This window comes from Eublepharis macularius, chromosome 2 (assembly GCF_028583425.1).
Source record: "Eublepharis macularius isolate TG4126 chromosome 2, MPM_Emac_v1.0, whole genome shotgun sequence".
NCBI lineage: Eukaryota > Metazoa > Chordata > Lepidosauria > Squamata > Eublepharidae > Eublepharis > Eublepharis macularius.
In genome coordinates, this window is record NC_072791.1 from 49,659,405 (window position 1) to 49,947,762 (window position 288,358).

Consider the following 288,358-nt stretch of genomic DNA (forward strand, 5'->3'; position numbering starts at 1 on the left):
CAACTAAAACTGACTACTGTCTACCAAATGCAACCTCACCACAGATAGAAGTCCTACGGTGCTGGCAGTTTTGTTCTTAGCCTTAATATTGCCAAACATGGGATTTGCCTTTTTTGTTTTGTTGCTGCTACACATTGAATCGACATTCCATTGACTGTGGGGATCTGGATCTGCCTTTGGGAGTTGGGTGAACCCCCCCCCCCCATGGCCCATCTCCAGTTAACAGGATCAGAGAGTGCCTGAGACACTGGAGAGCCAGTCCAAGTAGAAAATGCTGACCTTGGTGGACAAATGGTCTGAGTATAAGGCAGCTTCATGTGGGAGGCCTTTCATGACCCCTTTTCTGCAAAATCCCCATCAGTTCAGTTTCCATCAGTGTATAAGTGGCCCCAAAGTACATCACTTTACACTTATACACTGAAATTTATTGGCCATTATGTTGCCCATTCACCTGCTTTGGATATACATATTTGGCTACATTAATAGACCATATTGTTTTCCATCATAGAACTCAAGGCTGTATATGGGAAAAGGCCAAAGCCTGCTGATACAGCCAATGATTTGCATACAGGAGTTCCTGTCCCAGGCAGTTTCATGTGTTCATGTGTGTTGAAGAACTCTGTTTGAGACTCTGGGGAACTACCAGTCACGGCATGCTAGGCTATAGGACCAAAGGATCTGACGCAATATAGGGCAGGTTTGTAAGTTCAGATGGCTCCCCTTTCCACTAATGACCAGACCCATATTTGTTCTGAAAAGGCTGCTGGACCATATGACTTCCAACCATATGCTGGGACAATTCTTTTAGAAACGATCGCTTTGCACTCTGCTTAGATTTTTCACCATCTTGATTCACTTGAAGAGATGTACCATTTACAATCACATATCTCTATTATGTGCTATCTGTTCTTCAATAAGTTTTTGATCCAAAAACCATTCATTTATCCCATGTCTACTAAGTTTACTCTGGAGCCCTTTGTGAGGAATTTGTCAAAACCACGACCAAGAATATAATATCAGATCACTCCTGTCTACATGTTGGCTCACTCTCAAAGAATTCTGAAAGACTGGTGAGGCAGGACTTCCCTTTGCAACAGCAATGCCAGTTCTTCTTAAGCAACGCTTGTTCTATCTAGTTAACATTTCCTGCTTTAATAATGCTTTTTGCCAATGCTGCAGGCATGTTGCAGTACTGTGGCACAACACCCACTCTGTCCTCAGGATGCAGGGAAGTGCTAGGAGGGATGTTGATAGCACAGAACTCAGTAAAAGGCGGCTGCTCAGTATCCAGTCCCAGTGGTACATGAAACAGGGGCCAGGAAGACAGGGGCTATCATTTTTCGAATTAATTAAGCTCACTCCAGAGGAGCATTCTCATACACCTTTTAGAGGTCAGCCCAGGCAGATATCAACTGAGATTTGGCTTCCGATACCCCTCTGCAAGGCTGGGATGCAGCAAAGATCCTGAGGATGGAGATCAGAAGCTCATTGGCTGCTCATTACCAATCAAGAGAAATTTTGCAGTATATCAGCAGAAATGTGGCAAAGTTTCTCGAGCCAGGAAGATGAGAAGCTGAGACTCCATCCTTTTGTACATCTCTCTGAGATGATGGAAAGTTGACTGGCTTTTAGTCTCTAGTCCTCGGAAGCTTCACTGCATCTCAGTCTTGCTGAGACACAGAGAACCATCCTTGGGGGAGTGGGACAGAAGTTAGTAATAACAAGGCAGGTGGCAACCTGTTCACCAGATGCTAAAGCTGTGCAGAGGTGAAGCTAACAGATCTGGGACTTGGTTCACATCACCAGAGGTATAGTGGTTAGAGTGTCAGAATAAGATATGGGACACCCAGGTTCAAATCTTCACTCTGCCATGGACGCTTGCTGGGTGACCTTGGACCAATTACATATTCTCAGCCTAACCTTCCTCAAAGGGCTGTTGTGAGGATAAAATGGAGAAGAAAATATTGTGGGCCACTTTGGGCTCCCATTGGGGAGAAAAGTAGTGTATAAATGAAGAAATCTGACCAGGCAATCAAAAAGCCAGTGTAGCAAAGAGTGAGTGCTGCATAGTGGTTAGAGTATTAGACCAGGATCTGAGAAACCCAGGTTCAAATCCCTACTCAGCCATGGAAGCTTTTTGTGTGACCTTGGGTCAGTCAGACACGCTCAGCCCCACCTACGTCGATGGGTTGTTGTGAGTATAAAATGGATGAGAGGAGAACCGTCTCTATTGGGGAGAAAGGCAGTGTACAAATAAATAAAATAATAAAAATACTATGATCTGCTGCTGAACACAGTCATAGTAAAGTTCTCTGCTTCCCTAGAAAGGACTATAGCAGTGACCACCACACCAAATCTTATGGGTTCAGTCAAGTGCCTGGAGAAGGCCTGGAAGTGTTCAGTTAATGTCAGAAGCCCAAACACCCAGTGGAGGGACCCAAATACTCTCCAAGGAGATAGTGCCACAAGGAGAGTCCTGGCAAGGAAAAGAAAGAGATCACTGAGCTTAGAATTAGTTGAAACAGCAGGAGACAGCAGCCAAGGGGTTTATTTTTATTGGTGATATTTGTTAGATCATGCAGCAAAGTTGCACACTCCAAAAAGTGTGGAATCATATGTGGTGAAACGCTCTACAAGCCATTATATTGCAACAGTTAAAGCTTACTTTTATTGAAGCTGATGCACATTCACTTGCATTTTTGTAGTAGCAGAAGAAACAAACATAAACCTAAAGAACACTATTCCCTATTACAAGCAGTTAGCTAGTAGCTAATCCAGATGCACATGAGTGGGAGTATGAGAGCATGGCATGCTTGCACAGGAGAGCTCTGCAGAAGCATCTTGATTCTTGCAAGATGATAAGAGAGAGAACGAACAAAGGCACAGAAAGAGGAGTCAAAGAGAAGCCTCTAGCTCAGATGCACAGAGTATGGTTCTAGAGAAAAGGGGGAAATATGGCACATGCACACACACAGCAGTGTCCAGGCATGCTGAGTTGCCTCTATTCCAACAGTTCTTAGTTTTGCATAAAATGCATTTTCATGGAGTGTGAATGGGGTAGTATGTTCTCTCCATACATCTACCAATGGCCCATTCATTCCCAGTGACACTCCAGGCTCTGTTGAGGTGGCAGGAATTGACAACTGTTAGATTCTGGCAGCACTGTGTTAATGGTACACAGTTGTTTTGTAGTAGCTGAGGTGCCTGTTGTCCTCATTACTGTTATTGCATGTATCCATTAGTACTTCAACCACTGGCTGGTGATAAGGGTGAAGGTATACTTTGAAGGGGGAAGAATGAGTATTAGACCAGCTGAAAGTTGAGGAACTCTCATTCTCCATATTGCTAGGTTGTGATGCCCAGAATTCTTCATCAACCTCTAACCTAAGTTCTGACTGTGGACCATATTCACACCTGGATGGAGCATCAAATGACTACTCTGACCCAGATTTTGGAGTACTCCATCTGGCCCACAGTTTTTGAAGAGGTTAAAAACACTACTGCTGTTGCCTCCAAATGCTGCCAGTTAACCATCTCTCCTCCAAGGCTTATTGACCTCCCCAATGATTGTGACTGAAACACCAGATGAGTGGGGCACTCCTGAGTCCTGACTTTGTAGTCTTCCACCAATGTATTTCTCAAGGATACAAGATTCAGGTCCAGTAGCACCTTAATGACCAATTATATTTCCAGGGCATGAGCTTCCAAGGGACAGAGTTCCTTTCATCAGAAAACTCTGTCATCCAGGGAGCTCTGACTCTCAAAAGCTCGTACCCTGGAAATATAGTTGGTCTTTAAGGCACTATTGAACTTGAATCTTGCTCTCCTATCGCAGACAAACACGGACACCCACCTGAAACTATCCAGATGCAGATTCTTAATTGTGTAGACTATGTCACCTTGTCTCCCTGAAGCCATTTCTTTAAAGAATATGATTATAGCTGAGGCCTTAATATGCTGTTTTCATGAGTAGGGCTGCCAAAGATTTTGTTATGCACCAAGGGGCATCATTTACACCAACCCTTAAGAAACAATTGTGCTGGATACTGAGAGTTCATCAGGTTTACATCAATGAATCACCTCCAAACAGACCTACTGGAAGAATGGATTAATCGAACACTGAATAGAATGCCATGAAAGACCACTAAAGACAATCTGTCCAATAGGACCTCTATGCTGAATCTCTGTTGTTTGAAATCCAGAAGACTCTACAGTCAGCCAGATGGATGTATTTATTTATTTACTTAAAACATTTGTATGCTACCTTTCTATACAAAATAGGGTCCCCAAGGTGGCAAACAACAAATCTTAAAACATTTAAAATAACATGTAAAATGTACATATCAGGGGTGGCCATACTTGCTTAAGAGCCACATAGAATAAAAGTCGGATGTTTGAGAGCTGCAAGACATGATGCATTGAAGTGATTTCAGAGGAAGAAATGGGTTTGGGGGGGGGTGCCCTGAAAGTGACATCACAGGAAGGGGTGGGATTTTGGTGCAGTATGCCGGAAGTGACACCATTGGAAAGTGATGTCAAAACCTTGCTAGGCACCACCCCCAAAGTCTCCTGGCTCCACCCCAAAGTCCCCAGGTATTTTCTGAGTCAGACCTTGCAACCCCAACATTTTTATTGAAAATATGAAAGACATGGAAAGAAAGAAGGAAGGGGAAAAAGGAAAGGGAGGGAGGGAAAGACATGGAAAGAAAGAAGAGAGGGAGAGAAGAAGAAATCTGAAAAGGGGAGGCTATTTAAATGCATGTGCGTTGAGAGTACAAGAAAAGAGAATAGAAAAGGCTTGGAAGGGAAGTCAGGGAGGGAAGCATTGGGATCACTTGCCTTGCTACTCTTAAATGAAATACACAGTGAGGAATTAGGGGGGCAGAAAAGGAAGGGCTGAACACAAAAAGCAATCTGGAAATGGGAGGATATTAAAATGCATGCATGGTGGAGAACAGAATAAATAAGGCTTGGAAATGGGAGAGAAAAGAAGATCAAAAGACATAACAGGGATATAAAAGTTGGGGAGAGCAATACAAAACTACAGATGGGTTCCCCTCTCCCCCAGCTCCTGCAAAGGCAACCCGAACACCAACTCGATCCCCACCCAGCATTTCCCCAAGGGAAGGAAAATGAACTCCCACCAACACACACCACAGACATTTCTCTCTCTCCCCTCTGTTCACTCTGAAAACAGATCGGACTCTCCACCCACCCACCCCCCACTCACTCATTCACACATACACACAGGGCTTCCTCCTGTGTAAATCACTGTGCAAAGGATTCAAGCTGCAAACTTTGATTAAACAGCCAGGGAGGGAAGCATTGGGATCGATTGCCTTGCCCACCTGCCCGCCAGCAGCCTCCTGGCCCAGCGCCATGGCCACATCTCCAGTCCAGCTCGACCACACCAGCCTTGCACCATGCCCACCCACCACTGGCCCAACTGCCCAGCCAAGGGAGGGGGAAGCGGAGCGCATGTGTGCCTCAGCTTGCTGGCTGGCTCCTCGGCTCACCTCTTGCTGCTACCGCCACTGCAACGGGGCACATGAAAAATCTAGACATGAGATCCCTCACTGAGCTGACATTGTGTGTGCTCTCGTTTCCTGCTCTCTTCTCTCCCAGTGACTTCTGATGGAGGGGAACAGCTTACAAGCTTGCCTATTCCCCCTTCCTCCCTCACTAAAATAAACTGTAAGGCCATGGCGACGCTCAGAGACCTCTGGGAGCAGCAGAACGTATCTAGAAGAGCCACATGTGACTCCGGAGCCAGTTTGGCCACCCCTAGTATATATAACCTTTTTTTAAGGCAAATTTTTCTGGGATAAAAATCCCCAACTTTCACCACCACAGCCAAGAAGACCCTTTCTTAGGTTGCACGTCTAGCCTCAGATGGTGGGGATATCCAAAGCAAGGCCTTCTAAGGAGATTGGAGCGGACAGGTAGGACCATATAGAAAAAGGCAGTCACAAGCCATATAGGGCTTTAAAGGTCAATACTAGAACCTTGAATTGGGCTTAGAAACTCCATGAATTATCACTTGTATTGCACTTTGACTGGGACAAAAAAGGAAAGTTAGCAGTATGTTGTCTATTCCATTCAATTATTAAATTAGTACTTGTTACAGGAGAGGAGAAAGATTCTTTGGCTCCCTAGGAAGGCTCCCCTACTATTTTGACAATCTTTGATATGCAGCATAGAAACTTGAAATAAAACAGGAATCTAGTAGCACCTTAAAGATTTGCAAAATTTATTCCAACATAAACTTCCAAGAGTTAAGAGTTCACTTCATCAGATGCATGAAGTAGTCTTACTAGAAGTAGTCTCCACTGCATGTGGGGTTTTATTCCTTACTTTGTGTGTGTCTTACAGAACTATATTATGTGCATTTAGACATCTGCAGAGTACAGAAGCAGAAAGTAGTAGAAAGAGAGAATTCAGGGATAGAAAGAAGCAAAGAAGAAAAAAAAGTAACTGTAGACAGGGGACAATAAACTATAAAATGAGAACAAAGAATGTATTGGTGATCACCTGTAAAGAGGGGAAAGAGTTTATTGTAAATTTTATTGCAAATCATTTATTTAGTTACACTATTTATTTGGTATCTGAAAAAGTGAGCTGTGGCTCATGAAAGCTCATATCCTACCACAAATTTTGTTAGTCTTATAGGCAGGGCTTTTTTTCCGGGAAAAGAGGTGGTGGAACTCAGTGGGTTGCCCCACTGAGCAATCTAAACGCACCTCTGTCTGGAGAGAGGGCCACCAGCCGTGTGACCATTTTCAAGAGGTTCCGGAACTCCATTCCACCGCGTTCCCACTGAAAAAAAGCCCTGCTTATAGATGCAACTGGATTCTTGCTCTTTTCTAACACTATAGTCTGCCTTTCTCCCTGAGATTCAAGATGGATTATGCAGTGTAAGTCAATATAATCATATGGAGTTGCTCTCCTGTGTATGTCCGCTGCAAGCAAGATGAGATTGGAAGGCATGTGAGAGAGACTCTGACATCTTGGAATCTACATCATTTCTAGTCCACCTTTCGCACTGAGACTCAAGGCAGATTACACAGTATGAGGTTAATACAATCAGTATCAAGTACATTTCAATACAATACCATAAGGTAAACAGATACAGGTTTAAAAGACATAGCATTAGCAAGGATCCAAGACAGAGTAGAAAAAAATACTGGAGCAAAACATAACCAATTCTTGGACTAATATTAGACAACACTGAGCGCTGGTTGTACATAGGGGTACATATTTAAAGCAGCAAATATATAAGGCAAAAATAGTGATGAGTCTGTGATCCCCAACTTAGTGAAGCATCTGAGACCCCATCCCTACAATACAGCCCTCCCATTTGATTAAAAAGCCTTTTTGAATAGTTCGGTTTTGCATTGTTTACAGAAAGCCAGGAGAGTGGGGGCTCTTCTGACTTCCTCAGGCAGGTCATTCCACAGGATAGGGGCCACCACAGATGTCAGAATAGTGCCTGGAAAACGTTTTAGTAGGAACCGTTCTCCTTCAGGAGGAAATGCCAATGAAAAGTGCATTAACGACTTACTTCACAAGTTCTAATCACAGCCCTGAAGCTACAAATGGGTTCAAAAGTGAGTCTTGGCGCCCCATCCTGCAAGTATACCCAGACGCAACAGTACCACTAGCTCAAGAGAGGACGATGAGATTGCCTCACTCTGAAACAGCACGTTGCAGACTCTGAAATTTCTTCTAAATTCTTCATTTTTCGCAGTTTGCGGTAATTCTCCCATTATTCGAAAGAATCCCGTTCCCAAGAGACTGCGCTTATAAAGCAGTGCGCAAGCTTCTAAAATCCGAGTAGTAAAATCCCGCTTGCTGCTCAATGAATACCACCGATAAGGATTCGAGCTTAAATAAAACCAGGGAAGGAAAACAAAAAATCCTCTGCCTTTCAAAAAGGCCACGTATCTAGCGAGCACACACCAACGACCGTGCCGGCTCCTCTTTCCTCTTCAGGACTTCCAGCGCCGCGTCCAAAAAAGCCGCCCTCGGCCTCGCTCCCTCCCTTTGAGTCCCCGGACTATGACGTCAGAGCAAGGGCGGTTGCCCCGGCGACGATGGAGTTCGCACCTGACGGCTGTCGCGAAGCAGTGGGAAGCGAGTAGGGAAGAGGAGGAGTAAAGTAGGTGTAGCGGGGGGGAGAAGCCCAAAGGCAGTCCTGTCTCCCCACCCTCCTCCTTCTCTTCGCGGCCGCACCAACCGCTCCGGAGCCTCGAGGCGGCACCGCTTGCTATGTAGGGAGCTGTAGGTGGGGGCGCGGATCCAGAGGCCGCAGTGCGCCTCGTCCCGAGCTTTCGGGGACTGTCGCTGCAGGGAGGTCCCGGCCGGAGCCCCCCCGGGAACGGGATGTTCTCCAAGAAGCCGCACGGCGACGTGCGGAAATCTACGCAGAAGGTGCTGGACACCCGCAAGGACCCGCTCACTCGCCTCAAGCACCTGCGCGTCGTTATCGGTGAGGAGCGGAGGGCGGCCCCGAGGCCCGGCTGGGGCGGAGGGGAAAGGAGGCTGCTTGTTCAGAGCTGCTCGGGCTGCAGCTGAAGGGAGCTAGGGATGGTCTGTGTCTGCGACTTGCGGAGGGGGGGGGGGCTCTTCCGTAGGCATTTTCCTTCGCTGGGTGGGGGTCAGTGTGTAGTGAGATGAGTAAAAGAAGCTGCATCCCAGCTCTTCGTTGGCATGACAACCAGGACACTGAAGGCAATGTGGGGGTGATAGGTAAAGGGCCTCTGGTGAGCGTCGAAATGGCCCCCCACACCCTTAAAAATCCATATTCTCCACATCTTGTGCTGAAGAGCAAGATCCGGGTTCAGTAGCACCTTAAAAACCATCTAGGCCTGTTTGCATAGAAACCACATTGCTGTAATGTTTAATGAACTGTTGACACTTGGATAAAATGAAGCCAGGTTTTATAGGTATGATTGGGCAAATGACCCTGCTGTGTTTCTGTGTGTCCTAATTTTGAAGTTTTAATTTTGAGCATGTCCAAGAAATCCTGATTTTGTGACTTAGTTGTCTTCCAGTAGCTGCTACCCAGGGGTATTTGATTCAGTGCTGTTCTCGGGCAGGCTGTGCAACTGAGTTAGAGGAATGCACAGTCTGGCTTCCTGTGGGAAGTCTAAGGGATGTTTCAGGGGAAAAATCTGTCTCTAGAATACTTCCTGCATATTCCAACACCCACCCAAGAGTGTAGGAATTTCTCCCCCCCCCCCCCGCCCATTGGTCCTTATGTTGAGTTGTGTGCCTGCCTTTCCCCTCTTTATATTCTAGTTTGATGATGGAAGCATGTGCAGGGATTGATATTTTTCACTTGTGACACTTGTTTGAATAAGTGCTGCATATAGTGAAGTTACAGAGTTTGTAGGATGGGAAAGGTCTTCATGTTTAATATGAAGTTTAATAAGTTTAAGTGAATGAAAAGTGTTCTGTTTAGATATTGTGCCTAAGACATCCCCAACAGATGTAATGTTTTTCTGAAAATCTTTATAAAAGATGCAACTTTAACCTAGGTAGCTCTGTGTGCTTATGAATTGTGTATTTATAAATTCACTTCCCTAAAATATTGCTGCTTGCTGGGGTAAAGAGAGTCTTCTATTTAGATCAGCATGTTCTTTCCCATTCCTTAAACTAGATTAACAGATACCTGGATCCGCATTTCCTGTACTTTGTGATAAAATTGCTATAGATTCACATAAGTGTGTTTGCAAATAAACGCTCATGTTATTTAGTGGTTCTTGGATTTCCTAAAAATTATGCTGTGGTTAATACAAAATATACCAAGGAGTTTTTTTCAACAGCTAATTAATCTGAGCCTGTGTCATTGAAATTGGTAATTTTATGACTGTTTACTAATGAACCTGGATGATTGGTAGGGGGACTGTCTGGCCTGAGTTGTTTAGTTCTTAGATTTGATTATAAAAGCATGTCTGTTTTGACTGTAAGAGCCAAAGGACTAATAACATCTAACCACCTTTTTCTGCAGCTTGGTAATCACTCATACTTGATTGAAGTGCATTCTTCTGAATGTTTGCATGCTGAGTTTAAATGTACTGTATCTGTGGATGTCAGCTTCCATTAGATGAGTACTTTATGACAAATGTATGATAAAAGACAAATGTCCGATATATCTCAAATGCTCAGCTGTTCCTTACAGTGAAATTAGTAGCACAGGGGGAATCAAGTTCAGTGCATAAACTAGTTTACATTGACAAACTTGTACTTTGTTTCCTTTATACAATTCTAAAGGGTATTTTTTGAAATATTGTGTATATATTGGGGGAAAGACATGAAATTTCTGCATTTTTTCAGCACTATCTGAATCAACAAATACAAACTTTTTTTGTTATAAAGGTACCTTGAAAATTATAAGATGTATCATGATAAACTTAAATTCTTGTGCTTTTGTAAAGAAGCAGATTATTGATCACAGTCCAGCAGGCTGCTTGATAACCTTTGCTTTCAGTGGAAGATGTCCATGCGTGCCACACGGCGGGTGGGCTGCTTTTTAAACAGGAAATCTTAAAAATTGTTTTCCAATGAAGAAGTAAGAAGTTACACAATGGTGGGGGAGGGGAGAGGAAAGAATGAGAAGTAGATGCTTTAAAGAGTTTTTCTGAATTATGTAAATAGTGTTTGCTTTTTTGATAAATGAAGTATATTCTTAAGCCTTTATCTGGGAGTGAAATTTAACATTGACCACCAAAAACTAAGGAAGAGAAGAGTTAAAACCATTTTCAGAAGCAACAGAGGGTTCTACTTCAACAAGTCTCTGGAAGGGGAGAGTTCCTTTATTGTGGAGTGGTTATTGGAAACACTTTCCTGTATTCATATCTGTCTTATTTTCAGTAAATTGGAAGTTAAAATTCTGGAAAGGACCAGTTTGTTGAAATGTTTCTAATATATATGCTGTTTATTCCTTTTATGTCTCTGCTAATACTTGCTATGTGCTGTGTCTTTCCTGATGCAGAATTGTTTGCTGAAAACAAGCAGATCTTTCTGAGAATATGTTTGAACATGAACCTATGCTTCATTATTTGATAATACCAGTTTCAAGTGGTACCTTGTTTATGTGTGCTTGAGCCATCACAAATTTCTAATACCAGATAGAACACTGCTGTTAAATGTTCAAATAGTGCAAGATAAATCCCTTCTGTCAAATGAATGCATGGATCCATTGTACAAGTCAGTAGGCATTATTTCTACTTGGTTGAGGAACAAATGCTTTTGAGAGTCATTCAGTGATTCTCAAGCTGACATAGACTTGAATCCAGCTCTCCTGCACTCCATGCCCTTGACTTTTTGGTTATTTCCATCACATAAATAATAAGAAGGGGCTAGTTGTCCACCATGTCTCCACACAATCTATATGCTGAGCGTATTTGTTACTCTTTCCCTTCTTCTCCCAGGAATGCATTTTAATTACTTTCCATTAGAGGGGAATAAGGGAGCATCAAAGTCTGCTGTGTGTAGTTTCCATGACTGAATGTTGTCTTAGCAAATACAAAGGTGACTGCAGATATTTATATTCTCACTAGCCTTAATGTGAATTCCAGATGGTGGTGGTCATGGGGAAGTTGTGTTCATTTCCACAGAAAACAAGACACAGTGCTATGGTAGCTTCACTCTTGACTCTTGCTGCTGCAGAAGCAGTGTGACGCCCAGGTGCTAGTCCCTGCAGGCAAATTACTGTTCTGGATTATAAGGGAGAAGTTCTGTTGAATGATATTTTTTGCTTTGATTTAGATGCAAGCTGTAACCATGCAGCTGTGCTCTTCTAGCTATCCCTGTGTTCTTAAAAAAAAAGTACCCAGTTTGAATATTCTTCTGAAGATTCCTATGCCTTGTTTGCTCAGTTAGAAGGTATCATGTGTACACACACGCATGCTTATTTTAGAAAATGTATACAGCTAAGCTGAGAGCGTGCTTCCTATTCTTCAAAGTGGTATTTTTTAAGTATGGTCTAGGGAGGTATTCATAATGTTTCATAATATGAAATCTCTTAAGGCAGTTAACAGATGCCATAAATGCCTAGAACTGCTCCTCAGTCTAGATTAAAGTGTTACATCTTCCTGTTTTTCAAATTCTGGAACTATTTAATCAGAGTATAATCATGGGCACAGTGCCATATACTCCAGGGAAAAGAAGTCAACCACATGACCAACAGTCTCTGGGAAAAGCATTTTCCCAATCTCGTTTCATGGTTTCTTTACCTCATTATACAACAAGACTTTTTATAACTATCGTATAATTCAGTTCTTGCAGGCCAGAAATTACAGCTAATGGGGGCAGTCAGTTGGATGATCCTCATACAGGAGTGAAAATAGGAGTATACTGTTGTTTTTCATACCTTTTAAATCATTTCAAGAGAAGTGCAAATACACATCTAGAAAGACATTTCTGCTGTCTCACTTACTATTGGGTAACTGGGTACAGTCATATGCCCTGAACAACTTCATTGTTGTCGATAACAAGTTAGGTTTGTGAACATTAAAGGTGACTTTGTGGTTTGGCTGATTACTAAGCATAAGGGGAATTTTATTTTCAGATAGGAGATTTGGAACTGATTTGTGTGAAAGTTTGAGTTTCTTGGATGGCACGGTGCAGTAGACTGGTGCAGTAGACCGTTGTGCCAAAGGAGTGGCATTGCTTTCATGCCAGTGTGTACCAAACTATTTCAGGGCAGCACTTAAATGGAAAATTGAATACTGTTAGTAGTGGCCTGTGAGCACAAACAAGCTTTGACATTTACATATACTTTCAAGGAGAACAGCTAGTTTCTTCATTGTTTGCCCTAAATTGTTTAATACTCACTTAACAAAAAAAATAAATTGAGGAATGAACATGCAGACTTCATTCAGACTACTAGCCTATCTACTTTGACTAGCGCCAGCTTTCCAAAGAAGGAATCAAGCAGAAATCTTTCTCGGTCCTTACGATTTTTGTTGTTAGTTAGTTTTAATTGGCGTTTCCAGGGATTGAACCTGGAACAGTCTGCAAATACTCTGAGCTCTGTTCCATCATTTATGAATGAAGGAGCCCTTTATGAACAAAGCCATATATATTTAAAGAAACTTATATATGTAATACACAAAACACTTTCCCAGGTTAATGTAGCAGGTACAATTGCAACATTCTCTTTTGGAGAGCTAGTATGGTATAGCAACAAGAGTGCTGGGATAGGGATAGGGAAACCCAGTTTCAGATTCCCAGACAGAGAACTCATTGGGTAGTCTTAAGCCATACACTGTTTCTCTGCTAATCTACCTCCACAGTTGTGTGAAGCCACTGCATCTCAGCTAATCTGCCTCACCTAATGAACTGGAAGAAGGGAGAACAATGTATACCCTGAGTGGATAGAGGGATAAAAATGTTATAGATGATTTCTGATTTTATACACTGTTTTTAGTACTCAACAAGAGTGCTTTTGTTGTATAGATATTTAATGTGTGATCCCTCCTCCACCCAACGCACACTGGTTAAAGCTGCATTGCTTTGTCAAGCAGTCCTTAAACTGATGTGGAATAAAGAAATGTACTTTTGCTTTTATAATGTAAATGACCATGTATATAGATGCTACTATGTAAAAAAAATCTATTGCTGTGTGAATATTCATACAGAAATGTAATGGAGATGAGAACCAAGAGGAAGAGGGACTTAAAAACCATATTCACAATAAAGCCATATCACATTACAAAATACTATGAAATCAATCTTCAGCTGCTCTGCCATTTTAGTAAAATGAGTCTCTTGAAAAATTTGCATGCTGTATACAAAACTGCAACAAAGGAAAATGCCTGTGAACTAAGCATTACACTCTGTGGAAGAGGGGAGTATTTAGAAGGCTCATACTGATCTAATGTCTCAACACATTATTTTTAACTTCATTTATACCCTGCCTTTCTCCCCAAGGGCACCCAGAGTGACTTACATAATTCTCTTCTCCATTTTATCCTCACAACAACTCTGTGAGGTAGATTAGGCTGAGAGTGTGTGACTGGCCCAAGGTCATTCAACAGCCTTTCATGGCAGACCAGGGATTTGAACCTGATCTCCCAGATCCTAGTCAGACACTCTAACCACTGTACCATAATGATTCTCTTACACAAATGAAAGATTAATATACTTAGCCAAAGTTTTAGTTTATTTGAGGTACTTGTTTGTTTTTGTGGCCAGCAGTATTTGTTTTATAAAATGGGCACATGAACTTAGAGTCTGTATTGAGTAAGCCTGCCTTTTCATCCGTTGGCTGCATGGAAATACTTCTGAGTTTCAGAAACAGTTATAAATATCCATGCATTTCTCTGAATGCTATCATAAATGAAAGCTCTTGCCAAGTACATTGTGTATGATATTGTTAACAGTGCTCTAATGCAGTAGTTTCTCCAACACTGAAGACAAGATCTAGCCATTCTGTTTTTTATGCTGCTTGACATTCTTTTCTTTTTTTGTCATCATGTCTCCTCCTGCATCCCTGTTCTTGTACAGACTGTTTAAAATGTTCAACACACATGTTTGATTTAAGTCTTTTAGAAGTGAAAATTTGAAATGGTGCAGTGTTACAAACGAGTATTTCTGACACACAAATTAATACCAAACTCTAGCTGCAGTGGAGAAGCAAATATGGGGCTGAGTGGATGGGGCGGGGTGGGGGAGGAGGCAGAGTTACAGCTGTCAGTGACTGATGGGATAACAGTTGTGAGGATTTGTCTTACGATTTCTGTATACTTTGAACTCATGCTGGACTCATATTTTCAATTTTTTAATATCTTTTAAAGTAGGGCAGTTTGAAAGTTTTGTGAAAAGAAAGGTGAGGTTTAATTATGTAATAGTAATAAAAATATTTTTTGTTCAAGAGATCACCTGTTGATTCTGTATTCACCAGCCCTAATTGATTGCCAGTAACAGTAGTTGAAATATATCCTCCCTAGTTAACCACAGGAATCGTCCAAGAAAAGTTCAGATTCTCTGCTTTCTAAGAAATGTGTCAAGGCTGTGTTCATAACTGACTAGTGCCGTTTAGTTTCCAAACATCTCCTCCATAGATAGGTAATTTATGTGCAACAGAAAGGAGAAGTAGCTGCTATCAGAGTCTGGTAGGAGGCTGGGTTTTGTTTTTTCTGATCTTGAGGGTTGGCTCAGGATATAGGGCCTCTTTGGAAAACTGTTGAGTAATTGCTACTCTAGCCTCTAGGAATAAACGAAAAGAAATCAACAACATTAGAGTAATGTTGTTAGAACTTGTGTTAAGCCCAAGTAAATAAAGTTATAAATACCCTACTTAAAGTTGCTGAGTCATAGACTGAAGAATCTCTGTAGTCTGCCAGAGCTGTGGCTATTCCTGCCTTATTTTTTCCCCAGTTCCAACAAGATGGTGTATGTGTACTGTTTATGCCAGGCAAGCACTGCCGCTAAGAATGGGAGAAGCTGTTGTTGTATCCTGTTTCACAGCTGCAAGACCATTAGAGTACAGTATCTATTTTTTGAACTTTTTTATACAGTAAAAAAATAGAATAAAATATGATAGAAGGAAGGGATTACATACCTTTGGGGAATTTATTAGGTTTGTATTTTTGATATTGTTAACTGACTCTGCAGACATGTCTGTATAAGCACCCCTTATTAAAACATAGATATGGATCTTCTGTCCCCTAGTGCACTGACAGAGAATACATGCTTTTCCAAGAATGCAGTATTATACTCGGTCTCAAGTGGAGCTCACAAGATCAAATATCTATGTCCAGTTGTAACATTCCATATAGTTGTGACATTTACATCTGAATATTTTAGAGCCATTTCTACTAAGTTTATTGATGACTGGACAATTCCATAATGCATACACCAGTGAAACCATGCTATTTCCACTTCTATAATAGCCTGTGGTACCATTCATATTTTAAAAGGTCTGATTTGGTTTTAACTTTTGTTGTTGCTTTAATTTTAGATTTATAGAAGATTTTAAATGGATTCTACTACTGCCTTGCACTGATACTTCAGTATGGTTCTCTCTAGTTCTGGTGTAGTTTGGTGTAGTGGTTAAGAGTAGACATGGGCACGAACGGGGAAACAAATGAACACACTATTCGTTGTTTGTTGCCGTCAACAAACACGAACAAATGAACAGTAACAAACATGACCCATTAATGAACATGTTTGGTGTTCGTTGTTCGTGAGGGCCAGAATGGCCCCCTTAGGACTTAGAGAGCCCATATTCACAGGGAGTGTTCAGCAGGCTCTCCTTCAGCCATCACCCAAGTTTGGTCAAGATTGCAATACGGATCTTGGAGTTGTACATTTCCAAATCTGACGCCCCCAGGAAACTCCCATTCGATACAACTGGAGCCACCAGTTGACTTTGGCCCCATGTACAAGTGGTGGACTCAAAGGCGGGCAGCCTCCCCTATAGGGGGTGGAGGGGTTTGGCCGCTCACCAGTGGCACCCCCATGTGCCTGCCTGCCAGGCCTCCCAGAGGCTACTTTCCAGATGAATGGAAGTAAGGTGGGTCATGTTGGCAGCAGCCGGGCCTGGCGGGTTAGGGTAGGTGGTGGCAGGCCGCCTCCCCTCTAGGGGCCAGGATGTGTGGCTGCTTGCTGGCGGCACCCCCATGTGCCCACCCACCAGGCCTCCCAGAGGCTACTTTCCAGGTGGAAGTAAGGTGACTTATGCCGGCGGCTGCCAGGCCTAGCGGGCTTGGGGAGGCAGTGGTGGGCCACCTCCCTTCAAGGGGGTGGGTGTTTGGCTGCTTACTGGCAGCACTCCCCATGTGCCCACTCGCTAGACCTTCCAGAGGCTACTTTCCGGATGCAAGTAAGGTGAGTCATGTCGGTGGCCACCGGGCTTGGTGGGCTCGAGGAGGTGGTGGCGGGCCATCTCCCCTCTAGGGGGCAGGGTATGTGGCTGCTCACTGGCAGCACCCCCATGTGCCCGCCCGCCAGACCTTCCAGAGGCTACTTTCTGGATGGAAGTATGGTGGGTCACGTCGGTGACCACCGGGCTTGGCGGGCTCAGGGAGGTGGTGGTGTTGTGCTGCCTCCCCTCTAGGGGGCAAGGGGGTTGGCCGCTCACTGGCGACAGCCCCCCATGTGCCCGCCCTCCAAGTCCTAGCCCTAGCCCAGCACTCCCAGAAGCCTGACCAGATCAGGCACTGATAGTAATAAGTGTGAGCCCTCAGCCGAGGTGCCCACTGAGCTTGGCCCCAGTGCCAGGCAGCAGCCCTGGAACCAGAGGGGGGCGGATAGAGCCCTAGCCCAGCACTCCCAGAAACCTGACCAGATCAGGCACTGATAGTAATCAGTGTGAGCCCTCAGCCGAGGTGCCCACTGAGCTTGGCCCCAGGGCCTGGCAGCAGACCTGGAACCAGAGGAGATAGATCCCTAGCCCACCACACGCACAAAAAAATCAAGCTCCAGTGCACTCTCTCTGTCTCTCTCCCAAAATTCTAGCAACAGCTCTTTCCCACTCCTCTGCCTGCTGAAACTGAAAGCTAGAGCTTGGAACATGCTTCCTTTTATAACCAAGGTCCCATAGAGCAACACAGGAGGTCTGTGGTTGGCAGTCAGAACTGCCTAACAGGGTTTGCAGGGATGAGATTGGAGTTCCTATGGCCACATAACACCCCCTCCCCCCTCCATCCCACCTGGTCTCTGCTCCCCATGTAACCAATTTGGAGCTCCACACTTGGAAGGAAGACCTGCCTATCAAGCTAATTTGGGCTTTGATTGGGGTTTCCAGGGCAACAGAAGGAGTGCAGACGCAGTTCAGGCAGTCCCTGCCTCCGTTGCCAAGAGAATTGATTGAAGGCACCTGAATGTTTGGCTTCACAAACAGCGGACGAACGCGACGAACGAGGCTTGCGACGACCACTTGTTCATTTACAATGGTTCCTCATGAACGTTCGTATTGCTGTTCTTGCCCACCTCTAGTTAAGAGCAGCCAGACTCTAATCTGGAGAACTGGGTTTGATTCCTCACTCCTCTTGAAGTCGCCGCTCTCTCAGAGCTCTCTCAGCCCCACCCACCTCATAGGGTGATTGTTGTGAGGCTAATAATAACACACTTTATAATCCCCTCTGAGTGTGGCATTAAGTTGTCCTGAAAGACGGTATATAAATTGAATGTTGTTACTGTTACTTATTCCAGTACTCATGCAAATATTCCAAATCAACTTTGGCATATTCCATACATCTTTAATACAAGAAAATGTTAAACCTAAACATCTTAGGTAGTGAAATTATATCTTCCAGTATTTTGGGACATTATGTGGCCCCGTATGTTGCTGAGCCGAATTCAGATTTTAATATATCTGCAATTGCATGTACTGCTATTCCATCAGCTTAGAAAATGTATATGTACTCTGTAAGAAATTGTCATGTGGTCCGTAAATTTGTGTGTGTTATATGCTGTCAAGTCACTTCTAACTTATGATGATCCTGTTAATTAACAATCTCCAAAACATCCTATCATTATCAGCCTTGCTCAGATTTTTCAAACTGAAGGCCATGGCTTCCTTTATTGAATCAGTCCCTCTCAGGTTGGGTCTTCCTCTATTCCTACCGCCTTCAGCTTTTCCTAGCATTATCATATTTTCCAGGGAGCCTTGTCTTCTCATGATGTAACCAAAGTACGATAGTCTCAGTTTAGTGATTTTTGCTTCTAGGGAGAATTCAGGCCTGATTTGTTCTAGAATCTACTTACTTGTTTTTTTAACCATCCATGGTATCTGTAAAACTGTCTTCCAGCACCACATTTCAAATGAATCCATCCATTTTCTTCCTTTCTTCACTGTCCATCTTTCACATTCATAAGAGTAATAGGGAATACTATAATGTGGATTATTCATTTATCCAATGCAAATTTTCTCTGCCCTTCCCCCAATAAATGATATACTACTAGTTTTAAAATCTGGATTGAATCGCAATGTTTTTCATGTGGAAAGGATCAATTTTTAAATTACTGCCTCATTGTTCACCATATCTTTCTAGTTGAGATAGCTGGGCAAATCTTGTATGCTTCCTTACTAAGGCAAACCCAGTGCTGCTTAGCTTTTGGGGGTGGGAGGGGAGAAATGGGCTTCAGTTTCGGTCTATAGTATGTGCATGTTTTCTGTAACGTTCCGTTCCTGTGTGCAGGCTAAAGGAGGCATTCTGTGGTACTGTGTTCAATCTGGAAAATTTGAAGCAGCCTACTTTTACAGGCAATCATAACTTTTTTGGAATGCCACCTGAATGCTGCAGTTCTGAAGAGTATTATTTGAAGAGTGTTATTTTTCAGTTTTAACTTCAGTTTTGATCTTGCACCACTGCTTTGAGACCTTCTGTTATTCACCAGCTAATTATTGGATATGTTTTTTATATTCAGAAGAGATACTCTTTATTGCCAAAGATCCAGAGGAGTTAGCCATGTTAGTATGTAGTAACAAAATAGTAAAGAGTCCAGTAGCACCTTTAAGACTAACCAACTTGAAAAGCATAAGCTTTCGAGAGCCACAGCTCCCTTCGACAGATGCAGCTTTATTACAGTAAAGTTGATTGGTCTTAAAGGTGCTACTGGACTTTTTACTACTTTATTGCCAAGGCATTCTTCTGTTAGTGTAGGTAAATGTTAATAAAAATTGTAATGGTTTTGCAGGTTTAACATATTTCAAAGTCAACGTACTCTTAAATTCCATCAGAAATCAGTGTAGCATTCTTAATAAATATTTACTCAGCACTGCTTGCACTCCTTCGAATTAAAATTTTGCTGCTACCCAGAAGTCAAATAGTTCAGCACTTCTGTCCCCCCTCTCTCCATCTGTTACAGAAATAGATAATAACAATAGAGCTTTACATATGATAGTAAACCCTGGCCTTGCATGCAGTTCCAGAGACAAGCTTCCTCTATTTTTTTATAAGAAAGTAACTGTTAAAAAGTAAACTAAATATGTGTACTTTGTATAGTTCAGGTTATTAACTGTATCACAATTATTTTACCATTTTACCAGTATTATTTTAAATTAAACAATCTGCTGTTGATAGATCCTGTCTTTTTATAATAGTCTTTGCAAATTCTTTTACTTAGGTCAACATAATCTGGTAAATAAACATTTTTAGTAATTTATGAAGTGACTATTGTCATCTGATTTTAAAAGTATTCTTTTTTTGTTGGCTTCAGGCCAAGTATGGTTTCCTAGAAACCCCTTTTTAAGAGTATTTTTCTGTCTTTAATTTTCTAACATTATTTGTCCTCACTACTGCAAAAATCTCTTATGTAGCATCTGCCCTAGGCCCTTATATTGTATGAAAAAGCTGTCTTTTTTCCTGGTAATGTTCTTTGATTTACTCCTGTTAAGAGTGACATAAATCACAGTTCTGCTAGACAAATCCATTGCATTACACGGGTAAACACAGATATCAAATTTAAGAGATTTCTTTAGGAATTCAATGCTCTTTTATATGGGCATGCGTAAAATACTTGGATATTTTCTTACATATTTACTGCATCTTCAAAAACATACTGCTTCTGTGTCTTGTTATTCATGCTAATGAAGAGTTGTTTGTATGTCTTCTGTATAAGACAGAGTAGGTGGGATAAAACATAATTTAAAAGATTATGGGCAGATAACAATATGGGTTGATAATGCTAAGGGACTTATACTTGGTAAAAATACTTTTAAGATGTGGTAAGAAGTTATATATTAACTCATAAAGGGGTTGTTTTTTAAACATAAAAATAGAATATATTCCCTATTTAAGCTTTTTCTCTATAAAGTTGGCATTGCTACTGATGAGCTGTAAATCCCCGAATCTGTCTCTTTAAAATTATAAATATAAATAGAATCACACTTCTAAAATAGAAATCATGTCATATAGAATGCTTGTTTATTTTACTATACTGACCTTTGTGTTTTTCATTCAGTGTGTTAAACAATTTGCAATGCTATGTAATACTGAAATGATATTTTTATTTTGCAGAAAATGCGGAGTCTATAGATCTTAAGCAGTTTTTTGACCTACATTTTTCACACATATATTATGTCTTCTTTGAAAATTTTGTGACTATTGAAATAAGTCTCAAGCAGAAAGGTAAGAAACAAAACAAAATGCATTGTTTGCAGTTTAATTCTTGTGCATAAAGTTTATTAAAATTATTACCCAGTTCTTTGATTTTTTCTGCATTGTCCTAATTTTGAACAAATATTTTAAACATATATAATGTTTATTAAATAGCTAACAAAAGCTCTTATGCAAAAATGTTATTTTACCTATAGATAACTCTGCTGTTGTGATTAGTCCCATTAGTTCTGCCACTATTTATAGTGGTAAGGTGTAACCCTCTAGCTGTGGGACAAGGGACAAGATGGCAAAACATTTTTTAAAAATGCCTTCACATTTTGAGAATATGAAATGTAAAGCAGTGCTCTGTAATTCCGTGTGAAGCTCAGTTTTTGTTTTTTCAGTGGTTGCTTGTGTTGAACCGTACATTTTTTTAAAAGCTGGATTGATTTACAGTTTAGTATTTCAAAGCATATTTAATGTCTGACAGAGAATTAGTAATGGAGGGTTAAATGATGGGAGACAAACAATCTCTAATGGTGGGAACTTGTGGAAAGCATCTTTGCACCTCTCCACCGCACTGTCTGTGCCAAAAAACCACTCCTGAGGGTGCAGGAGCAACATGAGATGTTGCATGAGACCTGTAGTGGAAAAGAGGAATCAGCAGAAAGACTCTTGCATGAGCTCTTGATGCGTTGGTTCAAGAGCATGGAAGGGCAATTTCTGCCAAGTTCCCCGCCTTGCTGTATTCCAGAAGCCTTGGGAGCAGCTTTTCAGAGGCACATAGAGCTCCATTGTGAAGAGGATGGTGGCAAAGATTGATTTTGCTAACTTGCTTTGTTCGTGGCAGTAGGATAACTTTTGAATGTATGTTTGGCCTCTAATATTATTGTTGAAAGTATCCCCTTTTCAATTGTAGGACACAAGTCACAGAGAGAAGAACTAGATGCTATACTTTTTATTTTTGAGGTAAGAGTTTTCTAAATGTAGACCTTTATATTCAGATTTAGTGTGTATTCAAAGTACCTCATATACATTTTTGTTGGTCAGGAAACAGTTTTGAAAAGGAGATTGAAAAGACTAGGGTTAGAGGCCAGTGATTCAGTGATTTTATCATCATATTTCAGTTAAGTCATTCTATTTGGGATTTTTTTTAATTGCTAGGAGTCAAACTACAAAAGATGAAGGATTTTTCACAGTACACAGAGCTACTCTAGGTGTACTAGATACTACTCTAGGTTTTGACTGATGATCACATTGAAACTAATATTACTGAAATGCCTCTGAAATTTGATAATTCCAGATGGGTATGTGTGTTCATGTATAGCAGGGATCCCTATCCTTGTTGAACTACAGGCATCGTTAGCAGGGCTTTTTTTCTGGGAAAATAGGTGATTGAACTCCGTGGGTTGCCCTCGGAGAAAATGGTCACATGGCCGGTGGCCCCGCCCCCTAATCTCCAGTCAGAGGGGAGTTTAGATTGCCCTCCATGCCACTCAGCGGCGCGGAGGGCAATCTAAACTCCCCTCTGTCTGGAGATCAGAGGGCAGGGGCCACCGGCCATGTGACCATTTTCAAGAGGTTCCGGAACTCCGTTCCACCGCGTTCCAGCTGAAAAAAAGCCCTGATCTTTAGTAGTTTGAAAGAGGATGGTGGGCACCACTACAAAATGGCTTTCACCGGTGGTAGAGCCAAGCCTGTGCACCTACAGAAGGTTAGGGAGATGGGCAATAACACACACACACAAGACAACTAGGGAGAATAACACAGGGAAGTGGGAATAACACAACTAGAAGCCACCTGGGAGTAGGGAGATAAAATAATGTTTTACTTTTGGTCCCAGCATCTTTGTTTCTCTTTCCTTCTCCAGCAGCCACTCAGGTGAAGCACAATGAAGTCAGGCACTTATCCTCAAATCTGGGACAGGGAGTAGAGCAGAGAAGCGCTTGATTTGGTTGTGTTGCACCCAGGTGACTGCTGAGGGGAGAGATGCTGGGGAAGGGAGTAAAACACTGCACTTCACTCCTGGCCTTGGCATGTCTTTCTTTTCTTCAGCTGCCGGGTGCAGCACATGGAAGTCCAGCACTTCTCTGGTTTACCCCGTGACCCAGCTCTGAGAGAAAGCTTGGCTTCTTCCTCCTGTACCCAGGCTCCTGCCTCCCTCTCCCCTGCCCTGGCTTCCTCTCCCCTCTGCCTCAGAGCTTATCAAGATACTAATGCCCAACAACTGCCTTCTCCAGTGAACACTGGGCAGCATCCAGGTCTGAAGCTCCTTCATTTGTATGAAGGCAAGCAGTCACTGGTTGGCCACTGTTTGAGACAGGATGCTGAACTAGATGGACCACTGGTCTGATCCAGCAGGGCTTTTCTTGTGTTCTTATATTATGTAAGTCAGTTCAATCAATAGGATGAGGAGACAATTAATAAACAATGTAATAGGACTAGGATTGCAGAAATCTGAAACAAGGTGTAAGATTTAGACATGACATATGCAAGAAGTTGTATGGCAGTAAGTAGTGTGAACAAGATAGAAGTATAACAGCAACAGGTAATATATATTAGTAGTATAGCCTACAATCCCATTCCCTCTGTTAAAATGTCTTCCCAAATTATTCTGTTATAATGCAGCCATATTCTTACATAAAAGTGCTCTCCTGGACAGTCCTCTTTTACATAATTTGCAGAATGTCAAAAGTGTGAGGGCTGTCCTGACCACTGACAAGTCATTCCATAGTGTGGAGGCCACTTCAGACACATCTGGTGTAGTCAGCTCTGATTCAGGAACCTTCATGGAATAAATAATAACAATAACTGCGCTTGTATACCGCTCTTCTAGACAGATTAGTGCCTCACCCAGAGCAGTGAACAAGTTAGTGTTATTATTATCACCACAATGCAGCTGGGGAGTTGGGGCAGAGAGGAGGAGTGGGATTCGAACCAGCAGAGTGCTGATTCGCAGCCGAACCACTTAACCACTGTGCTAGTGCTTCTGGACTCCCATTTTATTTTACTCTTGTATTTGAGAAGTGAGGTATATAGAGATGGCTGTTAGAGAATTGGAGGAGTTGAACAATACTGGGCATGCAGAGTTAGTCATATATTTGTTGACATAATAATAATAATAACAACAACAACAACATTCGATTTATATATTGCCCTTCAGGACAACTTAATGCCCACTCAGAGTGGTTTATAAAGTATGTTATTATTATCCCTACAACAAAACATCCTGTAAGGTGGGTGGGACTGAAAGAGCTTCAGAGAGCTGTGACTAGCCCAAGGTCACCCAGCTGGCTTCAAGTGGAGGAGTGGGGAATCAAATCCAGCTCTCCAGATTAGAGTCCCGCACTCTTAACCACTACACCAAACTGACTTGTGTTCATGGTCTTAGTCTGAAGTTTTTGATCCCTAATTTTTTACATAAATAGTTTTGAAACTATCTCCTTCACTTGTATCTTGATCTGCGTAGCTAAAATTTTCAAATAATGTTCTCTTAACATCAGGCAAAAAATTTAATGGGCATCTTTAACTTCAGCAACTGAAGTATCAAAAGAAAGGTTGAATGGGTAATGCTCTGAAATGCATATTCACTTCCAGTTCTGAAGCAAACTCCAATATCCTGTTGCAAATGCTCACAACCACGGTAGGGCATTGTATTCACAGCTGTTGGTACATGTTTCTTAACTTGGTTTTTTTCTTAAATTTGCAAGCAATTCACCTAATACAGAATGCTGACTTAGAAAATTTCACCCAAGTAACCAAAAGTGACTGGCAGACTTGTGACAGCCTGAAAAGCAGGGTCTTATAATCAAAACAAGTTTACCTTGAATTATTTTTAAGATAAGCAGGAGTTCAAGAATGGATATTTTTGACTAATAACTGCATTGTGTGTTTGTTGACTTCTGATTTTGTAGAAAATTTTACAGCTTCTTCCAGAAAGAATTCATCAAAGATGGCAGTTTCACAGTATTGGTATGTGTTGAAATAGTATTTTTATGAATGTAGATGGCAGTTTTAACCAGCAGCAAAATTGTAAACTGGAAAGCAACTTTATAAAGTATTAACAAGTCTCATATCAGATGTTCTGGATGGGAGGCTCCAGATGTCATGGGTTAAAGCAGAGATTGTCAGCACATTGTGGATCCTAGTTTCAGAGTAATTGTATCTGACCTACAACATTTTAATCCAATTATGGTAAAACCAGTTGATCAAAGTTTCAGTTATAAAGGGCCCTCAGAAATGACACTAGGCCAAGGTGGAGGGATATGTCGTTGGAGCAGATGATTAGCAGATATTACTGCCCCCTCTTCTGAAGATGTAAGTATCATGTCTTCAGAACTGCATGATTTAATTCATGTTTATGTTTCTATGTAAAAAAAAAATCAGCATTAATCTGATTCAAAAGTATCAAGAAGGTGATCTTTTCTCACTTCTGGCTCTGAGTTTAATGCTAGAGGACATAAAGTTCACCAAGAGTAATCTAGAGATTGCCAAGGGCTTGCTAGGAGATTTTAGCAAGTCTGACCGAGAGCTCTCACACCTTATGTTGACCATAAATCAACAAATAGTGAATGTATGTTTTCTTTTCCAGGTTTGATTTTAAAGAAATTACTTCACACAGGGAATTCTTTAAAGGTATGGTTGATGGTCTTAAAGCATTCACTGTTTGAGGAACAAGTGTCACAGTATTTTTAATACTGGGTCAAATATTTACAAAGCTTGTTCAAGATGTCACATTTTATCAGGAGTTGTTTTACTACTGGACTCACAACAACAACAACAAATGGGGCAACCCCAGAAAACCAGAAGCCAAAAACACAAGAGAACCGGGGAGAGATACTACAATATCAAAACAATTTTTCTGTTATTTTTTATATAATCTATCAAAATGCAAAGTGCAGAGTCAAATATTGTGCATGATATTTGCACTCTGCACTTTGCGTTTTGTTAAATTATATAAAAATTAACAGAAAAAATTGTTTTACTACTGGGCTCATACAGATGTTGAAATATTCGTATTTGCAAATAAAAGTTAAATTAAAATTTGTTGCTCTTTTACAGATTCGTCGTGAAGGTGTACGTCTCTTCCTCTTATGGTTGCAAGCCCTTCAAAATAATTGTAGTAAAGAGCAGCTGTGCATGTTTTCTTGTTTAATTCCTGGATTTCCAGCACCACAGTCTGAATATGGACCTCGAACGTTAGATAATCTTATAAATCCTGTTCTAAATGTTCAAGAAAGTAAGTATGTAAGAGTTTTGTATATGCAGTATATTTCAGCTATTGACTTTATTATCAAATTATCTTGGGTAAAGTCAATGAAGAATATCTTGCCTATTTGAATGTGTTGGGCCACAATGCTTCTAAAGTATCCAGTAAGAACTCTTGCTCACAAATTTAGTTAATATCAGTCAGTGATTGGTTATATCCCTGGTGCATTTTAGAATTGATCATGGCAAACTATGCTGCTTTCCAAAGCATATTGAAAAATAGCTTGTTATTTCTTTGTGGTCTCTGTGCATTGCACAGTGTCAGGGTTGAAGTATATGTATGTAACAGAAGAGACTCCATAATAATTCTAATGTCAGAGCTGTGGCTAGATAATGTCCTTACTCCAGACTACCTTCTGCAATCAGACAAAAAGCCTGTTGTTTTCAAAAGTTTACTGAAGAAAGAGTTCATTATAGTCCACAGGCCTAGATACAATATCCAGGCTGGTACACGTGTATTGTTACGAATGACAGGCAAAGCATGAGTTACAAAGTATCAGAACTCAGCAGGCCCAACCTCCCCCCATAGTTCTCAAAACAATCCCTTTGAAGTGGAGAAAGCGAAAGTTTCCCAAGGCTGGGGAAGCGCTAGCCAAAACAATCCTCTTCCGTGAGATAGCTGCTGGGAACATTTTGGCACCTGTGAACCAAGCACTTAGAATACTGAAAGAATTAATATGGAGTCTCTTCTGTTACATACATATACTTCAACCCTGACATTCTGCCTCCCCTAAGATGCCCCTCCCCCCCGGTTTGAGCGGATATCGAGTGTGAAACATTCTGACAAGTCTGGGTGCATGTACATGTGAAGAGTGCACCCATTCATCAAACCCAGAGTCAAAGTCCTTCCACCTGATAAGGTAAAATAACTGGTTTCATTTAAGTTTAGAGTCCAAAATTTGTTGTACTTCATAATGGGTTTGATCATCAATTAAGGTTGGTATGGGAGGGGCTCGAGCATGCCAGTGGTCTGCTGCTGGTGCCCTTTTCAAAAGACTGACGTGGAAGGTATCATGAATGTGGCGCAAATTCTTTGGTAAATCTAAGGCAACAGTCACTTTGTTGATTACTTTTCTAACTGGAAAGGGTCCCAAGAATTTCAAAGCGAGCTTGCGGCTGGTTTGCGTTGCTTTCAAGTTTTTGGTGGACAGGTAAACCAGATCTCCTGGTTGCAAATCCCATTCGGCCGCACGATGGTGGTCTGCGTATTTTTTGTAATCCTGTTTGGCTTTGTCTAGATGCTGTTTAATTAAAGTCCATTGTTGAGCAGCTTCCCCCCCACCAATCCGAGACGTCTTTGGTTGCAGAAGTAGGAGGGGGGAGCGCTTCAAACGGGAATGGCTTGAAGTGAAAACCATACACGACCTTAAAGGGAGTCTCTCCCGTAGATGCATGTACACTGTTGTTATACAAAAATTCTGCGAGGGGGAGCAAATCGATCCAGTTGTCTTGTTGAAAGTTAATATAACAGCGGAGGAATTGTTCTAGTATTTGGTTAGTTTTTTCCGACTGCCCGTCGGTTTGTGGGTGATGGCTTGAACTTAAACCTTGCTCAATGCCCAGAATTTGTAAAAGCTCCCACCAGAAGTTGGCAACGAATTGTCCGCCGCGATCCGAAATCACCTTCGATGGAAAAGAATGTAGTTTTACAATGTGTTTTAGAAAGATATCTGCTAGTTTTCTAGCTGAAGGTATAGTGGTGCAAGGTATAAAATGAGCTTGCTTGGAGAATAAATCCACTACAACCAAAATACAGTTGTGACCTTTGGAGGGGGGCAAGTCAGTAATAAAGTCCATGGATATTATTTCCCACGGTCTGCTTGGCGTCTCTAGAGGTTGCAATAGTCCTGGTGGTTTGCCTTTGCGGGATTTGGCACTGAGGCAAATGGGGCAGGACGCTACATATTGAAAAATGTCTTTGCGCATGCCTGGCCACCAAAATTGACGTTGTACTAAATGAAGTGTTTTTAAGTACCCATAGTGTCCTGCCGTAGGGGCATCGTGACAGCGTTGCAAAACTTCCTTTCTTAAACTTTTGGGTACGTAGAAGCCGTCTCCCCAAAGCCATTCTCCTTGTTCAGACTGTTGCAGTTTGTCTTTGGGCACGTTTCCCCCCTCCTTTTCCACTTCAGCTTTCAGTTTTAGTCTCCACCCCTGATCGGGTTGAGGGGGTTAGGTTGTGCAACTGCGCGTGGTTACCACACCCCCTAATTGCGTAGGCGAAAAGACTGTGTCTACTGTCTCCTCCCTTTTGCTTTTGTGTTGGGGCATGCGTGATAGAGCATCGGCGAGAAAGTTAGTCTTGCCCGGTAAAAAGTTTAAAGTGAAATTGAATTTAGAAAAGTATTCCGCCCACCGCAGCTGTTTGGCATTTAGTCTCCGGGGGCTGCGTAAGGCTTCTAAATTCTTGTGGTCTGTCCATACCTCACAGGGATGACGGGCTCCCTCTAACCAGTGTCTCCAGGCAGTAAGTGCTGCTTTTACAGCGAAAGCCTCCTTCTCCCACACATTCCAATTTCTTTCGGGTTCAGAAAATTTCTGGGACAGGAAGGCACATGGCTTAAGTCTTCCATCCTCCCCCCTCTGCAAAAGTACGCCCCCAATCGCGGTGTCGCTGGCATCGACCTGTACCACGAAGGGGCGATTTTCATCGGGGTGTTGTAGGACGGGTTCAGAAACGAACTGCGTTTTTAGGTGGTTGAACGCCGTCTGGCACTCTGGCGTCCAACGTAACTTGGCACCAGGTTTTTTGGCTTGCTCTCCCTTGTCTTTAGTTTTCAATAGTTCGGTTAGGGGAAGCGAGATTTGGGCAAAGTTCGCTATGAATTCTCTGTAAAAGTTGGCAAAGCCCAAAAAGGATTGTAATTCCTTGCGGGTAGAGGGTGTTTGCCAGTTTTGGACTGCTTGTACTTTGCCCGGGTCCATTTTCAAACCATCTTTGGAGATGCAATAGCCTAGATAAGTGAGTTCTGTTTTATGAAACTCACATTTAGATAATTTGATGGGCAATTTGTTACACATTAGAGTGGTCAGAACCTTTTTCACCAGTTCTACATGTTCTTCTTCCGTTTCTGAATAAATTAACACATCATCCAAGTACACTACTACTCCTTGGTATAAGAATTCATGCAGTACTTCATTGATCATGGACATGAAAACCGAAGGAGCCCCAGCCAGGCCAAAAGGCATAACTAAATATTCAAACTGGCCGAGGGGCGGGTAAAAATGGTTTTCCATTCATCCCCTGCTTTGATACGAACGTGGAAGTAAGCATCTTTTAAATCCAATTTTGTAAAGATCTTACCTTGTGCCACGACGTTGAGTAAATCTCTGATGAGTGGGATGGGGTAAGCGTTGCTGGAGGATACTGCGTTAAGTCCTCGAAAATCCGTACAAAGTCTTAATCCCCCATCCTTCTTTTTAACGAAAAGTACTGGAGCCGCATGCGGACTGTTAGCAGGTCTAATAAATCCTCTTTGAAGATTGGTGTCAATGAATTTACGAAGTTCTTCCCTCTGGTTCGGGCTCATGGGATATAGTCTGCCTTTGGGCAAAGAGGCGCCTGGCAAAATCTCCACCGCACAGTCCGTCCTCCTATGGGGAGGTAAGGAATCGGCTTCTTCTTCAGTGAAAGCTTGACTGTAAGCTCGGTATGGTTTGGGTATTTGGTTGATTTCTTCTTGAGAGAGAAGAGCGTGTTCAGTGAGGGTAGGATTGATACCCCAGTTTTGATTCCAACGGTGAGTTTTACAAGCGTCATGGGTGAACGTAATACTCCCAGCTGCCCAGTCTATGTAGGGGTTACGAATCACCATTTTCCAATGCCTAGGCCGGATCAAACGGATGCCAAAGCTGTCCCAGTCAGGGACCCTTTGTTTGACCCGTATGCCTCCCCCGGCTCTCAAGGATTGGAACCCCAAGGACCCATCCCAAGAGGTAACGGCTCCTCGGTTACCACGATCTACACTCTCGCTCCCAGCAGTGCAGATTCCCAGCCTACAGCTGCAGCCGAACCACTGTTTTCCGTACCCACCCCGACGCAGTGGGGTGCGAGACCAAGGGAGGCGAGAGAGCGAAGGGCTAGTACGATGTTTACGCAACCACCGATGGACAGCCGACGGAGTTTAGAGGTGATTCCTGAGCACACCAGCAGCCAACCGTGGCTCTACTGGAACAGGACAACGAGCAAACGGAGTGGGAGACGTCCCGCCGCGGTGTCCTAAGTTGGGATTACTCCGAAGTTACCCCGTGGTCGGGGCAACAGGATGTAAGTGAGCACCATTGGATGCAACTTCAAAGCAGAACTGTTGTGATTGACGCTGGTATTTCAGCGGTCACTGGTTTAGCGAAAGGGATTTTAGCTGGAAGATCCCAAGAAGAACAAGGCATGGGAGAAATAAAGCCTTGGCCCCGGACAGCTGCGACAGAATCACATGCCGAATATGTGCCGACCTCGCAGGCTACTGAGTATGCTGAGCTCGGGGAAGGAAACCCAGATAGAGTTCAAGTTTTGGAGACCAGACTGGCAAGCATGGAAGAAAGCCTAGCCCACGCTGTCCACCTGCTGTCTGTACTTGTGGTGGGGGATGGTGGACGAGAACCGCCAGTTGGTCTGCCTGACATCAGTCAAAGTTTGTCTATGTTACAAAACTATATTCCACGGCCTGAGGGCCCGATCCAACCGTGGCCCCAGCAACCAGAGGAACCCGGGGATCCTGAGCCTGATACCGAGGAAAGACCCTGTCCAGAAGACCCCTGTCCAGAAGGGCCGGTCGAACCCTATCCCAGGGAACCAGATGACAAGGGAAACGATGGAGACGGAGAAGAACCGGAACGTCCTACGGGGCCCGCTTCCCCGGTTGTACCCCCAGTGACGACCCAAGGGAGCGAGATACCGTCTCTACCGAGGGGGGGTACTCCGCGTCTTACCCCATTGACGAGCGCTATCGGAAGAGGCACCACACCTCGACCACTCCAAACGCCGGGGCCGAGAGGGACTCCAGCACCGAGTCAACCAATTCCCGGAGGAACCCCTCTGCCTCTTCAGCCTACATCTCCACACCCAACCCCGTTACACCCGGCACCCCCCAGATCGACTCCAGCTCCGTTGCTACCAGCACCCAGGTTGCCGGCGCCTCGAGGGACACCGCCGGTTCAACCTGTGCTCTTACAACCTGCACCGCGTCTTACCCCGGTGACGAGCGCTATCGGAAGAGGCACCACACCTCGACCACTCCAAACGCCGGGGCTGAGAGGGACTCCAGCACCGAGTCAACCAATTCCTGGACTTGTCCCAGGGCTCTTGGCACAAAGAATCCTGCATGTTGTCCATTCTAAGGATTCAAGCTCTAGAAAATCTACATTACCCATGACCCTTGTAGTCTGGGGTGCTGCTGTTGCTATGTTCCAGTAAATACCAGGGAGGGGTTCTTCTGTTCCAATTACAATCTGAAGGGAATAAGAATTCTTGGGGCTATAATGTTTGCCTCCCATTGCAAGAAGCCTCCCATTGCAAGCAAGTAAAGCTTGTACACTGAGCCAAACAAGTATGAACATAGCAGTAAGTAATAATTCCAGTGGAGTTTATGCAGAAATGGCTCTTGATGTGTTGGTATCTTCATAAATAGAAAATTCCTATATTTTGCAAATGTGTCAGTCACTTTCTGAAACTCAGTAGGCTTCATTCCTAGGCAAGAAGGAAGCTGTAACAACCTGATTCAAAACTCCTTTATTCTGCAGTAGGATGTTCTGTTTTCAGTGGAACCCAGAAGGTTTCGGATCATAGTATTTATGTGGAAATATGTTTTGTTCCTGTTTACATAATTAATTTATAAAATTTTCAACTGTTTTTCTGTTCACAAATATAAATCCACAGAATAGTATACAGTAATTAAAACAATAAAGCAACAAGCATTTAAAAACCCAACTAAAAAGGCTTGCATGCTCCTTCATCCTCTCATGTGCCATGCTGAGGCTGAAGACTTCCTGATATAGAATACCTGAGATGTGCAGATCTAACATTCTGGATCTAAGTGTATGATCCTAAGCATGTTCATTTCATAGGAAGTTAAGTTGAAGTTGTTAGAAACATTTTCAAGTGTCCAGGCTTGAGAGTAATCACTGTGAACACAGTATAGTCTTTTGGAGGTGCTTCTGTCTCTCTGAAGGGGATCCAATGAGTCCTTGCTGAGCTGCTACCCTTTTGGGTACTCGCATATTACAGTATTCTTGATATTATCTAGAAGGAAAAAGCAGTTTGAGAGTTCTGCCTTTCCTTCCTAGGACCCTAGTTCTAACCTAAAGTCTTGAAGAAAGAGGGGAGGGCACATACATTTTTTTTTTTGCAGTAACAGCTGTCAAGGTGTAATCCATGCACATCCAAGAAGACAGCAGAAAGTGACGATGAAGGACTACTGAATAGTATGATGATCTGTCCTGTACAGTTGTAGTATTGGGCCCTGAATATTTTAATGTCAGACTGCTATGTGACTGAGTACAGCATCATAATGCATGTATTTAGTTGATAGTAATGTTTTCTTTAATTATCCTTTTGTGTAGTTTTGGGCTTACTGGTTTGAAAAAAAAATCCCTAAGTAATATCCCTAAGTATAGTACATTATCTTTCTTAATGAAGCTTACCAAAATTGACAGTCTCCACATTTCTTTTATCGAACAGCGCAAGTGACAGTAGAAGAAATTACTCCACTTGTCCCTCCACAATCAGGAGATAAAGGACAGGATGATCTAACAAGCTATTTTTTAGAAGCACTTCTGAAATATATGGTGATTCAGGTAAATTGAGTTATTTGTATTTTCTATCTAACACCATTGTGCTGCTTTTGTTGACTATAGTTTCTACCCCAGTATAGTTTTTTTCCTCTTATCCAAATATATTCATGCAATTTCAGCCACACTGAAATGGATATATTTATTATTTTGGTTCAAGTTTATTGCAATAAATCAGAACTTTGAAAACTTCCAAGTGCTAATTAAGAAACTTTATAGGAACAGACAGGTTCACTTAATTACAAACAACCCCCTTAAAAAACTATTTGATTTAGAAAGAAACTGATAGTGTTCCTTAACTAGGAGGAGTGACCTATATACATCTGCCTGTTTTCCCATAAATTAGCTATAAAGTTTCCTAGCTGATCTCACAGATAGAATGTGCGCAGTATCTTATATCTTTGTCATAAATTAGCATAGGTTTACAAATAAGTATAGAGTGGCTGTTACCTTCTGTGATGGGTATATTGGGCATAGAACTTGCTCTCATGTCTTATTTTATCCTTCCACTCTAGTATCCAAGGAAAAAAATAACAGTAAGGTGTAATTTTCTCTTCCTTCTTGGTTCATGTCACTTTCATGGAGGAAGCCTAAACAGGCCTACTCAAAAGTAATTCTCGTGTTATTCAGTGGGGCTTAATCCTAGGAAATCGCTCTGAGAATTGCAGCCATATTTTTCTGGCATTAGCAAGAGATGACTTTGAAGCACAGAACCTGCTAATTGTCACACACAGTTCTTCTCTTTTCTCTTCTGGGAAAATGGGGTGGCAGCACAGCCCAAATTTCTGTGACTTGTCTTACATACAAGACTCAGTACATGGCTCTTAGCTTTATGCTGAATATTGTATGTACATGTTGGACAGAAGTATGATTACAGTTTCTGCACTGGTTTTGCTACATTTAAAATAAGTATACATTAATGATGCAGAAAAAAATAAAAGGAAAACTTTAAATGAATGAAAATAGATGTATTAATAGTATTTCAAAGTCCTTATAATTAGTAATAATAAAGTGCTGTCAAGTTGCAACCAACTTATGGCAACTTCTCATGGGGTCTTCATGGCAAGAGATGAGCAGAGGCAGTTTGCCATTACCTTCCTTTGCATAGCAACCCCTATCTCACTTTGTGGTCTCCCATTCAAGTACTGACCAGCTCTGCTTAGTTTCCAAGCTCTGACAAGCTCAGGCTAGTTTGGGCTATTAAGTGAGAATATATTGCTGCAATATTTTTATCTCCAAATGAATGTGAGTAATCCATAATTCTTATTGCAGGTAAAGAGTCTGGAATGGAAGAACAAAGAAAACCAAGAAAAGGGATTTTCATTCTTATTTTCACATTTTAAGAAATATTATTTGCCTTATATTTTCCCAAACATGTGTAAGGAAAACAGCTTGTACAACCCTGTACTTGGTAAGCGTTATTTCAGTCTCCAAGAAGAATTTATCATTTTGTAATATAATTTATGGCTAGGGTAGGGATATAATATTTTGATCTCTTGACTGCTTCTATATTTTAGATCTTCTCCTGCGGTTCTAACACTGCTGGTAGTATTATATTACATTTACTCATGTGCAAATCTGTCCCTGTCCTTATGTTATATACAGGGCTAGAATTAATTATAGAGCAGTCAGAGCACATCCATAATTTTAAATGTAATTATGAGTACTTTATATTAAAATAGATTGAGTTTAATAATGCGTAAATTTAAGGGTGCAGTCTTACACCCTGAACTTCAGCATATTTACTTAAGAATAAATCCTGTTGAATTGAACTGACTTCTGAGTAAGTATGGATAGGATGACAATCTTAGTTTGATTTGCTACACTTTCCCTGTAGTCCATAAAGGCCTTTCAGTATATTAGTATGGGACAGCCTTAAATTAACATTAGTAGAATATCTTTTTTCCCTTCCTCACTTTTTAATGAAACATTAGTATCTGCAATTTCCTATTTTGAAATGTAAGCATAAAAAGAAATATTTATTTGCTCATATTAAACTAAATTTCTCTTTTGTAACTACTTTTGCATAGATAAACTTTTGAAACAACTTCAGTTGCACATTAACTCTCTATTGTTGCTAGTTAATAGTGTGGCTCTGTTTCATTCCAAAAGAGTGCATTTCATTAATATCCCATGTGTAGCATATTTTTCTGTTACATTTTACTCTTTGAATAAATAGTTATAATAGAGTTCAGTAGAGAATAAGTTTTATGTGATATAATTTTATTATCCTATACATTTCAGATAAGACTAATAAACAAGCTTTTCAATGCTAAAGAATTGTAAATTAACTGTTATTATTTCATCAACCTTTCCACCCATCACTGCCCTCAATGGCTGGCTAGTGGAGGGTTGCATGTAATAAATATGTGTTGTTAAGTGGTCAATAAAGCTAAATGCAGATATTAAGAGAGCTGAATAACTTACTGAAGTTACTGGGTGAACCTGTGGATGGCAGCCTAGGTTTCTGGGGGGTAATTTATACTTTCCCCTCCCCCCCTTTTTTGATTGTCACAGTCCCCTGATTTTAGCAATAGAACAATACATTTATTGTCTCTTCCATAGAAGAGTTAAACAGCTTATTTCGGTTGGCAGATAAAAGATTGTCAAACTGTAGTGGTTTTCACAGTTAAGATGGACCACAGCTATCTTCACACTCAGGATTACAGAACTGACAGGCTGTTTCTCCTGGTGAGAATGACGGAGGGATTTTACCTGGGAAAGGCTCCCTTAACACGGTGATCTCTGATCCTCTCACGACTGCCTTTCACCACTACCTTCATCCAGTAATGATACTTGAAGTGTGGATCTTACCTGTTTAGTCTCAGCACTTCCCCAGGCTGGTCACCCCTTGACTCAGACCGTGAAAGTAACATTAGCTGGTGTCTCAGAATTCTTCCTTGGTCCTGTCTTGTTTTCATAACCTTTGTTAGACTAACCTGCCTAAGATAGAAGGCCTAGTCCTATCTGAAGCCTACTTCTGTATATATCTGGTTAAGCCCTAAATGTCAATTTTACTCTGTTCTTCCTTTTCTAATCCACTCTTACAACCTCCCCCCTTTCTCCCACCGAGGCTCCACAGCCTCTTATTGGCTGGAAACACTAGGAATTTACATATACCCCAGGGGATCAGGGATTAGCTGTGACAACTGGAGGGCAGAACTGGAAGCAGGCCATCATAATTTTGTTTTGTTAGGTAATAGCATTTTACTATTACTGAGAAACTGTCTCCCCATACCAAATCAGAAAAAATGAAGAATATGAAATTTTAATAGCTTCAAGTATTCAGCTATCTCAAATATATGTTTGAATGTTGTTCTTTTTTAAAAACCCTGTCCAATTTTTTTCCCTACAGAGATGCCACAAATGAGACCAAAGCCACACTATATAATGATAAAGAAAGATGCTGAAACCAATGAAACAATATATTGCACAAAGGAATCTTTCCTTAAGGCTCGTGTAATTGTTATCCGGTGGTTGGTGTCTTTCTGGCTTGAGCCAAAACCACATGCAGGACCTCAGATTCCTGGAATGGAGGGTGAAATTGTGCCAAAGAATATTCAGGTAGAGCCAAGAAGGAGATAAGGGGTGGGAGTAAGTAAGGAAGAAGCAAACTTTGCTCTCGCTTTAAAGTTTTATACCTTTCCTGAAAAGAGCTCCAGGCAACATGCATGATTCTTCTCCTCTCCTTTATCCTAATGAGAACCCTGTGAGGTAGGTTAGATTGAGAGTTACGGCCCAAGGTTCCCCAGTGAACTTTTTGACTGAGTGAGGATTTGAACCCAGGTATTCCAGTACTTTGTTCGCTATACTTAACTATTTAACAGACTTCTGACCAGTATGACAGAAACCCACTGGTTTGCTTGTTGTGGCAAGTGTCCCTCACTTCTTTAGTGACTATGATGAGCCCTTACTTGAAGGAAGGAGGATGGAGTGTCCCTGACACTCAAGCTGCAACTTGGAAGTGCCTCTGAGGCACAGTGCAAATATAGGGAGAAACCTCTGCCATCTTTCTGAACATGGTGCTGGACAGGGAGGCATGGCAATTAACTGACCTTCTTTTGTCTGTCAGAAACACTCCCAGTATGTTTGAATTCAGTGTCATGTCTCACAAGAAATATCTCTGAGGCTGAGTAGGAAGCAGGTTATGGTGGATATACTTTGGCTGACTTCCAAGGTCAGCCAACATTTGTAGACCACTGCACTGCATAATAAAGCCATATATACAGAAATCTCTTAAGAGTGCCATTGCCAGAAGATTAAGCCACCTGATTCTGGAAACACAGAGCGCTTTAGCTTAAGTGGTATAATAACCTTACGTTGTTTGTAGTGCCTCATTTTCACTATCTCATCAATTCTTAAAACAGCCCTGAAAGGAAGTCCAAGTGTGTATTTTCCCCCTGTTGCAAATTAAGGTGTGAGATGTGGGGTAGGCAGGCTGAGGCCGAAGAAACAGTAGCTTGCCTCAGGCCAACAAATGAATTCACTTCTGGGGTGAAATTTGAACTGGGGAATTCCTGGCTCAGAGATCATACTTTTAGCCACTACAGTACAGTCGATGCTCGAGGGACTTAACACTTGTATTATGCTCCAACTCTGTGCTTTGTAGTCTTGCACCATCACAGTAAAAGCCAACCTGGATAATTATTTGTTGTGTCCTTTCTGGTTTCAGAGAGCAGCCGCTAGCCTAGTTTCTCGAGAAGACAGCAAAAATGACAGTACTGATAGACCTGACAGAAATGCAGAGCCTGAACAATCTCATTCTAACACAAGCACTCTAACAGAGAGAGAACCTAGTTCCTCTAGCCTTTGCAGTATTGATGAAGAGCATCTCACAGACATTGAAATAGTCCGCAAAGTTTTTTCTTCTAAGAGAAGTAACGTTAACTTTCTTACAGAAATCTTTCGTCAGGTAAATACATTATGTTTCTGAAAAGCGTTTGTTTTGGTCAGTTTAATGTTTTTCTCAATGTTTTTGTAATCTTAGCATTTGCTTCAGAATGTTAAAAGTGCCTCATTTGCACTATCTCCGTAATTCTTACAGCAGTATGGCATTATCTCATATTCGATTGCTATTTAAGTCGGAGGCAAAACAGCAGACTTTAATCATCTATGTAATACGTGAAGGGCCATGGGGGAAGGTGGGCTATAAATATATTAATAAATAAGTAAAATATTTTGTGGTCGTAGCCAATGATGGTTGCCTTTGGTGGTAGCAGTAAAGTCTCTAGCATCTGTTGGTCGAATTGATGGAAGTGCTGAAGTCAGTTGTCAGTCTGTTTATTTGGAACATTTGTTATGCTGCTTTTCCAGGAACGTTCCCAAGGTGGCCAAGAATCTAAATATCCTGAAGGGTCAGGAATCCTGTGACTAAAACCCAGGGGGCAGGGTACATGCCTCCTAAGATTTTGGTGGATCAGACAAGTATAAAATAAAATCTTCCTCATACCGCTAAGATCTCTGAGGCAAGAGCTACAAAGAACAAAGATGGCTTATTTGTGTTTCAGAGGTTTAAAAGCACAGTTCAACAAGCACAAGCTTCCAAACTCGGTGGAGGAATAACCTGTTTGAGGCAGTTGTTCAGTAGTTACAGCTTCAGGCTGGAATTTAACTTCACTCTAATGTATGCAATTGCAGACTTTAATCCTTAAACCACCATTGAATGACTGTGGTTCAGCCTTTTATCATTCAGGACCTTTTCCTTGAACCAGGTTGTTTCTGACAGGCTTCTACAGCTTAAGTACCAAGTTAGATCTGCCAGTCTGCCCTCTCCCCAAGATTCAGACTAAACCATTACAAGTCTCCTCATCAGCAAAGACGGGCCTGAAATGATCACTCTGTCCTCTTCCAGTGGTAGAGCTGACCTCCCTGTGCATTCTTTCTGAGGCAGAGCTACGCTCTCTGCATCTGCCCTCTTGCTGAGGCAGACCAGAAACTGCTGCACTTCCCTCAACATTCAGTCAGCTCTAAAAGGTGAATTGGATGTTAGAGCAGCATTCTATGCAGCTATAATGTACAGATTTTCACTTAGGGTCAGGGAGTCAAGAGCTAGGTGGGCAGAAAGGGGGTGGAAACTTTCACACTTTTTTAGCATTACTGTGGGTGGGAGGAGACAAACTGTGTGATGGGTTGTTATAGTCACAGCCTTTCAGAGAAACTTCTGAAATTGAAATGGAAACGGGTGAGAGCCAAGAGACTGGATTACTAAAGTAGGGGGGGGGGGCTGACTCAGAGCTTTTTTTCTTACTGGAGTTATTCCTATGGCATTTGATATTTGATAGGTGAAAGTTTTTACCCAAAGGTATTAGCCCACAAAAGTGTTTCTTTTTAAAATTCTGCGTGCCCGTGAATACCTGTGAAACTGATTTTGGGCATATTAACAGCTTGGGAAAAGAAAGATAACATAGGCTCATGCAATTGAGAAATATCTCCCCAGGACCAACTCTAGGTTTCTGGAAGTCTTACTGGGCATAAGGCTTCCAGTAAGCTTTTAGCTACATATCAGTTGTGCTAATTTTTTTTGTGAAGTCTCTTTGATCCACTCCCATTCATTTTCGGAGTAAAGTGCCCTGGTGTTAGTCAGACATAATTTACATTTGCTGAGAGTTGCAAGAATCAAATCATTTTCACTTCAGTTGATTAGTTCATGTAGCGGGCCACTGCTTTCAGAATATGACATCTGAAAAATCGATCCTCCTTCTCCATGGATGTGTGTGTGCGTTTAACCAACAACTGTACTGTGTACATCATGCTTCTGAAGAAGTAGGATCTGGCATTCAAATCCAAGTTTTAATATTTAAACTGCCACAAGTTTCTTTGTTGCTTTTTGGTACAATAAACTAATACAGTTACTCCCTTAGAAAGCAAGTTACTGTAATTCTTTCCTGACTTTATTTTGCTTTAGACATGCATGCACAAATGCTAGAAACTCCCAAGTTTGTTTAATACAAATCAGAAAGAAAAACACACATCCTTTTAACTAAGCCCTATAACCAAGGGAAAGAAACACTAGTATGATTTTGCAAATAAAGGAAATACTCCTCCTTTGTTCTCACATCCCCAGTGATTAATGCTGATGCCTGCATTTGTTTAATTTTAAAAAGCCAGGTCCCTTATGCCCAACTCCCACTCTGCTCCGTGTCTAACATTAAATGTACTAACTAGCAAAGTCAGAGGAATGTTGGAGTTTCAGCTCCCACCCTAGTACATGAATAAAAACCACTTGTGCATTAGCAGAATCGAGATGGTAGTCTGTCCTTGGCCAGTCTATAGGCCCTGAGAAATGACCCACTGTGCTGCCTATTGCTGCTGGACATGAACCAAATAGTTGAGAAACTATTTAAAAGTCTACCTATAACTTCAAAAATTCTTCTTCTCCCTAACATACCCATGTGTGTACATCATCTTTTGCATGACTTCAGATATCACAGGTGAGTATTTGTTAGTGATGTGGTGAAGATTTATGGGAAAGTATCAGGACATCAGCTTAGTTCTGTTAGTTTTCAGTTAAGCTCACCTGAATAACTTGACTGGCCTGGTTTCATTGCTCCCAGATTCCTAGGAGTCCTTATAAAAGGAAGCAGAAAGAAACTGCTTGGCAGACTGAGTAGAAACACAAGTTTAACTCTCTGTGTCCTGTATTCTTGAAGCCATCATTTTTGTATCTCTGTTGCTCTTGTCCCTCAGTGGTCCTTCAAAAATTGGATTACCCTGATTTTCTCCAACCAAAAATTACTGTTTCCTTTAAAATGAAAATGTAATCAGTTGAGTAGTTTTTTAAATTCATCCATTAAGATGAAGTGCACAAATTTATCATTATAGTAGAGGTCATCTATTCTGTACTAAAAGCTATATTTTTTCCTATTAGGCATTTTTACTGCCAATATGTGAAGCAGCAGCAATGAGGAAAGTGGTGAAAGTGTATCAGGAGTGGATCCAGCAAGAGGAGAAACCCTTATTCATGAAAGACCCAGAAGAAATAGTGTCCTCTGCAATCATAGATTGTGATGAAAACTTGGTGGAACATAATTCATTGGAGAAGGGAAAAGAAAGGGAGGAGGTAAAAACAGTAACATTCTTTGAACTTAATGAACTTGGTTGCTAGTCTTCCAAAGTAGTAAATGTATTTCTGTTATTTCAATATAGTAGCATTTACTTTTAATGTAGATGTTGGTGAGGGAGATCAGGAATACTAGGATTACAACTACCTGCTATAATCTGTACTTGATGCACTTCTGTCTATAGGCATACATCAAGTGGTAGTCCAGCAAAACACTTGAATACTTCTTATACAAGTCTTTCAAAGTAAATGCTGTTTTTAATGTTTGTCTGAATTATGTCCACCACCTTCTTTTGGATTACAATGACATCATACCAGTGCTGCCTGTTTAAGCACTATTCATGATCTTCATGAGGAAAGGCCAGTAGCTCTGCTGTCTCCCTGAAGGGAACAGGTTCTTCAAATGGCCCTGCCTAGTGCCTGAGAAGCAGCATTTCAAATGCCTGGAGCCATTTCAGTATAGGAGACAATTTCACAAGGCTTGTGGAGATTAGCTGTACATCCTCCTCTGCTTAACAGCATAGGGAAGGGTGGTTTCTCCCCCTGAACCGGAACTCTTCCAGCTGGTGAGAATTTAAGGTAATTGGTGAAGGTGATCAGTCCTTAAGGTCACAGGCAGCCATCCTGCTAACTGGCTGCTTGATTGCTTCTTAAACCAAACAAAAGACGTGTAGTCAGAACCACAGTTATCAGTGCTAAGAAGAAAAGGGATTCTACCAAGTTGTTGGACCAGAAAGCTAGTAGAGAGAAATTGTTTAAAGATCAATTGCACTTCTGAAAGCAAAGGAAATAAATGCATATTTCATCCAGATTCTTAGATTCCTGTTGGCAGTAGCCTTTCTTAGTCTACCGATTGTTCTTTGTTTTCTTAAGTGGAAATTAAATTGGGTCTTAATCAACTTGATATGAACAGCATCTGGGCTTTCTGAACAACAGTCAGGCCAGGAAAAAAGGATAATTCCTGTAGCCCTCCCTCCCCTTTACTGTCAGTACACAGGTCAAGGGGCCATTCTCTCTTCATCTCATCCAGTCCATCACAGTCTCCTGCCCTTGAAAAGGATTCTGTATCTGCCCCCTAAACCTCCCCCAGCTGCTTTACCATTGTCTCCTCTGACAGCAGTTTGGAGCTGGGAGCAGACTTCTGCTCTGTGGCTGTTAAAAAGACACAAACCTCTCTTCTCCCCTCCTTCTGCTGGCCGAGGGGTTCTGGTTGGTCTTTTGATGGTTGCTCGGAAGTAGGCTGCAGGGAAGAGTGTGTACACATGCTCTGTTCTGGGCTGGCTGCAAGAAATGGCATTCACAGGGACCCTCTTCTCTGTTAAGTCATTCCCAACAGGAACAGAGCTGGATGTTTCTGATGTACAGCCACCTCCCAAATCCCCAGAATCCTTGTTTGATACCCACTATAGACCTGTGCCTTCAGAGTGTTCGATAAAAACATACCAGCGGGATAGAGACTGCTCTGGGCTGACCAGACTATATCTCTCCACCCCCAGAACCTCTTCCCATCAATCATCACTTGTTCCTCCAGCAGCTGTGAGCCACTCCCCTTCTCCACTTTGGCACACTGAGGACAGAGATTTTTTTTTCCCACCAGGACTGTACTGACTGTGTTAGCTGCAGAGCTCACAAAATTCAATCTGTCTTTACATGTTCCTCCTTCCCACAGCCCAAACAAGTTTTGGGCTCACTCTTCTCTGCAGAGCTGACTGCTTTGGAGCTTGCCTCTGTGGAGTGGGTTGGGGATGGCTGAGGCCTTTGCATTCTCCTGCCTGCATCCAACCTCCTCTCCTGGTACTCCAGTTTCCCTCTCAATTCTGACTGGTCATCTTGCTCTGCGTCCACTGGGTTCTTCGCTTCCATATGCTCCTGCCAAGATCCTGGTAGAGTGTCCTACAGATAAGGAAATTCACAATTAAATCCAGATTCTGAGTGTTTTTGCCAACAAGTTGCCTCTTGAGTAGACATCTGGTGCATATTGCACAGTGGCCCCATGCTTCCTCCAGCTCTCTTCTCATCTGACGCACCATTTGCCTGCATAATTCAGGGAACTGCCCAAATCTCACTGAGGCTTTTGTTCAGAACTGGTCATGGTTGTCTAGCTAAGAAGTATCTTCTTCTACTAACAACTCCATTAATTTTCCAGATGCCTGGGATCTCAGAACTTTAAAAAGTCAGTTTTGGGAATCTTCTGCTCTGCATGTGACTGTTCAAAGCTCACAAGGAAACCTGTTGCCAAAACTGAGGCAGCCACTTGAAGTCCTCCTTAGCAGTGCTAGAAGGGGTCAGGTGTTCTGCACGGCTCCCCCACTTTCCTGCTTGTCTTGCAAAGCCATTTCTTGAACTCTCCTGCATCTGTAGTCTGAGTCCCTGCAGCTCCATTTCCTTCATTTTCTAGAGCACTGCTTCACCTCCTGCCTGTCCAGGGGCTGCTGGTACTATTCCAGATCCTTGGCTTATTGCTGCACCTCACCTCCCTGCTAGCCAGATGTTCTGAAGTCTGATCCTGACCATGTAATGGTGGAGAGTGCCGTTAAGTCAAAACTGACTTATGGCGACCCTTGATGGGGTTTTCATGGCACAGGTGGTTTGCCATTGACTCCCTCTGCCATCCTGGTCTTCCCATCCAATTATGAACCAAGGCCAACTCTCTTAGTTTCTGAGATCTGACAAGATCAGCTTGCCTGAGTATCCAGGTCAGAGTGGTACTGCTCTAGCCAAAAAATTCCCTAACAAACGAAAGACTTCCTTCACACTTGGACTTTTATATCCTTCCTAATAATCGTGCTCAGATTATTTCCCAAGATGTGCCAAGTCTTGTCACTGTCCACCATATTATGACCAAGGGGGCTTCTCACTCTCCCCCTAGTTGTAGTCCCATCATTTACATTGCCACTGCTAAACATTCCTAGGCTCAAAACCTTCAGGGCAGAGGGGCTTCTCATTCTCTCCTAGCTATGATTCCTCTTTGTTTCCTTGCCACCATCAAATATATAGGCTCAGCCCCTCTCCAGACGTTTGGATACTGGTTAACCTAGCAAATGACTGCACATAGCCAGGTTGATGAAGACCCTTCTGGATGCAGCTTGTGCTTAACCAAAGAAAGATCTTAATTGGATTACAATAGACTATGAGATACAAAAGAGCACACAAGATATAGGAAGATAGGCTATTAGCTAAGGAAAAGAAGAGGTCTAGTGTCTAACTGCAGCACTTGAGAGTTACAAAAGATACCTGGACATCCCTTCAGGATGCGTGCACATCTCATTAGACACTCTGGGTGTAAGGAAAGTTTCTTACCCCCCCCCTTTTCTTCATCGTAGATGAGCCATACAACACAAAAGATTGCAGAGCCTTTTGAACACTCTGCTCGGGGGGGGGGGGGAATCCCCTCCATTCTTTGTGGAGTTAAGACCAGTCCTCCTAGCCTCCATGGCTAGGCTAAGCCTTGGCATGTAGGGCAAGGTTTAATGATGGACCAAAAAACTATGTAAACATCCATGTTTTCATCACAGAATGACAGTATAATGCACATCATAGGGTGATAGATTGAGCAAATGGTTATGCACTTCCAGCTTCCTGAGAAGAGATCACCTTTCCCAGGGCTTGGCCAAAGAGATGAATTAAAGGCCAGCTTGATATCTGAAGGCCTACTTGACAAATGCCTTCTCAGCCTTTAATTCATCTTTACAGAGCATACCAAAGTGACCTGGAAATGCCGCTTCGGATTTCGGGGATTTCTGGATCTTTTTCCCGCTTCGGGTAAACCCAGAGTGGGAAACCCGAATCTTTTCAGGTTGGCACCCCTAGCAGAGACCTATAATTAATCTCTATTTGTGTATTTTTCTTGGGGACAAGAGTCCTTAGATCCTACCTCATGTTCTGCTCTCATATATCTCAGAAGGTGATGTTGCTTTCTTTATATCGAAATTCAGTTCATCAGAAAAGTGGCATTCCTTAAATGCTGGGCAAGGGGCTCCGTGTGATTCTGAAAGACATGTCTGGTGATCCTGTTGGAGGCTTTGTTTCCATTATTCAGTCATCCTTAGGCAAAAAGTTTTGAGAAAGTTTATACGGCTTATGAATGCATAGTAGCTTTTTGGAAATGCTTGCCACAATAAATAATGGATTGCTGTAAAAGCAGAGCAGGAACCTCAGTAATGTTTTGAGATGGTTCTCCCCATAAGAGACCTGTAGGGTAGCTGTACAGGCTGCATGCTCACTAAACCCCAATACAAAAGTTGAGGGTCTTTAAACTATTTTCATTTTGTTGCTTGGTCTGTGGCCATGTTTGTAAACTAGCTGGGGCTCAAAAGGAAAGGTGGGGTAGAAATACTTTAAAGAAATAAAAAATTGCAAAGATAGAATTCATCTCTTTTTTGTGTGTGTATGTTAGGAAACTATGAATAACTCTGGTCCTGTTCGAAATTCAAGCTGGACCAGAAATGACTGCTACCAGGAAGCTACCCATAAAATATCTGACTTGGATTCTGTTGAACAAGGTATACGAGCTGGAGTCCAAGCAGTACTGCAGGTTAGAGTCATAGTTCCCTTTTGTTTTTCTGTTTCGTAGCCAATATTTTCCAATTAAAATTATTGCTTCATGTACCCTGAGCTTTGCTTCATTCTTTTTGTGTTATTCTGAATTTAAATGGCTGTTGGGGATGGCATGCTGGTGTCATCCCAGAGCCACACTAATAGAGTATGAAGTGCAAGAAACCACATATAAAGCAAAACAGGCAACCTTGTTGGATCCTGACTATTATATCTTATTAAGAAAATTCTAGCAATATTAACTGCAAGAACAAGGAAAGCTATAGCCTAAAAAAGTTCCAAATAATATGAAACAAAATGTTTTAAAAAATTTAAACAGGATCACAATCCAGAGAATTAAGTGTTTGTCTGCACAGTATAGCATAGGGCTTTCATTATTGTCATTATCATTTAGTGTTAACATGGTAATGCACAGCATGTTGTTTAATGTTATAGGAAGTTTTCCTGGAAGTGGTAGCAGAGAACTTCTTTTCAGAGGTAAAATTTCAATAATCTCACTAGGCACCTTCTTAATAAGATACCAGTTATGGTCCAATATATTGTTCAGTTCATAATCACCTTCATATGAAGATAGGCAGATCTCATAGTTGGTGATGGTCCAACCCATTTATTAATAATTAGATCAGAGAAATTGGCATAATAATCCATCGTGTCAGATATAACAGCTGATAAGTTTAAGCACAGAGATCTAAGGGAAATGCAGCTTGTGCTTTCTTAGGCAGCATTACTGACTCTGAATATGGATGTACACCCCCATCTGCATCCCTCATGTTCAGAGGCTATGGCACTGTGCATATTTATTTATTCAAAAGGTTTATACTCTGTGCTCTTAATCAGTAATTTCCAAGGAGGCTTACAGATACCTATGTATGCAAATACAATATCTATAAAAATAAAAACAACTAAAATGTACTGTATAAAATATATGTAGCAATAATAAATAGAAGAGCAATCTATAATATCAAAAAGCAGTAAAAACATGGCTCAAATAATTAAGCAGTGCTATGGCAGATAAATTGCTCTTCAAAAAGTGCAAAGGGTGCGGGACAAAAATGGTGAAGACCGGCAGCCATTCCCTGTGCTTGGCTTGCTTGGGGGAAGTACATGTGGTGGAGCACTGCAAATGCTGCCAGCTATTTACCTCCAAGGCGTGAGGAGATTGTGCAGCAGGCTCAAGGCTGTGCTCTGGGAAAGAGCAATGCTAGCTCTACAAGCTCAACAGCTGAGAAATCTGCCCTGGCGGAGCAGTCTGCCAACCCGACTATTGCGCCTGTAGTGGAACTGATGCCGCCTTCAGATCCAGCATCTGCTGAGTTGCCATTGGATCCGTCAGTTCCGAGCACCCGAAACCAACCACACTCATGGTCCCAAGAGACCACAGCTTCGGTTCGCTCCAGAGCTAGCGTCCTACTGGTGGAAGGCGAGCCCCAAACCCCCTGAAGCAGAGGATCAAAGTCCCTGATTCAGGTCAGAGCGGAGGAAAGGGTTACCAAGCCTTGAAAGCATAAGGATAAGACTAAGCACAGTGCTCATCAGTGAAAGGTGTTGCCTGTGCCAATCCCTTTACTGGAACCGAAAAGGCAAGCACCTCTGTGCCCATCTTTGGTGAGGAGGTCAAGCTCTGCTTCACCTGCATCGGGTAGCAGAATCGATGTAGCAGAGTGTTGGAGGCAGCGGTCGAGCTCCGATAAGAGGGCTCAATATCACCACCCAAGGGCTCCTTGGTAGCCACTATATATCCCTCCAGGCTATTCACATGACTGGGATTACTACCCCTTTTCAGCTCCGGGGTCTTCCTAGTCAGTTCCGAACAGGTCACACGTTGGATTTAACATGGTACCCTCAAGACCATCCATCGGCATCAAGATGTGAGTTGGACTCGGAAAGGGAACTCCTTGGATTTGGATAGAGCCCTAGCTTCATGTTGGATCAATCACCAGAGGAGACGGTGGGAGAGGCGGAACAGAAGTCTCCGACTATTGGCGATAAACTGTTTCAGCTCCCCAGCCCAAGAAAAAGGATAACATCTTGAAGCACATTTATGCTGATACACCAGATGAGGTTGCTTTCCCGATGAAATAATGGATGATCTGCGCCAAAAGCCTGCTTCTATCCCAGCTACGATGAAGAAGGTTAAAGCACTCTACAAGATTAAGAAAGACAAATGTCCTTACCTCTTTACTCACCCACCAGCTTCATCCATGATAGCTGAGGAGCTGCAGGCATGACAGAGACAGGGCAGCTTCTCTATGCCAGCAGACAAAGAGGGAAGGAAGTTAGACACAGTAGGAAGAAAGTTTTACTCAGGCTCTGTTCTCACAATTAAGATGGCCAACTTCTGAGCCATCATGAGTGGCTATCAAATATTTTTATGGCAAAAGATGGCATCATATATAGAGGACTCACTTGAGGAGAAAAAGCCACTTGCAAAGTTGATTCAAGATGACGCCACCATCCTCTCAAAACAGCAAATCAGCACAAGCAGACACGTTTTGGATACGGCCACCAGAGGTTGGAATACAGCAGTTGCTCTACAAGGACACACTTGGCCGCGGACCCCTGCATTACCTGTTGAGACCAAAAATAGAATAGCGGATGTGCCCTTTGAAGGGAATATATTGTTTTCAGAGACAACAGACAAATACTTGTCGAAGAAGAAGAAGGATCGACAGACAGCTAAATCTTATGGCATTCTGCCCCAGTCCTCAGCTTCGATATCGTTCTATTGAAGTCTGGAGAGGAAAAATTATCAGCCCAGGAGAGATTACCATTCATATAGGTCCCAACCCTACAAGAACCAGTATCCCTACCTGGCTCCATACCATTCCCAGAACCAGTCTAGAAGATGGCCTATGGAAAAGGCAAAATCAAGTCACCAGGTGCAATCCCAAAAGGAACCGCTTCAAGGTTGTAGGAAACAATTATGACTAGACAGTCACCCAGCTGCAACCACAGGGTTGCTCTTCAGTCGTTCATCACAGTTTTTTGATGTTTGGCAAATTATCACTGAAGATGTTTGGGTTCCATCTATCATTAAAGAAGGTTATAGATTGGAGTTCAGTATATCACCTCCTACTTATTTATCGGGTCAGGGCCTAATGAATACACTCTCTGAGCTACAACAGGAGATTAATTTGTTATTGAGTAAAGGGGCCCTGCAGATAATACCTACTACAGATAACCCTTTTGGTTTTTATTCTTGCTTTTTTCTAGTAGATAAGAAAGATGGGGGCAAGAGGCCTATCCTGGATCTACAGGGCTTGAACGATTACCTACAAGTATCAAAGTTTAGAATGGTGACCCTACCTTGGGTAATTAAAATAATTTCATTGAATGCATGGTTTGCTGTGTTTGACTTGCAAGATGCATACTTCCATATTGCCATCTGTCACAAACATAGAAGGTTTCTTCGCTTTCTTTCAGGGTGAAAGTTTCCAATACACAGCATTACCCTTTGGATTAGCAAGAGCCCCAAGGATATTTACCAAGTGTGCTGCAGCGGTGGTAGCCCATCTCAGGAAGTTAGGATGTGCCCTTTATCCATACTTCGATGACTGGCTCATCACTGCACAATCATCAGAGGAACTGCAGTCCCAAATAGCCCTTATTCTTAACACATGTAAAGATTTGCGACTGGTAGTGAATGAAAAGAAATCAAACCTGACACCTAACAAGGTAGTGACATTTATAGGAGTGATGCTGGATGCCACAGTCAACAAGGCATTCCTCCCTGCAGACCATAAGAATAAGCTAATGATGACCTTAGCGCACTACTTTCTAAAAAATAGATTCCAGTCAGCCCACTCCATTCAAGTCCTTCCAGGTCTTATGGCCTTGACTATGGCTGTAGTCCCTCTGGCACATCTGAGAATGAGAACTTTGCAGTTGTGGTTCATCAGATGATTTGACCCCCCAGAGCCAATCACATGGCAGCGATCACTGCATTTCATGCCAGCATAGATGGTAAAACTGTTTTTTTCACTTCCCGTCTCCTGGCAATTACATCTACCAGGAGGGTCAGCGAGTTGCAAGCATTGAGGGTAGATCCTCCCTTTTTGCAAATCTCCCCAGGCAAGATAGTGACGCGCATTAGCCTCCAGTTTTTGCCTAAGGTAGTTTCCCAAGTTTCATGTCTCCCAGAGTTGTCGCTACCAGTGTTCTTTCCCAACCCCACTTCTCTGCAAGAGCAAACACTCTATACACTGGATGTTAAGAGGGCAGTTTTATTTTACATAGACAGAACAAAGACATTCCATAAGACTCAAACGTTCTTTGTGTGTCATGTGGGTCAGAATAAAGGCAAGGTAGCATCCCCACAGACCATTTATAGGTGGGTAGTGTCGGCAATCAGGCTTAACTACAAGATAGCAAAGGTCCTGTGTCCATTTACTCTGAAGGCTCACTCAACGAGAAGGCAAGCAGCATCTGCAGCATTCCTACATGGAGTTCCGTTCGGAGACATAGTAAAGCAGCAACATGGTCATCAGAGGAGACATTCGTGAAACATTACACAGTAGATGTCAACTCATGAAGGGAAACTGCAGTGGGACAGACCGTCAGGTGCTCAGGATCACTTGTCGTATTCAGTACCCCCCTGCAGCTGAAACTGATGCTGTTGGGGTGATTCTGTTATTTGAACCCAGGGTGGGAAACTGGGAACGGGAGGTGTTTGTTCCTGTTGTAATCTCTCCTGAGCCTGGGATCCTGCTTGACCTTGAGCAGTCCATGAATCACACAGCCTGTTTTCCTGTCTGCAGAGTTAGAGGACTGTTAGGAGAAAGGGGTGGGAAATTAGGAGTAGCCTTGAGGAACCTATATCAGCTTGATATAGACTGGTGGTCTGTAGCCACCAGTCCTAGCAAGAATGGCTTAAGTGTATGATACTGGCATCTTATCAATAAAGCACTTTTACTCATGAAGTGAAGCCTCTTGAGAGTTGCCTGGCATCCTTACACCGGCAGTTCTACAGTCATTCTTCGCCTGAGAGCAATCACTCCACCTCCTTGGTGAGTAGCTTGGCTATTCTCCCTATGTGGGACTGTACTGAAGACTGTAGATGAAAAGAGAGTTACGTGCACCTGTAACTGCTGTTCATCTAGATCTTCATGCAGGCACACATACCCTCCCTTCTTGCCCGCTGTAAGCTCTCCAGAAAATTACATTGGTGGAAACTTGTGGTGGCACAGGAGCACTGAGGGAAGATGGGGGCGACCTCTCACCTCATGACCATTTCGGTGGGGGAAAACAGCTCAGAGCAGCCTGCAGGGGAGGTCCCTCCCTGAATAACCTACGCTTGAAGAATCCTGTTCCGAATGGCTGGCCTGCACAAGTGTAGTCCCTACGTGTGCCTGCATGAAGACCTAGATGAACAGCAGTTACAGGTAAGTGCAACTCTAGGCAGTTGCATTTGGCAGCAATCTGGCTAAAGCAGGATAGGGCAGGCAGGAAGAAGAGAAACAGGCAAATTGCCATGGAGAGAGGGGCTATGGGTAAAGGGAGTGTGTTGATTCCATCCTGATTTATTTAACAAGAGGCCATTGTTGCATCTCCTTTTGTTTATAGTATGCCAGCTCTAAAACATACAAATTTTCCAGAACAGGATCTAGTTTGAGGAGTACTTGAGCATGTTCACTTACTTATACTTTATTAATTCTTGTTTCTTGTATTGTAGTCCAATTTGAGTTCCCAATTAAGTTTGTACAAGGGTCAAATTGAATGTCTTTTAAAAATTCCAACTGTAGCAAAAAAGCAGCTGTTCATACTACTGTTATTGTAATGCATAAAAGTGTGCCAGATAAGACAGTGGTCAACTAACCCTGGTAACACTGTTTATTCTGTACTACTAATATTAATGAATATGGCAAAGTGTAGGTAGATTCTAAGGCTAATTCTTTTTTTTTTAATTGCAGGTTTTTATAATAAATTCCTCAAATATATTTCTACTTGAACCAGCAAATGATATTAAAACTCTATTGGATGAACATACTGATATGTGTAAGCGCATTCTGAATATCTACCGATACATGGTGGTGCAAGTAACCATGGACAAGAAGACTTGGTAAAGTTTTATATTTTAATAATGCCTAAGATTTGTGTCCTACCCTACCCACCAAGAACTCAGGATGATGTGTAGGGGGCTATCTCTACTCAGCCATAAACTGTGTTATGTGGTCTTGAGCAAATGACTTGCCTCTCATCTCTGGCATTCTGAATTCCATGCAAGAAGAATGGAATGCCAACATCAATTAACAATTTAACTATTAAATTCCTGGTGTGTGCAGTGTTCATTATTTGAGTAAAGTTTTACCAAAGTGGAAAATAAGACAAGTTGGGAGTAGATCTATCCACTTCATAACTATCCAGTGACCTTAAAGATAACATGTTCCATGTTGTTAAGAGGTTTTCAGCTAAATTAACCCCCAGTGAAAAATATATTAAATAATTAGTAAATACTTCTACAAATATTCTGCATCAGTTGTTATATTCCATTTACTCTCATGATTAATATAAGTGCCAAGGACAGTAATATTGATCTTATTGTTGGCATGTATGCAATGAAGGATCTCTCTGTTGTATTGTGTGGCAAGGTTAGAATTTATATGTAACCTGGAAGTAAGCTTTGAAGTGATTTGGGGCCTTGTTTAAAGCTACGACGATATTTTCCCTTGCCATGTTCCAACCTTTGTCTTGTTTTACAGCCTTTGGGTGTAGAGAATAATATGTAACAAGTTTTTCCTGTTCTCTTTGACAGTGAACATCCTTATTGGGAAGGTTAGGGTAAAAAGGGTCTTCAAAATCCTCTTCAACTTTCCTTTTACTATTTTTATGTGTAAAATTATTCAGAGGAAAATAGCAGCAAGCCAAAAATTGCAGTCCTAAGCAGAGTTTACACCCTGCTAATTGAAGTCATTGACCATAGAAGAGTGTAGCTCTGCTTAGGATTGCACTGTAATATGCCTCAATTCAAAGCCCCCATTGCCTCTAAAACATTTTCTGCAGAAGCTGTTAAAGGTCCCTGAGTAATATTGTTTAATGTTGCTTTACAGGGAACAGATGCTACTCGTGTTGCTCAGGGTCACAGAATCAGTTTTGAAAATACCATCTCACATTTTTCTACAATATCAAGGAAGAAAGAATTCAACTTTAGCAGGAAGGCTTGCTGGTCCTCTTTTCCAGGCAAATAAATAAATATTAATGTGATAAGAGTTTTATGTTTGGTTGTGCTCCACTCAGCTTTGATGACTTTCATTCAGCACCAGATTTGAGGATGCATGTTAAGCCCAGTTGCATGTAAGAATAGCAGCAGTAAATGTCCAGCATTTGGCTTAGTTTTATATTGTTTTTAAAGTAATTGTTGATGGACCCTGATGTAGCTAAAGCCTAAACAAAATCATAAATAGAATCCTTTATGGGTTCTGCCAATTCGGGCTTCAAGTGTTGATGTGAGGCATGTTCTTGAAAGGGATATGTTTGTGTTTTTTCTAGCACATTTAACTATGTTAGCTAAATGGATCCTCCATATACAGAGATGTTGTGCCTCTTAGAGCCAAGGTACAAGAGACAAATTACACGAGAAGGAGCACGTGAAGGGAGTTTCAATGTTAGCCAGGAAGCTGAGTTTTAAAAAATTGGAAGGCTTTGTCAATTTCCCCTCTCTACAGATCCAGGGAGATAACTGCTCAAGTTTGTTTATTTCCTCTTCGCCTCTTAGAAGGAGAGGAGAAACTGACAGAGTGTTGGGAGGCAAAGAGGAAATTAACAAACCCTCTGAGCAGTGATCTCCCTGGCTCTGAGAGAGGGAAAACTGACAAACTTAGCTTCCTGGCTAACATTGAGACTCCATTCACATGCTGCTTCTTGTGTAATTCGTCTCTTGTAGCTTGGCTCTCTGTTCAAGATACAGGGAACAAACAGAGGGTGGTCATCAGTTTCTGCTAGTGAATGTTTAGCTAGCTGTTAGTCTAGATGATAAAACACCTATAATACCTTGGCCTGATCCATCAAGGTAGTTCTTGCATTCTTTAAATTAACAAATTAAAGGGATCCCTTCAACATCGCTCTCACCCTATTAAGTTGGTATTGTATTGAAGTTTTAAAGTAAAGGAGCATTTAGTGTTACAGTTCAGAAAGAGTCCACAATTTGATTCTGATGGGTATGCAGTTCAGCCATAAGATGGACATCTTATTTTACTGAAAAGCCAGCATAGCAGCATGTGTTCTCTATTACCATTTTGTTATAAAAGGAAGATTTCATATAGCATAGTTCTGTTCATTTGCCCCATTACTTTTACAAGCTGGATGAGAGCCAGTTTGGTGTAGTGATTAAGAGTGGCGGAACTCTAATTTTGAGAACTGAGTTTGATTCCCTACTCCTCCACTTGAAGCCAGCTGGGTGGCCTTGGGTCAGTTACAGCTCTTCCAGAGCTCTCTCAGCCCCACCCACCTCACAGAGTGATTGTTGTGAGGATAATAACAACACATTCTGTAAATTGCTCTGAGTAGACGTTAAGTTGTCCTGAGGGGTATATATCTATTATTATTATTAATTTTATTATTAGTATTGACACCTTTGCAGAATATGTATCTGACATATATGCTCAGAATACTATCAAAATGTTAATGCTGTGCCAGTTCGTGAATAGGATAGTGAAGATAAAATAGGATAGTGGAGCAAAACAATGATAGTGTACCTTTGATAATGGAACTTAAAATCTGCTCCTAGAAAGGTTAAAGAATGGAAAGTTCCATATCAAAGTATTTGTGTGTGTGTATGTGTATTGGAGCAGCATTTTATGCAAATACATTTAACTAGAGAGGGGCACAAACTGAAATACAAACCAAAGTTGGGTGCAAACCAGGTCTGTTCGTGATTCGCGAACCAGCAGTTTGTCAGAGCCCATTTCTGACGAACCGCCGTGAACTTTAGACTGGTTCGTTTGGTTTGTTTTTTGGTTTGTCACTGCAGACAGACTGTGCTGATCAATCAGTTTCCTAGGCAACAGAGGATGGACTTCCTGCAGAACTTCTGCTGATCCGGAAGTGACCTTCTGCTGACCCGGAAGTGACGATTTCATGAACCAAAACGAACCAGTTCACGAACCAGGGCAGGTTCGTGAAAGTTCATGGTTCATGGTTCGTGAAATGCAACGAACCACGAACCACATGGTTCTTTTTTTCCCCGGTTCGTGCCCATCTCTACATTTAACGTACCCTTAATGGCCAATTCTGTTCAGAATTAGCAGCTTTGGGAGGAGACAGCTTAAAGTAGTGGAGCATTACCTCTTCATTCAGTAGAATTCAAGATGTATTTTAGAATGTTGACACATATTTGAAACCCTTTAGGATCAGGAGTGGAGTGGGGTGGACATTTGCAGCAGAAAAGATTGGGTTAATAGAAAAAAGGTTAAATAGAAAATACATTGTTAAAATTACAATAGAAGATTTTTTCTGGCATTAACATAGCAACAAAGCCTTCTTGACTTAGTAAAGAAAAAATAGTGGCCCTGAGAATGAGCCTAGTTGTGCACCCCTGTTCTGTTACTATGTGGTAACTTTTTATTGTAACATAGAACATGTTTGTTTTTTAGACTCTTATAGTAGCTTGGATCAAAGCAAATCTAAATGTGTACATCTCCCGAGAACTTTGGGATGACCTGTTGTCAGTATTGTCATCGTTGACTTATTGGGAAGAGTTGGCCACTGAGTGGTCCCTAACTATGGAGACGCTAACGAAAGTATTAGCTAGAAACTTATACAGCTTGGATCTCAGTGATTTACCATTGGATAAATTAAGCGAGCAGAAACAAAAGAAGCATAAAGGCAAAGGTAAGGAATACATATTTAGCATCTCTATAAAGGGTGTTTTAACTCTTTCCTTAAAATGCTCTTCCAAAGCTGCGGTTTGCTTTTCATGGGGGAAAAGATAGATCAAGTGCTTGCGCCTGTACTCCCCCCAACCACACACACATACAGACTGAATTTAAAATGCCCCTCCAAAGCTACATATACAGACTGAATTGTAGCTTTGGAGAGGCGTTTTAAATTTTAGACAAGGCATGTTAAGGAAGGGATAAACACATTTTTATCTTATCTTTCTTGGCCATGAGTGGTCCTTAACAGTATTTAATATTTAAATGAAAAACTACATTAACAGGTATTCATGTTTTAATAGCCAGCCTTGTTTGATAGCAGTCCTTGTTTAACGATTTCAGTAAATCGTGCTTCTGAAGCCTTAAGTACATTTATACCATATTTTAGTGAAGTCACATATTAGCATGCTAATTCTGGGCTCAGTAGCTGGAGAACTCTTCCAGGGAACTTCCTTACAATGTCCTCATCAAAACGGGACAGATCACATGGGGTACATCTTATGTGCCCTGCTGTCTCTGCTCTTAACCTGTTGCTATTCATTTGTTGTTGCATCTACACCAGCAAACTGTGGTCTGTGCTTCCCCTCCAGGCCTAATTAAGTGCTGCATTTAATCATTTAAATGAATGGTTAACAGTAATGTTAGGGGGGGGATGAAAAGTTTATACAAGAAGATTCTGTCAGAGCACTGTGAGATTTGCTTAATAGACTTGAGTGACCCAAAGTAAATTTCAGAATTTTTTAATTGCAGCAGAGGTAGTGGTAGCCTGTAACGGGAAAAAATACTGTGCTCTCTCACCTGTTAGTATATGAGAATCTGTAGCTTCAGTGGTCACATTTAAACTGACAGGATCAGATAGATTACTCTAAAAATAGTTTTTGCTTGTGGAAATTAGAAATAAATACGAGCATATGTAAAAGTGAAGTGGTCCTTTTCCTGTCAATGATTTTGGTCTTGCTTATGTTATGGATCTCTCAATAAAGGACAATGCATGGGCCACAAATGCCATTTTTAATTAAACTGTGTTTTTGAAATAATTGTATCCTACCATTGCACTCAGTAAAGCTAAGCAGCTCTTCTTCAATGGAAGTGCATCTTCTAGCAGGGAGAAGAACCAGCGTTACTGAAGGAAGGCTCCTTCAGTTGGAGGAAAGCTTCAAAACTTGCTGAGTAGCGTGGTGGACTATAACCCCCACTATATTTGGCATTGGCTGACTTCATTAATTCAGAATGGCATAGGATATGTACATAATGGTCCTGCGGGATGGACTAATTCACAGTTGTTTGTTTTTTTCTCCTTCAGGTGTTGGACATGAGTTTCAAAAGACATCTGTTGATAAGTCGTTTTCAAGAGGTTGGAGCCGTGATCAACCGGGACAGGCCCCAATGAGGCAGCGCAGTGCAACTACAACTGGATCTCCAGGAACAGAAAAGGCTAGAAGCATAGTACGACAAAAAACAGTTGGTATGTACCGAGGATCATATATGATGTGCTAAAACAGAAGCCTGCCTGCACACAACATTTTCTACATATAGCTTGTAATGTGTATATATGTGCATATTCTAGGCAAATTTATATAGTGAGAAGTAATAAAAACATTGTCTTTTGGCTTTAAGATGCAGATCATTTTTACAGATAAACCCTAACAGCTGGCTTCCAAGATCTGATCCTGTGATCTGTTGCATAGACAGCATGCAAAGATTTGTCCTCAGGATCCAAAAACAATTGATTGCCTTTTATCAGGTATATTTGATAGGGCAGTATGATTTAATTATACCTCTGCTGCAAACATAGCATCCACAGTTACTGCGCTGTCACGGCAAACTCATGTACTGTAGCACATAAGGGAAACTGACAAAGCTCTGTTGGTCTTTCTATGAGTGGGACTTTGTATAATTTGTTGCTTTATCTGCTAAAAAGGACACAGATAATAGATATCTTTTTTGATAGTATGTAGTTTTATTTCATTCTGTTTTTTTTCCTTGTTGTCGTGTAGAGATGTTACATCCTTGAAAATTTAGAAGCCACTGGAAATTTTATTTTTGAAAAAACAGACATTTGGGCAGAAAATTGAAATACTTGCAATGTTTTTCAACCAAACATAAATCAATTTTGCTACTTCAGCAACATGAAATGTATAATTTGGAAATATATACAATTGTGTTGGTGGCATATTTATGTAATTTTAAACTACTGATCCCTTAGTTTTCTTCAAGCAAAATTGCAAATATATCCAATACTAAAGAAAGAGATAGCTGCTCCCTTTGCTGCCAGTGCACTTCACACAATCCAAAAGAGTATGAATATATGCATATATTTCATAGACGTTGTTTTCAGGGCACCCCAACATTTCCCATTTTATCCAAAGGAAAAATTGATTCATATACATTTTCTAAAGCATTTCTTTTATTCCAAAAGAGAGAAAAAGGTTTAATATGAGTTCTTTTCCGTGCGTCCCCAAATTTCCCAATTTTTCCATTGGAAATTTTGAAATAAAGTCCTCAGAGAAAAACAAAACTTTTGTATGTTTTTTCCAGGCCTTCACATTTCTATTCTCATGATTCAGAGTTGATCACAACACTTTGCTGCAGAATTTTTTTTTAATTAACTCATCTTTATTAAAAACTAGCCACTAAATGTCTGTCTTTATATAAGAAAATCTAGTACACATTGCACAAGCCTTTGAATGCCCATTATACTGGATAATCTGTTAAGAATGCCTGTATGCCCCTGTTGGCTGAATTTGAGGAAGAGAGGAAGGCCTTCTTGCTTGACTGTAGAAACTGCAGTGAGTCTGGGAAGATAGTGTTAAGTGTAAAATTTGTATCCCCCCCCCTCTGCCCGCGCTAGATCAGACCAGTGTCCATCTAGTTGATTGGTTAACCAGTTGCCTTGGAGGGCCAAACAGGCCCTCCAAACAAGGACACAGAGGCCAAGGCCATCCCCTGCTTCTATCTCCCAGCACTGGTATTCAGCACTGGTTTGCTGCCTCTGACTATGGAGGCTGCCTTTACTCTCCATTACTAGAAGCCATTGATGGACCTCTTCTCTTCTGAATCTGTCTAATCCCCTATTAAAGCCATCTATACTTATGGCCATTTCTATATTCGCTAGCAGTAAATTCCACAATTTTAATTAATCATTGAGTAAAAAAGTATTTCCGTGAGTTTGTCCTGAAACTTTCAAAATCATTGGGTGCCATTAAGTTCTATGGTTATGGAAGAGGAAGGAGAAGTTCTCCCTATCCACTTTCTACACTCAATACATAATTTTATAAACTTTTATCATGTTTCCCCCCGCCCCTTAGCCATTGTTTTCTAGACAAAAATGTTTAAAATTCTTCAGCTTTTCCTCATAAAAAAGGTTTAATCATCTTGGTTGCCATCTTCTGTACTTTTCCCAGTTCTGCAGTATCCTTTCTGACATATAATTTATTGGATTTATATCCCGCCCTCCCCATAAGCAGACTCAGGGTGGGTCACAGTATCATTTAAAGTATTTAAAGTTAGGATTGATCATACATCTAAACAAGATGCACTGATAATCATAGCTGACTGGAATGCAAATGTAGGAAAAGCAGAATCAAATATTGTTGGAGAATTTGGACTAGGATCATGAAATGAAGTGGGAGAGTAAGTCAAAGAATTTTGTGAAGGCAACAATTTGTTCATTGCTTCAGGTAACCAAATAGACAATAGTATATGCAGACATCACGAGATGACCAAATTAATTACACAAGTGGGGACCCGCAAGGACTTGTGGGGGAACACATCTCGTACCCCCCCCATCTCCTCCCTCTCTTACCTGCTTCTCCCCCTTTTCCTGTTTTCTTTTGTCCTTCCAACCTTTGTCTGCCCCCTGCCTTCACCTTTCCCCCTCCCCCTCAGGCAGCCTCTCTCCTATGGCAGCTTCTCCACACTATTTCCTGTTTCCCTCTTGGCAGCCTCCATTAACTCACCTTTCTCTGCACCCTTCTCTCCTTTAAACCCACTAAACAACTTACCTTTTATCTGTCCCCATCTTCATCTATATTTATTAATTTTCTTCATTTATATACTGCCTTTCTCCACAGTTGGGGACCTATCTTCACAAAGACTGAGTTTGTGTTGCTGGATCAATGTAATCCAGTGAGCTTCCACAGCAGAATGGCATTTCGAATCTGGGTCTTTCAGATCCTACTCTGAAACTTAATCATGACACTACACTGGCTTTTGTGGGGGAGTGGGTGGGCTGATGTTGAACAGTAATGAACAGCCAGGCCTGGGTGAGTCATGCACGTCATGTGCTATCAAGTCGTTGGGTGGTTGCTTCTGGGCCTGGCCCCAATCAGTCCACCCTTAAAGGCCAAAACAGCCCTGGAAAGGACCTTGCCCATTCCTTCTGCCTTTTACTGGGAGAAACCAAGCCTGGAATACTGGCTAATGGTTGCCTAGCAACAGCCACTGAGGGCACCTGGTTGAAACTACAGGCACTCCTTTTATCATTTTGGGTTTAAAAAAAAACTTTTTTTTTCTTAGATTTCAGATTTTTTTTACAAACCTGTGGCATTTTTCAGGTTTGTAGGAAGATCTCTCTTATCCATTCATGGTTCCAATCTCCAGATTTAAGTATCCTCAGATCATAACCATTTGGCTATTAGTATATAAGATCATTGGAAGCAGAAGATGGAGAAGCTGCTGTAGCACAGTAGTTAAGAGGTTGGTCTGTGAATCAGCACTCTGCTGATTTGATTCCCACTACTGTTATGAGCTCTGCAGGTGGCCTTGTGTAAGCCACTTCTCTCAGCCCAGCTCCCCAGCTCTATTGTTTGAATAATAATAACACTGACTTTGTTCACCATTCTGATCTTTACAGAAGAGCAGTATTTAACACACTTCTTGTTGTTGTTATTCTCTCTGCTAAAACAAGACCAGGGGCTGATCATGGAACAGAGCATAAATTGTATTGTCGAAGGCTTTCACGGCCGGAGAACGATGGTTGTTGGGGGTTTTCCGGGCTGTATTGCCGTGGTCTTGGCATTGTAGTTCCTGACGTTTCGCCAGCAGCTGTGGCTGGCATCTTCAGAGGTGTAGCACCAAAAGACAGAGATCTCTCAGTGTCACAGTGTGGAAAAGATGTAGGTCATTTGTATCTACTCAGGAGGGGTGGGGTTGAGCTGAGTCATTCTGTAAGAGTTTCCCAGGGTGTGGAATGCTAATGGCGGGAGGCTTCACTGTAACCTGAGGAGGTTCTTTTGCATATGGATTGGTGCTTGATGTGCTAATCTTCTCTGCAGGGCTATTGTCGGGTGTGGAGTGTTTTGTTGGCCTGGTGTTTTTCAGAACTGGAGCCCATGCTCTGTTCATTCTTAAGGTTTCTTCTTTCCTGTTGAAGTTTTGCTTATGCTTGTGAATTTCAATGGCTTCCCTGTGCAGTCTGACAAAGTAGTTGGAAGTGTTGTCCAGTATTTTGGTGTCCTGGAATAAGATACTGTGCCCTGTTTGAGTTAGGCTATGTTCAGCCACTGCTGATTTTTCAGGCTGTCCAAGTCTGCAGTGTCTTTCATGTTCTTTTATTCTTGTCTGGATGCTACGCTTTGTGGTCCCGATGTAAACTTGTCCACAGCTGCAGGGTATACGGTATACTCCTGCAGAGGTGAGGGGGTCTCTGCTGTCTTTTGCTGATCGTAGCATCTGTTGTATTTTTCGGGTGGGTCTGAATACTGCTTGAAGGTTATGCTTTTCCATAAGCTTTCCCATCTGATCAGTAATTCCTTTGATATATGGCAAAAACACTTTTCCTGTAGGTGACTGTTTTTCCTTGGTTGTTTGATTCATCCTGGGTTTGATTGCTCTTCGGATTTCATTTCTGGAGTAGCCATTTGCCTGAAGTGCGTGGTTTGGATGATTAATTTCCTCATTGAGAAAGCGCGGCTCACATATCCGTCTTGCACGATCCACTAATGTTTTCATTATGCCTCTTTTCTGTCGGGGGTGGTGATTGGAGTTTTTGTGTAAGTACCGATCAGTGTGAGTTGGTTTCCTGTAGACCTTGTGACCTAACTGAAAGTTTGCTTTGCGGATGACCAAGGTATCCAGGAATGAGAGTTTTCCCTCACTTTCTTTCTCCATTGTGAATTGTATGTTCAGGTGGATGTTGTTGAGATGATTCAAAAACTCCCTCAATTCTTCCTCCCCATGGCTCCAAATGATGAATGTATCATCCACAAACCGGAACCATACACTGGGTTTGTGGGGTGCTGATTCTAGAGCTGTTTTTTCAAAATGTTCCATGTAGAAGTTTGCTATAACTGGGCTGAGTGGGCTCCCCATGGCCACCCCATCCATCTGTTCATAGAATTCGTTGTCCCATTGGAAGTAACTGGTTGTCAGACAATGATGGAATAAGGCTGTTACATCCTCCGGGAAAATCTGATTAATCAGTGCAATAGTGTCTTTTACTGGAACCTTGGTAAACAGGGATACAACATCAAAACTGACAAGTATGTCTTGTGGATTGAGTTTCAGAGAACTGATTTTGTTGATGAAATCTGCTGAATCTTTGATGTAAGACGAGGTTTTCCCGATGTGGTCCTGCAGGAGATCTGCCAGATGTCTAGCTAATTCATATGTCGGTGAACCAATGGCACTCACAATGGGTCGGAGTGGGACTGAATCTTTATGTATTTTGGGGAGTCCATATAGTCTAGGTGGCTGTGCTTCAGTCTTGCATAGTTTTCTGTGCGTGTCGGGATGTAGTGAGGAATTCTTGATCAGCGCATTTGTTAGCCTGGTGATTTTGCAAGTGGGATCTCGTTTTAGTTTTTTGTAGGTGGAGGGGTCCAGGAGTTCCTTAATCTTCTTTTTGTATTCCTCCGTTTTCATGATCACTGTAGCATTGCCTTTATCAGCTGGTAGAATGATGATGTCTGGATCTGCATTGAGGGTATTGATGGCATTTCTCTCCTTGCGTGTTATATTGCTGGTGGGAAGCTTTGCCTTTCGTAGAATCCTGGCTGTCTCTCCTCTTATTTCCTCAGCTTCCTCTTCAGGTAGATGACGGATGGCAGCTTCTACATTTGCAATGATGTCTTCCACAGGAATTCTGGTGGGGGTGACTGCAAAGTTTCCTCCCTTTGCCAAGATGGAGGTTTCTTCTGGTGAGAGTTGACGGTCTGTCAGATTGATGACAATGCGTGCATTGTCGAGCATTGGGCTTGTCTGTCTTTTTTCCTGTAGTTTGTTAAACTTCTGCTTCTGTCTGGATGTGTGGTTGGTAAACACTTGTTCCATCTTCCTGTAGGTGAGATTATCGACCTTGTCCCAATCCTGACTTCTCATTTTATGGCTGGTGTTGATATGCAAGCAAAATAGCTCCTTGTCTGTGGCAGCAAGTTCTCTGCGGGTAGTGTGGATTCTCTCACGTAAGAGGGCCTGTTCTAGACGGTCATAAATGCGGTTCGCCTGTGTGGTTTTGAAGATTCTTTTAGTTGTGAGAAAAGATGGAATGGTTCTTGTGTCCCTGCAGCGTAGAAGAAAGGTCAAAGAACAGAGTAGATGTGCTTTCTTGTTCCGAAGTGTTTCCAATCTTCGGGTCTGTTGGAATGTTTCCTCCCCGTAGAGGTGTTCGATGTATTGTCGAAGGCTTTCACGGCCGGAGAACGATGGTTGTTGGTCACAGTCACCTACAGGAAAAGTGTTTTTGCCATATATCAAAGGAATTACTGATCAGATGGGAAAGCTTATGGAAAAGCATAACCTTCAAGCAGTATTCAGACCCACCCGAAAAATACAACAGATGCTACGATCAGCAAAAGACAGCAGAGACCCCCTCACCCCCTCACCTCTGCAGGAGTATACCGTATACCCTGCAGCTGTGGACAAGTTTACATCGGGACCACAAAGCGTAGCATCCAGACAAGAATAAAAGAACATGAAAGACACTGCAGACTTGGACAGCCTGAAAAATCAGCAGTGGCTGAACATAGCCTAACTCAAACAGGGCACAGTATCTTATTCCAGGACACCAAAATACTGGACAACACTTCCAACTACTTTGTCAGACTGCACAGGGAAGCCATTGAAATTCACAAGCATAAGCAAAACTTCAACAGGAAAGAAGAAACCTTAAGAATGAACAGAGCATGGGCTCCAGTTCTGAAAAACACCAGGCCAACAAAACACTCCACACCCGACAATAGCCCTGCAGAGAAGATTAGCACATCAAGCACCAATCCATATGCAAAAGAACCTCCTCAGGTTACAGTGAAGCCTCCCGCCATTAGCATTCCACACCCTGGGAAACTCTTACAGAATGACTCAGCTCAACCCCACCCCTCCTGAGTAGATACAAATGACCTACATCTTTTCCACACTGTGACACTGAGAGATCTCTGTCTTTTGGTGCTACACCTCTGAAGATGCCAGCCACAGCTGCTGGCGAAACGTCAGGAACTACAATGCCAAGACCACGGCAATACAGCCCGGAAAACCCCCAACAACCAGAGCATAAATTGTTAGTATGAAAAATTAGAATAAAGGTAAAGAGAAGGTTTAGCCCCCTAACCAAAAGACCAAGAAATATAATCTAAATAAAACTCCTGGAAAATTTAAAAACCATGTAAAGAACAAATTTCCAGTACTAAGTTCAATTGAACATGAATTACAAGAACTGTGGGATGAAACCAGAGATATTATCAAGGAAGTGTGAACAAACACTATTCCTTTAGCCCAAAAAAGGCAAAGCCTCAATGAATGACTGAGGAAACTCTTGAAATTGCTAAAGATAGATGAGAAGTAAAAGATAAAAGAAATAGAATCAGAATTCTGAATACAGGTTTTCAGCGATTTGCACACAGAGACAAAAAGAACTATTATAATAATCAGTGGAAAAGCAATAGAAGAGAAGAACAGAAAAGGAAGAACAAGAGACCTGTTCCACAAGGTTCAGGAAACCAAAGGAAAATTCAGACCTTGGATGGTGATGCTGAAAGATCAGAAAGGAAATACATTATCTGGTCAGGACAAAATAAAGAAAAGATGTACAATACACTGGAAAATTATACAGAGAGATGAAAGGATGACAGATTCCTTCAAAGAATAATCTTTTGATGAAGAATCTGCAATTTTAGAAAGTGAAGTGGAAGCTGCACTCAAAGCAGTTGGGAGAAACAGATCACCGGGAGTTTACGGGATACCAATAGAGTTATTTCAAGCTACAGAAACTCAGCCCATCAAAATCTTAACAAGAATATGCCAACAAATATGGAAAACAAAATAATGGCACATGGACTGGAAACATTCAGTTTACATTGCAATTCTGAAAAAAGGAGAAATTAAAGATTGCAACAACTATTATTCCATCTCATTAATTTCCCATGAAAGCAAAACAATGCTCGAAATTCTACAACCCAAAGATAAATAAATAAATAGTTACCATATATGATACAAGAAATGCTAAGTATTTAAACTGGATTCAGAAAAGGAAGCAGCACTAGTGATCATATTGCAAATGTATGACGTTTACTGGACCATGCTGGAGAATTTCAGAATAAAATCAGCTTGTGCTTTATAGATTATAGTAAAGCCTTTGATTGTGTGGATCATGAAAACCTATGGACCGTTTTAAATGAAATTGATATGCCAAAACATCTGATGATTTTGATATACAACTTGTACTCTGGACAAGAAGCCACTATTAGGACAGAATAAGGGGAAACAAAATGGTTTGCGATTGGCAAAGATCTTAGACAAGAATGTATTATCTCCCTATCTGTTCAGCGTATATGTAGAACATATATAAGGAAAGTTGGATTTGATTTAGATGGCTGAGTGAGAATTGGTGGGAGGAACATTTAACAATTTAAGATATGCAGATGCACCACATTACTGGCAGAATATCATGATGATTTGAACTGACTACTGATGAAAGTTAAAGGAGAAAGAGCCAAAGCAGGATTACAGCTGAACATCAAAAGACAATGAATACTGAGAAATCACACAATTACAATTAAGTTTGACAATGAAGAACTTGAAATTGAAGAAATTGATAGGTTGACAATGAAGAAATAGGAAAAATTTCTATTTCCTTGGTTCAATCATCAACTGAAAAGGAAATTGCAACCAAGAAATTAGGAGGTTAAGATTTAGAAGGGCATCCTTGAAGGAACTAGAAAAGATCCTTAAGGAAAAGGAAAGTGTTTCTTGGGACCAAGATAACAACAACAACAACAACAACAACAACAACAAAAATGATAATAGTAGAAAAGAGCAAGAGTCCAGTAGCACCTATAAGACTTAACAAACTTTGTGGTAGGGTATGAGCTTTCATGAGTCACCACTCACTTCTTCAGATAACAACAACATTGGATTTATATACCACCCAATAGGACGTCTTAATGCCACACTCAAAGGGGTTTACAAAGTATGTTATTATTATCCTCACGAGAATCACCCTGTAAGGTGGGTGGGGCTGAGAGAGCTGTAACTGACCCAAGGTCACCCAGCCCGCCCCTTTACCCGTCTTTTTGAAAGGGGATGTGATCAACGGATTGCGCAGGAGAAGCGCTATTCAAAGGGTGATGTGGACAAACAAGCGAAGAATGCGCAATAACAGATGGAGCAATCATTGCACAAGAAAAGCGGGAGCTAAGGTAGTGTGGAATCGGCCACTGTCCTAAAATATTTAACAGAGAGAACTTGGTACTTAATGCCTTTCTCAAAGCGTTCAAAAGATATTCAGCATATCTCATGTTTTGAACTAAGTTGCTGTTTTCTTGTTAGGCTTTTTAGGCTTTATTACCATGCACAATATTTAGCACAGCTGATCTTTGTTCAAAGTTATGGCTAGCATCTAATGAAAATATATTAAGATAGTAAACTTTCTTTTTCACAAGGCGTGACCAGATAGCTTTAGTTTATCAGTAGCTAGTATTCTGATTAATATTTGAAAGGATATACAGTTTGCATTAAATACTCAAATATGCTCACATGATTATTGAAGTTACTTGACTTGTTCTAATATCCTATACACTTATTGAGATTTGGCAGTTGTTGTTCACCTATGCTGTCCCTAGGGAACACTAAAAATGGCAAATTGACCTGCCTTGTGCATAGCATGTTCAGTGCATTAATAATGGCTACCTGCATTGTATATTTTTTCTAGCTTTTAAGGGCTACAGGCGCAATGTTGAGAGTGTTTCTGTATCTCTCCTTCTCTTTTCGTTTATTTTAGTCTCAAAAGATGAGTAGAGATGCAGAGCCATATCATAGTGCAAAGATAACATTAGGAGGGAGTGAAGAAAGAGGAGCAATTATTATTTGTAAGGTTGGCTTGGCATTGATCTTGTGTGTTTATGCTCAAGCTAGTAAGAAACAGACTGCTAGAAAATGTTAGACTGGGTTCTTGCCACATCCTGTGGGTGGTGTCCAGGAAGCAGCAATCTGAATGACCTTTCTGCTCAGACCATGATACAGTCCCAACCCAGAACTTTTAACGGCTATCCCACCTTATCAAGTGATCTGCTCTGGCCTATCAGTGTTAAAGAAGACTTCTGTAGAAGTGATCGATGGAGTTGTTCTCTCTTTTCACCAGTCTAATGTTGACACAGAGATAAAATCCTTTCTCAAATCTTCCAGGTCTCATATTTGTAGCTCATGTTTGTAGCTCATTTGTAGCTCATGTTCAGAATGAACATCCAAAATAATTAAATTATGTATCAATACAATAGCACTGTGAAGTTTTACATATAATGGAATTATTCTCTCCTGTCAATCAACATCTAAATTTTAAGACATCAGTGTTTCACATTTCTGATATGGATCTCATCACCTACAATTATATTTTTTATTTATGTCATTTATAGTCTGCCTTTCTCACTGAGACTCAAGGTGGATTACATGGTGTGATTCAGTACAATCTGTTCACAACATTTCAGTATACATGTAATGAATATATACATGAAATTTGCAATATTTAAAGAGAAAGAATGAAAAGAAAGGTTTAAAAATTTATCAAGTGTTGAAACAGACGGTAGACAAATTCCATAACTGATACATTAAACAACATAGGAACTACCTAGTAAGATCATACTTATAGCAATAGTAGTGAACTCTATAGTCCCTCATTGTTTACAGAAATAGTAGTGAAGTCTTTGTTCCCTCCTTATCCCTTTACTGATGGATCTCTTGAGACCGCTTCCTTACAGTACAGCCCTCCCATCTGAGCAAAACCCCCTCTTGAAGAATTCAATTTTGCATTATTTATGGAAGGCCAGGAGAGTGGGAGCTTTCTTAACCTCCTCAGGTAGGCCATTCCATAAAGCAGGGGCCACCACAGAGGATCCCCTTGTATGGGCAGCTATTGATTTTGCCTATGTGAAGGGTGGCGTATTCGCTGAGATAATTTTTCCTGTCAAAAAAATCTGTACTGCTGTTACTTACTTCCCACAATCTCTTAACATACTTAAGAGTAGTGCTATTGCAGTAATGTACTTATCAATAGTGCTATTACAAGTTTAATATTCATTCATGCCATTTCTAACCTACATTGGCCAAGGTCTGATTTCAGAGCAGCATGTGTTATCTTGTGCTAATTATACTGCACTGCTAGAGCTATGTTAAGAATCCTGATTCATTATTGTTTCGTTTTCTTCTCTGATTGTAGTCTTGACCATAGGAAGGGAGAGATCTGTGCCTTTATAGTTTCTGCAGACATTTCTTGTCTTCCTGTTGGCATATGCAATGGACATGCATTGTTTGCTTATGACATTAGTTATAAAAATAAGACCATGATGGTACTTGTACAGCATTTGTTATTGACACTAGAAGATTCAAATTTTGAATTGAAATGGAATCAGCTAATACTTGCATTGCACTCTGTGTGTGTGCATGTGTGTGTGTGTGTGTGTGTGTGTGAAAGAGAGAGAGAGAGAGAGAGAGATGTAATTAGATGCAAAGAGCCCGTAGCTGCTGTTCTAGACTATCAAGATAACTCAAAGGGCTGTAGAGGACAGGGGCTGAAAAAAAATCTTGAGGCCTGTACAGAATCCAGTGTGTGTGTGTGTGGCCTTCAGATCTGAATGTAGTATGAAACACAATGTAGATTTTCCTTTTTAAAATTTCTAAACTAGTTTTCTAACTAAAAATAAACAAGGTTGTTTGCAGCCATCAATTATATTCTGTTTTCTGGTTGCTTTTGAATATGAGTATAGAAATAAATGAGATTATTTTGATTATTTGGCTTAAAGACAGCTATCTCATTAACATTTGTGGAACCCTGATGAGCATCATCTCATAGCCAGTCACAGGTTACACACTAAAGTGTGTGTGTGTGTGTCTCAAAATTGCATTTCTCATCTTCTGTTGCATGCAGCTTATATAATCAATCTGATTTTATGTGAAGTTTTTAAATTACCTCCTAACCTGGTATGCCTCCTAACCTGGTACGCAATTCCCCTAGGTAAGCAAAAATAAAATTTTGACCCCTTATGTAAGTATATAGTTATTGTGGCATTGGTTGAATTAACAGAAAAGTTGAAAAATGATTTAAAAGATGCTAGTCCCAGAGGTATGTCATTACATGTTTGTCAATTTTGTATAGAATTGTTACAAGAAAAAATGAAAATTTTGTATTTGTATTTGTATTATCTTATTTCATGAGAATTTGGCTTACCTGGTCTAGAAAATAAGAGTAATAGACTATTAATTCCCATTATTTTCCTTCAGAGAAAAATAAAATGCAAGAGAGATTTTGTCCTTGTGTATCTATCACATACACTTTTTTTCCAAGTCAGTAGTACTTGTAAAGCTGCTTAATTACATTTATCATACAGTTAAAAGTTGAATGCTAATTTAGTTGTATAGCGTTACTGACGTACATGCAACTTCTCTGTTATATAATACCTATGAGTGAAGACAGTTTCTGATGCATTGTTACTTAATTGCTGTTGCTGTGATTTTTCATGCCCTCTGGTTTCATTATGTGAACCTCAGAACAAGCACCACACTTTCACTTCTGTAACTTTGAACAAGTTTCAGGTGGAGGAGGATTAATCATTGCCAAGTTAAAATTAGAATTATGTTTCTGTGATTGTTCTATCATCAGTATATTATAACTGTGTTGGTCCCACAGAATGAGATATAAATCATAGGTCATAATTGTATTTAATTGGATTGGATTGTTTAAATTTTGTAAGCTGTCAAACTCTTTGAACATGTCCTTCAGGCATAATTGTTACAGTAAATTCCAAGAAGAAGCTCTTACATGTTAAGACATTGTAGTTCAGTCACTTGAACACCAGACAGCAGAGGAGATTGCTTGGCATGTTAGATCGAACCTGCTACCAGTTTCAAGACCCAAAATCCTCTTAAATTTTGTGATGCTGTCACCAGTCTGATTTGAATCTTGCAGAACTCTTTTATCTGGAGAATAGATACATCAAAATTGTCTATACAGAAAGATGAAGATCTGAAATAACATACAGCATAGATTAAACTTGATACATTGTGTGTGTGATAGTTTATGGGGTGGTAGTGGAGAAGAACTTTTGAAAATTCTGTGCATGGTTCCTCCCAACTATTGGACAAATGATTGTATCCCCAGTATCCCCAGTACAAGCAAGGTTCAGTTTGGGGAATGCTACAACAACTAGTTACTTTGCAAGCACTTGTCAGTGTGTATAAAAGCTGATCTTGAGTTTGATAATAGATGCATGTGGCAAATAGGTGGCATGATCTGAATTTTGAAGAAGTTTTCCCAAGGCTGTCACATGCCCGTTGGCTGTATGAATTGGCCCTGCTATAAAAATCTTTAGACAGATTATTTGCTTGGTTTTCAAAGCATCCTGATGATCAAATATTCATCCTAGTGTAGGAAAGAATTTTTGCCATCCTAGTTTATCTGGGCTCTTGAACACCTAGTTTGACAGAATAACTACATACGTTTAGAAAACTTGAAGCATTTAACAGAGTTATATTTTTGTCCTATCTGTAACTTTCTCTGCAAATTTTTCAAAATTGGATGATTTATCTATTGTTAAATGCAGAATTAGCTATTATAGCTACTTATAATCATTCCATATTTTTAGAAAATGCATTTCCCTTCCTTACCCTTTCCCTTCCTTACTTACAGGATTACTTAAGGCCAAACTAGAAATAATAGTGCAGCCATAACTGCCCCTTTCACATACAAGCTTTGGGGGGTCCACACCCCTACCCACCTCACAGCATAGTTGTGAGGATAAAATGATAGAAGAGAATATATTGTTGAAGGCTTTCACAGCCAGAGAACGATGGTTGTTGTGGGTTTTCCAGGCTGTATTGCCGTGGTCTTGGCATTGTAGTTCCTGACGTTTCTTCAGCAGCTGTGACTGGCATCTTCAGAGGTGTGGCACCGAAAGATGCCAGTCACAGCTGCTGGCGAAACATCAGGAACTACAATGGCAAGACCACGGCAATACAGCCCGGAAAACCCACAACAACCATCGTTCTCTGGCCATGAAAGCCTTCAACAATATATTCTCTTCTATCATTTTATCCTCACAACAATGCTGTGAGGTGGGTAGGGGTGTGGACCCCCCAAAAAATCAATTGAATCTGGATCTGGGTATCAGGGATACCATAAAAATTCAGTATCCCTGAATTCCTGGTCAGGTTCTCTAATTTGGTTCGGTAGGATTAGAGAAGCTCAAATTTATCTCACCATTATTCCCTGTGGGGAAAACTATCTGGGGAGCTGCGGAGTGGCATTTTTCAAGCAAACTCCACCAAATTTGCGGGAAACCTATCCCTTCTTGTCCACTGAAGATTCCTCCCCCCAAATTTTAGGAAGATTGGTCCTAGGGGTCCAATTCTGTGGGGCCCAGCACATAGTGCCTACAGGCACACTCTATTGTTTCCTATGGGGCAAACATTTCCAAGACTTTCCAGCAAAAGAGAAACCTTAAGCAAAAACTGCCCCTGACCAAAAGCCAGTCCCAGTGTAAGTACCAGTCCCACTGCAAGCAGAATCAACAAAGCCCAACAGAATGAAACTACAGCAAGGGAACCACTGTCAAACCAGAGAATCCCAAACTAAAGCAAGGGAGGTGAGGCTCACTAGACAAGTTGTGGAGTTTAAAAGGCAGCTGGTGGCAGCTTGAAAGGCTCTTTAGAGCTTGGGTGGGGACGAAGCTGGGATGGGATGGAATCCATGGCCCTCACCTCATGGAGAAAAGCAAGCAGCAGCAGAGATGGAGCAGAAGCAAGCGAGAGGGCAGCATTGCAAAGTTGCCAAAGACCTTCCAAGGCAAGCTTCATGTCAGGAGAGCAGTATAAGGCCAGTGGGGGACATGAAGCAGCAGGCAGAGAGGCTGGGCGAGGAACCAGCAGGAGCATGGGGAGCTGTGAGGGCATAGGCCTAAGGAAGATGGTCTTGTCTTCTGCCCCCCCCAATGCCTAAAAATAAAAAAGCGCCACCCTGCAGCAGTGTTTGCCGAATTAAACCGAATACACTCGATTTAATCAGGTCCGTTAGTATCTGACTTCCCAGTTCTGATCTAGGATCCTCTATTTTGAACCAACATCATCAGATTTTGCTGGATTGGCATAAATCTGGCTAATTGACAAATATATAAATCCCTGATCATACACCAACAAGTCGCAAGTATATATGCAGACAATCCAGACCACACATTCTAATCTTAGCACAGTTGTGACATCAAGGACAGTTGAAGCACATCAAGTTCTGTAATGTCTGAACACTCACTAAAACTGTCAAGCTTCTGCATGAATTTATTTTTCTTGCTCAATATTTGCTTCAAGACTCTTAAGGTCTTTAAGAAAAAACTTAAGTGCAAAATTTACACATGTACTTCATTAGAGTAGAATTTCACACATCCTGAGTGTCCATGCAGTGGCTTTCAATTTGCTGACCTTTTCCAACCCCTGATGCAGGGGACACTAATGCGTATTAGTTTTTTAAAACTTTGAATACCAAACAGCTGTAATTGTGAAAGTATAGGCAATATTGCTGTCTTACATTTAAGAGTTTTTTTAAAAAATGTTTATTGATTATTTTTCCCTTACAGCTCTGCCAATATCTGCCGTGCTGAAATGTTTTAATTTAAATTTTCTTCCTTTTTATCTTTGTTTTCTCTGTTGCTGCTTTTTCTGTGACACAAGCCTTTCATTATAGTCACTCTTCTTTTTTTCCTTCCCCACTTCTTTCTTTTCCTTTTTTAAAGCCATGAGAAGCCGATCCATTGGTGAATGTGCTCTGCCATCGGCCTATATACGCAGTGCTAAAAGTGCTCCTGTTCTGATCCATACTTCCAAACCCTTCTTGCCTGATATTGTTCTCACTCCCCTTTCTGATGAGCTTTCAGGTAGTGCCACCTCTGCTAATTTCTGCACCCCCTTTCACTTTTTTAATCCTTCTGCTTTCAAAAAATCTGCATAATCAATATATTTTTCAAAGTAAAATATTTAGGGGTGGGGAGGAAATGTGGAAGAGCTTAAGAACGAATCTATTGAGTTATATAATATGCAGTATTTTCAGCTCATTCTGGAACTGTGAGAAGCTAGTGCTGTGCCAATTAATGTGAAAATGATGTTACCTTCTGCTTTTGTAACCGAATTTTAAAAAGTGTAACACAATTATCTGGGAAATATTTTTGAAGTAAGTTTTCTTTATGGGATGGCAAGACAGGAGAAGGAAGAAGAAAAGTTCTCTTATCATACTGATCTTCAACATAGAGCTGTTGAGGATATTTTTGCACACCCTGTATGGTCAACATCATAGCTGCTGTGTTGTTGTTGTTGTTTTTTAATTTACCAGCATTATGGGCTTTTGCTTTTGACTGCTGCTTCTGGTCAGTATTTCTGGCAAACATGTCAAAGTAGGGCTACATTACACCACACAACTAACACGTCAGAGTAGGGCTACATTACACCACACAACTATCAAACATATAATACATAAAAGAAGTCTTACGAATTATACTGATACAAATTTCTTGGTGGTCTCCCATTCATGTACTAACCAGGGCTGACCCTGCTTAGTTTCTGAAATCTGACAAGTTAGCCTGGGCTATCTATAGTTTCACTTCATCCTGCAAACCATTTTAATAGGCTGCAGAAAATCATTACTATAAGGATGAAATCTCTATTTTATATAAGACAGGTTGTTTACAACAAGATGCTATTGCTCTTCATTTCTGGGAAGGCCATTTTTCTTGGCATTTCTAGCTAGTTATCAGAACTGGTCTGTTTAGTATTAATAGCTGTCTTCAGTATGAAACATTAGCTTAAGACCAAAAGATTATTTTAAGCATCTATTTATGTAGTATGTTATTCATATAGGAAAAGACAGGATTTTTTGACAAAATAGAAATGAAATATTATGGAACACTCTTCACACATCACCATTTTATTGGCGAGGCCATGTTAAATTGTGGTGTTTTAAACAGGAGTGGTGAAATCCCATTCTTGCAAAATTTGTGGATGCTTTGAAAAGCTCAGAGTTTTGTTTCTTGTGTAGTATGTATATCATACAGGCATGGAAGTATGTAAACTGCAGTTATATAGGCATAGTTGCTTGCTGGGAGGCGGGGGGATTTTTTCTTTCTTTTGCCTTGCTCCAGAGGGTTGGTGGACATCTACAACATACTCCCCTCTCCCCTCTTGAACATAAATAAAGGATCCTTCTGTTTGTGTAAGGGATGAAAGCAATAGTTTGTGCAGGAAAGGAAAGGCCCAAGCAGTTTAGGAAAAGCCCAAGCAGTTTAACAAATTAATGTGGGTGAAAACTTGAGGTAAGGGGGAAATTATACTATAAGGTCATGTTGCTTCATTGGTTTAGCTTGTATTGTTGCCAACACTATGAAAGTAGCTTTTTGTATATGGTGCTGCCTCTATTACTGGTATAGCTTTCTCAGTTGGATAGCACTGATATGAATATATTTATCAACAAAGAATTACTTTCTGTGATAGATTGTGTCCCTGGCTACAAATCTTTTGTTTGTGCTCTTTCAGCTCAGTCATAGGCTCTACCAATCCCCCACCATCTCTTATGACAATTTTTGTTTATTTTGAGCTCTTGTTGTCATACCTTTTGGAATTTCCTATATTCAAAAATAACAATTCCTATGCTTCTTGGCTGATAAGTAAGTGGAACTTTGAGTCTAGTTTTGTTTGAGCCTTCACTGTTGTAGCAAACGTTTTGTTGTTCTTTTAAAATATTAGGTTGTTCTAAGCTTTAAGTTACCAAACCAAGGAAAAATGAAAGGGGTCTGCACATGTTATATCCAAACTATTATGTAATGGGCAAACAATCTGCTGTACAAGGTTCACAATCACAATGAGTCCTACATTCTTTTCACAGCCATTTGTTGTTCATAGGAGCCAAGGATGATTTTCAGGGCAAGGATTGAGTCCACAAATTGATTGTCAAAGTGGTAGTAATTCAAGCCTACATCTCCGTGAGCTGCTTCTATCTTATATACTATAATCAGTGGATCTTTAAAGGCCACAAGAACCAAGATCTTCTTCAGATTGAGTTGTCCATCTTCATCGTTCTCATTTTTATGTACACAAATATGGAAACATAGCCTTTGAAAAATCAGATTCAGTAACCTGTCATCTTCTTTAGAGCTATAATACTTTGCCTGTTGCCTGCCTGATCTTCTTTCCCAGCTAACCTTGGCTCAAGAGCTGTTCACCATATGGCCCATCAAACTGGCTGTTAGTTTCTGTCCCTCTAATTTTTTAGGTTAAAGAGCTCACTGAATTATTCAGGTAGGAGTCATTCTATCATGTCTCCTGCCCCGCCACCACCACCAGCACCATGAGTTTCTTATGAGAGGTACATCCTTCCCAAAATCAATGTCCAAGAATTCTGACTGCACTTCTGAAATGAAAAATCTCCATGGTACTACTACAATAATCTTTCTTTTCTTTCTTTTCTGTTTGTCCTTTTCAATTTAAGGTATATCGTGACACAGTGACCAGAATGTTTCAAAATGTTTGCTCTTTTCTATATGTCTAAAAAAGGATTTCATATTGAAGCAAATGTAGCTTGCTTTTCAGTAGACAGATAGTCTTACAGGAATCGTTCATGGTAGTCAAAGTTGAATTCTAAATATTACTTTTGCTATATGTTTCTTTTAATAAGCTCTTTTTGCTTCTTATAAGTAAAGGTTTTTAAAAAATTCAGTTGGTGTCTTTTCTTTCATGATTCAGATCCTGAAATGATCAGAGCAATCTGCCATCCTTTTGAATAGGAGGTTTAAAAATAACCTTATTTAAAGCTTTTATTAAACACAAAAGATGCAATTCCCTCTTCCCAAACCCCCATGGGCAAATTTAATCCTGATTAAGCACCCACATGTGACTGACCAGATAGACATAAAATGCAGTAGTACCCTCCCTATATGTCTGTGAACTGAAACATATAACACCATCAGTGGAAAGTCCATGTGCGTATCTTTTAGTGCTGTTTGCTCTCCCTTTCACCAGATGTTAACTGAGCTCTGAGCTCAAGCAACTTCCAAGGCAAGAGGGAGGGTTGGATGGGAGTGCAAGAGGCACACAAAGTTTCTGTAACAGTGCAGTGCCCCATGGTATTCACCCATGGAATGAGGATAAGAGGAAACACTCTTCCAAGCTCTGTGTAGATCCCTTTGTCTAGAGGCAGCCTTGGAGACTGACACTTCACTCTTGAGAGGTTAGATCAGGCTGTGACAAAACAGAGTCATAATAACAGTAACAAACATCACGACTTTTTTCCCCAAGCCAACTTAGACATCAGGGCACGATCAGAGTTCTAAAACATTTTCAAGCAAAAAGACTTCTTAATAATTCAAGCATTTTGAAAATTGCAACATATGATTTTCTGCGGATTTAAATGCCCATGACACTCCTCAGACCTCAAAAGAGAAATCTCCAGAACAAGACTCTTCATCTTTATCATATTTTAAGGTGTTTTGTCCCATATGTCTCTAGGTTAAAAGTCACAACCACTCCATGAAAATCTGGACCATTGCCTAGCCTGCTAAGAGTTGCTTATCTGATTTAAGGCAAGGTTATGCAGTCTGGCACAAGTTGTGTATATCTGAGAAATAGGGAGGAACCATACACAGAAACCAGCCAGCTGATTGACTGGATAATGCATTACCTATCAGTTGCTGGAATAATTTATATTGAGGCCAGTTGGTTCAGTATCTAGACAGTAAGCAGGGCCATCCTAAGCAGAGTTAACACCTTTCTATGCTCGTTGACATCAACAGATATAGAACAGTGTAACTCTGCTTAGAGTGGCACTAAGTCAAGAAAGGGGTCTCATTGTTTTTGATCACTTCAAGATAAGAAGATAAGGATTCTTCCACCCAAACTAAACTATACATATTCCACAGTTAATACAGCAACTCTGCTCCAAGCTTTATGCTGAAGCTGAAGAGTAAAAATCTTTATTCATAGGACTAGTTTTTTGAGGGTAGGTGCTACTTAATTATGGAAGGGTAAATAAGAGCATGGCAGCCTCCCATTCAAAATGTATTAAAACTTGCATCCTGAAAGCAAAATCAAAAAGAGTCCAGTAGCACCTTTAAGACTAACCAACTTTATTGTAGTTGGTTAGTCTTAAAGGTGCTACTAGACTCTTTTTGATTTTGCTACTACAGACTAACACGGCTAACTCCTCTGCATCCTGAAAGCTTAATTGCTGCAGTGATGGTTCTTTAGATGCATGTAAAATCTGTGTTTTAATGGTTTTCTCTGGACTAGAATCCAGGAGATGCCACAAGAGCTTCTATGAACTCCTTTGGGCATTATAGAGACATTTTAAAGTAAAGTATGAAATTATTTTTTTTTCAAGGGTGGAAGCTGTCACCATATATGTAAATTTAAATCTGGCTGGCGGCTATCTCCAGCCATAGAGGCCATGCTTCTTTGATCTAGCATTTAGAATAGCAGGGAGAAAGGAAAATTGGATTCTTACCTATGAGTAGTGATTCTCTTGTTTCAGGTGCTTGTCCGGCTCATTCTAATGAAACAGGATGTTGTGAAAAGATCTAGATATATTTTGCCCTTTTAAAAAGGAGAAATAAAACTGTTCTGTAATTATTATAAACAGCTGGTTCAGTATTTTTAGCACTGAAGCAGTTCTAGCTTTCCCCCCTTTCTTATTACAAGAAATGACTTTCTGTTTTTAATGATACTAGTGTCTTTAAAAGATCCCAACTGATGGTTGAATGGGAGGAGCAGCATTCCTTACCTAACCTTTTAGAATTTGGAAAGAAGGTTGCCTCAATTCAGTTAAATGATGGATTTACTCTGGCACCTGGAGAAACAGGAGAAAAGCATAGGTAAAAATCCAGCCCTTGGTTATAATATCTGTGTTTTAGAATTCCCCTACACCTGTGTCACTCAGGAAGAAAATTGATTCATTTGAAATGTGTTACTGGAGGAGAGTTTTGATTCATTTGAAATGTGCTGGAGGAGAGTTTTGCGGATACCATGGACCGCCAAAAAGACCAATAAGTGGGTACTAGATCAAATCAGACTTGAATTCTCCCTAGAGGCTAAAATGAAAAAACTGAGGCTATCGTACTTTGGTCACATCATGAGAAGATAAGATTCTCTGCAAAAGTCAGTAAAGCTAGGAAAAGTGGAAGGCAGTAGAAAAAGAGGAAGACATAGCTTGACTCAATAAAAGAAGTCACGTCCTCCAGTTTGTGGGATCTGAGCAAGTATGTTAATGATAGGACATTTTTGAGGTCTCTTATTCATAGGGTAACCATAGGTCGGAAGCGACTTGACAGCACATCACATCACACACACGCACACACCTATGTAAGAGTCTGCTGAATGATGAAAGATAATGTGAATGCACAGTGAATCAGTTTATAACTAGGATTTTGGAATCAGTTCTCGAGTTGCATATTTTGTAAAATTCTGTTTATCTAGGGAGTTCTTTTATAGGAAGCATAATATGTAAACTTTTCTTTGTGAATCTGTCAGTTGGTATTTTATAATTTATTGGCACAGCTCTAGTTTTAAACAGCATTTCCAAATCTCCCATAATCTTGCTGTCTCTTTCTATGCATGTGAATGTTTTAAAACTGTGTTCTGAAGTTCCAGCTCAGTTGTATCTCACTTTGTACTTGATAGTATGTATGTATATGCATTTTTAACACTTCTAGTTTTTGATAGAAAAATATTTCATTGTAAAGGAAGTACTTTGGTCTTCTTTTAAGACATATTACTATGTTGTAGCAACTAATAAATAAAATGATTTCTGAAATCATGCAGATAAATCCATACTTTTTCTACAGACATGGATGATGCTCAAATCCTCCCACGTCCACCTCGTGTCAGACATTTTTCACAGAGTGAGGAAACACCAAGTGAAGTTTTTGATGTGCTGAATGAGGAACAGCCACTACCACGAAGTAGCAGCACATCTGACATCCTGGAACCATTCACAGTTGAACGAGTCAAAGGTGCAGTTCCTGTCATTGACGGTTCATCCCATCATGCTCCAAGCTTACAGAGTTCCACTGAGGCCTCTTCAATATGTAGATCCACAGAAAGTCACGTTACTGATTCAAATAGCAGAGAGTCCTCTCTGGAAGTTGGGGATAGTATTTATGACCATCTCTGTCATTTGGTAGGCCCAGTAGAACTCGAATTTACCGCATTTGAACAAAACCAGTATATTGACCTTGAAGGTGAAGATGATCTTCTTTCCTCTCTGAGAGAATATCTTAAGGAAAAAGAAGAACTTTGCAGTAGCATTGAGATAGATAAGCAAGAGCCTTTTCCTCTTGAAGTTGAAGGAATAAGTAAGAGTGATAAATTACCATTGGATGGAGTAGAGTATACAGACCAAACTGTTATATGCTCAAGTAGTACCACGGTTGCACAAAGTATCAATAATGCAGAGCTGCAATTGGAGCAAAACCAAAGTGGCTTTATAAGTAATATTGCACCTACACAAGTAGACGATTCTACAAGAAACTACGCTGATAAAGCTAAACAGTTAAATGTTGATAAGTATGCCCAAAACCTGCCTGAACATGGGTTAAGTAGCCCTACTAACCAAGAAAGGAAGAAATATTTGAACAGACAAGTTGCCACTGATGCAGATGTGTCTGTGGAAACAGTGTTAGAGGAAAAGCATAAGAGTGCCCTTTCTAATGAAAAAATAATCAGCACAAGTACTATGCATGCAAAGAAAATGCCACCTAAAGCCTTAGTTAACCCTGAAACACTTCACATGACAGGCATGAGCAAAGTCTCACCAACCAAGAGAAGCATATCTGAAACCGTGACCCATAAAGCTAAAATCATGAAAATAGCGGCTAGAAAGCGAAACAGTGTTCATGTTACATTTAGACCATCTACTGAATCAGTTCAGTTTTATAATCCTCTAGAAAACAAAGAGGCCCCATGGAAAGCAAGGCTTCGTAAACTCAGTGGTTTCAGTAGTGGTAGCAGTAGCAGCAGCACAAGCACCAGCTCATCTGCTGTGGCCGTGCTGGTCAGACCTGGAATATATAGGCCTCTAGATGCAATCAATACAACTTCTGCTAATAGTAAACAGATTAAAGATTCGGGAGAAGTTCCAGCTTTCACATTGCAGAAGGAAAGTATTGGAGTAAATCAGATGTCTAATCGTAGCCCACCTAAACCGTCGAGTCAGGAGTCGGGACAACAGCAGGGCTCCCTGGGTGGTGTTTATAAAACTGTTGTACATGCTCTTTCGAAGCCGAAGGCAAATGTTTCCCCACAGAGGCAGAACAGAGTGCCAGCAGAGGCTCCACTGAGGGATCTGTACAGTCATGTAATGGGCTATTTTGGAAAGAAAGCTGCAGGTGAGCACTAACAGTGTGCAGAGTGCAAAAGGAGAAAGGCAGCACCAGTTTGGCTTAATGCACCTGAAGCAAGCTCTTACAAAGCAATCAAAAGGCTTTGGGATGATCAGTGCTTTTCCTGTTTGGTTTTGCATGCGCATATGGCCAGCTGAATTTTTTTCCCAAGCATAAGTTACATTTATAAACTTTAAATTACTAATAATCCTTTAAAGACATTTAGTGAACCACTTTGCTGCTGAACACTTGAGATAGGGAAGAGGAAGAGACAGTAAATGACCTACCAAGGGATCCTGTGTATACCCTTCCTTTCCTGGTTGGTCTTGAAATTCAATATTTTATATATAATTGGCATACATATGCTTTCCAGTAGAAAAAATAGCTTGGATATTTATAGTTCATATTCCTAGTTACTACAATTGAGCCAATTCTAGGTTCAATTAGATTTTTTTCTTCCTCCTCCTAAAAACGTTAAAACAAACAAACACTGAATCAGATGTTGAAATTACAAGTATGGATTATTTTATCATAACAATCCAGTGTGGATTTAGCCATTTTTGTTTTGAGACATTTCAAAACATGTGTTAGTGCTTTCTGTGTGCATTCACTGGAATGGATGCACCATTTTCCTAACAACATGTCATTGCTTTTGTTTTACTGGGATTGTGGAAGTGCATAAAGGCACTGCGATAGTTCTCCTTGAGCTAACTGTGAAGCCTCTATGTGCTTACCAAAATGGGCAAAGCTTGCTGTCATTCTAATATCACCATCATATTCACATATTAATTAACCTTAAAAGAACAATCAATTAACTTTCAGCAGTGAGGTAGGTTTTTTTTCTGTGTGTGTTTTTTTTATATTGTATGCTAGCATGATTAACAGAATGTTCTGTAATGCATCCTGCATTGAGATGTTAATGCCATCTGAGGGCAGTCTTTGTAAGCATATCACAACAGACTGGGCAGCAATTCCATAGATTCAGACTGAATTTATTATAATATGCTGTTTGGTAAGTTTCTTAGAAAATACATGCAGTCTGGATTCTAAGAGTGTTTAGATAACAATATTTGAAACTTAATATTTCAAGATTTAGCATATAAAAATTAATTACATCTCAAATTTAATAACAAGGTTGCTTTACATTCTCTTGAAGGAATAACTCTTTGTTGCAGGCAAATATAAACCAGGAAACAAAACTGAGACCTTCAAGATGGAAATACCAAAAATGTACAGAATTCACAGTATACCTAAAAGTTGTGTAATTCTGTACTGATACAGTAATTGATGATGACCATTTTAAAATTCTTACTTGTTTTCATACTGTGTCATTTTATTATTGTGTTACCATTTTATATAGATGTACTCTGTGTAAACAGTACTGCATTGAAGTGGTACTTTCTGCCTATATATTCCTCATTCACATACACTGGGAGAGGCCAGTGGTGTATTTTATGTTTGGTGATATGGAGGAATGAAGAATGTATGCTGAAGCAAGCATTAACAACTTTAAGTAGTGCTTATCTGTAAGCTTTCTTGCTCTTTTCAAGGTCACACCAGAAATTGACTAACACTTGCTCAGTGGTGATGGTGGGATGGGTGGGACTGGCATTGTCTACTAATTCTCAAAACTAAATCTGTTTTTAAGAAAAGAGAGGTTTTAAGTGCATGTTTGCAATTAATTTTTGTATTTGCTAGTTTTCCAGTACTTTTTAAAAGATTTGTTGTTGAAATTGTTCTTTACTATATACAGTCATTCATTTGCTTTTAGCCAATAGAGAGGATATGAGCCAAAAGCAGGATCCTCTGGGTAGTGATAATGGCAATAGTAATACAAATATTCCTGACCTCATGGATGAATTTATAGCTGAAAGACTGCGCAGTGGTAGTGCTTTGGTAAGCTTTTGATATTTTCTTTTTATCTTAAAATATCAAATATAATGATTATGTTAGTTACATATAACATACTAATGATTAGTGATGCAGTAAAGTAGCCTGAGGGTGTTACTGAAAACTACATTTCTTGAGGCTGATCTCTCCACCACAACCACCACTCACCAGCTAATTTCAAGTTGTCCTATTTTATGAGCCCTTTTCTCTGTCTTATAGAAGGGGAGAAGGCGCATTGCAATCATAGTCATCAGGTAACATCACTGCTGTCACAGGCTTCCTTCTTATCAGATCCTGGCAGAGAGAGCTGTCTTCAGTCTCCTAAAGATTTGTTTCACAAGTTGACATTCTGGTTCTCTGCTTCTATGTTGCACTGTCCCATAGGACTGTTTCAGACACACCACTGTATTATAGTAGCTGACTTGTAATTGAATGTGTAGACTTCCACCTTTGGAAAGCAAGTATGCTTGAGATGATTTGAGGTGTGTGCCTTGTTTCATACTCAGTTGATAAGCAAGTGTGAACAAGCCCTTACCTCACCTGGGAACTTCTACTTCAATTAGATATGCTCAGAAATTTCATTTACTTATTTAAATATAATAAAAGTAAAGAACAATAGATAAAACATTGTGTCTTTAGTGAACTACAGAGACAATATTTATTAAACAAACTCTGGTGATATTTCAACATTATATCTAGACAAACATGGACATTCAATATCAGTATATAGGTTTCTGTTTGTTGCAAACCTCAGGTTACTACGGGAGCAATCCTTACTGGGTCTACTCAAAAACAAGTCCCATTGGGGCTTAATCCAAGGAAAATGTCTTTAAGATTACAACCTATATCATTGAATAATTAGCCTAACTAGTAACTATTTTAAAATTTGGCACTCAAATGGTGAAAACCAAGACAGAAGCACTCTGACTCCTCTTTAAATATCGGCCCACTGTTTCAATGGAGTAGATTGGCCAGTGGCATCAAGAAAAATGGTGTGGGAAGGGAGGATAAAAGCAGCAGCCACAAGGAAAGAAAGGAAAAAGGGAATACAGGACCATTAGGAGAGAGGCTCCATAGCACTCGGGCCATCATACTGACAAGCTCTTTGCTAACAAGTGCAGAAGTATAACATTGTTATATATTTTAAATGTATTGCTTGCATTTTGCAACTGTCTAGGTTTTTCTTCCTGGTGCATATTGCATATCTTAGATTCCATGTAAATGTGTGTGTGTTTGTAAAAAAGTCTTTTGTTTTATTAGATGTGGTTAGACAGAGGCTCTAATATTAAACGAGTGGCCTAAAACATTATTTTAAAAACTTGTTGCAACAAAGAAAATAACCAGATTGAAATGACCACAGTTATTATACAGTTGCTAGTAATTCTTCCTGGTGGGTAGAAAGAGAAGAATGATAGGAAATCAAAAGAAAAATATTTGGGAAGAACTTGTTTGAAAAAACAGACTTTGACTTAAAACTGGTGGTTACTAGATACATGTTTGTTTGTTTGTTTCTTCTCAGTTTAGTACCCAAAACATGATACATGAAAATGTTTTCAAATTGTATACATATTTTTCTTAAGTTATTTTAAATATTCGTCTAGAATGTGACAAGAAGAGGGAGCAGTCCAGGAAGCCTAGAAGTTCCAAAAGACCTTCCTGACATACTAAACAAACAGAACCAAATGCGGCCAGTGGATGACCCTGGTGTGCCTTCTGAATGGACGTCTCCAGCCAGTGCAGGCAGCAGTGATCTTGTCAGTTCGGATAGCCATTCTGATTCCTTCAGTGCATTCCAGTACGATGGCCACAAATTTGAAAGCAAGTATCCCTGCACCCAGTCACTTCTGGATCTGTAACATCTACTGCATATTAGTTTTTTTGTAATAATCAGCTTTATTTGACAAATGTCATTGAGAAGATTGTTAATGAAGTGGGCTGGAATAAAATCCACAAGAAATGCTTTTTCCCTCACGTCAATGAAATGACAGTTGTGTTAGAAGCTTGTGTTGTGAAGAGTAGAGGCATCTGTAGAAACTATGTATTGTGGCTTCATGATCTCTATGTCTGTGAAATTGACACCTAAGCATATAGTTCCTTAACAGCATATAGAATTTGTGTTATGTTTCCTGTTTTGATTTATAACCAAAATTAGAAAATGATGCTTTAAGCCAAGACCATCTCTTGCACAGGGTAAGGGACACATAGGCTGTACAAACTGCTTACTAGTTTCAGCAGTACACTTAGCTATCCCATGTCTCTTTTTTATTACCTCAGAGAGCTGGGGTAAACTGCTGTTGGAGCAGCTTCAAATTGGCCACAGCTTTAGCAGTTCACTGGTTGAGTGTTTCCACTGCCAAGTTTAGGAACCGCTTGTTGTCCTGTTCTTTCCTGGCAGGTGACCAGGCAGTATTTATATTGCAAGGAACCACATTGTTTCCTTTTCTTTTGCAGTTAATCTGAGGGGAAAGAAACAAGAAAGAAGCTAATTCCGTATTGTGGTGGTATAGCATAAGTTGGGCTTGTCTAGGATTCTCAGTATCCTCCAGACTTCTTCATAAGAGGAGAATTATAGGAAACAGAATTTTTTCCCCTTCTGTCAGGACAGTTATGTTAAGAGATAAGAGCATCATGTAACTTCTCTCAGTAGAAAGAAAAGAGAGGTGGTATAAATAAACATGTTACCTCTCTGAATCTGAGGAAATTTTGGAAAATGTTTCAAAGGAACTGGGGAGCTTGCAGATTTCTTGTTTGAGGCCCTTGGGAGCTTAACAGTGCCTGGAATTGTTTGAGGGTTTCTGACACTACACCATTTTCATGCAGCTAGTAGGAGAACAGGCAGCAAAGGGACAACTCCAGTTGAAAGGTAGCAAGAGCAGATTTGATGTCCACTTCGACAACAAAGTCCTCCTAGTTTTTCTCTTGCTTTTTTATGGCAAGCCAGCCTTTGTCTTTTTGATTTTCTGTATGTCCCATACTCTTTAATCAAGTGAGGGAGGGAGAAGTGAGAGCAGATACAACTTACAACCTTCACAGACTTGAGATAAATTTCAGCAAGTCCCTCATCATGGAGGGAAAGAGTCTGAGAAGGTGGGGTTTTCTCCCCCAAGCCATCTGGCATTACTTGCTGCAACTGTTTACTCCTAGGCCTATGAAAAGGACAGTAGCAGACTCCTCACCATTCTCTCCCCTCCCACTTCAACACCTGTCAGAAAGGAATGTGTAGGATTTGTTTGTCTGCCTCCAGATCCTTCAGTTCATCTTACCAACATCTAGTTTCCTATAGACCCACACTTGATTTATCAGTCTTCAGGAGACAGACAGACTTCCTCTTTTTCAAATGATTTTGTAATGAAATTGCATTAGTGCGTTAGGGCCCCGTTAGTACAGGTACAGATTAGTGTGATAATCTTTCCTGTCCTAAGTTTCCTCAGTACTTTTCCCCCTCCTGTTTTCCAACCTACTGAAACCGAAAGGGAACCAAACGCTAAGTAACTTATATGCTTAAGGTTACCTTTGATATCTGCAAGCAGGACACAAGTAAACTGTGAAAAGCCTCACTTAAAGTTGGTGATAATTATAATTCCTTTTTAGGGATTGTGAGCAGAGAGAGAGCGTGGGAAGAATACATTCTGAATAGAGTAAGAGAACAAATCCAGGCGTGACCCTCCTTTAAACATTCAATATATTTCTGCTTTACATAATAAGGCAGAGTCAAGTAGCCCACTTCTGCCTCTTCAGCTGCTACAAAAGCCATGAATTATGATTCTGAAATGAATAAAAATCTATACATTTAATCTGGATTGAGCATTGGGCATTTAACCTTTTCTTCTTTGCTGTAGATTTCAGCTTTGCTCCTGAGGGTGGCACACCAGCTTCTGTGGAGTGTGATGCAGGTTCAGGACCTCAGCAAAGTGCTGAAGAACAGGAAGTGGCTAGTCTGACGACACTTCACATTGATTCTGAAACCAGCAGTCTCAATCAGCAACCACTGTCTGCTGAAGTTGCAACTATTACTGGTAAGGTTGAGCGGCAAAAGCAAACTTATTGTACATATTTATGCTGTCTTTCTTTCCCAGTATTAAAAAGCAAAAGTATGCAATTTCTGTGTACATTTGTATGTAGTTTAACTCATATACTAATTAACTAACAAACATTACAATTTCAGGTTTCTAAGATATGTATCATACATGAGACACTGTTTCCACATAAAATATTGTTTGTAGAGACTTCATTCATTAATTCTGCCAGTTTTCTTGTAAATTTAACTCCTTACACAAGTGAACTGTTCATTTAAGCAGTGTAACATTGGAGGTGGTCAGTAGGTGGCAGATGTGTCTAAACCAAAAATTGCTATACCGTCCAGATTCGAAGGTGCTTCAGTTGATTACACATGAACTTTTGCAATCCTGCTCTTAAAAGCATTGTAAAGTTGAAAAGAGTGGTATATAACAAAAGTAGATTGGTGCAAAACAGGCATTTAAGAAAGTTTATTTGCCACTGGCTTCATTGAATTAAGTTGTAATAAAGCCAGAAACATAGTGTGAAATACTTGTTGAATTCTATGTTTTTCACATACAAAGAAACTAAACTTAGTCATGATATTAGTTTTCACCCCCTTCCCCCATTTAGCAGCTTCCTTCTTCAAATCCCCAAAATACTTCTTATAGCTCTCTGAGGTTAAAACACAGTTCAGGAAACTATCAGCTTCGGTGGCAGTCAGACTGCAATACAATTATTTCTGACTCACAATGGGCACAAATTTTGTCCTCAAAAATGTGCTCCACTAATGCTATTAATATCAGAACAACCTTCAGAAAAATCATGCACAGGTGGTACCTAACCCCACTCAAGGTACACTACATAAATCCTTCATACGACCCACACCCACAATGTTGGCATGGCTGCAAACAAACAGGCTCTTTTTTCCACTGTTGGTGGAATTGCCCTTTGATTTCACGTTACTGGAGCCTGATCTTCAACATGATTGGGAAAATAACTGGGTATGTCATTCAACCACGTCCTGAACTTGTTTTTCTTAATTTGTGGGGAAATGAGGACATCCCCATAATCCGAAAAGATCTGATTTCAGTTATGATCAGTGCGGCCAAAGCCATAATCACAAAATCATGGAAATCCAAAGTCCCACTCACAATACAGCCTTGGATTAATAAATTATGGGAATTTCTCACAATGGAGAAAATCATAGACCGCATCTCAGCCACTGAGAACCAGAACTTCCAATCCAATTTCTATGAGAAATGGTGGCCTTTTCTGGACTATATGGAAAAGCAAAACAAATACTTGAAGTCAATACCTGACAATCTCAAAGTTATAGCAATTTATTAAATTTTATGTTCTTTCGTTGTCTTTACCACATATATTGTAAATACTGCCAAGGCAATTGATACGCTGTCTCGAGCACATGTTTATATTCATACTGTTTATATAGTTATATAGTTATATGTTTGTTTTTTTACTATTGCATATTGTTAAAAAAATTTTTAAAAAAACAGTTCAGGAATTTGATGGAAGAATTTTGATGCTTGTGAGATAAATATTTATATGCATAGGGAATTGTCTTGCTGTGTCAAGCAGCATGAGCCCTCTAGTCCAGCATTCTCATTTCCAAATGTGTCCAATCAAATGCTTACAACTACAGTATTTTATTCCAATACAAGACCAGGGATTTTTTGCCAACAAAAAAAAGAGAGGGTTGTCTTACATTCTGGTTCATCTTCCTTTCAAGTAAATAATATAAGTTATTATGAAGATTGAGTCCGTCCTGTATGTTTTCCCTCAACACCTGTTATTCAAAAGTATATGGATACTGAAGAAGGAAGTTCTATTCAGCTATCATTGCTTTAGCTTCTGAGAATGCTAGATTTCATTAGTTTTACCATATCTCTGTTAAAGCCTCTTTAGCCAGTAATTATCATCACATCTTGTGCCTACAAATTCTGTAAGTGCTTCCTTTTGTTTGTCCGAAGTGTATTGCCAGTCAGTTTGACTGGATGATCTTATATTCTAGAAAACATAGAGGAAAATCTCTGTACTCTATCTCTCTGCCATTCATAATTTTATAAAGCTTCTTACATTTTGATTAGCATTTTTAAATCAGTAAAGACTTACAATTTGGCCTCTTCTCATACAGAAGGTATGATGTCCCCCCCCCCACACACACACACACTTTTAACTTAAAGAACTTAAATGGCATTAGAGGCATTTTTAAATTAAAAAATAACAGAATATTTTATTTAACATAGATGGGAAAGGCCAGGTGATATCAGGGTTGAAAATTTCTGAAGTATCTCAGTATAAATAACTCTGAGGTAAAATCAGTACATGCACAGACTGAAGGTCTAATGTTTCAGATTAATAAGAGTTTCTTAAGATCTTCTCAGTTACTTAACTCATTATGTTGAGAAGCTTTTGTTCCAATGTTTTCCCAAATACTCTAGTATACTTTCTTTGAGTATTCTCTTACTCTTTTTGGTTTCCAGAAGGCTGGTATCCTCTTTCCAGTACCAAAACACCTTCTGAAACACCAGTACTCGTCTTGAGTTTTTAACTGACCCTTAATGTCTCCAAAGGCAGTTACTAACCACACCAGACCAGGAATCTTTTCTCTCTTCAGAGCTAATTTCCTGTTTGAAGATCTATCCCCCTTTTTTGGCAAGAATGGGAGTCTATGCCTACTTCCCCAATTTCCTAGCCAACTTTCCCCCAGTTCTCCTTTCTGTGTTAAATTGCTCTCAGTGAGGGCTGAATCTCGAAACTGTCAGTATTCGACTCTTATAATTATAACATTTGATTTATATACCTCCCTTCAGGATGACTTAACACCCACTTAGAGCAGTTTATAAAGTATGTTATCATTATCCCCACAACAACAAACACCCTGTGAGGTGTGTGGGGCTGAGAGAGCTCCTAAAGGCTGTGACTGACCCAAGGTCACCCAGCTGACTTCAAGTAGAGGAGTGGGGAATCACACACGGTTCTCCAGATTCTCAGCTAGGGCTTAACTCAGATTCCCTTCTTGCCAGCATCCAGTTCAGAAGTCTTTCTCTGTTCAGCTCATGCTACCCAATCAGATTCTTTGGAGTAGCCTCTCTCTTAAAGCTCTCTGTTTCTGTGAAGCATTAGCCTTTCACAGCCCTTCAGCTGTTTGTACAGCACTTGTAAGCTTTTAAAAAGTGCAATCTGTCACAGAAGGTATGTCCAAGATTTATGCCTGGTCCTCTCCAAGAAAGATGTTCAGCTGTTCCTACTGTTTGATCATTGTAGTTGCCTTTTTGAGTAGGCTTTTCATCCTGTCTGCAATACTGTTTTTGAGGTGGGGAACCTGGGGAACAGTTTTTTAAATGTGACTACACCAAAGATATATAAAATAGCATTCTAATGTTTGCCATTTTAATTTTAAATATCTTTCCTAGTAACTCACAACATTGGGTTTTTTTTCTTCATTGCGGCAATACAGTTAAGTTGACACTTTTAAAAATGAAATTTCCACTGCAGTCTATGGGCTCTTTCTAAGGTAGCTATACAGCCTGTTCTGCTACCATGTATGCAAGATTAGAATTTTTCCCTCCAATGTGAATTATTTTACAGTTACACTGGATCACATCTGCAGTTTTGTTGTCCATACACCCAACCTGAGAGGTCCTTTTGGGGTACTTCATTCTTCTTGGGATGTCACCATTCTAAATAATTTGATGCTACTATAATAACCTAGGCATCTCACTGTTCACTGGTAATTCCAGATAATTTATGAACCCCCAGATGTTATTTCTGTTTACTCCTCTTTACTCTGAAAAATATTTACCTTTGCTATTTGTTTACCCTATTATTGAGCCATAAGTGAACCTGTTTTATTTATTTTCTTTCACAATTTTGGAGGAGACTCTAAAAAGCTTTTTGGAAGTCCAGTTTTATAATGTTTCTGTTTTTAAACTTGGACTTAGATGAAATAATTACAGATTAATGTTATAGTTTAAATGAATGTCAAAGAAAATATACTAAAGAGAAGGTTTGGGGGAAATAATTTCTTTAATAAATAAAATTTTATTTTCTCAGTGTTGGTATCAAAGTTGGCTAGATCAGGGTACAAACTCCCATATCATGGTATCATATTCCTTGCCATAATTGGGTGTTCAGAATAAGCATTAATGTGGCTTGAAAATCAGAGTAAAGGTTGAATAAATACTGTTTATTCTGATAGTTAAAATATTATTTGCAGGTTCTGAAAGTGCTTCACCTGTCCAATCTGCACTTGGATCACGGTCCCAGACACCATCACCGGCCCCTCTGAGTGCAGATCACAATGAACAGAAAGATCTACAGCTGGATGAGAAGCTCCACCACTCAGTTTTACAGACTCCAGATGACCTAGGCAATATCTAAAATACAGAATTTAAGATTAGCCTTTCTTTTCTTTCCTGTGTGATGCTTTCAGTTTTGGATGTTCTCAAAGGGAAATATTTAGTATTCTTTGTGTCATGTTTTTTCCATATATGCTGTAACCCATGCCTTAAGTAAGAATCTTTTTTTATTAAACACGTGGTTGAGTTTGGCACTAGAGCTATTGGATAAACTCAACACAGCAAGGGGCACAGGTTCATACTATGCCCAGCGTAACTGTCTTAATGAGATCGTCCCATATTTGATGTAATAGTGTATGTGTGCATAGATTCTTCCATGCTTCTACCCCATGATGAATCATTTTTACCCCTTGTGGAAAGCGCTGCAATTAGTGTGCTAAGTAACCCTCTTCCACAAACTCAAGCCCAGAGTGGGAAGCAGACTTCGTTGCTCTCAATTCATTTTGCTGTATTTCTGTCCTACTGTTCTTCCAGATAGCTTAGAGCGGCAGTCATAGTTCTCCCCTCCTCCAATTTATCCTCACAACACCCCTGTGAGGTAGTTTAGGCTGAAAGAGACTGAGCTGGCCAAGGTCACCCAGATAGCTTCATGGCAAAGTAGGAATTTGAACCCGGGTGTTCCTGGCCCTGAAACTCTGATGACTATGGCAGGCTGGCTCTGAGTTACATTAATTGATATCCTTCAGATGCCCCATAATATATGACAGATTAAATGTAAATGTGCCTGATACCTTTCCCCCACAAAAATAAGTAGAATTTTACAAATTGAATATCCCCATATACCATCCATTCTCCACATTGCCAGTGTATAAATGGTGAAAAGTTTGTGCACCAAACAGCTGTATTGCCAGATGTAGATGATTAATGATTAAGCAAGTTCAGAAACTAGTCCAAAAACTGTAATATGAGAAGATTCAACACAGAATGAAAGGTGAAATTTGTTGAAAGGATGAACATTTTAACATTCTGAATTTCATCTTTTGTTTTCAGGCCATATCATGTTTAAAATTAGCATTTCTTTGCCGCATTAGTTGAATTTGTATTTAGGCATCATATTTGACCACTGGACTAATGATTGTATGATTTCAGGTGATGGGAAGTGCCTGTTAACTCTTGCTTTCAACTTCCAGAACATAAACTAGTCAACAGTTCAAAAGGATTGTAAAAGAACAGTTAGCAAACAGTTAGCAAATAACAGTGGTTTACCCTCTTTAGTTGTGCAACCCCAATCTACAAATAGTACGAGGTCTGTGAGTTACTTAAGCTAACTGCCATATGAACCCTGTTTTTTCCCTGAATTCATCCTTAGGTAGCTCTCCTTCCAAATCCAGACCATGATTCTTGAATTTAGGAGGGATTTTTGAAAAGTATTGGGCACTATTTGTAGAAAGCTTTAGAAATGAAGACTCTTAGGAAACATGGGGTGGAAATTTGTCTCAGTGAAGCATGATTTGTTGGTTCATTATTATGCAAATATTATGCATTATGTAAGATACAGGAATTTATATTTTAAGATAGCAGAAGTACTTCCATTTAAACTTTTCCTTTTAAAGAGATGTTGGCCTTGATGGTGTGTTTTTCTGTTGTTACAGAAACTAGTGATTTTCCATCTGAATGTTGTAGCGTGATGGCAGGAGGAACACTGACTGGATGGCATGCAGATGTAGCTACTGTAATGTGGAGGCGAATGCTAGGGATTTTAGGAGATGTCAATTCCATTATGGATCCTGAAATACATGCCCAAGTATTTGATTACCTATGTGAACTCTGGCAGAATCTTGCTAAGGTATTTGAAAAGTTTAAATGTTCTTGATCCCCAGCCTGGAAAAACTATAATTTTGATTTAAAATTGGAACTGTAGATTCTGCTTCTATATATGTTTCTATTGTTTCTAAATAATTCCAGATTAGAGATAATCTTGGCATTTCAGCTGATAACATGACATCTCCCTCTCCACCAGTTTTAATTCCTCCACTGAGAATTCTTACTCCATGGCTTTTCAAGGTAAATATAGCATAGACCAATGAGAAAGAAAACAAAAGAAGATTGGGCTAATGTTTAGAAATAATAATATTAATTGTTAATAATTATATTTGTTATTTGTTATTTATTATTCATAAATATTAATATTAATAATATCATTAATAATAATATTCTGGGTTTTTTTAATGTTAGGCAACCATGTTGAGTGACAAATACAAACAAGGCAAATTACATGCTTATAAGCTCATTTGCAATACAATGAAGCGAAGACAAGATGTTTCTCCAAACAGAGACTTTTTAACTCATTTCTACAATATAATGCATTGTGGATTACTTCATGTTGATCAGGTAAGAATTGCTTCCCTTCCCTCCATCCCTTTTTAAAATAATAATGAAGGAGTAGTCATTATACTGAAAAGATTACAAAAAACAAAGATGTTTAAAGATATGTTACATTATTCTCATCAGGAATAGTAAAAATAATCTTGAGATTAGGTATACATCCTACGTATGTTATGCTTTTAAACTTTCTTCCTTTAGGGAATTGTTTCCATATGGATTTGCCTTGTGAAGAATGTCTCTGTGTTGTAGAAAATCCTAGGGAATATTCAAAGTGCATATTTGGTTTTTGTGGAGTGCTGAGTAGGCATATGGTACATTGTTGCCTTGAGGAAACTGAGAATGCATTCTAGAACAAGTTCTTGTAGCTGCACATAGCAAAGGAAGATCAGTAATATCTTTCAGTGATGTTTTCTGATCTTCTCACTGAGGAACACCTAATGTGTGCAAAGGACCATTGGATCTTCAAAACACATTTTGAAAAAGACTAGAATAGATAATTGCAGGGTGGAGGCAGGAACCCAATTCACATGAGAAGAGCAGGTGGTAAATCAGTATCTGGATTCTACCATTTTAAACTGCAGACAAGGCTCACATAATTAATGTTCCTCCATACTAAAAAGAAATCCCCTTCTTGCTGAAACATTAATGTTTTTTGTGAAGGGAATTGTTTTGTTGAGAGGAGTTTTTAATCAGAGCCCTTCTGCAGTCTAAGGTATTGTAGCACATTCACAGGTTTGTGACTTTGTGTTCTGTCAATGAAAGCCAGATCAGAATCTTGGTTTGTAATTGTTCTGAGAGGCTTCTAGGCAGTCTGTCAATATACAAGTGAAGAATAATTTAGGGTAGTATGCTGTAACTTTTCATCTCGTATCTATAGTTTCTACTCATTGCTTAAACAGTCTAATTACCAATTTATAACAGTTCTGGTAAGGCAATGCCTTTTCAGCAGAATTGCCAAGAACCTGTCATACTGTTGAATAAGATACCTTCCCAGAAATCCAAAGCTCATTGGCAAATAAAAAGACAGTGGTTCCAGTAATCCAGTTCAGATTTCTTCTTGTCTTAGAGAGTTAGCATGTTTATGTTAGAAGAAAACACTTCTCTTTTTTCCTGTTTTGTGCTTCTGTTTGCTTTTTACCATTTTTATTTTTAGTTTGAAAGCATTTTTGACTAGACAGTTTATATACATAGGATAAGTTTTATTCCTATCATGCACATATGTTATCTTACAATGAGTAATCTATGCAGCTTAACAAAGATGATCCCATGAGCAGAAATTCTGCATTCTTGTAAGATCCTGCTAATGGGAACTTACATACTAATTGCAAAGTGGCCCTGATTTGAGGATACTTAGATCCAGATAGTGGAGCCCTGAATTAGCAAGAGAGAGCTTCCTACACACCTGAAAAATGCCCCAGGTTTGCAGGAAAAAATTACAACGGGGGAGGGGGTTAAAAAACCCAAAAATGATAAAAAGAAAACCTGTAGCTGTAACCAGATAATGTTTGTTGCTAGACAACCATAACAGAATAGCCAGTATTCCAGGCTTTGTTGCTATCAGTAAAAAGCAGGGGGAGGGGGCAGAGCCCTTTCTAGGGCTGTTTTAGCTTTTGAGGAAGGACTCGTTGGGACCAGACCCAGATGAGATGAAACCACATGACTTGCATAATTCACCCAGGCTTAGCTGCTTGCTACTAATCAACAGCACCCCACCCTCAGCCAGTATAGTGTAGGGGTTTGTGATGCTTGGCCTTGGTGGAGGTCATCTCTCACTCCTCCATCATACTAGGTCATCAGGAGGTTGCCTCAGACTAGAGGACTGCCGGGCAGTTGCCTCCCAAGAGCTCAGACTCCATAGCACCCTGACCTGGCACCCTTTCTTCCTCCCTGGCCTGATAGGGAGCCCTCCTTTTATGCTTCCCCATCCCTCCATCATCAGTCCCAGCCCCACCTCCCTGGTCCCACACTCAGGGTGTGGACCACTGTTAGAGCTAGTGATTGGAGCATGGCCAAGCCTATAATCTGGCTCCACCCCATCGGCCCTCCTTTGGGCCATTGCTGCCTTGCAATTGGGCTGCCTCAGGCATGGGGTTTTGCCTTGGGCCCGTCCCCTCCCCTGGTGCCCTTGGCTGCCTTCTGCTCCACCCTTCCTCACCCTGCGAGTTCTGGGCCTACTGTGGTAATACTGGGGCTTTACCACAGTTTTGGGGCTGCTGCTGGGCCTGGCACAGCTGCTGCTGCACAGTGCTCTTGGTGGCACATCCCTGTGGCATCATGGCTGAGCACAGGGAGACTGGCCACTTGAGTGTCAAGCCCACCATCCTGCTGGGGCCAGTACTGGCACTGGACACCTCACACCAGCTCAGCAAGCTGTCCCTCGTCCCAGGGTGACTTGCAGGTGAGAGGGGCCTTTCCTCAGGATGGGGTGGGGTTAGGTGGCCGCCGCATTGTCATCAGCTCCCGGGTGGCCACCAGGTGCAGCTTGAAGTCCAGATCAATCCCCAGACATGGTTGGAATTTCAAAATAGGATCTGGGAGACCCAAGTTCAAGTCAGTTCTCTGCTGTGGAAGCGCACTGTGACTTTGATCCAGTCACACACTCCTAGTCTAATCTACCTCTCGGTGTTGTAAGGAAAATATGGAGGCAACAAGAATGATGTAAGCTGCTTTAAGTCCCTATTTTAAATATAAATAATGGTGAAGATGGAAGGGGAGATAAAAGGTAAGTTGTTTAGTGGGTTTAAAGGAGGAAAATGAGTATATGGAGGCTGCCAAAAGGAGGTAAAGAGAAAATGGTGTGGGGAAGGGGATACAGGGAGAAGTGAAGTACCCTAGCAAGTCCTTACAAGTTACCCACCATGCAACTGGGCCCAGCTCAACCAGCACCAAGCAACTGGACCATGAAGGAGAGCTTCTGGGATGGGAGGGGGAAAGAGGAAGACAGAGGGGCACACAACAGTGGATGAGAAGGAGAGAAGGAGGCATGGAAAGGAGGAGACACTATGGGGGGCAGGGAAGGGAAAGAGGACATGGTGGAGGAGGGGGAAATGAGATGTCCCCTACAAGTCCCTGCAGATTCCAAGTTGTAACTTTTGAACATGCATGATTTGTTTTGGAAAATGTTTTCACATCTATACACAAGAATATTGCTAAAAGTAATCCTTAGAGCAAGACATTTCAGAGAACCTGAAGCTCTGTGCCAGAGTCTCCCCTCCTTTTCTTTGTAGTAAAATGTATCCATGTTTTGATGCCATCTTACTGTGAAACCATTGCTCAGCGTTCTTCACTGTTGGAAGCAAGAAAATGCAGAGCACAGTAGCCTTATATAAACAATGCGACACATCTTGGGACAACCCAACACACTAGAGACAGAATGGAAATGAGCCTTGTGCCCTGCCTGTGTTCTCCCACCAAATTTACACATATTTATACACACTTACATAATGTGCATATGTAGGTGCCATCCACATAAGTGGAAATGCCAGTATTTCTAATCACAGGAATGAAACCTACACGTATACAGTTTGTACACACATATTTGCCGTGTTCATGTGGTGGTAAAAATGTATGGGCAGGGTCTTAGCTACTTAGGGATGTGTTTTTGGTGGGAAAAGTAGTTTTTGGATTTGAGAAAGGACATCAGTACTTGTATTTGATTATATTTGGGTATCCTGTTAACCATTTGGTGTCTTCCAGAATTCTGAAATTATTTCCTATGGAGGACATTTTTTCAGGGGGGGGGAGGCCTAGAATGGCTGTTTTTCAACCAAATGACACCAGATTTACAGGGGACTTAGCCCTGCTTGCCTACAAAAGAAGACACCCTTCTCCAGTTTTCAAGGGAATTGGACCAAAGGGCCCAATTCTACAGGCCCCTAAACAAGGAAACCCACTATCTACCCTACTTGAAGGGTGTGGACTGGGAGGAAGAATGGCCCTGGAAAAGAGCCCCATCCCCACAAAGGACAGAGAAGAAGCCAGCTAGACCTGCAGCTGTGCTAGGCCCTATGCTTGGTTTACCTGGGCACTGCCATCCCCAAGCCAGGCGAGACTTGCACCAACTAGGAGCCACTTTTCCTGAGCCAAGAGAGATGATTTCTCCCCTCCTCTTGCCCAGAAAACCTGTTGAAACAGGGGAAACAGGCCTGGGATCTTTAAAATGCCAGCCCTGGATATTCCCAAATGTTTCTGGAAATATACAAGATCTTCTTCTTGGTATTCCCAAGAATCCTGAATAGACATGGGCACTAACAGGAAAAAAACCTGAACATGGTGTTTGTTGTTCGTTGCCATGCACGAACAACAAACAACGAACATTAACTAACATGACCTGTTCACAAACATGTTCGTTGTTCGTGGGGGCCAGCAGGCTCTCCTCCAGCCATCAAGATCTCTACCACACCATTCCCAGAAACCCTACCTGAGCAGACAGCAGGAAATGTACCAATAATAAAAAAATAGCTTGCCCTCAAAGCCTGGCAGCAGCCCTGGAACCTGAAGGGGTAGATCCCTACCGCACCACTCCCAGAAACCCTACCTGAGCAGGCAGCAGGAAAGGTACTAGTAATAAATAATAGCTTGGCCCAGAGCCTGGCAGCAGCCCTGGAACTTGAAGAGGTAGATCCCTATCCCACCACACACAAAGAAAATTCAAGCTCCAAAGCACTCTCCCTGTCTCTCAAAATGCCAACAGCAACTGTCTCTCCCTCACTGTCTGCAAAACCAGAGCTGGGAGCCCCCCTCCCCCCTGCTCTTTGCTTCCTTGTAACAAATTTGGAGCTTCACACTTGAAAGGAAGACCTGCCTATCAAGCTAAATTGGGCTTAGATTGGGGTTTCCAGGGCAACAGCAGAAGTTCAGACAGAGTTCAGGCAGTCCCTGCCTCCAGTTGCCAAGGGAATTGATTGCAGGTGCCAGATTGTATGGCTTGACGAACAGCAACGAACAAGGCTTACAACGACCACCTGTTTAGAACGGGGCCTCATGAACAGCTTGTTCGCGAACAGCTGATTGGGCTGTTCGGGGCTTTTTTTAGTTCGTATTGCTGTTCGTGCCCATCTCTAATCCTGAATACCACACTGAATGCCCAAATATACAACCCAAAATACCAATAAGGTAATATTGGAGTATATATTCAGACCAGATAGATCCAAGTGCACATGCCTATGGCCAGCACTCATTCTCTGTGCATATTATATTTTCCTTTGATATGTCATATGTACAGGGCTAATACCATCAGACAAATAAGTTTTACTGTGTATTTTAGAGGGAGATACCATAAATCAGTGTGGAAGATTTCCATTTATTACACTTGGCACATAAAAGTTGTTGGTACAGATTAGTGGAGGCATCAGTTTTTGAGAAAGGTTAAGAAAAAGCAAATCTAAGGAACCCCCCTTTGATGTCTCATGCTGAACTGCAGATCTATAAGTTGACAAGCAGCCTTGGTAGTCAGCATGTTATTTGTGGCAAGATTTTCAAAGGAATGTAATTACATTTCTGTTTCTGAGTATACAAAGCTAGGTTTGTTTACAAAACATTCTGTACCTTAGGTATCATTCTTGGTCACAGTGTATCTTACAAGCTAAATATATTTTATGTGTATCCTAAAAGAATTTAAGATTATTATAACATATTTAATGAAGAATGAGTCTCTCTACATATATGTTATACTGTATATAAACTGTAAATTATTGTTAAGTATGTTAACAGAATATTTCATTTTAACTAGCAAATAAAATCCTTGAATTTTCAGGGTTGATTTTAGCTGTGATTGATGTTTGCTACAGTTCAGTATCCCGTTAGTTGGAACAAAATTGTTTCCAAACCATGTGGAAAAATGTAAATGTTCACATTTTGATGCTGTGATACAATGTGATACAATGGTTAATATATAGTGATATGTAATATTTATCATCAACAGTATGAAAAGAAACTTGGAAATTGGAAAACAGTATATAGAAGAGCAGCAAAGAAAGATTATTGTTTGATACTAAAAATGTTATATGATGTGTTTAATTAAAAATACATCCTTCCTTTCTCTCACACTGCCCTCTCCAGATACACTGTTTTTAGTCTCTTGGATCCATGTTCCCAAATTAAATTATTGGAAACTATTGTGATTCATAGGTTACAGGCCTGGGGGAAGCAGGCAGCGTGCTGTAGCACAGGACTAGTTTCTCCTTCCCTTCTCTCACCAGACCATTTATCTGAGAACCCTCTTTAAAGGTTTAAAAGATCATAGAATCATAGAGTTGAAAGGGGCCATACAGACCTTTTAGTCCAACCACCTGCCCAATGCAGGATGAGCCTAAAGCATCTCTGACAAATATTCATCCAGCCTCTCCTTGAAAACTACCAGTGAAGGGGAGCTCACCACCTCCCTAGGCAGCTGATTCCACCTTTGAACTACTTTGATTGTGAAAAGGTTTTTCCTAATATCCAGCTGGTACCTTTCTACATGTAATTTAAGCCCGTTGCTTTGAGTCCTATCCTCTGCTGCCAACTGGAACTGCTCCTTGCCGTCCTCCAAATGACAGCCTTTCAAATATTTAAAGAGAGCAATCATGTCTCCCCTCAATCTCCTCTTCTCCAAACTAAACATTTCTAAGGCCTTCCGCCTTTCCTCATAGGGCTCAGTCTCCAGACTCCTGATGAGGGGTCTGGAGATGAGGCTATAAAGCTAAATACATCATCATGTTTGGTAGACTCATAATGCAAAGCAATATTCTTACTTCCTCTTCCCTCATCTTGAAGAGAACCCGATTGAGACAAACCCAAGATCTAGAACAGTCCTCTTGGATATTGGTTCCGTGGGCTCATTATTCATTCTTACTAGGTCCTGGGACTTTTTCCACACATCAGGTTTTGTGGGGGATCAAAACACTCTGAAAAACCTTTTGCTAAAAAATTAGTTTTAGTCCTATTTGGATGAAACAAAGACTTTCAAAGGAAATTTTATTATTTTATTTTATTAGACTGCTACTCCACCTTCCTTGCCGAGCAGGCTCAGGGCAGATCACATCATTTAAAAACAATAAAACATGATTTCATACAATTTCTATAAAAAACATTAAAGCTTTATAAAAATCTAAAGCAGTTTTAGAGCAGTTCTGTTACAGTTCATTGAAAAAGCTAAAGAAAATGGTTGGTTCAAGTTCAGATTGGCCTACTAGGTTTGATGCTCTCAGAACAGGCTTTCAAGTGCTTATTTTGTCATTCTGCTCCCCCCCCTCCTCCTTTAACAGTGTATTTATTAGGGAGACTGTAAGAGACCAGTATAATAAGTAGTCCTATGCTTCTTTTCTTTCAAGGATATTGTAAATACAATCATCAAGCATTGTTCTCCTCAGTTTTTTTCACTTGGTTTGCCTGGCGCCACCACACTGATCATGGACTTCATTATAGCAGCTGGTAGAGTGGCAGCATCATCTTTCCTTAATGTAAGTGATCATTCAGTTTCATGTGTTACTGTTGATTTGTATATTGTTTGTGAGTACATATACCTGTGAAATATGTTAATAGCATGCCACATACAAAATGTACTTGTGGGTGTCATGTCGTCTGTGTTCTCTAACCAGACTCCTTCACTGTAAGCTAAATAAATATGATGTTATTTCTTTATTTACATTATTTATAGTCTGCCTTTCTCACTGAGGCTCAAGGCATATTACACAGTGTAAGTCAATACAGTATAAAGTTAGACAGTCAATGTGTGCACCCATTTCGTAGTCTCACTAGTTAGGTTTTTGATATATAGAGTTAAAATTTATTTCTTTACAGATTTTTTGTATATTTGTTTACTTAATAGCTTCAGTGATAATTGAGTCTTTGCAGTCCAATCTAAGCAAAAGATATAGCTTCCTGCCCCAATCTAAATTTAGATAGATATGCGATTTATCTTTTTATGTACATAGGAGACAGAAGAGGAGGAGAAGCCAGGAGAACATGATATGAATACAAAAATTCAGTTACGTGTATTCATTTAATTTGAGGATGAAGATTAAATATTTATCTTTTTTTAACCTAGGCACCAAGAGTAGAAGCACAAGTTCTCTTAGGCTCTCTGGTTTGCTTTCCCAATTTATATTGTGAACTCCCAGCTCTACATCCAAACACTCCTGACATTGTTGTGTCCCAGTTCACAGATGTTAAGGTATGTTTTGAATTGCAGGTAGTTAATAGTTTAATAGTCTTAGCAGACAACTCTTTCAGCTGAATAATAGTTCAGTCATCTCCCTTCTAAACAGGAAAGAATATTAAGTTTAATGTTCTGGCTAGCAGTAATCCATGTATCCAGAGCAATATGGAAAGTACTTATTTGGAGTTGTTTTTTGTTTGTTTTGTGGGAAGAGGAAGCACAAATTGGCTCCTCTCTATGAGGGGAGGAGATGGCTGTTCAAGCAAGCAATGGTACAGGGCCCAAAGTTGACCCAAGAAAACCAGCCAAGGTATGAGACTAAAATGCCTCTGAAGGACCCACTCTTTAGCTTGATAAGTAAAAAGAACATTTGTTAGCCTGTCGCTCATTCTTGACTGATATTTAAACATTCTTATTTTAGGAACTCATCATCAAAACAATATTAAATTCTGCAAGAGAGGAGCCATCTGGGCCTGCAAGGTACAGATAAGGAAAGATCACTGGCAAATGTTTGTTGGCAAAAGTGTGTTCAGTTAACGTGGTATATTTTTAAATAAAGAGACTCTTAGTATTCTGCTGACAGCACCATTTTTTTTAAAAGTAAGTTGTACTTGTAGAATACATTTAATGAAGTAAAACTCTAAAACGTAATAGTGCACACTGTGTTATTTATGTAAATGTGAAATGTTCTTCAGTTAGACGTTAAGAGAGTGTTCGTCTGAGCAAACTCCGTATACTGTGAGTTTTCTGCTCCCTTGAGATTCTTGGTGTAGCCAGGTTGAAATCAGTCTCTGACTTGATATCCACTGTTGTTTTGCAGATGTGTTGCTCTTTGTAGCCTTGGCATATGGATCTGTGAAGAACTGGTACATGAATCCCATCATCCTCAGATCAAGGAAGCCCTAAATGTGATCTGTGCCTCATTAAAAGTAAGCCCATAATCAATTGGGCTTGGGATCATGCTGCTGTGCGAAGTGATCCACATGTTTGTTAGGGCTTTTCTGAACTTGCACACATATCCCTCCCTATAAGCTGTTTCTGAGGATCCTCCTGGATGGTGACCAATATTGTGATGAAAAATTGTAGGTAGATGCAAGTATAAAATATACCATATTTTTCTTAAAGCAATTATATTTTAGTTCGTACAATAATTTATAGCACTGAATCAAAACTTCTAGTATCTTCAGTCTTTGTTGTGCTTACTTATTAACAGTGATCATCCCTCCTTCATGTCCCTCCATTTTAAGTACTAGTTTGGGGCAGAATAGTGGTTGTAGTGAGAATCGTAGAGTCCACAGTACTTGCTAAGGAAATTTCTCCTCTTCAACCTTTACGACCTTCCTAGTAAAGGTTAGGAGGATGGGGTTATCAAATAAGACTGCAAGTGACTTCAATATTTCTGTGGTTTGCTCTAGGAAGCACTTAATCTTGCAGCCATCATCACAAAGTGCATAAGGTGGCTAATGCCATAGGATGGAAATTAAAAGGACTGGGATATAAACTCTGGGCTATTGTCTGATCCCTGAAAATCCTTCATCCTAGGCACAAATGAATCTTCTAATGGGCTTTACTGAGATAAGGTTGGTCTGCAGCTCTTCACATATTAGATTTTATTTTGCAAGAATCTGAATTTAGGACTTAACCTTCAGTCTCTCTAATCAGACTGTGACTATCAACAGTATGCTTACCTGTAGATGGTCTGTGGCCTCCAGACACATGGACAGCAAATTCAGTGGTACATATTTTTCACATGGAAATTGAATCTAGTTCCAGATTATTAAGATTTGAACTTTGTATCCTTGTATTTCATTGCTTTTAGGAAAGCTTTACTAATGGAAATCGCTGCCCAGCAACAAGAAGAGAAAATGGAAAAAATCTTTTTTCTGTTTGCTTAATAAGCAGTAATCCAGAACCTTCCATATACATGAGTACTCCATTTGCAGTTCTTGTTAGTGCTGGTATGGTCTCATAGCATTTTTTCAAATGACTAGGGGTGAACACTGTGCTACCTTATCTTGTTCAGAGCCAGCCCCATTTGTTTGAAGTTTATCTCCTGTTGGGTAGAGACAGTGTACAACCTAGTGCAGGGGTCCCCAGCATGGTGCCCGTGAGCACCATTGCATCTGCCTACACTTTTCCTGATGCCCACCAAGTATTTTTAGAAAGTGGGGTGAGGTGGAGCTTTTACCAAACATGGCTTCTGATTGACCACTGGAGATTTGATTGGCTGTGCAGATTTTTTAAAAAACATTATTTTGGCGGCAGCTGCTTCCACAGCACAAGAATCTTCATTATGTGACTGAAGGTAAAGCTGTAGCAGCCATTTTGTGGCTAGCTGCACCTTCTGTAGTAGCCATTTTATAGCAGTCATTTTGTGGCTGTGCCCAGGACACTATGTCAGAATTCCAAACTTGCCTGCAGGCATGATTTCCCCCTTCCTGTGGCAGCCTGAAAAGCTCCTTGAAATCCTGTTCTTGGAGGAGGGGGAGACCTCCAGAAATAAGATTTTGGAGGACATTTTAAGTTTTCACAGGAAGAGGGGGAGACAAAAAACCTATGCTTTATGAACAGAAGTCCATGTGCCCACAGAAACATCAGTCTGGATCCAACCAGCTTCTTCTATATCCTTCTCAAAAGTAAGAGAAAAATTCATAGGAAAAGCTAAATATCCTCATTCAGTCAAATGGAGAGTTTGGTTATGGTAGTATTCAAGAGATCAACATGTAAGGGCAACACTGGATTGTAAGCCAGAAAGCATTAACTGTATCAGGTTGATGTTTTACGGATTCGGAGCTTAAAATTGAGCATATTCGCTAAAAGCTTGCCTTTTGTTCATAATTAAGAAATTGAATGTCCCAAGCAAATGGGTAAAGTAAAAAAACAATGGGCAATTGAATTCCCCAAGTAATGGGTAAAGTAAAATAAGTAATATACAATACTTTAGGCTCATATTTCAGATGTAGTCTTAGCATATGAATCTATAAATAGCATTGTAATAGAAAGGATTTCTTTTGAATTTAGTATGTAACTGCCTCCCTTATTTTTTTATGAGCAGCACTGGTAACTGCATAAAGACTAGATGTTGTTCACTGGTACTTATTGAAGAGTGAGCCTACTAGAACTCAGTGTGACTAAGCTCCAAATGAACTTTCATAAGATTTATCTATAAGCCACATTTGAAATATTTAAGGGAAAGAGAAGAATGAAAGATGAGAAGCAAGATACAGTAGCAACCTCCTAGTTCCTTTTCTGAAACTTTCTTCAATGAAAGTAATTTAATCTCTTTATTTACATGTTTTGAATTTCTGCTGTTTTCCTTTACTAGTTACCTTAAAACTGTAATTTAAACGGAAGCATCCTTTGTTTAGCGAAGAAAATTGTAGCACTTAATATGCCATATTTCTGTTCAGTTCTTCAGGGTGAAGGAAAACAACTGAACCATGTCCTCTTTCCTCATTTTTTTTCAGCTGAAATTTTAAAAGTTGATAAATACAGTTCTGTGTCCAGAAGAAACAAATCTTGGGGGTTCTTATTTGGAAGCTAGAGCCCATATTATTCAAAGACCCTCTGAGTAGGCAATTTTTCTTGCAGAGAGATGTGAATGAGTATAGATACCAGATACGATGTTCCACGTCAGTCTTATTGACAAGTGCAGTACGCACACTATTGAACTGGAAAGGTAGCTGACAAAAGCAAATTGCAGGCTTATAACACAGATGCAGCAACACTTTTCGAGCTCCAACCAAGCTGTTCTGTCAAAGGATAGCCAGTGTTTATTTCCTCTAGACAGTGTGAAGTCACAACTTTTGTGTCTCAACCATATTGAAAGCCTCAGCACAAAGATCCTAATCGCTTCTCTCAACCCCTGCCGTTAGAGGCTATGTTATGTTGCCACTCCGAAATAGCTTGGGTTTGAAGTGACTACAAAACCTTGTCCATGCTACAGAAAAGCTCTTATTGCTCAACCCATCTTTTAAGCAACGGGTGAAGCCAAACCACCATTGAAAGTTTTAGGCCAGATAAAGACATGCTGACAACATGGAGTGGCTTCGATGAACAAACCTTGAGTTTGAATTGCAGTTGAGCATTTTTTTAAAAAAAAACAACTTATAATAGAACAAAGTATAGCATTTAGCCTCAGACTCTTTTTGAAAGGGAGTTGACAAAAATAATTTAAACCCAGGGTAATCTGGAAAGTGATTAAACTTCTTGCTGCTGAACCTTTCAAATGGGTCTGAAGAAAATACAAAGGCCCACCACATGTGCAGGAGTAAAAATTATAGTGCTTAGATATGCACTCACACAGAAGCATGATGCAAGGATATACATTAATAAGGAATAGAGGTGGATACAGACCGGGAAAATCCACAGGCAGCTGGTCCATGGTCCATACATTTTCACAGACCACGGACTGCTCATGACCCCCCCCCCCAAATTCACGAACCAGTTCATCAGTCCATGGTCCGTCACTTCCGGTGACCCTGGCCCCACCCCTGAAGTACTCACAGACTCCAAACTTGCAGCGAGTCTTCAGCAGGCACAAATTTTCCTATGGTGCTCCGGTGCTTCTCTGGTTGCCATCAGTGGGCAGTGATGGCGATCGCTCCACAGATAGGCTGAGATGTGCATGGTCCGCCCTCCTGCTCTCTTCAACTGTCTCCTGACCATGTCTGCCACACAGTTGTATAGGCAGAAACAAAAACAAGATAGCTCGTGATATACTGACTAAGATGTAATAAGACACATTCAGTAGAGCAATAAAGCAAAGAAGACAATGAATCCTCCTGTGGAAAATATTCTAATATAGAAATGTATAGTTCTATGTCTGTCATATAAAGTCTCTGTACCCAAAGTGAGTAAATTCTTAGTGCTATTGCAAATTGGTGAAGGATATACACACTGGAATCACAGGATTGTTGTATATGCTCTGCAGACAAATTCTGTTATATGCTGCTATTCATGCCCTTTAATATTTCCATGTGCAATATGATTACTCTTTGAGGACTAGCACCTTAACTATTTGTATCCTGTGTTTCCTGTGTGTATATCCTTCACCAATTTGCAATAGCTCTTTAAGAATTTACTCACTTTTGGTACAGAGACTTTATATGACAGACATAGAACTATACATTTCTGTATTAGAATATTTTCCACAGAAGGATTCATTGTCTTCTTTGCTTTATTGCTCTATTGACTGTGTCTTACTACATCTTAGTCAGTATATTGGGGGCTATCTTGTTTTTGTTTTTGCCAGTTCTCGCCGCGATTCTCTCTCCTTGTTGTGCTATTCCTGATTGAGAGCTATGTCTAATTATGAGGGTTTACTCATGTTTTCTACACAGTTGTATAGGGCAGGCAAGACTCGTCGGACAGTTGTCTGCCGCAAAGCCATTGTGAACCAGGGGGTGAAATGACACAGCACCTGGCAAAAGCCCACGCCCTCCAACACGGACAGATGTAGTCCTTCCAGCGCTAACATCTCAGCTGGTGCATGAGTGCCCGCCTCCCGAGCCCTCCCGCTGAATCTTTTGCTTGGCAGAGACGACCCCGAGGGAATAACCTCCTGAAGAGTAGCCTGCCTGGAGGCTCCACAGCACCCTTGGAGCAAGTCTTCTTCTTCCTTGGGGTGGACTCCTGTTCCCCTCCCCCTTCTAACTACTCATGAGCCCTCTTGTCCCCCTGCCAGATGGTTCTTGTGGAGGCAACAGGCTCAGGTGATGCCTCTGCAGATGCTTGTGGAGGACACTCGGTGACAGGTGATTGAGGTCCAAACCCCTATGCACCAGGGTATTTGCAGGACTTGCACCATACCGAACAGGGGTCATTGGGGGGGGGGGGTCTCAAAATGCTGCCAAAGCATGAGAGTGAAACGAAGACCGGGAATTGGTGAGTTGAAAGGAGGCGACGGAGCCATGACCACTGAAGTGAGGGGTTGACCCAGGAGGACGAACTGCAGGCGGCAGCAGCCCCAAGAGGTTGAGAGGTGGAGGACCAGATGTTCCAGGGCTCCTCTGAGGCATCCTCCTCCTGACTAGATCCCTCCTCCTTAAAAATTTCTAGCAGTTGCTCTTCCTTCGGCAAAGCTAAGACCTGTTGTGTCTCCTCCTGAAGCCCCAAAAGCGGATCCATGGAAAGAGGCTCTGGCTCTGAGACCTCCCAGTCGCTAGTACAGCTGGTGCTGGGCACCGATGGCGATGGGCAACCAGGACAACCCTGGCACATCTTCCCCCCATGACCTCCCTTCTTCCTTGTTCCAACCCTCATGGTTTTATAAGAAGAGCCCTCAGCCGAGGATCAACGGACCAGCCAAAGTTACTCACATCCATGAAAAACAGCGTGTCCCACAAACCGCCGGCTCACAGGCACCGAACTGCCCTGGACCATGCATATTTTTGGTCCATTATCCGGTCCGTGCCCATCTCTAATAAGGAACTTTCCAAATAATGAACATTTAAAGTATTAGATATTCAAGGCAGATTTTTCATGTCTTCCAAAAACATCCTATCGTACAGATATATAGAAAAATAAATGTAAATAATTGATATGCTTGCTCCCTGAAGAAAACACCCCAGACTAGTGCAAGCCCCGTGTTCCAACACTAGGAGCTAAGTAGATCCATAGCAATAGTCTTGTCCAAAGCAGCCTCAGCCTTTCCTGGATTCAGCACCAGTGCCTGCCCAGATCCCCCAGCCCAACACCAAGCTGAGCCTGGCAGCCCCACGCCAAGACCCCCAGCACCTGCCCCACTCACTGGCCAGTTCACCACCAGAGAAGAAAACCAGCCGGGCAGGGAGTGAGCCGAGGAAGCCCGCAGAACAGGTGAATGGCGCGGGGAAACCCGTGGAGCAGCTGAGCTGTGCAGCAGCGCAGGGGTAGGCTGCGGGGCCCACCAACCAGCTGGGAGGAGCAGCGGAGCAGCCACCAAGCCGCATGGCAGCTCAGGAGCAGGCTGCGGGGCCCGCCAGCCAGGTAGGGGCAGCAGCACCGCAGCCGTCCCACTGGCCACAAGGGCACATGGCGCCCTAGCCGCAGCCATGGCTCCAGACTCTGCTGGGAACAGCAGGGCCGGCCAAGGCAAAAGCTGGGCGAGCACGGCCCAGGCGGAGGGTGGAAGGGCCAGCAAGGTGGGTAGGGCCAGGGAGTTTCAGGAACCCCTGGACCATTGGCCAAGGACCCCAGCAGGGGGTGGGACTCCTGTGTGTTGGAGAGGGGTTGAACCTATCCCAGAGCCAAGAACCAGTTGGCCAGGGTAAGGGCGTTAGAGGGCAGATGGAGCGGGAGAGCCGGTTGGTGGCCCTGGGGTGTGAGGGGCAGAAGGGGGCTATAAAGAGGGGAGCTCCCCATGAGGCCGGGAATGAGTGTACTGGTGTGAACTGGGAGAGAGAGGGGGCGAGGATTCACACACCAGTGGCCGTAACCCCCTCCCCTGCCAACTCTGAGGCCAAGGGAAGTCCCCTGCCAGCGCACCCAGGAGGACAGTGGAAGGCAGCGGCAGCCTGTCGGGCGGGGTGGTGGCTCACAAGTCTTAAGACTTTTTAAAACCATGATACTGAATAAATGAGTGCAGTGCAATATGCCGAGTATCACATCTAAATCTGACCCAAGAGAAAACAAACAGCTACCAAAAAAGGGTAGCTGTAGAGCAACCCTATCATTAGTGGCTTCCCTAAAGTCAACATAGCTTTTGCATAGTATGTGCAAAAAGGATCTAGGGGTCTTAGTAGACCGTACACTAAACATGAGTCAGCAGTGTGATGTAGTAGCTAAAAAGGCAAATGTGATTTGGGGCTGTATCAGAAGAAGCATAGTGTCCAGATCACGTGAAGTGATGGTATCACTCTTCTCTGCTCTGGTTAGACCTCACCTAGAGTATTGTGTTCAGTTTTGGGCGCCACATTTTCAGAAGGATATAGACAAGCTGGGACGTGTCCAGAGGAGGGCAACAAAGATGGTGAAGATGGAGATCAAGTCCTATGAGGAAAGGTGGAAGGAGCTCGGTATGTTTAGGTTGGACAGGAGACGACTGAGAGGTGATCTGATAACCATCTTCAAGTACTTGAAGGATTGTCACATAGAGGATGGTGCAGAGTTGTTTTCTGCTGCTCCAGAAGGTTGGATGAGAACCAATGGGTTGAAATTAAAAGAGTTTTCGACTAATCATTAGGAAGAGCTGCTTGACAGTTTAAGCGGTCCCTCAGTGGAACAGGCTTCCTCGGGAGGTGGTAGGCTCTCCTCCTTTGAAGGTTTTTAAGCAGAGGCTAGATGGCCATCTGACAGCAACACTTATTCTGTGAACCTAGGTAGATAATGAAAGGGAGGGCAGGAAGGGTTACATCAGTGCTTAGTTCTCATGGCCTCTTCTTACAATGCCCAGGGTAAGACCGATCACAACCTTGGGGTCAGGTAGCAATTTTCTCCAGACCAGTTTGGCTATGGATCCTGATGGGAGTTTTGCCAACTTCTGGGCATGGAGTAAGGGTCACTGTGTGTGGCGGGGGTAGGTATTTGGGGATTTCTTGCATTTTGCAGGAAATCGGACTAGATGACCCTAGAGATCCCTTTCAACCCTGTGACTTTATGATTCTATTCACACAAATTGATAAGCCTCCCAAACATTGGCTGATCACTACAACACTGCTGATCACTGCAGCAAGACAAAGGAATATTTCATAGTCTGACATGGTTGATTGAAAAAGTTGCATTCTTCCCCTACAAAAAAATTATGTGTCCTGTGTGCCATATGACAAGAGAGAGGATTACAGCATGTATGTGGTTATATGTGAGAATATTAAAACCATTCCACGAAATGTTACAGGTTGTCACTTTGGACATTGTTCAGACTTTAATTTAGAATAAAGATATAAGATATTTGCCACAATACAAAGCAAAGCACCTTTAAATCAATTTCAGTGGGAGAGATTTAAGCACATGCTTTTTCTCATTCGTGCCCACCATATTTAAAAAGGTTTTTATATGCTGTTTTATAGCTGAGGTAAGTGGAGTTGCCAGCCTCCAGGTGGCGGCTGGAGAGTTCCCAGAAACAGAGATCAGTTCCCCTGGAGAAAATGGGCAGATTTGGAGGGTGGACTCTGTGGCATTATACCCTGCTGAGGCCCTTCTCCTCCCTAACCCCACCTTCTCAAGGCTCCACCCCCAGAATCTCCAGGAATTTCCCAACTGTATCCCTAGGGATAAAGGTTTTTTATGTTACATGCAATGCATAAAATTAAGCTTGGCAATGTATATTAAACTACTTTCAATGTCTAGACCCTGGTTCTCAAAAACACCAGACATGGGTTAACCAGATCTGGATTGCATCACTTCAGATTTCAGTTGGGGACTCAAATGATGGCACAACTAAGCTGAACTAGAAAGTCTGATTTAGAAGATGATTGTTTCCTAATTGTGGCTGTAGTTCAAAGACTACATTTTAATTTATATTTATTAAGATAACTGTTCTTCCATGATTCTCAAAGCAATTGCCGAACATAAACCAAGTTGAAACAAATTTTAAAACTCAAATTAATCATTAAAAATTAAATTAAATCCCATATCAAAAAATCCGATAACTGTTAAAACCAATTCTGGTGTTAGCCTGTGTAAACGCCACTGCTATCTAAATTGTAAATGAGAATAGGCAGTCCTTACGTCAGTTGGCAACCTGCTCCATGGAGACAGGGCTGCCATTAAAATATTCTTGCTGAGGTAGTCACAGTTCTCATCTCTTTTTGTGTGTGTAATTGGAGAAAATAGCCATCGTTGTTGGGAGGATCTTGAGGTCTGTCTAGTCTTATATGGGGAGAAGTATGTGGGATCTAGACCACGAAGGGCTTTGAATTTCAAAACCAGGTCATGAATTAATTCCAAAAACCACCTGGTAATCAGTGCTGGCGATTTAATATTGCCGTTTTCTGACAGCCTCATGTTGAGCATATTATAATAATCTAGCCTCCAAGTTACAGTAACATGAATTAGTGTGGCCAGATCAGCTATGTCCAAAAATGGGAAAATTTCTAGGCCTTAATATAAGTGAAAGAGAGCCTATTGTATTTATTTATCCACTTTCTAATATTTTCTCTTACTCATTTTATGGCTATTTCAAGTGGCCTTCATTTCTGTGAATAAGAATACTTAAAATTGGTTGCCATGTAACTGGCTGGTTAAGGACAGCATGGAAAGCTTACTTAATATTTGCAATGAACATTTTTGACTGATTTTGTTATAGAAGAGTAGCTGTTCATTTCAGGCTTATAAATAACTTACCAAATGTCTTTTGTACTTTAAACAAAACATGTTTCCAGTTGTTTTTTCACCTGCAAAAGACATTTGCTTCTGATAGCTGCTTGAGCTTCTTATGTCATAAAACGTTCTCTCCCTGTCTTCAAATTGGTGGCATCGAATTGCTGGCAATCTGGGTACAGAATGCTGCTTGCCAAGTTCATATTTGTGGTATTTTCTCTTAAACCCAACAATAGGCCATCGTCAGATGAACATTTCCAGCTTCTTCACCTATTGTCTGTCTCATGTAGAGTCTGTTTTCTTATAGAGCCAGCTTTTGACAGACACCTCTAGTTACCTGCATTTGATTTGGGGTCCTGTAATCATGTTGTTTGAGTGTCTGAATTTTTCTTTGATGTTCATCATAATATGTTGGATGCTACCCAAGCATTAAGCAGACAACGTGCATTCTGCCTGCTGTATTTGTCTTTTACTACTTCCTCAGCATCCTTTGGCAGATCATAAAAATCTTTGTTGTTAGGGCAAGCAGTTCAGTCTTAGGCTCACAATGCCCGTTACAGTTTTGCTGCCAGAAAAGAGATAGACGTTTACACATTTGCTTCATTAACATTTCTCCAATGTTAAACCACTAATGTTACTATTTTCTAAATAAATTTTTAGAACACAGCACATTTATAGATAAAAGTAGAGTAAAGCTCTGTGTCAGTTGTTTCACAGCTTTCACTGAACCATGAGAAAACCGGGACAGGTTCACAAAATGTGCCTTCATGTTTCATTAAACATGATTTATGTTTAACATTACATCATAGATATGGCTGGCTGCAATTCCACCAATTGCAAGGACTGCAAAAAAGTGATGCTGCAAACGTATATATTAGAAAATGTATTGTATGAGCTGGTCTCTAGAGCTATTGGGCTAGATCCAGTAGCTCTCTTCCACTGAGAAGCCTTCTTCCACTCCAATCCCATGTGTTTTCTATTTTTGGACTTACACACATAAAATGTGCCAGCTCTTGTTAATTTAATGTTGTAAGTTTGGTTTTATTACAGATTTTATGTCAAATATTTTGTTTTTCAGCATTTGCTAATGATTTTAAGGACATTTATAGTTTGCATCTAATTACCTATCATATAATTTGGTGTTTTGGGGGAACTGCTAATAGTGATGAATTAAAGGCAAATAAGTCATGTTCATCTAGATAAATATGTTTGTCTTTTGCTCCTGTACAGTCATCATAAATCGCATGTTCTTCCTCTTTGCTTGCCTCATCTGACAACAGGCTATTCCTCTGTGCTTGGATGTTTCTCTATTTAGTTCTTTAGGCCTAAATGAAATAATCAATTTCAAAGCTGTTCAAAATTAGCGCATTAGTCTGGTACTTGACTGTTTTACACATCGAGTGTCTAATTTCCCTCTGAATGTATAATACTAATGAGTTGCTTGTTTGCTGCGTGAAGTGTGTCATAATATTAAAATTATTGTATTTTAATATTTTTGTTTTCTTTTTCAGTTTCCAAATAAAACGGTTGCACATGTCGCATGCAATATGCTAAACATGCTGATTCATTATGTACACAGGCTACAAATGTACCAAGCTGATTCACCATTAAAAATTATTCAAGTAAGTGAAAAGATTAAGAAATATTTGGACTTAGTTCTATTAATCTTTAAAAATATGAAGAAAAGTTAGTTTGAGGCTATGTACTTAGAATCCATTCAAGTTTCCTTACAATGAGATTTACTTTATTAGGAATCAAAGTGAGTATGGGGTTGTTAGCATTCTCTGCTTAACATACCATATTTGTACCCTGATTCCAAACAAGCATATAGCAGAGACATGAGGGCTTACGCCAATTTTGTATAGTTTTAAATTGTTTGTTAGTGTTTTAATGTTCACTTCCTTGAAGATCGTGTTTTGAGTGAAAAGGTGACATCCAAATGTTTTAAATAAATAAATTTTAATGACTGTGAGGGGCAGTTATACTTATTATGTTGCAACCCCATTACTGATAGATCATTGCATAGCATCCATTGTATAGCTTTCCAGTACACACAGCTCCAGAATGGCTGAAATTCCAGTGCAAAATAGCCTTGCACTGGAATTTATTTGATCATGGTAACACTACCAGAGCAGCAGTGCCCCAACATAATATTACGGGTGATAGTCTGCATCAGGCTTGAAATGCTTTGCTACCAGTGTTTTGGGGGACATTCCTCAAACATTCAATCTCATCCAAAGTGGAAATAAGAAGCTGATGCTATAATAAACTGCAAAGATTCCTCCCAAACTCAACAAATCAAACATTAACCTCAGTGATGGAGAAGGTGCCAAAAATGTTTTTTCAGAACTTAATGCGGCCACCATTTGAGGGGCAGGAAGACCGTTTTCGGCCTCCTCCGGCACCCTGTGGACCCACACAGCAACAGAAGAGGCCAAAAACGGCCTTCCTGCCCCTCCCAGGAGGAGGAGGATGCCGCGGGCCCGCAGGGCAAGGTAAATGTGGGGCTGGAGTTTGGGCAGTTTAAAGGGCACTGTCGCTTGCAAGTGGCAAGTCCATTTAAACTATCAGCTGGCAGGTGGCGAGGGGGGATCGCCCCCTACTGCCTGCCAGCTGATAGTTTAAAGGAACCTGCCACTTGCAAGGCAGGAAAGGGCCCTTTAAACTTGTCAAATGCCCCTTTCCCTGCCACTGCTAAGTGGCTGGAAAGGGGCATTTAAACCCCACGAACCATGAACTGGTTTGTAAACTTGCCCCAGTTCGTGCCAGTTCATGGTTCCTGTTTTGTGAAAATCCATGAACCACGAATCTCATGGTTCGGGTTTTTTGTGGTTCATGCCCATCTCTACTTAAAAGGCAGGTAAACTTAAAAATACAGTGTCAACTAATTTTTTTTAAACTTCAAAAACTATGTTAAATTTTATTCTTCACAGATCCTGATAGCTACCATCACTTATCTTTTGCCCAGTACAGAAGCTTCTTCTTATGAACAGGACAAAAGGGTAATACAATGCTTTGTTTTTTAAGTTACCCTCTGTACCTATAGTTTTAATGTAAAGTTAAGAAGTTACAGCATGGTGAAATGATAGTTGAGATTTAAATTTCTCTTATTAATAATGCATCTTATACTTCTGTTTAACATTCTTCATTTAAATGCTATAATAAACTTTTTGTTTCCTGACATGGTCCCTTGTGACTGCTTTAATCACAACTGTTCACTTGTATTTTCAAGCTACATCTATTTTGATCTTTGTTACAAGTGTAATATAGCCATTGATCTAAATGCTTCTGCAAAGTGGCTGTTGTGTGATAGCCCTGTTTGGGAGCAAAAATTCTTCATAGTTATGATTATTTAGAAATTTTGTTTGCTGGTTCTCCTGTTCTATACAGTTCACAGAGTAAACGACAGATACAATAAAATCATTTTAAGGCATTAAAAATTTGATATTAAAATAAGCTATAAAATGCCTCTCAGACTAGAAACAGACTATTAAAATGGCTTTAAAAGATGGTTCTTTTCAGTTAAAAGCCAGTTAAAGAAAAATGTTTTTTGCCTGGTACCTGAAAATGAATAAATTAGGCACTAGGCAAGCCTGAAGGGGGAAAGCATTCCAGAAGAGGTGCAATCACCAGAAAAACCATTTCTGGTCACTACCTCTCTTACCTGTGTGTGCGGAGAGGGGGTAAATTTTGGGAAGAGGGTCTTGTCAGACTGGAAAGTATGGAAAAAGGCAGTCCTTCAAGTATAGCAGCTCCAGCCATTTAGTACCTTTAGTGATACAACTGCCATGTGGAAGCTGCTTGTGACTGTCTCTTTGTGATTCAGCCACATATCTTTTCTCTAACCTTCCTTCATATAACAGCTTTGTCATGAGAACTGGCATTCTCTAGGCAGGGAGGCATTCCTTTTAGGGAAGGTACTGCTTCTGAGACTGATAGGTGTAGCTAATGTGTGCTTCCTTCTCTTTCTAGATTCCTAAGTCGTCTTCCTGCCTTTGCAAGGGAAGATAGAATTCTTCCTTTTTGTTCCTTGGGGAGTTGAGAAATTCATAGGAAACCTAAATTTAAAATATTAAAATACGGACAGAAAATCAGGAATAGGACAATGAGAAAAAAATAAGAACTTTAAGGCTTATCTGATATGGAAGCCTTCTTCCATCCTGTCCCTCATTTTCTGTAAGCTAGTCTGCCAGGAAGGGGGCATGAAGCCCACAAGTTAGATGGCCATTTGTCAAGTCTCCCTCCTCCCATGTAGATCTAGATCTATCCTTGCTGCAGCCTGGGGGATTATGGCAGTGTAACTAGACCCTCTATGAGACATCACACACCATAGAAATAGCATCAAAGAACCTGGCAAGACACTGTCCTTCTGTCCTTGCTTTCATACATGAGAATTGCACAGCTAAAAACAGCTAACATCACCTTAGCTGACAGGAGGAAAGAGATCCAGAGGAGTTAGCCATGTTAGTCTGTAGTAGCAAAATCAAAAAGAGTCCAGTAGCACCTTTAAGACTAACCAATTTTATTGTAGCATAAGCTTTCGAGAATCAAGTTCTCTTCTGGTAGATTGAAGTGTTCTCCCACTGGTTTCTGGACGTTTCCATTTCTAATGTCAGATTTGTGTCCATTTATTCTTTTGCGCAGAGGTTGGCTGGTTTGTCCAATGTACAGAGCAGAAGGGCATTGTTGGCACATGAGGGCATATATCAGATTGGAGGATGAGCAGCTGTAAGAGCCAGAGACAGTGTAGTTGATGCCATTGGGTCCTGTAATTGTATTCCCTGGGTAGATATAGGGGCAGAGCTGGCATCTGGGTCTGTGAGAGGATTTTCCATGCCAAGGATAGATCTCCCACTGGTTTCTGGACGTTTCAATTTCTAATGTCAGTTTGTGTCCATTTATTCTTTTGCGCAGAGGTTGGCTGGTTTGTCCAATGTACAGAGCAGAAGGACATTGTTGGCACATGAGGGCATATATCAGATTGGAGGATGAGCAGCTGTAAGAGCCAGAGACAGTGTAGTTGATGCCATTGGGTCCTGTAATTGTATTCCCTGGGTAGATATAGGGGCAGAGCTGGCATCTGGGTCTGTGAGAGGATTTTCCATGCCCCGGGCTTGGTGAGTGTTCCCTTCCCACTTCCCTTAGTAATTAGTGGAAGGGAGCCTTTAACCTGATCTTCATGCTGAAGAATGAGAGCATCATCTGAGGCCCTCTCTAGACATTCAGAGGAATGGAGTAGATAGAAAAGAAGCATATTTTATCTGCAGTGTTGCTCCTGATTTGGCATCTATGCCCTCTTCCCTTAGGTGATAGTCCTGCTTGTACACAAGTATCTGCACTCTGTACTACTGATGCTACAGCAACAATCTATGATACTTCTCTGACAGATGTACTCATGCATTCTCTGTAGAACCCCACTTCCAGGGATCATAATAATGTTCATAGCTGCAGGAAGAACATAACTAATATACAGGGGTGGATTGCTGATCTGAGAGATGCATCTCTTGAGTCTTCCCACCAGGGCCTAGCAGTGGCAAGGAGACCAGCCAAGCAGGATTCATTACTGGGCAGAAGAGGGAACAAAAAGATTCTTACCTGGTCAATTTCATGGGCAGAAGGGCTTTTTGCTGAAAATCACTAGCACTTTCTGATAGATCTTTCCTCCTATTTGATCATTGTTTCCCTCAACATCTCTCCTATTTTTAATCTGTTTGTGTGGAAGCTTCCTGGGGAACCTAGAGAAAGATTCTGTCTCTTCAGGAAATTCTTGTTCGTTGTCGTGTGTGTCTTCTGTGCAATCCCACATGGGAACTGTGCATTCTCAGATATTGCAAAAGCTCCATACAGCATGAGGCTCTTTCTCACACTTTAGTGTGGTTCCTGCCAATACCGTCTATATCAAGGGCGGAAGAGCACCTTTTTCTTCACCGCCACTGAAGAATGTCACCATCTCTCTCAACTCCTGAAAGAAAAGCAAGAATTCCTTTAGAGAAGATCCAGAGGAGTTAGCTGTGTTAGTCTGTAGTAGCAAAATAAAAAAGAGTCCAGTAGCACCTTTAAGACTAACCAACTTTACTGTAGCATAAGCTTTCGAGAATCACAGTTCTCTTCATCAGATGCATCTGACAAAGAGAACTGTGATTCTCGAAAGCTTATGCTACAGTAAAGTTGGTTAGTCTTAAAGGTGCTACTGGACTCTTTTCTATTTTAGAGAAGATATTTTGTTCAGACCTTTAAGTACAAATCGATGGCTTCAAAAGATCTCTTCAAGAAATGTTTTTCATTATGGAACCAAGATGACACAGACAGATAGCCATGATTTTTACCTCTTCTGCCACTGAGAAGGTCAAAATGCTTTGAAAAATATGTAAACAAAGGCCTACAGTTTCATGCATAAAAACTGCTTTGTAGGATAGCGCCTCAAAAGAAGTACAACCAGGTCTGGTGCACTCAAGGAGTGAAAGAGTCTGAGAGACTGACTAGGGCTTCATCAATTCCAACCCCTGCTTTGGTTCTGTAAGCTCAATTCAAAGACCTCATCCATTTCCTTGGAGCCTTCCACCAAATAAGTGAAGACTAAAACAGGCCAACTCACTCATCATTTTTAATAAAGTATTCACATAAGTTTAAATTGAAGCCTCCTTTACCCTTGGCTCTGAGGAGACCATCAGAACTAACCCTAATTCCAAAGTCTACGAACTTGAATAAGAGAGTTCCCTTCATCACCTCCCCCTTCCTTTCTATTACTCTATGAATAGTGTTCTTACAGGGCACCCCATTCTGAACCTGGTACTTTAGACCTTCAGCCCACCACCTTACTCTCAAAGCACATCTTACAACTATGCAGAACAACACACTGTCCTGGAACTATGGCCTCTGGACCATGACTCCAGCTCTCAGAACCAGACACTACTACCCCCTCCCCAAGTGAAGTTCTCGGCTTATTTACAGCCCTATCTACACGCTTGACACTGATTCCACACACCCTCCTAGGCCTACAGGTGAACTGTGAAAAATCAATTCTTATTCCAACTCAATGCATAATGTTTGTCAAGGTAACCCTTGATTCAATCCAGGGATGCACTTTACCTCCTGAGGACAGGATTGCCAACATATTGACCACAGCCCTTTCTTGCTGTTATCAAAGAACTTGAAATATTCCAAGACTATGTCTTTGGTTTCTATAGCATTCGTAGCCTTGTTTGCCAGGCAATGTCTCGGTCCACTACAGAATTGGTTTTTAAGAGTCTTCTTCCCTCACCACATCCCAAGGAAGAGACTCTCCCTTTCCCAGACCTCTTCTCAAATCTTCGACCTAGTAGATGGTGCAGGACAGTCTGTTGGCAGGAAACTCATGTGGTCTTTCCCAGATACATCTGTCTTTGGTTACAGATTCTTCCATCTCAGCCTACTGCAACAAGATACAAATGAGTGGGATATGGAGAGTCCATATTTTATTTTAGAGCTGCTATTATATTTTAGAACTAAGGGGCATAAAATATGACCTGTCAGCTTGTCTCAAATTGGTGAAGGGAAAGAATGTGCAAGTCTTTACTGACAAAACTATGGCCAAGCACTACATCAAGAGGCAAGAGGGGACAGTTTCTCTTGCATTATGTCACGAAGTCTCTCTAATATGAGACTGGACCATCTGTCACAAGGTGGGTCTTCACACCATAGATATAGCAGGAAAAGACAATGGTTAGGTGGATATCTTGAGCCGTGCCTCATTGGAGAGTCACAAATGGTCCCTTTCCACCACATCTCTCTTCCCCCTTTTCTTTACTTAGGTGACACCTTCCATAAACCTTTTCACCACCTCTCAATTCAAAATACAAAAAAAATTGTTCCATGCAGGAAAAGACTCACAGCCTATAGGGAATACCTTTCAGTTCTGTTGGCAGGATGCCCTCTTCTATGCCTTCCTCATTATTTGAACCCTCAGCAGCATTTTGTTACTGCGGCCATCATAGCCCCTTACTGGCTAAGACAGAGCTGGTTCCAAAATTCATACATTTCCCCAAGCTCCCAACCTTCTCCACATTGGGTAAATCTACTATCACAAACTTTGTAGTCTCAGTCTAACTGCCTGATCCATCCACAATAGGAGAATATTCTCAAATTGTACAAAACACCTTGCTTGAGGCCACAAAGCCCTCGACCAGGAAATGCTACTCTTTCAAGTGGGGTTCCTGTACAGCTATTTTCAACTAGGTTTTCCTAAAGGATAGACATCTGGCCAATTCTTCCATCAAAGGTCCACCTTTCTGGAATCTCAGCATTCCGTGACCGTATCCTTGAGAGTTGATGCTTGCTAATGCTGACTGAAGAGACTAGCCATCCTCTACCCTCCATACATTTTGGCCATCACACAATGGCGTTCGTCCCTGGTCCTCTCTAAGTTGCCATCACTTCTGCCAGGAGAATAAGCAAGATACAGGCACTCAGGGCAGACCCTTGCTTTCTTTAATTTCAGAAGAAAAACGTCTTTTGTGACCAAGCCCTTCCAACCCGGTTTCATCTTTTCATCTAAACTAAGATTTGGTACTGCTAAATCTTTCCAACATCCAAACCCGAGACTGAAAGGGCCTTGCACTCCTTAGACCTGAAGAACAGAGTTGTTCAGGAAAAATAGAAATCTTTTTATTGCCTATGGTGGGATTAAGACAAGGCTGTAAAGTCACCAGACAGTATCTCATTGAATTATGCCCTCATTTGTAGAAGGTATGAGGATGCTAACTGTTATATGCCCACTGGAGCCTATAGCCCATTCTGGTTGGGCCCAGGCTTTCTACTCTCCTTTCCATAGCAGATCCTCTGTGCTGGATATTTGCAGGCAGACCCCTGGTCTACACAATCTAGGTTCATCAAGCTCTATGCCATTGATGTGGATTCCAGGAGTGATGCTACCATCCCCCACAGCCTATTTTGTTAAGCGCTTCACACCTACATCCTCTGGTAAGCTAGCTCACCACTCTCCCACGTGGGACTGCACAGAAGACATGATGATGAAAATATGGTTGCACTTGTTTGTAACTGATATTCATCACGTGTTTTTTTGTGCAGGCACATGTCCTTCCCTCTGTCTCTGCTGTGAGTTCCTGTTTTGAGTCCCCTTCTCCAGCAGTGGCCTTAGAAAACAGAAATGTAGGCCCACCCTTTCTATAGGTACTGTTGATGGGAACTCTGCTAGAGGGTAGGAAAGACTAAAGGGTAGGAAAGCACCTCACAGTTAGGAGCTTTCTGAAAGTCCACAGTAGGCCTGCAGATGCACCAATCCCCTGTGTGCCTGCACAGAATAACATGATGAACATCAGTTACAGGTAAGTTCAACCATATTTTAGTACTATCAACTCAATCCCAGGGGACAGGATGCCCTATACTGGATGCCCTACTGTCTACAAGAGTCCAGTAGCACCTTTAAGACTAACCAATTTTATTGTAGCATAAGCTTTCGAGAATCAAGTTCTCTTCGTCAGATGCCTGATACAGAGACTGGTCAAATACAGAAGAGCAGGAGAGAGAAGAGGCAATTAGGGGGAGGAAGGGGGAGGGAGCAATCAAAACATTCCTTTGCTAGTATATGTAAACATCTCCTTTTAATGTGTGTATCAGTTGGCTTCAAAGGAGTTTGCCCTGTTAGTTTGTAGAAGCCAAACAGCTAGACCATCCAATTCCAATGCAGTATGGGCCTTCGATAACCACAGCTCTCCCTGCCAGATGCATCTGACAAAGAGATCTGTGGTTCCTGAAAGCCCACGCCAGGTGCCACTGAGCTCCGCCAGACCCCACCTCTGTAAAGGAAATCTGTTACCTGTGGTAATGTGATAACCATTCATAGTCCCTATTCAGTCCCAACTTGACAGAGTCAAATTTGCATATGAATTCCAGTTCAGCAGCCTCCCATATGCAAATTTGACTCTGTCAAGTTGGGACTGAATAGGGACTATGAATGGTTATCACATTACCACAGGTAACAGATTTCCTTTACAGAGGTGGGGTCTGGCGGAGCTCAGTGGCACCTGGCGTGGGCTTTCAGGAACCACAGATCTCTTTGTCAGATGCATCTGGCAGGGAGAGCTGTGGTTATCGAAGGCCCATACTGCATTGGAATTGGATGGTCTAGCTGTTTGGCTTCTACAAACTAACAGGGCAAACTCCTTTGAAGCCAACTGATACACACACTAAAAGGAGATGTTTACATATACTAGCAAAGGAATGTTTTGATTGCTCCCTCCCCCTTCCTCCCCCTAATTGCCTCTTCTCTCTCCTGCTCTTCTGTATTTGACCAGTCTCTGTATCAGGCATCTGACGAAGAGAACTTGATTCTCGAAAGCTTATGCTACAATAAAATTGGTTAGTCTTAAAGGTGCTACTGGACTCTTTTTGATTTTACTACCACAGACTAACACGGCTAACTCCTCTGCATCTACTGTCTACAAGAGCAGAAATTCACTGGAAGTATTTTCTTTAATTAATTAGTCTGTCTTTTTCTTAATGAGATCATTCATGTTTCAGAAACTCAGAAATTTACTACTGTGGTGCACTTTGACTACCCTTGAATACTCTTTAAAAACTTCATTCTAATGTTCCTTTGGAACATTAATACTGTTTCCATGGCCTTCATCCACAGAAGTGGGACTTGGAATACAATCCTTTGCTTGGTTATAAGTACAAATGAATTCGTTGGGACTTATTTCCTATGAAGTAAGCTTAGTCTGAGAGCCACTCCAAGCTGGATAACTTTCCTATATCCATACATAAAATGTGTTCAGACTGTTCCACATATCTGTTTCACTGCCTGTATGGGTAGCAAAGCAGCCTAATATCCCAGGCTAGTTCAAGCACTTCACAGCTTGGAAACTAAGCCAGGTTGGCCATGGTTAACTACATGGATGGGAGGCCTCCAAGGAAGCCCAGTTTTACTATGCAGAAGAAAGCAATGTTAGACCAATTCTGCTCATCTCTTGCTTTGAAAACCCCTTGAGCATCTCCATAAGTCAGTTTTGATGATGTCACTTAATTATGTTATTTTAAATTATTTTTTTATTTGAAAAGAAAAAATAAGACTCATACATAACAGAAATATATGTATGACAAGAGTAGGGAGAAATATATACATTCCATACAGGGTTTCCAAATATCTAAAAATAAGTCCATTCACAATATAGATAAAGTTGTACGGTCCTTCATCCATTGAATTATGGGAGGTGGGCATTTGTCTCTCCAGTGTTGTAATGTAAGTCCTGTATAGTACAGTACAGCTACAGTTAATGCGTAGAGGGTCCATTTTCTTTTACCATCAGTTAGATTCCAGGGTACAGGTGGGCAGTTTAAAAGTACATAAACGTCCTCAAAGATCAATGAGTATTCTAATACAAAATAAATATGAGTAATAAGTTCCTCCCAAAAAGATCAAATAACTGGACATAGCCAGAGCATATGCTTAAGAAACACATCCACGAGGTGCAAAGAGCCCTTAGGAGAAAACTATAACAGCAATTATCCCAAATTCATATATTTAAAGTGCTCAGTGCAAATACTATCAACATATAAATATCAACGGTGGTGTAAAGCCACGAAGTACTTGGAAAACAGTCCAAAATCAAGCAGAAATATAGTCCATAATGGAGAAGGACGTTTCTCAAATAAGCAATATTCAAATGTAGAGGTCTTCTCTCGAGTAATGTCCCCTGCCTACGGGGTTCGCCGGCATGCAAAAAGTCCAATCCCGTTTTGCCCCAGAGGCTTCTTCACAGGCAAAACATCTGTTATACAATTCAGTATAAGACAAACATTAATTCAACATATTCCAAGTAGTAGTTGTCCAAGTCAATTACAAGCATATCTACTCACAATGAGCGTAACAGTCAATCTCATTCCACCATTGCAGTACTCCCGGACGATCTAGCATCGTACCTGGGAGTAGCCTTCCCAAAGCTTATATACAGTATTCACTTTAAAGGTACAGTCACCTGACATCCATTAGGAGGTTACAAAAAACAACTCAAATCCAAGGCATAGTTAAGCCCGTAAGGGCTCAAGCTATTTAATCTATGTATCCACGGTGATTCGAGTTGTAGCAACCTACATTGGGCATCAAGATTCTTACCCTGGAATACCTGAAGGACCGTTCAATTTAAATTCTATTTTAGAGTCATGGTGTTGGATAAAGTGTTCTACAAGCGGTGCCTCTATAACACCATGTTGAATTCGAGACTGGTGCTCCTGAATGCGAGTTTTCAGTGGGCGAGTGGTACTGCCCACATACATCAACGGGCAGCTGCATTGAAACAAATACATCACATGTGATGTTTTGCAATTGGACAAAGCAGTGCAATAGAGAGGTCTGTTATTACTAGGGTTAATGATCTCTGTAGTTTTTACGGTCACTGGGCAGATATTGCAACTCCCGCAGGGAAAGTGCCCTTTAGGAAGTTGCACGTTCTTATCTTCTACCACCATTGCTGAATGCACTATCATATCCTTCAGATTTCTCGTACGCCTGAACCCTGCAGATGGCGTCTGTTCACAACCTTCTATCCTAGAAACTAAATGCCAATGTTTCCAAACAATATCAACAATCCCCAGAGCCAAATTGGTATCATCTGAAACCCATTTTAATCTGTTGTCTCCCCATCTCCCCTTGGGAACCAATAAGGAATCACGGGGCGTGTTAATGGCTCTTACATTAGCCTCCTCTATGATTCTCGTGGGGTAGCCCCTAGATTCGAAGCTTCTGTCTAAAAGTTTCCTTGTATGATTGAAATCACCAGTACAAGACGAATTGCATTTCAACCATAAGTACTGGGAAACAGGTATGTTTCTTCTTATATGTGAGGGATGAAACGAGGAGAAGTGCAAGTAAGAGGGGCAGTCCGTAGGCTTTCTAAAGGGACGTACTCCTAGTTTCTGGCTGTCAAGTTTGAACACAGTTACGTCAAGAAAATTGACACAATCAGCACTACCCTGCCATGTGAACTATATTGGCATCTACCCCATTCATCCATTGTCCTAATGTCTCTGCGTACATGCCATCTTCTAGTACGAGTATGATATCATCAATATACCTGCGATACCACACGATCTTGCTGAAGGATTCTCATTTATATTCAAAATAAACTTCTCTTCTAAAGCTGCCATGAATAGGTTAGCAATACTGGGGGTGGCAGAACACCCCATTGCCACCCCCCTAACCTGATAATAAACTCCTAATGGATGTCGGGTGACTGTACCTTTAAAGTGAATACTGTATATAAGCTTTGGGAAGGCTACTCTTAGGTACGACGCTAGATCATCTGGAAGTACTGCAATGGTGGAATGAGATTGACCGTTACGCTCGTAGATATGCTTGTAATTGACTTGGACAACTACTACTTGGAATATGTTGAATTAATGTTTGTCTTATACTGAATTGTATAACAGATGTTTTACCTGTGAAGAAGCCTTTGGGGCAAAACGGGACTGGACTTTTTGCATGCCGGCGAACCCCGTAGGCAGGGGACATTACTCGAGAGAAGACCTTTACATTTGAATATTGCTTATTTGAGAAACGTCCTTCTCCATTATGGACTATATTTCTGCTTGATTTTGGACTGTTTTCCAAGTACTTCGTGGCTTTACACCACCGTTGATATTTATATGTTGATAGTATTTGCACTGAGCGCTTGAGCACTTTAAATATATGAATTTGGGATAATTGCTGTTATAGTTTTCTCCTAAGGGCTCTTTGTACCTCGTGTTTGTTCTGTGCCCCTGGGACAGCTCTCTTGTTACCTAAGAAACACATCCTGCAAACTACAGAGTCAGCAATTAGACACTATACTAATTACTATGAAGGCTCCGTGGTGTCCAGTATACCCTAAATAGAATTTTTTGTTGAGAAAGGTGCAGCTTAAGCTCCATAGGAGTGACAAGTATAACATTTAAGGCCTTATCCCACTGCTTTGGCAAAATTGTGTGATCTACATATATTTATTGACTGACATCAAATATTTATGAACAAATATTGTAGGTTTCGTTTTTTGCATAGATTCAATAAGAATTTCCAAAAATGTGGAAGACTCTGAAATAGTCAGTGCAAAGGTCATACTTGAATACCAACAAATATTCAGCAAAAGTTGACAAATCATATGTAGACTAATGAAATTATACCTAGACTTGATTATATATTATATGTAACAAATAAATTAATGATATGACCCTTAGTCTCTCTCTGTTCCTCATTATAGATATAACCCACCCAAAGTTAATTATGTTGGTCCCATTGAGTCTAAGTTTCCCATTGAACTAAGTCAAACTCAAACGTGCTTAACTTTTAGTGGCCTGTATATTTGGTGTTGTCTTTCTGTTACCAATAGTATTGGACATTTAGCCCTTAAGGCCAAATAAAGAAAGGAAGCAGGGCCTCTAAAGGTTATCATAGGTACATATCACACTCACGGGTTAACGCACCATTTCCGAGGAGTCACATGATTGCAACAGATTCGGCTCAGCACCCATGTGTTTCACACTGTCCAAGAAGTTTCGGGTTGGTCTCCTGCATTTTGTTTCACACTTGCTTCAAAGCCCTGGTTTTGTTGTGGGCTTTGTGGGCTTTGGAATTCATATTACCCTTTTTTTTAAAAGTTTGTGCATACGTTGTAACATTGTGACATTACCACTTGAAACCCCACCCCTCCCTATGCACATCAGTACTGCATCTCTGTGCAGCCATTTTCGCACCCTAACTTTTCATGTTTGAAAATAGAGCCAAGGGGTGTTGAGAGCTGATTGTCCCCACCCAGCAAATTTTTCATCCACCATTGGTCTCACGTGATCACGTGAACCCTAAATGGGTGGGGTGAGGTGATCTTTTTGGAGAAAGAATCCCCATGTTTGTTCGAATGCCATTAAGGTCATTATTATCATTTATATTGAGCATTAAAAATCAAAAAGGAAACATGTCCAAATGTTCAAACGAACAGAAGTGGTTCTTTGCGGAGCCAGAGAGCATATCTACTGGTGGTGATTTCCCGTGACACCTTTTTCCCAAACAACAGTAATATAAGAGCGTTGCTTCCTATCCATTGATTTAAAAAAAGATGCACAATGCTGAAACATTACTGTCCTTTAGAAATACAAAAAAAATTCACAGAAACGGACAGCGTGCTGAGGAAAGTGGGTTTTATTAGATCCACACATACTAATCAGCTCAAGGAAAAGGAGAGGGCGGTGTAGAGAAGCAAACAGCTCAAATGTGATGAGGAAGTGTAAGAGGAAGCTGCAGCAGCAGGATGCAGGGGTGGAGGGGGTGCAAGGATGGGAGCCAGAAGAGAGGAGAGGCTGAGCGGAGGCCTTGCTGGAGGAAGAATCCCAGGCATCCCTTGCTCATTCGCAGCCTTCCGCCCTTCTTTGCTCTGGGCTGCAGATAATCCCCGGTTCACAAACTTGCCAGCACTTGGCCAGAACTGACAGAAGAGCTGCTCCAGGGGCACCAGAATGATACAAAGTACAAAAGGCCTATGCAGTATACAATAACCCAAAATAACAGAAATTTATATTTAAAGTGCAAAGTGCTCAGTAAAATAAATTCAAACATTCAACATGTCTCACCATACATACACCAAAGTATCAACAATGGTAGAAAGGTTCAAAGTCACTTCGTACGATGTATACAGCAAAATGCCTGGAATCAATTCATAATAGTCCATAATATAGCAAAATGGTAGCCAAGGTTGTGTACATATTGATGGAAGGTGCCTCCTCATAAGTAATTTACGCCGCCTATGGGTTTCGCCAGCCTGTACGGAGTCCCACCCCTTTTCGCACCAAAGGCTTCTTCACAGGCAGTATATCTGTCATGTAATTCAATATTAATCATACATTCATTTTTTTACCAAGCATTGAATAAACGTCTTAACAAACCATGAACATATTTACTCACAACGAGTGTAACCAGCAATATCATTCCACCATTACAGTCACTTCCGGACGAGCTAGCGTCATGCCTGGGTGTAACCTTCCCATAAGTTATATGTAGTTACATTTAAAGATACAGTAGCCTGCCAGCTGCAGGAGGTTACAAAAAACAACTTAAGTCTAAAGCATTGTTAAGCCCATACATGATCAAGCTATTTAATCTATGTATCTGTTGAGATTCAAGTTGCAACAATCTTCGTTGGGCATTTGGACTTCTGTTTTGCAATACTTGTAGAACAGTCACATTAAACTCAATTTTTGAATCGTGATGTTGAATAAAATGTTCCATGAGTGGTGCCTCTCTAACTCCATGTCGGATTTGAGACTGATGTTCCTGGATACAGACTTTAAGCGGGTGAATCGTGCACTTGGCCAGGGCAAGATGCAGCTGAGTGAAGATTAAAGTTGGCTCAGCCTCAGACTGTGCACCAAGTGCCTTGCATGCTATACAGCCGAAACCCTCCCCCCTGTCAGGGTTTCCCGCTAAGCCAAGCCCAAATTCTTTGGGAGCATCGCTCAGACGAAGGCACTGGGATGCAGAGGGTGACCATGCACCCTTGCACCCCGCGACCCCAGCCCTGCCCACCCCCCTCCCACTCTGCACTCTGCTTTCCCTGCTCAGGCCAGGCCAGGCAGGTGCCTGGCTCCCTGCTGCCAGCCAGGTGGGCAGGGGGACGCTTCGCCACACTGCCAGCAAACGCTGAAACGTTAAATAAAGGGGGAAGACAAAGCAGTTGGGGAGCTAAGGAGAGTGGGTATGGTCAGATCCACACAGACCAATCAGCTCCTGAGGAAAAGGAGAATGGGGGAGAGAAGCAAAAAGAGGACAAAAGTGTTCACACTGGCATTAATCGGGCTAGCCACAAGTCGACAGTGGGTTCAAAATAAACATCGCAGTATGTCTGCAGGAGGAAAAGATCGGGGATACTGCGGACTAAGAGCGGCACTGCATCCCATGACTAGCTTGCAAGTGTGAAACCTCTGCAAACATGGGACACTAAACAGGTGTGGAAATGCTGTAAAGCATGAGTGTGAAAGGTACCATAGTGCCGGGTAGGTATATAGGAGGACTTTCTACTCCTATATGAACCTAACTGCTTAGTAGGATCATCTTCAGAAGCCCTACTTCGGATGCCCCCTCTGTCTGAGGCTAGACTGGGGACAATCCAAGAAAGGCAAAGAAACCCCCCAAAATTATTGAACTACCTCCCCAAGGGGATTCATTTATCCCCCTCAAGAATTGCCCTCTGACAGCAAGTGGAGACTTTTCCATATCGTCCGGCATACCCTTACTGACCCTCCTTCTTGTTTGTTTTTAATTATCAGTTTTATTTTATGTACTGTTTAAAATAGTTTGTGTTTACTTGTAATTGTTTGCCACTTTGAGGGCCCAAATTAGACAGAAAGGTGGCATAAAAATGTTTTAGATACATACAGGATAAAAGCAGTCTGTTTCATGTAATAGTTACTCGTTATTATGAACGTTTGTTTCAGCTGGTGGTAGCATTACTTCTCTGCTTGTTGGACTGGATTATGGCCTTACCTTTAAAGACACTATTTCAACCTGTTTGCACTGCAGTATCTGAAAACGATAAAACAGAAAAATCTGTTCTAAATTGCATATATAAGGTACTTTTTACATATTTCCCCCTCTTTGTTTTTAAAATGAGAGTTGATGTTAGAAAATGAATGAACAATACTTCACTAGGTTTTTTAAAGTTTACTTTTTATGTAAGCTGTTTTGTCCTCCTTTGTTTCCTAATCTTTTTTCCTCTGTTTGGATGTGAGCTTTGAAAACAATTTAACTGTAATTTACAATCACTGTTGATAGCCACCAGTAAACCAGGTTACCTAAAGCAAGAATGCTCTAAAATGCAGATAAATAGCTGGAGATTAAAACCTTATTTACATGTTATTTAACATCCTAAGACGTAAAAGGCAAAGCATGTTGCCAGCGACTCACTTCTTATCCCTGTGCAGGCATAGTATGCGGGAATAAGAAGTGAATCGGGTGCAAAACAGTTTGCCTCCCTGCCGCCTCCTTGGGGCCCAGCGCAGCTGCAGGAAGGCCCAGTGCCACGCAGGGCTTCCAGAGGTCTGCAAAGCCCTGGCCCAGTGATGGGAAGACCCAGCGCCGCAGCGTGGAACCATCCCGCTGCCTCAGAGCTTCCAGGGAGCCTGCTGCCACTGCGGGAAGCCTCAGCACAGCTGTGAGGCCCTCACAAGGTCCTGCAGTGGCCAGGGTCGGGGCTCCCTACTGCCTCTTCAAGGCCTTGGGAGGGCCATGCTGCTAGAGCACAAGCTGAGCAGCAGCTGAGAAACCGGAGGAGGAGGGAGCCCTATCTCTTCCCTGATTCGCCCCCCCCCTCAACTGATGCCATGGGGCGAGGCGCGGGGGAGGGGATGTGCTGTTAGATCCCGTTGTATTTTTCCAAACAATGGGCCTTATTGCTACTCTCTACATAAAATGGCTAAGGCAAAGGGAGAGCTGTTTTTGCTGTTTGATATGCATTGGCTACTGCCAAACCTGGAGCCCCAAAGGAACAGAACATACAAATAAGACTTTAAGTAAAAACTCTAAATGATTAGAGGATCTATTTTTCAGGACTTGTCTACCCAGCAAGTTTACTGCAAGCCACTGTTGTGCTTATGCTAACTAACTTTACCAACAGCTGACCTGTAGCATCTATGTGGAAAATATTTCCTACATAGCAGTTCTTTTGGTAGGCTTAAGAACAGCACATCATTGACTGCACACATGTAGCACTCTGTGCACATATGTGTCATGTCTCTTATGGCTCCGTCATCATTTTCCCCACACTTAAGCACATGTTCATAGGCTTTAGTCAATTTTGTGTTTGTTTGTAGGTTCTTCATGGATGTGTGTATGGATCTCAGTGCTTTAGCAACCCGAAATATTTTCCTATGAACCTTTCTGATCTGGCATCTTCGGATTATGATCCTTTTATACATTTAGAAAGTTTGAAGGAACCAGAGCCATTACATTCACCTGATTCAGAACGATCTTCAAAACTCCAGCCAGTCACAGAAGGTCAGTTGGCCTTGATAAATTCCTCCTTATGACCAAATAATGTAACACTTTCCAATACTGAATTGTTTGTCTAAAATGTGAATTTTAAATTAAGCCTAATACCATTATAGACTATGGATAGTGTTAATCAATGCGGAATAATTCAGTGCAATTTTGAGCAATTGTAACTCGATTTGCTAAAATAAGTATCTCCTCAACAGCATAAAAATCAATTACTATGGATCCTTCTGCCCTTCTATGCATCTTAATATAGATCTGCCCTCCTGTTCATGAGTAAACAAGTAGCACGATACATGGTTTTTATTTTTAGTTGCATTAACTTATTCTTTCAACACTGAAATGAAATCATTATGGTTATTCAAGCAACCAGTTAAGGAATACTTAAGTCATAATATTTTTAAAAATTATTTAAACTTTTTAGTATTTTTTGAACAATTTAAAAATGCCCTGGACCTGCAAGAGGGTTTTCTTAAGTCATTTAAATGCACTTCATATTTATTTCTCGCAGAAATTTATCTGAATCTCAAAAGACAACATTTTCTAAAGACTTGTCCACATTGGGAATATTTTTCCTCTGAAAATAAACACTGTGAAATAAAGGTTGCAAGAAGTTCTCAGCTGCATCTCTCTTTTAGCAAATATCAAATGGCCCTGGTGGAAAGAAATTTGGAAAAAGATGGGCTTTAATACTGATACCAAATATTCTGTGTAGTGTCATTCTCCTTCTATATTAAGCTGTTCCCCTTAGGCTTCCTTAAAGGTATTAAGGACTAGATAAATGCAGAACCTTTTTGTAGCAGCTGTGTGCTAACAGCGGGTGATTTTGTGGTCTGTAGTGACTCCGTGCTGTTTTTTTTTATGTGGAGAAAATGGCTAATCATTGTGCCCTTGTCTGAGGCATGTTTCATCATCTTCAAGTACTTTTTTGGCCAAAGAATTCTGAACACAGAGCTGTCCTCTAATAAGCTCAGTATTGGATTGAACAAATCTGATTTGAGAACTATTGGCAGGAGGAGCGGTAATTATTAAATTTACTGAAGAATGAAGCAAGGTACTGTAGTTGGCTTCTTGTCAAATGGCTGTGGTCTTATTAGCAAAGAGTAATCATCTGCAGGGTCAGAATGAAAGAAGCATCGAAGGATTCATTCTGCCCTAATTACGGTTTCACCTATACATATTATGCAAAGCTAATATTTAAAGTATTTGCCAAAATTAACTTCCCCAACATGTTCCATTGCAAGTGCAGAGAATTGCAGCAGCTTTTTGTGCCTTGGTGCTTTTGTATGCTATAATAATGTGTAATTATGGGTTTGCAGCAAATGCTGTGTGATTTGTTTAATCTGACAGTTTGAAAAGACATCCTTGAATAGGTGGAAATTTTTTCCCCCTTTTTAAATGAACGTCTGTTTCACAAACCCAAGCATTGCTGTTCTTCTTTTTGCATTTCCCCACAGGACTGGTTTTCATGGTTTCTTGCTAATATCCTAAAAGACATTTTATTAATGCTGTATGTTATTTGGCTTGGATAAGTTAAGCACTTTGTCTCCCCTCCCCTCCCCCCATACACACTTTAAAATTATATTCAAGGGACATTCCTGTAAATCTTGAATAAACTAAATGAGATAATTAATAAAAACATCTTAGATTAATTACAGCGTTCACAAGTCTGATGGCTTTGTAGTTGTTACTATCAGCAAGAAAACAGTGCTAACCATTTTTTATCCTACAGCATCTGTTGCTGCTGGCATTGCAAATAGTTATTAAGGGAAGTTGTCGCTTAGGTGGTTGGGGTGAGAAATGAGAACCAACACTGGAGCAGTCATAATGGGGCTCTGGCGCCTCAGCCTTCCCTCATTCCCATGTTCTTTGTGCTCTTTGCTTTAAGCCACTTAACATACGGCTGTTCTAGTCCAAGAGAATTATGATTTCTGCTGCCCAGTAATGGTCATCTTCTGGTTGATCCTTGGAACTCTAGCAAGAATAGCTAGACACAAAGACTCTCACCATTCAGCACCCCAGTCCCCCGGGCAGACATTTCATTGGCCATATGGATAGATTCCAAGTTTGTGTAAGTGGGCTTGGTTTTCAGTTAATATGAAAACAAAAGCTTTTTAAAAGAGAGATGATTCTTTGCAAGATGCTGGTTTTATGCATTCCCAGAAAGAGCTTTAAGGTAAGGATTGGAGAGAAATTAGTTCAAGGCATTTCCATTTAATTGAATAGATCATAGGATACATAAGCTGGGGAGCCAGACAGTGGCATTTTCTTTACGGTTTTGTCATCTAAGGTCCTATCACTCCATCTCCCTGTGTCTGGTTTCCTTCCAGCCTCTTTTTTCATCTTATCTTTCACAATAGTTTTCAGGAGAAGAAAACACTTCCTTGTTCTGTATGTTTGTAGCACTGTGCTTAAAGTATATAAGCTATAAAGACCAGGATGATAGATTTTTTTTTAAAAAAAAAATCTGCTTCAAGAGTTTAGCTACCCTGTTGTCTTTCTGCAAAGTGGCAGCTTGTTAAGTAACAAATAGAAGAGGGAGAGCTTTGGTGGGTATACTTATTGAAGCTTATTTGAAGCTTCATGTCGCTTCTTCCAGCTGAGTACTCCTTGAAACCCCAAAATACACGTCAAGAACTCTTTGAAACCCAGTAACAAGAATAATATTTAATCCCCTGGAGCAATCAGCATGTGAAGCTCGCAAAGTTAATATTAGTAGGAAAGAAAGATCCATAGCCACTGGGCTAGCCCTACCTACCCTTTCCAGTAAAGAACAGTAAACTATCCATTACAATTTCACATATACATTTTACAAATTGAACTGGGGGGAGAGAGGGTGAAACTAATTTACACTGTCCCACTTAGATCCTAAAATGTCTTGGATCATCCCTGAGCAGTAAAATTCCATTTGTTTTTTCATTTGATTCTATGCCGTCCTCTGTATGGGTTCTGCACCTGTGAAAAAAACAGCTTGCAAACATTCTAGAGCTCTCTAGTCAAGTAATTGGCACAATGATACTCATTTAAGAAAGAGGAGAGTTATGACAGTCTGTGCATGCATTTAGCAGAGGAGCAATATCAGGAATGCACAAACCCTTTTTGACAGAGGGCTTTGTGTATGTCTGCTTTCTGTATATGTTACAAAAATGTGTGTGTGCCATTTTGGGCTACCATTCTAATATATCCTCTCCAAGGTAATGAAAACATACTATTTATGAAAAACCTTATAATTCAGAGAACATCAAACTTTAATTTGTCTGAGTTTTAAGGTAGACATTACAAACTTTGACTTTTTAAAAAAGTGTTTGACAGAGTCAGACTTCTGAACAAACTTGATATAAGAGAATGGGTTCTCTCCTATATTATTAACTAGTTAAATGGAGGAAGGAGGAACAAATGAAGCCTTTTTACAATGAAGAGCTGTGCAGTTCCCCAGAGATCTGTATTGGAACTGATGCATGAATAAATGATCTGGAATTGGAGATAAGCAATGAAGTGGCCAAATTTACAGCTGATACCAGATTTTTTTAAGATGATGAAAAATGGGGGGATTGAGAAGAGCTCCCAAAATAACTCCCCAAATTGGATGAGTGGGCAACAGTATAGTAAATGAAGTTCACTGTAAATATAAATGATGCACTGCAGATCCCGTTAATGCATCATGCTTTTTGAATGGAAGAGGTGTTCTGCTGATGAAGATTCTTTGTGCTAGCAGAGATTTATTTATTTTTAAAAAATATTTATATGTCACCTTTCCACCCAAATAGGCTCCTCAAGGTGGTAAACAACAGATATTAAAACGTTTAAAATATTAAAATAATATTTAAAACATATAAAAATACAATAAAAGTATATAGTAGACACAAACGCACATAACCAGAGAGGAAGGCCAATAAAAGTTTACTGAGGGTACACCAAATGAAACAAGTCTTCACCTGCTGGCAGAAGACAATGACAGAAGGAGACAGGTGACTCTCACTGGGGAGGGAGTTCCAGTTTTTATACCATGACCAACAAGGCCCTTTCCTGGATTGCCACTCATCCGGCTTCAAATGGCAAGAGCACTCAAAGTAAGGCCTTCAAAGATGACCAGAGTGGATGGAATCTGCACCAAGAGCCTGGCCAGGGGAGGGGGTCCGCATTAAGAGCAAGGTATTGAGGAATTTCTTGTGGCCTCCAAGAACATGAAAGGTTTCTTGCCACTTAGAATATCATTTATGAAGAACTCTGCAGATATAGTGGTGGGTGGAAAAGTAAGTTTTCTTAGCCATTGTTATGATCATGGAGAAGTCACTAAGATGGGCTCTATCTTACATTCATCCAGCTAAAATTTAAGAATTTATCTACTGTTGCCCTTGCTGTTTTATTGTCCTAAAGAGCCAAGTTGTTTAACAGGCTCTTACATACAGAAGAGGGTTGTGTTCACAGCCCGTACCATTTCCCCGCTCTATAAGGTACCAGGCATTCACATCTTCAATGTTTACTAGAAACTTAATTGAACATTTCTGCCAGTCTAAGAGGGGTATTCCCTGACCTGGATAATCCAGGCTAGTACTTGGATGAGAGACCACCAAGGAAGACCAGAGTTGCTATGCAGAGGCAGGCAATGGCAAACGTCTTCTGTTAATCTCTTCACTTGAAAACCCTATGGGGTCACCATAAGTCTACTACAATTTGACAGCACTTTATACACACAAGAGGCGTATAATATCACCTATATAGCAACTTAATCCCATTCTCTTTAATTCACACATTCATAGTAGATTGCTGTATGCAGCTTGTGTCATTCCTCTGTTGACATAGTGACAGGTCTCTTTCTCATTTTTCCTTAAATAATAATACTGGCATGGTCAGCTTCGTAAGTGCCCCATAGAATTTCTTCACTAGCTCCTCTTGTGTTAATGATTCCAGAAAAACTTGTTCAATCTGTGTAAGATCTCATTTTATGTTGAACTTCCTGCCCAAATCCAGTATAAAATCCCTTAATTGCATATATTAGTACCCAAAGACCTCTGCTGGGTTACATTTTTCTTTTGCTTCATCAAGGAGCATAATTGATTGGGTACCTCTGAAATCTGTTAACTTGGACAAACCATGTCTTATGCACAAACTGAAATTGCCAATTCTCCTAGCCACTCCAAAGGCAGGACGATGAATAATTGATTCCTTTGGGGGAAATCAGTTCAGCCCCACCCCTGCCCCCCTTATAATAAAACAGTATAAATATTAATCTGGTCTGCGTCCCAGGCTGTGCATCAGGTATCTTCCCTTAGCCTTAACAATCAGACTCCAAATCTTACTTCTTTATAGTATGTCTGAATTCTGAATTGAAGCACCTTATTTCCTATTCTTGGGCTTCGTAGTTCTAAATAAATGTATTAATTTTTGCCTGAATTTTATTGAGAAATTTAATAGTGTTGCTAAGAGTGATATTAAGAAATGCAAATATATTCCTGGGTAACATTTTCATCTTCATCACTGCTTCTTTTCTAAGATATGAGATTTTAAAATTTACCCGATTTTTGAGACCAGATTCTGCTTTCAATAATATACATTACAAAGTATCCAATAGTATATTTTTATAAAGATGTAAATCCCCAGATATTTATATTTCACATCAGCTTTTTGCCTGTTAGTGAAGTAATTTCTGCAATTATTGGTATTTTGGTATACCTATAAAATTTATTGTATCATGTCAGAAGTTTAATAACTCCATAGATTAATTTTATAATTGCTCTAAATAGGCTTTACATATAATCTTATGGGTGCAATCTGTAGGAATGTTTGACTTGAGATTGTATTCATTGTGTGAATTTTCTTTTTTTTCATATACACTGTTTTATTATAACAAAGCAACTTGTATACTTTTAATGTTTAAAACTGAGCATCTTTTCTAGTGAAAAAAAATTGAAAAAGCAAAACAAAGAACAAAATTAGCATTGGAGAATGTCAGTTCTAAATAAGATCCTACAGATTCTATTGATTCTCCATCAAGTGGCAGGGCTCAAAAGTCATCATTAGGAGAGAATTAAAAGTGTCATCTTAAACTGTAAGGATGTTTGTTTAGACATCACAGTTAAACATGACAAAGGAGAAGTCATGTTTTGTCAAAATGCCCACTTAACCAACTCCAACATCTGAAACCCACCCTTGCTTAGGCTCTGTGTACTCCTTTCTTCAGCTTTTTTTCATTTTTTTAAAACAAGAAAGTAGATGGATACATGTTGGTAAATGCTAACTGCCCATATTTGCATAGCAACACAGTGTAATCTCCAGGCCTAAAATACAGAGAGAAGCTAGATTCTATGTGCTGCTACACAGGATCCTAGTGAATTTTCTGAGTCTTGTGGTTTTACCTGATATTAAGCAGTACATTGGCATAGTTGCCTGTTCTGTTAGACTGTATGTGCAACATGAGCATTACAATCTATTGTTGATGCCGCGTTCTGCACAATTATTCTTTGAAATTACCGCATTGTGTCCAGAAATATCCTTTGTCCTTTTTAAACTGTTTAATTTTCTTTACTTCCTTATGAGAGTATGTATTATACCTAGAAAAACAGTATTTTTTCCACTATAACATTTCTTCAGTGCATTTTTATCTCACTATTTCTCTAAGGAGCTCAAAGTGGCATACATGGTCTGCCCCTCCTCCATTTCATACCCACAAGTTCTCCGTGAGACAGTAAGTGCGATTGGCGCAAGGTCTATCAAGCTTCCATGGCACAATGGAGATTTGAATGTAGGTCCCCCAGATCCTAGTCCATTGCTCTAACCACTGTATATGTTACCTGTAAGTCTATATGCCTATCATGCTGTCCCTTCAGAACTTGTTGAAATGTTGGCTTTTATTGTGTAATTCAAATTATTCCCCTTTATTTTACAGTGAAATCTCATATTCAGCAAGGATTGATCTCTGTGGCAGCTCGTACAGTAATAACACATCTGGTAAACCATTTGGGCCATTATCCAATGTGTGGGGGACCTGCTATGCTCACAAGTCAAGTATGTGAAAATAATGACAATCCTTACAGTGAAAGCCCTGAGCTTTCTCCAGAACTTTTTGAGAATCCCAACCTCCAGTTTTTCGTGCTAAACAATACGACGTTAGTTTCATGTATACAAATACGTGCAGAAGAGGACATGCCTGGAGGGGGATTGTCTGCTGGACTTGTATCAGCTAATTCAAATGTTAGAATTATAGTGCGTGATCTATCTGGCAAATATTCGTGGGATTCAGCCATTCTCTATGGACCTCCACCTCTCTGTAGCTTATCTGAGCCAACTTCTTTTGTCCTCTCATTACCCCATCAAGAGAAACCAGAAGATACTTCAGAACCTGCTACATATGTAGAAGAACTATGTGTAAAAGATGGACTAGCCCTCCAGGTGAAGAGGAGATTTAGAGAAACAGTACCAACATGGGACACAATTAGGGATGAAGAAGATGCCCTTGATGAGCTCTTGCAGTATATAGGCATCACTAGCCCTGAGTGCTTGCAGAGGACAGGTATATCTCTCAATGTTCCTGCTCCACAGCCTATCTGTGTCTCAGAGAAGCAGGAAAATGATGTAATCAATGCAATCCTTAAACAACACACAGAAGAAAGAGATTTTGTTGAAAAGCACTTCAATGACTTAAATACAAAAGCTATGGAGCAGGAAGAACCAACCCCACAAAAACCCTATTCGGCATTTTACTATTGTAGATTACTTCTCAGTATTCTGGGAATGAATTCTTGGGATAAAAGGTAATAAGACACTATTACTTTGCTATTAAATACAGCTATTTTTTCATCTGTCATTCAGAACAAATCTAGGTATCTGTTTTCAGTGGCACATGGTTGCCACTGGAAACAGGAGCCCCACTTCTGTTCCCTGACAGTCCAATACAAAACATTACACTACTGATATGCGTATTTCCATACCCATACAACAGTTATACCAAATATCATTATATGTTAACTCCTGTCATGCATTTGTATTATGAGGCATTACTGGGGAGGGGAAAAAAAGGAGAGACTGGGCTGCTGTTCCTGGCATCAGCCACAACTTTCCCATAATGACTTGTTCTGGCCCATGTTTATTATAAAACTCTTCTTAATGTCGTTAAATGCTGACAATTCTAAATTGGGCCAATTTATAGTTGAAAATGTTGACTAGTTTGTGCATACCAAAAAGAGTGAAGGATGGCTTTTCTGCCATTTTTATCTCATCCTAGGGAGGGCAGGAATGAGATCTGGTCTGTTTGATTGTTTTGTATTGCACTGATTTCCTGGTCAGAGAAAGACTGTCCTTTCCTCCTTTCCTCTTTGTACTTGGTCCAAACTCCCATATAGATGCATCCGCTTTCCCTTGTATTCAGAAATACCATCAGTTTGAACTGTTCCTTGTGGACAGTATTTTTGTTTGATTGTACAGTCTGTTATAGATCAACATGCACATATGTAAAAGATAAGAACAGTAAGCAAATCAGTCTCTGAGTATTATCATAACACAGAATAAGCATATCCAAGTATGTCATTTGTTTCTGCTGTTATCTCTTGTAATCTGTCCAATGAAACCATTTTACAATGGGAATTATGTTCCCATTTTACAATTATTTACTTATAGGCACAGTATCCAAAATGGAAGTAGGTGTCTTATTACCCATATTGGATACTTAATTCACCAACATTTCCTCAAATGCAGTGGTGATGATAAGAAGGAATTAGATCTCAGTTTTTGTAACATATCTTCACTTTTACTTCCATACTGAAATTTAATTTTGTCAGAGCAGTTTGTTTTTCTGTATTTGTGTTGTTCTTAGAAGATACTCCTTTAACATGTTTTATGAGCAGTGACATAAGTACAAATAATATGGAAGATAGTTATGTTACTATAACATAATTTGGCTTTTAAAATTCTATAGCTTATCTTGTAGAACATCTAGGTGTTGCTTTACTCTGCTGTATTGCAGCTCACAGTTCAGAGTTTTGTTTTGCCCCCCACCCCTTTTTCTATCTTTTTTTCTTTTTTGCATTTGCTCTTTTGGCTGGCATGGAAGTACCTTTTTATCACTAAGCAGTTATCGTCTGGCCTACTAAAGAGCAGGTTTTATGTGCTCCAAAGGGAGTCCTGTTTAGCCCACAAGATTAAATGGGAAGAAGTGGAATGAAGTGGGGATTATGTTCAAGGCACTAACAAGGATGCAGAAGACCACCTGGGATAAAAAATAACTATATGTATATATTATTTTAAAAAGATCTATTCTTCTTTGATATAGAAAAAGGTCTTACAAAAGGCAGGAAGACCGTAGGAGATTACATGAATGGAATTGAAAATGTGTTGTTGTGCTGTCCTATATCTGTCATTGCACAGGTGATGAAAATGTTTGTTAAATTTCCTTATTTAGGAGAAGCTTTCATCTCCTGAAAAAAAATGAAAAGCTTCTTCGAGAACTGAGAAATTTGGACTCGAGACAATGGCAAGTTATGTGTTTATAATCAAGCTTTTAAATCTGTGTTGATCACTTCTACTTTGCCACATCTGTTTAAAGCAAAGGTGCTTGTGACTAGCGTGCAAATTTTGCCCATCTCCGTGGAAAATAGTGGGATTTGCCTCTAAATAATTGTCTTTAGAATTGAGGTACCAGCTCCTGTAGATAATTTTAATTCAGTTAAATTACTGGGGGGGGGGGGGGGTTACACAACAAGACTGTGAAAAGCGATTATTCTTTAGCTACAGTTGCAAATCATTGCTCAAGCCACCAGTGCTTTAAGAACAAGGCTGGCTGCAGGTGAGGTTTCCTGAGAGAAAATATAACTATTTGCTCTGAAAAATCAGAGAAAAGAATCTTCCCCTAGAAGATTTTCTTTTCAAGTCAAAATGTCGTGTGTTTCTTCATAGGTTAAGAACTTGCTTTTGTTAGTCTGTGTACCAATTGACACATGAGATGTCTCCATGTAATATGCTCAGAAACATTTAGTACAGATGATCAAAGAGAGAGAAACTATTTCTTATTTCCATTTATACTATGTGGATTAATGTCAAGCTAAGAAATTCAGAGACAGGACTCGTCTGTTCCTGCACTTTACCCTTATGTTTGTATTAGGAAGAGTCTAAATAATATCTGCACATAGTTTATAGCTTATTTATTGATCTGAATTTTAACCAACAGTCATAGAGAGGCAATTATTTTTGAACCAAGATTTTTAAGACATGTCGATAGACAGCTGCAGAAGACTTTCCTGATATGTGTATCTCCAGCAAAAAAAAATACAGGGGGACAGGAACAAGCAAATGCAACAATAAAAACACCAGACAAAGAACCTTTGAGATGTATTTACACGGTCAAAGTTAGAGCCCTTTTTCTGTTTGTGTATCTCATTCTTTAATGACTTCAGAGTACATTCTTATGTAATTGCAGTTATGTGTCTTACAGCCGAGAGACGCACAAAATTGCTGTATTTTATGTTGCTGAGGGACAAGAGGATAAACACTCCATCCTCACTAATACCGGAGGAAGTCAAGCCTACGAGGATTTTGTAGCAGGCCTTGGTTGGGAGGTATCTTTTCAGACTGTATTTTCTTAATTCAAGTTCGCTTTGTATTACCATAATAGTAGCAATTACTAAGGAATTCAAGGACCATTGTGTCCTGATAGATTTTAAGGTATTTCTGTTTGTGAGGTGGTGCCATGCTTCTTTCACAGACTGTAGAGCTTATAGGCAAGCAAGAAGTTATAGGTTCCATCCACTTCCTGAAATGGTCTTCCTCCTTGCCACCTGTGAAATTTAAAATTTAAAAATTTACATAGTGATCTGTGTTTTCTTCTCTAGCCCACCATTTCTCTTAAATCCCTGCATTTGCTTGATTGATGGGAAGTGACTTAAGTGTGAGGTCTTCATCTTAACCTTTAAAGCCTTCAGTAGACTGAGACCAGTATATCTACAGGACCGCCTCTCATCCTGTGTTCCCCGGAGGACACTCATTTCAAGGGACAAACATCTCTTGGTGGTCTCTGGCCCCAAAAAGGTCCACCTTGCCTCAAACAGGACCAGGGCCTTCTCGGCCCTGGATCATGCCTGGTGGAACTCTCTGTCTGTGAAGACCCAGTCCCAGCAAGAATTGTTATCTTTCTGCCAGGCCTGTAAGACAGAGATGGTTTGCCAGGCATATGGTGGTTGAGGCAGGTCAGCCATGAAACCAGACTCCTGCCATGGAGGGGAGGCTGAATTTGCCCCCTGTTCTGTTAACATCAAGTAATTGGCCATCCGCCTCCACGGATTACTGTTTGGATCATGCATTGTGTGCTTCTGTCTGTTAGAAATAATACTGTATTTATTGACGTTTTTATCTGGTTTTAAATTAACATGTTTATGTATTTTATATATGTATTCCGCTCTGAGCCTGTTTGTAGGAAGAGCAGATTAAAAATACAATAAATAGTAATAATTAAATGGTTTTCTATCACTGGAATAAATAAGGTTTTTTCCATAGGAAGATGTGCTAGTGCACGTTACGCTTTTAAGACCATGATGTTGGCTTCTGTTTCTTAGGTGAACCTAACAAACCATTGTGGTTTTATGGGAGGATTGCAAAAAAACAAAAGTACTGGACTGACCACTCCATATTTTGCTACCTCTACTGTGGAAGTAATGTTTCATGTATCAACTAGAATGCCTTCTGATTCAGATGACTCCTTGACAAAAAAGGTGGGTGCTTTGAAATGACTGTCCTTTAGGGTGGTGATAAATCTAGGCAGTAAAGAACAAATAATTCCTTTAAACGTTTGAGATTTTATTAAGCTTTGAACTGATTATACCTTTGAGTGAATCTTGCCTCAGTTCTTTGCCATAGATAAACATTTTTATTGCACTGAATTTCTTGGTACTTCTAAATAAGAGAAATAACAGCTATGGTAGTCTGATAATAAATTATAAGGAAGCATAATGCCAGGAAGAAACTCTGTTACAGAGATTCTAAATGTTTTTGCTGAGTCTGCTTAGGTAGATACTGTAATAATTACATGGAATCTTGGCTTTCCACTCCCTTTTTCTGTGCCCTGTGCATACATGCACATATTAATGCACCTCTTGCTCTATATATAAATTCCTAATTTAAGTATATCGATTTATTTACTGCAGTTAATATAATCAATAGTGTAACCCTTTCCCTAGCTATTGGCAAGGGGATATAAGAATACTGTTGCTTGTTCTATTTATTTCACAGTGGCTCTTGCAGTTAGTCAAGTTGGACTATCTTCCTCTGAGCCCCATCCAGGTTCTTCCCCAATCTACTCAATCTATAATAGCAGTGGACACTGAGCAGACAAAGAGCAGAAGCTCAGACAGCCCAAGCTCAGTACACCCTCACCATTTGTGGATTCATAATTCACAACTTTGTCTATGGTCTGATCAGGGGATGTAGTCTGCAGCCCAGCCTGGTTTTATAAAGTGCCAGCCTTGTCATCATTATATCATTAAGTTTTGCAAGAAAAGTGTGCCAGCACTTGCCTCCCAGTATTCATGGATTTTACCATTCATGGGGATCCCAAGAACAGATCCTCTGTGAATGGTGAGGTTCCTGTTGTACTTTGAATTCCATAGCAATGCACAATCTCCTACATGGATGGAGTTCAGCAAGTAAACCATATTTATTGGCACAGGTAAACATTCTGCCCACCAGGCAGTATGATGTATGTGCAGCCCCAGACATACCTGCTTCCAAACTGTCCCTAATCAACCTTCAGACTCACCAGTATGTGAACACTGACTTCCTACAGAGTGGCCATTAAGTGTGCCCTTCACACAGTATTCACTTAATTTTTATTTTTCAAAAGTATAAAATATAACATTAAACATTTAAATATGTTAGTTTTGATAATTACATGTATTTGTAGGCAACATGTCATCAGTAATAGCTTTCTTACTGCTGATTTAAGAATAAACTGTTTGCACCATTGGTATTTTTTTTTCTTTTTAAAATTTAATAAATTCCACATTAGGGATAATAAGTTGAGGCCTGGAACATTTGCCCTATTACGAATGAACAATTGGCTATCATTAGACGGTTCCCCCTCTATTCTGTACATATATCTTCAGATGTGCTAATCCATTGAACAGACATTAATGAGCACTGGTTGAAGTGTAATATTGGAGGAAGTGAGGCCGGTTGACCTCAGCATGGAGTTTAATACATGTAATTAAATTAGATCGCCGACAGTTAGTACAGAGAAATAGCTATGCCTCTGGCAAGCTTCAATTATTGATGATTTTTTGGTCTATGTTCAACCTGTAGATGATTCTCAGTATTATTATTTAAGACTTTGGCTACAATCCTAAGAATAGTGTCCTGGGAATAAGCCCTACTGGAATAAAATGGTACTTACTTCTGAGGAGACTTGCTTAGGATTGCTCCCTTTGTGCTTTAAAATTTCTCACCAATATCTTGAAAACTTCTGTAAAACTGCTGAATATTTCAAACTGTCCAACCTAGGCATCATTTCATAAAGAGTACTTAGTAGCTGTAATCAAAAGATTAAGAATATAGCAGAAGACTGCGTGCATTTCATTCCTCAAGTGGTTGTGCAAAGCTTTGTGTATAGGCTATTATAAGTGGCACTAGATATCTTGATCTTTTCTTCACATAATCAACTTTTATATAGGCTCCTTTGTACATATTACAGCTCATCCCTGCAGAGCCTGAATCGGCATAAAGATCACACTTTCTGCACCAGCTTTTCTTGCAGTAGGAAAGCCTGAACTGCTTGGGGGGTGGGGGGTGGGGAATCAAAGCACAGTTCAGTAGCTAAGTGTCCTTAAATCTCATTGAAATAAATGGAACTTAACCTATTTAAGGCTGCAATTAAGCCATTAAGGCTGAATCTACAAAGCAGGGGGAAACCCCATGTTTTCAGAAACATCTAATTGGGGGGGAGGGGTGGAATCCCAAACTGCTGAAGTGATATGTGCTTTTGCACTGACATTGCAAACTGAAAAGAAAACAAGATCTCACAACTGTTGCAAGATCTTAACCATTATTTGTGTGTTGTTGTTATTTGGCGATTCCCCCTCTCCCATGAATTCCTTGTATTATGATGATAATAATAATAATAATAACAACAACAACAACGTTCGATTTATATACTGGTCTTCAGGACGACTTAACACCCACTCAGAGTGGTTTACAAGTATGTTATTATCTCCAAACTGTCTCCTGATTATTAGGCTCTAAGATTAACTCTGGAATAGGGAACTCTGCGTTTCGGGAATCCAATTAGGGTAAAATACCCAAATCGAGCGTGATCCAGAAAGCTTCAGAATTTCCTAATCGGGGCCAGCTGGCCCTGATTCGGAAATCTCGAAGCATTCAAAATGCTTCAGGAAGCTTCAGGGGACCCGGGGGGTTAGATTTAAAGGGCCCTTTTGCAAGCGGCAGGGCCCTTTAAACCTAACCATTCCCTCCCACCCTTTCCTCCCCACCCACCCCCCACTTACCTGGCACCGGCAGAAGGGAAGACTGGCACTCTCTGCCAGCTGGCCCCGCCGGCCGCAGCAGCAGCAGGAAAGAAGGCCCTTTCTGCCAACCCAAATCTTTTCGGATTGCACACCCCTACTCTGCAATATGGCCTTTGGTATCCTACATATTTTAAATAAAAGCACATATATATCCGCACTTTTGTGATGTTCAGAATCCAGTTTCTTTTAAAATATGAGTTTATAAACTTTGGGGTTTGAATAAAAATATATATTGGCTCTTTCCTTCTGGGTCAGTCCTTTGTTCGCCTTAGTCTGAGTAAATATTCTTCACAACAGACAAGTGAATATCTTGCACATGTAGAACAGCCATCTCAGGAGCCAGTTTTGTGTAGTGGTTAAGAGCGACTGGACTCTAATCTGGAGAACCGGGTTTGATTCCGTACTCCTCTGCTTGAAGCCATCTAGGTGACCTTGAGTCAGTCACAGATTTCCGGCACTCTCTCAGCCCCACGCACCTCTCAGGGTGATTGTTGTGAGGATAATAATAACATACTTTGTAAACTGCTGTGAGTGGGTGTTATGTTGTCCTGAAGGGCAGTATAAATCAAATTTGTGGTGGTGGTGGTTCTAACAGCACAGGCAACCGTTCTGAGATTCAGCAACTAAAACTACATACAATATTTCATATGTGGGCACACCACAGCTCTATACAAGGGCATTATTATAGTGGCCATTTTATACTCAATTCCTTTCTTAATAATCCCAACATGGAGTTTGTCTTTTTCTCCACTGCTGTAGTCAGAGTTGACATTTTCATCAAGTATCCACATCTAGTATCCACTAGATTAAAGCAAAGTTTTTGACTGAATGGATTATGTAAAGTTATGGAGAGTGTTAAAAGAAATGGGGGTGCCACAACATCTGATTGTTTTGATGTGCAACATGTACTCTGGACAGGAGGCTACTGTCAGGACAGAATATGGGGGGAAAGAATGGTTTCCAGTTGGCAAAGGTGTCAGACAAGGGTGCATATTATCTCCTTACCTGTTCAACCTCTATGCAGAGTATATCTCAAGGAAAGCTGAATTAGATCTAGAAGAAGGTGGTGTGAAAATTGGTGGAAGGAATATTAACAATTTGAGACATGCATATGATACCACGTTACTGACAGAAAATAGTGAAGACTTGAAACGACTACTGTTAAGCACAACCTGGTGCCTTGAGTGTCCCTCTAGCCAATCACAATGAGAAAGACATGCCAGGAATCCTGTTGATTGAAGCAATATAGATTGTTTAATTAAACAATGGAGGAGCAATTACACAGGAGTAGAAGGTCTCCTTGTGTCCAAAGCTCATCAGAACTACAATAGCAGTGCAAAGCAATTAATACTTTTTGGCTAATAATAATATTTGTTATCTTATTGGCTCACAGAATACAGGGGTCCCCCATTGGCATAGAAAGGGGACCTCCCATCTTGACACAAATGTCTAGGGGTACTTTGATTGGAAGAAGCAACTTAGGTCAGCCGCATAATTGGAGAAATTGCAAGATTGCAATTTCCTATCTGTCCTTGGCATTATCTCGAGGAAGAACATCTTCCTCCTTTCTCTCACACATCTCTTCTTATGGGCCTATTCCGGCCCCCTCCTTTTTGCCAATGTTACTTTCAACAGCGGCGCCCTGAAGTTGCTGAAGTCGCTTCTTTGCAACCTTGGGGCTTGCAAGGAGCTGGGTTCGGTGGCTGGAAAGGAATGTGCCCCCAGTTCTGCAGTTTCTCTCTTTCCCAGCCTTGAGAGTTGTTGCTAATTCTGGCTGACCTAATTTGCAACATTTTGCATTAACAGTTCTTACAAAGAGCTTTTTGTATTAGAACCATACAGAATCATACAGCCGGTGTGTGACAGGTGCATCTCTATCATATAGCAAGCATTGTACTGTTAATTCTCAGTTCTCACAGTGATTAACATGTTTAACATACATTCTTCTTTGGTCCTTTGTTTCAAGTGTCATTTTCTTGCAAGTTGCGTTACAAATACTACAATAGATCCTGGGCATAGTAAAAGTGCATATAATACTGAAAGGCACAGAAATGGTATATAAAATCTCTTTCATTAAATCCATATTCCATACTACTGATGAGGGTTAAAAGAGAAAGCGCCAAAGCAGAATTACATCTGAATATCAAGAAGACAAAAGTAATGACTACTGAGGAATTAACACAGTTTTAAAGTTGACAATGAAGAAATTGAAATGGTTCAAAACTTTCTATTCCTTGTCTCAATCATCAACCAAAAGAGAAACTGCAATGAAGAAATCAGAAGATTGAGACTTAGAAGAGTAGCTGTGAGGGAGCTAGAAAAGAACCTTAAAGATAAAGATGTCTCTCTGGGAACCAAGGGCAAGATAATCCAGACGATGGTATTCCCCATTACTATGGATAGATGTATACGTCGGATGGTGAAGAAAGCTGACAGGAAGACAATTGATTCATATGAAATGTGGTGCAGGAGGAGAGTTTTGTGGATACCATGGACAGCCAAAAAGACAAATGGTGCTAGATAACATCAAGCCTGAATTCTCCCTAGAAACTTAAATGACAAAACTAAGGTGTCACAAACCCTTGTCTCGGGCTTTGGCTGACCTTCCCCTACCCTGAGATAAAACTTCTCCTCTCTAAGCCTATGAAGCTGAATACTAGGCTGGGAAGCTTTAAGTAGCATGGTTGATGTTAAGCTTCAACTTTCTTTCTTGTCCCACCTTTCAGTACATATAAGTAGTACGGTTACCCAGCCAAGTCCAAATAGGGGAAAGATCAGGGGTTTGCGCTTCCCTTAAACAGAAACTGACACAAGGCTTGGGGAGATTCAAAGTGTAACAGAAGGTTTATTTACAAGTAGGTAACATAAAAAGGCAGGTAGGCAGGTATTTGAACTGAAGTAACAAAGTTTTTTGTACAGAAACCTCACTGGTGTGAGGCACAAAACACTTGGTATGATTCTAAGTTGCTGGCTTCTTTGAGAGATGTTGATGTTATTAGTCTTAAAGACGTTAAAGTGAGTTCTTTCAGAGGTTGCCACTGCTTCACAAATGCTCCACTTTTAACACACAGACATAGCACGAGTTCCCCTCCTCTCCAGACCTCAGGGTACTCCACTGAGTCAAACCTTTACAAGATACTGAGCAGACATTATAGTTATGAGCTATAACCCTGTTCCTGGTGCCGAAGGGGAGACTCCTTTCTACCCACTTCCTTGGCCCACTATAATTCCCTGATCTCTTGAGTCTACACAGGAGTTAGTACTGTCTTTCCCACTTTAGTCCAAGGACTAAAAGTGCTTCAGGAACGTACTGATTTCACTTTTAAGGGAAGTCCTTCCCTTCCTTCCTCACATACATGTCCGGCAAGCTCAGCATTTGAAGCTGAGCCTGTCACATAAGGCTATCATACTTTGGTCACATCATGAGAAGACAAGATTCTGTGGAAAAGTCAATAATACTTGGAAAAGTGGAAGGTAGTAGGAAAAGAGGAAGACCTAAAATGAGATGGCTTGACTCAATAAAAGAAGCCACGTCCTCCAGTTTTCAGGATCTGAGCAAGTCTGTTAACAATAGGACATTTTGGAGGTCTTTCATTCCATAGGGTAGCCATAGGTTGGAGGCAACTTGACAGCACATAACATACACACATCCACTACATGCCCAGGATGTGTTTCAATCTCAGTCTCAGCTAGGTCAGACCCCATCACCATAACAGACCCCATCACATATATTTAAAGTCCAGATTTTTTGCTCCAGTGTGCATCACCTTACACTTACCGATGATGAACTTCATTTATCCCATCATTGCCTACTCACTCAATTTAGAGAGATCCTTCTGTAGTTTCAGAATCAGCATTGGATTACATCATCCTGAATAATTTAATATCACATTATTCCAAATAATTTATAAAACAAATTATTTAGTGAGTTTGTTCCCTTTCTCGCTGCCTCCCTCATGTCTTATGCTACATATGTCCCCTGGCTTTGGGTGGAGGGGGCAGGAATGCCAGGATGATTGGCAGCCATCAGCACCTTCTGCTGATGCATCAGGGGACTCCAACCCATTGCTTCCACATCTTCACTGGTCTCCTTTCTTTAATCATACAAGCAGGCGAAAAGGCAATGACTCCATCATAAACAAACCCAGTTCTGCTAACCTTGAACTTCATGCAGGGATTGTGAAGTTGAGGAGACAGTGGCATGGCTCCTACCATTACCTTATCACATCACTGAGCAGAGTTTGAAGTCTTCCTCCAAAAGATCAGCAACATGTTGGGAAAAAGCTGTAGCATAAAGTTGAATGTTGAACTTTTTCCTGCTTAACGGTTGGATCCAAGCCAGTATATCAGAAAAAAATCAGTAGCAGAAATCAGGTGGAAAAAATCTTAACTTAGCTTCTGTCTGAATCCACTCTTGAATCAAATGCTAAATGTATGAAGATGATTAAGAGGTTGGAACACCTTTTCTGTAAGGAAAGATTGAAGCATCTGAGGCTTTCCAGTTTAGAAAAAAGAAACCTCAAGTTGGGGGGTGGGCATGATAGAGGTTTATAAAATTATGTATGTGGTGGAGAAAGTGAATGGAGAGCCTCTTCTCCATCTCCCATATTATTAGAAATTGAAGGCATCCAATGAAGTTGAAGGGCAACAGATGCAGGACAGACAAAAGGAAATACACCTTTTATTCAAGAAGTAATTAAATTGTGGGATTTGCTGTCAGAGGATATAGTGATGGCCATGAGAACAGACAGCTTTACAAGGTGTTTAGAGAGAATTGTGTAGGATAGGCCCATTAGAAGCTGCGACACACGGTGAATAAAAAGAATCTCCAAAAGTTAGAAGCAGCATGCCTCTGAATGCCAGTGCTAGGAGGCTGCATCAAGGAAAGACCTTGATCTCTATGCCCTACTTGTTGGCCTTCCAGGCCACTGTCTGAAGAAGGATGCTGGACTAAATGGACCACTAATCTGATCCAGCTGGGTTCGTTCTCATGTTCTTACTCCCCCTAGCATAAGCAGAGCTCTGCTGACAGCAGAGACAGAACACACTAATTCTCTACCTCTCCACTGCAGCCTTCCAACCCACATGATCCATATGTAATCCACAACACACACATCCTGGACCTGGAAATAAAGCTTCCCATGATCAGAAATTACTGCTGTCAAGAGCAGAAAGCCAGGAAGATTGGAGGTCTTAGTGTGGACCTCATGCGGTCTTTGCATTGCATCCTACCTAATACCTAGTTCCCATGATACCATTGATAAGACTCCTTATTCAGTTATGGACAGATGCTATCTGTAAGATGATGATGTGACTGAGGGTCAGGTTTTTGGCTTGTGAGAGGCTCAGTTCTGTATAGGAAAAAGAATTTTAAACAGCTCCTTAATCAAGTAACAGTATGAATTAAGGATTATAGGAATACTGCTCAGAAGTTTTCATTGCCAGGGAACTTCTGTGGAACAAGTGAAATAAAAATACATGAAATTGGCTGTGAGCATGTGCAGAATTTTTTCCCATTCTTCTTGAATATCTATAACTGATCCATGCTTATTTGAAATGAAGATTTGTGTCAGCTCTTCTGGCTTCCAGTTAAACTTGAGTGTGTAAGCTTCTTTCTTTTAATATTCCTTTTTTGGCTCGGTAAGTATGGCAGTTTTACTTATAGGTTCTTTCAAGGGAGTGTATAATTGATTTTCTAGGCAGAATGTGAAATGAGGATTGCTTAGAATGTCAGAGAAAGATCTGGAAGATCCGCAGATGCTCGCTGGGTGAACTTGGGCTGTCATCCTAACCTACCTGGCGTTGTTTTTTAATATAAAATGTAAGGAACAGTTATGTTGTAGGGTTACATCCAAGTTGGATGGGTGGGAAATTATAACCAAAAAAGTGTTTTCCCCTAGCAAGAATAATTTAATAAAGAACACACATGTAATTATAAACATTTTTAAGAATGTAAATTAAAAGTGACACCAAGCATTTTTTGTGCACATCCATATTTGACACCGCTGACCTGGGTTTATCGATAGTGTGAGAAGACAGGCACTCTGTAGATGACAACTGCTTAAACAAATAATACCTCTGAGGATTGGTGAATGCACTTTATAATAGTCAGAATTTTTTCCCAAAAGTATTGGACAAGTTCAGAATGCTAGTTTCTTGTTTCTTTTAACAGAGAAGATTATTAACAATGTTTACTTGAAGTGTTTTTATGTCATTGTACCCAAAGGTGAATGATAATTATCTTAGAAATGGAAATAAAATTTAAAAAAATGTCTTCCTGCTGATCCTGTCATTGCTGATGAACAATGAGGGCAATTACGGGTTAAAACTGACCTACAAAAAAACCTAATTCTCGTAATTAACACAATGCTCTGATACACACTTATACAATTATTATTGACAACTCTAAAGTGCTAGTGCAAATATACTCAGTGCAAATTTATAACCAGCATATCATTTACAAAAATAGTTCAAATTCATAATGTTAGCAAACGCTCAATTACCCCAATAAATACTTATACAATCAATTGCAGTAAATAGAACAATAATTTAGGGTATACAAAATTCTTCAATAAATACATAATAATACATTGAAAAGTGAAAAAATCAAGCTGTATATGTACAATTCACAAGAGCGGGTGGTGGAGGTGAATGATACTTCTCCCCTGTGGTCCACTAAAATGTCCAAATAACGTGATGTCGTTTCATTCCAAACGATCCATTTTATTTCCACAGGTACATCAAGATGTCACACTCCAGTAAAGATCTCCTCCTGGGTGTTTGCAAATCCACCTGCATCGAAGTTATACCGGAGGAACCCCACTGCACAGGATCAGCGTGGGTGTTCCCAAAAATCCCAATAGGGTTATTCACCAGCTTATTGACTGAGGAAAGGACTTGGTTAGGAACACTGCTGGCTGAAAATGAAAAATGAGAAATTTCCCCTGAGAAAGTGGTAACAAAACAGGAGAGTAGCAAGCATCCTGTCAGGATTTTTGGGAACACCCACGCTGATCCTGTGCAGTGGAGTTCCTCTAGTACAGCTTCGATGCAAGTGGATTTGCAGACTCCCAGGAGATGATCTTTACTGGAGTGTGACATCTTGGTGTACCTGTGGAAATAAAACGGACCATTTGGAATGAAACATCATGTTATTTGGACATTTTAGTGGACCACAGGGGAGGAGTATCATTCATCTCCACCACCCGCTCTTGTGAATTGTACATACACAGCTTGATTTTTCCACTTTTTGATGTATTATTGTGTATTTATTGAAGAATTTTGTATACTCTAAATTATTCTAACTATTTGCTGCAATTGATTGTGTAAGTATTTATTGGGGTTATTGAGCTTTTGCCAACATGATAGAATATAGTTTGGTAAATGATATTCCGGTTATGAATTTGCACTGAGTATATTTGCACTAGCACTTTAAATTAGAGTAGTCAATAATAATTGTATAAGTGTGTATCAGAGTATTGTGTTAATTACGGGAATTAGGTTTTTTGTAGATCCTGTCATTGCAGCATCAAGATTCTCTTTCAGATACTATACTAATTCAGTAATTTATTTTCTACCAGTTTCCTTGAAAGTATGACGTTTTAATAAAGCTGTTAAATAGCAAATAATGTGATTGAGCTAGAAGAAGAAAATATCCAGAAGTACTTTTTTATAACTGACAATATCTTAGTTTAAAATGAAGTGCAGAATTTATGAATTACTAGCTTGATACCCATGCTTTGTTGTGATATCTAACTACTTTAAATCTAGTTATAATACTTATGGGTATGTATCATTTTTTGGTTTGTGGGTTTTTTTGTTGGTTTTGTAGTATAATAGCATAGTACCCAAGCTTCGCAAAGGTGTTTGAATAAAGCGAAGCGTGTTATCCTTACTCAGGAGTCTTGTACTGTCTTCAACATGTCTGCAGTTTACCTGCATTTTACCTCAAAACACAGAGTTCATTGTTGGTCTTCTGTGCAGACGCACATGGGACTGTGCTTGTGCAGGCCTATCAGCTGGAGGATTTCTTAGCTAAAATTTCCACTAGAGGGCGCTCAACGCCTCCCGGAGCGCAGGTGTGGCTGTTTTCCCGCCTAAACAGCCTGTATCTGGGAGGCACAGTGCCCTTTGCCCTCAGTTCTTCTTCTGCCACCACTGTGAGAGGTTTGATAGACTCTGACTCGGGCTGGAACCCAAAGCGCCAGTCGGAACCAAGATCGCCTATGCCTCACCTGCTTGGACCTGATGCTTGAAATCGAGGGAGTCATCCAGGCCAGTGGATTCTAGAGCATCGTCCAGGCCTACGGACTCGACACTGGCACAGGTTCAACCCTCAGAACCGACATCTGAACCCGCTCTTTTGGAACCACCTAGGAAGAACTAGATGGACTAGATGGTCTGTATGGCCCCTTCCAACTCTATGATTCTATGATTCTATGAAAAGAGCAAAGACTAAGCATCTGACTGGAATGGAACTGAGCAGAGCCCGTTCGAGGAAAGAGGGTGCCTCAGACAAAGAGGCTTGTGTTCTCCCGAGGACCCCTTCACCGCGGTCCCAATCCTCCTCAGTGACATTCTCTATGGAAGAGGGTGAATTTGTGCAGGAACAGTCATTCAAAAGAAGCAGGCACCACTGTTACTCTGAGCGGTCCTACTCCCATGGTTATTCCCCACAGAACTTCTCAGATGTGGACATTGGAGAGCCCTTCTATACCAACTCTGCCTTCTCACAGATGTCTTATTCAGAATTTGAGAGGAGACCACATTCTATCCTGGACTCGGCTATATCCTTCCAGCTCCAGGACCCTGACCTTGACCCCTATGAGAGGGAGGTTATCCCCAGCTGGCCATCAGACCCTTCCCTGGATGAAGCCCTGAGTGAGATGGGCAAAACCTCCCCTACCAATGATTTTAGGTCCTACTCTGAACTGCTTCAGAGGATGGCTAAGGCCTTGGAAATTGGTATTACATCACTGGAGACCAAGCCGAAAGACAAGATCCTTCAGTATTTATACTCTGGATCTACATCGAATGTCACATTTCCTGTGATTGAAGGGTTTGTTGACTTTATGAATTCTCTCTGTGAGAAGCCAGCCTCTAACCCGTCTACTACGAAGAAGATGGAGACACTGTATAGGATCAGGGATGACTCCTGCCCCTTTCTTTCTATGCATCCCCCCCTCCTCCTTAGTGATGGAGGGAATGCAATCACACCTGCACCAAGGCTCGCACTCTATGCCTTCTGACAAGGAGGGAATAAAGTTGGATGCCATAGGGAGGAAAATATATGTTTCTGTGGCCCTGAGCGTTAAGGTTGCTAACTACTTAGCGATGATGGGCGCCTATCAGATATTTCTCTGGGGAAACGTGTCCGCCTTCCACAAGAAGCTTCCCGATGAGCAGAAACCATTGGCTAAGGTCATCAGGGAGGAGGCACTATGGTTAGCAAGACACCAGATTAATGCAGGGAGGAGCACTAATGATGCGGCGACTAGAGCCCTGACATCGGCAGTCATCCTGCGGAGGCACACCTGGTTGCAGTTGACAGATCTACTGGTTGAAACCAGGAACAAGGTGGAAGACCTTCCATTTGAAGGAAAATCCCTCTTCTCAGAGAAGACAGATTATTATCTCTCCCAAAAGAGAAAGGACAGACTTATGGCCAAGTCCTATGGAGTCCTTCCATCAACCCAGCAGGGAGCCGGGAAGCCCCCATATAGGCAGCAGCACTACTACCGGGCCAAACAATACCATTATCAGCCCTACCACTCCTATGTGTATCCTTAGAGTCGCCCATATCAGGCGGGTCAAGGGGGCCCTCCTAAAAGGAAGTACAACTACCAGTCTAGATTGGGGTCGCAGTCACAGCCCGCGAAGGATCAGCAGCAGAATGTTCAGAAGCAATTCTGACTAGGCCAGGTCTCTGGACCAATGTTTGGGGACCGGATCAGTAATTATTTCTCTGAGTGGTGTCTTGTCACCACAGATGTTTGGGTTCTTGATATTGTTAAATACGGTTATAAAATTAAGTTCTTCTACTTACCGTGTTGGCATTTTCCTGGTAGGGTGGATCAGGATCCACGACTGGACAAGATCATCGGTGTTTCTACTCGAACTTCTTCCTAGTGGAGAAGAAAGATTGTGGTTTTAGTCCCATCTTAGATATCAGGGACCTGACTAAGTTGATTGAAGTGCAAAAGTTCAGAATGACCGCTCTTAACGTGGTGCTGACTCTTTTGCCCCCGGGTTCTTGGTTTGCAGTGATCGAACTGAAGGATGCCTATTTCCATATAGCCATCCATCCCTCCCATAGGAGGTACCTCAGGTTTACTTGTGGGAATGATGTCTACAAATATTGGGTGCTCCCCTTCGGGCTTTCTACGACTCGGAGGGTTTTCACCAAATGCATGGCAGTAGTGGTGGCCCATTTGAGGACTTTGGGATGTTCAATTTATCCATATTTGGATGACTGGCTGCTTTCGGCCACATCGGAAAGGGACCTGGTCAGACAGGTGGAGTTAACTTTGGACACCTGCGCCAGGCTGGGCCTTGCAGTTAACCACAAGAAATCCAGAGTGCAACCCTCCAAACAGATTTAGTTCATAGGTGCTGTCCTGGAAATCTCTTTGGACTTTCTCGTTGAGTGGGTGGTAAAAATTAAAGGGATTATTAGGATGTTTTTTAGAAATAGGTTTCAGTCGGCTAGGCAGATTCAAACCTTGTTGGGCCTCATGGCATCTACCACAGCAGTGATGCTGCTGGCACGACTGCATATGAGACATGCTCAACTGTGGTTTATTTCCATTTATCATGCCTCAAAACACAGCCAGGAGAAGAAATTTAGCATCCCAAGGCCAATCCTTAGAAGTTTGGGATGGTGGTTGAAAAATGACAACTTGCTCCATGGAGTACCCTTTGGGTCTACCTGCACAGACATAACCATTACTATGGATGCATCTGTGGCTGGCTGGGGTTTGCACTGCAAAAAGCTTAAGCCCATGGCAACTCTCCCTACATATTAATGTCCTTGAATTGAGGGCAATTTCGTTTTGCCTTAATGTCCTTCTCAGATACGGTAGTAAACAAAAATGTGCAAATTCTGACAGACAACAGCACAGCTATGTTCTGTGTGAACAAGCAAGGGGGAACGACCTCTCGCCATTTGCGTCTGGAAGCAATAAGGTTATGGGAGTGGGCTGTGGAACACGGTGTGCACATCCACACAGTCCATATCCTGGGTGTAGAAAACACTGGCGCGAACAGGTTAAGTAGAATAGGGTCTGACCCCCACAAGTGGTCTATCAGGTACCACTACATAGGACCAGTGTTCTCAGAGTGGGGCACACCAGAGGTAGACCTCTTTGCTACCAGGGCAAACAAGAAAGCCCCCATTTGCTCCAGAGGGAGTTTAGAAGCAGGCTCTGTAGGGGATGCCTTCAGATCACCTCGTCCGGGAGTCTCTTCTATGCCTTTCCCCCCTAATACCATTAATCCCCAGGATGATGAGCAAAATGCAGGCAGACGGGATGACAGCCATAGTGGTGACGCCCTTTTGGCCAAGACAACCCTGATTTCATCAGTTGTACCAGATGTCAAACCAGACTTTCCAGCATCTTCCCGAGGAGATGGATCTGATCTTGTGTCACGGTATACGTCACCATGCTGTAAACAAACTCAGACTGACTGTGTGGCTGCAGACTGTAGGTCTGTTGTCTGCTAAAGTGGCTGATGTTACATTGAATGCCAAGAGACTATCCACCAAGCAATCTTACCACTACAAGTGGGAAAAGTTTGTGGCTTGGGCGGGGGGAAAGGGTCATATGAGAACTGGTCTCCTTGCAATAGAATGATTTATGGTGGAATTAGCTAGCAAGGAGAATGGTTATGCAAGAGGCTGGTAACCGCAGGGATCTGTCACCAGTTTCTCCCAGGTCCCTTCCTAAAATTGCAAACGAGGCTGGTTCTTAAAGTACAACAATAACTTTTATTAAGAACAAAATGACATGCACATACACTCGCAATTACGGGGTAAAAATACTCTCACACACACACACACACACACACATACAGAGTCCTAGGAAGCTTAGTCAGAAATTGGGAATGGAGAGAGAGGGAGCTAATATATCTACCTATCCTGAAAAGGGGGTCCAGTCCGCGGGAGAAGAGAGTAGTTTCAAATGCCGGCGTCCTTGGCTAGGAGAGCAAGAGGCTCAGGCAAACTTCAAGGAAACAGCGCTTGTGGATCCGGAAGCGTGTACAATGAGAGAGAGGCTTAGGAAAGTGACCCTAAGGGAGCAGCCCTTGGACTCAGGAAGCGTGCATGATTTGAATGAGGCCAGGGCCCTTCCTTTATAGGTAAAATGTGCCCTGAGGTGGAAGAGCCCACCTAGCTGTTAGAACAAAGACTCCAACGGTCGGTTCCTGGGTTTGATTGGTCGCTGCCGGGGTGTGTGAAAGCAAATGCAAAACATGTTCTAGCACTGCACAAAAGGGATAGTTTGTTAGTGAATTCCACTGGAGCTAAGTTGATGGTTTTTAGGTGGGGACTGTACTTTCCTAGGAACAACTGTATATACTTATGAATGTCATTTGATTAGCTCCTCAATCAAGGACAGGACATCTCATCACAGAAGAAGGGAAAGGCATGTGTTAAGTGGGGATGACTGCGAGACTTTTGTTGCACTGGGCACCTTTGGGGCTGGAAGGATAGTAAATCCAATTGCCTCTTAATCACTCTGCATTCCTGTGCAGCATTCCATGCATGCCAGGTTCTCCCGGGTGGGGCTCAGCAACTGTTAGAGGCTCTCTAGTGGCAAAACCGCAGCCATTTTAACTCTAGAAGCCTGAACATCTTTAATATCACAAGCAGCCATATATAAAACTGCTATTAAAATGGCAGAGGCCGGGCTGACTGCTTACAAGGGGATCGATCCTTTCACCTGCCCTTTGGCCTCGGTGTTAGATTTCCTTCTAGAATTGAAAGGCATGGGACTTTCTGTTTCATCAGTGAAAGTTTATTTGGCGGCTATATCAGCCTTCCATAAGCCTGTTGATAATAAGACAGTCTTTGCACACTACACCTCAACGTTGTTAATTAAGGAGCTACTAAATTTCTTTCCGCCCGCAGGGAAGGTAGTCCCTCAGTGGTCCCTACAGCTAGTCTTAACCAAGTTAATGTCAAGACCCTTTGAACCCTTGGCCACATGTGGGTTGAGGGAACTGTCTATGAAGGTGACGCTACTGGCGGTGACTTCTGCCAGAAGGGTTAGCGAGATAGCAGCCCTGCCAGCAGATGAACAATTCCTTAAAATACACACCGAGAAGGTGGTCTTATGGCCAAGATTAGATTTCCTACACAAGGTGATGTTGCGTTTTCATGTGACGCAGGAGCTGTCCCTCCCAGTTTTCTTCCATAACCCTGTGGAGGAAGCAGATAAAGCTCTTCACACGTTGGATGTACGGAGGGCCATGCTCTTTTACCTTGACAGGACTAAAGAGTTCAGAGTAGATAGGCAGTGTTATGTAGGCCCTAAAAAAGGGAAAGGAGCGAGTACTCAAACCATCGTATGTTGGGTGGTATAGACCTATCAAGGTATGCTATAAAAATGCTAACTTACCTTGTCCATTGGGAATCCATGCACATTCTGTGAGGTCGCAGGCGACATCAACGACATTCCTCAGAGGGGTCCCACTGCTGGACATCTGCAGGGCGGCTACCTGGTCATCGGCAGACACCTTCGTGAGACATTATGCCATTGACATCCTCGAGAGACAGGAGATATCAGTGGGCACAGCTGTCTTACAATCCATTTTTCACTGAAGAGCAAGCTCCACAGCCCAGCAAGCTCCTCTGACCAATCAGAGAGAGGGAGGTGCAAGCAGCCAGGAGCCTGTCAGCCACACAGGAAAGCCAGGCCCCACAAGGAGATTGGTAACCCTAGTGAACTTTTAGGGGAAGACTGATAGGTGCATTTTATCTCAGGACATATTCAATGACTTCCAATAGCAACTGCATCCTGTTCAGAATGTGGGGGATGAGGATCAATGAGGCCGCATACACAAATGACCTCTCTGTTCCAACTGTCTCGGGACAGGGTGTGTGTGGATGAGATGTGGAATGTTGTGAGCCCCAGTCAACCCATGTATACAAATGACCTTGAAAGGCTGGCCCAATCAGGGAAGAGTGGCTGAGCTGGCAGTGGGCGGGGGCGCAAGCAGGCAGAAGCCTGCAAGCCACACAGGGAAGCTGTATCCCTTTGGGGAAACACATTTTGCCCCTTTTTACGCCCTTAGGGGGCAAATTTCTTAAAATCCCTTCTTAGTGGGTGTTTACATCATGAAAGGAATATTCTCCCCAAATTTCATGTTCTAGGTCCAGGAGTTTGGGCTGGGCATTGATGAATCAATCAGGACACTTGTCTTTATATAGAGAGATTATGTTTCTTCTCTTCAAAAAAGTTGTTTGCCTTTTTGAAAAATAATATTTGATATGCTTCAGTTAAAGGAAACTTTCAGCACTACATAAAATGCATTTAAAATAAAGGAATAAAAATGTTATTTAATATTGGAAGTGACACACACACACGTGTGTGTATGTATGTATGTATGTATGTATTGAGTAAATAATTATTTTTAATATTGGCTGATTCCACACAAGGGTTTTTTCTCTGTGGCTGTCATGTTGCCAGAGTGATTGTTGCTCAGTTTGCAGTTGCAACAGATGGGGTGCATGCATAGTGTTGCTCAAGAATAATGCAATACTACTCCTTTAAAAAACACCCTGCATATTTGCATAGTGCTGTTTCAGAATAAAGCAGTGCCTGAATCTTTGGTAATGCTAATTACTGTAAGATACTCATCTGCTTTGAAAAGACTAATTGCCCCCTGTTGCTTGGGGAAAGAGGACACTTCCGGAACTTTTCAAATGCTAATAGAAAGAATAGAGAAAAAACACTTGCCACTTTTACTGTTGTAATGTAGTAATAGCATTATTATGTTGCCCTGACCTCACCTGCAATTTTTTTAAAAATCTCAGTTTTATTGGTGTCAGCAATGATATCAAGACAGCTCGATGTGAAAATGCAGGAAAAGTGGGTTCATTCAAATAGAAGGTGTACCTACCCTTGCAGGCTCATGAAAAAGATTGTGCCATCAAAGCCAGGAGAAAGGTTCGGTGGAGGCTTTTTTCAGATTAAAAAAAAAACCAGTTTTAGTAGACAAAACAGACTACTCGCTATTTGAACAGGAATGGAAGGTGACATATGGAAACAAAAACACCAAACTTGAATCTAGCTAGAGTTGCTGAAATAGAGAAACTTTCCTGTGGAATCAGCCATTGCCACTTATTTCAAATTGGATTGTGCCTCTTCATTCATAGTAAATTGTGCATAATTTATTAGCCATTTGTACATGGATTATATATCTCTGTTATGCACACTGTAATGCATATGCATATAAAACTTAAAAGGTGGATTATTGTACAGTCCTAAGCAGAATTACATCCTTCTAAAACAATTGCCTTCAATGGACTTAGAGGGATGCAACTCTTCTGAGGGTGGCACCATTAATAGGGTTACCAACCTGCAGGTGGATTCTGGAAATCTCCTGGAATTACAACTAATCTCAGAGAAGTTAAAGCCATTCTAAGACTAGAAAAGGAGATTTCAGCCAAATAAGAGGCTTTGCTATAGTCCCCCTTGAAAAAATTGAACCAGAGAGAAGATTTGGAACAGAGCGTTGTACTTCTGTCCAATGCAGCTTCTATCTTAAAGATCCAGTCTTGTATATTGAGACTGGGCAAGGGGACTCCTTCAGCTATTCTAGACAGTCTAGACCAATTGATACACGTTTCTGTATTTGTGGAGCTTCAGTCTCCGAAGACCTTTTGTTCTGCTCTTTGTATACAGAGCCCAGAAATAAATTTCTTGGGGAAATCTTTAAAAACGTTGATTCATCCCCTGTAGAAAGAACCCTCATTCTTTCCAACCTGGTTCTTCACGTCTTATAGAGCAGCACAGTTTGCCCTGGCAGCTAAGAGAATCAGAGCTCAAGCTGTGCTGATCGTTGAGACTCCTTTACCCATGTATAACGAAGGTGATTATGTGTTTTAAGTAATTTTTATGTTTTTAACATCATAGTTTTGTTGTTTGTTGTTTGTTTTGCTTATATGTTTTTCTTAGTTTTATTTGCTTGATTGTGATGGCCTTTAGCCACATGCAATAAATATTCTGCGTCTGATTCTACAATGAATCTCCAGAGTACAAGGATCAATTCACCTGGAGAAAATGGCTGCTTTGGGAGTGAACCCTATGACATTATACCTAGCTGAGCACCCTTTCCTTCCTTCCCCAGACCCCTCTCTCCTCAGTCTTCATAATCAAAATCTCCAGGGGTTTCCCAACCCAGGGTTGGCAACTCTAACTGTTAGAGAACCATTGGAGCTACTTTGCAATTATGGACTAGAATCCCAAGAGCTACTTGAGAAAAGCCAAAAGTCCTGAGCATGCCTCATGGGTTTCATGTTTTTCCTTTGGATTGTAGACACACACACCCCATAGACTATATCACAAACTGTTTTTGATCAATTTCGCCATCAATTTCAAAGACAGTTTGCTATGAGATGGTTGCTGTTTGAGAAACACTCAAGAATGATGCCTCCTGGTGCATGTAGGAACTTTGTAGTGTTCTTTGGATTCCCAGCTATGAATATTGGCTTGTTATCCTTTATTTTCTTTTATTCTGCAGATTTCCTTTAGACATTAGAATCTCATCACATCCAGCTATGCTTTCCTAGTTCCCATTTCAGGAGCCAGCCTCCTTCTGTTCTGTGCTGCTAAATCATAAGACTGCTTTTTCCCACTTAACCCTGATTTTAAAATTGATTTGATAGCTTAGTAGAGAATAGGATTGCAGAAGTGGTACTTGGGTCGCAAAAGCAAAACCTCTAGATCATGAACTTCAGGAAGTAAGATTGTCTATTCTCATCTGCTTTTTAGATCAGGAGATTCTACACGTTACTGATAATTCTGGCAAGAGTTCAAGGGTTAATGCAATAGATAAATGAAAGGAACTTTCTGTAAATTGAGCCCTGCATTATTTCAGTTGTCTTGCCTTTCCAAAACTAACTTACTTAATTTTTTTAAAGTAAATACTTGAATTCTTCCTGCCAGTGTGCTTTGCTTTTACTATCGTTTATTACTTCAATTATACTTGGTATCACTTAGAACAATCTGCCATTTGGAAATCTCAGTGTAGCCTGCAGCTTAGTATTAACTCTGGCTGGTATTGTAACATGTACAGCATATGACATTAATGTATCAAAATTAGATTTGATCATCCCTTCTGGTTATATTTATTTCACATTTCTTTTGTATTCAGTTAACATAAACTTATTAGGAAAGCTGACACATGGTTGATGGCTGTAAAGTAAGAATGTTTTAAAGTATGTCATTTTTTTAAAATGAAAATTCAGATATCTCTGCTTTTCCAAGTAGTTGCTAGTTTGTTCAGTGGTTAGGTAGAAATTCTAACCCTGTGCTATACCTGTAGAAATAATTTAAGTAACCTTAATATTTATTTTGTTACTACTTTTCTTACTAGTACTCGCCAAGATTGAATGCCTGTTACATTAACAGCTGTTCCCCACAATGAGAACTATGAAGGGTGGAAAAGACTGGTTATACACAAAGGAGAAGAGTATAAATAGCCCTGTTTTCTGCTGCAGAGTTTTGTCACCAATTTAGACTAGGATGGGTCAAACTGTAGTAAGTTGTACTCAGAACTGAAATTAGATAACACCTAAGCAGAGTCTATTGGATTATTAAGACCATTTTTCTTCTGTGCAACATCTCAGGTTTTTATAAATGGTTGTATATTCTTTTGGTGGTGTTGCACTCTGTAACAAGTTTCTTGGGAAGGAGAAAAGGAAGCTTGGAAAGGGGAGGCTATGGGGGTTGCCAAGGGGGGAAAGCGGAAAGTGTATGGGCAGCAGGATACAGGGGAAAGTGAGGTGGTCCCACCACTCAACTGGGCCCAGACACTGGCCCAACGCATGGGCCTGTACAGAGTTTTCCCAAAGAGAGGCTTCCAGGGGAAAGAAAGGAGGGAAAGCAGAAGAGGGCAGGAATAAAGATCCATTGATTTGTGTACGGAAAGGAGAGAGAGAAGCACAGAAAGAGGAAAGGCTTGAGGGGTTTCAGGGAAGAGAAAAAGGAAATAGTGGGGGTGGGAATGAGACACCCCACTGCCGCATCTATTCCTTCAGATAACAAGGGATCACATATTGTGTCAGCTTTAAAGTCAAAAACAGCTTGAATTGGGCTTGAGGGGATTCATTATTTTTAGGACTAGTTTGTGTTCTGTCCTCTCTAGCCACTGTATGTGTAGTTTGACTGCTGTATTATGCAACTTTTGCTCTACTCTGTGAAAGTAGTCTCATCATGTATAGTATTTTAGTTCTGAGGTGACTGAGGCATAGATTATGATCATCAAGGAGAGAGTACAGCAACTTGCCAAGCAAAGATGAAAGGCACTCTTTGCTGCTGTCACTGTGTATTAAGTGTTTGGTCTAGGTGTCTCACCAGGCTGCAAAATGCTCTCATTGGGGTCCCAGCTAGAGTAGGCCACCTTTGTACTCATCTTTCTTCTCCCAGGTCCCCTGATGGGCATGGGGGATACCCCAGTCTCAGCTTCTGTCCCCCACCACCACTTACCTAGCTGATTGGGAGGGGGGGGGAAACCTTCCAGGCCAGCAGGGAGTCATTGCACCTGCCCAGGAGCACACACAGGATTGTCAGAGTAAATGCAAGGTCCCCACCACCACTCCCACCAGGAGTGTAAGAGGACCTGGCAACCCTAACTGCCTGATCTTAAAAAAAAAAACCCTACTGTCATCTTTGTCTTATCTGGAGTGAGCTTCAAATTATTGGTTCTCACCCAGTCCATTACAGATTATAGACATTGTTTGGGGGATTCTGCAGCCTCACTGGGATTAGAGAAAGAGAGAGATCTGTATCATCAGGTATCGATGACACTGAACTGCAAAATATTGAATATCTCCTGGTTTGTTCATGTAGTTATTAAAAAGCATAAAAAAACTAGAAAAAACTGAACCCCTACAGAATAACTTGAATAACTCCCATAGAAAAGAGAACATGAACTTCTGAGCGCCACTTCTGGAATTTACCAGACAGGAGATCCTCATAAGTGATGCTTTCCATTCCCTACCCAGACTGATAACCCAGAATAAATTTCTTGCCTCATCTTTTGCACACACACACCCCTAGGAAATACGTTTTGGAATATAGTGTGTGATGGAGGTGCCATCCCCTAAGCTCCCCCATTCAATATGAAGAAGGGGCAAACATACTCAGAAAGGCAAGCATAGGTCTGGTCTGGCCACCAGAGGGAGCAGAGAGAGAGAACTGAAACTATTGGAGGGGATTCCAAGGGAAACACTGTAGGAATGGATGTGTTGTGGTGAACAAGGTTACTTTGTGAAACAGATTATTGTCCCTTCAGAAACAGGCAATTTTAGTTATAACATTGGAAGGGGTGCTTATAGTTTATAGACTGTTCTTTCATATTGTACAAGGACTCCCAAGAACTTCAAAAAATGTGGAGTGCTTCTCTTTCTGTTTCAGTTCAAGTAAGGGTTGAAGCTTGAACTTGAAGTTCAAGTAAGCGTCCTGCTTAATTTCCCATTACACTTATTGAATGCTTAGTAATACGCAGCTGAAAATGTACAGTGAGTCCAGTGATGTAAGAGTATATGGACATTCTGTGGTATTTGTGTCATCTTTCATTCGTAGATGCATGTCACTATCTGATGCTGCATTCATCATGTAGCAAATGTAAACTAGAGGCTGCAGTCATAAGCATGCAGGTGCTTTAATGAAAATTAGAGGCACATGTGTAAAACGCAAGTTTGTTTTAAGATGGAAATGACAGTGGCATTGTGTGATCGTTATACTAGAAATGAATTTTAACTCTAAAAACGGTCATTCGAAATCGTACCAAAGTCCTGTTATTTTAGATAAGTCTGATCATTGCAAACCTATTGACCCTAACAAATCTATATAGTTGCCAAGGGAAACATGTTTTGTTTCAGTCATTTGGAGACTGGAAAATCCATTGTGTTGCAGTTAGATTTTTAAAATGTGACTCTCGATCAAGCTTTATTCTGTTTTTTATAGCTCAGTTAAATAGCAATCTTCTTAAACATCCTCAGATATCCTAACTTTAGGCTGTATTCATATCTCATGAACAAACCTCAGCTGATTTGTGATGGGCCAAACCCTAGTTAATAATGGCATTCTTATGCTCCCTACTTCCATCTTTTACTTGTGTGGTACATGGAAATCAAAGGCAAACACCCTTAATTAATGTATTGTCGAAGGCTTTCACGGCCGGAGAACGATGGTTGTTGTGGGTTTTCCGGGCTGTATTGCCGTGGTCTTGGCATTGTAGTTCCTGACGTTCCGCCAGCAGCTGTGGCTGGCATCTTCAGAGGTGTAGCACCAAAAGACAGAGATCTCTCAGTGTCACAGTGTGAAAAAGTTGTGGGTCATTTGTATCTACTCAGGAGGGGTGGGGTTGAGCTGAGTCATCCTGTAAGAGTTTCCCAGGGTGTGGAATGCTAATGGCGGGAGGCTTCACTGTATCCTGAGGAGGTTCTTTTGCATATGGATTGGTACTTGATGTGCTAATCTTCTCTGCAGGGCTATTGTCGGGGATAGAATGTTTTGTTAGCCTGGTGTTTTTCAGAACTGGAAACCATGCTCTGTTCATTCTTAAGGTTTCTTCTTTCCTGTTGAAGTTTTGCTTATGCTTGTGAATTTCAATGGCTTCCCTGTGCAGTCTGACAAAGTAGTTGGAAGTGTTGTCCAGTATTTTGGTGTCCTGGAATAAGATACTGTGCCCTGTTTGAGTTAGGCTATGTTCAGCCACTGCTGATTTTTCAGGTTGTCCAAGTCTACTGTCTTTTGCTGATCGTAGCATCTGTTGTATTTTTCGGGTGGGTCTGAATACTGCTTGAAGCATAACCTGAAGCATATGAAAAAGCATAACCTTCAAGCAGTATTCAGACCCACCCGAAAAATACAACAGATGCTACGATCAGCAAAAGACAGTAGAGACCCCCTCACCTCTGCAGGAGTATACCGTATACCCTGCAGCTGTGGACAAGTTTACATCGGGACCACAAAGCGTAGCATCCAGACAAGAATAAAAGAACATGAAAGACACTGCAGACTTGGACAACCTGAAAAATCAGCAGTGGCTGAACATAGCCTAACTCAAACAGGGCACAGTATCTTATTCCAGGACACCAAAATACTGGACAACACTTCCAACTACTTTGTCAGACTGCACAGGGAAGCCATTGAAATTCACAAGCATAAGCAAAACTTCAACAGGAAAGAAGAAACCTTAAGAATGAACAGAGCATGGTTTCCAGTTCTGAAAAACACCAGGCTAACAAAACACTCTATACTCGACAATAGCCCTGCAGAGAAGATTAGCACATCAAGCACCAATCCATATGCAAAAGAACCTCCTCAGGATACAGTGAAGCCTCCCGCCATTAGCATTCCACACCCGGGGAAACTCTTACAGGATGACTCAGCTCAACCCCACCCCTCCTGAGTAGATACAAATGACCCACATCTTTTCCACACTGTGACACTGAGAGATCTCTGTCTTTTGGTGCTACACCTCTGAAGATGCCAGCCACAGCTGCTGGCGAAACGTCAGGAACTACAATGCCAAGACCACGGCAATACAGCCCGGAAAACCCACAACAACCACCCTTAATTAACTTCCATTAGCCATCAAATGGGGATCGACTCATGCACTTCCCCCAGGTCCCTCCCCCATGCATCATTCAAAAATCATAACCATTTTTGCAAAAACCATATCCAGTTGATTTATCTGAATCATAAACCATGGGTTGGAGTCAGCCAACAGCTGGTGGAAAGCACACAGATACCCTACCCTGAACCCTTTTTGTTATCATCCTTGGATATCATGATATCATGTTATCATCCTTGGAGTCAACAGACATATATGGTGTAGTACAGGAGGTTGCAGTGGAGGAGGATGAAGGAAACTAATTGCCCACTCTTTTGTTAGAATTTCATCTCTCAACTTCAGGGGCAGGAATAATATTTTCAGAGGTCATAAAGGACTGCTAAGGGGAGGGGAAGTACAGGAACTCTCCATTGGCAGTTGGCTGGACCCATGGTTCATTCTTTGCCTTGTGCACCATAGCTCAATTGCCTTTTGGAATCCTGGTTTGGAGGGCCAAAAACAAACCATAGCGTATGATTTGATCAAAACAACGAACTCTGGATTCCAGTGGAAGTATTTAATTTTTTTGCCTGTGTACAAGGGTAGGAAAGGTGGCTGTTAAGCCTGAGGATTTCCCAAGCTCATTCCTGTAACAACAAACCTCAGGTTGTCATTACATGTGAATCTTAGCTTTATGTTGAAAGGTTTTGTCTTTAGAAGCATGTTCTCCATTAGCTTGTGATGCACCAACACTGAAAGCTGGCAAATTAAACTGAAGAGCATAAGCTGAATCAAAAGCCCTTTTAGCAGGCAGCTGTAGTATTTGCATGAAATTAGTTTGTTTTAGTGCAGGCCAAGGTGTCATTTTTAAAGGTATCTTTCAGACTTCAAATATTATAACCCAGTCTTTAAAACACACTTGTTTAAATCTAAAATAGATTCAGGTTATTTTACACTTATTTTCCACAGCTGTTACTGTTTGTTGCACCAATCTTTAATTTCATCCAGAGTTTAGATAATTCTATATTTATAAAAATATTGTTTCTATTATCTCAGCTAAGACATTTAGGAAATGATGAAGTTCACATTGTCTGGTCAGAGCATACACGGGACTACAGAAGAGGAATAATTCCTACAGAATTTGGAGATGTGCTCATTGTTATATATCCAATGAAGAATTACATGTTCAGTATCCAGATTATGAAAAAACCTGAGGTAAAGATTTATTTTCCTCGTGCAATGGCTAGATTGTTTATGATGCAACCTATTCTGATTTCCACAATGGCAGATTGATTCATTAGCTCAGTTTAGCTGTTAACATTAATAGAGGCAGCCCTCTTGAGACAGCACTCTGAGCAGGACAAGGAAAAGAAAGCGGTTTAAGGCTCCTAAACAAAATGTTTGCAAATTGACATTCCACAAAATTACTCCTTTGTATGGAGTAAGAGAGCTGTTTTGTAAGAGAGCTGCTGGTGGGTGGGTACTGGGTAGCATTGCAGAGTAAAATGCCATCTTCCCTTGTTGCAGAAGTACAATTGTGTCTCTGCTTTCTCTGTAACTGCATTTTAGCATCTGAAGCCTGGGAGAGGCAAGATGATATTAGAAGATAGATTGAATTCAGCTGTCTTCCCTTTTCTCCTTTAATATTGTCATGCTTTAACACTGTGGATTAGATACAAGTTTCTGCAAATAGTACAAGTTCACAGAAGCAATTTTTATTGCCTCCCATTTTGTCCATCACCTGCCGGTGCTCCCACAAGAGTAAGTGTGCAGCAGAGTGGGGAGAGATACCAGACTATTCTCCTTCTTGTTGCAATCCTTTAGGCTACATGGTATATTTTCCTGGGAGGATCCCTCAACTCTTAGCAATAGCTTTTCAGATGTAGGAGGTTACTGGAAGAATGGGAAGGTGGTAGGATTTGCATCCATGAACTTGTTCTATTCACAGAAGTCTTGCATGGAACATGGTGTATGCTACTGCCCAAAACGAACAAGACTGGAGCTGATAAGTATAGAAATGCTCAATTAGCCAAAGGAGTATATTTCTGTAGTGAAATACCTTATTTTTCTCATTAGCAGTAGCTATACTGATAGTTGAGTTTTTAAATATTGGAAATAAAGCTAGTAGCGTTAAAAATTAATCTGATACCCATTTCTATTGTTTTCAATAGGAAACACACTTCCCAATGTATTTTTCTTCCTTCAGTTGGGATGGAATTCTTATAGATTGCACCCATCTCCAAAGAGAACCTCTCTGCCAAAATTCAGGCGGATAGAAGAAAGCATCCCTATTGTATACTCTATTAAAGTTATCACAGAGAGGGCTCTAGGAAGCATGAATTGCCATGGAAGCAAGCTATTACCTCCTTTTCTGGGATCCTCAAGTCAGGACCATCTGGCTGTGTCTGCACACTATATAAAATGAAATAGTTAAAATATTCTTCCCCCTTTTGGAGGGACTTGACATCTGCTGGGGGGGGAGCCTAGACATCTGCCTTTATCCCCCCCCCCGCAAACCCACCCTGCTAGTTTAAATGATTCATTTCCCATTGTCCTCTACACATCTATAGTGTTTGTTTATGGAGTGCAAAATGAATAAGAAGTTAGAGCACTTTCACAGAATCAAGAAGAAAGGATCTAGATTTTAATTTTATGACTGCTAAAAACGCAACCATGTTTATGTCAAGATGGCAGTCAGGAAAGGTGCAGGAAAGTGAAAAGCAAAAACAATTGCCTGTATCAATCAAGTCCACCACTAGTCTTCATACTTACCATCATCTGACTACTGTAAAGGATTTATGTGTAGAGCAGCAGCTTTCTCATTGACTGATTAGGAGCTGCATTTGTAACACAGCACCACATGTGCAAAAGCTCTTGCTGGACATCCCCATCAGCTATTAGCTTTTGCTGCAGCACACATCAGTAGATGAGGAATGCAGCACTCCATGTATAGTTCCAGCTGTCATATCGTAACTGGTGGCACCAACCACTGTTGGAGTGGCTAGATGCATGTAGCCCATTGTTGCACATGTGAATCTTTGGGTCAGAACATATGACGTTAACACATATACACAACAGAAAATTTGTCCCATATTATGCTATTGCTTAGCTTCCTTCAGGGACGTGGCAGTATCTGAACAGTGACTGTGTTTACTTGTTCATTGTGTGTTAAGATTACTCTGTCTGAATGCACAAATGTAAACTCTCACCAGCTGTCTTTTTAAAGCCCTTCAGCAAATTTGTTCCTGCTCTAATCTTACCCATACTTTGACCTCTAGGAATATAATGTACATGACTATTATTGGCCTTAACCTAAACCTGAATAAAATAAATTATTCAAATACTTCTGAAAGCAAAATAAGGAGAAAAATTACTTCTTGCTGAGAATATCAAGTAATTGTATCGGCATACTTATGTAAGATAAAATATCTCTTAGAATATTTTGAATAACTGTTGTGATTGACTAACCAGAGGTGAGAAAAATGATCTGTTTGAATAATCCTTTGTTAATGTTGATTACTAATTGTAAGAGAAGAGCATCATTTAACAGCTGAATTTCCCTATTTTCTGATTCAGGTCCCATTCTTTGGTCCATTGTTCGATGGTGCTATTGTGAATGGAAAAATTCTTCCTATTATGGTTCGTGCAACAGCTATAAATGCAAGCAGAGCATTGAAGTCACTCATCCCATTATACCAAAACTTGTATCCTTTTAGCCCCCAAACTTTCCTCAGTGTTTAAATATGCTAATTCTTTTATTGAAATAAATTATTTTTATTAGTACATTTCTTTTTTAAGAAAGAAAGAAAAATTATCTTGAGGGAGTATATTCAATATAAATAGTTATAAATTCAACTGGACTAGTGGTAATTGCAAGAGCTCTTTCCTGGGAGTAAGCTCCCATTGAATAGGCCTGTGTGTGTGTATATGTGTGCAATAGGTCAGTTAATTTAAGGCAGTGCTTTATAGTTTGGTTACATATTTTTGTCCAGGTTTTCTTAACATGATAAACTTCTTCTGTTTTGTTTATCAAAATAGTATGCCCCAATGATTGGGTTTGTGGATGGGAGAGAGGAACCCTGTATCATATCAGTGAAGAATGAGGAGGATAAAAGGAATATGTCATGCTACTTCCCCTTGCTTAATAGAAATTGAAGTGAAATTTGCTTCGAAATAACGAGTTTATGCTGCAGAATCTGTACATGTGTCAACTTCTGTATGGATGCTTGTGTGTGCACTTCATACTGCAGACATTATTCAGTTGCATTCCCTAGAGGCTCCTTTCTAAAGATACACCATTCAGCAAATTTGCTCCATATGTTAATCAATCACATTTCAAACTAAAGATCTGTGGTAAAGGCTGGTTTTCTAATGGAAGGCAGTTATCTTTCAGCAGCAGATTCCCAGGAAACAGCCAGTCACTTAGGACTTCCAAATATTAGGAAATCCAAGAAAGAGACAATAGTTACATATACATTTTTAAACATTGATATCTAAGTGATATTTTTGAAAGATTTCAACCAGAAATATAAGCAGTTTGGAAAAAGCATATCATAAGTGATACAGTAAGCTCCTGAATAATGAAAATGGCCAAAGAATTTAAACATATCTTGTGCCAATAATTGTGTAAGCTATTTTCTATCCACTAAACAGACCTGAGATTCCAAAGCATAAATTGTGTGATTTAAGGTCATTAAAAGTATTCTGGGGCTTATCTTGGGCACATTTTGGCTAAGTATGTATCTAATGCTTTTCAGTAAATTACAAGAATATTGATTGGCATATGCTGTTTAAATCGATCATCCTGACAGCCAGAATTACAGTAATCTGTCAGTATTGATGACTGTCTTTCAGGCTTTGATACCTCTCTTTCATTTGTCTTGTCTTGCCTTACTTGTGACTAAAGTGCATTTTCTTACAACCTCCAGTTTTGTCATGGTAGGCACTTATATAGTCCTTTTTTGTCCCTCAAAACCAATTTATTGGCTTGATCATACAATTAGAGAGAGAAAACAGCACTGGGTAGCACAGGTAGGCAGTGGGCTGCTTAACAATTGGAGCTTAGGTGTAGTGTAGGCTTGTTCTGAGTCATTTATTAGTTACCTGTTGAAAGACTAGGATTTTTTTTCTAATGACTAATTCCAGAGCATCACAAATGCCTTTGAATTTAGCCAGTAGAGACCACTGATTGAGTTTTTAAACTCTTGTCTGTGTTTGCCGTCTAGATTGTTTGCCTACACTTTTGAAAGTTATTTAAGGATTTATGCATTGATTATCTGTGTCTGCTTGCTGTGCTGTTGAGTAAGGGTCATGTAAATATATTATGTTTCTTTCCCCCTCCCACAACAATACTCTTTTGGTTTTCCTCAGGAGGAAATGTTTTTAAATAAGTAAAAAAATTAATATTGTCACATCATAGTTTTTCCATCTTGCAAGGAGAAATTCTGGTTTTCTGTCTGAGGAGCTAAATATGTTGGAAAGACATGAAAGAGCCAAACATAAATCAAGTAAAATCGATTGATTGTACTAATCTGTCATGACATACTTTGTAAACCGCTCTGAGTGGGCATTAAGTTGTCCTGAAGAGCGGTATATAAATCAAATGTTGTTGTTGTTGTTGTTATTCATAAACTCTAGAAGGAACCAGCAGTTTTGTTCCTGCATTGTTCCTTGTTTTTTTAAAATCATTGCTAGATGTTTTCATATAATTCAGACTGTGTTTCTAAGCTTCTGATTCTGTAGTTCTCCAACTGTAATGGGAGAGCACAAGATACTTTGCAGTGGTCAGGTTCAAGAAAAGGAATGGAATCCGAAGCAGATTGATCCTAAATATTTCTCTCCCAGAACCAGAGATGTAACGTTCTGTGCTAATCATGGAAGCTGAAGAGAGGCCAGGATAATATGGGAGCTTCTAACCTTAGCATCTCCTGTTTGTCTAGGTTTTAGGAGGTATCTGGAGGCCCCGTTTTAATCCTCTTGTACTGGCCCAGGGCTCATATGCTGTGGACATATATGGCACTGTATGAAATGCTTCTGGATTGGATTCCATAGAGGATTTCCACTGATGGAGGAGGGGTGATTTTTTGCCAATTTCCCCTGCCCACTGCAGACCTCCAACTTCTCCCAACATAAATGCCAGGGTGGAATAAGTGTATTTACTTCAGTTATACATCACTATTCTTCCCAATGTGAACCAAAAGTAGCTTACAACATTTTCCCTTCCTCCAATTTATCCTTGCAACAACTCTTTCAGCTAAGTAAGGCTGACTCCGTGTGACTGGCCCAAGGTCACCCAGCAAACTTCCATTGCAGAGTGGAGATTCAAACCTGGGTTTTCCAGATCCTAACCTGACATTCTAACCACCACACCATACTGACTGCAGCATGCACCTTGAGCTGCGGCGGGAGGGGGAAGACAAATCATGCTTTCCTGACAGAAATTCTTTTGACAATAGAAATGTTTGGTTGGATCCAAGCCTCTCTTTGCTTGCTTCCTTTGTTTGCTTGCTTGGGAGAAAAGCTTGAAAGGACTGAGAAACCTTATTCTGACTTGACATTAATTTTGTTGAAATCAGTGGTGCTTATTTTCATTTTTAGGATCTGTGTTAGTCTTTCGGATATCTATCACTAATGTTTAATTGTCAGTTTTCATATGGTTAACCACTTTTTTTACATAGCATTTTTCTCTTATTAAGAAATATTACAATAAAGAATCATCTGCTTTCAGCAGAATAAATAGTACTCAAACTGTGCACTCCTGTAAAGAACCCCTCCAATCTAATAGCCTGTTAGAGTAATTATGCATAGGATTGCTCTTGTAATGTAGGCATTAATAACATTTTATTCCAGTCCATAATAAATTTACAGTGCAATCCTAAGAAGACTTACTCCAGTTACTGATTTCAATGGCCTTAGACTGTAGTAACTCTTCTTAGGATTGCACTGTTAATGTCCAGATTGCTTAATATTACTTCTAGTTTAATGTTAAGCATCCTGTGAGATAAGTCATCATGAGCATTGTTTTACAGAAAGAGGGAGTTGAGAGTAGACGTGGGCACGAACGGGAAAAAAACCCCGAACATCCTGTTTGTTGTTCGATGCCATCCACGAACAACGAACATGGACTGTTCCCGGACATGTTTGTTGTTCGTTGTTCGTGGGGGCCAGAACTACCCCACCCCCCAAAAAAACCTTAGCCCCCCTCCCCTCAAACCCACTTACCTGGCCCTTTAAAGATCCCTTTAAACTATCAGCTGGCAGGCGGCAGGGGGGGATTCCCGCCTGCCAGCTGATAGTTTAAAGGGCCCTTTCCTGCCACATGCAAGGAGCAGGGCCCTTTAAACATCCCACAAACTGACCTTCCCAATTTCCAATACCCACCAAATTTGCAGGGGACATAGTCCTCACTGTCCTCTGAAGACCCCCCAAGTTTCAGAGAGATTGCACCCCGGGAAAGGCATAATCCATGGGTCTCCCCGTTGGCTGTCATTTTCTCTTCACAGTGGCAAAAACAGGACTCTCTGCTGGAAGTACTTTGAAGGGCTAAAGCCAGAAGGAAAGACAGGAGGAGTTCAGACAGAGTTCAGTCCCTCCCTCCAGTTGCCAAATGGATTGATTGCAGCTGGCACCAGACTGTCTGGCTTGCCAAACGGCTGCCGAAGACAACAAACAAGGCTTTTAACAACCACCTGTTCGTTTAGGATGGGGCCTCACAAACAGCTTGCTCGCGAACAGCAGATTGGGCTGTTCGTGGGTTTTTTCTGTTCGTAATGCTGTTCGTGCCCATGTCTAGTTGAGAGTAACGCATCTATGCTCTACTTAAATAGTTTGTATGTCTCGCATTAAGTAGAAAAAGAATGTTGTCTATGTTAACTACTTTAGTAGTTGAGGTCTTTGAACTATTTCACAAGCCTTTCACAATTTAACATCTTACAATTTTTTTCTTTAACTCTGTATACACAGAGTTATGATCACCGACAGGTTTTCTAAACTGAAATGTGCAGGTTTTGAGATTGATTGCAAAACTTTGTTTTTAATTGAGAAAAATGGTTATATTGAGAAAAAGCAGTTAAACCTGCTTTGCTAGACTGGTACCTAAGTTAAACCAAAAAGGAACATTCTATTTAAAGTATTCTGTGAGCCATATTTAATCACAAAAAAATGTTTTACATATTCTAGTTTTAGTAAAGGTTATTGGAGATTATTGGAGATTTTTTAATTTTTGCATGGAAGTAATCTCCATTAACGTACAGAGAGTTCTATTACTATGACTTATTAATATTCTTGTTGAGATGGAGAATTTTTTTTAAAAAAACTTTCCTCTTAGCAATTAATTAAAATAAAAAGATAAAGGTCACAAATGTATCCTTTTTGTGTGGAGTACTTCTACTTATTACCAGTATGAGCTTTTAAAATCTTTTAATTCCTGTTGCCAAACCCCATTTACCATCCATCTGTTCTTGCCAATTGTGAAAAGGTTCAATTTTCAGCAAAGCCATGTATTTCACAGAAGGTATGTGAGGTGAAATTTCACAGGGGACATGATGGATCCTGATTCTCAGTGATAAACCTTTGGGGCCAGCAGGGTTGGCATATGGTTCAGCATGATATGAAGGCTTCGGTTCCCTGGCTTCACTTTTTTTGGCGTGGAGCTGATAAAACCTGGCTGCATATTGTTTCACTGGACACCAATCACGAGCAACAGGAACTGCCCATTTTAACTCTCTGTGGGAAGGAAGCCTAGGCACGGTTCACAATAGTACTATTGTAGTGTTACAAACTACTCTGAACAGCTTGACAGCTTTGGGGAGGAGGGGGGAAGGGGCTGTTTTACTAATTGGTGTTCAAAAGAAGGATGCAAAAAAATGAAGTCAAGATTTATATTTTTGTGCTGTTTTTGCATAAAGACTACCAGCTTTTTAGTAATAAACAAAAATGAAATACTTTGACTGTTGCCTGCAAAGGCTTTTTGAAAACATGATCCTCTTATGACAACATAACAGTATAAAAAGAACATGAGGTACAAGGAATCTGTGAGGGGAGCCAAGTTTCACTTATGAATTTGTAATCAAATTCATATTACCTGTGAATGTTTACAGTCTCCTTTGGCAATTAAAAAGAACTATAGAAGAGTTTATATCTGGTAATACACTTCAAAATGAAGCACTGTTGTGAAGTCTTGAATCTACAGCTGGACAATTTAGATTACTTACATTTTTACTCATCACAACCAAGCATTTGCTAGTGAGGCACAATGTGCTTTACACTGATTTACATTATTCTTGTGGAATAGTGGAGAATTCATACTCCATGTTCCTCCCACATTCATCACCACCTCTGAAACTGTTCCTCGGTATCTTAGATTGCTTGCTTCCTGTTTCAGAAAACAATCTCGTAGAATAGGCTGGCACCACATGCACCTGTGAGATACCCCTGGCATCCCAGCTATATACTGTAGTCTACCGTGTGTCTGAAATTGTGAAATACTCCTTGTTTTTTTCATTTGTGACAAGGCAGTTCAAGCATCTGGTAGGTAATAAAAGTTTAGCTTACTGTGGCCACATGTTACATGGGTGTGTTTTACAGGATACTGCATAAAAATACAGTCCAGTTTCTGGAGCAAATAAAATGGCTTAGTTTATTGAGATGAGCTCATTATTTTAAATACTCGTTATTAACAATGGGCCTCTCATTTGCCAAGCAATAACAGTTTCAATATTGAATTAAATATTGGGTAAATTACAAAATATTTTCATTCAGATTAAAATATCTGTTGAGGACAGAAAAATGTAGCTTTTTGAATGCAACAGGTACTTTAGACAGTGGTTTCAAAACAATACTAGTTGGTTTGTATACGTCCCAGAACATCAGACTTTCTCTGTCAATTCACTGAAACAGTTATTCATTATAAACTTTGATTGTTCTTTAATGTGCTTCAAAACACCCCCGGCCCTTGGATTTAATATTCAGTAAGGCTGGCTTGCACAATAATTTTATACACATTTACTGAAGAAAAGCATCTCTATAAAGTATTGGATGATCTATATGTTTAATTTTTACTAAAGCTCATATAAGGTCACACCAGAAGACAATTTCACTCTATGTGCCTTTGCATGGAGGATGTATGTGCCCAGCATTTTGAAACTGACATATATGTGTGTTGATTTTTCAGCAGTCTGCTCAGTAATCAGGTTGTTTGAGCAAGTGTGCTTTGTTGTTCTGTGACATAGGATTGCTCTTGTTTCTCTTTCCTCCCATTCACACCAGAGCAGCAGAGCGTGGGATAGCATTTGACAACTTGGCAGGGGAGGGTGGGGCAGCTAAAACTGATGGAGAAGATTTGTTTTTTCAGGGAAAGAGTTTTACAGACACAACACTGTGACATTGTTGATGGGTATAGCTTACACTTAATGTATTAGTTTTAACATTTGATGTGAATGAACCTCTTTTTTGCTTGGTTTAGGGGTTTAGAAAGCATAGGTAGTGGTCATAGTCAAGTTTCTACTTAAATTATTGATAAAATATATTAATCCTGTATTTCATAATGGTAATTCATTGAATGCCCATTCTTCCTCTTGCAGCAGGGTAGATTATATTTAAGTCAAGATTAATGGATAGATTTTGAAGTTAAAATCCAGTCTCTGAACCTGCCATTCCCTAGAGGCATATAGTGCATTAGTTTAAACCAATATGCAGCTTATCATAGATACTATGACACAGTCTTAAATGTCAGTTTGCTGTGTATTGTTACTGCTCTCTCTGGTAATAAAATCACTATTTTGTGTTCTTGATCATTACAATATTAAATAGAAATCTAATCAAATTATTGCACATTTAGATATAGATAGCTCTTAAGTAATTGCCCACTGTAAAATTTCTTATTTTTTTTTCTTCTTGTAAGGTCTTCTGTCAGTGTGCATGTTCAATACTTCAGAATGCTTGCTTAGCTTTGATTACTAAAAGTAAAATCTCATTTCATTTCAACATTTCATTTTAAACCAAAAAACTTGCTTGGTGCCTATCAGCTTTTGAAAACCTTCCTCCTCTATACCATCATTCTACCCATTTTGTAGGCTGATAAGCAGCAGTGACATCTTGCCTCTTTTCCAGGGAGAAGGCATCCTGCTTTGCTATACATCTCCCATTTAATCAAGCTGCATTGTACCTTTGTATTATGATTCCTTTCCTTGTGACTCCCCTACCACCTTCTAGCTGGGATATAAAGGCTTGAGGTTTTCAATTTTTACTCATATCTGAAGAAGAGAGCTCTGGCTCTTGAAAGGTCATACCCTGAAAAATTTGTTGGTCTCTGCGGTGCCACAGGACTCAAATCCTGCTGATCTACTGCAGATAAGGTAAAGGTAGTCCCCTATGCAAGCACCAAGTCATTACTGACCCATGGGGGAATGTCGCATCACAATGTTTACTTGGCAGACTTTTGTTACGGGGTCATCTACACTTTACCCCCAGGAAACTGGATACTCATTTTACCGACCTCTGAAGGATGGAAGGTTGAGTCAACCTTGAGCCGGCTACCTGAACCTGGCTTCCGCCAGAATTGAACTCAGGTCGTGAGCAGAGCTTGGCCTGCAGTACTGCAGCTTACCACTCTGCACGATGGGGCTCGTCGATCTACTGCAGACCAACACCTAAATTACCTGTTGTTTCCATCTGGAACAGCTTTCTTTTCTTTGCCGCCTCAAATGGTGGCACATTCAGACTCAGTGGGGACAAGAAGAAAGAGAGACTGTCTCCCTACCCGAAGAAATCATCCCTGTGTGCCAGAGGTTCAGGTATGCTTCTATGTAGACATCATTAATAGGTGCTTAATACCTAAACTAGTCTCTCCGTGAGAGAGGAACTCTGCCTGGAAGCTAGTTCCAGTTTACTATGAATTAATCCCACTACAATTACTTGGGTCACTTTGAACTAAATAGTCTGCCATTTTAGAAGCGCTCTAAAGTGTGTTTTTCAAACAGTTAAATTTTAAAAGCACACAAATCACCCTATCCATGTTACTCATATTTGAAGACTTTTGCTTACAGAAGTTCTTAATGCGATGCCTCAATAGGTTAACATTTCTCTTAAAATCTTAAGGGAGCAATCCTAATCCAGTCTACCTAGAAGGCAATCCCATTTTATTCAATGGGGCTTACTCCCAAGAAAGTGCTCCTAAGATTCCACTGCTAATGATTTTTGTTGTATTATGAGTTGCAGTATAGCATTTCAACCTTTTTAATTTGCTTACTTAAGTAGTCCTAATTAATTGTTGCAGAACTGCTTGCTAGTTAGTCATATTCTGATTACAGCTAGACTTGTTTTATTAACATGAGTTTAAGGCCCAGAATCAGTTCTGCGGTTCTAAAATCTATAACAATAACTATTTGATTTTTAAAATGAACAGTGAAGAAAAAATGGGACAATTTCACTTTCTTTCCTCTTGTCAGCAATTATTTGTTAAGTGGCTAAGTCTGTAACATGGTCTATATTTTATCTGACTCTAGCTTCTCTTAATGGGGCTCTGCTTGCACTGCTATAGCACCTGTTATGGATTTTGAATCATCTGGCAGCCCATGGGACTCAGCTAAAGAAGTACCAGGTGTCAGGCTTGTTTCTTAATTGAGACTCAATGTAAACAATATAGAGTTGGCAATATGGTTATAAAATGGATTAAAGCCCAGCATTATATCCTCTGAAAAATCACAGCTTTCTTTCATAGGTGAGAATATAAGCTGTACTGAAGAATTTAGCTATGATGGAACAATGAAAATAACTCGCGTGTGGTTGCTGTATAATGTCAGGTTGCCCACTGCAGAATTTAACTTGAAATTTTGGCATACTGCTACAGTAGACCATTTTCTGATACATTTTGCCTGTTAATGGGAAAGAGTTTAAAATTAAGGAGCAACATTTCTAACATACTTACACACCAGTTCTATACATGCTTAGTCAAAAGTAAGCCCCCTGCTGAGTTCAGTTGGTCTTACTCAAAGTAAGTATATATAGGATTGCAGCCTTAGTAAATCAGTTAAAACAACAAAATTTTCAATCTACGTTAAAACCAATGATAAAATTGTTTTGATTTTCTAAATTTAGTCTGAAATTTCAGCATCTGTTTAGTCTATAAGAATCTGAAGCTGAGGGAGAACTGACTAATAAGCAAGGAACAAGGTAACTAGCATACTTTCAAGTTTAAATGTACATATTTTTAAAGGACAACATTGCCAAAATGGTTTCTTTTTTCCATTACCCAACAAACAAGGATTTTGTTCAAATTCATGTAATCCAAAGCCATAAGATGCTGATAATTGACATATAGGAAGGAAACCACTAGTATAGAAAAAGTTGGCAATATTCTTGGAAAATAAGCATAAAGGATGCAGAAAAGTCTTGCATAGTATCACAAGCATTGACAGATCTCTTAGGAGATAATTTCATAAACTGGAAATAGTAATTGAGAGATGCTCGGTGATTTTTTTTTTGAGAATCCCTGTATTCGGATGCTTTTGAATATTTGAAGTATGTGTGGTGGTGTTGAGAGAGTATTCTCTACCAGTCCTGAAGCTTGTAGCAGTTGATAAGAGAAAGCCTCAAAAGCAAGCAGACTCTGGTCTATGAACCTCACTGTCAACTTCATCTGGAAATAGGGGCATTCCAAAATAGGGCAAAGCACTGAACATGACAGATGGTTTCTAGAAATCAGTGTTGCTATACCTTCTATTGTTCATGCTCATGTATGTGAAGAATATAGAATGAGAATAACATTGGCTTTGACTACTTTAACATGTAATAAAGTACAAAGCTTTTATGATACTAAAATTGAGCTTTTTCAGCATGAGTAGCAGAAATTTGTCAGACAGCGCACAGAAACTTGCTGATACAAGGGTCCAGTGTACATATTTTAGTTTGATGTCTGAAATAAAAATGTGTGTTCTCTCTTGTTTTAGGTGAGGCTAACTGTGCATTCTCTTTGTGTAATGAAACCTATTGCTACCCTTCAAAATCAACAAAAGAGCATGTCTTTGAAACTTATGCTCCCTAACCTCAAATGTGGTCACATCAAAAGTATTAACTTTCCTTCACTTCTGTCCTATTTGTGTATAAGCATTATATATAATAAAATAAACCTAAAAGGTTTCATTTAGAGCCCTCTGAAACAGGAGTATTTTAAAAGCAGGTAGGTGTCTCCACCCTGCTTTTCATAAAGCATTTTACCCATTCAAACAGACTTTTAAAAACAGCTTGTTTTGATAGCAGGCTGTTCTCCTGTGGGCCTTCAGCCTTTGCTTCCTGGCAGCACCTTTGGTGCGAAAAGAGAGTGCTCAATTGGGAGACTATCAGTGCCAGCATGCATAGAGTGATAAGTTAACACACCACTGGGAATTTCTGGGGCCCACCAAGATACTTCACTTCTAATGTGCTAACAAGCTCATTTTTCTACCTCTTGCCTCTTCAGTTATTTTTTTTTCTCAGAAGAGCTTAGAAGTTGAGTGCATCAGGCATAATGAAAAGCTCTGTAGGAGGGAGAAGCAATAACCCAATTTTTCCCTTTTCAGCCAAATAGAAAATTAGTTTCTGGTAATACACAAAGGCCAGTATTTTTTGTGCAAGGGGCACTGCTGTGAATCAAAGGACTCTATTAACTGCAGAAAATTCAGCAGCTGTGAATCTCCCCCAATGGAAAAAAGTGCTTTTCAACAAGTTGTGAGATATGTAGTATTATTTAGACTTCAACCATCAGTTTCATCCTCTACCACTTATATACAGCCTCTTAAAAACTGTGCTATATTACTCTCCTGTGTTAAGGCTCAATCTTGTGTATGTCCCACAACCTAAGAACCTGCACAACAAAGAGGTTTTATATTCTTCCCAGTCCTAATATCGCTATTTATGATATTTCAGAAGCAATTTTTAGACTGTCTCTCTCTTTTAAGGGGACAGATATAGTATCAGCAGTGACTCTGGCGAAGATCTTGTAGTTTATTTTGAGTTAAGTATTCTAATTCAAAGTACTTTTCTGCATACTTCTTTCCTAAGTAGTAAAATTAACTCTTAGTTACTGAAATATAGTGAAGAGTGAAAGATTGATCTGTGTTCTATCTTCTATTTTTACACAAGTCTTAGTTAATCCTAATAATTGGCTCTTGTGTCAGCATTTAAAATGTGTATGTGGTTTATCGAATAAGTATGTGCCACACATTAGTGATAGGAGGATAAATAAAGAGAAGCAAAGACTGAATGGTTTCTTCCCTACCTTCAGTAATAAGTCACCAGGAATTATGCACTTTTCTAATGTGAGAGGAGAAAGGTTAGCTAAAGAAAGGTATTTTGTGCAGAGGATAGGTGGAATTGTTCACTTGGATTCAAGACATCCAGTTCTGTTGATATTTATGCATGGAAGGGAGTACATAAAAGGCATTAGAAATGGTTGGGATATGTGGAATGGGTGCTGTTAAGTACTGAAGATTGGATGGCACCTCTCCTCTCACATTAGGGGCAAAATGCATGCAGTCCTGAGTTTGGAGGATAAGATCTATTTTCAAAACCAGATTGCATCTGCAGACACTTGTCAGTGAGAACTGGGTAAGGGGACACCAGTATAGTCCCATTATGACCCCTACTCCCTGCTGCCACCTGCTTTATTTATCTTTGCAGGGCTTGCTGGTGGTTCCTGGACCTGGGGTGGCACGACTTTCTTCCACCAGGAAGAGGCCCTCACCAATTGTGGCACCCTCCCTTTGGAATGCACTGTCAGAAAGCACTCGTGCTCAGCAGGACCTGTTGATATTTTGGAAACTCTGTAAGGCAGAGCTATTCCAGCAAGCCTTTGATTCAGAGGAGTTAGCCGTGTTAGTCTGTGGTAGCAAAATCAAAGAGTCCAGTAGCACCTTTAAGACTAACCAATTTTATTGTAGCATAAGCTTTCAAGAATCAAGTTCTCTTCGTCAGATGCATGGTACAGAAACTGGTCAAATATAGAAGAGGAGGGGGGAAGGGGGGGAGAGAGAAGATGCAGTTGGGGGGGGGGAGAGGGAGGATGCAACCAAAACATTCCTTTGCTAGTAAATGTAAACATCTCCTTTTGATGTGGGGATCAGTTGGCTTCAAAGGAGTTTGCCGTGTTAGTTTGTAGCAGTTTGTAGTTAGTTTGGACGGTCTAGCTGTTTTACTGCTACAAACTAACACGGCAAACTCCTTTGAAGCCAACTGATCCCCACGCCAAAAGGAGATGTTTACATTTACTAGCAAAGGAATGTTTTGGTTGCATCCTCCCTCTCCCCCCCTAACTGCATCTTCTCTCTCCTCCCCTCTTCCCCCCTCCTCTTCTATATTTGACCAGTTTCTGTACCATGCATCTGACGAAGAGAACTTGATTCTCGAAAGCTTATGCTACAATAAAATTGGTTAGTCTTAAAGGTGCTACTGGACTCTTTTTGATTCAGCAAGCCTTTGCTATCTAATATTCTTTTGTGAGGCAGAGCAAATTGCTGTACAGTTTATCTACCTACAATGTTTATGTTATTTGCAGAGTTTTATAGGTTGGGGTTTGAACTAGAGTAGTTTTTATTAGGCTGTTTTATTGTGATTTTTATTGAATATTATATTTTTGTATTGTTTTTAACCGTTGTAATTGTTGTGAACCACTTCAAGACCTTAACTGAAGAGAAGTGGTATAAAAATTGAATAAAAAAATAAAATATAGAAGAAAGCCAACTCTACCATGTTAAAGAACCCCTGTTTCTTCAAAAAAAATACCCCCCTCCCCCCAAAAAACCCTAATAGAGTTCAGGATTGTACATGCATGGTTCTCTCATGGCAGCAGGAAACAGCAGTGGAAGATAGTATGCAGAGACACTAGCCCTCACCTGATGAGGCGCTGAAGCATCAAGAGGGAAGGGAAGAAATAGGCAAACATTCTTACCAACCAACTGGCAGCTGCCCTTTACTTCTGAATGGCTACTACCTCTTCTTCACTAGAACAATGCTGTCTCTTTGCTGCTTTAAGGATGGGACTAATGTTCTCTAAGGCCAGTTCCATTGCACATGTATTCACAAACAAAATACTACCTCAGCTCACTCAAAAGATCACAAAGGCAAGTAAAATTGTGTTGTAAGGTTCAAGCATCCTGGTCCTCTCCTAACAGTTGAAGTTTCATAGGAGGGTTTAGCCAAGTGAGGGTTGTGATGGGAGATACCTCTGAATTTTTACAGGTTCCTGCTTGTAAATATAATCAGCAAAGTAATTCTAAGAAAGACCTTAAATTGAAATTTATACTTTCACATGTAATTTCAATTTAAGGTCTTTCTTAGAATTACTTTGCTGATTTGTGTACAAAATAGGGACTAGTGTAAGTAATATATGAATAACCCACTGAGTTCAGCAGGATAAGTTTTTATAAGTTCTGTAAGAAAGGTAACTGATTTCTCAGCCCACAATCAGCCTATGACACTAAGTCAGCAGGGTATCTTTTCTTGATAATTGTATGTTGCTGCCTGCTGCTCTACATTTTGACAGCCATTTCCATAGATGCTTTTATGAACAGCAGAAATATTCTCTCTGTTTCTCACTCTCTATGCTAACAGCACAATCAGGGCTGCTGGAACAAGAAGCCTGGAGAGGGTTCTTCAAAAGCAACAGCACTTCAAGATGCCAGTCCCTTGTCAATAATATCAGCAAGAGAGGATGCAGGGAAAGGGAAAGGAGTATAGTGTTTTGCTGGTGGTGTCTTGCAGATACTTTCTTTGCTTAGGCATCCTATGACCCTAATTGCCACAATGACCTAATTGAATAGCTATTTTCGATTACATGTTTATCTTAATGGCTTTAAAGGCATTTTTTTTTAAAAAAAAACTCAAAACCAGACTGGGATTTCCATTTTATATTTTACCTTACACAGAATAAAATCTGACTTTGGAAGTATGCAAGATTTGAAAATAACACTGGCATCCAGGTATGTGGCAAAGGGAGCTTTAACTCAAAAGCTTAGACCCTAAAAATCTTGTTGGTCTTTAAGATGCTACTGGATTTCAGTCTTGATGGGATAACATGGAATCGTTATACATTAGTCAGTCTGAATTGATATTATTAAAATTGTTTGCTTTATTAAAACAAATAATACATACTTCTCTTGAATTTCTTTAAGAGCCATAAATACTTGAAAGTATAGGGTAGGGGTGTGCATTGTGAAAAGATTCGGGTTTCCCACTTCGGGTTTGCCCAAAGTGGGGGTGGGGATACCAGAATTGCCGCTTTGGAATTCTGGTATTTACTTGCTTCTGTATGCGCCATAAAGATTTTGAGCATACTGCAGTGAGGAGGAGCAACCCCACCCCCACCCCCAACCACTTACCTGGCCAGCAGGGAGAGGGGGAGGGTGATCAGTTGGGAGGTGGTAGCGGCACATGCGAGGCTGTGATAGCCCAGAGCCAACTTCTCTGCCACGTCCCGGAACCAGCTCCTCTGCCGCCGCCGCAGCCTGCTTGAGGCTGGGATAACCCAGAACCAGCTCCTCTGCCGCCCGCAATGCCTCCTCTGGCCCTTCCTGTCCCTCAAATGGCCACCGCAGCAGCCAATTGAGGGGCAGGAAGGGCTTTCTCTGCTTCCTCCGCAGCCCTGCAGGGTGGCAGGGAGGGCCAGAGCCACTGCTGCCACTGACGCCACCTCTACCACCAGTGGCAGGGCCAAGGTAAGTGGGGGTAGGTGACTGTTTAAAGGGCCCTGCTACTTGCAAGCGGCAGGAAAGGGGCCCTTTAAATTCGGCCCCGAAGTTTTCCGAAGCATTACAAATGCTTCAGACAGCTTTGATTCAGGATTTCCGAATCTTTATGGATCAGGTCCCATTTGGGTATTTTACCCAAATCAGAAACCCGAAGCGTACATCCCTTGTATAGGGTATAGCTGGTTGGCATTAATACAGATACATGTGTACCATCACTTCACTCAGACTATGTTCTGGCTGACACAACCTGAAATACAACTGGCTGACAAAGAGACTCTTTAACAATATAATTGCTCTGTGCCAACAAAATGCACTGAGCTTAGTTGAGCAGAGTGATAGGATACAGCCCATATAAAAGTTTGTCATTACTTCGGTCAGAATCTAAATGTTTTATTGTTTTAAGAGGTTCAAACTGTAGTTTGAATGTATTCTCTCTCAAACTGATATGATGTGCTTTATTGCCACATTATGGTTTTGTTGGATGACTAGTGTAATGTTTCTTGAAAATTACAACATAATTTAAAACTTAATGCTCTGTTTCCAAATTGCTTCCTGTCAGGACCATGGCTGTCATTGGTAATAGAATGGGGATATAACTGTGTTTGGTGAATTTTAAAAGAAGAATAGCATTACCAGGCAATCCTAGTCACAATCTGCTTCTCTTACAGTTTCTGCTATGGAGGAACTTAGTCCCTCCACAGCCTATACAAGGCTGGCCGCTTAAGAAGAATATTCTAACACAGGGATATGTAATTGATCAAGACTTAATCTTTATTTTCTTTTGAGGTTTTTAAATTGATCCTTAACTTTTGAACAAAACTAGCTATGAAGAAAGAGCTCGGTATCTGCAAGAGATTGTTCGGCACCATCTAGATCCTTCAACTTTTGAAGACTTTGCAGCTCAGGTTTTCTGCCCAGCACCCTGCCATCATTTGCCCTCTGAAACTGGTAAGAATACAATAAAGAATTATCTTTCTGTGTATTAATACTTAAAATGCAGTATTTCTAAGAAGTTAAAACATTAATTCTACCATATTCTGTAATATGACTGAGACTTTCATATTGAAGAATCTGTGTTTCATGAAATATAATTTGATTCTATGTCTACCAAATCGAAATTATCTGATACATATTATTTGTGAAAGTCCTCTTTGCATCAAATACTTAAGAATAATCTTTCAGCCTTGTTGATGTATATTATCTTCAAGAAAAGTTTACATTTATTCTTGCTGTGGGAAACATGTATGCTTTTCTGTTATCACCATATTTATAGTGTAAAAATATGCACAGATGCATGGTTGTTTCACCATGTAAACTACATTTTCAAAATCTGTTGTACAAGATACTGCATTTTCAGTTGACTAATAAAATAATCACTAAGAATATGAGTAACTCAAGGCCTACCTGTACAAATAACTTCTTGAACTCCTGATGATTATTTCATTTATTTTATTTCCCCTCTTTAGATCATTAAATATCAGTTCTGTTTTATCAGAAGGTAAGACAAAGTGTCCAAAAAAAACCCCTTCTGTTCTTATTAATCTGTTACTAGAGCACTAAGCTTGTAACCATGTTGTATGCAAACTTTCCTGATTGCTCTTGTTTATACTAAAAGAAAGAGGGGGGAATTCACACTATTGAGAAATTACCACTACATTTTCAAGTTTTAGTCTTTACTAACCCCAGGTCTGCATGAAACACTAACACTGTGGTTCTGGGATTAAGGTAACTAATGGGAGAGACATCTGTTGAGCTAGTAAGACTTGATTGTGTTTGACCTTTTGTTTCTCAGCATGAACAAGTAGTACTGGATGGCAGTGGTGTGCTTTGTACCCTGTACTGTCTTTCTCTGATGTTACGAGATACTTTTTAAATTCAGTATGAGAGAGGGGAAGGGAAACATAATTCATTTGTTGCTGATAAACTTTTATACTGTCTTGAAATAAAATAAATTCAGATGCTACCACTGACACTACTCACCTACTTGCAATAGAGAAAAGTCTCAGAGCAGTTTTCTTCTGAAAACAATAGATGGAAATCTAGAAATGTAAAAGGAACAGAATTGATAATATGATATAAAAGAAATAAACTGAAAATGCATGTGGTTCAAAGAAAAATGCATTCTTGTTGTCTTTCAGTATTCATTGTTTTTACTTTAAAAATGAACGGTAAATAGAAATAAATTTAGTACACAGTATAATGAATGCCAGAGTGCAAAGCAATAGGAGCATTTAAGAATAAAGATAAAAATAAAACAGATATAAAACCATTTTCACAGTACAATAAATATAATGAATATTGTTCTTGAACCCTTATTAACATTGTTGTCTTGCTTAATTAATTCTACCAGTTGATTAGCAGTGTCTCAAATTATACAGCTGCATTTATAACAGTTGCATAGACTTCTATGCTTGTTCTTTACATGATCAAGTAATGCTGAATAGATAGATATATCACTAAACTGGGACGAGTTATTTTGCAGTACCTACTTGTATGTATATAAGGTCTGGAAATACGTTTTAATTAGTTTGTGAAGTTTTCTTTTGATTCCTGAGAAGTATTTAATATTACTTTTCCAAAATATCCATTACAAAATGTTGAGTTAAACCAATAAATAAGCAGTCTTCTCTCTCCCTTTCAACAACAGGTTCATTTTAACAACTATATGAAATTCATTTTAAAAAATAAATATCTAATCAGTAATTATAATACATATTTACCCTAGTTAAAAGCATAGAAGTGTGTTAAAATGATACTGTCACCCCCAGTAATAGATTTTTTAATCTGTATTCAGATTTTTTTTAAATTATGTGGGTGAAAGAGCTGGAATCAAACAAATGAGTAGTTAAATATTAATAGAATATTATTGTTGATTTGTATTGCGTCAGTTATGGCCATTGATTCCAGTATTGTCTGAAAGCAGCTCTACAAAATCTCAACCAGAGTTCTTTCCAGTCCTGTTACCTAAATACCTGTTAGCCGAGGCCAAAATGGGACCTTCTGCATGAAACAGAATGTGTGGGTTCTTTTTCATTGTTTTCCTATTGACATGACAAGGTAATTAGGCTTCCAGAGTCAGTAAGATTTATTGCATTGTAAGGGGAGATACATCTGTTTTATTCTAAGTTGTGTTAACATTCTAAGTAAATGCTTTCTTAGACTAAGGTCTAGGAAAGCATTTACTTAGAATGTTCAGATAGGGGTTTCTCTTGCATTTTAACAGAAAACAGAAAATCTGACCAAGTAATAGCAATCACATTTCAGGGGAAGCTTGTCAACAGACGCATCATTCAAGTTTATGCTCCAACTACAGATTATGAGGAGGAAGAAATTGAAAACTTTTACGCAAGTGTCCAAGAAGAAATTGATCTTACATCTAAACAACATATGCTGATCATCATAGGTGACTGGTATGTAAAAGTAGGAGAAAAAGCAGAATCAAACATAGTTTGGACAAGGATCATGAAATGAAGCAGGAGACCTACTCATAGAATTTTGTGAAGCGAACAACCTATTCATTGCTAATACATGCTGCAGGCAACCAAAAAGATGACTGTATACGTGGAAATCACTGAGTGACCGATATAGGAACCAAATAGATTACATAACTGGAAGCAGAAGATGGAGAAGCTCTATTCTCTCTGCTAAAACAAGACCAGGAGCTGATTGCAGTTCATAAATTGCTAATATGAAAAATTAGAATAAAGCTGAAGAGAAACACTAAAAGAATCACAGTGCCAAAATACAATCTAAATAATATTCCTTCTGAAGAATTTAAATACCAGGTAAGGAACATATTTGCACTACTAAGTTTAATTGATTGTGAGCCAGAAGAACTGTGGGCTGAAACCAGAGATCAAGGATGAATGTGCAAAAACTATTCCGGTAACCAAAAGAAAGGAGAAGCCTAAGTGGATGACTGAGGAAACTCTTAAAATTGCGAAAGATAGACAAGAAGCAAAAGCAAAAGGTGAGAGAAATAGGATTAAAATTCAAAATGCAACTTTTCAGAAATGTATTATATTAACCAGTACAAAGAAATAGAAGACAACAACAAAAAACGAAAACAAGAGATCTGTTCCAAAAGATCTGAGAAATCAAAGGGGAATTCAAGCCATGGCTTGGGTTGCTGAAAGATCAACATGAAAATACAGTGTCTGATCAGGACAAAATAAAGGAAAGATGGAAACAATACACTGAAGAACTATACAAAAGAGGTGACAGATACTTTTGTCAAAGAGTCCTTTGATGAAGAACCAGAAATCCTAGAAAGTGAAGTAAAAGCTACAATTGGGAGAAACAAAGCACCTGGAGTAGATGGAATACCAATAGAGCTATTTCAAGCTACAGTAATGAGTCCATCAGAATCTGAACAAGAATATGTCAATAAATATGGAAAACAAAACAATGGCCCACAGACTGGAAACACTCAGTCTGTATTCCAGTTCTTAAAAAAAGGGATGCCAAAGAGTGCAGCAACTATCAAACTATCACATTAATTTCCCATGCAAGCAAAGTGATGCACAAAATTCTGCAGCAAAGACTCTTACCATATATGGAACAAGAAATGCCAGATATTCAAGCTGGATTCAGAAAAGGAAGATGCACCAGAGATCACATTGCAAATTTACAATGGCTAATGGAACATACCAGGGAATTTCAGAAGAAAATCAGCATGTGTTTTAGAGATTACAACAAAGCTTTTGACTGTGTGGATCATGAAAAACTATGGAGAGTCTTAAAAGAAATGGGGGTGCCACAGCATTTGATTGTTTTCATGTGCAACCTGTACTCTGGCAAGAGGCTACTGTCAGGACAGAATATGGGGAAACAGAATGGTTTCCAATTGACAAGGGTGTCAGACAAGGATGCATATTCTCTCCCTACCAGTTCAACCTCTATGCAGAGTGAGGAAAGCTGGATTCAATCTAGAAGAAGGTGGAGTGAAAATTGGTGGAAGGAACATTAACAATCTCAGATATGCAGATAACACCATGTTACTGGCAGAAAATAGCGAAGACTTGAAGCAACTGCTGATGAAGGTTAAAGGAGAAAGTGCCAAAGCAGGATTACAGCTGAACACCAAGAAGACAAAAGTAATGACTACTGAGGAGTTACACAATTTTAAAGTTGTACCATAAGCTTTCGAGAATCACAATTCTCTTCATCAGATGCATCTGACAAAGAGAATCGTGATTCTCGAAAACTTATGCTACAATAAAGTTGGTTAGTCTTAAAGGTGCTACTGGACTCTTTTTGATTTTGCTACTACAGACTAACACGGCTAACTCCTCTGCAATTTTAAAGTTGACAATGAGGAAATGGAAATGGTTCAAAACTTTCTATTCCTTGGATCAATCATCAACCAAAAGGGAGACTGCAGTGAAGAAATCAGAAGAATATTGAAACTTGGAAGAGCAGGTGTGGGGGAGCTAGAAAAGATCCTTAAAGATAAAGATGTCTCTCTGGGAACCAAGATCAAGATAATCCAAACCGTGGTATTCCCCATTACTATGTATGGATGAGAAAGTTGGACAATGAAGAAAGCAGACAGGAAGACAATTGATTCATTTGAAATGTGGTTCAGGAGGAGAGTTTTGCGGATACCATGGATAGCCAAAAAGACAAATAAGTGAGTATTCGATCACATCAAGCCTGAATTCTTCTTAGAAGGTAAAATGACAAAACTAAGGCTATCATACTTTGGTCATATCATGAGAAGACAAGATTCTGTGGAGAAGTCAATAATGCTAGAAAAAGTGGGAGGCAGTAGGGAATTATTTTCAGATTACATTTAAGGGTGGGCTTCCTTGTTGGCAAAATCAGTCTGATGTAGTGGTGAGAATGTTAGACTAGGATCTGGGACACCTGGGTTTGAATCCCCATTCTGCCATGACAGTTTGCTGGGTGATTTGGAGCTGCTCACACACTTTCAATCTAACCTGCCCCACAGGGTTGTGTCAGGATGAAATAAGGAAAGAGGAGAATGATGTAAGCCACTTTGGATCTCCATTTGGGAGAATAGCCAGGTATAAATGAGGTAAATAAATAAGTTAATAGATTAATACACACACACACACACTTTTAGCACCATCCCCAAATTGGACCAACTTTTAAAGGAAATACAAAAATGACCCCAGAAATTATTACTCCTTATGTCTTCCAGATACAGCTTCTAAATGTGGAACAAATTGGAAGGTTGGGCTACAAGCCATAAGATTATAATGGAAGAACCAGCTTGTTAGTTGAGCAGTGGCACAATTAATCAAAATTTTGTCTGAAATTAGATTATTAGCAAATATGTGCTAGATCCAATGAGACATTTGTATAAAGCTTGTGTAAAATTGCTGCTTCTTTTGATAAAATTAATTACAATTGCCTATGGCAAAAACTGAGTGCCAATATTAACAAAAATCTTTGTTTTTATTAAAATTCTATAAACTGACACATGAATATTAAAGTAGGAATTAGTGGATAGTTAGTAAATTCCTATGTAATTCCTATCACAAGATGTTTTGCTAGGGTGTTTGCCGTTTTTGTTTGGTTTGGTTTCTGAACTTCAGTCACCAGCATATTCCTAGTTTCAGCACTAGAAATTTGCCTTAGTATTGAAATAATATTGAATTGTCCTTCTTACTGTATGCTGATGATACGTTATCTACCATACAAATTGGACAGAAATACCTACTCAAGCAATACTAGTCTTTGAGAAAAGATTTGCCAAGGAGGATGGGTTACAAAGGACGTAAAACAAATAATGCTTTTTAACATTTTGGGGATTTGGTTTTCAGAAAAATGTTCATGGACGTACCATCTGGGTGCAACCAAGTGGAAAGCTGTTATCCAGCCAAGACAATATTGAATTTTTCACACACTGATAGAGGAAACCTAATTTTACTTAAGGATTTTCCTGGGAAAAGTTATTCTTCAGAAACACACGTGTTGCTGAAGAATGGGAAATGGTAGAGATTCAGCTGTTAGAAGTTCCCCAAAGTAAAAATTTTAGATCGTTGTTAGGAGGATCTCCATTAATCACTGTAGCATTATCTACAATATACTATTTTAAGCCTGATTGTTTGATGGAAATCTGTTAACCCAGATAATGCATTTTGGAGAAGGTGGCATTAGGAAATACGTGGATTTAGATCTTTAAGCTTTAAGATTCTTGACTTCAGCCCAGATTCAATGTCATATTTAAAAGCTTGAAGATATTACAGGAGAGTGATCTTGTTGGCAATCCTACAATTTTAACCTTTTTATTTTTTTAAAAAAAAACAGCTTATGTTCTGGAGAGTTATTTACATATTTTTGTTGGTCCTGTTTTGCCCCAAGATTGCAAACCCATGTCTTGAGGAATGGAATAAAGATTCCCATAGCCTCATAGTTCTGTATGCATGTGGTGCACATTGTATGGGACTTTTCAACTATTACTTGCTCTGTAGTACAATGTACAATAATATAAGGAAGAAATGTTTGGATTTTTGAAACATATTCAAAATTAAAATGATAAGTTTAAGTTGTTCCTTCTGTGTAACTTAAATATGTTATTGGGTAGCTAAATTTGCAGTAGCATCACAATGGAGAGATCAAAACGTTGATAGCAATTAAACTTGCTCTTAAGATTTTGATTAGTATATCTTCCTTTCAGAACATTTTGATTTAGTTTTGGTTTTGGGGGGGCTGCTATCTACAAAAATATTTGTGTCACAAGTTTTGTATGTTTTTACATTATTGTCGTTATCACCTGTTTGATTAAATAATACATTGTGAATTGAAATCCATTAAAGATATATATGGCTTTATTACATTTAATGAGGCTTTATTATATCTAGATGTATGGCTTTATTACATCTAGAGAGGTACCAATTGTCACATTCAGTGCTCTGATATGTGCCTGTGTCTTTTGATAGAATCTGTGTGTGTATAACCTCATTCTTTTGTTTTCATGTTAATAACATGTATCTGATTTTAATATTAAAAATAATCAGCAGATATTGTAGCATAGTTTGTGCTTTCTAATTGTAGCATTGTAACACTATCTCCACTCTTCATTAGAAGAGGTATTTGCTTGCATTACTTCACTTCCAAGTAGATATATATGTTAAAATGTCTTAAAACGTAGCCTCTCATTTCTCATCTGAGCATGAAAATAGCTCCAGCTATTGGGGCAAGGGGTTCTCTTGGGCCAGTGCCTCTGAAGTTAAGAGTAGTACTTATGGTAGTTATAATGGTGTAATATAAACATATTCAATAGATATGACTCATCATGATGATACCCATTTAATGATTTTCTGATTGCGCAGTGAATTTAATTTTCTGGCATATTTAAAGATATTTCTGGCATATTTACAGACAACATGGAAGATGTACATATATGAGCTGTTTGAAAGATTAATGGAATATAGAGTTCATAGTTCAGTCCCACTTGATTAAGACAAAAGGTTTCCATTAAGTATTTTATAAAAACCTTTTAAAAAATAGTCAAAATAGTAGATTCTTAAAAAATATTTTAAAGAAGCTAAGAAACTCAAGGATTTTTAGTTCATATCGTTTTCCTTAATGATATATACAGAAGCAATCTTGTTTATATTCTGTCTTGAAATTAATGAAGTATAATTCCAGCTTTTCAAGAAGTTCATATTTTCTAGAATTTGTTACCTCATGTTTCTAAATAAGAATAAATGTAATTAGTTAACTGTTTTATTCTGCCCATTTCCATAACCCATCATATTAACAAACTACCTATATCTGTATCAAATCTGACAGAAAGGCTATGTAATTTGTGTCTTCTAAACTAATCAATATCACTATTGTTTTTTGGTTCTGATTCTGTTTATTTATCAGCTAAGGGGGCATGGTTTTAAATTTTGGTAGTATTATTCCAGAGGAGTAGCAATATTAGCTGCAGATTTAAGAGATGCTTTGTTTTGGTGAATTTGGGCTCATTAGTCTTCAAGCCACGATAAACATCCCCATGTTTTTAGCGTCTAAGACTCTTGTTGCTGTTCATGTTAATCATAATTTGGATTACAGTGAACACATTATTACTTGGAAATACCAAATCTAAATATAATACACATGAAAGGCATAACTTCCTAGTGGGGGGGGGACCTGTTAGAAGCTATGTTAAGTATTAATCTACCCATCCATTGTTATCAGACAGAACTCTCAAACTGTACTGCTCTGATACATGAAATTTTCTGGCTTATATTTTTACTGAAGCCAAATGTATTTTTGTTGTTTATTAATATAAAGAAATGATTTTGCATACAGAATTGTACCCAGTGTTGTTTGCAAATTATTACAACCAACTGGAACCTCATAAAGTATTGGGCAAGTTCTCCAGAACACTTCTTTAGTCTGGTTGGGAAACCAATAAGGGGGGACACCCATCATGCTCAGGCAAGTATCTCTGCGCATCTCTCTCCTTTATGTTGTGAGGGGCGATGTATTTTTCTTAACATCCATCCTGATTTAAAGTTCTGATAAACTGAAATTATGCTCAGTGCTTCATATTGTTTCCATTGGTTCTAATAATGGCGCAGCCCTACCCTTTTGGTTTTAGCATTCATTATTTCTTTTGCAAGTTGGTGAGGTCTAAGGTTGAATTCTCTATGCAGAAATTTTAGAGGGAGCTTAATTTATTTTTCTCATGAAATGAGAAAACTGCTTGTTAGGAGACTTCAATTCTTGTCATGTGAACAGTAACAACTTTTGGCAGTAATGTGCGATTTTGGAAACCTTAAAATATGGTTATAATATAATGGATGTATCATATTTGTAGCAAGAAGGCTGCTGGATCAGAACTATTTTTATAGAACTCTTTTCTTTTTTCTTTTCTTTTTTTCTTGTAACCTGTAGACGGTGAGTATTCTTCCTAATTGTCAAAGCCGTTGACTCATTTTTGCATACTAACGCATCCTTCTTTAAATCTTTAGCATGCACAGTAGCAACATAACAAATTCTGATTTTCTCTTTTCTGTACTCATCTGTAAATGCCCTCCAACCTCTGCTGTTCGTCTCACGTCTCACACCTGTTATCTTTTTATCTTTCTTCCCTTTTCCTCACTTCTGTCCACCTCTCCTTCATCACTTCTTCATTCTCAACAAAGAAAGAAATGGTGTGATATTTCTTCTCCTTCCCAAGCCACCACTAGAAAGCATTGGCCACTTCAAGGTAAAGGGCAAAGGCTTGAAACGGAAGGTCTTTCACGCTAGCTGTGAATGGTATGCTGTGCAGAGCACCCACAGTCACTTTTTTGCTGCTCCCCACCATTGAAATGCTTTGACTCCTTGTAAACCTAGAACAAAAAATCCTTTTGAACACTGGAGTGTGGTGTGCAAAAGGGAAGCCCTTTTCTGTGTGTGTGTGTGTGTGTGTGTGTGTGTGTGTGTGTGTGTGTGTATGCACATTTGCGCATATTTTTTCTTCTAAAAGGTATAATAAATTTTCCACTTTCATGCCTTTGTTGATTGTTTGAAGATGCAGTGCCTGGGTCATAAAAAGAAACGTCCCCATTTAAAGAGTAAAGGGAAGGATTTTGCCAGTTTCAGAAAGTGTTGGGGCAAAGCAGATGCAATATCATCTGAGTTATTAGATCAGGCTTATGGCAGTGTGCTTTTAAAAGCAGTGTTAGACTTCTGACCCGGCCATCATGGCTTGCAGTAACCTCTTTAGGAAATCTAGCAGAATGAAAGCAAGAAATGTGTGCTGAGATTTATTTGCCTTCAGCAGAAACCCAAACGCAAGGGTTTTCTTTACTATAGAATTAGTACAAACGTTTGTTTAGAGTGGTTCTCTAATATTAGAGCATTTTTCACAGTCATAACAATACTAAATATCCAGATTATTTTTAAAGTTGATATAATAGCAGCATCCTAACTCATTTTAGATACATTTTCTCCTAAACCTTTTCAATATTCATACTCTTATTTGATGGGGACCATACAAGAATTAAAGCTTTTTCTGACCCCCTTTCCACTGCTGGCTCCTCTTATCCCCTGAAAAGTCAGGATACCTTCTTGAGAATTATTTGATGTGGTTGGCAGGTGGGGGGCAGTTAGAAAGGAAAACGAGCAACCACTCCACCTTCACTACGCTTTCATTTGAGCATTAGGGTTCTTTTGAGATCAGCCTATGAATAAATTGTTAAATAAGTTTGGGGCATAGATGTCCCTGAAGAATATTATTTAATTATTTTAAGATCAAAATATGTATTGAATACATTAGGAAGTGCCATTAAAATTAGTGTAAAGGTATATTAGCACAACTTGAAGGGGCACTGATTTCAGAAGGACTGCTGTGCAGCACTTGGCTGCAAATTCCACAAATGTATGGGTTAGACCTCATAAAATAAATCGACTTTATTCCAATATATTTTGGGATCCAAACGTACTTTTCTTCTTCTTCCTGTGAGAACAGAGCATTTACCTAACTGTAGTATTGCCTCAAGTTTCATGTTTGCATCACTGTTCAAAAGCAGAAATCAAGCAAACATTAGGTGTAGTTGTTGTGACTATGGGTATCTGTCCTGCAGATGAACTAGGATCCCTGCATCTGCAGTAGGGAAACCATAGAATGTCTCCAGCTTTTAATGTGTAGCTGAGAGTGTCTGAGCTTAGGGATGGAATAGTTAGGTGGGTAGCCGTGTCGGTCTGCAGTAGAACAGCAGGATTTTAGTCCAGTGGCACCTTAGAGACCAACAAGATTTTCAGAGAATAAGAGCTCCCTTTTTCAGATGCATATCTGACAAAGGAGCTTTGAGTCTTAAAAGCTTATTCCTTGAAAATCTTTTTGGTCTTTTAGGGTGCTACAGGACACAAATCTTGGTCTTCTACCTGATACTTGTTTGTAAACTTCAGCTCTAGTCAGTTGGTTCCCTTTAAGTTCTTTTAAAAATGGCATATATCTTTACGGGTATGTGTAAGTAATTCATACCATGCAGTGGCCAAAAAATAAAGAAATGACAGATTGCGATTCAATGAAAACATAGCACATACTTAGACTAATAGAAGCTGGCCCCCTAATACACCGCCTGTTTTTCATCTCATAGATGTTTGTCGCTGCTATAACTATCAAATCTAACTCCTGTGCTGCTATTCCTGCCCCTCTCCTTTTGGTCATGCCTATGGGAAATTACTGCTTTGGGATCTCAGCCAGTCTGCCTGTCAAATTCCTCTTGTTCTTTTCAAAAAGATAATGAACCATGTAGTGTATCCAGCTTGCATGATCTGTTAATACTTCTAACTTGTAAGTCCTTTAGGAATGTATAGCCGCAAATGGGTGCTGGTCTGGTACTTTATAGTACCTCCTCAGCCTAGCCACCCCTGCTTTCTTGTTACAGTGCTTGGAGCTTACACTTAGGCTGCCCGTGGACCTTGAACATACAGACCTTGCTTGACTAAATGGGATGCAGTGGGTGTGTTGAAATGGTTCTGGCCAGCTGAGTTAGTGTTGTTCTACCTGTGCCAAACAAAGGACTGATTATATACTGGGGGATTCCTCTTTCCTGATTCTCTACTGCATCAGATTGGCTCTAATATGTGGGATCCTTTTTGTTCTCTGTAGGCTCCTACCCAGAGACTCAGGCGTCCGAAGTTCCAGCAGCAGCGCAGATGGACGGGCCCGATCTAGCCTTCCCCATGTCTCCCCGAACTAGCAAGAGTCGCATGTCTATGAAGCTGCGGCGCTCCTCTGGTTCAGCCAACAAGACCTAAGAAGGAATGACACCTGCAGCACCTTTTCAGGCTGTTCCCATGCCTAAAGAGAGTATTTTCCCCACAGTCATCCCATTCTTAAGGGGTTTTTTTTAGAAAACCATATTGGAATTTTATTTCAAACTGAAAATATTTTAGCTTTTTTAATCAAAGTTCCTGCTGCCACAGTTTGTCAGTGCAGTCCTTTTCATCTTTTACCTTTTCTTGTGGAACATTCAACAGTAACCACTCTGTTTGTTTTAACCTCTGAGGTTGATTGCTAGCCACCCCAGAGCTGGAGACTGCAGGCATGTTCCACTCTATTTATTGTGCAGCCTTCTTGATGATAAAAAGTGTACCATTTGCAAATAAATGTACTATTTTTTCAGTGAAGCTGGGTCTGTAAGATCCTCTTCAAAGGTGATTTTCAGAATTGCATAAAATTATGTACAGAGTATGTTTGTGATATAAATAAACCCTTTCAAGTGAACAGGCCCATCACCAGCTCTGTTACTGCCATTCACTCCTGGACAGGCACAATAACAGGATCCTGATGCTGAATTGCAAACGGCCCTTTCTCTGTCCTGCTAGCATTCGCTTTACAGTTGGGAGTTACGGCCACAGTCGGCAAGTCTTCCCCCCTCCTGCCATGAGGCTGTTCCTAACTCTGTAAAATATATATACACTCGCACATCTTCAAACACGTTGCTGTGTCAGTTATTGCTCTAAGCTATGTACCATTACTGAAGAAGAAGGGACTGTGCTCTTACAGCTGCAGATGTCTACGCAAACACATTCCACCCCACACTCCCACTATCCTCAGAGGTATTTTCCTGCCGAAGAAGACATACAACTGTGTTGTTTGCCATATTCTGCTCTAACAAAACGTAGCATGGCACTGGTACTAACTGCATGTGTAAATACCTGTCCCTCACTCGGGCAACTATAGGAATATATATTGATGTATTTGTTCACTGTGTAGTATATACAAATTTGTAATGGTTGAAGAAAAGACATGCTATTTAATAATACAATAAAATTATTCTTACCATCTTCTGTATGCTGTGTGTTCTGCTTACAAACACTGAAAAATGCTTAAATCAATAGCAATTTGCCTAGCTCTGCGAGGAGGGTGAAGAGCAGTCATGGCTTGTACCTTGGATAGGGGGTTGCAGAGATTTTACAGCAAGGTTTTTGACAGCTAACACCCTAATTCACAAGCTCTCCATTTGTGGCTTCAATCTAAAACTTCTTAAGCCGGTTGGTAAGCTTGTACCAAGTGAAGTATTTTGCAGTGATCAAGTTGAATTAATTTTGCCTAAAACTTCTGATACCGTGGAAGTTTCTATGGAAGTTTCTGCTTAGCAACTTTCTAGCCATTTTGGGGGGCTCCTGAGCAAAGTGAGGTTGGCTTCAGTTTTCACTGCTAAGTGCCCTTAGACTGTTCTCATGATTATTTGCTGCCTTGTGTAAATATCAGCCTCGCTGCTCCACAAGACAGTTCAAATTCCTACCAAAATATGAAAAATTACTCAAATACCCATTTCAGATAAAGATGGGGGTCTTTTTTCTTACAGTGATCAAATAATTAAGGTATTAGCTATTTTAAGGCAACATTTGTTAGCTGATTTGGGGGGGAGGATTTTTAAGATCTCTCATATGAGTGAATTTGTGGGGGGCAGGGGAGAGATGCAAAATTAAATTCACCTTAAAATCATTCTTCCTTTTCCATGTTGTATTTTTAACCCTGCAAAAGACACCTGGAAAATTCTCCGCAGGTAGGCTGAAAGAAGCAGGTTTTTGTCTCCTCTAGTCTGCCATTTAACATCACAGCCTTAAAACGGTTGATTAAGAGCAGCGGTCGTGTATGAAGGCTTGTGCAAAAGTAATTTTGAAAAAGCGGGAATACCGAAGCAACTATGAAAAACAAAAACTTCAGGAAGAATATTTTTAGTACGTTTTGAAGAGCCCTACTTTCATTTCTGGCAGCCAAATGCAATCAATGGGATTTGAAAGCAGGGATTGATAGACCTTATATCAGGCTCAGTGTAGGAGTTTGCACTATCCCAGTTAAAAATGTGCTTTTTTGGAAGGGGCTGACCTGTGTGCCATGTTGCAATCTGGTTTGGGAAGCACCTTCAGTTTTCAAGAAGTGGATCAGGTATTTATTAGGAGGATGCTATTTTTTAAAAGTCTAAACTCCCTTGAGCTCACTAAACTAGTTTGATGATCCTGTGGATCCTGGACGACTGAAAGAAGCTGGAGGGGGGAGGAGTGACACCTCTTCCCTTTGCAGTTTGCATTTCGGTAAATTTAGAGTACTGGCAATATACTCAGAAAAGAGGCGCGTGACTACAAAAGACCACCAATCCAGATTTTTAATAGCCAGTAATGAGCAAGACGAGACAGAAGGGGCGCCTCGTGCGTCTTTAATATGTAAATATATCGGACGGGACTTGGACTTTGCTACGAATATCCAGCGATATTTTAATACAGGAGACAACGAATAAAACACTTCACAACAAATTAAAAGGTTTAAAACCTCCAAGGCTGAAAAAGCAGGGTCAACTAATGAAAGCTGAGGACTGGCGGCTCTCCTTCCCCGGGGAAACGAATACACTTTCGTTAAATACAGTGGCGGAATGTACGTCAATCCGGGGGGGGGGGGGGGAACAGGAGGAACCCGAAGGAAAGGAGTCGCTCACCGTCCTGCTCTCTCCAGCAAGCTTACACGCGGGCAGGCACGCCGATGGCTATAGAGTGTTTCGCGGAGACCAGAAAGTTTTGTACTGCAAAGTCACAAGTGTTCGGTCGGAAAACGGAGCGGGTGAAGCAGATACAGTTCGCTTCCTGTCCCGTTGCTTCACCGAAACTGTACGGTTGCGTACCGGGAACGATTCACAGAACATACCGCGCTCTAACCCCCATTATAAGGCAGCAAGGAAGATTCGTGCTCAGACGTTAACCGTTTTGGCATGACGAACGCTGAAAGTCCGAGGGTTTCCTTTGCCCATGCACTGCGACTTTCCATAGGAATTACAGTTCGGATAGGATTCGTTCGGGTCCCCGGCAGGAGTTGGGCGGGGGCAGGGTGGGCGACGGGATCCTATCGCACGATAAAGTGGATCAGGCGAACAGGGGCATCGGGCCGCCCGGACATTTGGCAAAGGACGTCTCCGTTCCTGCCGGGGCAGTCCTAGCAGCCTGGCCGGACGGGCATCTGCAGCAGGAGGACTTGCCTGTTCTCCGACGGGTGGCATTTGTTGATGTGCCGCGTGAGGCCGGGCGAGCTGAAGAAGGTGGCGGGGCAATGCTTGCAGGAGAAGATCTGCTGCTCCCCGTGGGCAGCGCTGCCCTCGGGCTGGGCCAGGGGCAGGAGCAGCTCCTCCCGCACGGCGTGCCACAGCCGGTGCTTGTCCCTGAGGTCCGCCGAGGGAAAGTGTGCCCCGCACAAGTGGCAGGGGAAGGTGGCGGGCTGCGGCGAGGGCTGGCGGGGCTGGAAGCCGGCCGGCCCGGGGGGCTGGTGGGTGCCCAGATGCTTGCGCAGGTAGGCCTGGCGCCGGAAGGTCTTGTGGCAGTAGGGGCAGAGGAAGAGCTCGCCGGGAGGGGCGTCGGCGGGGCCGCCCTCGCCGGGCGCGCAAAGCTGGGAGGGCCGGGCGGCGGGCGGGTCGCGGCAGCAGGCGCTGTCCCGGGCGCCGAGGTGCTGATCGCGGCGGCTGTTCTCCTTGTCGGGCGCGGGCGGACGCGGCTTGTGCCAGCGGCGGTGCGAGGCCAGGTTGGCCGGGCAGCTGAAGATCTTGTGGCACTCCGGGCAGCGGTACTCGACGCGCACGATCCGCGAGCAGCGGTGCTGGGCCAGCGCCAGCGGGTCGCCGTAGGGCTCCTTGCACAGCTGGCACACGAACTCGCCCAGCAGCGTCGGGCGGGCGGCGCGGGGCCCCTCGGAGCCTGCCTCGGGCGCCGCCTTGATGCGCAGCCCCAGCACCGGCGACGTTGTCACCTCGTCGGCGAAGCTCAGCCTGCGTGCAGCCTTGGGCTTCTTGGCCGGAGGCGCCTTTGCGCGGGGCGGCCGCTTGAGAGCGCCGGGCAGGCAGAGCGGCGCGGCGGGCAGCGGCAGCGGCAGGGGCAAGGGCGTGCGGGGCAGCCGCTCCTCGGCCGCCGGGGCGGGGCTGGGCGGGAAGGACTCGGCCGGGGCGGGCGAAAGGGGGCCGGCCTCGGGCTCCTCGGCGTCCGGGGCGGCCGCGCGGTCGGAGCCGCCGCCTTCCCAGAGAGCCGCCAGCGGGCTGTGGGGCTCCTGCGGGCGCGGTGGCGGCGGCGGCTCCGGCAAAGGCGCGGGGCCGCGGGGAGCTTCCTCCGGGAGGGCAGCGGGTGGGCCGGCCGGAGGACGCAACCGGTAGGAGCCGCCCGGCCTCCTGCTCCGCTTCACCAGGAAGCCCCGCGGCATCTTGCCGGCACTGCCACACGGGGCGCCCCGGACGGCAGCGCTCCGCTGGCACCGGCGATCGGCGTGCCCGACGGGCATTTATAGCTCCGGCCCCTCTGGGGAGGCCGCGCGTCATCCTGCCCTGGCCCGCGGCTGCCAATGAGGAGTGGGGAGGACGGAGGGGGCGCGGGGCGCAAAAGGCGGGCGAGTCGGGGGCGGACCCCTCCCGGCGGCGGGGCGAGGCGAGGCGCGCTCGGGCCCCTTCCCGCCGGCCAGCCCCGCGCAGCTGCCCCCCGTCTGCCGCCCTGTCCGCCTCTCCCGGCCAGCCTCCGCTTCCCGCTGAAGAGCCGCTGGCCAAAGTCAGGCGGCGCAGCCCGGCGGCCCGCGCTCCAGAAGCCGCGCCGAGCGGGGACGGGCTCTGCCGGTCCCCTTCTGCTCCGCGCCTTAGCGAAAGCGGCTTTCGGACGCCCCCGCCCGCCCCGAGCCTCCCTTCGCGACAGCAACGCGGCTTGCCAAGGCAGCCCTCGCTGCGGCGCAGGTAAGCCGAGGAATCCGGACTCGGGCTGAGGCTGCCCGGGGAGCTGTCCAGCACGCTCGCGGCCGCGTTACCCTCGGGAGGGGCGCCGGCGGCGGCCGCGCGTGACTCCGGGGGCGTCTCCTCTCCGGCCCTGATTGCCGTTCGGCTGCTTGTTGCTGAAAGAAAAGCTCCGCGGCAGAGGAAAGGCCTTGGGCCTCTGGCCGGCGTGGCTCCCCTTTCTCTACCCGGAGACCTGCTTTCAGGGCCAGGCGCCCTTCAGTGTTCCTGCCTGTTCTCCCTTGCTGGCCGTGGAACCCCCTCCGAGGACACCCATCGGATGCTCTCGCCTCTCAGCCCCTCCGCAAAGCCCCTTCCGACAGCCTGGGTCGGAACCATTTGGCCCTCCCCCTCTCCCCACAGGAATGGAGCCGGAGCTGCGGCTAGCCTGTAGAGAGTCGGCTCGGTACATAAAAAACTTGGAGAAACGGCTGAAGAATCCAGGACTTTTCAGTTTAGAAAAAAGACAACTAAGGGAAGAACATGATAGAGGTTTATAAAATTAGGCACAGGGTAAAGAGAGTGGACAGCAAGGACCACCCCCTCCCCAAATACTAGAACTTGAGGACCTGCAATGAAGCTGATAGGCAGTAAATTTGGGATAGACAGAATAAAAATTTCTTTACTCAACCAATGATTAAAATGTGGAGTTCACCTTCAAAGGGTGTAGTGATGGCCACAGGCAGAGATGGCTTTTAAAAGGGATTATTGGGCATCTTCATGGAGGACAGGGCTATCAGTGGCTACTAACCTTGGCAACTAAAGGGAACCTCCACATTCAGAGACAGTAAATGTCTGAATACCAGTACCTGGGGGCAACACCAGGAGCAGATCTCAGCCCTGTTGTTGGCCCTCCAGAGCAACTACTTGGCCACTGTGTGAGAGAGGATGCTAGACTAGATGGACCACTGTTCTGATCCAGCAAGGCTCTTCTCACGTTCTTATGTTGCAGACTCCATCTCTGGGGCCTCCTGTTAAAAAGCCGAGATGTGAAAGACTTCAACCTGAGATTCGAGAGAGCTACTGTCAGTCTGAATAGACAGTACTGACCATGATGGACAAACGGTGTGATTCAGTATAAGGCAGCTTCGTGTGTCATGTTGCCTGTTCATGTATCTGTCCTAGTGGTGGTGGAGAGAAGCAGGAAATCTGGCCTGTCCTGTAAGGCCAATAAAGATACAAAGAAACAGCCTATAAAAGGGGGGGGGGGTTGGGGGATTAAAAAAGGACTTTACTCTAACCCACAGACCACTTATTTATTTAAAATGTTTCTATCCCAACTCTCCAAAATCTTGCCACTAACAAAACAAGTGATAAAACAATATATAATTAAAATGTAGTCATAAAAATTAATTCAAAGTATTAAAAGTTATTTTTAAAATTTCCGGCTGGAAAACCATCTCATTGATAAAACAATAATCAATAAAATCAACAGGTGCTGCTGGAAAGGCCTTATTGATGAAAGAGAAAGATCAGCACTCTTCTGGCCTGTGAAGGTAACCCAACCTCTATAAAACCAGGGATTAACTGTGTGCTAAATCTGCATTTAGATGTCAGTTTGCTGTGCAAACCTTCTCAGACTATTCAGTCTTCTTCCCTGTCCTAAGAGTGAGTGTGTTACTTAGGAACACGCAATTTCTGAAATGACACCATTGGCATCCTTCTGCAAGGGAAGTTACTGACCAGGTGGGAAAGACGCCCTTCCACACAGTCATGTTGCTCATGCGTGCACCAGTGCCACATAGGTTGTATCATACTGCAGTGGCTCCTGCACTGTTCAAAGAATGTGCAGGGAAGCCTCAGTGAGCTCCAGGCTGAGGGCAAACATTGCTGTGCTTCACCAGAGAAGAGCTTGCATCTCAGAACAGCTGGTGTCAGCTTTGTGTTGCCTGTTAGAGAGCAAGTGAGGCTGGACCAGAACCTGGATCGCTAGAAGTACTCAAAGAACACAGCACAGCACATCCCAAAGACCCGGTTGGAAGAAGTTTTGTGTTGCATGTAAAAATTTCACAGAAACTACCTCATCACTGTATGCAACTATTTATAGCCACTTCTGGATTTCTTTATATCCTGGTGTCCACGGAGGGTGAACCTGTTTTTATCACTGAAAAATCAACAAAATGCTTCTGCATAAATATGCAATGAAGGATCTAACACAAGTTGGCAAGCCTACATACTAAGTGCATTTTCTGGAAACCTTTACAGTGTTGTTCCCCACCCCCCTAAAATCTATAATGTCTCCAACAATTATCCAGTTCCATTGTCCAATAGGAATGTAGTGGATTGGTTGCTGGAATATTAAATATTTTCCTCTCTGAAAACACCCTAAGGCTTTGAAAATATTCCATACTTGTTGCAGCTCACTGTATTTATTTCAAGGTAGTTTTATGAACCCCAAGAATAAGTAATATTTGAGAGTAGTGATTTTGTATTAACAGATGAAATGACTCCATTATAATCAGGGGATTTGCAGTATCTCAATGCTTTTCTTTTTCGAATTGTAAGGCGTGTTTTACTTAGGGGCCTTTGGGGTGATTTGGTTTCCAAAGAACCTTTCTAGTTCAATATAGTAAAGAGTTCAGTAGCACCTTTAAGACTAACCAACTTTATTGTAGCATAAGCTTTCGAGAACCACAGCTCTCTTTGTCAGATGCATGCATGGCTAACTCTTCTGAATCCATGTCTAGCTCAATGTAGCCTTTTATATTGACTTTCTTGAACTTCTATGTGTATTTTTAAGGGAAAAAATCAAGTGGGACTGGTTGGGGGAGTGGGTATGGTTCACAAGCTACTCCTATCCTGTGCAAACACAGCAATCAATCAACTTATGTTCAGGTCTGCAGTAAGGCCAGCTGAAGTGCTTGGAATGGAGAGAGAAGGACAACACAGACACAGGGTGCTAGGGAGATTCAGGCCACAAAGTTATTGATTACATGCTCCTCAGGTCCTCATGCAGCATTGCTTGGGGACAATAGGTGTGGTTAACCACCCAACTGCTGTCAGTACCTTCTTCATCCTTTCTGTTGGAGTAACTAAGGGAAGAGAGGTAATATTAGGGTTGGAAGCAGCGGAAGCCATTATTGAGAGCTGCTGTAGCACAGTGGTAAAGTGGTTTGGTTGCAAATCAGCACTCTATTGGTTCAAATCCCACTACTGCCACAAATTCAGTAGGTGGCCTTGGGGTAAGCCACTCCTCTCAGCCCTAGCTCCCCAGCTGTATGGTGGGGATAATAATAACACAACTTATTCACCACTCTGGGTGAGACACTAATCTGTCTAGAAGAATGGTATTTGAGCGCAGTTATTATTATTATTATTATTATTATTATTATTATTATTATTATTATTATTCCTACCCACCACCATCCTCCTGGGGGCATGGTCACTCCATCAGCCCTGAGATGGACTGTCATGGACTCCCTCACCCCCAGAGCCCTTTAAGGGGACCCCCCCCTTTTATGGTCATGCAGGAAGCCCACCCTGCACAATCTGTACTTTATTCCCCAACCGGTTTCTAAACACCAGCAGCCAGCTGTGAAACTTTTGGTTATGCTCTTATAACAGCACTGATAGACAGTTTTTGCTATAAGGATGGCAAAAACCACAGGCCCCCTTAGCCAGTCATAACCCTGGGTAAAATTCCTTCCCAGCCCTGTTAACCAGCAACTCTCTGAGCACACAGATTGGTAGCCACAACAGAAATAAAAATTTTAAAAACCAGGGTTAAGAGTTTGGGTTTTTACTAGAAGAGCATTTTTGAATGCCCAATATCCCTCAGTCCCTTCCATTTTTAACCTGACCAGATTGAAAACATGTTGCACATGTAGGCTGTGGGATGCTGCTTGAGTGCCACCTGGGTGATAATCGGACAGCCACTACTGGGCCCAAATGCCCAGAGCCATCCTGCTCCCCCCACCCCACCCTCTCTACCCAGAAACAAATGGAGCTTAAGCCTGGAAGCTAGACTTCCATCCATTTGTCACTATACTAGTGCCAAACACTGCAGCTTTATCTATTGACTTCAGGATATGCCCTGTTCTCTATCAAGATATCTTTTTTACTGCTGTTGGAGATCTTTTCAAGGAAGCTGAAATGCAACACATGTTTTGACTAGAAGAAGCAAGGCTACCATCCATCTTTGTAAAATAGATTTGACTTGCAACATCCTTTGGGGTAGCTCGGACTCATTAAAGTTACTTCTCCTCTGGAGGTTTAAGAAGCAGATCCTGGCTTGCCAGATTCCGCCACAGTCGTAGTTTCAGCAAGAAGTTTATGGCTAATGCTGTGCTTTTATAAGACAGAGCTACAGGATTCATTTCTTCTCCATTTTTTGTGCCAGCCCCATCTCTGACTCAGATTTTCCTATTAGTTTCCAGAGTTATATGTGCCTTAAGGGCTGCTCTGTTGGAAAGAGAATGGGCTATTACATGGGAGACAACAAGGAAGGTGGAATAAAAACATTTTAAATTAGTAAATAAAATGCCCTAACTAGTGATCCCTTTATTGCAAGAAGATTCTCTTGCCATGGCTGATTGCATGATGAGGAGGAGCACTCTCTGTACCAGAAGTACAAGGAAAGGCAGGCAATGACTTCAAACATGCTCCATCCACTCTGCTTGTAAAGATGGCCTTTGGAAGAGAGTTTTCAAACAAGCGGAGGGAGATTGTCTTGCATGGGGTCACTCATAAAGGATGCCATTGTAAGCACATTTACTAGAGCAAGGGGGGCAAACTGTGGCTCAGAAGCCCCATGCAGCTCTTCTAGACATATTATGCAGCTCCCATAGGTCTCTGAGCTTCGCCATGGCCATACAGTTTATTTTAGCAGGGAAGGAGGGGAAAATAGGCAAGCTTGCAAGCTCCTTCAGGTTGCTGTGAGAAAAGAGAGAGCAGGAAAGGAAAGTGTGCAGCCACTTAGCTTAGTGAGGGATCTCACGTCCGGAGGCTCCATGTGCCCAGCGGCGGCAGCAGCAGCAGCAGCAGCAGTAGCAAGAAGTGAGCCAGGGAGCCAGATGGCCGGCTGGCCAAGGAACGCATGTGCACCCTTTTCCCTTCCTTTGGCCGGGCGGCTGGACCAATAGTGGACATAGTGCAGGGCTGGTGTGGGTGAGCCAGATTGGAGACGTGGTCATGGTGCTGGGCCAGGAGGCTGCTGGCTGGCAGGTGGGTGGCCAAGGCTAGTGATCCCAATGCTTCCCACCCTGGCTGTTTAATCAAAGTTTGCAAAGTTAATTAAAGTTTCTTTCCTTCTTTCCTTCCATATCTTTCCCACCATTTCCTTCTTTTTTCCATGTCTTTCTCTCCCTTGCTTTCTTTTTTCCCCTTCTTTCCTTCTTTCATTTCATGTCTTTCATATTTTCAATAAAAACGTTGGGGTTGCCAGGTTCGACTTGGAAAATACCTGGGGACTTTGGGGGTGGAGCCAGGAGACCTTGGGGTGGTGCCTAGCAAGGATGTGACATCACTTTTGTGATGCCACTTCCAGGTCAAATATCAGGTGATGGCACTTCCCAAGCTTCACCCCTTCCAATGATGTCACTTCCAGCATACTGCATCAAAACCCCACCCCTTCCTATGATGTCACTTTCAGGGCAGTCCCCTAAACCTGAAGTCACTTCAATGCAACATATCTTGTGGATCTCAAGCATCTGACATTTATTCTATGTGGCTCTTACACTGAGCAAGTTTGGCTACCCCAGTACTAGAGGGTAAGCCCCACTGAAAACAATAGAGCTTGTTTCCAAGTAAACATTCATAGGTTTATGGTGCATGAGTGTAACATGTAACAGAGTGTGACACTCTGAAGGGTTGTTGTATCAATCATTTCTGGTAATATGAGAGTGAATACTTGGGAATTTGCTACAATTTACTAGTTTTAAAGTGCAATTGTAAGCAGGGTTACTCCAGTCTAAGCCCATTGATTTAATTCTGCTTAGGATTGCACAGTTAAAACTGCTGTAAAGAAGAGTAAAAATCCTCTATTGCAACCTTGCCACTGCTAAGATAATTCTGTAGAAAGACTTAAGGAGTGATCTGGGTTGATTTTCTCTCAATTTATCATAGCTAATCATGCAACTGAATTGTACCTTGACCAGACACATCCCTATTTCCCCCCTTTGTATATACTTTATTTAGTTCTTTCGTATTGAGTAACTACTTCTCTATCCCACCACCCACCTCTGCAAACGGCACTGGATCATTAGCAGTCATTCTCTGCATTTGGGAATGTGCCCCTGCGGCTGCTTCCCTTTGATTTTTTTAAAGCTTTTCAATACCAGCACCTTTGTTTTCCCAGCGTTTCCATCATCTCTCGCTGGATGAAAGCTCTTGAGGATTGGGCAGTTCAAAACGCATCCAAACTACTTAGCCCTGATTTTCTTTGTGACAGCTATTTAGCACAGGAGAGGAAACCCACAGCATCATGGCTGTTTTTTCCTTCCTTTCTTTCATTTAACCAAAACTGGGTCTTTATTAACTTGTAAAGTACTAAAGATGCAGAGGATTATCTTCCTCCCATTCTAGAAAAGTGTGCCCTTCAACTATTTGGTGGTGGAGGTGGAGAGTGCCCTCAAGTCATAGCTGACTTGTGACTGTGGCAGGGTTTTCATGGCAAAAGACTAACAAAGGTGGTTTGCCATTGCCTACCTCCACAACCCTGGTCTTTACTGGAGGTCTCTCATCAATTACTAACAAAGGCTGAGCCTGCTTAGCTTCTGAGATCTGATGAGATTAAGCTCACTTGGTTTATCCAGGTCAGGGCCAACCATTTGGTAACACTGCCCATTTTGATTTCTATTGATTCTTTACCTAGGTCACCATATTAAATTAACCTACCAGTTGGCTAATATTAGGGCAGAACTATGTGATTGTGCAGCTTCAAGTTCCATAGTTACGTTTGCTGTGTGAGCTGTGATTTAAATAGGTGGAGAAGCCAAACTTCCTGATGACTAAGCACTCATAGTGAATGAGAGTTTTTTTAACCTAAATATTCCTGATAGTGAGGGATGTCCTCAAGGTTATACTGTATGGATAGAGATTTTTTTTCATTGTAAGCAAGTATAGTTAGTTGAGGAAACACTCTGAGGAATGGGAACATCTTCATGTGTCCAAACATTCTCAAGAGGAAAGACAAAGACCAACTGGGAAGTCTTCAGCTGCCATAGTTCTCTGAATCTAAAATTGCAGAGTGGTACCATATTTGTCTGTTGCAGCAAAAATGAACAGGAGTCATTCCATAGACAAGTTTTTATTTAAGGGGTAGCGTGGCCATTATAGCAAACAGGAAAAGTGTGTGTGTGGGGGGGGAGAATGACCTGGGGGACTGACTCCTGAGTTTCACCCCACCTGGGGGCAGCCTGAGGTGAGACTGACCTCATCCTCATCTTGCCGGGGCCATCCTACATAAGGCAAGGCTTGCCCACAGCTGCCACCACCAGCCAGTCCTCCTTCCTCTCTCTCTCTCTCTCTCTCTCTCTCTCTCTCTCTCTCTCTCTCTCTCTCTCTCTCTCTCTCCCCCCCCCCCCGGGAAAGGTCATGGGAGGGGAGGGTCCCTTTTTCTGGAACATTTTGCCTTCCCAACCAATTTCCCATCTCACTGTAGATCCTCCTATTGTCCCCATACTTTCCCTAAAGGTTACTTGACTACCCGGAACAGAATTCAGCAGGTTTTAGTGTGCTGCTGGAGCAAAAAAAGGGGAGGTGGTGAAGTTGCATTCCACCAGGTTCCCTCCTGTGGCAATATTTTAGATCCAATCTATTGTTGCCAAATAAGGCTAAAACACAAATTATGCTTTTAATATGCTTGGAGATGATTATGAAAACTTTCTCCTGCCATTTGTTTTGTTCTTTCTTTCTGTAGATTTATTTGGATGTCTTATTTATATTTAAGGACCCACTATAAAGGTTTCTTGGTGCACTTTTTTTTCATTTTTAAAAAAATAATTGAGGTGATTTAAAAAAAATGTTTGGTTTCTTTTATCAACAAGCCCCAGGTCTGCAGAAAAAAATTTATATATCTCTATCTCTATATAGATTTATAGATATAGATATGTGTTTGTGTGTGTGTTTTAAAAAACCCAAAATAATAGAAGCAGTGCCTGTACCTTTAAGAAATTAATGCCCTCTGAGATCTCATTGGCCATTTTGGAGTTGCTAGATAAATATTCTAGCATTCAAACCTAGATTTCTATTAGTAATATGCCCTTTCCAAGATCATTTTGTCCTCCCAGTCCACCCCTATTCCCCTCCCTCCAGCCCTGGACACTCATCAGGATCAGCCCTTGAAGCAACTACCAGGCAACTTACTACCATGCAATTTGAGCAACTCACCCAAGTGTGGTAGTGATTATGACTTGATGCCTTACAACTGTCCTGCGCCTACTTACAGTCTCCACACAACTTGCATGAGTTGGCCAGGCCCAGCAGTGGCCACTATACAACCCACCTGAGTGACTTGCTACCACACAATTTTTGCAGCTTAGCCAAACTTTTCCCAGGGAGAGATTGCCAAGGGGATGGAAGGAAGGAAAGCCAAAAGCCAGTGTGGTGTGGTGGTTAGTGTCAGATTAGAATCAGGGAAATCTAGGTTCAGATCCCCACTATGTCATGGAGACTTGCTGGGGGACCTTGGGCCAGTCACTCTCTCCCAGCCTAATCTACCCCATAGGGATGTAGTGCGGATGAAATGGGGGAGAGAAGGATGTAAGCTGTTTGGGGTCCCCTCTGGAGAGAAAGGCAGAGAAATGTAAATGAAGTAAACAGATAACAAATAAAACTGAAAATTGGGTGGAGGTAAATAAAAAATGGTTGTTTGGTGAGTGGGAAGCAGCAAAAGAAGCAGGGAAAGTGGAGAGAATATGGGGGCTGCCAGGAGGAGAGAAAGCAGAAATAGTAGGGGAAAGGGATACAGGGGATAATTAAGTGACCCCTGCAAGTCCTTTCCAATTACCTGCGTTTGTTAATCTATTGGACTTTCTCATTTATATCCCAGTCTTCCTCCAAGGAGCTTGGAGTCACATAAATATTTGAGAGAGAGAGAGTGAGTAATTAGCTCAAGATAAACCAGCAAGTTTTGTAGCAGTGTAAAGATTTAAAATTAGGTCCCCCAAAACCTGGAGTAACAATACACCACACTAGCTCAAACTAATTGTTGGGTTGGGTTCAGACAAAACTGAATTATTCAGGAGGGCTTCTTTACAGAGGTAATAAGACTGTACTATAAGGAAATGGTTCAGAGGGAGGTGCTGAAATGAGATAGGGACTATAGACGATAATATTGTGTACTATCTGTTGCTATAAGTGTGCTCCTACTAGATAGTTCTGCATTGTGTAATATGTCATTTTTGCTTATGTTTTGTTTTCAGCACTGTTGTTAACAATCATATTTCTGCAGTCTTTACCCTAATGTATTGTTTGTTGAATGTCCCAGTTATTGATTGTATTGATCTACACTGTATAATCCACCTTGAGTCTTAGTGGGAAAGGCGGACTATAAATAGCATAAGTACATAAATAAATTTATATCAGCTGCCCTCTTCCCAGCTGCAGCCCACTGATCTCCACAAAATGCTGTTCCTATGGTATAGGGGACACAGGGGGAGGGTATGCAGGGGGAAGGAGGAATTGGTGGAAATTAACAATTCAGTCTGGATGCAACTCATTCATTGTAAAATTATTTCAATGTAACTCATTTTTACTTTTTAAAATTTAATGTGTAAGAAAAACTCAAAACAATTTGCACTGTTGCTCATGTAATGTTGTAAACCCCATTCCTCTTACAAAATTGAGATTGTGTAGGGATCACCACATTTTTATTTAGCTGTGCTCTCTGCCTTCCAAGAGGTCCATGTGTTCTGATTAGTGCTAGACACAGATCCAAATATCTGCTAGGTTTCATTTTTTTCAAGAGGAAAATAGCTATCCTTTCTTTGTCCCAATATACTTTGATGCAACCTTATATTTTTTTTTTGCACTGGATACAAACTAACAGTCTGAAAAGAGCACCCTGTCTGAGGACTGCAATACATTGCAAAAGGGTCTTTTCCAGCAACATCTTCCCTACCCCTACCTTTTTTGGGTTTAGCATCCAGCCTACAAAAAACATTCTCTGAAATTCAAAAGCTTGTTTGCTAATTTGTGACTTTTATCTGGTCTTAATAAAAGTATTGTGCTTCTTTCTATTTGGATTTTTTAATGGACCAATACATCTGGCTGCATTTTTATCCATGGAGGAAAATCCTGGGAGTGAAGAACAGAATAATAGGAAAAGAGAATAAAGAAAAAAAACAGGAAGGCAGAACAGGAATCAGACAGGATTATACTATGTATTATACCTTCACAAAAAAGAAAATCAGCAAAGAGGCTGGTAACTGTATGGAACAAAATACATTTGCCTTGCAATAATCCTTGGATATAAATGACTAATGATGACTGGTAGCCACCACTTTTCCCAGCTTCTGAGTCATCACAGAAGCTTGGAAATGGTGGTGACAGAGAAGTTACGCCATCCGCCACTTAGAGCTACACCTGAGGATGATTTACATGCATGTCTGTCACTGTTGTATCTGTACAAAATTTCCAGCTGAGCTGTTCTGGATGGTGAGAAGGCTTTTGCATTTGACCCATGATAATTCTAATTCAGAATATACAGTATCTTACTGTTACTTATTTGGAAAGTATTGTGCAAACAAACAGCTCATATCCACAGCTACCTAAATTACATCTCAAATGCAGATCAGCCTCAGAACATATCAGGTAACAATCTTACTGCAGTAGCTTGAAAGAATTTCAATATTGTAGCTCAAGAATGTATACAAGTTGCTCAGTGGAGTGCAATTCACCATATCCAAGCTCAGACTTTTCCAATCATGACTTATTACAGCAATTTGGATTTTGAGTGATTCAGTGAAATCTGGGTATTCCAAATCAAAAAGCAAGTATTCTGAATTTGCACTGAATTCAGTAAAATTTGGTAAAATTCAGCCATTGTTTCCTATAGGAAAATCAATCTTGGGGCTATTTGATGGGCTAGGAGGGTTATTTTTCAACCAAACTGTATCAAATTTGGAGGGATTCTACTCCTGACTATCCTCTAGAGACCTCCAAGTTTCAGTAATATTCGATTCCAGGGGCCAATTTTATAGACCTCCCAAAAGGTGCCCTCAGCCACTTTCCATTATTCCCTATGGGGAAAAATATCTGGGGGTATCTGGTAGGCTCTAGGTGGTGTTTTTCAAGGAAACACCAAATTTGAAGGGGACCTATTCCTGACTATCCCCTAAAGAATCCCCAAGTTTCAGAGAGATTTGACCCCGGGGCCAATTCTATGGACCTCTGAACAAGGCACCCCCAGCCACTCCTTTGTTTCCTATGGGGAGAAAGTCAAAGCTAATTCCCACTGCAGAAACACACTTGGGCAAGGCTGCCATGGCCAAGGCACACTTCCAAATGCAAGCTGAGCTTATCCCACAGAAAGCCCAATAGAGCCAAACTGAAGAAACGAAATGGAATCCCTCCACAACCAAAGTGGATCAAGAGGACCAACATCACATCAGAGAATCACATCCATTCCACCCAAACCAAATTGAAGCAAGGGACACTCTTGCAACTTAGCCCAACAGAACCAGTATCACTCACAGCAGCCAGTCACTAGGTTCACCCATTGGGGGAACACTGCAGAACAGAATCAAGCAGTACTCAGCCTCAAGCACAAAGCATTCCCTTGCTTAAGTTTACTTCTGTCTCTCTTAACCCAGTGTGTTTCTGCAGTGGCAGTCAGCTTTGAGTTTTTCTCCATAGGAAAAAATGGGATGGCTGGGGTCACCTTATTCAGGGGCCCATAGAATTGGCCCCTGGGGTCCAGTCTTCCTGAAAGTTGGAGGGGCTTTAGAGGACAGCCAGGAATATATTCCCTCCAAATTTGGTGAAGTTTGGTTGAAAATTACCCCCCTGCCCACCAGATAGCCTCCAGAGTGATTTTCTCATAGGGGATAATGGCTGAATATTACCAAATTTTTCTGAAACAGCCAAACCAAATTAGATAATCAATTCAGAATTCAGGGAATCACAATTTTTTTCTCGCATTCAATTAAAAAATGCATTTATTGGCTTTGTTTTGTTTTGTGTTTGGTGCACATTACTAGTGCCTAGGAGTAGTTACAAGAGGGACAGTTCTGACTGCACTGAAGGAAGTGGTTGTAAAACTCATTTTCAAGAGCTATATTTTTCTTATCTTCTCTGGCCCTGATTTCTTTAAATAAGTATCATAGAAAGCAAATATCTTCTTGGGCAAGGTGCTTGAATAAACGGTAGCTGTACAGCTCTAGCTTTTCTTGAATGAAACTGCTTTCCTGGATCCATGTCAATTGGGTTTGGGTCCCTTTTTGGAACTGAAGGTGTGTTATTTACCATGAATGTAACCTTTGCTGAGAGACAGGAGGAGTGTAACTCTGTTGATTCTATTGGTCCCCTCAGTTACCTTTGATAACAACGACCCTTGCATACTTTTAAAATAGTTGGCTAAAATGGATATCAGCAGCACTGTACTTTGGTGGTTCTAGAAGCTGTTTGGCCCCATGGAATTTATGCCCTTGGATCCTGCAGGGCTCCATCCTCTTGGGGCAGGGGGGAATTTTCATGATCCTGTTGATAGCAAATATGGAATTTTTGTTCTGTCTTCTTCAATAGTAAGATAACTTTACTGATGGAAAGAGACTCTAATTAGAGATTTTCATACCTAATGATCTGAAGGGATCTTCAGGTTGCAATTTCATATAAGTGTCTAGACATTCAGGGGACAATGTACTGGATGAAATTCATTGAAAATGTTCAGAGGTAGTTCTCAACTCTGGAATTAGGAAATTCAGAAATGTGGTTTGGTAGAGTTTATCACAGAAACATGAACTTACAGCTTTGCTTCACTAGTTTGTTGTCCTTATATGGTTCTAAAGTAGTGATCGTGGAGCAACCGCCATTCTTTGTCTTCAAAAACCAGTACTCTCAAGTTCGTAGCTGCAAAATTCAATTTATGAATGTGACAAGTCATGCTAGGAGATGTAAGGAAGTGCTGATGGACTCTGGAAATATTGCAGACATATAAGTTTCCTGGGTGAAATGGAGGATGGTAAGCTGTGATTGAAATAATTCCTTGTCATAGGGCAACAGGCCCAAATCCACTTTCATTCCTGAAGATGGATGAATACAATGGAAAGCTCACAGTTTGAAAGAGATGAAGGATCAATAAATGGTAGAGCCACCCAGACAGAAGTCTTGTTTTTCAGTTATCAACTCAGTATTTGGATACTGCCAGCTGCACATGAGGGTTTTTTTCTATATAAGAAACTTGTGTTACAAACAGAGATACTGAGAACATCAACATGAGTATAATCACGAACTGAACTTCAAACTATTTATTTATTTACTTCATTTATACCCTGCCTTTCTCCACAAAGCCGCTTATATTGTTCTTCTCTCCTCCATTTTAACAACCCTGTAAAATAGGTTATGGTTAGAGTCCTAAGATCGCCCAGGAAGCTTCCATGGTAGAGTGGGGATTTGAAACTGGGTCTCCCACATTCTAATCTGACACTCTACTGTACCACCCTGGGTTTCCTTGACTGAACCCCTTGTTTACATGAGTTGAGTTCCCTCACCATATCATCTCAATATATTTGTTCAAAGTCTACTTGAATGCCGTGCCAAGCAGCTTTGTGCTTGCACAGTAGCATCTTGTCCTATGGTTACATCATGCCTTGATAAATAAAAGAAGCTATATTATAATTTATATGTTGTAGCCACTGTTGCATCAGCATAGGTAGCAAACAAAGCTTTTGATCCTCTGTGAAAGTATATATCCCGTAGGCCATGGACAGATCATTAAAATGTCCCTTTTTTTCCTCCTGTTACTCCAGAGAGCGAGGATGGGAGCTAGAGCGCACACGCAGTGAGTTGCTCACCCCAATTGGCAACATGGTAACCCAAATGGAAAGAGCCAAAGGGTTCTTTGGCTCATAAACTTTGCCTGCAGCCAGTATCCTCGGAAGAGCTAGCCACTGAGCTTCTGGTCTCTTAGACTTCTTTTGTGTTACATTTTAAAAAAAGATATCTAGTTCTTAAAAGTGTTTGGAGGGGAGGCCCAAATGTCACTTATTGCAACCAACTTCATTGGCCCTATCCTCCACCTACAAATATGTTTTGCTGTAAATTACTGGCACTGTTTCTGTTGATAGTCAGCATAATCAAACATTTGTAAGCAGGCTGTCTCTTCAATCTGTTCAGTTGATGCACTTTACCTGATCTTTCATTAAAGCAATCAAAACACTTGCTGTGCTGCATCTAATGAATGTTGCATGTATGATTAAGTACTTTCATTCATATTGCAAGTTTGATTTAATGTAAACTGTCTTTCAGACAGCCATTAGCTTAGCTCCTGTGTGAATTCGATTAATTGGCTGAATTCTTCCAGATGTCCATTAAGTATTACAGGAATTTCTATGTAAAAAACAGCAGGCACTGTCTAGCAAAGAACTAAACAATGATATGTTATATTACTGTCATGACTTACAAAAAGCTGGATTCATTTTCATTAATAAAACATCTGTACTCCTGCACAGCTATGCATCAAGATGCATTTATTTTATGTTTATGCCTCTTATGACTATAAATAGATGGTTAAACAGAAGCACAGTGTGTTCTACAACACGACACACCAACCCAAACGCATTTGAAATAGAACCAGAAACCAAAAGGTAGCTGAACTAATATTTTCAATCAGCTCCTAAGTGCTATACCGGGAGAGGCAGTTGCTTCCAACTTAAGACTGTTTCATATAAAGCCTATTTTCAGCATGTCATGATGTTGCAAAACATTTGCCTCTTGGACATATATTTTGAAACCTTTTCCTTAGTTAACTTTTTTGCAATGCATGAGTAACTCTGGGAGCAATCAATCCTAAGCAGGTCCAATCAAAATCCTAGGCTGAATCCACACACCTGCAGAGCGTCCCAGCATTGCGCTAAATGTTCGCTAAAAACCCGGAAGTGTAATGCCTTTCTAGCACGATTTCTGAATCGCACTAGAAAGACGCTACTCTTCCAGGTGTTTAGCAAACATTTAGCGCAATGCTGGGACGCTCCACTGGTGTGTGGATTCAGCCCTACTCAGGTCTATTCAATGAGCCTACCTTCTCAGAAATTGTCCTTAGGATCGCGCTGTAATTTTTTTTAAAGAGTTGTTATAAAACATGATTATTGGAAAAGATTCATTGGGCTTGTTTCCTAATAAATTGTTAGTCCTGCCCTTCCCTGCAAGAGTTGGAAAAGTGGGCAGAGTTTGTCAGTGGGCAGTGGCCTGTGGAGGAGAGTGGCTTAGCAACACCATTGCTGCATGCCAACGCTCAGTAGGGGTGAAGCTAAGAGTATCCTACTTCAAGTGCCATGGTGTGTGTGTATGTGCCATCAAGTTGCAATCAACTTACAGTGACCTCAGCAAGGGGCCGTCAAGGCAAGTGAGAAGGCAAGTGAGGAGCAGAGGTAGTTTGCCAGTACCTTCCTCTACAGAGTCTTCCTTGGTGGTTGCCCATCCAAGTATTGACCCTGCTTAGCTTCCAAGATCTGACGAGATTGGGCTATACCATGCCACTTTCCTTCAGGTGCCATGGTGCTGCCCCTCTTTTTCTGCTGGAGAATATGGCACAAAAGTAGACTACAACAGCCTACCTTGCACAGCCTGCCTGTGGCCTTGAGTCATAGAAGATGAGGAAGCCACAAGGGACACAAAGCATTGCACCAGGGCTACACTAAGGCCAGATAGCCCTGGATAGGTATCACACCAATTCCAGCCCTGAGTGTTGTGCTGAGATGGAGGAGCAACTTTGCATAAATATCAGAAGCTATCATGAACATAGACTTTTGACCTCCCCCACCCCTGCCATGTTTTATGTCTCCATAAAGATGTTAAGATTCTAAGATACAATACTTATTTTTGTTTTTTCTGTTTCCTCTAATATTTAGAATGCTTTTTGTTCTGCACACTGTGACTTTTCTGTCATTGTATGTAGCTCATGAGACAAAGACAGTAGTTACTGCCAAAGAATGCATGCAGTAGTTGCTAGAGGAGTTTACTATGCCCTGCTCCCAAACCTTCCCCTGGCTGTCAAAAACATCCACTATAGTCAGTAGGGCTTGCAGTGATGGGACTGTTGCTCATCAATAGAAGGTGGGATAAATTAATAGGGCAGAGTTGTTGGGCAGAGAAAGAGTCACAACAAATATATTTACACAACCAGTCAAGCTTTTGAGAATATCTCAGGGTTGTTCTTCTGAAACACCAGTTTGGTGTAGTGGTTAAGAGTGGTGGGACTCTAATCTGGAGAGCTGGGTTTGATTCCCCGCTCCTCCCCTTGAAGCCAGCTGGGTGGCCTTCAGCTAGTCACATGGCTCTCTGGAGCTCTCTCAGCCCCACCCACCTCACAGGGTGTTTTGTTGTGGGGATAATAATGACATACTTTATAAACCACTCTGGGTGGGCATTAAGTTGTCCTGAAGGGCAGTATATAAATTGAACGTTGTTGTTGTTGTTGTTGTTGTTATATGTCCACAAAAATAAATGTAATGTAAAAACTCGTCAATATAGGGCAGGGGTCCCCTACATGTCACTCATGGGTGCAAGGGTGCCTGTGAACACATTTTTAAGCACCCACTGAGGCTTTTGAGGAAGTGGGTGCAGCCAAATAGGGCTTGTGCCAACTCTTTTGCTCCTCCCAAGCCAGCCAGAGACCTTTACTCCTGAGCATCAGTATTCAGAGGGAGGCTACCAGGCTTCAGGAGGAGGACTGAAGCCTTCTTCCCCATCCCTGAGCCATCCAGAGCCCTTAACTCATGATCATCAGTGCTTGGAAGGAAAGGAAGCTGACTGGCTGGGGCAGGGAGGACTGAAGCCCTCTTCCTCAACCTGAGCCAGCCAGACTCCTTTCCTCCTGAGCTGCAGCCTCTTCCGGCAGTCATTTTGTGCTTATACCCACCACTCTCTGTCAGGATTCCAAAGGTGCCCACAGACCCAAAAAGATTGGGGACTTCTGACATAGGAAGTGCATTGTCTCATTCACCATAAACCACATGGCACATTACCTGTCTGTATAGAAGACAAGCTAAATCAGAAACTTCTTAGGTAGTACAATGCACACAAGGCATGGATCACTATTGGTGTGCAAATCCACCATTACAGCACTACTTTATGACTTTTTCCAGAAACAGCATCCAGTGCTTGAAATTAAATAACTGAATGATAAGCGCAGGTTATCTTACTGTAAAAAGGAATGTCAGTGTGAATCAGCACTGCTTCTTCCAGAACAGCCATCAGGTGGAGGTGGTATGACACTACCGCTATATGGTGGCAGTTTTAAGACAGACAAGAATAGACAGATGAGTCCTAATGAGCACTGCGTACCCAGTGGATCTTGTGCGAACCCCATAAAATACACAGGAACTGGGCAAGTGCCTAGTAGTAAAGAAAATCAATGTGGTGTCACAGATAGAATACCTCATTTCAAGTAGAGAGATCTGGGTTCAAATTCCTGCAGAACTGTACAGCCATATTGATCCATGCAAAATCCAAGAACAAGAAGAAAACTCATGTAATACCTTTTACAAGAACAACCAAATCAACACAAAACTCTGTGCAATCTTTGTCTTTTTATATATTCTATCATCAATCCTGACAAAGAGCTCTGGTGAGCTCAAAAGCTTGCACAGATTTTTGTGCTAATTTAGTTGCTCCAATAAATGGTATTCCATGGATGTTTTTCTTCATTTTCACTCTCAGCTTAACCTATCTCATGAGGTTTTAATAATAAAAGTAGGGAACATGTATGCTGCCCCAAGCTCATTAAAGGAACAGGGGAGCAAAAATATAACAAATAATCCCATTAAGCTTGCAAAGCAAAACGTCTTGTTTTATTGAGACCCTTGAAAACACATGGAAGCAGAGTAACATTTTCTGCCTCATGCACTTAAATGCGCCTGTCACCCAATCTGTATAGCAAAACATATTTTGATGCAGTCTGTGGTTATGCTGCAAGCTCTATTTCCTCTGACACTGAAGCTGCCCTACATAATTTTTCTCAGCTTAATTCTTCTCATTCCATTTTCGTATTCTTATTCTTTACTGCATGCCTGTTGCACCCATTGATATATAAATATTGAGGCATATGTACCATTGGGTAGAGTTCAATGTTATTTCCATTAGATGACAACAAAATCCTCTATAAAATGATAAAACAATAGTGTGTAATGGGACAGAGTAATAATGTGGCCATGTGCTATGGGCTATTATGATAAATGTTCTTGCAACTTAGTAAAAGACCAAACCTGTAAAATGAATGCATTTCAGAGCACACACAAAAATCTATGCAATCATTCACTGAAAGGAAAATCCCAGTTGTCTTAATGTACAGCCCCTTTTGAGGTTATGCGTTTTGAATGGCTTCACTCCATCTTTGCAGGGAGAAGGTGTTTTATTGTGTGTCAAAGCTTTGGTCTGAAAAGCCGCTGCAGGAACCAAGAATGTTTCTGTATATGAAAAGGTGAGCATCGAATCAGGAGGAAGTATAATATACTTCTGCTTCATATATCAGCATTATGAATTTCTGTATTCAATTAGATACTAAAATGAAAAGTAATCCTTGGATTTCTTAGAATTTTAAACATAGAAAATGCATACAATTGTCCTACAATGATTTTTTTTAAAATTCACCTACATAAGACAAGCTGCTGGTCATTTGTAATTTATAACCATGCTTTTTTTTTCCTTTTAGCAAATATAGACAAGGTACAACATCTTTTGAAGGCTGACTTCCTGAAAAATTCAATTAGCAGGCTTTGTTATGATGCTTTTTTCCCCTAACAGAAATGTTTTGAAATCTCTGCCGTTCATCAGACTCTTAGAAATAAACAGAATTGTGTGAAGGATCATTTTAACCATTAATTCCTCTAAGAGCTTCATATCCAACACTGTCTGTTTAGCTTTCTTCTTATCCTGCGATGGTTGTTTTTCTCCTCGCCCCCACCCCTATTCCGAGCATTTTGCAGAGTATTCAAGAGGACTCTTTCACTGTCTCCCTTCCTCGGTGCTCGTTCAGTTCTTTCTAAAATGCAATTCCTTGCTTCGTGTTGGGCACCCACAAATGTAGAAGCAACGAGACTCCAGAGGCTCTGAGCAAAATGAGATTGTCCCCATGATGTCCGGCAATGGGCAGAAGAATTTGTGGAAAGGTATGATCGTGTGGGATGCTCAGACACATCTGACGTGTGAAAGCTCCTTGAGGTGCCTCGGACTTTCCTGAGCGCCCCATGCAATGTGCTCTTTTTATTTCTGCAGCAGAGATTTGAAAGAAAGTCTGTTATCAGAAGCTGTTGTAATTATTTTAGTAACAATAGCAGGGATGTAACAAAAGAATTGTGAGGTAAGGTTGCCAACTCCAGATTAAGAAATTCCTGGAGATTTGCAGGTAGAGCTTGAGGGTGGTGGGGTTGGGGAAGGGACCTTTGCAAGGTATAATGCCATAGAGTCCCCCCTCCAAAGCAGACGTTTTCTTCTGGGGAATTGATCTCTGTAGTCTGGAGATGAGCTGTATTCTGGGAGATCTGCAGGTCCCACCTGGATGATGGCAACCCTAGAGTCAGAAGGCATAACATACTGGGAGGTAAAAGTCACAACTCTAACACACTGTAATATTTTAATACATGTGTACTGCTGAACAATGGAGCTGAACAATGCAATTAATGTTTACTTAGCCAGTTTGGTGTATTAGTTGAGTGTGGGACTCTCATCTGGAGAACCGGGTTTGATTCCTCACTCCTCCACTTGAAGCCAACTGGGTGACCTTGGGTCAGTCACAGCTTCTAGCTCTCTCAGCCCCACCCACCTCACAGGGTGTTTTGTTGTGGGGATAATAATGACATACTTTGTAAACCACTCAGAGTGGTGTTAAGTCACCCTGAAGGGCAGTATATAAATCGAATGTTGTTGTTGTTGTTATATGTCTCTTTTCCAGGAATGAAAAGCCTAATGAGTAACATCTTATACTGACAGGGTAGCCCTGGTTAATGCCTCTATTATAAATACTTCCCCCAAGGAGGAATTTCTTTCTTCTTAGTATAAAACAAGCAGTTTAAACCTCTGCTGGAAAAGAAACTTACCAAATTGCAAGGAGCTGGTGAATATTTGGTACCTCTCTAACCTACCTTTCTAGCCAGATATTAGGGGTTGTAGTTGCTTTGCAATTTCAGACATTTCTGCATTTCTATTCCAACTGGCTTTGAGTCAGAGGAGCAAACATATCTAGTGTTAAAGAAGCTGTGTGTGTCCCACCTAAAGCTTTAAATTTCCATTAACAACATAATGTAAGAAGTACAATAGTAAGTGTCCTACTAGCAACAATCAGGAGCCTTGTAAAGGAGCAATTCATCACAAGGTCTACTGAAAGAGAAAGGTCTTCAACTTTCTTTTGAGGGATCAAGGACTAGCTGTGAGTTTATTCCTTCACTGGCAAGGCTGAATTATGTATTTGTATTTCAGAACTACCTCTTCTCAAAAATAAATAAAATTATAAATAAAATTAAACCAGCTAATTAGTTTTTTTTATATTACTCTAAATCTAGGGATGTGTACAGTCATAATTTTACTAATAAAGATTTAACACAAATCACATCCATAATGTTCCCACACCCAACTTTTGAGAATGGTCAGAAACCTCCTAATTTGATGGTTATTCTGGTATTCTGCAGTCTGGATTAAGTTTTCCAGGCATTGGAAGGCAGAAGAGGCTAGAGTACTGAGGGGAGATAATAAATCAGAAACAGCCTATATGTGCATGACAGGGATGTTGTCCAATCAGAAGAGTTCCCACTGAACAGGATCACCCCAAGTGTGGTTTTGAGTTCAGAGTTTTTGCTTTCTAACACTCATTGTCATCTCTGTGGCTCTTGGAGGAGTCTGAAGATTGCCCTCCCCCAGTCAGAATGAAGAGGCAGACACAAGAGTTTGGAACTAAAGGCCTGCTTTATTAAATAACAACAACATAACTGTCAACAAGGCAAAGGCCTAACTAGCGGTACAAATCAGGCTCTTGGGGTCGCTCTTGGACCTCTACCCTATCTGGGTGAGCCACCCTCTGCCCCAGGTGCAAGCCATCCATTGTATGGCTGGGACCTGGCCTGGCCAGGCAACAAAGTTCCCCCTCTTAACGCTCCACACACACACACACACACCCGCAAAGCTGGGAAGAACGGGCTTGTCTAGGGGTTTCCCACCAGGGCGTCTGTCCTCACCACTGGGCTACAAAGCATCACCTTGGATTGAGCTCAGAAACAGACTGGCAACCAATGTAGTTCTTTCAAAATGAGCAACATATATTTCCAATGGCTAGCCCTTGACAATAGCCAGACTGCCATATTCCGGACTAGCTGTAGTTTCCAGGTTGCATTCAAGGGCAGCCCCACATAAACCGCATTGCAGTAATCTGAGAGGTTACCGAAACATGGATCAGTGTGGCCAAATTGGTTGATTGTAGGCAACAAGAGAGTTGGAAGTGCACACCAGATGCAGTTGATAAGAGGCACTCCAGGCCACCATAACAGCCTGTTTTTCAAAAAGCAAAGTAGAGTCCGTAAGCACCTTCATGCTCTTGACCGGCTCTGAAAAAGCCAACTTCATTTCATTAAATGAATTATATTTACAAAAGGCTCAAGTCAGGTTTAACACTTCCATTGAGACCACTTCAGGGGTTAAAGTTATGAACATCTATGCATGCTCCAACCAGCCTCAGATGCTTATTCTGATTAACGCTACTCAGGAAAGCACAAAAGTGGCACAGACCCTCAAGATCTTGGGTAGGATCCTCAGCACTGAATAGGGTACTAACTGCAGTGGATTTGTTCTGCCTTTTCCTTCCCCGGCAGCATATCAAAAAGATGAACCCAGGGACTGGGGGACCCACGTGGACAAAAGCAACCATGTAATACAGGCAACTACAGTGAGGAGGGGGAAGTAGAGAAAACTCCCCTGTTGTGCTTCTGTTGGTACAAGAGGCTCTGCAAGAGGAAGAGAGGGACAATTTTGCCTTTTTCCTCCTCTGCACTGCAGCCATTATGTGCCCTTTTGTCCACATGGATTCCCCAATCCACAATGTCATCATTTTCCTTATATCAAGGAGCTGCAAAGAGGAGTGGTAGTGAATAAGGTCCATCCCCCTTGTAAAAACTGCAAACAGAATAATAATTTCAGGGTATGAGTTCAGTTCAGCTTCAAATAAAAACAAGTTTTTATGAGCCTGTTTTTGTTTTTTAAACTTGTCATGTTGCTACTCTAAACAGATGAGCCACATAACATCTATGGACGTAGTCTGACTCCTTCTAAATTTATACTGAATCCCTTAACACCTCCAGTGCTGCTGCTAACAACAACAATATTCAATTTATATACCACCTTTCAGGACAACTTAACACCCACTCAGAGCAGTTTACAAAGTATGTTATTATCATCCCCACAACAATCACTCTGTGACGTGAGTGAGGCTGAGAGAGCTCCGGGGAGCTGTGACTGAGCCAAGGTCACCCAGCTGGCTTCAAGGGGAGGAGTGGGGAATCAAAACCAGCTCTCCAGATTAGAGTCCCTCCGCTCTTAACTGCTATACCAAACTGGCTCTTTAAAAGATCACAATGAGTATGTAAGTGAAGTAGGTTATTATTATAAATGTAGGATGATAGAATTTACATGCAATGTACCAGAAAAAAATAGAAAGGACTTTTTTTTTTTTAAAGACAGTATTTGCAAATAAGAAAAGAATAAAGGTTTGAAAGGCAGGGAAAATGACAAAGCAATGCAGGGTAAAATTGCAGGTTTTAAAATAAGAATTAAAGGCTGAAGGTAGAAAATATGATGATATGATTTACCAAAAAAAAGGACATCTATCATATATCCAAAGATAGAAAATCCCTTAAACAGAAAGTTATACATAGAAGCACTGAGGCTCAGTATTGTACAGTGATTAGAGTGTCAGACTAGGATCTGGGGCACCCAGTTTCAAATCCCAATTCTGTCATGAAGGCTTGCTGAGTAACCTTGAGCCAGTCTCATACCCTCAGCTTAACCTACCTCACAGGGTTGTTGTGAGGATAAAATGGAGGAGAGGAGAATGATGTAAGCTGTTTTGGATCCCCACTGAGGAGAAATGTGGGGCATAAATGAAGTTTTAAAAAGAAAAAATAAGTGAAAAAAGAGATTCTCCTAAAGGTCTTGTCCTGCTTCACCTGAAGATGAAATTTGTTTGGATGCAGTGATTTTGACTGAACGTACTCAATATTTTGTAGTTTTGCTTGGGTATAGTTTCATTTTGGTTTGCGTCCATAGAATATGATGGCATTCATAACACTGTAGGAATTACAAATAAATGTTGAAAGCATTCGAAAATGTGTCCCATTGTGCATTGTGTTTTTAAAAGAACTAGGCAGGAGGCAAAAATGTTAGAAAATCTCCAGTCTGAACTGTCTTCTTATGATGCGATTCCAGGGCAGTTATTTCAATTTCTGTTAGCTATACATCCATTGATTGCCATTGATGTGGAGTTTATATGAGTTTTGGTCTCTCTTTGAGCCCTAGTTTCAATCATATTTCAGCGGGGGGAAACCTACAAAAGGAGAGGCTGCCATAAGAACTTTACCATGCAGGTGTTAGTGGCATAAACTAGACATAAATAGAAGGCACGTGCCTCACACACACTTGTCGAGGTGACAACATAGTGTTGTTATATTCGTTCCAGAAAACAGGAGAGAGAAAATGGATATTATTGTTGACAGATATTATTATTGATATCCTTGTTGTTGTTGTTGTTGTTGTTGCTGGAAGAGTGTTATGTATTGGAACAGTAAAAAGATTGTACACTCCAGCGGTAACAATCTTCTGTTTTCTCAGGGATCAATCCATTCTACAAACAGTGGTTCAGGGACCAGGAGAACGTTCTTGTAAATTAATGGGTTTTGTGGCTTTAAATTGTGCCTGTTATGTTTTATTGCAAAGTGTCTAGAGTACATTGAAAGGGTATGAACTCTAAAATATTAAAATGTAACAAGCTGCATTATCTGGCTCCTTTCACATGTATTCAGGATGCACAATGACAACACTAGCAGTCAGGTCATCATCACAGTTACGGAACACACGTGCTTCAGCATAGCTAAGGCATTATACACCATTACTAACACATGATATAAATCTTTGTTCATAATTACAAATTTCTTTGCCTTCCAAATAAACTTGTGGCGAAGCTATTTACCACATCTGGGTTTAAACTGCGAGAGGTCAGGTAAAAATTCCTTCACAGGTTAGATCCAGCCAACTGACCTCAAGCTTCCATCTTTTCTAAATCAATGGACTCATGGTCTATATGATGAGTTAATGGCATGATTCTATCAGCCAGGGCAATGATGAGTTCATTGCAAAATCATGATCTATGTTAGGCATTAGTCCATCTCTCTAGATGTTGCATAGTAGCATCAAACAAAGATGTTACATAGCACAATACTTAATGAGTGTTACCTGAATGGCTATGCTAGCCCTAAGAGGTTTCTCTTTGAGCACATCTAGAGTGCATACCGCTACCAAAGGGTTAACATATAAACCGGGATCTATTCCTATGTATACCAGAGTCCTGTGGGTAGTTCTAGACAGACCTGCAATCCAGAGGCAAGGAGAACTGTATGAGAGGGCAGGTGGAGGAACACAGGCAGGATAGACTGCCTCTGATACTCTGTCACAATTGTGGGGGAATTAGACTTGACATTCAAGTATGATAATGGAGCTGTAGTAGTAGTAGTAGTAGTAGTAGTAGTAGTAATCTATTTATATACCACCCTTCAGGACAACTTAACATCCACTCAGCAGTTAACAAAGAGTATTGACATTATTATCCTCACAACAATCACCCTGTGAGGTGGGTGGGGCTCAGAGAGCTCCAAAGAGCTGTGACTGACTCAAGGTCACCCAGCTGGTTTCAAGTGGAGGAGTGAGGAATCAACCCTGGTTCTCCAGATTAGAGTCCTGCCACTCTTAATCACTACATCAAGCTGTACTACCAAAGAGGCAAACAATGGAATCACTAAAAATGCATGAACTAGAAAGAATATAATGAAGAACACAAAACAAAGGGATATTCACTTGTACACATTTCACGTCATACACATAGCCATCACTAACAGGATGGTACAGATTTCATGACTGAGCTGATATTTCTAGGTATTCAGAAATATGCTAGAATATGTGTACATGTGATAATAAAGCATACTTTCTTTCTTTACATTATTTATAGTCCACCTTGTCACTGAGACTCAAGGTGGATTACACAATGTGAGTCAGTACAGTTAATTTAAAAGATATTCTAGTACTGGAAGTTTGGATCCTTGAGTATGCAGCAGGAGAACAAAGGATGAGTGATTGATTAGTACTGGAGTTGAGAGGTGACAGAAGTCCAGATACCTCTGAGTTAAGGTTGCCAAATTCTCTTAATGTAGACCCTTGATTGCTAGTGACAGGACTCTGCTAAACATATCATTGAATATGATGTCCTCCTGAGTGGGTTCTAAGGGAAAAGAGTCTATAAACTGCTAGCAATTCACTATGCTTCTGTAGCTTTGACGTACAAAATAAATCAAAGTAATACAGTATACATTGGTATAAATTGCAAGGAATTGTGATTCTTATCAAACTATGAGATCTACCAGTCTATTTGAGGGTTTGCAAGGGAGCCCATCCTACTAAAGTAATTTAAAATTGATTTCACTAACTGTACCAAACAGCAAGTGTAATTGCCACACCCATAAAGCTGGGAGGGGGAGAGTGAGACCATCAGACTCAGTTTGTTCTCAGGCTTCAATGCTTTTCCCCATGCACTGGGGACAGAGAGGAGGGTCCCCAAGCTGTGCTTCCAGAGTGCTAAATTCCTCTGCAGCCCTGCAGTTCCAATGCCTTGATCCATGGGCCTGGGCTGCACTCAGCTCTCAGGGTGAGTGGTACCATCCACTGGATACCCCTAAACCTGTGTTAGTAAGAGACAGGATTGCTTTTGGGGTATCAGCTTCCCTGTGGCAAAAAAAAATCATATGCCAAGCTGTGATATTCAAAGCAATGCCTTAGTATTTTAGAAATATGGATGCTGTGCTGTTACAATGTGCATTATGTAGACAAGACATGAGACAGCCAATCTGCACAGTATGCTACAGCTTTCTATCTGCCTAAAGTCTTTCCACATTCATTATTGCAACATGTTCAGTGGAGGTATGTTAGCAAAATATCCCCATAAGGTCTCAATGGATACATATAACAAGATTGAGTAGCAGCATTTCTTTCATAGAGAATCTCTCCATAGCTATCTTGATGCTTGACAGTCCATACTTGTTACAACCACCTGACCCTATGGAATAATCATACCAGCATGCAAAATACTTCACAAGCTTCTCTCGTTTATTTTCATAGCAGCTATGTGAGACAGATATTTCACATATTGTGGATGAGGAACTGGAGAGGTGGTGATTAATCCAAGGAGTGTTTATGGAGAAATTGGACCTTAAACCAGATTTCCGCTGTCTCAGGCCAATGCAGGGTCTACTGATCATCTGGCCTGATCAAATAGAGTTAGCTGTTCCTTTCTTGAAATATGACATAATTGTAGGTGCCTCACCTCCAGACTGAGAGTAAAAATTCAGGGTTTTTTCTGCCTCTCAGGAGTTAATAAAGACCTAAAGTGCTAAAGAGTATATTGTCTGTGTTCACTCAAGCCAATGCAAAGGAAATCTTACTAGCACTAAGTGCTATGTGAATTGCACTATTATCTAGCACAAAGACCTTAAACACCATAAATCACACCAGGGTGCATCCCCCTTTGGCTGCTGATCCATAATCCTCCAATGCCCTAAGCTTTCAGAAGGTAATCTTTCAACAAAGGGATGAGCTGAGAATTGTGTTCTCTTAGGGTTTATGGCACAATTTAATGCATATGGCCTTGGTGAGGAAAAGAACCACTTGTATCCCAAGATGAAATTTGCAAGATTTTTTAAAATGCATTTTTGTAGCAAGGAAAATCACTCATAATAAAGAATTGTGTGTGATACACACACATACTAAAAACTGATTAATTTCTAGAAAGGGAAGTTCTATATTCTGGAGTAACTTAATTTGAAATATTTCCAGATAGTTCTACTATTCTATTCTGCTATTCTGTTCTACTATTCTACTATTGAGTTCTGCCTGTGCTAGCATTTTACTGTGGTCCAAAATGAATCAAGCAACAAAACTATTAGAAAATTGCTACTACAGGTAACGACAAAACCTGAGTGCATCAAACCTACCTTTTCTTAAGGCACCACTCAATAACAAAACATTCCTTTCCAGGCAGAGGACAAAACACAGAGCAGCCAATAAAATGTATGTTGGCATTTTGAACTTAGTTTTCATGTCTGTGTTTTAGTTACCTTGGTTTTTCCAGGCTTAGTATTAATTCTAGGCTTCTCCAAGCTATAATTACAAGCCTCAAAAAGCATCATAGGGGAGAAAATGGGCCAAAAAAGAACCTTCTGTCAAATCAGTAGTTCATCTAGTCCAGAATATTGTTTCCCATAATAGCCAACTGAATGCCTCCAAAACAGGGACTCGTGGCAATTTGTGCTTAGAGGTATATTATCTTCAGAGATCCCATTCAGCCATCATGGTTTACAGCCATTGATAGGTCTATCCTCCATTAATTTGTCTAAATCCCCTTTAAGACCATCTATGCTAATCCTCATCTATGCTCACATCCCAAGGTAGCAAGTTCCACGACTTGAGTGAAGTGCTTTTTTTCCTGTCCAGAATCCATTGGTTTCATTGGGTTCCCATGAGTTCTAGTATTCTGAGAGTGGGAGTGGGAGAGCAAGTTCTAATGACTTTCTCTCATTCCTCCCTCAGTCACCTTTTTTCTAAACAGAAAACCCCAAGCTCTTTAACTTTTCCTTGAAAGGAAAGAATTCCAGAGTTCCTTGATCATTTTTATGCCCTTTTCTGCATCTTTTCCAGTTTAATGGGATCATTTTTGAGATGAGATGGTCAGAATTTTAAAGAGTATTCCAAATGCTGCTGGTTTATACAAGGCATTACAATACTAGCTTTTTTTATTTAGTCGCTTTCCTAATAATCCATAGTATAGACTTTTATCAATCATACCCTGTGTAGGCATTTTCTTTGAGCTATCCATCATATCTCATTCCTTGTCAATCACCACCTGTTCAGACCTCATCAATGTGTGGGTTATTAGGATTTTTTCTCCAATGAGCATCACTTTATGTTTACTTACACTTAGGTTTACTTACTGGTTCTCAGTTTAGAGAGATCCTCTTGTGTCTTCACAATCTGTTTTAGTTTTCACCATCCTAATAATTTGGTGTCACCCGCAGGTTTGGATATTTTATTGTGCTAATACCCAGTTCAAGGTCATTTACAAACTATTTAAATTTCATGAGGACTTCCGGCTTCGTGTTATGGTGGTCTGATGTGATCCAGGGAGCTGGATCATCCAAGTTGCTGTTTCTTAGGCTGGTGAGGTGCCTCGACCACCCACAGCCCCCCGATTTCAGGGAGAAATCGGGCAGGAACGCTCTGCAGCCCCAAGAGTGAGTGATCTCAGCTGAGGGGGGGTTCTGAATTAAGGATTCTCCCCCAGCCTTGAGGTCCCCTCATAGAAGGGCGAGCCTATATCTCTGCAGCAGCTTTGGAGTCAATGAATTGGCATAGGATCATCATACCCTAGCTTCAGTTATGGATTTGATTGGAATTTAGCAAAAGAAACAGTGATTACAACCCCAAGGAAAGAAGAGGAGGTAAAAACTACTATCTCCCCTAACGGGCTTGATTTTTAAACAAAGACCGAAAGTTATTAAATGAGAGACAGAGTTAATTAAAGCGGAAGAGCCAGTAAAGAGTTTGGGAGTGAGAACTGTGAGACTCTTTAACATATAAAGCGTAAAAGATCAAAAAGGAACTTTTTGTTTACATACCTGTGGTTTTAAGAAAGCGACGTGGAGGAAAGGAGTGTGGGAAGTGGCGGAAATATCACGAGAAGGAATTTATTTGTTGGAGCAGCGAGCCATGTATAGAAGGGCAGGAAGTGTGCCAGAGTAGCAGCGGAAGAAAAACAACAAGGTGGTAAGGAAGAGCTGAAGAGGAAGCAGAAATTCGCCATTTTGGATAAGGGAATGACTGGAGACTTCACAATAGAGTTCACCATAGAGAAAAGATGCCCAACATTTTGATTGCTGGAAAAGGTATGGATTTTAGTAACTTTTAAACCTGACACGAGCGCAAAAAGTGACAGGTGAAAACGGAGTTGAGAAAGAGAGCGGACTCGAGGGCAGGTGCTAAGGCAAGCCCAACGATGTCGAAGAAGGATAAAGATTGGCAGATGGCGATTGAGAATTTGGATAAAAAAGTGACAGAGGGCAATAAAGAATTAAATGAGTCTATACAAAAGACACAGGAAATGTTGCAGGAGTCACAGAAAAATTTACAGGAGTCACAGCAGAATTTATTAAAAGATATTAAAGAGGCAATAAAGTCAGAAGTTGCAGAGTTGGTGAAAAATATTGATGAGATTAAAAAAGAGCTTCAGTCTACCCAACAGAAAGTACAAGAGGTGGAGAAGAAAATGGAGAATTTGGCCACTAACCTAAAAGTGGAGACATCAGTGTTAAGTGACAGGATGGCTGTTATGGAGTGTAAAGGTACTGAAAAACAACTGCGATTCAGAGGTGTTCCGGAGACAATGGCACAACCAACCCTGAAGCAAATTACTGAAATAATAGCAGATTTTTTTAAATATAGAGAAAGAAGAGGTGGTAGCCAATCTGGATATAGCATACAGAGTTAATTCAAGATACTCACAACAAAAAGACTTAACAAGAGATATTCTCCAATTAACCACAAAGAGAATGAAAGAACAAATTATTGGAAAGCATTTTGAGACCCCATTGGTACTTGAAGGGAAGCGGGTCAGGATTATGAAAGAGTTACCAAGGAAAATTTTTCAAGAGAGAAAGAAATACAGAGATTTGACACAGAAGTTGAAAACTTTGAATATAAGATACAGATGGGAGATACCTGAAGGTCTGAGCTTCGAATTTCAAATGGTAAGGAGAGTGATTAAATCAAGGCATGACATGGAGGTTTTCTTGTTAGAGAATGAGAAAGACTTACCTGACACAAGTAGGCTTTAAATATGGAGTACAAATTAATATCATGGAATGTAAATGGACTTAATTCATCTTCAAAGCGTAAGGCATTATTTCATTGGTTGGCCAAACAAAAATGTAATATAATTTGTCTACAAGAGACCCACATAAAAGATCAAGATATTAAATATTTGAAAAATAAGAAATTGGGACAAGAATTTGTGGCGGCGGCAAAGCAGAAAAAGAGAGGCGTTGCAATTTATATAAAAGAAGAGCTACAACCAAAGATGATTGTGAGTGACAGTAATGGCAGATATTTGGCTGTGGAGTTTAAATGTAATACCAAAAAGGCATTAATTTTGGGAATTTATGCTCCGAATGGAGCAAAAGAACAATTTTTCAATGAAGTTATGGCCCAACTGGGTCAAATGACATATGATCAAGTGATTGTGGCAGGAGATTTTAATGGAGTGCTGGATTTGCAATTGGACAAAAAAACTAGTGTGAGTAAAAATAAAACAGGGAAACGGCCAAAGGTATTTTTTGAGCTTCAAAAGCAGGAAAGCCTTGAGGATATCTGGAGGAAATATAATTCGAAGATCAGACAATATACGTATTTCTCGGCTAGTCATCAATCGTTATCAAGAATAGATATGATTTGGGCATCTAAAGAACTAGCGGTTTGGACAAAGGAGATTGATATCATGCCAAGAGTTAGTTCAGACCACAATCCTATTTTTTGGAGATTTGAAATGAGACGTAAAAAGCTGAGATGGAGAATAAATGAAGATCTTTTATACAATCAAGTAAATTTGGATGTCCTGAGGAAAGAAACAAAGTGTTTTATTCAACATAATGCGGACCAAGGGGTGTCAATTCAAAAAGTTTGGGATGCCTATAAAGCGGTCATTTGAGGAGTTTTGATGGATTTAAATGCCAGAGATAAGAAAAGCAAAGAAATGAAATTGAAAGAAATACAAGAAGCAATAAAGCAAAAAGAGCAACAGCTAAAGAAAAGACCGGGTTAGAAGAAACTTCAACCTGAGATTAGAATTTTACAGGAGCAGATAAGAGCAATGGAAAATAAAGAAATGGAATGGGAATTGAAAAGATTGAAGCAAAAATTGTTTGAAGAAGCCAACAAACCTGGGAAATATTTAGCATGGCAATTGAAAAGAGAGAGAGAGAAGAAATTAATAAGTAAAATTATGGAAGACGGCAAAGAGTTGTTTGATCAAGATGCAATTGGGAGAACATTCTATAAATATTATGCGAAATTGTACCAGAAAAAACCTATTGATATTAGACTAATTGATGAGTACTTTCGAAAGATAACCTTACTAACGTTACCTGATAAACTGAAAGATAGATTGAACGCCAAAATTAAAATAACAGAAATAATGGAAGCAATACAGGCAACAAAAACGGGTAAGGCACCTGGACCAGATGGAAAATCGGCTAAATTTTATAAAATAATGGCTGATGAATTGATACAATTGTTGCAGAGAGTAATGAATGGAATATTAGAAGGAGAGGGAGTACCGGAAACATGGAATGAGGCAAACATTACATTGATACCAAAAGAAACCCAAGATTTAAGGAATGTTAAAAATTATAGACCGATATCTCTAACAAACAATGACTACAAGATATTTGCTAAAGTATTGGCAGAAAGACTTAAAGCTTGGTTGACGGAGTTTATTACAGAAGAACAGGCAGGTTTTTTGCCGGAGAGACAGATAAAAGACAATTTAAGAGTAGTACTGAATGCCATTGAATATTTTGATAAACATCCGGGGAAGGAGGTTGGCTTTTTTTTTTGTTGACGCAGAAAAGGCTTTTGACAATTTAAATTGGGACTTTATGTTTGCTACAATGGAAAAGATGCAGATGGGTAAGATGTTTATCCAAGCAATAAGGGCAATATATAAAGACCAATGCGCAGCTATTGTGGTAAATAGTGACTTAACAAAAAAACTGGAAATAAGGAAGGGGACGAGACAAGGGTGTCCACTCTCTCCACTGTTATTTGTGATGGTATTAGAAATTCTACTTAGACAGATACGTGAAGACTATATGATAAGAGGACTGAAAATAAAAGGTCATTCCTATAAAGTGAGAGCCTTTGCCAATGATGTGATGGTGATATCCAATCCAAGATCCAATTCAAAATATGCCAAGATTAATGGGAAAAATAAAAGAATTTGGGGACCTTGCAGGATTTTATATTAATAAGAATAAATCAAAGCTACTATGTAAAAATATGACTAAACAAAAACAACAAGAATTGATGGAGATAACGAACTGTGAGGTGGTGCATAAAACAAAATATCTAGGCATTGAATTAACTGTGAAGAACATTGATTTATTTAAAAACAATTACGACAAGCTGTGGCAACAGATAGATAAAGATATGGTGAAATGGAATAAATTGAATTTATCATGGCTGGGTCGTATTGCTGCGATTAAGATTAATGTACTTCCAAGGATAATGTTTTTGATGCAAACAATACCAATCGTGAAAGATAATAAGCAGTTTGATAAATGGCAAAGGAAGATTTTGAGCTTCGTTTGGGCAGGGAAGAAGCCTAGAGTGAAAATGAAAGTGTTATATGATGCCAAGGAAAGAGATGGATTACAATTACCAAATTTACAACTTTATCATGAAGCTATTTGCTTAGTTTGGCTGAAGGAATGGATTTTATTGAAAAAACACAAATTATTGGTTTTGGAAGGCCAATAAAATTTTTTGGATGGCATGCATATTTGTGGTATGGCAAGATTAAAATAGATGCTATGTTTTTGCATCATTTTGTGAGACGGAGTTTATATAGAGTGTGGCAAAAATATAAAAGATATTTCAAGGAAGAGGCTCCATTGTGGATTATACCAGCTGAAGTCGTAAACCCGAATGTGGAATATGGTGGAGAGGAGTGGATGACGTATAAAGAAATTTTAAGAGTGGAACAAAATACATATATTATGAAAACTAATGAAGATTTATCATTTCAGTATGATTGGTTTCAGTATAGACAAATTAAAGACTTATATGATGCAGATCGTAGGAAAGTAGGATTTAGGGTTAAAAATTCAGAGTTAGAGGAGTGTTTACTTCAAGAAGGGAAAAAGTTGATATCTAAAATATATAAGATTTTGTTGAGATGGTATACAGAAGATGAGCTGGTTAAAGTTCAAATGGTTAAATGGGCAATACATTGTAATACAGATATTACGATGGAAGCTTGGGAACGATTGTGGAAAAATACAGTAAAAATTTCAACATGTACCACTATAAAAGAAAATGTTTATAAAATGATTTACAGATGGTATCTTACACCAAAAAAGCTAGCTAATGGTAATAGCCAAATGTCAGATAAATGTTGGAAGTGTAAGAAACATAAAGGTTCCTTCTATCATATGTAGTGGATGTGTGAAAAGGTAAAGCAGTTTGGGGGGAATATTGTGGATGTTATGTCAGATATTTTGCAGAAAAATGTTGTTAAAAACCCAGAACTGTTACTGTTATGTATGAACTTAGAAGAATTTGATAGTATGGACAGAACAATGGTGTTTTATATGGTGACAGCAGCTAGGATGTTATATGCACAACTTTGGAAGACACAAGAGATACCATCGGCGGAAGATTGGATCCAGAAGTTATTGAACATGGCAGAAATGGACAAATTAACAAGGAAACTTAAAGAACAAGATATAGAAGAATTTATTATGAACTGGGAGAAACTTAAGAACTATATGGAAAGAAAGGGGGACATGAAGGGGAAAATCTGGTCTTTGGATAACTTGTAAAGGGGGAAGGTAGTTCTTTGCCGGTAGCTGAAATATTTAAACAATAGATAATGATAGATAAGGGATTTTTATTGTTAAATATAGTTTAATAGAAGAGATAGCAGATAGACTGCAATTTAAATGGGGGGGTTGGAAAACTGTTGGAAGTCTATTATAAAAAGGGGGGAATGGGTGGGGGAACTGAAATGGGATGGAGATGTTAATTGAATGTTATGAGTGATATATGTTAACCCATCCAATAAAAACTTTTAAAAAAAACCTATTTAAATATCATTAGTCCTAATGCAAATTGCATGATCACATGAAGCTGCCTTATACTGTGTCAGGCCATTGGTCCATCATAGTCAATATTGTTTACTCTGGCTGACAACACCTCTCCAGGATCTCAGGTCCTTTCATACCACCTACTACCTGATCCTATAAAAATACACTAGAAATGTTAGGCATTTAACTTGAGATGTTCTGCATGCCTTTAGTGAAAGGCAAACATAATTTCTGCATAATCGTCCTTTTCTATTTGCTTGTTGAAATGAAAATAAAATCCGGCTTCAAGTCAGATTTGACTTATGGCAACCTCTGGTGGGGTTTTCATGGCAAGAGACCGACAGAGATGGTTTGCCTACCTGCGTCTACAACTCTGGCCTTCGTTAGAAGTCTCCCATCCAATTACTAGCCAAAGCAAACCCTGCTTAGCTTCTGAGATCTGATGAGATTAGGTTCTCCTAGACTATCCAGGTCAGGGTATTTGCTTTTTAAAACTCTCAAAGGTAGGTAAAGCAGGACTTCTAATTGCAGAAGCCATGTAGAACAAGTAGAACTTGTTTGTCTATGCTTAAAAATTCTATCATTGAGAACATTTTACACAATTTACCCAGAATAAATACCAGGAAAACAGGCCTGTAATTTCTCATATCTCCCTTGAATCCTTTTTTTAAATTGCTACATTTGCTATTTGGTAGGGAGGTTGATTTTAGTGGCCACATGTTAGGAGCTCAACAGTTGCACATTTGAATTCTCTAAGAACATTCAGGTATATGACATTTGGACCCAGTGAATTCTTTTTAAAAATTTTCAATCAACCTAGAACTTTATCTGTCAACACCTCTCAGCTTTCCAGTGACTCTTCCTGAAAATAGCGATTCTTATATGGCTAATTGCCCTACATCTTCCACAGTTAAGACAGACTCAAAGAATTCATTAGGTTCTCTAGAATCTCTCTATCTTTCTTTGGCAATCCTTTCAGTGTCGCCCATCAGTCCAGTTGCTTTTCTAGCCATTTTCTTGCTTGTAATTAATATATTACAATTCTTACTGTTTTAAAAAATGGTTTTAGCAATGTATTCCTCAAATTCTCATTTCACTTGCTTTACTGTCAGTTTACATCTATTTTACCAAAGCTTGTTTGCTTTCCTCAAATAGGCAAGACTTCTACTTTGCAAAGGAAGCACTCCTGCTCTTCTGGCTTCCTTGATTTTGCAAGTTAACAAGCCAGTGTCTGCTTAGTTTTTGATGGTACATTTCCTAATCTGTGGTTACATTCTATCTGAGCTTCAATTACTGCAGATTTAAATAGATTCTAAGCATGCTGAAGAGACTTGACCCTTTTTACTCTCCTTTTCAACTTTCTGCAGAGCAATTCTCTAATTGTTGGAAAATTTCCTCCTAGGAAATCAAATGTGGCTTTGTTAGACTTTGGGGGCACTTTCCATTTACATAAATACTGGATTTAATAGCATTGTGGTCACTGTTGCCAACCAGTTCATCAATACCCACCCCAACAAAATAGTATCTCAAACCAAGTCTTGAGCACAGCTCAGGATAATGTTCAGGATCCTCTCCCCTCTAGGTGGACTCAGAACTATCTGTTCCACGGAACAATGCTTGTGTGCTTGTATAAGTGATAGAAAATAGGGTTTTTTTCTATATTTCCTTGGCCTGTGCTTCCACCTTTACTACAAAAGCACATAATATTATTTCCTTAGTACCTACACACATTCTTCTGAGTTGAATCAAAATCTTCTGATTAAAAATCACCTTTGCTTGTTGTAGATCTGTTCCTTTGGTCACACCATCTCATTATGTTAGTATACTAAGCAAGTAGGGATACCATCAGTTTTGGTAGGCCAGAAAGGTGGGTGTGAATTCAGTGCCTATCGTTTTTTTCTTTCCACCCGTTCAATATTCAGATACGCCAAGTAGATTAGATTTATTTCCTATGTGATTTGTCCCATGTCAGGAGTAGGACTGGTTCTAGTATGCTGTCTAGTTTTGTGACAGCGCTCTTCTCAAATTTTCCAGTATGTTTATCATGAAAAGATACAGAAACTATCATCTTCAGCTTGAGATGTTTGACCAGTCATCCATGCTAGGTACATGCACTCACATGAGAGGCCCACTGGGTCCAACCTGATGAATGACCATGAAAATACTATCCCTATTGGATCAGTATCTGGATCCCAATATTATGTGACCATTAATTACTTATAGTAATTAGCCAGGTTAGGTCAGTAGATTGTTTTTTTTTGTGCATATTTACAATTGGGAGGGGCCATGGCTCAGTAGTACAGCATCTGCTTGGTATGCCAAAGGTCCCAGGTTCAATCCCTGGCAACTCCATTTGAAAAGACCATGCAAGATGATGTGAACTACCTCTGCCTGAGACCCTGGAGAGCTGCTGCCAGTCAGAGTAGGCAGTACTCACTTCGATGGACCAATGACCTGATTCAGTATAAGGCAGCTTCAGGTGTTCCTGTGAAAGAGATACAAGGTGCAGGTTTCCAGGAGAATAGGATGAGACCAAAGTCCACAATGAGCCACAGGTCAGATTGTGGGGAAGCTAGCAAGCCAGAGCAAATCATCAAGGAGGCTGGGCAACAATACCTGTAATAGTTCAATACCTGTGCTGAGGCACTTCCAGACGATGAATCTAATTAGGCAGGCCTGGGACTAGTACAGGAGCAGAAAACAAAAGGGGCCAGACAAGCGTGACAGGAAACAAACCTGGGGTGTTACAAAGTACAGCAAAGTCTGGAAGAAACTCACAAGGGCTTCAATCTGCAAAAGGAAGTTACATACTGCCAAGGGTCAGCTGCATCCAATCATGCAAAGAAGGGCAGACAAGTTAAGAAGATGCTGAGACTTCTTTGGCGCAGGAAACACAGAAGGTAACTGATCAGAGTCTCGCCTAAGCTTCCAGCTATGAACAGACAGCCTGTTCTTGAGGCTGTGTTCCGACAGAGGGCTGAGGACAATGAAACTGTACCAGCGTGAATTCCCTCTTTTCTGAACCATTACCATTTGTCTGAGCCAGGGGTGCAGGAGAGGGGATTTCCCCCCACCCAACAACCTTTTGTCAGTCCCCTATTTACTTCAAAATCAGCATCACACATCATGTGATTTTTGTGGTAATGGGTTGTTATGTAAGGGGGGGTCACCATAAATCGGTGATGACTTGGTGACACTTTCCTCCTCCACCATGCCAATAGAAAGACAGGTGTTTATTTTGGCCAAGTTCTGATCTGAGTCGAGAAGATCTGGAAGGAATGTAGTAGGAGAGATACCAATGCTGAAGAGTTCACAATCATTTAATATAAACAAGAATAATAACTAGATTGTTAAAATTTAAAGTACAAAAAGGAACACGATGTATTTGGATGCTTTGACATTCTCTGCTCAGTACCTATTTTCAAAATTATTGCATCTAATATTTTTTTATTACAGTTTTAAGAAGAGTTACACCCTTCTAAACTTTAATTGACCTAGACAGGGTAACTTTATTGGCCCTGGCCTGGAACTTTGGAAGTTTGGACACAAAACTTTATTTAGATGTGGACTGTTCAAAAAGGTTTAGGAAAGATTCTGAAGATTAATCTGTGATGAACCATAGCTAGGAAGGCCATATAATATTATGTTATGCTGAGCATATGCCTAAATCTATAACTGGGGGAAGTTAGGTATGAAGACAGCAAAATGATAACCTCTTAATTGTCCCATGCATTTCCTCTGAAGCACCCTGTAAGTGCTTTTAATAATGTGAAGAGTTTTCAATATCATTGCTACTAATTCATCACTTTTATTGTGTCTCTCTTGATCCTATGCAGAATTGGGAACTGATCCCCCCTCCCTCAGGATCCTCTTATGAGGGAAGCCTGCTTTGAGACCCAGCTATGACTGAGCTGAGAAGGGGCTATTTTTTTTGTATTAAAGCCAAGGAGTAAGATCAGACTACATTCAATTAAGAGGCAGTCGCAAGAGGAAGTACCCAGTTCTCATGCAGACTTGAATACCCCCTCACACCTATTCTGTGCCCCTCTGAGATACAATCACTTTCTGGCCATGATTAACAACTGAGCCTTACAGGACGATCGCCTGTAAGGCTCCCACTACTACTCAGGCTTCTCCCTTACCCTGTAGAGGGCTCTGGAAACCTAATCAAATGGATAGACAGGTGGATCTTTCTTTCTTACTGTATCCCCTAAAGACATCCCTTATTATCAACTTCCACAAAGAAAATCCAGTGACAGCTCAGATTCTAAAACTTCACGCAAGGAGAGCATGGCTTCCAATAATTCTCAGATCACAGGACAGATCCAAAACCTACCAACAGCAATAAGAATCCAAACATCTTGAGCCAACAGCAGAGCGGATTCAAATTTTCAACCTGTGACTTTTGGCCCAGGTGAAAAACCAGCATAAGAAAGCACCCCTTGAGCTAGTAAATTAGGTTCAGGTTCCACCCAAGACTGCTCTTCTACCTCTTCAGGATGTGAATTAGGGCTTGGTGGTGAGAGGTTCAGTACTATCCACAAGGCCGCTCCTCCACCACTTCACCAGGATATGCTCACCCAGATCATTCCCTTGCTATGGATCTTCAAGGCTACATTCAAACTGCAGAATCTGGTGATATATGCAACTTTCTGCCTTCTTTAATCCACTCCCTCCTCCCTTGCCTTCTGTTCCAGCTCCCTCCCTTTCCAAGTCCTGCTCGGAGAGAACATAGATCCAGTACTCTCCTGCCTCCTCCTTAAGGTTTCAGCTCCAGTTTTGAAAATTCCTGAATATTTGGAGAAGGGGGGGGGCAGGGTGTACTGAAGGGAGGGATCTCAGCAGGGTACAATGCTATGGTGCCTACTCTCCAAAGCCCACCCTCTTTCAGGGGAACTGACCTCTGTCATCTGGAGATGAGTTGTCATTCTGGGACACGTTCAGGCCCCAGGCAACTCCTCCCCTTCTCTCTCTCTCTCTCCCTAGGGACAACATAAGCTCATAACAAACACAAGGGAGGGTTTCCAACTCTGGGATTAATTGTGAGAGGAAACACCTTGTTTAAAAAGAAAGTGCTTCAGCTAGGAATTATTTGCTTTACTTATTGATTTGGTATTCCCCAAATATTTTGTGATTTTGCTTTTATCTTTTTATTTTTAGCATAGTTTATTCCCCAAATCAAGTGCATTGCATTAAATTGTAATCTGCCTTCTCTTCCCCACTTATTCTCTTTGTTATCTTATATGTTCAATAAATGAGCCCACTTGTGGAGAGGGTGGGATGTGATGATGATGATGATGATGATGATGATGATGATGATGATGATGATGATGATGATGATGATGATGTTAAAAGCCAGTTAGTTTTCCTCTGTCTTCTCCCACATAAGAGCTCATTCTAAGTTTGCATTTGTGTAAAAATAGACTCAAAATCCTGAGATCTGAATGGGTTCACATGTGTAAGGGCTAGGCATGTGAATTTCTCCCTCCCTCCCCCTAGTAATAGTTTAGCAAGCCTAACTTTGCATAGGATAATCCTGCATAACTATGATCCTATGCACACTGATTCAGGAGTAAATTCCATTGACTCTAGTGTGTGTGTGTGTGTGTGCGGGGAGTTATTTCTAAGTAAACATGATTAAAATTATGCTGCACAAGGTTCCTCTTATGGGATATGATCAGTATTCGAGCTCAGTAGCAGTCAAATGCTATTGTTTGTACAAAAGCTTTCCTTGAGTAACTAACAAATGAAATGAAGGCTTGGGAGTGTTTAAATATAGTGACACCAGTATCCTTCCAACAGTACCTTTTATGCAACCTTGGGGGTGGGGTGAAAAGCACAAACATCTAAAATGTGGCCCTTTAATCAGTAACACGGGAATGCATTTCAGCTTATTTCTGCACCTTTTCCTCCACTCCCTCACCCGCCCCAATTCATTTTATGTTCCCAATCCCATCAGAAGGTTAATTGTGTTAACAGGAGTTACTGCCACAGGGGAAAGATGTGATTGAATGCTGAGTGCAGTTTTAGTTGATAACCTCCGAATGACTGAAAGGGCACAAAAAGGGGGCTGATCAGCTCTGAAGGGGCTGTCAGTCACTCAGGAGAAATGTGGCGGTGGGAGAAACAGCCTTATCTCCCAGGACACAAGGAAGAAAAGCTATCAAAATAATCTCAAGGCTGCACTCCTTTCCGCTTGTACGTCTGTGTCTGCAGGCCTGACAGCTGAGCTATGGATATGACGATCTGGGGCTTTCTTTGTATGTGAATAAACAAACAAGCATGACACTGGATATATTCTTGAGCACTGTTAAAACTGCATGAAAATGTGTAATTCATGGGATGCTGGCCAATGCTACGCATCATGCTAGATTACAGGATTTTATTACACCAAAGAACTGTTTCTTTAAAAACCCAATCCTGATGCCCCCCCACCCCCCGAAAAGACAAGCTGTACACAAATGTTTAAGTTGATGCATGGATTGTCTGGCTGGCTAAAGTCCTCTTTGTTCAAAATGACCTGTTCATGGCCTGTGTCTACTACACACATGCTGATCAGGGCAGTCAATTGAATCCAAGCTTCCTTCACCTCTCCAACAGGTGACTTGTTTAACCTGTAGAAATCAATGAATCATAAAAATTAAGCTATAATAACCAGCAGCCACTTATGCCTTAGTAATCTGACTGAAACCAACCATCCCTCTCCAGGGTAATTAACCAAGGAGCACAAGCCTGGATCCAGCACTACTACTAGAAAAACAAATTAAGGCAGAGGCAAAAAATGCTTTCTACAACCTCACTCTAGCCTGGAAGATGGCTTTTTATCTCGACACGGCCGACCTGGCCACCTGGATCCACGCTATGGTAACATCAAGGCTTGACTATTGCAATGCACTATACATAGGTCTCCCATCTAAGTTAACTAGGAGGCTCCAGTTAGTCCAAAATGCTGCAGCTTGACAGTTATCAGGAGCGAGTAGGAGCATGAACATCACTCCCATCCTACCGTCACTCCATTGGCTACCTATCAGTTACCAAGCTCAATTCAAGGTATTGGTTATTACATACAAATCTCTTCATGGCCTTGGTCCAGCATACCTCCGGGACCGTCTCCCTCCCTATGTTCCTCCACAGCAGCTTTGCTCATCTGAGCAGGGTCTCCTGCAGGTTCCAGGCTGTACCTGGGCAAAATCAACAGCAGCCCGTACACGGGCTTTCTCTGTGGTGGCCCCTACCCTGTGGAACAACCTGCCTGAGGAGGTCAGGAGAGCTGCCACTCTCTTGGCTTTCTGCAAACGATGCAAAACTGAATTATTCAAAAAGGCTTTTTACTCAAATGGGAGGGCTGTATTGTAGGGAGGGGTCTGAGATGTTTCGCCAATGAGATAGGGACCATAGACTTCACTGCTATGTTGCCTTGCATATTATCTGTTGCTTTAAATAAGTACTCCTATGTACTACCTGTGCTTTATGTTGTCTTATGTTAGTTGTAGAATTATGTTCCATTTCAGTATTTCTTCTACCCTGTATCTAATGCTATGTCTTTTCAAACTTGTATCTATCTACCCAATGGCATTGTTCATGGAGATGTCTTTGGTACTGTATGGAAATGGACTTGACACTGATTGTACTAATCTCATACTGTGTAATCCGCCTTGAGTCTCAGTGAGAAAGGCAGACTATAAACAAACAAACAAATAAAACTGTTCCTGGACTGACCACTTTAGGCAGCAGGTGGAGGATCACAAGAGAAAACATTCCCAGGTATACAAAGCATTTGAACACAGGAAAGATTAATTAAGTCTTCTCTCCTTCCCTGCCGTAGCTCTTTGTGCTCTGGAGCATTTTTCTGCCAGCTTGGCTGTGATACCCAAAGTATCAAGCATAAGGAGGTATGAAATAGGCAGGGACAGAGTTTAGTTCCCATTGCTCACACCATTCTCTTTTGCTTAAAAATGGGAAAGAATCCCCCTGCCATGCCTAGCCAGGTCCTAGGTTAGCAGTGGTTTAAAACAAGGCAATAGCATTGGGGAAAGGGGTTAATTCCCTCCCCAAATTGACCCCATGGCTACTTTTCAGGAAAATTAAGGATGTCAAGGGATTTCCCTCACAGACACGGTCAGCAAGTCAGCGGTATGATTAGTGTAATCAACAATTCAAAAAGATCTGTCGATTAGCACAATCCTTTTGGGTGGCAAGGTTTTTGTGAATTTCTGCTTACTAGAAAATGTTCCATATGTGCTAAGTTGTTTGCTCCTTATTTGAGTCATCTATTAATTTTAAATATTATATTACACCCTTCCAAACATTCAGAACATTTATTTATTTATTTATTTATTTATTTATTTTGTAGTCTGCCATTCTTGCTGAGACTCAAGGTGGATTGCACAGGGTACAGCAAACAATGCAGTAAACCTGAATTGCAAAATTGGATGACGGAAAGAGTATAATGCATATAATGAATGATGCAGTAAATCTGGACTGCAAAATTAGAAGACATTGCAATATGCAGAATCCTTGTTTTCTCACCTCCCTCTGCTCCTCTTGAATTCTAAGAGTCAGCTTTGGTCAGTGAAACTTCTGGGGGGGAAGTTAAACTTCCTTCTCCCCTCACACTCAGCCCCTAGCCTGGCATTTGATATAGCTGCTATTTTCTTTTTCAAATGTTGGTTATAGATCTCCAAGCACCCAAATAATAGCCAGACTGAAGGTTTCCAGATGTTAACATTTGTCTTTAATTTTTTCCCAATTCAGATTATATATTTTCTATATTAATCAGTGAGAATCTTTTGAGTTCTGCTTGATTCATATGTGAATGCATGTTTTCCTAGAGGAGAGTTCTAGTGTAAACTTTATCACAAAATGCTAGTTTTGCACAGATGCTTTGATGCAGGGAGAGTCACGTTGCTGCCCATAATGTTCAGTTCCTTTTGACTCGTCTTTGATGTTAATTTCTTTCTATGGTGTGAAACAACTTACAAACTCTTTTGCCATAGTTCTATGCTGAATGTAGAATGTCAGTGCCTGGATACTCTCTACTATGCTTTACTGCAATCTTTCTCTTAGATTTTTTTTTTTGGGGGGGGGGGTCCAAAACACCTAATCTTGACATGTCCAAATAAGAATTCAGCCAGTACAAAAGGTTCTGCAGTGATGACTTTGACAATACGACTTGAACAAAACAACCCAAAATGTTTATTGACTTGCTAGGAGGGGAAACCAGTTTGAAGTATTTGATTCCTAACACCAGTTAAGCAAGTCTGTGTAAAGCGTAAAGTCTGCACTTGTTGATTTCTGACATAAAAATCAATGAAACTGTCCATAACCGCACTCCCTTTGGTTTAACTCTCCATAGTAGATCAGAAGAGAGTAATTAGATTTCTGCCTGACTAGCGGGGGTAGAAAGCTGTTTCATTTTGGATCAAAACCTTCCCAATGGATTACACCTCGTAACCGCTGCTTATCAACACTTAACAATTGCTTCTGTATTTGACTTTGACAGAATGTTAGTCTCTAATTTCCAGGGGAAGGTGATGAAAGGTTTTGAAGTTTCAGGTTTGCTCTAGGTTTCAATATGCATTCATGTGCTTCAAGGATATTCAGAGGCCTGCAATATCAAATCCAACTAATTGCATCAATAATTAAAATAAAACAAGATCAACTTTCATTTATTATTGACCAGCCAGTCTTTGGATTGAGATGTGGGGTCTGTGCCTGACCCTGAATTGTCATCGATTCATATTCCAATGAGGATAATGCATATATGACATTTTTAATATCATCAAATGCTATTGCCTGCCACTGGAGGTAATTCTTTCATATGCAGCCTATCCAAGCTACTAAACCAAACAACATTTGGGGGCAAGGATAAGATAATCCCAGGTCTTGAACTGCCTGTGTATGTAATATTCCAGTCTGATATTTGCAATTGCTGACAGATCAGCATTAATATCTCCTATAAGGCAAAATATCATTCAAAGTACAAATAAGCTTTGAAACGTAACAGGAGTGTGAAGCCACAAATAACAGAGAGCACCAGCAATGTAGTAGATGGAAAGTAATCAGCTGGAAAATATGTGACAACTTAACATCAGTGATGGACAGATGCAGTGTATTCGTCTGCAAAGGCCATGGGAAGCTGCTCAGTAAATTCCAGACCACAAGAGGAAGCTTCGGAGGCGAATTCCCATCATGTTCACCATCTGGCAGCTCCCATTAGAACATGTGGGAATGCCGTGGGATTATTCCTTTGGTGAATTCTGTTTTCATTCACTTACTACAATGTAATATACATTAAATCTCAATTTATAATAAAACATGTAGTTAAATAATAAGCTTTTTTTTAAAAAAAAGATCCATGGAATATCCAGCAATGATGCCTTTATGATCATAAAAGAGTGCATTCTTCCTTCTGTTCAAGCCAACCACAGCGTGCGAAGCAGCTATTATAATGCTTCATTTGTCCCACTAACTAGCTCCATAAGTGTAACCTCAAAAGCTCACATAGGAAAATGTGGACAAATGTGAACAGCTTGTCACCTGTGGGTGAATATTCCATCCAAGAAGGCTGTTCCTTCTCTGATCTTCCAATTTGTGTCCTTAAAAATAAAGATTATTTTGAGGCTTTATTAAAAAAGAAGCCCATAAAACTTCCTTGGCAGTGTATTTTAAAATGTTATAAAAGTGCTAAATCTATTCAGTCCAATCCCTATGCTGTGTTAGTGTCCCATTGGTTTTGATGGGTTGGATTCTAAAACTATGCAAGCAACAGGATCTTTTACACACACGTGAACACACACACACACACCAGCATTTCCCCCATGGTCTGAAACCCTCTGCAAAGGGTTTATCCTCATGGATGAAGTTCCATGTGGCACTGGAAGCTGCAGTGAAGAGGGGAAATGGCATAAAATCATTTTCCTTGGCTCTTCTGCAGGCCCAGCAAACTCCATTTCAGGCAGCACTCTGCACAAGGTCAAAGGAAGGCAATTATTTACAATCCTCTCTCTCTCTTTTGGCAGTTCCTAATGCCACATGGCACTTTATCCACAAGGATTCCTTGACCCTCAGCAGAAGTGCCGTGTTGGGAGCTGGTTTGCAAAGGGGGAAGCAAGTAAGATCCAGTCATCTGAGCTCCTTACAGTCATGCAACTTTTTGATCCACCCCGGTGGATTCAGATGTGCCAGACACCATAGGATCAAGCTGTCCCCATTAGATCTCCCTCTGTACTTACGTAGCCTCCAGAGGAACAAAAACATGCATGAACAACCACATCTTTGCTTTTTTTTAAAAAAAGAAGAAGCTTCCAGCTCTAATATTCTACAATCATATTTTGATCCAGAGCCCATTTACTAGGGGGGAGGGGAAAATCCTATTTATATCATAATTGGAAGGTGCTTCTAAATGGGCATAAGACTGCAAGATGAAACAGTAGAGTATTAAAATGCTGCTTATGGGCTTGTGTCCTTGTGATGTGTACTCACAGATCTTGATGTTTATAGTACTTCCAAACCAGCAAAAGCTTTTTTAAAAAGGGAAAAATGTATTTTTTCACATTCTCATCTCTCATATCATATAAATATTTCATTCATCTTTAGCCAGTTTTATTTATCCAGTTTTTGTACTGAGGAAACAGTAAATCGGTTGAAGCAGGTTTAAACTCTAGCTGCTCATAGTGTTGATTTGCCACATATTTGGATTTATTGCAGATTCGATCCTTCACCCTTTTTCTAGTTTTACACTAGACTCCATGGTGTGTTTTAATCTATTTGTCCATAGTATTGCTTTTCCCAGATCAATATTGCAAATCTAATCTGTAGCATTCACCTGATTCTTCTCCATGAAGCTCACAACTGTCCAGCATTATAAATGGTGACTGAAGACATTTCATACATGGAGTCTTCTTCCCCAAAAGGGAATCATACAGGGATAGAAAAAATTACTTAATTAACAAGTTCTGCTGACCATACCAGAGGTTGTCTTTCAGTCCAACAAATTGATTTTTAGATACTCTTTCCTGAAGCGTTGTGGCAAAATTCTATGGACCTCACAATAGCAAAGTACATAAGAAGAACCCTGCTGGATCAGACCAGAGGTCCATCTGGCCCAGCATTGTTTCAAACAGTGGCCAGTCTGTTGCCAACGAGTTGCTCTGGAGAGCCACAACACAGCGCATAGGAGATAAGTATACATGTATATATGATTAATTTCATTCATGTGCTTAATATCCTTTTTTGGGCACTGTCTTACAATCAAGCATAATGATCCATTTAGCAAACTTAGGGAGCACCCTAAACAGGCCTACTCAGAAGTCAGTTCTATTTTATTTAATGGAGTTGAACCCTGGAAATGGTTCTTAGGGCTGTAGCCATTGATTTCATCATACATTGGTAAGGTTGTGCCTTTGACTTCTGTGCTTATGTCTTTCCTGCTGAAATCGAAGGGGCGTTTGGTCACATTGTGTTCTTCATGCTCCAAGTAGTGCAATTAAATAAGAAACAAAGCGGATGGCACACAATGTTATGTGTGGCTCTTCTTAGTGCACTCTGTGCTATTTCACATTGCCCATTTTTTTCTTTTTAATTTTTGTATTTGGGGTACATGCGTGTTTCCTTTTTTCTTTTCTCATCTTGGTATAAGAGGCATCTTTTTTTGCCTTTGTGAAAGTCACACCAGTCAATAGGTGCTTCTTTGACATATAAGGAGCTGGAACATAACAGACTTATGCAATTGTGCTTTGTTCTGCAGCTCTCTTTTATTTAGTTTCCAGCCTGCATTTTTTTCTTTTGTTTTTTTGTTTTTTTGTTTTTTGATAGAGAGTAATTATGAAAAAAGATACATTGAGTTCTGCCTCTGCCTCTGTCCCAGTCACACAGGCATAGGAATTGCACATAAGCTATTTCCAGGCAGGCAATGTTCTTAGACCTTTCTCTATAGATGCCAATTAGAAGATTAGCGTCTTTTCTCTCTTCCCCCCCTTTTCCATTAAATAGTCACACAAAAGCCGAGCTGACAAATTGCTCTCTCCATGGCATTGCACAAAGACAGACAATAGATGATCATCATTTACTATACTCAAATCCTATTAATCAGAGATTAATGAGAACATGTCTAGTGGGGGGAGAAATTACCAGAATGTGGGCATATTGGCTTGTTACTCATGTAACATCTGCTCTAGCTTTACCTTCAGTGTCATCTTTTATCACACTGGAATAATGTTTGCTCCAGAAACATAATTAAGATAATGGGGACCTCCCTTTAACAATTACTGGGCTTCAGGGAGATTTATACTTCTTGGGCAGTTAGTTTTAAAAAAAATACCTCTATGTTGTCTCCCCCCTCCCCCAGTGTTTCATTATTAATTACTGGTCAATGTAGTAGTAACTTGATACTTACTGCTTTGCTTAGAAAAAAATTACCATACTATTGTTACTGTCATTATTATAATCAATTTGAGTCTTATTTCAGTAATGAGATATTGATATGAAAAGGGCCTGGTGTGTGGTGGGGGATGGAGAAATTTAAGCTTCAGACACAAATTGTGAAGGGTGTTAAAATTTTAGTGTATAGCTTTGGAGATTTATTATGTGGGTTCAACAATGTATTATATATTATGAAATTTCTATGTATTATGAAACTTCTGTCTGTACTGGATGTGTACATCCTTTTGGTTCTTAGAAATAATATTTTTATTATCGATGTCCTATGTTATCAATGTCAATTTATTATCAATGTCCTATTTTTAAACAAATATCTTTTCCTGCATATACTGATGAGTAATATATCTATACACTTCGTTACTCAGATCTAAATGCCTCTATATCTTATTTCTATATGAATTGCTAAGGGGAAGATAGGCATACAGGTTGTGAAACCAGTACAACAGAAACACACACACACACACATACACTACTCTAATCAGTACTATATAGTTTTTTCCTACACAGAGGTTATCTCTTCAAAGGGGGGGGGCATGAAGTGGTCTTAAATCCCCAGTTCATCTTTAAGATCCACAAGTTGAAAATTTGACTTTGAGTAATTAGTATTCTTTCTGAAACCTCTTAATGCTGTTATCCCTCAGTATGAGGGAAGCTATTGCCAGGATAAACAATAAAGCAATTACATCTGTAATCAGCCAATAAATAAGGACGGATTGCAATCTATACATTTTATCATGTGCTTTAAAAAATACTAATTGGCCCTGCTACCTAATGGCCTGGGTAGTTGCAGGTCTCTGCTGGAGGGCTGCGGTGATTAGTGTGCGGAGCTGACATGCTGGATTAGCCGTGATCTAAGGATTTGTGATTAAGATGTGATTCAGCACCATGGGGATGAGAACAGCTCCTACAACCCAGTGCTGCCAGCCGAGGGGGGGAAAGGGGATTGCAGAGAGCTTCTTAATTAAATTTTAATTATTGCTAATTAGAACTACTCTGCTTTTTTAACATCCTGATCAGGAGAAACATGAGCGGATCCTGCCTTTTTTATTATTCTGTTAATTAGTTTCCCAATGAGAGGTTTGAGAGAACAAGGTCAGTATCAAGAAATTAGCAAGGCTCAGAGATGCGGAAACCCCAGATTAGGGGTGAAACATGAGGCTAAGCAGTGTTTTGGTTTATTGGACCTGATTCAAAACATGCCAAAATCCATGGCACGTCTTCCATATTTGTCACCAAGTCACAAAACCTGTCTCTTTAACTCATTATTGTGGAACCTGGAGAGCAGGTTCATTTTAAATCTAGTGTGTAGGGCTGGCATATGAGACCATAGGGACCATATCACTGAAGTCTTGGCCCATCCACAGTGGTTTCTTATTTGTTTCGGCCCAGTACAAGGTGTTGGTGTTGCCTTTTAAAGCTCCATATGGCTCGGGATCAGGGTACTAGAAGGACCACGTACTCCAACACAAACCTACTCAACCACTAAAGTCATGTTCCAAGGACCTGATTCAGGTCCCCCACCTTTTGAGATTAGGCAGGTCTTCTGGCAGTAGATAAAAATGTTTTTGTTTCATCTGTCATTCATTCAATGATCCCTCCTTTCTGCCCTATGTTTGAATTACTGTTTTATATGCTTTTTATATGTATCTTAATTTTTGTTTTAATCGTTTTTATGAATTGTTTTTATAATGTTTTACTGTTAGCTATCTTGGTGGCATACAAGAAAGATGGCATACAAATATAAATAAACAAACAAATGTAGGGAGATGACAGAGGTAGAGACTTGGGCACCATACAAAGCATATGCTCTACCGCTGAGCTACAGCCATTTCAGAATAATATGATGAACTGTTGTTTTATGAATTGTTTTAATATTTGTATTATATTTTTATAACTGCTGTACCTTGCCCTGAGCCCACTTGTGGGAAGGGTGAGTTAGAAATGTAATAAATAATAAATAATAATAATGTGGCACCGTAGGATCAATCCACCAAGCACTGCTACTGCACAGCCTCCACTCATCTTGCATAGCAATGCTGGGTGTAATGTTTTGCATGTTGTTATTCTAGGAGAGTTTTTTCAAAAGTACCAGCTGAAGCGAATGAGATGCCTCTATATATGGGTGGCCAACAAACTCATACAGACATATACATCTCAACCACATGTATATTTAAGGTAGGATTCTGTTGTTTATACATAAGTCTGCACATAGACTGATCAATAACATACTTAACAGCCAGAGTTATGTAGCAGTCAGAGTGTCAGACTAGATTGCAGGCCCAGTGCTGATGGGTGAGGTGGGGTGAGGGCAAGGCAAGAGAATACACAGAACAACATTCGCTGGAGTTAAAAGAGGCCACAACTTTACTGGCTCACAGCTTGTGGAGCATTGGCAATGTATAGGGGCTGGATCTACACATTGACTGACTTGCCTGCCAGCCAATGACCCACCACATCCCCGCAGGCCACCTGCTGAGGGGGGGGGCTTGGGATGACAGTTATTAGGATACTGTTGTGGACTGGGCCAGGCCAAGCAGAGTAGTTAAAGTCAGGTCCAAAGTCAGAGCATGAGTCCAAAGCCAGGGATGAGTCCAAAGTCCAAAAGTCAAGTAAGAAGGTCCATAGGTTAGTTACCGGTAAGGTCAGGTCTAGATGTAGGCAAGACAGGGCACGATCCAAAAGCTACAGGAGCAAGGCAAGGTTCAAGGGTGTAGTCGCAGCAGTAGCAGGAATCCAATATGTTGCTTCCACACCTGGCATTTCCTATGGACTGGCTTTTATAGCCAGGTGTGGTTTGCCAGCTGCTTGGGCTCTAGCCTGATGCTACTCATCGTCACCATCCCAAAGCAGCTGGTGTTGGCCCAGGAGGCGAGCACTGCGCCATCTCTCCTGCAGCTCCACTCTCTGCCTTCGTCTGTGGTGCTCTTTGGGTGTGGCAAGCTTTGGGGAGGGTGGAAGCCCCTGGCTGGGCTTCCTCTGTGGTGTTGAGGCTGGAGGGTACCGGTAGCTCTGCCTCAGCTGCTGGCTGGGACTCTGATTAGCCAGCAGCTGTTCTTCTTGATCACCAGCTTCTGCTGAGTCAGAGCTGGCTACCCGAAGCTCCTCTTCTCCTGAGGAATCAAGGCTGGAGTCCTCACTTTCACTGAGCCCAGACTGGTCCATGACAAATACCATGTGGGCATACACCCCTGTGTGGGTGCCTTGCCCCATGGGAGTGAGGGTGCCCCAGCATCCCCCCATGCTCTGCCATGACAAAAAAATGTGAATTTCCCTGATTAGGGAGGGACTATATCATATGTGAGTTAGTGTTGTGGCACAAACCTTGTCCTCTGATTTGAGAGCCAGTTTGGTGTAGTGGTTAAGAGTGGCAGGCCTCTAATCAGGAGAACCGGGTTTGATTCTGCTTGAAGCCAGCTGGGTAACCTTGGTTCAGTCACAGCTCTCTCAGCGCCACGCATCTCATAGGGTGATTGGCATGAGAATAATAATAACACACTTTGTAAACCACTCTGAGTGCGGCATTAAGTTGTCCTGAAGGGCGATATATAAATTGAATGTTGTTGTTGTTGTTGTTAAATATAAAGAAATAATCTATATTGATTATAAGAAACTGGAACTAATAAAGCATTTTCTTGGTTGGACACAGACTGAGGTTCTGCTTTCAGCTTTCTTTTTAATTGTGATTTTTGATCAGTTGTTCTCCATATGTTGCCATTCCTTTTGTCTTTATGCTCCCAGGACAAGGATACTTCTGTTAGGGCTATTCCGCATGGTCAAATTGCTGCAGTGCAGATTCCATTCTGCTTCTGATGATCTGCAAAGTTCCATACATGCAAGGTAGTCATGGGACACAGAATTGAATTTTAGCCATCTTTTCCCAGAGTTTCCCCCCTGCAAACACACCATGACATTTTTTGAAGCCACTGCTTGCTGTGTTGCCACTGGTGCATTTTGTGTGTGTGCAGAAGTCTCAGTCCCTAATTGTGTCTCTTCCCCCACCAACTTTTCCATTCTCTGGGTGCTGATTGGTTGGCCACCTGCAGGTAACCACTCACACCCTCCTCAGCTCTCTGAAGACCTTTTCCACCATTTTTTAAATTAAAGCGAGCGAAGGATTGTGAGCCTGTGGCTTCATTTCTCAAATAGCTTCGGAAACCACTTCCTCCCTCTACTGCTGTCAACACCTTCCCTCTTTATTTTTTAAGTAAGGGAGGGTCCCAATGCTGCAGCTTCATTTCTTGCAAACCATTCCCTCCCTCTGCCGCTCTGCACACATTCCCTCATTTATTTTTCTTTTAAAGCAAGAGAAGGGTTCTAACATTGTGGAAATTACTTCTTCCTTCCTCCTTACATAGCTCTTTACACACATCTTTATTTACGTTAGGAGAAACCTGAAACAAGCCCTAAGCAACTAAGCATCCTCTTCCCCTTTTTTTTAATTAGGAGAGAGTTGCAACACTGTGACATTCATGCAATATGCCCCTTAAAGCACAGTGTCTGTCCCATTCCCTGATGGCAATTCACATTCCCCACTGATCATTTCTTGGGTTTACTTTATTTACTTTATTTACACCCGGGGCTCAGGTTCACTGTGATATGGAAAGAGGGGTGGGGGACTCATCTCAAGAATCTGCCTTCCCATCCCAGAATATGGTCCTGTGATGTGAGGCCAGTGAGGATGTTGTTTTTTTGGACAGCAGCAATTTAACATTTTGCTCTGGCAGAGAGGCACCATTTTGCACCAAGCAGACAATTCAAACCACACCAGAGCAACCCTCTACAAACTAGTAGAACAATCGCAAAAAAGTACTGTGTAGGTCCCCCCCAGAACTCTGTCACCAATTGCCTCTCCAGTATTTAAAAAAAATAGTGGTATGGGACTGCCCAATCAGCGAATACAGGGACAGGACGGGGAGGGGGATGGGCTTCAACATTGCAATGTTATACTGTCATGAGCCAGGCCGCTGCACCCACCTTACCGCCAGCCATCGTGTTCTCTTTGGAGGACAAGGAGTCTGAGGAGCCAGACATTGCACCAGAGGAGCCACATTCAGAGCAACAGGAACCCAGTGAAGGAGCCTCCAGGGGCATGGGCTCACATTGGGCTGAGAGGAAACCGTCAGCAGAGGACTTGGAAGAGCCCCCCAAAAAGTGTTGGTACTCAGTACTGGTGAGTACCACCCCCACCCCACCCCAAAAATCCTGCCAATGACTAGACATGGGCACGAACGGCGGGGGGGGGGAATGAACAAACTGTTCGTTGTTCATTGCCATGCATGAACAATGAACAACGAACAGTAACGAACATGACCCTGTTTACAAACATGTTCGTTGTTCGTTGTTTGTGGCCACTTAAAGATCCCTTTAAACTATCAGCTGGTAGGTGGCAGGGGGAACTCCCCCCTGCTGCCTGCCAGCTGGTACTTTAATGGGCCCTTTCCTGCCACGTGCAAGGGGAAGAGCCCTTTAAACATCCCACAAACTGACCTTCCCAATGTCCAATACCCACTAAATTTGCAGGGGACATAGTCCTCACTGTCCTCCGAAGACGCCCCAAGTTTCAGAGAGATTGCACCCTGGGAAAGGCACGATCCATGGGTCTTTCCCTTTGGTGTCATTTTCTCTTCACAGTGGCAAAAACGGGACTCTCTGGTGGAAGGTAATTTGAGGGGTTACAAACTGACTTTCCCAACATCCAATACCCACCAAATTTGCAGGGGACATAGTCCTCACTGTCCTCCAAATACCCCCCAAGTTTCAGAGAGATTGCACCCCAGGAAAGGCATGATTCATGGGTCTCCCCGTTGGCAGTCATTTTCTCTTCACAGCGGCAAAAACCGGACTCTCTGCTGGAAGTACTTTGAAGGGTTAAAGCCAGAAGGAAAGCCAGACAGAGTTCAGTCCGTGCCATTGCCAGGGGAATTGATTGAAAGGCTCCAGACTGTCTGGCTTGACCAATGGCTGACGAAGGCAACGAGAGGCTTGCAACGAACGGCTTGTTTGAGAACAGACGAATGGGCTGTTCGTGGGTTTTTTCAGTTCGTAATGCTGTTCATGCACATGTCTACCAATGACCCACTCCTCTGCAGGCATACATGCACAGATTGCTCATGCTTTGAGCATGAATAAACTCTGGGAGCTGAGTGTGCAGGAGGGATTGGATTGTCCCCTAAGTTAGGCAGTGTGTGGGGGAGATGCTGCTGCTGAATTTCTGCTTGTCATAAAGCTTTTCAAGGTATAGAGTTTCTGTCAGCAAATTAAGTAGCAATGCTGTAGTATTGGAACTCACCAAACATGGAAGTCTTATGATCCCATGTCTGTGAATTATAAATTCAGCAGGTATTTGCCAGATGAAAATACTTTAGCAATAGTGAGAACTTATTAAAAACCTTATAATATATTTAGCATACAATACCAGTCAGGTGTAGTGTTTCACATTTCCTGAAAATACCTGTTATTGATCTGTTGATTTTAATCCCATAACACCGGCTTTATTTGAATATATGCACCTGGCTATCATCCAATGCAGAAAACAAGAAGAAAAAACCTCTGATCAGTGGGGCTGGACCAAAATTAGGATTCAGAAAATTAACCAAATCAGTTAACACTAGTAAACATTTACAAAATTTAATCTACAAGTCAAATGCAGCTTTAATTTAATAATTTGTCTTCCTAGTTAATATTATTAAGAGTCATGCTGTTACAAATCCCTGTGTTAATTACAGCAAAATCCATCAAAGCAAATTAAATATTTGGAATCGATAGTAGTTATCCAGCTACCATTCCTAATGACACATGTAAATTGTCTTTGGATGTGTGTTCCCAATGTGCCATTGAAGTGGGCTCTAGTCCACAAAAGCTTATGCTGGAATAAAATGCCATTAGTCTTTAAAGGGCATAAGACTCCGGTTTTTGTTTTTGCAGCAATCAACTAATATGGCTCCCTCTTTGGAATTATTACTTCTAGCACCTACCTTCAACTTCCAGTGAGCTTCTCTGTATGTTAATTCACACCTGATAACAGTCGTTTTGTTCTTGTACTAACCCTCTAAGCCTGACGATAAAATGTGTCAGCACCTATATCATCTGAGATATACTTTTTTAAAAGCTGCTAAAACATTCTGCATTCAGCCATCTCGATTACAATACCTGACACCAGGAAACGCAAAACAAATAAAGTTGCATTATCACTCTAACCTGCCAAGTGACATTGCATTTAATATGTTAGGATGTGTGATTCTTTACAATCTATTCTTTTACCTACTGCACATTTGCACTGGAACTTGCAAGCCATCATCTTTGCAGGTGACTGTTTTGTGGCATATTTTCAGGACAATTGACTATAGATATTTAGCTCATAGTTTTTCAAAACCATGTGGCTGTACCTCCCAGTTGGCTGAAACTGGTGAGGCTCTGGATGGGATGTGTTGTTGTTGGATCACAAGCAGGATGTAGTGATGGCCGCTAGCACCAAAAATGTCATCAATTGCTACTCCTTTAAGGGAACTTCCACATCTAGAGAAAGCAAACCTGCAGAACATGGCCTCTGAGACCTATTTGTTGGCCCTCCAAGGGCAACTGGTGATTGGCCACTGTGTGAAACAGGATGTTGGACTGGATAGACAACTGATCCCGCAGGGTTCTTCTTATGTTCACTTGGGGGATCTCCCTTTCTCTCCCTCTCTCTATGATAAGTACTTTGTAATCAGCTAGTGGAGGAAACTCTTTTTGTACTTGTAGTGAAGACTTTCTTCTGTAAATATGGTGGTTAATTATTAGCAAATACCCGCCCTCCCATCCAAATGCCTTTGCAATTAATGTTTTATTCCTTTTATCACTGCTACTTTATCATACCCAAAAGGATGCTAGTCCATTCACAAAGAACACTGAAAACAATTTGCTCCTGAGTTTCACAAGTTCATGCAATAAACCACTAATGTAATGTACTTATCATAATGCACACACTGAAGGAAGATCAAAGTGTGTTGGCAAGAAAGAGCCTTCCATTTTCTAATAGGAGGCAATTGATTAATTCATTAAATCACACAAGAGCAGAGGGCCTGGGAGGCGCTCTCGTGAGCTTTGTTTCTAATTCAGAAGGTAGAAAGTTTTTAAGGAGACCTGGAATTAATGCTAGCAGCTAAGTGTTTCTCTTTAGCCTCTATGGGATTTACTGGAGGTCTGATTATCTCCTGTTCCCCCTGTCCCAGGAGCCTTCAGCATCTTCTTACATCAACCATAAGTTAGTGGAACCTTGTAAAGATTGTCTGTTCTGACAGAAGCAGAAAATAATCAGATCTCTACTGCGAATGTAAAAATTCTTCCTCACAAGAATGCTGCATTCTGGTGGGTTAGGAAAAAAATTCATAACCCTGATGTTCCTCCCCCCAGTGCCCCATTACCCTAATGGGAGGTCTCCTTGTGAGTTGGAGGAATTAGAATTCAAGGAGACATAGTAAAGGGGTAACTGCAGGATCTCCACCGATATATATACCAGGATCATTCCCTTAGAGAACTCTCAAGTAAACAGGCGGGGGTTCAACAGGAAAGGTTTCTTTATTAAAGTGAAATAACAAGGCAAACACACACACAGAGAAATAAATAATTGAAACCAGTCTTAAGTATTTCTGCAGGTGTATGCTGTGTCACTCTCATTTGTTTAATACCACGATTTGTTGCTTTTCAACTTTAAAATATCACAAATTGACCTATAAAATTTAAGTATTAATTAGTGTTCTCAACAATCTCTTGTGGAATGGCTATTCAACTGTTCAGCAGATTGCCCTCCCAAGTTCTCTGAGGGATAGTGGTACCCAGGAAGTGCATTTAGCGCTTCTAATGTACCTTGTGTAAAGGCTAATATGGTCCAGGCTAGCTCAATTTTGTCAGATCTTGATGGTCCTGGTTAGTACTTGGATGGGAGACTACCAAGGATGACCAGGGTTGCTATGTAGAGGCAGGCAATGACAAACCACCTGTGTTAGTTTCTTTCTTTGAAACCCTTATGGAGTCACCAAAAGTCATCTGCTACTTGACAGCACTTTCCTCCCCCAATAATAATTATGCCACTTAATAATTGTTATGGCTATTCGAGAGTTAGCATGTATTTTTGGCAGTATTTGCATCATGCCAATTTCTTCTTCTGTCCTAAGATTATGATTTTTGCAGAAGACAAAAGTGGACAAAAGAGACATTAAGATGAATAGTGTAGATCAGGAGGATTCATTATTATGTGCTGCATTTCCCATCTACTGAGAAACATCACGACTGGGAAAAGAGGACTGATGACATCACAGCTAAACGCAATGTTACTTCACCATCCTCTCATCAAGTTGGGTGTGTCATCATTTGCTTGGAAGTTTTCAAATGAATCGTCCTTCCAAGAAAGTATGCTTTGGATGAGGTCACATCCCTGTGTGCTTAGGATGGAGATGCCACAAAGCTGCATCAATTATTAGAACACTGATTAGTAAAGTAACTTCCAGGAGATGCCAACAAGAAAACAATGGCAATTTTGTGAAGGCAATTTAGATGAATCTGAAAACTGTCTCTGATATGGGCAGCTTGAAACTGCCATACCAAGGTTCCATTTCCAGCCAGCGGTTACACAGCTTTGACACAAGGGCAGTTGAATTTGGACTGGTGAAAAGTTTCACACTGTACAGCATAAAAGAAATATTTAAATTGAATCAGCAATTATGTTGCTGTCAAGTTGTTTCGACTTATGGCGACCCTATGAAATAATGACCTTCAAAGTAAGGCATTCTTTATTGAATCAATCCATCTCATGTTGGGTCTTCCTCTTTTCCTACTGCCTTCAACTTTTTCTAAAGTTATTCTCTTTTCCAGAGAGTCTTGTCTTCTTATGATGTGGTTCCTCCTAAAATAATAACAATAACAAGTAGGAATCTGCAAACATTTGTGGGGACATCTCATCCCCTCCACTATTTCCTCTTTCCCTCCCCTGAAAGCCCACATAGCCTCCCCCCCCTTCCTGCCTTCTCTCCTTCCCGCCCAGCAGACAACCTACCTTTAGCTACCTGTCTTCAACTTGCCCTCTTTCTCTATCCCTGGGAACCTATTCGCAGAAAAATAATGACCAAGTTACACGGTGACAGTTACCAGGTTGGTCCCAGTTGCACAATAGAGAACCTGCAAGGACTTGTAGGACGCAGCTCATCTCCCCTGGTATTGTTTGTGTGTGTGTGTTATGTGCTGTTAAGCTCCTCCGACCTATGATGGACCCTATGAATGCAACACCTCCAAAACATCCTATCATTAACAGACTTGCTCAGATCTTGCAAACTGGAGCACGTGGCTTTTTTTATTGAGTCAAGCCATCTCATTTTAGGTCTTCCTTTTTTTCCTACTGCTACTGTTATCTGCAAAACTCTCCTCCAGCACCACATTTCAAATGAATCAATTTTCTTCCTGTCAGCTTTCTTCACTGTCCAACCTTCACATCCATACATGGTAATGGGGAATACCATAGTTTGGATTATCTTGGTCTTGGTTCCCAGAGAGACATCTTTATCTTTAAGGATCTTATCTAGCTCCCTCACAGCTGCTCTTCCAAGTCTCAATCTCCTTCTGATTTCCACATTGCAGTCTCCCTGTTGGTTGATGATTGAGCCAAGAAATAGAAAATCTTGGACAATTTCAATTTCTTCATTGTCAACTTTAAAATTGTGTAACTCCTCAATAGTCATTACTTTTATCTTCTTGATGTTCAGATGTAATCCTGCTTTGGCGCTTTCCCCTTTAACCTTCATCAGTAGTTGATTCAAGTCTTCCCTATTTTCTGCCAGTAATGTGGTGGCATCTGCATATCTCAAATTGTTAATTTTCCTTCCACCAATTTTTACTCCAGCTTCTTCTACATCTAATCCAGCTTTCCTTATGACAAGAGTGCATATTATCTCCCCCGGTGTTACCTTCCCCATTTCCTCTTTCCCTCCTCCTGGCAACTCGCATGTCCTCACCCTTTTCTGCTTCCTTCTCTCCTCCCCACCTACCAACCAACCTTTTATTTGCCCCTCCCCCATCTTCAGCTATATTTATTTACTTCATTTATATTCTGCTTTTCTCCACAATGGGAACTCAAATCAGCTTACATGATTCTCCTCTCCATTTTAACTTCAGATCAACCCTCTGAGCAGGGGCAGATTGAGAATGAAAATCTCCAGAGGAGGGATCAGCCCTCTGGCCTCGCCTCATAAACAAAGGAGGGAGAGAGTGAAGAAGTGGCAGTCTGCCTGCCCCTTCCCTTCCTCCTAAAGAGAGAAGGGAGTAAGGAGCTCAATCACCCAATTTTGCTAAACAAATGGGATATGGCTTTAAACTCTGTATCTGTTTCTTCTATTGCTCTTAAACTGGGACTTTAAAAAAAGGGAAAGGTAGTCCCCTGTGTAAGCACCAAGTCATTACTGACCCATGGGGGGACGTTGCATCATGACGTTTTCTTGGCAGAATTTTTATGGGGTGGTTTGCCATTGCCTTCCCCAGTCATCTACACTTTACCCCCAGGAAACTAGGTACTCATTTTACCGACCTTGGAAGGATGGAAGGCTGAGTCAACCTTGAGCCGGCCAGCTGAACCCGGCTTCTGCCAGGATCGAACTCAGGTCGTGAGCAGAGCTTGGGCTGCAGTACTGCAGCTTACCACTCTACACCACTGGGACTTACTCAACAAAAAATTATGTTTATGGTATATTGGACACCACAGCACCTTTTTAATAAAGGACTAAGCACAGTGTCTAATTACTGGTGTTGTAAGTTACAGAATGCATCACTTAAGCACATGCTTTGGGCATATCCAGTTATTGTGTCTTTGGGGGAGGAAATTGTTACTCATATTAATTTTGTATTAGAATACTCATTGAATTTTCTTTTTAGCTATTTGCCTGTCTCCTGGAGCCTAACAGATGGTCAACAAAAATGGACCCACCATGACCTTACTGTAGCTAAAAGATTCATATTACAGCATTGGAGAAACAAATGCCCTCTTCCCATAACGGATTGAGGACCTTACAACTTTGTCAGCATTTGAACATAAAGGAATATAGACAACAACTGTGGATGGACTTGTTTTTAGATACCTAGAAACCTTTTATAGATGTTTATGTGTAGACCTGCCAATATTGCTGTCATATTTTTATTTCTATTTTGTATGAAGTTTGCTTTAACTTTTAAAAAGAAAAGCTTAAAATATAAAAAAAGGGAGGGAGGGAGGGAGAAAGCCTACCTAAGCAATTGGCTGGGTGCTGCTTTCCTCGTCTTTTATGGGACTTGAATGGGCTGGGCACCACTTCCTGTGACTTGGGCAGACTAGGCACATTTCCCTGGTTTTGTGCAGGCCTCAAGTGGGCAAGGACTGCCTCTTTGGGTGAGGTTCATACAAGCTGAGCTGAGTGCCACCACCTCCCTCACCTCACCTCATCTCATGTGGGGTTCAGGGAAGCCTGACATCACCACCACTGCCTCCCTCACCTCTGGAGGGCCAGATGCTGCCACCTCCCTCTCCTCAAGTAGGCAGAGTGCCACTTCCCCTGTTTTGCCTTGGATGGGCTGGGTGCCACCTCCCCTGCCATGCATGGGGCTTGGTTGAGCCAGGCTTAGCCCTTTCACAGGGATGACTCTGACCAGGTTGGGGGGAGGCCATTGGCGCACTGGGAGGATTTTTGGGTGCTCTTAATAGCTGATCCACCCCTAAGTGGAAGGTAAATTAGAGTGAGCATGTGTAACTTGCCCAAGATCACCCAGTGTGTTTCCACCACTGAATGAGGATTTGAGGTTCTAGTATGAAACTCTGATCACTATGCAGCACTGAGTTTTGGAAATGGCTGCTCTTGAACTATAACAAAGTAGCTGCTCCTGGGTGAATCATGCAAGTCATGTGGTATTAAGTTGCCCAATGGTTGCTGCTGGGCCTGGCTCCAATAAGTCATACCTCAGAGGCCAAAACAGCCATGAATAAGACCCTCTCCCTTCCCTTTACTAGCAGAAATAAAGCCTGGAATTCTAGCATAGGTGTTGTGGTTGCCTAGCAATGACCATTGAGGGCATCTGTTTCTTAAAGCAGTGGTTCCCTATCTCTTTGGTATGGTGGCCACAAGTTCAAATTTACTTTGTATGGTGACCCATCCAGGGCTGGCCCAAGAGATTAAGGATGTGCTGTGGAGAGGGGCACTGGATTAAGGAGACGCAGGAAGATAGCAGATATTGGCAGATAGGTGAGTGGCAAGTGGCTCAATGCAATACATCTCCCCCAGGAAGTAGAAGGCAGTGAGGCACTGCAGAGGGCTGGGCAAGAGGTTGGGATGCTAAATGAGCAGCCCCAAGACAGAGTTTATTCTCATACACACCTTTTTCTCACCTTGTCTCTCTTTTCCATGTGCTGAACAGCTCCCACATACTCTCCAGGCTCCCCCACCCCTTCTAGCTACTGTCATAAAGTTGCTATTTGCAGGACAGCTTTCTTCTCCTCATTATTGTTACAAAGGGTGAGATCATAGAATCATAGAATCATAGAGTTGGAAGGGGCCATACAGACCATCTAGTCCAACCCCCTGCCAAGTGCAGGATCAGCCTAAAGCATCTCTGACAAATATTCGTCCAGCCTCTTCTTGAAAACTATCAGTGAAGGGGAGCTCACCACCTCCCTAGGCAGCTGATTCCACTTTTGAACTACTCTGACCGTGTATAAGTTCTTCCTAATATCCAGCCGGTACCTTTGTGCATGTAGTTTTAGCCCATTGTTTCAGGTCCTACCCTCTGCTGCCAACTGGAACAGCTCCCTGCCCTCCTCCAAATGACAGTCTTTCAAATACTTAAAGAGAGCAATCATGTCCCCCCTCAACCTCCTCTTCTCCAAACTAAACATTCCCAAGGCCCTCAGCCTTTCCTCGTAGGGCTCAGTCTCCAGACCCCTGATCATCCTCATCGCTCTCCTCTGCACCCTTTCGATTTTGTCCACATCCTTTTTGAAGTGAGGCCTCCAGAACTGCACATGATACTCCAGGTGCAGCCTGACCAAGGCAGTATAGAGAGGGGCTATGACCTCCTGCGATTTTGACGCTATGGCCCCTTTGATACAACCCAGGATTGAATTGGCCTTTTTTGCCACTGCATCACACTGACTACTCATATTTAGTTTACAGTCCACTCTTACCCCAAGATCTCTTTCACATATACTACTGCCAGAAGTGTATCCCCCATCCAGTATTTGTGCTTCCCATTTTTGTGGCGTAGATGTGCACTTGTCTTTGTTGAATTGCATCCTATTCACAGCTGCCCACTTCTCCAGAGTATTCAGGTCTTGTTGAATTTTAATTCTATCTTCTTGGGTGTTTGCTACTCCTCCCAATTTGGTATCATCAGCAAATTTAATGAGCAGCCCTTCCACTCCTTCATCCAGATCATTGATAAAAATATTGAAAAGTACCGGGCCCAAAACCGAGCCCTGCGGCACCCCACTGGACACCTCCCTCCAATCTGATGAAACGCCATTGACCACCACTCTTTGGGTGTGATCCTCTAACCAGTTCCCTATCTACCAAACTGTCCTATAGTCCAGTCCACAGTCTTCCAGTTTGCCCATGAGAATGTCATGGGGGACCTTATCAAAAGCTTTACTGAAATCCAGATAAATCACGTCAACAGAGTTCCCCCGATCCAGTAAGCTGGTCACTCGATCAAAGAAGGAAACCAGGTTGGTCTGGCAAGATATGTTAGGGACAAAACCGTGCTGACTTCCCTGGATCACTAAGCGGTCCTTCAGATGCTTACAGATTGATCCCTTTAAAATCTGTTCTAATATTTTCCCAGCAACAGAAGTCAGACTGACTGGCTTGTAGTTTCCTGGGTCGTCCTTCTTCCCTTTCTTAAAGATTGGGATAACATTTGCTCTTCTCCAATCTTGTGGCACATCCCCAGTCTTCCAGGAGGCCTTGAAGATGATGGACAGGGGTTCTGCAAGTTCTCTGGAAAGTTCTTTCAGCACTCTTGGGTGCACCCCATCCGGCCCAGGGGATTTGTATTCATCCAGTGCAGCCAGATGCCTCTCCACAACCGCTCTGTCAATGTCAATTAGCCACTCAGGTGTCCTGCCACATTTTCTACTATCACTAGATGTGCCTGAGTTCTTCAGGGAGAAAACAGAGGCAAAAAAGTCATTAAGCCTGTCTGCTTTTTCTCTGTCCTGCACCAGAGTTTCTACATCTACTCCCAACAGCGGTCCATTTGCCTCTTTTACCTTGTGTTTGCTTCTCACATATCTGTAGAAGTTTTTCTTATTGTAGCAAGCCCTCCTGGCCAGACCCAGCTCGTACTGAGCTTTGGCCTCTCTGATGGCTGATCTGCAGTACCTAGTAACCCTTATATACTCCTCTTTAGAGGTCTGTCCTTCTCTCCATTTCCTGAACATTTCCTTTTTCTCCCTTAGCTTATTCTGGAGCTCTCTGTACATCCACATCGGTTTCTTGGAGCCCTTGCCATGTTTCCATCTTGCTGGAATAGTGAGGGCTTAAGCTTGCAAAAGCTCGTGTTTGAGAAGGGCCCACCCTTCACTCGCTCCTTTTCCTTCCAGCACACTCCCCCACAGAATGACTCTCATCAAGCCTCTGAGTTCATCGAAGTTGGCCCTATGAAAATCTAACCTACGAGTCTGTCTATGAACTTCCTTGGCCCCCCACAGCAACTGGAATTCAAGGAGGACATGGTCACTTCCCCCTAAGGTCCTCACCACCTTCACCTCATCTACCAATTCTTCCCTGTTGGTTAATATCAAGTCTAGTATGGTCGAGCCCCTTGTAGCTTCCTCCACCTTTTGAAAAAGGAAGTTATCAGCCAGGCAGGTCAGGAAATTGCATGATTCATGATGCTTTGCTGAGCCTGTCTCCCAGCACACATCGGGGAAGTTGAAGTCACCCATAATTACAAGGTTCTGATGTCTGGATACTCTGCCAATTTGTTCAAAGAGGGCAGCATCCATTTCTTCTCGCTGGTCGGGTGGTCTGTAGCAGACTCCAACAATAATACTCTTTGCTGGCAAGGAAGAAAAGAAAAAGAGGAGGATGCAAAGGGCCAGAGCCACCATTAATGATGGCTGTCTTTTAATCCACTTCCAGAGGCTTCATGATCCACTTTTGGATCCCGACCCACAGACTGGGAAACACATCTTAAAGCTGCAGGTGCTCCATTTATAACTTGGGTTTTTACCCCTCCCTCTCAATGTTCTTTTGTTAGTTTGTTTATATTTCAGTTTTTTCTGCAAATCTAGGGTATTTTTCAGGTTTGTAAGAAAATCTCTTCTCCATTCACAGCTCTAGTCTTCATATTTAAGAATCCTCATATTTGGCCAAGTTGAGAATTAGATATGCTGTTGTTGATAATTATGATTATGTTGATGATGATAGAATAACAACAATACCTTCAAAAGTCCACTGTCATATTTTATTTCCTGGAAAATACCAACAAAACATATCCAGACCAATATAATGTTGATTGGAAAAACTACAACATTCTGGACAAAAGCAGAAGGTTGCAAGTAGTTGGCAAAATGTGTCCTTTCACTGGATTCTTTAAAAACCTACAGCCTAATAGTATAGCAATTGCCACAGCAGGAGTATCTGTAAGGCTGCAGTTGTAAAACCATTTCCTCACATCAAGCTTACTTTACAATAAACAGCCGCAGGATTATACCCCAACGAGAGACCATTAAAAATTCTACAGATGATTCAGAAAAGCAAGAGCCGCTTGACACTGGTGTTGCACTGCTGTGTCTTAAAGATGCAGGGACAGATCCTGCAACTTCCTTCTGCTAAGTGACACATCAAGCTCTGAGGGAAGAAATCTTGTTCCAGAGGAAGAATCCAATTCATTGTGGATGTGCACCAATTACGGCAAGTCAGGACCCCCTAGCTCATGTCAGCTACCTTTTGAGAAATGCAAATTTAGCCTTCACACTTTATGTGTTCAGTGCAAGGAGAAACAGAGTTTACTAACAGTTTTAAACTTTTGATTACCACTTTTAGGTAATAATAGCACTTTGGATTGTCCCTGGAAGAGAAATGGTAGCCAGTTTTTCAATTGTGGCAAGATGTGTTCCTGGGAACTCGTGTTGGCAAGAAATCTTAGCATTTTGCACAAAACTGAAGCTTCCAGGAAATCTTCAGGGGAAGCCCCACATAAAACGCATGTACTCACAGAGTATAGATTGTTGTGATAGGTGACTCAGCATGTCTTGGCCACTGGGGGTTGCTGCATGTGTCTCTCTGTGTATGTGTTACTGTCTTGATAAGTAAGCTGCTCCTATTTGTTTAAGGTGCAATGCCTCCTGACTCCTCCACTTTCCCTGTTTCCATTGAGATATTCTTTCTCTTGCCTCATGGCCTTCCAAGAGGAAGGATGTACCTTTTCAGAGCTTCTACCATGAAGTCCTCACCTACATATCCACCTACAGGCTCAATGATGAACTAGTTGGCCATGGTATATGGAAAGTAATGCTTTAGATTAGAACTTTTTCTTTCTTCTACAAAATATTGCTGTGAATGGAATCTACCTCAATAAACTGTAAGCCCCATCTTTTCTACAATTTAATTGCCTGAGGCTTAATTACTGCATATTAGGTAAAATGCTTTTGACTGGGTAACTCTGCTACCAAATGCAGTATAACTATTTCTAATATAGATAACCACCTTGACCTGGACAGCCTAGGCAAGTCTGATCTTGTCAGATCTTGGAAGCTAAGCAGGGTCAGGCTTGGTTAGTATTTGGATGGGAGACCTCCAACAAAGACCAAGGTTGCAAACCACCTCTGTTAGTCTCTTGCCATGAAACCCCCACCAGGGATTGCCATAAGTCAGCTATGACTTGATGGCACTCTCCACCACCAATACAGATAACTATGGCCAGATTGTGCCTCTCAAGGAAGGGTTGTAGCAGATCAAGAAAACAAAATTGGAGAAATAGTGCCATATGCCACAGAGGAGATCTAAACAGCTATCTGTGGAGGTAGATCTAGCTCCATCCCTAAGCTGTTCTCTGATACCTGCTCTCGTAAATGGCGGCTGACTCCTCAATGCCTGATTGGCTACATTACCAACAAACAGCTGGACTGAGATTCAGTGTCTTGGCCCTCAACCAGCCCACTGCCACCTTCAGGCACTTGCTGAGGACATCTCCCAAGTCAGCTGAATAGGCAACGGCAATCCCATTTGCTACATAAAGGTTAGAAGCAACTCCCAAGTACTTTCCAAGACAATTTCTACAAGCAATTTCAAAATGACGGTGCCTATAAAATATGTTCATGTAAAAGTAAAATTATTACTTTCTGTGGTGTTTTGTTGTTTCTATTAAAGTATATAATACAAGAACAAGATAATTCCCTATTGTATTGTTTATCAAATGTTCCAGCTGTTGATTGTATTGACATACACTGTAATCTGCCTTGAGTCTCTGTGAAAAGGCAGGAAATAAATAAATAAATAAATTTTTAAAATTGCTTAAGCCTTTTAGACTGAAAAAAGAGGGAGCTAACATGGGATATGAGAGATGGATACATTATTATGAACAGTGCAGTGAATGAGAAGCTATTCTCTCTCACATTCGCATGCACAGACACAGAAAACACTTTGACAAGTTTTACAAGTAATAGGTTCAGGACAAACAAGAGGAAAGTTTTTCATGTAACATATCATTCATTTAACTATTCTACTTACATAGGTGACATTCTAAGAGGATTAGACAAAGAACATGAATACTCACTGACATTTTCCCCAAAAGACAAAAATGAAACCTCCATAAGAAAAGACACTGTGCCTCTGATGATAAGACTAACAGGCAGAAGTCTCACAGTCCTACTGACTGAAACCTTTTTAGGCAACAGGCACTGACTTTTCTATATGCAAAGCTTATGCTTTACCATGGAAGAATATGTCCTTCACAGGTACACATGAGTGGCTGTGCTGGATCAGACCAAAGGACTGTGTGGTCCAGCATTATGTTTAGTGTATGCTTCTAGTCAGGGTTTTTTTCTGGGAAAATAGGTAGTGGAACTCTCAAGAGGGAAATGAGGAAGAAACACATGGGATTCTTTGAAATAATATTATTTTCACGCACTATTGCCGAGTATTTTCAAGAGGTGCCGGAACTCTGTTCCACTGCGTTCCCGCTGAAAAAAAGCCCTGCTTCTAGTCATGCAAGCAACAGACCTCTCTCATTACTTGCCTCTCAGCAACTGGTATTCAGAAATATGTTGCCTCTGGAACTGAAGGCTTTTAGCTGCCAGAGACAGCTACCATAGACCTACCATCCTTTAATATGGCCTTTGAAGCCACCTAGGCCAAAAGCCATCAAACCCATTACATGGAAACAAATTCTCTAAGTTCATTACACACTGTGGGTAGAAGTACTTTCTTTTGTCTGTTCTGAATCCACTTCCAATACATTTTATTGGGTGCTCTTGAAAGTTGATGGAAATTCTTTTTTAGCCATACCGTCAAATGTTTTCTCCATACTATGAAATGTACAGGCGGCTAAAAATGTGGATTTCTAGCATGGCCTCAGGTATTTGTGAAGGAGCCCAAGTCACACAGACTCAATGACACCCAAAAGCATCCAGAATGGTCTTGGCATGAGCCACAAACTGACTATACGTCTTTCAAAAGTTTGCCATAAGACAGTTTTTCTATCACATCCCTAATAAAAGTTTCACTTGCAGTCCTTGAAATGAATCATTCAGTAAAAGCAATTAGCAGTGGAAAGGCACTAGACACTTGTAATTATCTAAATGCTTTCCCATTAACCATGTGTGGGAATAAATCTCCACAATTAAATTTGTTGGTGAATGCTAATTGCAATCTAGTGAATAACATTTTGTTTCATTTGATTAGGTACGAGAATTCTACTCTGTCACAATTAGATTGCAGCAGATAGCTTACATTTGTTTTTGTTTCTTTTTTAAAGATTTTGATCACAGAGAAAATGAATTGTGACACAGAAAAAGGAAGAGGCTTTCTTTCTGAAACGAGAGGGTTACAAAGCCACAGCGGCTCAGTTTGAGCATGTGTTATAGCGCCACCTGCTGTGCTACAGAGGAACTATAACACAATCCTCCTAGTCAACTGGTTCTATTAAAGAAATTAAGGACTGTAAATTACTAGCTCTGAAATCTAACTTTTATACCTCCAATAACAAGACAGCGGGTTTTAGATTTTGAACTTTGAAAGCTCTCAAATAATGTGGGGGCAGGATTTTGTCTACCAGGTCCTGATGATAACCAGCAATCTCTGAAGAAATTTTTCACACCTCCTTCCACTCTCTCTTTTTATAAGGAATGCAGCATTGTGGTGGAATTTTGCACAGATCTTACAGACATCCATTTGTGCATACTATTATGCTCTCATCTTTCTGAGAGCATAAATCCATGCCACATCATTTCCACACTGGAGGGCTGTTCACTGAAGCCAGAACACCACTTTTACAAGAATTATTAAAGGCGGCAGTGGGGGTGGGGATCTCCTTGCAGCCTATAGGCTGCATCTAAAGGGCTGCACAGCACAAACTGCCTGTTCTTCTCTGTGCACAAGTGTGCAAGGCCATGCACTTCCACTCAAGTTTGGACCATTTGGGGTGTTTTTAAATTTTATTTCATTTGGTTCTGTTAAATACTTCGTTGTGCCCTCCCAGCACAGAATTAATTGCTCAAGACTTTTTTTGTTAAAAAGCGTCAAACTTTAACAAGTCTGTTCTTCTGCCTTTTCCATCTGCAGCAGTTCTTCACTATTTTATGAAACCTTTTCATTCCTTTTCTTTCTCTTCCTAATGCATTCCTTTGAAACTGTGCTCTTTTCCTTCCTCCACACAGCAAGAGAAAACATCTCCAGTTTAACAAAAAACATGCAGAAAGTTGCACTCCCTGCAGGCAAACTACCCCCCCCCCCGCAATGAGGACAGGATCTCATCCAGATTCACACCTAACCACACCATCTCAAGGCATCCATGGGAGATTAGAGGCACATTGCAACGCACTGCCAGCAGCCCAGATGAAGGGCCACTTCCTCAAGATACCGTTGGACCAGTGCTTCTGTGATTGCTCTTTGGCTGAAGTTGACTCGCTGTCCCATACCTTCTTTCACTGTCCAGAACATTAACTAGTCAGAGAGAGATTCCTTTAAAAATGGCTACTGAAGCATTTAAACATTTCTGACTCCTTAAAATTAAGACTATTACTGAGTAGCCTTTGCAAAAGCTGCATTTAGCTGTTATTTTTTATTCTTAAACTTTGTTATAATGTATGTCCTCCCTTCGGTAAATGGGAAAGTGAGAAGTCTAGGATGGGCCAGTCACTTTCTGTCACAGTAAATTACCTCACAATATTTAGTGAGAATAAAATGGAATTACGTGTGCTAGGTTGCAACCCCCCTCCCTCTGCTTGCCTTCCTCGTCTTCCCTTCTTTTAAGCTGCTCTCTCAATTGGTAACTCCCACAAAAGCACTCTGCAGAGCTGAGCCCTTACTTGTCCCACCTCATGGGTAAGAAAGGTGTGGCAAGAGACTGGGGGCTTCCCTAAGCAAAAAACTGTATTAGCCTTTTCTCCTTTATAGCCAGAATGAACTGGATCCAGATGAACTTCTTCAATGCCGGGGTGGGGGGGACTGGGGAGAGAAAGGGGGGCAAAAATTCTAGCTCCTCTTAGGAACTTGATGGTGGAGGGGGGCTTTCCATGGGCTCGAGGTAAGGTATTCTTTCATTCAATTATTTGAAAGTCTGAGGGATTGCAGGAGCCATGCAAACAGCCCAGGTAGGCTTTTCTGGCATCAGTCCACTGACACCGACTCCACCACTGCATGTCTGAGGAACAGGAAGCAGGCATGGTGATTCTACCAGCACGTACACCTTTAGGCAGATGAGTTTCCCAAAGAGGAAGGAGGCACATATGAATGGGGCAAGGGAGAATGATATCTCACACTAGGAAAGCCCTAACCGCCTGACTGCTGCAGCAGGCTTGCTGCTTGTCATTGTGTGACAGTCGCCATGTTGGGGCCCAGGAGGAGGGTCCTATCCATCCGACATGCAGCTGCAGCTGTGGTGCAGTGCCTGGGACTACTGCTTTCTGCAGTGCTGCAGCTACAACTCCAGGGTCCAGAGGGAAGGCTCTGGCCAACCACAGCCCAGCTACAGTAGCCAAATGTGGAGCCTGAAGCTTCTGCATGTCAAAGCACTACATTACCATCACTCCAGGGCCTGTGGCATAGCCAATCCTCAAATGCCACATGAAGCCTGACAAGCCACTCCTCCATATCTGGAGCAGACTGGCACTGCAAACAATTCCTTAAGTATTCCTACTGGGTGGGTCACCCCTGGCGATCGGGAACTGCCACTGATTGCATGAATGGTTCCTGAACGCATTCCGCTTGTGTACTCATGGGGTCTCTGCTGACATTTGGCATAAGACACATAGATGGGAGGATGTCTAGCAGGAGTGATCCTGCTCCCCACACTAGGCATGATGCCCATATCAGTTCACAATGTGAACAAGGCTGCTCAGCAGGTTGCTTGTATCCTTCCCTAGCTCCACTTGTAGTGGATTACACTGCTTAATTATTTGTAGAGTAAATATGTATTTCCTTTTGTCCATTCTGAACCTATTTCCCAAAAATTCCATTGGGTGTCCTTAAGTTCTAGTATTATGGGACAGGGAGGAAAAAGCTCCTTCCATCAACTTCCTCCACCCCATGCATTATTTTATAAACCTCTGCCATGTCTCTCCTTTTGCAGTCTTTTTTTTCTAAACTGAAAAATCCCACCCTTTCCAGACTTTCCTTGTAGGAAAGGAGCTGCCTCCCCCTCATCATCTGGATTGTACTCCCTTGTTACTATTCCTAATTCTGCAATGTCTTTTTTGAGATACAGTAACCAGAACTGCACACAGTATTCCCAATGATGTTGCACCTTACGCTTCATGCAAAAAACACAGGCCACAATTAATACATTAGACTTTAAGATGCCACCAGATTCATTGTTGTTGGACAGGTTCGACCATATGGACAGGTTCGACCATAGAGCACAGTGTTTTCCAGTACAGAGTGCAATTTTCTAATAAGTGTATTGAAGCCAGTGGGTTTAGAAGGGTGCCACTTTGCTTATGATTGAACTGCCAGTTGCTCTAGGGAATATTAAACAGATAAAAAGAGGGGGCGTGGCGTCGGCTCTGAACGGGATGGACGCGTTGTGCTGAAGCTCCGTATCGATTCCACCCCAGACCCCTAGTAAAACGCATTCTACTTCGTCCTGCTGAAATTGACATGAAGGGTAAGCAAGACCAGACATTCAAGAAACAAAATACCAAGGCAGTTAAGAGCCTACAAAACTATTTCCCGAGCTCTCAGGGGGAGAGTGCTGAGGGAGAAGCGGAGGGGGTGAGAGCCAACATGGCGGCCGCGGGAAGCTCCTCTGAGGCGCGAAAGTTACCAACCGTGTCTTATGACCCAGCCCTGAAAGCGTTGCTAAAAGAGGTCGAAACTAGCTTTGCTGATCGACTCTCACTTATGATGGAACCAATCTCTAAACAAATTAATGAAATCAAGCTAGTAATGGAGACTGTAGCTCAGAGGACGGACCAAGCCCTGACCCAGACGGCGGCTTTAAAAGACGAAGTTAAGCTCCTCCAGTCTGAGAACAGCAAAGTACAAAATAAAATCCTTGACATTGAATTTCAGCTAAGGAGCTCCAATTTGAAATTCAGGGGGCTGGAGGAGGACCTTACAAATGGCACGGACCTTTCTACTTTTCTCTCTGACTGGCTGGCAAATGAGCTTCAGTTGCAGGAAGGTTCACCCATAGCCATCACTAAAGCATACAGAATTGGCGCCAAAAATAATGAGAGGCGAAAGGGGCCGAGGGATGTGGTGGCGATGTTTGCTGACTGGAAGATAAGGAAACAAATCCTAGAAATAGCCAGAGTGAAGAGATTCCTGACCTACAAAGGGGCGAAGATCAATGTCTTCACAGATCTCCCCCCTGAAGTACTGGAGAAAAGACGGCAATTCAAAAGTGTGACGGAAGGTTTCAGAGCTGCCCAAATTGATTACAGCTGGACCCGCTTCTCAACGCTTCGAGTCAGTATCAACGGACAGACTCACTTCATCTCTACACCTGATGAGGGTCGCCGCTTCATGCAGGAATTAGGAATTGAAATCGCCATGGAAACTGAAGCGGGCACACAGCGGAGGAAGCGTAGCATGCCCTTATCACCACAGAAGACCAGCAAGATGGCCGCCCGTGATGCCTGACCGAGAAAGAAGCTGTTCTGAATGTCATTTATGCTTGAAGTGGAATGTTTAAAGCACTTAATAGCCACGCACGTTTAAAAGGGGGTGGGGTGGGATTGAATGAGGGGTTTTTTGCCTTTTGTTTTTTTTTCCCGGCTCCTACATACGGGCAGTCCTTTCTATTGGTCTGTAACCGAGGCTCAGAAGAGCTCTCCTTGCTCTGAGCTTCTGAAGACTGCCTAGCAACGGGATAACCTTTACTTCTTTAGTGAAGTTCTCTTAGCTTTTACCTTAATTGCCCCATCAAACAAATACCCCAGTTGGTTTTATAGTGATCGATCATCTGGGAGGGGAGCTTCCACTGTGTCTACAAACCTAGCTGAGATTTCCCCTTTCCTAACTGATTAATCCCACTCTCCTAATATTAATTAACTCTGATATAAAATCCTGTGCTTCTATCAACTATCTGATTGATTTATTAAAAATATATCATAATAGGGGAGGGGGGGAGAACGTAGGAAGTCTTCTTAGTAATAATTAAATTTTGTGGGTTTGACTTTTATTGATGAATATATGGGGCACTGGAGACACATAGTTAAGTATTCATAGTTCCTGTAGAGAAAACCCAATAGTATCTTCAACTGATTAATTATATATTAAGTAACTGATTACCTTATAGATACTCGCAGGGCTTCTCAAATTAGTAAAGAGAAGGAATCTGGGGTCTTATCAACTATTCTAGTATTTATCTCCAATCAATTTTAACTATCCTGATTAAATAAGGGGAGGGGGGAGGGGGGTCTTTTATTGAACGGGGTTAACTCATTGTGTATTATCTTTGAACGTGTGGGGGGGAGAAAGGAGCACTAATACTAATTAATTTCTGAGGGATCATATCTTATTGATTATCATTGAAAGCACTATATACATATATACACGTATTAACTTAATCTAATAAGGATTTGCCCACGGGCTCTTCTATCAATTTTCTATTCCATATCAGAGTAAATACTCAACAAGAATATACTGCTTTCCATATAGGTACAGAAAAGGTAATTTGGTGTTGCATTAATTAATTCAATATTTATTTTAAATCAATTTTGATTATACTGATTGACTTAGAGGAGGGGGAGGGGGATTGTCTTATATTGAGGAAGTTTACTTTACAATCTGCTGACTGCGAATTCCTATCGCGTGAAAGGATTGAAAGGGTGCTTGCCTAACAATAGTTGTTTGGTGTGTAACTTGACAACTGAAACGATTTACTGTTGATTTCTCAAGTTATGATGCTAGGTAGTAGAGCTTAAAGCATAGTAGTTTCTCCTTAAATCTAATTTGTTAGTGAAACTTGACTGTCACAACGGTGTATATTGGTGTTGGCACACTGGTGTTGACAACGTATTGCTTTACTTGCTTTCCCTTCTTTGGCTACGTTAAGCTACTTGTGGCAATACACGCGACCCAATAGCTTGCACTACTCTGATAGTATCACTTTGGCCTACACAACCTCACACTTCTCCGACGGGGTTCCTAAGCTAATTGGCAATGGCTGCGCGAACCGGACTACATATTGTCACCCAAAATTTGAGAGGGCTCAATAATCTTGTAAAAAGGAAACGAGTGCTATCAAAATTAGCAAAACTTAATGCTGATGTTGTTATGATTCAAGAAACTCATCTGCATGCGCTGTATGATGACGAACTCAAAGCCCCCTGGATTAAAATGCAGTTTCATGCGAAGGGCTCCTCGAAGGCACGAGGAGTGGCGATACTGTTATCCAAACAGACTCAATTTGTGCACAAGGCTAGTCTAAAAGATCCAAGGGGAAGATACATATTCATCAAAGGCTTGCTGAATGATCAGAAGATTACCTTAGCCTCGCTTTATGCGCCTAACGCAACCCAGATAGATTTCTTAACAGACACATTACAGAAATTACAGGACTTTCAGGAGGGACCAGTGATAATAGGTGGGGATCTAAACTATATAGTGAATCACAAATTGGATAAATCATCCTTTAACCACACTACTACTAAGCCCGAAAAGAAGCTTTACTCTGAGTCTTCTGACTCGAAGCTATTGTCACTCTTCAATCACTTCCACCTAACTGACGTCTGGCGGGAGAAAAATGGATTGCTTAGGGATTACACCTATTACTCCTCCCGACACGATGTATACACGAGAATCGATTACATTCTTATGTCAACAGACCATATTGATAAGGTGAGCCGCTCAGAGATAGGTAGCATAGAATACTCAGATCACGCCTGGGTGGACTGTAGGGTGCACCTAGCCTCTGAGTATCCTAAAGAAAAGTACTGGACCTTTAATAAAAACCTCTTACTTAGCGACAAAACCACTGAAACAATAGAACAATATATTAAACAATATCTAGAGGAGAACCAAACAGGACAAACTTCGGCACAAACGGTGTGGGATGCACTCAAAGCTGTGCTGCGAGGGAGATTGATAGCACTTTCAGCGTCTCTTTATAAGATTAAAACACAACAGAAACTAGCCCTGATGGACAAAATTAGCACTCTAGAATGTCTACACAAAAAGAATGGTAGTAAACGAATTTATAAACAACTACTGCATGAGCGCAAATCACTAGAGGCACTAGAATCACAGCAAATCCAGAAAAATCTTTTATACTTAAAGCAAAAATACTGGTACCACTCTCCTAAATCTTTAAGATACCTATCATGGAAGGTAAAAGACAAACAGATTAACAGGCATATCAGGCTTATCAAAGACTCTAGTAATCGGGTACTCACTAGTCCTACTGAAATAGTAAAAGTGTTTAGAGATTTTTACGCCAAATTGTACGCGTCAACCAAGCCAGACAAAGAGAAAATTAGACTTTATCTCTCCAAACATAAGAACATTAAAAAATTAGCGGACGCCCACAAAGAGATAATGGACAGTCCTGTATCCACCGTTGAGCTTCTCGCAGCCATCAAAAGCTTGAAACGTAACAAGGCCTCGGGGCCTGATGGCTTCCCGGTAGAATTCTATCAGAAATTCGCGGCTACATTGCATCAGCCCCTGCTTTCAGCTTGTAATGACGTCTTTCTGTCAGGCACCTTACCTGGGACGTGGTCAGAGGCAAACATCACCTTAATCCCCAAGGAGGGCAAAGATCTTTCAAACCCTGGCTCATATCGGCCGATATCGCTTCTAAACGTAGACTACAAAATCTTTACTTCAATTCTGGCAAAAAGGCTGAACTCCTTTATAGGGCAATATATTAGTAGAGATCAAATTGGCTTTATCCCCGATAGAGATATTTCAGAAAACATTTATAAAGCCTTAAATATCTTGACTCATAGTAAACATTACAATCAACAACTACTGTTCCTATCCCTAGATGTGGAAAAGGCATTTGACTCTCTTGAGATCACTTATTTAACAGAGCTTCTTTCCCACATGAATTTTGGTTCTGACTTTCAACAGGTAATTCAAGCCATTTACGACTGTCCCCGGGCAAAAATCAAAACCAATGGTGTCTCCTCGCATGCGCTCACCCTTTACAGGGGCACCCGCCAAGGCTGTCCTCTATCCCCCATCCTCTTTGCTCTAGCGGTCGAGCCCCTAGCTGAAGCTATACGAGCCAATGAACACATCCATGGCATAAAAATCAATAACATCACCCTTAAATTGTGCCTCTTTGCAGACGACATCTTACTATTTCTCTCTCATCCTTTGAACTCTCTAAAGCACCTCCACGCAGAACTAGATCAATTTGACCTAATCTCAGGGCTAAAGGTCAACAAGAACAAGTCCAGCTTACTCCCCATAAATTTGCCAGATCTGTTGAGCAGCAAGATCAGACAGCTCTTCCCGTACCATTGGGCCCAATCTCACCTACATTACTTAGGCATCAATATCCCCCAGAACCCAGATCACCTACTCCGATTGAATCACCAACTGATAATGAAAGACATTAAGAGCGCAATATTCAAATGGAACAAACAGACGTTATCTTGGTTTGAGAGGTACAATTTGATTAAATCCTTCATCCTGCCAAAACTAATATTCCTTTTCCGAATGATCCCAATAGATATCCCCCATCACGTACTGGGACAATGGCAAGCAGCTCTTAATAGGTTTCTTTGGGATCATAAGCGTCCCAGAATAGCTTTCAAGATCTTGAGGACCAAACGCTGTAATGGGGGATTCAACTTCCCTGACATTGGTATGTACTACACAGCAGCTAGGCTGACGGATATAGCTCAAATCCTACATCACAACACACACTTTGACTGGATGGATGTGATGCATCCGCAACATCAAACCCACACGATTGGTGAGCTGTTCTGGACTCATGCCACCCACCGTCCCGCCTCGCCGAGCAGAGGCATCTTCCTCAAGGCGCTCTTAAAGGTATGGGACAGGCATAAATCTAAACTGATCCCTAAAATCTCCAGATTCTCGCTAGTGACTTCGCATGACGGGGTACCACCCCGAGATACTAGCACAGTCTCAAGATCCTGGGAGAGCCTTAGGAACAAAAGGTTGATAGATATAGCATCTAACTCTGGCATCTTAAACAGGGCAGAGCTAGCCTGCAAATTAGGTAGGGAAGTCCCGTGGTACCTCTACTTTCAGCTAACCTACTTCGTGCGAAGCCTGGAGATAAAGCAAGTCTTTTCCAAATCTAGGACGGAGTTTGAGATGATTCTTGAACCCAACTCACTTACCCGCAAAGGACTTCTGTCCAAAATCTACAACTTGCTGATAAACTCCCATACTAAGCAGAATGTGACATTGAAAGAGAAATGGCAACTAGATTGTGGGGTGGACATCGCACAATCTGATTGGGAGCGGGTTTGGTCCTCCAAATTATTGCGCACCCCGGTCATCAATACCAAACTGCAAAATTACAAAATTCTCCACAGGTGGTATCTTACCCCGCATCAGTTGGCAAGAATATATCCCAGACGGTCCCCTCTTTGCTGGAAAGGTTGCGGTGAACAGGGGACCTTTATACATGTATGGTGGGGATGCCAGTCCATTCAAGGATTTTGGCGCATGGTTTTCAATGAAATCGCGATTATCACCTCCCACGTTATCCCACCTAGCCCTGAACTAGTCTTTCTGGATATCTGGACTGATTCCACTATACCAAGCCAACGGAGGGACTTAATACGTACACTCCTGAACGCTGCCAAGAATGCAATCGCAATCAAATGGAAGTCACCTGTCCCCCCCGGCCTACACATGTGGTATAGGATGGTGTGGGACCATCTTATAATGGAAAAAATAACTGACAGAGTGCAACTTAGTACAAACCCACTGAAATCTTCTGACTTTGCTGCCAAGTGGTTCCCTTTCTTAGATCATCTAGCCAGAAATGAGCTGTTGGCATCGCAGCTGCCCTTTCAGGAAATCATACAACCAGAAGTGTGAGGTCAGGGGGCCATTGTGATACAAGAGTAGTCACGTCAGCTTGCTCATGAGATGTAGTTCGACTAATATCCGTTCCTGTACTTTCGCATTTTGTATAATGTATGTTAGATAGAATATATATACTGGATATAGCCTCTTATGTCCCAGTTGTACTATGGAAATAGTTTTGTATATTGTTATCTGATATGTTCTCCTACAGTTGATATTGTTATGACTTGTTGTTGATAATAAAAATCTTTTATAAATAAAAAAAAAAAAAAAAAAACAGATAAAAAGAAGTTTCCAGCATATTGTTAAGGAGATGAATCCATACTTGAGTGGAGTGGGTAGGAGTGCTGAGAGAAGGAAAATAAGGGTAAGAGACACTGAGGATCCAGGTCAGGGGTCTTTGGAGGTAGGGTGGGATAGATAGAAATATGACGGATAAATGTTATTTAATGTATTTTACCTTTCTACCTTGCAGGAACTCAAGGCGACTTACAGTATACATCAAATAATCCTAAAATGAATAAAAATGAAGCTTAAAAACAGTTTAAGCCTGCCAATAAAACATAGAACCAAAGTTAATTTTAAAAAAATTAAATTATCTTATGTGTCTGTAATTTTATAAGCCAGCATAGATCCTCTGCTATCCATTTTAGAAGTAAGATGTTTTCATTATTGTTTTTATTTGCTTCAGGTTCTTGCATCGGGGAGAAAAGCAGAGTTTTAAATAAGTAAAATATTATCTTTTGTAAATGAATAGTTTCTGTATTACTGAAGTATCTCCACAGAGTTACTTGTCCAACCTCTTTATTTAAAAGGTGCCAGGAAGGAGATTCCACAATCCAAGAACTCCCGTGACCAAACTGTTCTTAGAATTAGTGTGTCTCAAAGTATTTTGCCTACTGTGTGTCTTTCTGGTGCCTCCATGAGGTTGCTTTTTCAGAGTGCCCAGAAACTGCTGTAGATCCACAATTTGGTGGCTGTGCCAGTGCTAACCAAAGTGACTAGACAACACCTACACTGAAGGAACTGCACTGGTTGCCAGCCAGTTTCTAGTTTTGGTTCAATTTTGATTGTTTGGTCTGCGAGGTTTGAAGGAAGGAAAGCCTCTGGCTTCCATATGGACCTGCCAGGTACCTGGCTAATGCTAAACTAGCTTTCCTTTTCTGAAGACAAAAGCTTCTAGCAGCTGTTGATCTGTTAGCTAGCCATTATCTGAGTCCAGATTGTCCTGTCAATTTCATAGCCACAGGTCAGCTAACAGGTAGGACAAACGTCCAACATAATATGCATATTTTATTTTGGGTGGTGCTTCACATTGCAAGGACTGCTCGCATAGTCCTCAAGCACCACAAGCTGGCACTTGCAAATAGACATTTGCTAAGAGGTGCTTGTGTAGTGGTTGGCAGCTGCTTTTAAAACTAATGTCCTCACAAAGCTCACTCTCGATTGAGAGAATTGCTCTTTGTGTATAGGCAATACGAGGTTGGGTTACAACCCAGTGAAGGCAAGTTTTTTGAGCTTTTTTTTTTTTTCCTGGAGGGGATGAGGAGGCCCAGGTTCAAATCTCTACTCTGCCATGGAAGCTCGCTGAGTGGCCTTGGGCCAGTCACTCAGCCTTACTTTACAGGTTTTTAGGGACATTTTTGAGGGGGAAAGGGAGATATTTCAGGCCATGAGCTTAAGTTTTGTAATCACCAGCTCCACCTAACAACATTTTGTGTATACCAACTTGCTTGGCATTTTACACATAATGCTTACAAAAGCCCCTAGGATGTCAGAAATACATACCCCCCACATACACTTTATTTTATATACATCATTTATCCCCCACCTCAACGGGGACCCAAAGCAGCTTACATTGTCCTCCTCTCCTCCATTTTATCCTCACAGCAACCTTGTGAAGTAGGTTAGGCTGAGAGTGTGTGGCTAGCCCAAAGACACCCAGTGAGTTTCCATGGCAGAGTTGGTATTTGAACCTGGGTCTCCCAGATCCTAACCCAACCACTACACCTCACTGGTTTCTATTTGCTTTCTAATATCCAACCTGAAGAAGAGTTCTGGAGAACTCAAAAGCTCACACATACCTTTCTGTTATTTTGATTGGTTCCAAGAAAAGGTAGTTCATGGTTTTTGTTTTTATGCCTAATTGAGAAGTTGTATTGGCCAGAAATGTTTTATAACAACGTTTTATAACAACAAGAAAAGAGCATTACTTCTAGGAAATATTTATGTCTTAGGTTTCTGGAAGAGAGGTCCATCAATGGCTGTTAGCCATGGTGACTGAAAGCAGCCTCCACACCCAGAGGCAGCAAACCTGATTACCAGTGCTGGGAGGCAACGGCAGGGAAGGGCAGGCTTCAGCCCCTATGCTCTGTTACTGGCCCTCCAGAGTAACTGGTCAGCCACTGTGACAGACAGTAAGCTGCGCTAGATGGACCAGTAGTCTGATCAAGCAAGCTCTTCTTATGTTCTTATACTTCTTTTTTCTCACAGCGTTCCTCTGCCTGTATGTCTATTCATTTACAAACAGAAGAGACTTTGTGTGGAGAAAAATACACTGGACACATTTTTAAAAGGAATTTCTCTTCTGACTAGATGCCCTGGCCCTAAAGTTTGTCCTAAAAATATTCCTTGCAAGCTGAAATCTCTGATTCTTACCCTAAGCACTCCCTCTTGAACCCTAGCCGGGCATTCCTCTCCCACAAATACTATGGGCATGAGGGAGACGAGCATATGAAGTTGACTCGTCCTGTTCCCGTTTGTTGACCTGCACAGCCCTTCAGATTAACTGAGAGGACGGAGTTAACAGATCTCCACAGGGATAATTAGGTGGATCTCAGGAGGTAACAGCTGGGGGACCCCTCTGGTAAATTAGAAGCACCATGGTAGCACTCCTAGATAGCTCTTTCTATTAGAGTGGAAAATCAAGAAATTCATCCGCTAATTCTTTTGCTCATAGAAGCGGCACGAGAACATTTCATCTTCCCATGTAGCCTCTTTTCAGTGCTCCAGGACTAGACTGATTTCAAATTCTCTCTCAGTTGTTGCAAGGTAATTTGAGTCAATACTGAGATATGGTTTCTGTAGAACAGCAGTACTAAAAATTGAGACCTCAGCCTGCTCAGTGGTTTTCGGGGTATTTTTTTTTCTTTTTTAAACAGACACCAACTGCTCAAGCAAAAGTTCCATTTCCTACTCAAAGTTAAGAGTTTTTCAGCTGAAACCTTGTTAAAAGGGAGAAGGAGAGTAGCAGAAGTACTGCATGTCTCAGAAAGTCAATGCCTGCATAAAATCTAACATGACAAATGAACTACTGCTAGCAGGGCAGAGCAGCGTTTAGAACTACATACTGTCTGTTTTGAATTGTAACAAAGGCTGAGCCATTAAAAATGGATTTTTAATTTTATTTTATCTTATTTTATTATGTATACATGTTGTAAGGATTTTAAGTGCCTTCAAATGTCTGGATGCTTTTACACAGGAATAAGAAAATTAAGACCAAGCCCAGTCAGCAATCTGTTAACACAGGCTCTCTCTTTCAATAGGTGTTACCATTGGTACCTTAAAGGGAGAGGGAATGCCCCCCCCAAAATAACTGGAGACAGGCCATTTCCACATGGGTTATTTGCACCACATTCCATGAAGTTGAGAAATGGTTTCCCCACCACTACTTCCCCACAGCATTTGCGCATCTCCAAGTGTTTCGCTGTCTTTTCTCCAATCTTTGCCAAACCTGCTTTGCTGTGAAGTTTTGGAAAAGCCCTGATGGCTGCCATGTGGGTGGAAAAGTTTGCATTTTCCCACATTCTCCACCCCTCCACACACATGGCAGCCATATTCTCTGCCAGCTATTTCCTCTCCCTGCCACTAGGGGGCTTCTTAAAAATTGGAAAATTGAACATAATGATATTAACAATATAACAATCTATATATCAGCAGCCTATTTCCACACATTAAGACATTCTTTAAACCACAGTATTTGACTTCATCCGTCAAAACATCAAACTCCAGGAGCAGAATACAAAAGCAGATCAGTACATCAGCAAGCATGGAAGTCCCTCCTTGAAAACTAGCTTTCTACCACCTGTCAAGAACCTTTCTTCCCCCATACATAACTAATAGCAGGGGATTAAATTATGGAAGGGGCTTGGGGAGGAGAGGATTAAACAGCCTCTCATTCAGCAACCCTTCCCTCTTCCTCAATCAGCTTTCAATAAAACATGGTTAGCCCAATCTCGTTAGATTTCAGAAGCAAAGCATGATTGGGCCTGGTTAGTACTTTGATTGATGGGAGACCACCAATGAAGTCCAGGGTTGCTACTCAGAGGCAGCCAATGATAAACCTATTCATTTCTTGCCTTGAAAACTCTCTGGGTGTCAGTTTCTGTTCCATGGATCTTCCCAAAAATATCCGCACCGATCAGATCAGGCAGAGACAGATTCAGTAAACGGGTTTTTAAAATTCCGGAATCACAGTACAACCATCTAACATCAGGCAATTGCTGAGAATGACTGTTTAACTGTAACAATGCTGACTGTATACTCCTTGCCCCTCCCTTTTCCTATGGAACGGAACTCTTGGCTTTGACAGCCTTTCAACACTAGAAAACTAAACTGTAACTATGCAACTTTCCTACCTTCTATAACTGACAGGCTAACTCCTGTCAGACATTAAACTGCAACTATGTAACTTCTGCCTTCTATGTCAGACAGGTTAACTCCTGTCTGACATTCTGCCCCCCCTTATTTTCAACTTCCCCTTGGTTTATCTGGATATTGTCTGTGAAACTCCTTAACTAATTTTGAAGCTTTAACATCTTCTGCTGCGACCCACTCTTGGTGACTCTGATTAAAATGTTTCCACCAAATAAGGTATAATAGTTTCCCTCGTTTGCGTTTTGAATCCAGAACAGATTCTACTTCATGATGTGGTTGGCTGTTCACCATCATGTGAGGGGGGGAGTCCCCGGTTCTGGGTGCCACTGGTCCGGATCTGGTGCCCTTTTTAGGAGGCTGTAATGGAAAATGGGGTGGATACTCTTTAAATTCTTTGGCAGTTTTAATCTTACTGTTACTCCATTAATGACTTCTATTATTTCAAATGGGCCTACGAACTTCCAACATAATTTTTTACTCGACTATTCTCCCCATAAATATAAATACCCGTACTCCTACTTTTAAGTCCCATTGAGGTGAGCGCTTCTTGTCTGCTTGGGCCTTGTAATCCTCTTTTGCTTTTCTCAGGGTCTGTGAAATTAGGTCCCACTGTTCTACAATTCCCCTCCATCAATTGTGGAGTTTAGTTTTCTCCTCTCCTCCTTTCTCTGGATGAGTGTCTCTAATAAATGGCATCGCCTTGCCCTCAAACCCTTGTGTGATCTTGAAAGGTGATGCTCTGGTAGAGCTGTGAATGCTGTTGTTATAACAGTATTCAGTGAAAGCTAAATATTCTGTCCAATTATCCAGCTGATAGTTTATATAACACCTTAGAAATTGTTCTAACACCTGATTGACCCTTTCCATCTGCCCATCCATTTCTGGATGGTATCCCTTGGGTGATGCCGGTCACTTCCATTAACTGTTTCCAAAATTTAGCAATAAACTGTGGGCCTCTATCCGAAATTACTTTATCAGGGAAAGAGTGAAGCCTCACTATGTGCAACATGAACAGACTGCCTAGCTTCTTGGCTGTGGGTATCTTGGCACAAGGGACAAAATGAGCCTGTTTAGAGAACAGGTCCACCACCATCCAAATCACTCTCTTTCCTTTACTTGGAGGAAGATCTGTGATAAAATCCATTGATACTACAGACCAAGGTCAAGGGGGGTTCTCCATTGGTTGTAACAATCCTGGTGGTTTTCCCCCTCTTGGTTTTCCCATTAAGCATACTTGACAGGTGGCCACATATTGGGACACATTCTCATTTTGGGCCACCAGAACTGCCTTTGGGTTAGATTCAATGTTTTGAGGTAGCCAAAATGGCCTGCTAGCTTACTATCATGATAAGTACACAAAACTCCTGCGGTAAGAATTAAGGTATTTAAAGTGCACCATGCAAATAAGCAATTTCAATGTATGACGTAAACACTACTTACAACTCAATCCAGTACAAAATAAACAATGCAATAAATCTTACATAAAAGTGCAAATGCAAGATGCATATACAATTCTTACAAAGTGCAACCATACAATGAAAAGTTCCTTCCACAATATTGCAATTCCAAAATATATATAAGGTACACTTAAGAGAAGAGAGTAGGGAGTGTCCTTCCACTACCCTACTGGGGTGTGGCACAGTCCTCAGAGCCTTTGCAGGATGGTTTTTAATCCTCGGTTCTTCTCAATAAGAATTGATGAGGCAACGCTGTAGAGGGGGGCCACCAACGTAGGTGTAGACAGGGTCCAAAAGCTGCTGAGAACCACTCAACAGGCGCTAGCTTCCCAAAAATATCTGCACCGATCAGATCAGGCAGAGACAGATTCAGTAAATGGATTTTTTAAATTCCAGAATCACAGTACAACCAACTAACATAAGGCAATTGCTGAGAATGACTGTTTAACTGTAACAATGCTGACTATATACTCCTTGCCCCTCCCTTTTCCTATGGAACCGAACTCTTGGCTTTGACAGCCTTTCAACGCTAGAAAACTAAACTGTAACTATGTAACTTCCCTACCTTCTATAACTGACAGGCTAACTCCTGTCAGACATTAAACTGCAACTATGTAACTTCTGCCTTCTATGCCAGACAGGTTAACCCCTGTCTGACACTGGGGTTACCATAAGTCAGCTGCAACTGGACAGTTCTTTAGACTCACACAAAACATGAAACATCCTAATTGGCCTTTAGTTCATGGGGAAAACACTAAGGGTACCTTTGGTGCAGCTCTTGTCAGAGACAAGGCACCTCAGACTGGGAGATAAAATTTTGATAGCTGAATTGGAGCTCTAATATAGGACAACTTCTGTGTGTGACACAAACAAGGAAGTTAGAAAGATAGTGAGGTCAGGTCATTTGTTTACTCTTTACTGCCCTGAACTATTCTTTGATGGGTAGATTGCTAATCTTATGACTTCATCCTCATTACATCCTTCTCTTTCTCTCTTTGTCACATAACTATATCTTCATCTTGCACCATGGATGCAGGACTTGTCCTGCAATCCATGCCCATACTTAGACTACATAGGTAGATAGGAATCTAGCTCTCCTCTTTCCTATCAGAGTATGGAGTTCCCACAATAAAGAACTTATTTCTTTTCTAAACCTAAGTTTGTTATTTTCTCTGTCACACACACACCAGTCAGCAAGCTCCAAACAACCCAAATATCCCTGCCATTGTCATAGTATTCAAGTTGCGAATATGATTTCACTGGAAATAGAACATAGGAAACTCTGACGAAAGGGAGACATAGAGAGTCTGAGCCAAGCTACAAGTGACGAATGACATTTGCCTGGCAAGTGAACAGACTCATGTGTATTCCTCCCTGTTCACTTGCCATTCACTTGCTCTCCACTTGATCAAGTGGAGGGCAAGTGAACAGGGAGGAAGACATGTGAGTCTGTTCACTTGCCAGGCAAGGGTCATTCGTCACTTGTAGCTTGGTTCTCTGTCTGTAGAGTTTGCAAATAAAGTTCAAATGGGATGGAAAGGAAGGGGAGCAAATGCCTCGCGGTTCAGACAAACAAAGAGCAGAGATCATGTTTCAGGCAGGGAGCTTAACTTTATAAGAGATACTGTAAAAGCAAGGGAATTTGCACGGCAGGAGGGAGGACTAGATGCTTCATTTGCAATGGAATAGGACATGAAGCATGCGTTTACCATTCAAAGCTACCA

General features: G+C 41.1%; 2 protein-coding genes across 8 annotated transcripts; one reads left to right on the forward strand and one right to left on the reverse strand.

The window, feature by feature from the left end:
• The first annotated feature begins 8,206 nt into the window (after window positions 1-8,206).
• RALGAPA1 (Ral GTPase activating protein catalytic subunit alpha 1) lies at window positions 8,207-199,153 on the forward strand. 7 transcript variants are annotated; one of them, XM_054972965.1, is made up of 43 exons: window positions 8,207-8,488; window positions 20,976-21,086; window positions 21,976-22,025; window positions 24,971-25,028; window positions 25,648-25,691; window positions 26,118-26,295; window positions 33,001-33,116; window positions 34,383-34,521; window positions 36,466-36,674; window positions 37,783-38,022; window positions 40,978-41,169; window positions 45,566-45,703; window positions 51,633-51,781; window positions 52,770-52,899; window positions 55,311-55,548; window positions 56,896-57,057; window positions 72,794-72,934; window positions 78,881-80,422; window positions 82,188-82,312; window positions 83,908-84,124; window positions 86,146-86,322; window positions 90,543-90,695; window positions 92,277-92,470; window positions 92,590-92,688; window positions 92,860-93,015; window positions 100,323-100,451; window positions 101,039-101,164; window positions 101,571-101,629; window positions 101,970-102,078; window positions 112,900-113,010; window positions 114,322-114,390; window positions 128,843-128,977; window positions 130,217-130,400; window positions 137,284-138,148; window positions 139,792-139,863; window positions 140,821-140,944; window positions 141,938-142,093; window positions 167,744-167,902; window positions 170,264-170,391; window positions 186,230-186,354; window positions 190,630-190,632; window positions 195,519-195,583; window positions 197,975-198,062. In XM_054972965.1, exons 1-43 carry the CDS (start codon window positions 8,383-8,385, stop codon window positions 198,038-198,040), a joined length of 7,749 nt encoding a protein of 2,582 aa, XP_054828940.1. In that variant the 5' UTR covers window positions 8,207-8,382; the 3' UTR covers window positions 198,041-198,062. The 7 variants fall into 7 exon arrangements, with proteins under 7 accessions (XP_054828940.1, XP_054828933.1, XP_054828935.1 ...); XM_054972958.1 differs by lacking the exons at window positions 190,630-190,632; window positions 195,519-195,583 and having other exon boundaries at window positions 197,975-199,153; XM_054972962.1 differs by lacking the exons at window positions 190,630-190,632; window positions 195,519-195,583 and having other exon boundaries at window positions 8,209-8,488; window positions 78,881-79,048; window positions 197,975-199,153.
• A 2,145-nt stretch (window positions 199,154-201,298) lies between these two features.
• INSM2 (INSM transcriptional repressor 2) lies at window positions 201,299-202,546 on the reverse strand. The gene has a single exon (XM_054970162.1). It carries the CDS (start codon window positions 202,544-202,546, stop codon window positions 201,299-201,301), a length of 1,248 nt encoding a protein of 415 aa, XP_054826137.1.
• Between the last annotated feature and the right edge of the window lie 85,812 nt (window positions 202,547-288,358).

Coding starts and splice junctions, on each gene's coding strand:
- RALGAPA1 (XM_054972958.1), top strand. CDS start 8,383: ATGTTCTCCAAGAAGCCGCACGGCGACGTGCGGAAATCTACGCAGAAG. Junction 113,011..114,321: donor CACCATTAAAAATTATTCAA/GTAAGTGAAAAG, acceptor TATTCTTCACAG/ATCCTGATAGCTACCATCAC. Junction 140,945..141,937: donor TAGCAGGCCTTGGTTGGGAG/GTATCTTTTCAG, acceptor TCTGTTTCTTAG/GTGAACCTAACAAACCATTG.
- INSM2 (XM_054970162.1), bottom strand. CDS start 202,546: ATGCCGCGGGGCTTCCTGGTGAAGCGGAGCAGGAGGCCGGGCGGCTCC.